Source organism: Acanthopagrus latus, chromosome 1, assembly GCF_904848185.1.
Source record: "Acanthopagrus latus isolate v.2019 chromosome 1, fAcaLat1.1, whole genome shotgun sequence".
In the NCBI taxonomy this organism is placed as follows: domain Eukaryota; kingdom Metazoa; phylum Chordata; class Actinopteri; order Spariformes; family Sparidae; genus Acanthopagrus; species Acanthopagrus latus.
The window spans coordinates 20,924,826-21,191,760 of record NC_051039.1 but is presented as its reverse complement, the minus strand read 5'-3'; the positions used below and the strand labels follow the sequence as shown (position 1 = coordinate 21,191,760).

Below are 266,935 nucleotides of genomic sequence, written 5' to 3'. Positions count from 1 at the left end.
TAGTTTTGGGGGATACATTTCATACTCCGAATTTTAACATTTATAATATTAATGATGTTCTAATACAAACTCAGAAATATTTATTTTTTACAATTAGACAAACATGCTGTTCTCAGTCTAGAACATTTTATATTAATTCATTCTATCAGCAATCAAATTTTCTAAAAAAAAAAAAAAAATGGGAAAAAAAAGGAAAAAAAACAAAAACAATAATAACAAAAATACAGCCAGATCCAATAGCTGACCCACAGTATACAGTATGCATACATGTAGATATATGTACTGCCAAAATGTACTTTTACTGCCAGAAAATTACTTATGATACTTAAGTACATTTAATATCAGTACACACAGTACACTAAAGTACTATTCTTTTGGATGACTTCCACATTACCCAAGTAATGTTTTATCACAATTTCATTATTTTTGCTCAAATATGTATAACTCTTTGGTAAAACACTGCATAAAAGTCTTGAAGTATCTGTTAGTAAATGTACCTGGCAATAAATGTGTGAGTATGAGTAAAGGTAAATTATTTATACATATAACTTTCAAACTAGATATTCTCCATTTTTCTGACTATCTGAAATTTTCAGATTACATTTTTATCAGATTGATGATTAATCAAAATATATTTAAAATTGTGCTACTTTTGCTGGTATAATTACCTCCTAATTATCCCTTAGTAGTATTTCAGTAAATATATGTGGTTACATTCAATTCCCGGTTATAAGTAAGTATAAGAGTCCTGTGTTTCAAGTCTTAGTAAAAGTACCAATATATTCTTAAAACATAAAAAGGTAAACACTCTCATTAAGCCATAAAATGTCCCTATTAAAGTTATGATATTATTAGCCTGTACAGTTCATTACTGAAATATTATATTGATGCTTCCTGTGTAAGATAGAGTTCCATGTTGTCACTCATCAAAGAGAATCTTAGTTTAAAAGGCTGCTGCTGAGTGGTTTAATCTATAACAATGCATTACATTTCATAAATTCAACATCAGATGTTCCACATTTCCCTCTCAAATGTGGCAAACACATCAAATGAAAAACATTAAATGGATTCACACACAAGTAAAGACCCACTGCAGCATGTATGTAATGTTGTTGTATTTTCCACAGCTGCACAGACCCAAGGTGGCCAACTGACTGCACGCTTTGACACAGATGCAAAGTCTTGCAAATCACATTCAAAACCAGAGAAGCCACATTTGTGAAAACTCTTAAACATCTCACGACAAGTGAGGCTTCATCCTGGAACGAACTTGAAAGACTTCTCTATTTACATGGGGGAAATTTTAAATGACCGATGACATCAACATATGTCAGTCGTCTTCTTTTCGTTGAGGGTCAGTGTGGTGTCACGTTTCCAGTGGGAAGTGCAGGATCAAAGGAGCCGATGGAGAGCAGATATCAAACGAATATCAAAGATGAACTCTTCATTTAAGTCTTTACATGTAGGACTAATATTAACCTGATGGGGCTTTTCTTGTGACTTTGATGCTGAGAGAATAAAGGAGAGACGTCTAATAGATGGGCCTGTCACCTGTTCACACATGAAGTATGGTGGATCACCCTGACCCTGTAAGCTCAGATCAAACAATGACTTAAAAAAAAACCTCTTGATAAAATTAAAACCTTTAAGAGGTTAATTAAAGCTATTGAGCCCTTAATTTGTTGCTTTGATTTTTATTTCGTTTGCAACACTAAGAAGATTAGCCTACTATGGTGACTAATCACAGCAATGCAGTCCCTAATGGGTTGACTGATGTCGAAAGAAATGTTTAATAATACATGCAAATCGGACATGTAAAACAAACCCTCAGATGTTGAAGGCCAATTCAAAACGCTTGACCATTCCGTATCAACTGCAGCATCAAATCTGACCATTTTGATTATTTACATAAAGGCTAACAGAGCTCCGTGCAGAATCCTGCACTGCCTCATTTGTCCCATAACGAACAAAAGCTTTCTTTGTGGTTGGTTTTTGAACTCAGGAACACCAAAATGGTGAGAGTAAAATCTCAGAAGCATTCTCTAGCTGGCATTTAGCCGATTAAATTATGATCAAGTCAAAAATGGCATATTGGGCCTTCTGAATGCTGCTTTCAAGGACCCCTGGAGTTCCCTGGTTTGGAAAGCACTTGCATTAATAACCTCTAGGCTACTTATTCAGTTATTCCATTACCCGGGCATTCGATTAGTTTGTAATTTCTTTGTGTGTGTCTATGTGTGTGTGTGTGTGTGTGTGTGTGTGTGTGTGTGTGTGTGTGTGTGTGTGTGTGGGTGGGTGAGGGGTGGGGGGAATAACCCTGGGGGCCTCCTCCTCCCCCTCCCCTCCTCCTCCCCCATGACTGCTATGGTTGGCTTCACACTGTCGCACAAACAGGGCAGTAAACCTATAGAAAATATACTTTAAAGCAACCATGTGATCCTGGGAACTGGTTACTACTTGCACCTTGTAAACCTGCCTGGAAATGTGGCAGTTTGGTTGAAATCTTCTCCGTCGATATCGAGTGTATCAGGATCTGATCAGCCTGGAGGCAATTCAGATCGATCACGTTTCCTTTAAAAAAAAAAAAAAAAAGTTCCCTATTTTTTTGTCGCTGGTCATAAATACTAATGAAGCGAGGAAAAGAGGCAGAAGGACGCATGGATACACGTTTATCTACCACGCACACACACAATAGAATGATAATAATAATAATAATATAGATAGATAGATAGATAGATAGATAGATAGATAGATAGATAGATAGATAGATAGATAGATAGATAGATAGATAGATAGATAGATAGATAGCAAATTAGAAAATACACACATGAGGATCCCACAATGCCTCTGTCTTCCCTTCGTGCTGGACACGGCTACAAAACGACCTGACGCGCAGCGACCACACACAAACACCTCTGCACCTTCAACTCATTTATCAACGCAGCTCCCAGGGGAGGGGCCAGCTGTGTGCGCGCGTGCGTGTCGTGTGTGAGCGCGTGTCTGCAGCTATAGCTGCCAAAATCAATGCCATATAGGCTGAACATGGACCTGTGTGTGTGTGCCACTGTTGAGATGAAACACCGGTCTGGATCACGCGTGTGCTCTGCGGTTTGACCTCCGTGGTCAACACACGCAGATCTGGACTTATTATACTGATGTTAATAAAGAGAAAGAGTTAATTAACCTGCGTCAGCGTGTGAGCCAACAACCATCTATTTATTATATTCAGATATGTCATTATTTTGATAGGAAATAGAGTTTCAGAAATGGAGGCCATTCATTTGTTTCTATATTCAGGAGGGTTTTCTTATCTACATATAAAAGTCAATGGAATACGTTCAGAAAGATGTATATGCATAACGAACTCGGCGCATTTACATGAAGAATTAACAGCTGCTCACGTTTTTTATGAAGCCCTTCAAGTGTCAAGTGTCGGGGTATTATCTGAGCTTGCAGTTCAAACAGGTATATTCCCTTCTTCTGGCTGTTATTGCCTGATCCCCTTACAAGATCCCCGCACTTTGAAGCATCTGCGTCTTTGATTCGTCTTTTAAGACCACAATTAAGGAGTATATGGGCTCCCTGCGCTGTTCAAAGCCTCGTGGGAAGATCAATGAAGGGATTGACAGTCAAGTGATGCCGTTTGCACAGGTGTGTGTGGGTGCGTGAGTGAGTGTGTGTGTGTGTGTGTGTGTGTGTGTGTGTGTGTATGTGTGTGTGCGCGCGCGCTCGTGTGTGTCTGTGTTTGTGTCTGCGCGGGCGCTGTAAACGTGCGGCTGGCTTACATAAAACAGGGGCAATAAATCAACAGCCGAGTGCGAAAATTACGCAAATGGGGGCTTTCCTCTCTCTCTCTCTCTCTCTCTCTCTCTCTCTCTCTCTCTCTCTCTCTCTCTCTCTCTCTCCCGCCGCACCTGAGTCATTTCGACACGAGGGGCGTGGGGTTGTAAAGCGTTTAGGTTAATGGCAATATCACTTTCATGCTGTTTGACACAGAAACACTCACTCTCTCTCCCTCGTCTCTTTCTCTCTCTGTGTCCATTTCGCACACAAGTTGCCATCGAGTGCGCTCCACTCCCCCCCAGCGACTCTTTAACGCACACAGTCCAATCCGGAGCCATGCCACTCCTGGAGTGCCCACGAGCAAATGTGACACTTCCTCCACGCGAGAGCTCCAGTTAAACCGCTGCTACAAGGGGAATCGGGGGGTACATAAGCCTGACAGGCACATTTTTATTAGTATTTATTTATTTATTTATTTATTTTTAATTTCCTTTACAACTCCCTGCGCTCCCTGCACTGAAACCTAACATCAAAGATGAGGCAGAGGAGAGCGATGAGCGGAGGGATGAAGGGCCACCGTTTCAAACGGGAACAGAAATGAGCCGTGCAGGGAGGAGATCGGGCCCCATTTGCATAAAAAGGCAACCCGGGGTTAATTTCCATTGGGAGTATTGCGCTATATAGATGTGGAGCGCAGCGTACCAGTCACACTGCGCTACACGCTGCTGCTGCTACTGCTGTAGGAGCGGAGGGTACCGCAGAAATAAAAAGGTTGAAGTGAATTGAGGAGGGATAGAGAGAGAGAGAGAGAGAGAGAGAGAGAGAGAGAGAGAGAGAGAGAGAGAGAGAGAGAGAGAGAGAGAGAGAGAAAACCCTGAAGTGCTCCGGAGCAAAGGGGAGTATCCCGAGGTGAAGAGGAGAGAGAGGGAGCGGGCAGAGGACAGGAGAGGGGGATAAATAGCAGAAGGGAGGAGAGGAGAAGTGACACGGGCTGCTGCAACCGGGGATACCTGCATGAATCAAGATAACGCGGGAGTTCAATCCCAATTAGCTGACAGTCTAATTAATGGTGCCGGTGACTGCGCCAAAACGCGCACACATTGGGGATTTTTCTGCGCCCTCCACGTCCAACTTTTCCCTTTTCTCCGCTCCACGGGCTGAATCTCGCCACCGAGGCTCCTTCTGCTCATCACTCGGACCTTGACTTGGATCTCCCGTGCAGTAAGCCGGACCGGGAGTCTTTTCTGTGATGGGGGCAGCGGCGGAGGTTGGGAGCTTCGTCAACGGGTTTCTGGACAGCTTTGGCCCCGCGGGTGCAGCTCCGGCTCCCGTTGGCTCTCATTTCGTGCTCACCCCAGCCGGGGCGGTGGACTACAACTCGGTAACCGGACTGATGATGGGGGGACATGGGCAGCAGCAGGAGCACCTGGTGTCCGCGGAGAGGCTGTCCCGGAGCCTGGCGAGCCTCAGCCATCTGAAGGGGATTCTGAGGCGGCGGCAGCTCTACTGCAGGACCGGCTTCCACCTGGAGATCCGTCCCGACGGCACCGTGCAGGGCACCAGGAAAGACCACAGCAGATTCGGTACTACAGTCATTTTATCATTATAATGATGATTATTTTAATTAGCATTTTTATCATCATTGTTATTTATATTTATATTATTATTAGAGGTAGCAATTTCTATCTGTTTTTAATGATGTGCCACACTAAGAGCAGAAATACAGTAATAAATGATAGCAGAAGGACTGACAGGTATCGTGCTGACGCACTGGAACACACACTGAGTGAGGAGAAAGTCAAATATAATGTGTTAATGTATGTCCTTAATTGTCTCTGGTATGAAGAACAGTTAAGATAGAATTACATTCAGATGGAAAATAAATGAGAGCTAAGTGCTGGTGGGTGTAATCATGAACACTGTTAACATCACTGCAGTCATACAGGTTACTGTGATCAAATACTAATCATAGGCTCATGTAGTAGCCCACTGTGATGGCAGCTGCTGCTGCTTTAGTAACACTGAACTGCAGTCTGTGGTGCTGCCAGTAGATGTTCCAATGTATGAAAAAGAAACATCCTTCATTTCAACATTCATGGGCTTTCCAGGTGTGACACCGTGTATTTTTCGTGTTTGCACATTTCCAACACATTTCCTTGGTGAGATTAGATTGGAGGCTTTTCTTTACTTTTACCAGCTTATCTCCAGTTATAAAGACAAACAGCCACAGCTTACGGCAGATCAAAAGTGGATCTCTGAGAGATTTCTCTGAGTGCTGCGAGGCTGTGGAGCTTCTGGCACTTGATTCATTCCATCTGAGACTTGGATGCAACTTTGCACCAGAGGCCATTCCAGACTCCCAGCCTTGCTTGTCAAAGTCAGCTGGTGTGGACAGACAGAGTTACTAACTGTACTTTCAGTCTGACTGCTGACCATCTTCAGATATATTTCATTTTGCTTGTAAATTATTTCCCATATTTTATATAATGGGATGTTGTAGTGGAACAAACCATGAGAGATCTGCCATATTGTATCCTGTGTTTTCTCAGATCATATTTATTAGTGTTAAATGCGCTTAGTTTAAATCACTTTGTACAAAAGTGCCTGTCAGCTGAATGTGATGTAATGAAATATGTTTGTGTGTGCAGGTATTTTGGAGTTCATCAGTCTGGCTGTGGGACTGGTTAGCATCAGAGGTGTGGACAGTGGCCTTTACCTCGCCATGAACAACAAGGGAGAACTGTACGGATCGGTGAGTACACACTATACTCAGTAGACAATAAACACCACAGATTTACATTCTGACCCACATCATATCTGATGTGTAATCCATGGCCACCAGGTGGCACATTTTGCATCTCTTAATTCACATTTGTCTCTGCTTGTCTTTCTTCCTGCAGGAGAAACTGTCGGCCGAATGTGTTTTTAGGGAGCAATTCGAGGAAAACTGGTACAACACCTACTCATCCAACATCTATCGACACGGAGAAAAAGGCGCATTTTACTTTGTTGCTCTGAACAAAGACGGGACGTCTCGGGATGGAACGAGGTCACGGCGACATCAGAGATTCACTCACTTCCTACCGCGGCCCGTAGACCCAGACAGAGTACCGGAACTGTACAGGGACATACTGGGCCAGAGCTGAGACCGAGGTAGCGTTACCGTGACCTCGTCAGAGCTGGTATGAGCTGAAAGGCTACCCAAGTGCATCTGATCCTGACCACTCTTGAGGGAGATCTTGTTGGTCTGGACAAAACAGGATTATAAGAAGTGCACCAAATCAACACTCCCCGGCGCTGGCATGGAGGAAGGAAAGATACCCTCTCTGAAGCCGACTAGGCAGGGAGTTTGAATAGAACTGAGGAACTTCTGTGGATGCCATGAAGGTCCCATGACAGACACAGGGGCCACCTAGGTCCCTAATTTCACCCTTTGTTGTCCTATGCAGAAGCCCTGGTGGCCAAACAGAAGATACAAGGATTTCCTTTGAGTTTCCACTAACTAAATCCAACTACCTGCTCGTCCAAATTGCATGTTCAAGAGGACAAAAGTGTGGGAACTAATAAATGAGATTAATAACAGGCTGCTAGTAGCAATTCCACTGTTTTCAGTAGGCCTTTTAACTTTATTCAAAACACTACTGTGGCTGCTAAGTACACAATTTATTGAAAAATGCATAATCCACTATAGAGTGTGGCTGGTTTACACAAAAAGGTAGTTTTATGCACTGGAAAGCAGCCGTGTCTGTTCTGTGAAACGGGTCTGAGAGCTGGGGGGAGGTCATCCAAATGGGACTGACTGCTGCGATGGCATGGACGGATTCCCTTTGAAAGTGCTCCAAAGACAGACGCTGCTCAGAAAAATATGACTTTTCTACAAAGTGCATGAGGAACGAGAGAAGAAGTGCTGATCCAATGGAGATGTATGAGGACTTCTTCTGTGGTGTCCTGTGGCGGAATACTGCGTGTTCTGTTGGAACTCCAGAGACTCGTTCGAGAACCTGGTGAAGGAATTCTGCTGTCCTCCCGCTAACGAGCACGGGACCGTCACAAACCTGTTGACAGATTTTATTCTTATTTATGAGTTTTTTGTTTCCTAGGACATACAGTATATTTATTTCATATATTTATTTATTTTGAGAATCTATTTTTACAGGTATGAGATAAAATAAAAAATATAAAGAACACGACATGAGAGGTTTTTCTTATTTATTGTGATGTCATGGTCTAAAGTGCTGTTTTCCACTCTCACAATATCACAGAAGAGTTATATTCATATCAGATGAATTGAATGAAAAGCTCTCTTCCAAGTAAAGCAGCACACTGCTGCCATGTGTCTGTTTAACAGGGCTGTTTTGCTGTATGTGTATAACCAAAGTGAATCCTAAACGAACTTATTTTCAAATACAAAGATTAGATTTTAATTTATAACATTAACTTTATAAATAAGGATGGAGCTTCCAGGTGTATTTAAGTCCCTTAAACCTGCAATCCCTCTAATGGCCAGCAGGGGCGACTACACTGGTTGCAAAAATAAGTCTGATTGTATGTAAGCTTATGAAAAAATGACCCAAATTCTCACTTGATTTATTACCTCAGTGAACAGTTTCCTATTGAATTTATGGTCTCCAACTATAGTTTTAGGTCTTCCTCAATACAGCACGATGTTCATTTTATGAATTATAGTTCCAGTTTACAGTAGAATTGACGATGGAGAAGGGTATGCTTTAGGGCGTGGCTACCTTGTTTCTGACCGTCTCTTCCAAATATGATCTCTTCTGGCTTAAAAGGTAAAAAAATAAAAGATGGAATAAACAAGATGGCAGCAGCCATAATGCAGTTCACAAACCAAGGGGGGGTCTCAGTGTGTTTACACATGATTTATAATGAAATGGTCATGGTAAAAATCACTCCATTGCTATTAATTATAATTAATCATAATAAGGCAAAACATACATACTGTAAATATAGATATAACAAATTATAGTTTGAGATATGATGGACACCAACTTCACTTGAAGTCTGGCCACATTCTGTGGTAATATCTAACATTTAACAGTGATTCAGGAGTGGACACATTGTGCAGCACGATGCAGAACAAAATCTCACCTGTAACAATGCAGGGACACACATAAAATATATATATTTGCTCAATATGGGGATTAACAAACCAGGGCTCAAACTTCATTGCTCTTTCTCAGACAAAGCTCCTCCAGAGCCACAGAAGAAATAATGCTCTGCAATGCTCTGCAAAGTAAACACAGTACAAACCTGCAGATTCTCTGTGTAATGCTATAAAGAAACTGACAAGTGGATTATTGTCCTGGTTGACAAAGCCAATAAAGTCTGCTAAAAACAGAGACAGAGAGACAGAGCTTTTCACTGATCACTGATCAATGTCAAGCACATGTTGAGCAGTTGCAGCAGCTGGTGCATATCCCAAAATATGCAGTTGCGAATATACATGAAGCAAAAGGTACAACCTTCATAGGCACACTGTGACCATCTACAACAACTGCTGTTTCAATATTAACAAAGCCAGAAAGTAAACAGAGCGATGTTGAAAAAGCAATAATGAGAGAGAGGTGGCAAATAGTGCATGGTTCACCAAAAAAAGATAGACAGAGTGATGGGGACTAATGGGTGAGGAGAAGAAAAATAACATGAAGTCATCCGTGTGAAGAGACAGCACGCGCTTGCTCTGACAGACACTGCAATTAGACAAGTGACTGGCAGGCCAAGCGCGCTGCTTCACTCTTTCATCCTGCCCTTCATCATCCCTTTATCTCGCTCTTCATCCGCCTGTCTTGGGTGAGTCAGCCCTTGTACTTACGACACCTAAGACTGAATATGCCAGATGTCACCATGACCTCGGTGAGAGAAAGAGCTGCTGAGTGCTTGAGCTGAGATGTGATGTAGCAATGCAGAGAAACAGAGAAGACAGAATGAGGCGTGGGATATTTCTTTTGCAGCCTGTTGCAATCAAAAAATACAGATCATGGGCGGCACTGTGTGTTGAGTTTCAATTTCTATCTAAATATTAGACAAACGTGCTAGCAGAGTTGTAATTTTAACAGATAGTCAGCTACAATTGAGAAACCTCCTTTTGTGTCCTTCAGGGTGAAATGAAGGATTAAGGGTCCATTGTTGGGGGTTAATCATCTGCCCCCAGTAATATTGTAAGCTACAGTTGTGCAGTGCAAGACCTCGACAAATGTAGCAACAGTTTTCAAAGGGGAGATGGCGATCAGTCAATTCAGTGACAACTGTCCAAACTTCATCTGCTGATGTTGTATTGTGATATGATGAAAATCTGCAGAATAGCCATTTGATACATGTCTAAATGATACCTATTCATCAGTTAAAATCATCAATGTATTCTAGTAACTTATATAAAATCAGAATAGACCATATCACTGTGGTGTTGCACTTACATTAACAGTCACTTCCAGCTAGAAAACTGGGTGTTGATGTGGGCCTCCACTGTGGAGATATGAGACATATGCAAACTTGCTTTTTTCTGTGGTAATTTTCAGCCATAACTGTAAGATTAAAAGATGTAGAGCTGGTTCGACCCACCTGACGTTTCTGTTGGGCTTATTTCATGTACTTCTAATGCTAGCTGCCACTTGAGGTGATTGCAAGTTGTCTCAACCTCATGTATGTCAAATTGTTGTTATTAACTGAATATGAAAGCATCAGTCGTGCATTTTAGATGAATTAGATGTATATAATTTGCAAGGACATTATGAATGAAGACACTTAAATTGTATGCAAACTAACGTGTGATGCAGGGGCATTATTGTAAACAAACATTGTGATTCAGTCTACAAGGTAGACTCTCAGTCTGAAAGTGGAGAGAAACTGGAGCGAGCCTAATTTGGTTACCAGAGCTCAGTAAGTAATCTTTTGAATTACCTTTGCACACCTTAAGCCCACTTTGTCCTAAAATTACCTGGGGACCCTGTGTGATGTAGGAATGTACCCCCCTTGTAATGTGTAGCGACCTTTGCTCTACTTATCACAGGCTTAGTGCTCCAACGGCCCACTGTGACACCCCCTGGAACCCCATGGTCCTGGGGATGGCAGCAAAAAGTCCCAACGAAGCCTGACTGACCCTCTAGAGTACTTTGGAAGCCTGTACGCTTCAACATCCGGCCTCCCACTGGGAAAACACCTGCTCTCTCAGATTTGCCTCAAATGGTTTTAGGTCTCCAGCTGCACTTCACATCAAGGAGATAGTGCCATGTGTAGGTCGGTGCCAGCATACAGGCTCATCAGCTCGGCAACATGTTTCAGATAAGATTACAGGGCGCTGTGGTTCACATCTGCCCAGTCGTACAGGCAGGAACACGGCTACATTGTGTCTAGTTAGGACACGGTTCAGTGTTTGTATAATCCTCTGATAAGGGCGTACAGTGTAGGATGAGACGGAGGGAACATCAGACAGACAACGCCTGAGTACCAGCATACGACTGAGAGTGTGTGTCAGGCAGACAGAGCGAGAAAGACACACACAGAGACGGAGAGAGAGAGAGAGAGAGCGAGAGAGAGAGAGATCTTAAAACCAGGCAGAGAGGTATGACATGAAAGTTTGTAAGAAACAGGTGGGTTTCAGAGAAGAAGAATTAGAGAAAAAAAAAGCTGCATGTGGGTTCTTAGTTTTGCCGGCCTGTCAGGTTACAATCTTCCTTTGAAGTGTGTGTGTGTATGCAGGGAGGGGGAGGCATGTTTATGTGAGTCAAAGTGACTGCGTAGATTCATGTCAGCACAACTTCTATGTGTGTGTGTGTGTGTGTTTGCGTGTGTGTGTGTGTGTGTGTGTGTGTGTGTGTGTGTGTGTGTGTGATCTGTGAATCTGTGTGAAGGTGAGCCAGGGGTTCTCCTGACTAGAGGGCTGTCTGACTGATGTGTGAAGGCTCGTGTCTATGTGTGTGTGTGTGTGTGTGTGTGTGTGTAGTGCCATGCCTCCACCCCCTCTCTTCACTCTCCGTCTGTCCTCTGTGGGGTTTTCCATCGACTGGTTAGATCTAAACTGTTGGATCCAGCAGGTAATGGTCCACGCAGGGATAACCAGAGCAAAAGAAGTAGAACAGGGAAAAATATTATCTCTCTCTTCGGATCATTTCATCGCTTCCTTGTGTCATTCCTGTCCATATTCTCAGTGTTCCTTCTATAAAAATCATAAATGTCATGTTTGCCTTCATGATTTATCCAAGGAGCAAAATAATTTTCAAATTTTTAAAGTCCAAATGAAGCCCATGTACTGTATTTATCAAAGAAACAATGAAAGCAGCTTGAAGCTGAAAATGTTTCTTTATATTGACATTGTTGTCATAAGCTTTAGTTAATACATAATAAGACAACATTATTGTTAATCATAGCATCAAAAACGTGTTTGTTTTGGACATGTATAATGCATTTATAAGAAACTTGAGATGGGGGGGCAGCAAATTACCAGAGTAACCCCTAACTGGTGCTTACTTTAGCTGCGGGTGGCTAATTAGCTCAGTTAGCCATGCAGCTAGTGGTCTGGACTGGGAGCTCAGAGTGCTACTACAACAAGAAAAGACTTAGCTCCGGCTAGCTGGTTAGCATGCTAATTTCCACAGGCATCTCTGTAACACAGTATGTAGACATAGAGTTTATCTGACTTACGTATTATGTCATTGTTCAACCCTTATGAAGAATTTTTGTTGCTTTGTCAAGATTAAGACATACTTTAACCATGCCCTTATGAGCCACTTATTAACATTGAACTGTGTTTTTTGGAGCAAATTCAATGCCTTGTTAAGATTAACAAACCCTTTACCAAAACATTATAAGGCCTGGATGACAGTAAAAAACAATGAGCAATTTAAAGCCCCTTTAAATTCAATATTATAAGGAATTATCAGACTGAAAACAATTCAAACATTTCTGGGTTCGTCCCTTTTATGTGGCATGAAGTGCGTGTGTGTGTGTGTGTGTGTGTGTGTGTTTTGTTTTTCTCAACATCACAGGTGGAGAAGTCAGTGATCTCTGCCGGTACATATCTACGACTAGAGTCCACACAGGTGTTCTTCCTGCAGTCGTCAACATACACGCACACACGCGCAAGTGCATGCTCGCACACTCACACACAAACGCACACACACACACATATACACCCTTCACACTAGCACACACTGTCTGTCATCGCCTTCTCTGTGTGTGAGATTAATGGTCCTACAGTGACTCAGCTGTGGTGAATTCAGACAAAAAAACACTTCCCAAATTCTTAGACACAGTAGACAGCTATGAACTCATCTCACTTTTGACTAACAAATGACTTAACCCCTCGTGACGTACCCACTTCTCACTCCATCTTCAAAAGCACATGTTTTGCTGTGACACACTGTTCAAAAGTACAAAACTTGAATTATCTTGACTCTCCAGAAATTTGCAAAAAACCAAAATACAGTATCAAGGAGCTGCACTCTACAAAACTGAAATACATGGAGTTCTGATATTTTTATTCTAATTAGAGCATCTGTATGTGACCGGGGCCTTCAAATGTCATATGCAGATTATAAGATATACCTTTATATCAACAACATATCCATGAAGATGTGAAATATGAAATGGGTTGCGATACCACACTTGCTGTCAGCTCTAAGGAGTCTTTTTAGTGTCTTTGAGCGGACAACTTTGTTTTCAGCCACCACAGACAGCTGAATGGAGGCACTAAATTAGAGCTGAATTAAAGTTAGCCATAACCTCATGATCATTTAGAATTCAGCAGCTAAAGAGCCAGATATTGTGTCTATCTTGTCCAGAGTGGTAGTCATTGGTGTTATCTCTCCTCCTTGACAACAGATGACAACAACATTAGTTTTGCCCATGACACGTGACACCCATGTCACAAACTTACTACATTTTGTAAGTGACTTACCTTAAGTCCATGACGTGAACTTAACTACTTTAGTAGGTTAAAAATACTCACTGTCGGCATCTGGTTTTGCCCGACTTCCTCCTTTGCAGCTGTAATAATTACCACTGCCTCCGCCTAACCAAAAACATTAATAAAGGTTGTAATAAGTTGCTTTTAGAGTTGACTTACATGGCCTGTATTCAATATGCAACCCTGAAATAAAATGTTGCCTACAATGTATCTTTGTGACAATGATACAAAGTACCAGCAAAGTGTCGGCTAAAATGAGGGTTAGATTATCTGAGAAGACACAACAATACACAGTCAAACCTCATCACAAGCTAAAGTAAACCAAGTGTAACTGATGTGCTTGTCCACACCTTCCTGCTGTTTTCTCTCCATCTGTTTCAATGAAAGAGTGTTACCTGACATATTGCAGATGAAAGATTCACACCGGTGCACATATTTTCAACCCTGTTATCATCGACAGTTCTGAAGCAGGCGGCGAACATGTTGTTGAGCACAAGGCAGATGCCATGTCAAATACCGCTGTCTTCAGCTCAAATCCACAAACCACAAATTACACACAACATGGAATAATATTGGTCAGAGAATGAGGAGGTTTTTTTTTTCTTTCTCTTACAGGACAACCCACTTTGTTCCTTAGATGATTATGACAATCATAATCCATTTTTATAGTTTACAATGAATGTTGCCATTAGCCCTAAGGTCACAAAACAGTGCCAGCACATAAAAAATAATAACCTTTTAAGTCTTTTAAAACACATAAGCATGCCATTATTGGTGGTGAAAAGGGATCTATATAACATCAGTGGTTTGTTTATAACTGCAAACAGTTTCGACCTTACAACTTTAATTAATCTTGCTGCTCCTGATTGCCCAACATGTTTCTCAGTACAACAGAGGTAAAATGAACAACAAACTCAGCTGAACCTGCAGGTGTGATCTCAGCTCGGCTTACTTTTTTTTAAAAACCCCTGACTCAGGAAACGTTCATTGTGATGGTCAACTCAAGCAGAATAATGACCTAAGCTGGTGAAGGTTGAAAGCCTTTATTCCACAGTATGTTAGTTTAAGTTAATATCCCGCTTTTGGTTGTACTGTGTGAAACCTCTGGACCACCTGAACATAAGATGACGACTGTAAGCAAGAATCTTTGCAGCCACACATTCTTGGAAGTTTTTTGTTTGTTATTCAACATGTGGGAGTTCTTAGGATTTTGAATATTTAGTCATTAGACATAAATCATACATTACATTATGTTATTTATTATAATTATACATGTTTATATGTATCAAAACACAACAGCCAGTCTTACAGTTCTGTTAATGCAGTGGTTTGCCCTAAATGCTAATATAGCATGCTAACATACCCCCAGTGCTAATGTTGAACATCTAGCCACTAAATGCAGTATTCCTTCTCGCCTCTACCATAACATTCATGTCACAATGCCGCTCTTCCTTGAATAATCTGTCCCCTCAAGTGGTTGCCATTTTTTTTGCAACAGCCAACATTGCTTAGCTTGCTAGCTAACATTAACATTGCTAACACTAGCTAGCTAACATTAGGTCAGTACAGTACACTGGGTGCATAATGTAAACTCAGCCATCTTTACGTTTTTTCCCACAAACTGGCAACTACAACAGATTCTGGTCCAGGTGTTATTCTTTTGGCTGACAGCCCTTGGAAGAAGTTGGAATGAGCTGTCAGAATTCTTACACAGCGATAAATAAAACATTGTAAAAACTATTAATTCATAATCATAATAATGTTCTGAAGGAAAATAAATTAAAAGAATAGAATATTCTGCACGTTTCTACAAGATCAATAGATGTATTTTCTAAATTTATCTAAATATAAATGTTACAAGTATGAACTATTGTTCAGAAAGTATAGTGGTTACCACACTCATTATATAAGTTTAGCTTGTTAACATGTTAGACAGAAACCAAATTATACAGATTGGACAAATTGACATATTGTCCTGATGATTGTGATGGTTATGGTCAGGTTATAGGCAAAGTGATTACACTTCATTCTCTGAGAAAAATGGAAACCTGTGCATCATTTTATGGAAATTCACAACCTTGTTAAAATATTCCTCTATGTAAGAGGATGATATGTCCGCCTCCTGGTGGTGCTAGATGAAAGGTTATGGGCATACAGCATAGCTTTAACCAAATATCTACATTAAGACAAAGACATCAACTGTGTGTATAACATCAAGCTGCTTTTGATTTTACTTTTAAAAACTTCTTCTCATGTATAAAAGCTCACTGAGTGGAGCTGTAGAGAAAGAGATATTGAGATGTGAACTGATTGCAGGAAAAAGAAGTGATTAGAGATGAGACAGCGGACACTTATTCCCCTGTGGTTCTCCACCCTCGTGGTGTCAAATCATTTATGTGGCTTACGGCAGACATGTTCGTTCAATGGTATGGATTCACAGACAAATTCTCTCTTAAATTCTTAATAGGAGCAGAAACATCCATTAACATGTCAGGCGAGGGGGGTACAGGGAGGGAGAGGGTGACAGAAGGAGAGAGGGAGTTGTAAAGGAAAGTTTGAAAGATACTGTGATAGGTACAGTAGAGAAAAATGAATGCACATGCACAGTCAGTCTAGATTCACTGAATGTTTTCCTGGTAAACACAACTATATAGCAATAAGGAATTCAGCGTCTTGCTCAAGAACACTTTGGCAGGTCAACAGGAAGAGCAGAAAAAGACATTAAACCACAGACCTTATGGTGAAAGGAAAAGTTAGAGATTTTATGAACTAGGCTTCTTACTTGCTCTCTTGCTAAGAATTAGATAGAGAAGCTCAGTAGCACTCCCATGGTTGTGCATAAACACTCTGAAAGAACATTCATTGAGATCACTTGAGAACTGGTAAACTGAATGTGACAGTTTGCAACTAATGACCAAGAATGAGAGTGTTGTGAACTACAAGATTTAACTACACTTGAAAGTACAACTAGGGGTTAAACAATGGAAGAACGTTATGCTTCATATCTAGTAATCAGTGCACCGGAGCTCAAGTTTCTCTAAATTCATTACAAATCCAGCAGCTGGCAATACAGTATAGAAGTCAGAAGCACAGCTTCATCAAACGCAGCCCAAGGTTTCCGGCGAGACTGCAGTTCAAGGCTAGATTGCAAAGCTGCTGAAAAGAATGCCGTCCACAAGAGGCCTCATTAGCAAACGACGTGCAAAAAAGTAGCTTTACAAAGACATTTAGTATTTTGCATATTACATTATTTGATGTCATCACATCATCATCAACAAGGTCAGGTGGTTACATGTTTCTTGACATATAATATTCTTGTCATAATTGCAATGAAGGTCAGTGGTTGATTGGCAGAAAGCTTCAGATGAGCTTGCTCATTGTAATTTTTAGCACTGGACAGAAACATCTAATTCCCCCTGCTTCCAGTCTTTGTGCTCTGCTCAGCAAATCACTTCATTTCTATAGCAACTCCTTAGCACAGACTTGAGAGTGGTATTGATCTGCTAATCTAACTCACCGATAGAAAGCAAATAAAAGTACTTCCCAAAGTATTTTAAAACATTTTCTTAAATGGTGGACCCATCCTATCAACTGCCACAACCACACTTCCATTCACTCAACCATCTTCTGTAAGAGGTTTTAGGACACTATAAATATCTTTGCATTACTTTAGTCAAATGAAAAAAGCAACTAATGATGTTGTTTATCTCAGGACAGTCTCTCCTAGAAAAGGTTTGTAGCTGTATGCTCCTCTCTCCTGGAGGCAAAGCAAGCTTAAGCCTTATTCCCAATGTGGGACTGGAATGCAATAAAGCCACGTAGATTAAATTGTTTTCCAATATTATTTGTCTTCCAGGGCTCATAAACAGCATAAAAGCTGCCATTTATTCAGACAGGTAGGCTTGAATCTACAGAGTCACAAGTTCAAATCAGCAGCTGCAGACAACAAAAAAAAAGAATAATAATAACAGAAAAAACCCAACAATATGAAATGGACATACCGTATTCTTTAAATGAATTCTCACCTTGAGAGGTCACAGCCCTTAGGACCCTCCTAAATACTCAGCAGACCCTGAATTCAATAATGGCCAAAGCTGTAGTTTTATTATCAGCCTTCACGGGTAGTCTAACACCATTCACCCTCTGGGGGTGCACACACACACAAACACACCAACCTACACACACACACACACACACACACAAACACACATACAGGGTGGAAGTAATTAAAGCAAGTGGAGCTAAATTGAAGTATATTGAACTCATCTCTCACACGCTCCCGCTCTGTCGATAGATCACTCGCCAAGTGCTATCGACCGGTGCAAAGACTTCCCTCTGCAAAACCCTCTTCTCTGCAGTGTGTGTGTGTGTGATGTGAGTTAGTGAGTGAGAGAAAGGGACAGAAGCAGAGAGGACAGGAGAGTTTGGAGAAAGACAGAAAGTGACGCTCTGTGCAGCAGAATTTGCAAAAACTAATTTTAGGATTGCCCTTCATGCTATTCTTTCTCTTCATCCCTCATTCCCCCCCTCTTTCTCTCTCTCTTCTCCTCATAGTTTCCTGTCAGCTCATCCGTCCTCCTGTCTCCTTCAACCTCCCTGTTTTCTCCTTTCTCTCTGAATCCCCTTTATCTCTATCTATCTTGTGGGAGGGCTAATGATTTTAACTAAATGAGAGTCTTGCACTTCCCCGCCCCACTAGATTAGCAGATCAATGGAACAGCGTTTGTGTGTTCATCATGGAGGAGATGTGTGTGTGTGTGTGTGTGTAAGTGTGTGTGTGCTCAGTCCACACAGACTGTATAGTCATCATAAATACCCAATACCCCTGGTGACTCTGCACTGCGCCGAGGACAAAGCCCTGCAGATGAGAAGCGACAAGAAAAAAAATGACAGCAGAGATTTTCCAGAAACGGCAGGGGAGTTGGAGGCTATGGATTTTTACTGAATAATCGGTAGGAATTCTCCACAAGGTCTCGACATGACAAATGTGTGTCAAACACGCCATCAATGGTGGAGGGGAGCAACGCCTCCGCTGCTCTGTTGAAATGCCTCTCCCCTCTGCTTGATGTGAATTCAGTTGCGGTTGAATTGATTATCTCCTATTTGTGATCAATCCTAAGTAGGTTTGCATCTACTGGTTCAGTCCCTCCACCTTCCACAGCTTCTGCCACTCTAAAGATTTTTCTCCTCCATTTTTTTCTGTTTGAGAACATCTCCATTCCTCTCTCTCTCGCCCATGGGGTTGTTTTTGTTTGTTATGATGGATACATTTGAACAGCTGAGCAATAACAACATTTTGGTGACAGCTGTTTTTTTTTTTTTTTTTAATTTAAAGCTCCAGTGTGAGGGATTTAGTGGCATCTAGCAGTCAGGGTTCTGGTGGCAACCAACTGAATATCCCTCCCCTTGCCCTTCATTCCAAGCTTGAAAGAGAACCCACAGTAGATGCAAACACATGGAAAAACATGCACTTTTTTCCTTTTTTCATAGATATATAATTAGTAGGTGGATAACAACGTCTGCTGTTTTCTCAGTTGAAGCTGTTTTTGCCACTGGTTGCTGGAAAATGGAAATGTTAATGGTATTCCATCAGTTAACCTTCACATGTGTTGGTAGTCAGTTTATGTCAGAAATAGGAACAAAAAGGGGGCAAGACAGAGAACCACAGGAATGAAATCTATGTCGAGCACAACATCCAACAAAAATGAAACAGAGACCTGCTAAATTTAGCATTGCTCCAAAGCTCCTCTATTGCTCCAAAGCTCCACTATAAAAAATAAAAAAAATTACAGGGTACCTTTAAAATTTCAAATTGTCGGGACTTTTAGGAAAAGAGCATTTTTCATTGAAAAGACTATCAAAACTGGTTAAAAAGTGAAGGTTTGCTCTGACATTAATTAACATATGTACATTTTGTCCATATTTCGTTGGGATCTGCAATACTGGTTGTCAACTGTGAAATTTTATCTATCAATTTGTTTTAGCCGGGCATCAAAATGATGTGAGGATCTTATCTGACCTTCATGAAGCATCAAACATGTCTTTTGAGCAAATCCTGCAACAATAAATCTAATTACGGGTGTGAAGGATGAAACTGCCGACTCTAAATGATGGTCAGCTGCTCTACCTGTTGAGTCGCAATGATCATACAATTATTGTACCGTGTGAACTTCGTCAGCTTGTGCACTCTGCTCCAAAAGACCCGGTTCTAAGTAGTCAAAGCTTTATACTTTGGCACATTACAGCAGTAACCTCAGTGTCTCATTTTACATATAGAACTGCTCTCATCACGATGTCCTGGAGCCTCCTGTTGGCAGCTCGCTACCTGTAGACTATAGTTCCACATTCATCTTCTATTACTATTATTATCTAATCTGTATATTTAGATATCAAGTGGACTTATTGAGCAATGAAACTGGAGAATATTGTGCAAGGCAGACACGAAACACACACACGCTCAGACCAACACACGTCCATGCATGCTGCCTGCAGAGTTGTGTTCAGTGTGCAGGGCCTATCAAAGCCTGGTGGTTTCCTCCTGTTAGTGTGACAGCTCTTAAGCCTCACACATGAAAGACTGACAGGGAAGTTTTATTGCACCTTTTCTAAAAGCAAGTGTGCAACTGTGTGTGTGTGTGTGTGTGTGTGTGTGTGTGTGTGTGTGTGTGTGTGTGTGTGTGTGTGTGTGTGTGTGTGTGTGTGTGTGTGTGTGCGTTACTGTGTTCTCAGCTGGAAGAGGTGTAGACAGCGGTCAGGCTGAAGAGCTGCCAGATTTTCAGAACAAAACATGACTTCATAAACAACACAGCCTTCCTCAATGCTTTTATCTGTTGCTCTTTTATGAAACGTGTCGGTGTCAGTGCTAACACGAAGGATTAATCCTCTCTCACACATGCCCATGTGCGTGCGCACACACACACACGCCAGCAGACACAGACAGGGTTCAACTAGATTTTTCCATATTTTCAAATGAATGGCTCAGTATAGTACATTTCATGTTAAACATATAGTCAATAATTTGGTATTGATTGCAGAAATTGCAGCAGTGTGGAACTACTTCAGTACATCTAAAGTAGATCTAAAGGCATTTTTGTAAGCTTCATCTATCAGTTTATTAATGTAAGTTCGGTTAAAGGGGGGGTGAAGTAAAGAGAAAATCTAGTAATATCAATAACTATTAGAATACTTGAATCATTTTAATAATTAATGTTTAGGGGGACAGCGCAATGCTGTTTCACTGTTTCAAACATCATGTACTTAATGAGTATGGATTATTTTTAGCCCCTCACCTACAAAGAGAATTGATCACAATCAAGATCTTGCTTGGCACATCTGCTCAACTATTTCTTGGGGAAATCCCAGAAATAAATTCCAGAAAAGGCGGTTTAACTTTTCAGCATAGCCATTTTTGTGCAACTATTTGTGCACATGTATCCAAAACGACTGTATATACTTAATGTGTTTACATCTTTTATGTTGATTTGACAAATTTGTAAACACACAATTGCATATTTACACATTCAGGAAATTTGGAGTAACAATTACAAGATTGACAGCTGGAACGTGATGAATCTTATTATACATATTTGCATCAGAAGTGGCTATATTATATATCACCATATTAGTGAGATATGTGCAAAAATGACACTGTTTAATAACAACAATTTGTGTATCTACAGTCTTTGGCCCTCTGGTTTACCTTTTTGAGTGACAAATTCAGACTAGGGGACTGTGGAGGGTTACTTACTCTCATGCATTCACAGAATGTACGAGCTATTTGGCTGTAGTCTTTGCGCTTGGTTCATTAGTGACGTGAGGTGACACAACAGTCAGCTTTCATCACCATTAGTGATGTCCGTTTGGTGTGTCTGGACCCTAATTTAATTTAACTTTAGACGTTTGCATGGTAGTGAATTTCATCACTGAATGCAGATGTGAACTACAATGATTACGTCTTCATTAATTAGGCTTGTTCCTATCAGCCGCAGCATGGGTAGAAACAAGCACAGGGATGGAAGGTATCTGAACACGTCTTACTGTGATCGTGTCACCTCTGCCTCACCGATGATTTCTCTTTAAGTGGAGAGAGAGAGAGAGAGAGAGACAGAGACAGAGACAGAGACAGAGATGTGTGCCTGTGATGACAGTATTCATACCTGAGGCTTTACGACATGTGGAGGTGACAGAGAATGTTTGGAAAAGCATCTCTGCGCGTGTGTGTGTGCACAGAAGAAATGGCAGCAGGGCTCAGGAATGTTCATCTTGTACCTATCATAGCAAATGCACTTATGAATGGATGCAGACCGTAGTAACTATGGTGATAGAAACATAAGAAACACTGTATGAGAACCATGCACACATGCACACACACACACACACACAAGAGTAAATCAGACACGTGTTGTTATCAGAAGATCAGGATATGAATGATCACTGCCTTTCCAAGCCAGGGAGTTTCCTTCACTGGCTGCAGCTCCATTAAATTAGTGTGTGTGTGTGTGTGTGTGTGTGTGTGTGTGTGTGTGTGTGTGTGTGTGTGTGTGTGTGCGCGCGCGCGTGTGTGTGTTCTTGTACGTGTGTGCGTGTGTGTGTGTGTGTGTGTGTGCTCCTCACCATTTCCAAGGAGCTTTGACCTGCCAGGAGATAAACAACATCTTCACCTCGGGTTGTTTTTAGATGTTCCTAAATTACACATTCATGACTGAGAGTAAGCACACGCACACACACACACACACACGCACACATTTATACACACTCATTGACCAAGCATCATTCAGTAATTTCATAATATAACAAGATAACAAGATTTATGAGGGCAGACGTCATCTGTAGGGGAGTTAACCCTCTCAAACCAACTGTTCCCCACATCATAACATGTCATGATGATCATGAAATAATATAAGCTGCCTGCTCATGAAATCACAACCAAGATACAAGTTAGATATAAAACAGGTTTTGAGTTATTAAAAGGCAATCTGTTAGGTTCTTCATGGAGCTATGCTAACAGTTTCTCTCCACTTGCAGCTTGAACACGTCTCCACAAATATCTTTACTGACATGGAGCAAAGACAGCAGTAGGTCCTCTCATCTGACTCTGAATGTAAATGTCAAAAAAGTTTCGCATGAAATTCCAACGTGCAGAAACTGTGCATGGCAGAAAACGGACACTGGCTTTGCTCTCCTTTCTACCCTCTCCAGAGAGGCTGAATCCAGGCCGATCCTGCCCAGCTGCGGTTCATTGAGTCTGGACATGCCAGGACACGTAAACCCCCCAAACATCCACACAGACCTGGTGATTTATCTGTGTGTGACTTTTGTGCACTTTAATCGCTGGAACTAAAACACACACATGCAAGACATGCACAGACACAGTGACAGGTGGAGTTTGCATGTACTGTATGTGTGTGTGTGTGTGTGTGTGTGCGTGTGTGTGTGTGTGTGTGTGTGTGTGTGTGTGTGTGTGTGTGTGTGTGTGTGTGTGTGTGTGTGTGTGTGTCAGAGGGTTCAGTCACTGTGTTTACTGTGTGTTTATTTCAGTATTTGTGCGTTTGTGTTTTTGGAAGAGTGTGTGTCCCTATACCAATGCTTGAAGTCAGGTGGGCTGGCACATCTAGGGTCTGCTTTGAAGGTGTGTTCATGTACATACACACACACACACGCACACACACACACACACACACACTGACCAGCTGTTTCTCTCCTCCACTGCTCTTTGATGTCTCTACTTTTTCCATCCTACCCACCATACTTGCATCTCTTGCTCTCTCTGACACATTCAGCTACATACTGTCTCTCTCTCTCATCTTAGACAGGAAACAAGAGGGCTTTTCGCAACAAGAGTTAACCCTGGGACAACCTAGCCAATTTTCACACACAAATTGTTAACCAAAGGTTAACTTAAACCCTGGATTACAGACTCAGATTGCATGTCTAGCCCAAATGTTGATTTGTGTCCTTAGTGTCCTTTGGCATACAGGACTAATGTTTAAGTAATGGGGCATTTTGCTGCATCATTGTGGATGCATGTATTGCAAAACAGGCCCATACTCTGCCTCTGATTGGTTGCCTTTGTTAGCTGCATTAGTTTATGAGTTTATTAGTCTATGAGTTAAATGTTTCAGTTAAGCACAGAGGCTTTAACATGCGCAGCTCTGATCATGTTTGTGTTTTTCTTGCAGTTAGTTTATTAGAAAGTTTGTAGCTCTGGTGCAGTGTGAAAGCAGTAGGTTGTTTCCTGCAATGTAATACATGTGCTGTGAACATCCAAAGTGTTTAGGATTGAAGACAATATCAAAATGTGACTTGGCACCCCCCACAGTTTCTGAGTGTTGTAAACTAAAATCTCATGTTTCTGACAGTCAGATGTAATGTACGTGCTAACTACAAACAAAACTCATTCTATTATAACAGTGTTTTGTCTTGAGAACTTTGAAGCAAACATGTATGTAACACTGTGAACCTACCCTCTGACTGAAGTTACGTAGTGCAGAAACAAGCGATAGAGAGTAGTATCACAGCGTTTTCATATATGTATATATAAATATATATATTAAGTCAATGATGTTTGCACTTCAACTTCACCAACAATAAAATTGAGATGCTGAATAACATCAAACATATATGTATTCAAAACATTAAACAATTAGATATTTTTAAATGGTAAATAAACAATTTTTTTTGCAGTCGATTTGTGTCCGTCCCAGTCCGTGTACTGCATTACATGAGCCTTGAGTCTACAAACAAGAAAAAAATGTGTGCATATACAAACACGCACACACACACATCTGTCTGTAGTCAGGTATGGTAAGGTATGGTAATTATTGTTTAGGTTCAGCCCTCTGCAGAATGTGTATGTCTGTAGTAAAATGTGCAGAACAATGCAGAAATCGACACACCTTGTGCTTCATGAATGTCACTGCTGTTGTTGCACGGGGACACACTGGCGCTTGCACTCGGATCAGTTTCATACTCATTCACACACACACACACACACACACACACACACACACACACACACACACACACACACACACACACACACACATTTATACATACACACAAATTCACAGTTGAGTGTGGAGGATGAGTTTATAAGAATAAAGACTGAACATTAAGTACAGTATTTGCCAGGACTTAAAATATGTGAAGTAAAGTCATTGCTGAGGAGCATGGAGGAGAACTGGGAGTTTCCAGGGCTTTAATACAAAGATAACTTGTGACATAATATCAATATGTCACAGTTAATCAAAAATCTAAATTCTGAAGAGATGCCAAACGTCTTCTGATTATGTAGGGATGAGATAGAAACACTGTCATCCTTGATGAACCTGCAAACTATTTGCAATGAGCCTGTTGTTTGTATCAGATTTAGTCAGAGTTTCATCAAGGTGTTTATGTTACAGAATGAACTGCGTGTGAGTAATAAAGATTCAGTCAGTCTGATTGTAACTTGTATGTCTGTACGTTAATTAAATATATACAGACATTTCTGGACCACATAAATGAACCAAAAGGAATACTCTCAGTTTGAGGCACTGCCCTGTTTGGCTGCATGGGAAAAAGCTGACTGGAGCCTCAGATCATCAAAAAGCCTGTTTTTTAACCCAACATTTTCCCATGTTGTAATCTTCTTCTTACCATCTTCCCTTCACCTTGGAGCCATTAAGACCTTCTAGTGTTACTGGGCCTGTCTGTGGCCCAGCGGAGCCCCAGAGCCCTAGCCTTTGTCCGGGCCCGGGCAGCAGGTGAATAGGATGCCCATGCGAGGGGCCTCTCAGCCCAAATACACCTGATACCTGGCTCACACCCCCAAGACAACACCCACCAGAGTCCCCACTGAACCCCTGAAGCCCCCCCAGCTCCTCCTCCTCTTGTGAGCCTGCCAGCTGGCAAGAATGAAGGATGTTATTGTTGACAGTATTGGCAGCTCTGCCCCCCCACTGAGTGTATGTTATGTGTATGTTCTCAGTTCTGCCCTCTCTCTCTCTTTTTGTAAAGTCTGTGCGGGCTCTGCCCTGTTGTCTGAGCCTCATATCTGTGTGAACTGCGCGTTTACCTTTGAAGTTCTCGACCATGCATCTCTGCGGCCCCTGCGCCCCTCCCCGTCTCCCCTCCGCCGCTTTGATTCCCTTTCTTGTTACGGGGAGTTGGCTGATCCACAGATAATGCCACTCGCTCTCTTCTGGGCTGTAAAAAAAAGTAAATGGAGAACTTTATTTTGATCTTGTGTGACCTGTTCCTTATTCCGCTTGTTTATTTGTGCAATTACACATGTGAGTATTTAAACATTCACTCCTGCAACCCCGCACAAGATAAGTGGGTACAAACAGACGGCGGTCTGAAAATCGTCCCTGTAACTTTGTTTGCACTGGACCATGGGTTTACTTTCTCCACAAACTGTCCACCGCTTCCGCTTTTTACTGCGTGTCACCAATGTGTGGGAATGCTTTGAAGGCGCACAGGTGCATTAAAACAAGCCCCTACTTTTGCACGCTGATGATAGTTTGACTGGGCTGGCTTGAGGACAATACAGCGAAACCGTTTCATTGCTTTTTACTGCATTCGCAAACAGTCGTAACCATCACAGGAGCTGCCCGCCATACATCAGTCCCTCTCTGTTCTCGGTAAAATGGCCTCCAACCCGTCTTGGTTTAAAAGTTGCATTTAAAATCTAATTCTTAACTTTTGAAACAGAAGTTGGCAATACATAACTCACCACAAAATACATTTTGTAGGTGATCTGGAGTTAGATTTCGGTCAGTAGACCTTAACCTGTTAAAGACTGGCCCATGCAAAATCTGATTTCTGTATATCTATACAAGTAACACATTTCTACAAAGGTGGAAGCATCAGCATAGATATTAGTGAATCAAAGTTGTAACACAGCATGGATTAAACATTCCATTTCTGATGACTATATTTTGCATTTTTTAGACCAAGCAATGGAATGATGTAGCTCTAGAAAACCACATCTTAACATCAGACGATCCCTTCTGTCAGGACTGATGCTAATAAAGTGCAGCAGAGCAAAATTAGAGAGATTTTAGTGGAGACATATTCTGGTGGAATGTCTCCATCTGTTTTAGAGACTTTAGATTTCTCATGTAACAGCTGTTTAAAATGCTTCTTACATTTCACTATATCGTATGCATTCCATGTACAGTGAATACAAATGTTTCTGGCCTTGAATCTGTAGAGTCTCAGCTTCGAGAGATTAAAGGAAAAGTTCATCCCAGAAACAAAACATTCTGTCAAGATCCATAGTCATGTCTGGAGCTTCACAACAAAAATGCATTGCAGCTTTTCTGTTAGCAAGTGTAGTAGATGGGGACTGGTTGCATACACTTTGTCTGGCATAATCTATGTCTCCACAGGCCACAAGATCCAAAATTGATTTGAAAAGACGTTATTTACACCCTTTTAGAAGCAGGATTCTTCACTGTACCTGCTCAGCTTCAAGCATTAGCGTGCACCCCATCTGAAGTAACTGCGCAGGCTCAACCGCAGTTCAAGGGTGTAAATAATGGTGAGTACATGATGAATTAATTTTCATTTTAGGGGGAATTTATCCTATAAATAAACTCCTTTAATTGGCTGTTTACCAGATGAATCAGTAGTAATTCTATTCAAAGTTGTTTCCTGCTTCTACATCCTGTGAACTTTTAATCTTTTGACCGATCACTGGAATAAAATCTAGCATGATTAATTAACCCTGTGTGGCAGTAATCATGTTGTGTACATGCATTCATGTCTCTCTCTTTCTCTCTCTGCTGTGTGTGTGTGTGTGTGTGTGTGTGTGTGTGTGTGTGTGTGTGTGTGTGTGTGTGTGTGTGTGTGTGTGTGTGTGTGTGTGTGTGTGTGTGTGTGTGTGTGTGTAAGTGAGTGACTGTGTGAATGCATCTATGGGAAATGATAAATGGCTTATTTCGATCTCTCAGCTGTGGAGTCCTCAGCCCGTTTATACAAACCAACGACTGGGGCTTTGTCAGCAGAAACAAATGATCTATTAAGACACACACAAACACACACACACACAGAATTGTGCAGCCTGGTCAGTTGTGAGTATGATGGATTGGACCTGAGGTGTGTCTTGTCTAGGTTATTGATAGGCAGGTGGTGGAGTGGCAGCATGAAATATTAATAGAGCGGAGCTAAACGCCAATCAGACGAAGAGAGGGAAGGAGAAAGAGAAGGGCAAAGAGTAGAAGAAATGCAGTGACAGTAGCCATTCCTGAGGTGTGACAGCATGAAGAACTGACGAGGAGAAATAGAATAACAAGCATTCGCATACATCTGTCTAAGAATTTGAAATATGTTTGATATCAGTATCAAATTGTTTCTCTTCTTAATGGAAATTCCCTCCATCTTTGATGCTTTTCATGTGTACACACACACACACACACACACACACACACACGCACACACACACACACACACACACACATATCTGTCTCTCTCTTTCTGTCACTCTAACCCACATCCTGTTGTGGTTCTTTTTTTCTCCCCTCAGCTTTGATATCTGAGAACCGCTGACTTATGTGGACAGACAAAGCTCACCTTTGTCTTTGCCACACTGCGCTACATGTTTGTCATAATTTTTTTTGCAATCCATCTTTGCATGTGTCCGAGTTCTTCCTACCATAATGAAGGCAACACACACATAAACACATAAAGACAAGCGCTGCTTGTCAAGGATTTGTCCTCAGTGTTACTCTTTAAAGACAGCAAAGACTGTTTAAACATCCTTCCACTATCAGATTCAGAGGGCACATTATGCACAAGTGTGTGTGTGTGTGTGTGTGTGTGTGTGTGTGTGTGTGTGTGTGTGTGTGTGTGTGTGTGTGTGTGTGTGTGTGTGTGTGTGTGTGTGTGTGTGTGTTTGTGTGTGTGTGTATTGACGCAGCACTGCAGAACAATCTATACTAATGATTTCCCATGGACACCTCAAGTTGATCTGGGAACCGGGGAGGATGGGAGGGAGAGAAGTAAAAACAGACAAATGAAGAGATTGAAGAAAGAACGACTGAAGGAAGGGAAAGAGAGCCGATGATGGAGGAGCAGAGGGAGTATGGAAGGATGACAGTGAAGGCTGAATCAATGTCATAAAACTGTTAAATAAGTTCAAATTAAATGTGCACATTTGTTTTTTTAATAAAAGGTATAAAAGTTGTAACTAATGACTTGATGCTAATAGTTTATAGATCATTCACTAATATTTTATTGATGAGTTATACGGCATTAATAAGAGTCATTGCTGCTGAGTCATTAATAATCAACTCAATAACAAATGCTAAGGAGTTTCTTCCATTTTAATAAGCCATCAGCAACAGTTAGTGAGTCATCTATCAATTATGAATGTTAATAGGTCATAAGTCTGCAGTTCATGAATAGTTAATACATGGATTGTGGCCCTGACACCCAGCAACTAAAAAGACAAAGCAAGAGAAATCATTTATTAATCATAATAAATAGGGCGCTTTGCTGAACAGCCACCTGGTTACTCCTGTGAGCTCCGTCCTGAAGCTGTGATTACTTGCTGTGGCTTTACAAACATCTGGCATTAGTTATTCAAAATATGAAATCAGAGGTTCCTCAGCAGCTGATGAAGAGCCAATTTGGACTCAAAATGTACTTTTTCTTGAAGAAAATGAATAACATATACAAGTTCTGTGGTGTTGCATGTCTTTGTTAAGGTGAAATTAGTGCCGCAGTGATGAGTCCTAAAATACAGAAATAAGTTAGCATTTCCGCACTTTTGCCTCGGTGGGTCTTCTGAATGAGTTTTCACTTGGCTGCCTGAAATGAGAGATTTCAGGCATCTGAAGGGAGATTTTCATGTTTTGATCTCCAACATAAAATACATCAGCAAATACCCCACCTGTGAATTTTAAAGGGTGAATGTGTCTTTCGAACAGCAGCAGTGGCTGACAAGGGGGTAAATAAGACTACAGAGGTTGCTGGGGACTCATCCACAAACAGCTAGTAGCTCAGCAGCTACAGCAAAGATTATGTAAATAGCTATATTTATTATAAAGAACTTTTGAGATCTTTGAGCTTCTGGAGACTTCAACTATGCCAGACAAGCTGTATACATTTATATTTTTGAACCTGTATTTCATGTCTCTTCAACTCTTAAATTAAAGAGGAAAATAATTAACAGCTCATTTATAGATCAGTTATCTATTTGTTTGTCTTGTTTTCATTTAAGGTATTTCTATGTGAGATCCGGTGAAAGTGACTTTATCTGTGTTCTGACTTTGTATGTATGTACAGTACAATGTCTGTGTGTGTGTGTGTGTGTGTGTGTGTGTGTGTGTGTGTGTGTGTGTGTGTGTGTGTGTGTGTGTGTGTGTGTGTGTGTGTGTGTGTGTGTGTGTGTGTGTGTGTGTGTGTGTGTGTGTGTGTTGTGAAACCTTGAACCTGCACAGAGGAATTTCCTCCACTCACCTCACATTGTTCAGACTAACAAGGAGTTAGAAACACTCCACACCCTTCAATGTGTCTCCGAGGACTCATAAGCACTTCCGGGTCAAAAGTCCAGCAGGATGATCTCACGGGCAACCAGACCAGCTCACACACGCAGACAGAGACACAGACACACACCAGAAAATGTCACATCAACAGGTCGTTATACCGTGAATCACGGCCAGATATTTTAGTTTTTCTGAAAGCAGTGTTGTGTTTTTATACCTCTGGGGCAGGCTCACACCATCCAGTCGTCCTCTGAAGGACATTCTGACCTCTATGGTAATGACGGTATAAAAGTAGCCTCAGAGCATGAGAACAGATGAAATCATCCATCTCTGTTTTCCCACGCCTGACAGAGGAAAATCACTAACAGTGAAGGGGGCATAAGAAAACAGAGCAGAGGAGAAAGTGTCAGGATGAGGGGAAACATCCCTTTCCTTCAATTATTTTTCATGATTTCATTTTCGCCCTGTGAAGTGGCTGCTGCTCCGCACTTTTATATGATCCTGGACTGGCTGCAAAAATCTGACTTAGGCACAAACTTGGGCCACTAAACTCATAAACTCGCCAGGAGAAGAGCAGGTAAATACCAACAAAACTCTTCACCCGACCTGAAGTCTGAGATAGGTCCATCCCTCTGTCGCCTCTACAAGTCTGTTTATGAACCAATCCAACATGTTCTCCAGCAATGAAAACCCAAAGATGACCAATTACAGACGAGTAAAAGTGGGGAAAGTGTTTCTTCTCAAAGCTGCTTGAATGTATCTTTGGCCACCAGGGGGCAACTTCTCAACGTCAAAATAAGCCAACATGTACACAGCTTACATCAGAGCTATACATCTGGCAGCCTGCAGGCCAAATGCTGCTGATGTTCTGCCTCATTCTGGTGCTTTGAGCATTTTGTTAGTAATGTCTGTGGCTAGGAACAAAAAGTCTTATTTCACTACAAAGGTTTTAATTCAGGCACTTTAAGCAGAGAGAATCAAACCAACAACCGACTTCTGGGATTTTAAAAAAAGGTGGAATATTTGTTTCCTGCACTTTTGAGTGATAACTTGTCACCTTCTGCTTCCTGTGTTCCAAGTGTTCTGTTTCCCTCCTGTGCTCCTCCCAAGTCTGACTGTCCCCCTACACCTGTCTCACATTAGCCTAGTTAGCATTGCCCTGTTCACAGTGTCTCTCCACCTGCACCTCCTCCCCTCAGTAGTCTAGTTTGTATTTAAGCCTGTGTTGTTCCCTCACTGTTTGTCGGTCCGTCTAAACACTAACAATCCCCATAGTCCCTGAGCTTCTATTTTGAGCAGCTAGCTGCGCGGCTAACTGCGCTAACTAGCTAAGGCAGCTTCTGTTGGCAGCAGTTAGATGTTGTGATGGCCTATGTGTGTGTGTGTGTGTGTGTGTGTGTGTGTGTGTGTGTGTCTGTATGTGTGTGTGTGTGTGTGTGTGTGTGTGTGTGTGTGTGTGTGTGTGTGTGTGTGTGTGTGTGTGTGAGAGAGAGAGAGAGAGAGAGAGTAAGGTGTGAGAAGGGTTAAGGTGTTGCTTCAAAAGAAACCCTAAGAAGGGTTGTGGTGAGGGTGGTGAGTGTTTTCACATGAGTTGAAGAACTCCATCACATGATTGTGTGTGTGCGTGTGTGTGTGTGTGTGTGTGTGTGTGTGTACTTGTGTTATCGAGAGGAAGTGATTATAACTTTGTCAGGGGGAAACCTCCACTCCAGCTGCCATTGTTCGGCCCTTCCTGGTTGTTACGCAGGAAGACGCGACTCCATCACTGTCTGCCTCGTTTTCTCTCTCAGTCTCTTTCTTCTCTTCCACATTACATCTATTCATTTCCATATGTTTCGCGGCCTCCCCTCTTTTTCCTGCAATGGTGTAACAGTACTCTGACTTCAGATCCCATTTAAACTCACAGGATCCCTGTTTAGTTTCCTGTCATTAGGCCACACATCACACATCATCACTTTTACCTCAGCTCACACGGTAAAACAGATGAAAGCTGTGCTATGCTGCCACCTATCGTCACAGGATTCACATCGTGGAATTAAAAGCCTGGTAGCTGCAGTCGACGATGTGACTGTGCACGTTGTAGCTCAGCTCATTAGTGACTCTCGATTCACGAAACTCATATCACACGAGTCGTGACCAAGAAAAAGAGGATCGGTTGAATCCAGACTACCTAACACCTATTCACACTGAGTTTAAGAGTACATTTGTTTGTGCATGCCTTTATATAAATAATAATAATAATAATCACGAGCTGTCATTAAATCATGACTTCATTGATTTTTGCGCAATTTACTGAATACTTTGATAAACAGCCTCTCAGTCTACGTCCTGTCACAGACACAGGACACGTCAGATCTTCTGCACATGCTGCAAAGGAGCGGACTCCCAGATGTGCGTCAAACATAACGATGAGCTGGCTGCTTGAAATGCGCACAGCTGCACGTGAATAGATTGACGGGGTGAGACATCACTCACAGGTAATTAGATTCACCTGAGGCGGCTCTGCCCATTATAACCTCCTCCCTGCTGAAGGCCTCAGCGAGTTCTCACCTGTGTGTGTCAGGCAGAGAGGACGTGTCCACCATGCCCACCAAAAACATGACCGACGAGCGCCTCACCAAATTCAAAAACAAGGGGAAAGATCCAGCTGTAAGTGCTTTCTTTTCTAGGGCCATGTGTATGAATGCTTTTTACGCACGCCGCATCTTGGCTTGTTGCAGAAACTCCGGGAGAAAAGGATCACGGAGTGCGTGGAGCTGCGCAAAGCGCACAAGAACGAGAGTTTCCTGAAGAGAAGAAATATAACACTGTCCTCTCTGCCGGACGATGATGCCCTGTCTCCTGACTACACCTCCAACGAGAAGGTCCGCTCACAGAAACTTTTCTTAAAGATTTAATACAAACTACCTGAATCTGTAACGGCCTGTGTGTCGTTTAGGTGACCCCTTTATCCATCGAGGAAATCATTAAAGCTGTGAACAGCGAATGCAAGGAGTCCCAAACCCGAGGCTGTCAGGCAGCCAGGTGAGCCATCAGGAAGGACCTCCTAACAGTGGCGGACTGGAGCTGTTTGAGGGGCGGGTGTGAAGGGAATTAAAAGGGGAACCAGCAGAAGGTCATGATGCATTTGTGGCAAAACTGCTGTGTGGTTAAGATTAAAATGGTCACATGTGAGTTTAGTGCCAGTTAATGACTGCTATAACCTGTTCAACAGAAAATTAGCCTAAACCCATAAAATGTTAAACTATTCTCAAGCAGAAATTGCAGTATTGTTTCAATTTGTTTTTTGGTCCGTTAGTTTTTGACAGTTTGCAGAAGAAATGCAACATATGAAGTTAAACTACTTGGGCCTTAGAAGGGATTGTAAAGGTCACTTTCACCATTTTCTCCCACTACTGACAAAGATGGACAATGAGATTTATTGCAAATAGCCATAGAAGAACTCAGGATAAGTTTAATCTTGGGTGAATGCTATTGTCACATGAGTAACTTAAAAGATGAAAATGTATATCTATGTGTGCAGTGTTTTTTAATTTTGTTTTCTGTTTTAAGCAAATTGATATTGTGGTGTTAAAAATGTTTAGGTGAGGATAATTGTGACATTTTCACATTTCATGCCATCTACTCACAATTGTGCATAAGTGCATTGCTACCCAATGTTGCATCAAAACTAATGGAGGTAGGAGAAACCAAATGTGTTGATCACTGTAGTAAAGTTCCCTCCCCCTATCCTCAGGAAGCTGCTTTCTCAGGAGCGTAACCCTCCTCTGAAGGAGATTGTAGATGCAGGTATACTCTCTCGCTTTGTCTCCTTCCTGAGTATGGATGATGAGCCGGCTCTGCAGTTTGAGGCAGCTTGGGCTCTCACGAACATCGCCTCTGGAACATCTTGGCACACTCAACAGGTGGGAACACAGAAGTGAGGTCGTATGAAGCGTGGCTAGCCTAATGTTTAATTTTCATTTCAACTCTTTGAGTGGCTCAGTTGAACACGTACATTTGTCTCAGGTGGTGGAACATGGGGCTGTTCCTGCTTTCATCTCCTTGCTGACATCACCAATGTTGCACATCAGTGAACAGGCTGTCTGGGCTCTCGGAAACATTGCAGGTAAAATTTATATTTTTGTAATGTCTGAATTTGACTGTGGATCAATACAACTGTTAATACATTTAACTGGTCTCATTTCCACTATGAAGTGCTTGGCATATAAAAAATAAATAAATACTGCCTTGAATACACACTGATCTCATTGTTGCTGTTCTAACGCCACAAAATGTGACCGCTTGACAGGTGATGGTCCAGCTTATCGAGATGTCCTGATTGAGTGCAATGTAATCCCAGCCCTACTGTCCCGCATCTCTCCAGACACACCAGTAAGTGAAAACTGTACAAGGCTGGTGCCAAGTACACGTCAAGGTTTATCTACACAGACCACATTTACTCCAGACATCCGAGTATGCCACCTGTAACACTATCAAGTCAGGAGTTGTTGTTGTTGTAAGACTGTTTCTTTCAAACTCTAGCACTGCAGGTTTGTTATGCCAGTAGTGGCTAACGTAGCTCCAAGCAGACACATGTGGGGTGCATGGGTATACTCATGCTGTTTGTCATATTGGAATATCAGTTATATCAACATACAAGTCATACTTGAAACTAAAACTGAGGTCCAACCTTATTTGCAAATACCAGAGCAGCTGCAATGTCAACGTCTTGCAAATACAGTTCAATAATGTACAAAGGAGAAATGGATAGCGATGAATACATAGTATTTTGCGCTTGCATGGCAAACTCAAATCTTAATGACATGAATGCTCACAAGATGTTCACATGAGAATCTTTCCCAATCTCTACAAACACTCAAGAGTTGCATTAGCTCACACCTTGACTCCAAGATTTTGTATTTTCAGACTTTCCCAGCACTTTTTTTTTTTTTTTTTTTTTAAATGAACTTTATGTGAAATTCCCAACCTTTCCTCAGCTGTAAGTGAAGAGTCTAAATTTTGCTGCTGTGTGTCTGTCATATTGCTCAATCGTTCCAGGTTGGCTACCTGCGCAATCTTACATGGACATTGTCCAACTTGTGTCGCAATAAGAACCCATGTCCGCCATTGTCTGCAGTCATGCAGGTAAGTGACCATCACAGCTCAGTGGTCTGAGCTTCTGTGACACCCAGTGCCTCATTGGAAGTCCAGAAAGGTGATGCTCAAACTGTTCCTTCAGGTGCTTCCCTCGCTGATCCAGCTGCTCCACCTCAGTGATAAGGACATCTTGTCTGATGCATGCTGGGCGATCTCCTATCTCTCAGATGGTGACAATGACCGCATTGATGTTGTGGTGAAAACTGGCATCATCCCTCGACTGGTGGAGCTCATGAGCCACAAGGAGCTCAGTGTCATGGTAGTGTGGTCTTTGGCTCATTTAGCCATCTGGAAAACACTCTCTAACATGACACCTTCTGTTGTGAGGTATTCAGTTTACCCCTCTGACCCACAGACCCCGGCTCTCCGCTCTATCGGGAACATAGTGAGCGGCTCAGACCTGCAGACCCAGGCAGCCGTTGATGCCGGGGTTCTTAACATCCTCCCTCAACTGATGAGACACCCAAAGGCCAGCGTGCAAAAGGAGGCAGCGTGGGCATTGTCCAACATTGCTGCTGGGCCCTGTAAGCAAATCCAACAGGTCATCACCTGTGGCCTGCTCCCTCCACTGGTGGAGCAGCTCAGAAATGTGAGTTGTGAACTACAGGTGTGCTTGGCATGTGGATGGTGAAACGCACATTTTACTTGCAGCATTTTGACATGTCACCATTAAAAGGAAAAAGTGGTAGTTTCAGGATCCTGGTTTTGTGCATGCAGACTTGACACTCACAGCATACTGAGATTTAACTAGAACAGAGCAGTTAATGTTCATGCCGCCTGTGCTTGCAAGTGGTTTCTAACATGCCTCACTTTAGCAGCCTTTGAATGAATTTGAAAATGTACATTTTTATGAATGGCAAATCTTTATACTGGAAGAAGCTGATGCTGTGGTCAATTCTCAGGGTGACTTCAAGACTCAAAGGGAGGCAGTGTGGGCAGTGACAAACTTCACCAGTGGGGGCACTGTGGAGCAGGTGGTCACTCTGGTGCAGTGTGGCGCTCTGGAGGCAATCATCAACCTGCTGCAGGTCAAAGATGCTAAAGTCATTCTGGTCATACTGGATGCCATCAACAACATCTTCATGGTAAGGGGATAACTACTGATTTGCATAAAACTGTTCAAAAAGTTGCTACAGAACCTGGAAGATCAGATGGTTTCACTTGCTGTACGCGACTTTTCAGGCTGCAGAGAAACTCGGTGAGACGGAGAAACTCAGCCTGCTGGTTGAAGAGCTGGGAGGACTGGACCGCATCGAGACACTGCAGAACCATGACAACGATATGGTGTACCAGGCTGCTCACAACCTCATTGAGCGGTACTTTGGTGATGTAAGTGGTGTTCGCACAACAAACTATCTACCTAAAACTTTGGAGTAAGCTTGTCTATCTGATGGCGAGGGAGTCCATGTCTTGGTAAAAGGGCTCCAATGTAATGTCTCTTATCCTGAAGTTTTATTTGGTGTTTGACAAACCTTTTCCCCCCCTCGTCCTAGGATGACATCGAGGGAGTGAAGGTCGACACTACAGAGGATGCTTTTGTGTTTAAGACCTCAGATGTTCAAAGAACCTTTGAATTTTAACTTGAATTTGTATGTTCTTGATAGATTCCTGTTTAAAGAAAATAAACTAACTTTCATACAGTTGGTTCCCTAAAAGTTTTTGTTGCATGTTAATCTGCAATCTACATTTAACTTTAAAAAAACATTATCCAGCAAACCAAAAGTACAAAATCAAGGAATGATCACTGCTGCAGATATTTCACATACTCTGTAGTGAATCATGAATGTAACTGATTGAAATTTTGCTCTGTGCAAAAGACTGAGGCTGTCTGAAATCACTCAGTACTCCCTATATAGTGCACTACACAGTGACTACGCCATTTTGTAGAGCTGTCCAAATGTCTTGTGGGAAATATTGTACCGCGTATATAGTGCATTCAAAGTATCCCACAGTGCATCGCAAAAAGTGTACAACCGATGGTCACTAACCAAGCAAAATTTACCATCATGCATTGCACTGCAGACACAAGCATAGTTTCAATTCACGTTTCAACTGCGTGACAGTGCCGTCATTAACGGTACTGGAGTTGTGTCCAAGTGCATTTTTATTTCTGCTGATGAGCTTACTATAGTCCACTGTGTTGGACTCGCTATGTATTGAGCAGGGAATGAGTGGGTGATTTTGGAAGCAGCCTAAGGCTGATCTGTGACTTAGAAATTGCCAACAAATTGTGTATAGACTGGACCACCACTATTTAATGAAATGATGTGATGAGCCTTTTCAAATAGTATTCAAGTTTTGTTTTGTTTTTTTTAAATTGACTAAAGATTTCAAAAATAGAATGGCTGACGGTGCAGTTAAAGGGACTTCCCTGACAAAGGGAAAAGGTTCCCTGTTTTGACATGCATTTCATCAGAGTGGTTTCTCTGAAGTCATGATCAGGTCAAGACTTATTGGTGAAATGCAAAAGGGGAATGGCCTTATTTTGGCTCAATTTTGATTACTCATGGCCACTTTGCAAACTTTCCCATTTCAGATTAAGCCCCCACCCCCCCCCCCACCAAAAAAAAGAAATGCAACAGCAGTTTCCATTTCTGCAGTGTAAGTCTTTCTGACAATGTGAAACCAAATCCATCCATGTGGGTGAATACCAATTGGGTAACTTGGGTGAGCTGAACCTTGCAACTTTCATCTTTTGAAGTTGATGAAATCAATAAATCTTGCCACCAAAAATGTATTTACAAGGGAAAACCCTTGGTGACTACACAAGATTGACAGCATCGTGTCTTTTTCACTGTAACCCCACCTCTGCCCTGTAGGCAACTCGCCCAGCAGCGCAAATATAAGGGAACTGGCATGATGCAGACCACACTAGAACTTGCCGTTACCTGGTGCTAGTACTGTAAAAGACTGTAGTCTGGAAAAAGCTGCCTTTTGTATCATTTTAAGGCATCTTCAATCATGTTGAAAATGAGTGTGTTTGTCCTCTGCTGCCTGTGTGTAAGGATGAGACTTCTGAATGCAATGACGGTAAGATAACAGACGCATACAGACGCATACAGCTACATATGCAACAACATCCATTGTTGTTGAAACTGTTTGGGTCCTTGAAAACCAAAAGGTACAATATTTGAAAAGGCTTGCCAAACTGCAACAAACCAGTAATTCTTGAAGTTCCAGATCTTATCCTGTAATGTGAGTCATGTTTTATACCAAAGGCATGAGGCTAAGATTCTTAAGTTGAGTGCAAGGTTGTAAATATCGAGAAACCACAGTATGCGGTCGCATCTGGGTCATAAGTCTGGTGCCCTCAGTATCACTTAGCAAAGCAGGGTTCTCCCCAGACTATGGAATAATGGTGCTGCACCGCTATACTGCTAGCTCAGTGCCACTATACTAATTTTCAAGTTAAGGGTGTTTATTTCCTATTTTCATTTGATGAATAAGATCGATGTCTCTAAGTGGTATACTTGGAGAAGGCTGAAGTTGAAGGAAATGGCCTCCATTGGTACTTAAATCATTCAACATGCTAAAGCTTCCTCCTAGACCACCTCCCCGGTGATGTGCATTGCTGACGGTGAAATTTAAAAACGGCACCACTATACTAAAAATTTATGGGGAGAACCCTGCAAAAATAACCATATCAGCCAGAAACAAAAAGACGCTGGGATGTTTTAGTTCCTGGCTTCCTCACAGCTCCTTTCTTTTTCTAGCTTCAGATCTGGTCTCAGTTGAACTATTTATGTTGCAGCACTGCATCTCAATAACCTCCATGTTCTCATGTTTCTACAGCTGCCTGAGCAGGTCACCATGAAGGCCCTTTGGAAAAGTTCTGAGACGACACCTACACAGGAGGCTGCAGTGGACCTATCTCCAGCAACCAAAGAGCCTGTAAAAGTGAAGAATATGTCCTTTCAGGCTGCCATTCAGAACAACACACATGACTCAGTGAAGATGTCTGGTGCTTCAGTACAGGACCTGTCAGGTCCATCCGGGATCATCACAATCCCTTTGAGCCTGTCTCCGGACTCCGTCGACGACATGTACTACGGCTGCTCCCAGAAGATGCTGATCAAGGTGAAACGTCACTACCTCCCAAGGAGCACCAGGGAAGGTTTGCACTCCACCTACACAAAACTCTGTGCCTTCAAAGCCATGAGGAGTAAGGACACCTATGACCCTCTGTCCTTGATTCACTTCAAGGCCCTGTGTGCCTACACGGCCGGGTCGTATGATGAGTTAAACCGAGCAGTCCGCAAGGGGAGGGCCTCCTACAAGACCTCGTTTGAGTTCCATGCTCTCCACTTCCTGCTGTCAGACGCCATCCGGCTCCTGAAAGTCAACCAGAGAAGCTGCTACACCACCTACCGGAGAAGCAGACTGCTCTTCAGCGGGGAACAAGGACAAACCATCCGCTTCGGCTCATTCGCCTCCAGCTCCTTGAACAAGGACCTGCGTCACTTTGGACGGAGGACCTGCTTTGAGATCCACACGTGTTTCGGTGCCTACCTCAAGTCCTATTCAGAGTTTGACTCAGAAGAGGATGAAGTGCTGATTCCTCCATATGAGATGTTTAATATTGTCTCTGTGGACACGTCAGGACAGAATGATTTACAGTGTGAGGTTGTATACAAGCTTGAGACCGCCGGAGTCCACAGCAGTCTCAACTGTCAGGCTGTGGATCTTCTGTAGAAGCTGGTTTAAACAGTATACACTCAAATACATGGATGTAAATACAGTGACCATTTTTATGACCATGTACTGTCTTGAAATGATCAAAACATGATTTTATTGATACTGAAAGTTAATTCCTGACCTCGGAGACAACAGTAGTCAAAACCACCTCACCATGAGGTCCACTCAGTAGCTACTTCGCAGATGGATTGTTTTGCAAGTCACTGTTTTCAATAATATATACTAATAATTAACATTCATTTCATTTGCTTTTATTTGCTCAGCAATGAAGAATCAGTAATGATTGAAGAGGTGCTGTATGTAGACCAGGGTTGCCCAAACATTTTCCCTTTGAGGTCCAAAACTGAACCTAAAGTTGGACCATGGGCTGAAAACAAGAACAATTGCACTATACTATTAATATGTTGATAATATTTAAAAAAAACAGATTTATCTTCGAAGTCTGATCTTATGTGTTTCTGACACGCCAGCTGAAAAAGTTCTTCAAAATGCCTCTGAGTTTCCTCAGCAGTAGGATCCCGAGGTCCCTCACTTGAATTGTCTTCCTGTCCACCAAATTGTACCTTATGGCGAGCCAGCTTTGACCACTTGGCCCCACCCTGGTCAAGTTAGACTATGTTATTGTAAGTGTATTGTAAACACGATATCAATATTTCATTTTTTATGTGTCATTATAATTAGTATTAGTTTATCCCAACAGCCCGATAACCTCTAATCTTTTGGGTATCTCAAGGACCAAATTCAAAGCCCCTTTAATGAACAACAGCCCACTCCACAAATAAAATCCCGACCCCATAGGAAAAGGTTTTATGTGAGATGAATGAAAGTGACAAGAAACGGAATCAGAAACTTTAATAAAACAGACTTTTACATTACAAATTCATTTTACAAAGATTTATAAAATGTTTTACACATTTAATTTATCTCATCCTAGTCTTTACAGAAATTACCAAAATGACACCTAAGGTAACTCTTAGCACCAGTTCTTAATCATCACCAAGTGAATATCTGAAATGTCAAAAACTAGTTCACAGAAACGGTCTGAAATCATGAGATCTCATGCTGAACCATTTCTGAGCAACGTCAGAGCAGACTGAGGTCCTTGCATTGGTCGTTTGTTCAATGACATGGAGGTCACCAATAACAATCCTGGAAAGTAATGTTCATTAAGCCAGGAGGAGATATGACTTATGATATAACGCTGTCCAGTAAGGCAACAAGAGAGGTGGTGCTGCATTTTAATATGCAGACTTGACACATATGACTTAAATCTGTGGGGACTTGCTGTAAGGAAGACAAAGATGAGTGTCCAAAAACATGAAATCCTAAAAATGGATGCCCCTTTTCAAAATTAACATTTTTCTTAAAAAGGTAGCAGAGTTTTGTTCTTAATGCTCACATTTGGTCCGGTCATAAAGCCGGTCACACAATTTACTATCTTACGCAAGAGAGTATTTTCAAGTTTCAGTAGTGTGACTTCCCTTGTTGGCCCACTGAGAAACTCTAAATGCCTAAAAAAGTAACAGGAAGTGTAGAAATAGGCAGTGGTCAGAAAGGGCAATGTGTCGTTATTGCTAAAAATATACACTTAAAGAGAGTTCAGCTGAGGTCACCAGCCGTTAAGAAGAGAAATGACTGCTGACTGTCAGTATCGATATGTGAGGGATTTGGCCCATTAGATGCGATCAGCATAGAGTGTTTTATTAATGACAGAAAAAAAATAAATACCAGAAAAAAAAACAGAACAAAAGAACACAGCATGAGGCAGAGAAGGTTTAGTCTTCTCCTTGTAGGCTGAACCTGTATCAGTCAGTGTTGGGGGGGGTGTTTGTATCTACATCTTCTCGTAGGTGAGTTCATGACCGCATGTGGTGCAGGTCTTCTTGTAGAGATCCTCCTCTGGATCCACCACCTCCTCTGGTCCGTACTGGTGTTGGTGAACGCTGGTGTCTTTGGTCCACATGCTGCTCCTCACCGCCCTGCGCAGCTCTGGCACACAGAAGCATACACACGACACATTCAGAGTCGAAGCTCAACGTGCAGCCTGAGAGTTGAAGTTCGAGTGTTCTGGCTTAAGCAGGAAACTGACCTTTGACCTTCTTGTTGAAGCGCTTCTGTTTCTGCACCTCTCGATTATCTTCCCTCGCCTCTTTGGCCTCCTCCAGAGCCTCCTCTGAACCCCACACCTCCATACATCTCTTCTCCACCTGGAGACCCAGACACATAGTTCAGATGGACGCAACAAATTACACCACACCTTCCTGCATGAGCAGTTGTTTGGTTTAAGAGTGCAACTCAGGATTCATCGATCAGTTGTTAAACACTTAACTTAGTCATTGGATTTAACTTAAATAATAAACACACACTCAAACCATTGTTCACTGCTCCTGTCTTCCTACCTGCAATTTGAGGTAGAGCTTCATGTCTCCCCAGCGTGGGTTATGAGGGTTTTTCTTCAGTACGAACCTAAGCGGAGGTTCTCTCAAGTCCAGGTCACAGTCCTTCAGCAGGTAATTCTGCTTGGCCTCAGTTCTGGAAATCAGCTTATGTTTCTCCTCATTGTCTCTGAGGGGGAAAGAAGCTCCTGCTGTTAAAGCATCGGGATGATTTTCCAGCCTCATGTACAACAGCGTGAATGGGGTCTATGTCTCTTGTTTCTGCACTATGTAGCTTCAGTGAGAGGGTAGGATCACAGCCTTACATACATGTTTTCTGGCCAGATCCTAAAGATGAGTACATTCACAATAGTAAGACATATTTAACTTTACATACAATATCAAAGAAACAGTAGAAATAAAAATATGGAATAAAAAATGTTATAAAAATAAAAAAAAAGTATACTTTACATTCCAATTTTGTCTCAACACAAAACACCGTAGCGTGTTAAAACTGTAAAACATATGCAAATGGGATAAAAATGAACAAATAAATAAACAAGAACAAAATGCACTTAAATGGCATCTTACCAATCATAGGAAGCAAGAAAACAAATCATAAACTAAGTAAATACATCAGTATAACAAAATGCCGACCACTAAACAAAAAAGAGACAAAAAACGTATTATCTGGAATTCATGCTCAATACTGCATTGTGTTTCTCTGTCTCTCTGTGTATGTGTGTGTGTGTGTGTGTGTGTGTGTGTGTACCTGCACTTGTCACACACAGACAGGTCAAAGCTGTTGCTGAGGTAGGAGTCCATAAAGGGTTTTTGACAGTCATCACACACCAGGTAGTCTGCCTCAATCACAGGAGCTGGGAACCACACACACACACACACACACACACACACACACACGTGTAAATGAGCACGCATGCACACACTCGAGATGCGAAATACACTCGCGCGCACACACGCACACACACCTGGCTGATGCACAACCTTCCTGGTCCTCTGCTCCTGCTCTTCGTCCTCCTCCTCCTCGATGAAGAAGCCGGCCCCGGAGTCGATGGTCCTGGACACTTTGGCCGAGGTTGCTCCCTCCACGGCGGACAAAGGGCGGCTCGCCAGTCTGGCTTGCCGGAGCATCAACGCCCGCTGCCGGTTCCGCTCGATCTTCGCCCGCATCGCTGCAGAGAGCTCGAGTTTGGGAGTCTGTTCTGGACCGGGACCGGTTGCGTCCGGCCCCCCTGCCTTCGACGGGTCCATGCTGCTCTCTAACGCCACGATCAATACATAAAAGTGTATAAAATGACTCTGAACACCAGGTTGTGTTTGTTTCATCCAAAAAGCAGCGCTGCAATGTTGTTACAAAACTGACAGTTGCACACTTCCGGCTCCTTCTTCTTCTGCGTCTTCACTTTAAACTTTTAGGTGCATTACTGCCACCTCCTGCATCGGGATGTAAAGGACAAGAAGGTTTGCTGCGTCTGACACTTAAGTTGTTCATATAAAACCAATTCGAATTCCTGCATTACAATATTGTTTCTTCTTCATTTTTTTTCAAACCATTGTATGTTTATTTAAAGGTTCAGTCTGTAGGATTTAGGGGGATCGATTCACAGAAATTGAATATCATACTCGTAAGACGTAAGAACTAAGAATCACTGTCATTTTGTCACCTTAGAATGAGCTTTTTATATCAACAGAGGGGAAACGTGGACACAGCGTTCAGTCCTGCTCAGTGGGAGCTCCAATAAAAAGGATAATAATAAAACTGCTCTCTGATCTGATGTTCTGAGTCAAGTGAGCGTCCAGCTGATTCGGTGTAAACACCATCTGCAGATGAAGGCGCGTTTGTTATTGCAGGTGCTAATGTTACATGGATCGCCTCACACATAAAGCACTGAGTCCGTTAGGTGCAGCAGGTTTTAGACTTTAGACAAGCAGTAGTTCATTAAAGTTAACAAAAACCTATTTAAGATTTGACAGTGTAAAGTTTGAGCAAATTAATTTCTAGTTGTTTGGTGAATGAGGACTATAATGACCCTCACTGTGTTTCAGATTGCTGCGAGTACATTTACATTTTAGCATGTCACTGAAAGGGAAAACTGAGAATTTCTCATCACTGTTTGGAACCACAAAGAGAACTCATGTTGTGTTCAAACCTCTGGATGGAGCTGTTTCTCTCTTGTCCTTCAGATCACACGTTGGATTAACCCCAGCAACGAAAAAACTCACCCATCTCTGACCTTGTCAGTGTAAGGCAGGCAAACGTCAAAACCAGTTAGGAAAGATTTACGAGTCCATCCAGCCAGCTAGTGCTGACACGAACTGTCCACATTAATGATCTGAATTAAAAACTCACAACTCTTGCCACTGGGCCAGGAGTTATCCTGCTCTCTGTGTGTGAGGATCAGAGGATTTTCAGAAGATTATGAAAAGTTGCCTGTCTGAAACAGGGGCTGTAGTTTCATGGTGCTGTGGGCTGGCGGTAAGAAGCGGAGGTAAGCAAAGCTAATGAGCCATATGTTTGTCCTACTGCCAGCCATCGGCGTTACTGATACCATGATGCTCGTCACAGATTATCAGAACATGACCAGCAGCAGTTCAGTTAATCAATGAGAACTGAGAGCAAAACTAACATTTACATCCAGCTGCTCCTGCTTCTCAAAATATAAAATGTGTCAGTTGCGGTTCACAAGAGGAAACAGGTGCCAATCTCCTGTTTCAGCTGGGTGCTCTGCCTCAAAAAACAGTGTTGTCTGTGGTGTTTCTGTTCATTTCATTTACCCTTTCCCATTTCTGTTTGCATGAAAATAATGAACCTTAAGTGAAACTCTCATTGATTATTCCTGATTATGTGTGGTTCATGAGGGCAGTAAGATTAGACATTCAGCATGTAATGATTCAAAATATCAGTGTCAGGACTGTAGAATAGAATTCATTGTCAAGGATTTTACAGTGAACATATATTCCTAAAAATAATTCTGATTTCAATATAGTAATTTTGAAATATTGCTAAATCAACCTTTTTTCTCTTATCAGTGCGCAATTTTGACTTTCCCACTCAGTTTGAATTTGTCATATGCATTCTAACTCAGTAGGGTTTATCAGTTTTCTCATGGGTTATTTTTATTTTCCAAAAATCCAGCCTATCCCACATGTGACACAGAACACCAAAACTCAGGAAACCACTGCAGAGTTTTCGATCAATAACAACTATTTTTTTTTGAGGTTACAGGTTAAAAAAAAACACAAAACAAAAAAAAAAACCTTTTACCACCTCTACTATGTTAGTTGTAATAAGTTTAACCGACTAGCACTTCTGGTACAGCATCTGATCAACAATTCCACTAATCACACAAGCCTCTACTAGCTGATGTTAGCAAATTAGCTCAGTTAGCCCTGCCTCAGCAGCCTCCCAGTGATCACAGCTGGATTGGGACCAAACAGAACTTAACAACAGGGAATGCAGTTTTGAGGTGAGTAAGACCAAAAACTCCAAGGCCAAGAAGACATGGCAGGCGGGGACAGGACAGGAGAGACATGACTGCAATAACATGCATTCATCGAAATCCCGCTCAGGCAGAAGTAAAGGTTGCACTACATATGGACCATCACCAGAAACCAGAACGCTTCTGATACCAAAGCCTTGTCCCTTGTACATACATCTATTTATCTAAGATACAAGTCGAGGGTTCTGTTTGCCAGATCCATCAGTTTGTTTCTGAAAGCCTTTCCTTTTGTGATTTAAAACTCAAACACTAGCTAAATAAAGCATATATAGAGTAAAACAACACTGCTATTTATTGCTTACCAAAGTACCTGAGAAAGCCATGCAGCCTTTATGCCTATTGCTTTCAGATGCCACCATTAGCATAAACTGACGTCGACCTCGACAGGTGTAGCAACAGCAACTCAGGGGGGCCGGCAGTGTTGGGGAGACTTAAACTACATGAGGTTGAACTACATAGCTTAACTACAATTTGCTGTAACTTACTGGTAGTTAAACTACAATTTTGGCCAATAACATGAAATATATTTTTTTTTATAAAAAGAATACCAATATTATATGATATAATTTGTATAAAAATAACTGTTATTCTTCTTTGATGACAAAGTGGATGAGGTGGAAGCCTTTGTGAGTCCCCACAAAATGCATTTAAATCTCTACCCAAAATATCCAAAGTGTTTGTGAAGTTCAACACTCGTGTCCCAGCCAGTGCAGCATGTGAGCGACTTTTTAGTGATGTTTTTTGTGCCAAACGGAACCGGCTGTCTGATAAAAGTCTTTGAGAGACTGCTCATGTGTCATGTCAACAAGCGATTCTGCCCTGGCATCTAGTCCTAGTGCCTAAGTGTTAGTGCCCCTGAAGTTCCTGTGATGTTGACCAAAAATGTCATCTTTTGTTCTTTAAAAAAATAAACATTTAGTCGAGAGGCATATTTCTACTTGCATGGGAATTTTTTGTAGGCTATTATATATTGTTTCACATACACCATATGTTGACATATTTAACGCCGAGTTAGATTAGTATAATGAGTATAAGTAGTTGCTAAAGCTACTCTTTCATCAGTAGTTTTACAAACTACATTTCTCCAGGGGTAGAAATGTAGTTTGTTCAGGGTGAACTACATGCACGCTTGTGAAGTAGCTTCCCCAACACTGGGGGCCAGGCTTAGCAATCAGGTGAACTCTACTTTTCTATCCATAGACTCATTGTATAGGTCACCTGGGCTGACAGAGAGAGGGTCTCTCTCCACCTTATATTTAACTGAGTGGCTATTTCAGGCCGGAGCTTTATCCAGTAAGCTGCTGCTGATCCCAGCTCCGCAGAAGAACATGAATCTGTCTCTCTCACTGCTCGCTACCTTGCCGACCAACGTAAATGACTTAAGAAGCCTCTCTCACCTTGATGTAAAACAGAAACTCTAATAATTTAAGCGATTGTACGAAATACTGTCCGATTCAGAATCAAGGTTTATTTATGATCACTTGGCTATCGTTTGAGGTCATATGTAATAAGGCTACATATTTTTTTTCGCTCACCCCAGCTTTCCCAAAGTCAACTGTCATTTTTTAATTTATTAAGAGAAGAGTATCATAAACTTATGAAACAGCCAGGGATCTGGTGAAGTTTTCTCTGCATGCCAGGGACTTATTTTCATGTCAGGTTTGACAGGTGATTTACCTCAGCCTACCTAGAGAAGGAGTGTAGGGTTAGCTTGAATGGTTATGTAACACGTTTAGCTTGTTCAGGACATTACATAGCCCTTATATAGCAGCTATGGCCCGAATGCCAGAATCCTGACTTAGGTCAAACACCTCTGCACTAAACCAAGCGTCATTCAGGTCGTAACGTTACCTTGTTGGGGGACACCTTCATATACAAGTCAATTTTGCAATTTGCAATTGAATTTCCTCTAGTTTCCTGTATGTATGATGATTCTGCACCTGCACACGAAGCCATAAAAAAAACACTAATACCTAATTCTCTGTGCAAATTTTTTTTGAAAAGACGCAACTGTTCCTTGAAACTGATGGAGATTTGAAGCGGTCTTGACAGACAGAGGCTGACTGGAAGCAGCAGCATTTTGCCTGCAAGGGAAAGTTAACGGCCCATTCCATTAACTATGCTCCTGTTTAATTGGATCTAAACGATAGGAGGTGAGAAACGATAGGTAGGTCTGGTTGGACTTAATCCCAGCAGGGTTGTTTGGCATATGGTCTTTTTTCTCACTCTCCTAGATATCCATCTTCCAATGTATTTTGTTGGTACAGTCTTCAATTATTTAACTGTTAAATTAAAAAGTCTTTGTTGTCTGTTTCCTGTGGGATTAGCTACAGTTGTCAAAACTTCTCTCTCTCCCTCTTGCTGTCTCTCTCTCTCTCTCACACACACACACACACACACACACACACACACACACACACACACGCACGCACGCACACACACACACACACAAGCACACAATGCTGTGGAAGTGGTGCTATGTAACTGACGTGCTACGTAACAGAACAGGTCACATTTGAAGTCACCTTCAGCTGGCAACTAAGCTTACAATTCTCTTGTGTAAAGCCTGACCTGACTTGAAGTGTGCACATGCACCACTCGCACACACAGACAGCTCAATCATGTTTTATACATATTCGTACACATGACTTATTTGATACCTCATGTCAGTTATTTGTAAAATAAGAAGAGAGAGACAGAAAGAGTTTATGTTAGAGCCTGTAGCAGATATATCGGTATCAGTGGATATGTATAAACCTATTTTATTTTTACAGACCATAATACAGAAAAAGTGTATTGTTTCAGTGCTGTGATGTAATTTGAGACAATAAAGTTAATGTTGAATATAGTATATTGTAAAATATCTTGCCTCCATTACATGCAAATATATACGTGTATGTAGATATATATATATATATATATATATATATATATATATATATATATATATATATATATATATATATATATATATATATATATATATATGTGTGTGTGTGTGTGTGTGTGTGTGTGTGTGTGTGTGTATATATATATAAAAAAATATTCACCAAAATATCAATATCAGTAAAATGTTTTAACTCTCCAATATCAGCATCAACATCGGCCCCAAAAATCAAGTATCCTCTTTTCCAAAAAACATAAAAGTACACATTCATAGTCATAGAAAAAATGTATATAATGAGAAAAAATAAGTGCAAAAGTATCCATGAATGTAAACAAAAGCATGCCAGAATGACAAATGTAAAAATGTCTTTTTTTCATTCCAAGTTCGACACTTTGATCTAAAAGTTATAAAGCTGCTGCAGTGTGTTACATCGGAGAGCTATGGCATTGTTTTCAAGGGCTTTGAGAACAGCACTATGATCTGATGGTACAATAGGCTTCAGTCCCATAGAGCTGTAAGCTCCTTTTGTAAGACATTTGCTTGGGTGTGATGATGGGAAAAATTATACATGGCACCATGGTGAAAGAGAGAGAGAGAGGGAGGGAGGGCAAGGAGTGTAAAGGTGGGAGGTAAGGTGGAGTGAGCCAGGGAAGAAGGGAGGCAGTGTCGAAGAGGGGAGGAACATCGGGAGGGAGGAGTCCTTGGTCCTCGGCTTCCGACCTGCTGTCTTGGAGTTGCACTTCGGCTGAGAGAAGAAAATCTCACTGAGGATTTACTGCCAGGACCTTCAGCCCTCTGGAACTTCCCCTCTGGGATTCAATTTAGTGGAATATTCAATCAGAAACCTAGGACGTGCTGGAGTGCTTCCTGCTGCAGAGGAGATTTCCAAGAGTGGTATGAGAAAATCATACAATGTTGTGTTTTGTGCATTGCTGTGGCGTGTCTCTGCTCTGACGTCCTGATGAAGTCAAGCCCGGTTCTAAAATGCTACTTGCAGAGTTCACAGTTGGTTTTGAAGCTGTTAAGTGAATGTTTTACAGTAATAACTTGATGTTGCATGGCAGGTTGTAGAAGACTGGATATTGTTTAGGAATTATTAGATGACGGAGCAACATTGCAGTTTGTCCCAGTGCAGTTGTTTCAGTGCTCAACAATGTTAATGTTTCGCAGCTTTTAATTGTCCCTCAAATTCGCAAATCATTTTGTTGGTGTCTTAGTTTTTGACTTTGTGCAGTGACATCGGAGTGCAGCACCTGAGGCTAATCTAAGTATATCTTCTCAGGGATTAAATGGCTTCCTAATGAGCTTTCACTAATGTCTTCACTTAAAGAAGTGAGATCTCACTGCAGGTTCTCAGTACAATGTCAAGAAGGCCACAGCACATTAACAGAATTGCTGCTATTAATACAGATAACGACTGCCATCAGCAATTCAGTACATACTGTAATCCCAGCTGCAAGAAAATAGAAGAATTTCTGATAAAAAGTATTCAGACTTTCAAATATGTTATATATTTCGGTCATATATTTGTTGTATGTTCACATAAACAAGTTATAGAATGATAGTAATGATAACAATATTATAGGACTTCTGCAATCATCAGCTTTATCACACTTTTCCCAATGAGTGCCAAAAGTGAAACTTGGTTGTTCAATACAGCTGTTGTGTTGTCAAGATGAAGAAATGGTGCGTGGGTCCCAAGTCTTGTTAATTCACAGCAAACTGTTACTCTGCCTGTTGTGCTCAGATTAAAATAATGACTAATAAGGAGTCCTAAATTTTCAAAAAACATTTTCTCACTATTAACACCTGACAGCCACACCAAACCATGTAGTGGACCAACTTTAGCCCTCAGGCCTCACTTTAGGCAGCCGTGCTCTGTAGACACTAACTTGTCCGGCCATTACTATTAATTCTGAATCTTCTAAAATAATCAACATGAACTTAAAGTAAAATTTGTGAATCTGTCGGTGGCAGAAACCATCATCTGCAAAGTTGCAGTAAAAGCACTTGTTATTTACATTTTGTAGAATAATGTAGTGGAGGAGTAGTGGAAAGCAGCAAGAAATAGAACTGCAGAGGTAAATTTATAAGTTTAAAAGCTGAGCCTAGCTACACAACGAAGTAAATGCACTTATAGTTAATTTGCACTACTGCCAGCAAGGCCTGTGGTTGGATATCAGTGCCCACATTTATCAACAGTACATATCCACAGATGTGCTAATGCACAGAACCAGTGAGAGAAACACAAAGCATTGTGTCACAGCATGCTTTAAACAATCACAATATCCACATATCCTCCATATCTTCTTTAAATAATAATTACTCACTTAGTAATTTTGTCTAGTTAGTAACATATATGTAGCCTCATTGTTGTGAAATCTTTAAAAGGCATCAGTAACAGGAAAATGTAACATGGCTGATCCTGCATGCCTCAAAGATTTAGTAAAACATGCAGCTGTTTTCAGAGAGCATGTTGATCTGTTTGGTTAAGAGTGCAGATTGTCTTCTCTTTCCCAAAACAGATATTGCTATATGTGCTGCATGATTCTGAAGCATGATGGAGTGAGAAACTCAACAACTAAAGCCACTCCCATGCACATCAAGTTATTTCCACCCTGGGTTGTGGCCACCAGCACCTCAGTTGGAGATAGATGGGGGACGAGGATGGTTAATTGGGGTTGTTTCTAATTATAAATGAATCTGAACAGAAGTTAAAACCTTTTCTACACAATGTTGATAAATGGAGTGGAAAGAAGTTTGAAAGAGGGCAACATATTCATCAACATCACTTTTTTTGTCTTGCAGTGAGTAATATGAGGAAGCCTTTAAATGGGCTGGATCCAGGAATTAGACCGCAGGGCATCCATTGTGTTTAGACTGGGGAGCAGCATGCACACAAATCGGTAAACCATCGCGGCCTGTCAAACCCCGGCCCTTGCAGCCATCAGCACCACCAACCCAGCTTTGGTGGGGGGGGATTCCTGAAATTCCACTCTGCCTGACAACCTGCGCCAAACACCATGGATTTCATGCTACCAGTACGAAGGAGTCAACACACGATGGCTTCCTCCAGCTCTGCGCCTCTTCTGGGCCCTGACAGCAGCTGCTCCAGGCACCGCTACCAGGGCGCCAGAAGAAAGCTGCGACCTGGACGGATTCTGGGATTCATCATCAGTATAGTGGCGGTCAGCATATTCTGCTCATGGAGTGCCTTGTCAGTGGCCACAACGTTGGCCAAGGAGCGGGAATCGACCACCGAGGGCTCAGCAGAGGCGGCAGTGCCCCAAAGAACACTTCTACAGCACCACAACCTGTCAGCAGCGGCGGAGGACACACCGGTGGCCATGAGATCATCTGATATAGAGATGAATCATGGTGACTACCCAACAGATTACTTCAGCGTGGAGGACAGACGCCAAGGCTATGTGGTGCTTCATATGTTTGGCATGTTGTACATGTTCATAGCCTTAGCCATCGTCTGCGATGAGTTCTTTGTTCCTGCGCTCACGGTCATCACGGAGAAGCTGGAGATCTCTGATGATGTAGCAGGAGCCACCTTCATGGCGGCAGGTGGCTCAGCCCCAGAGCTCTTCACCTCAGTCATAGGAGTGTTCATCTCCCACAGTAACGTCGGTATCGGTACCATCGTGGGCTCTGCCGTATTCAACATCCTGTTTGTGATCGGGATGTGCGCCCTGTTCTCCAAAGAGGTGCTGAACCTCACCTGGTGGCCTCTGTTCAGAGACGTCTCATTCTATATCATTGGCTTGCTCATGCTCATCTATTTCTTTCTGGATAACCAAATCACGCTGGGGGAAAGTATCAGCCTGCTGATGTGCTACACCTGCTACGTCACATTCATGAAGTTCAATGCCAAAGTAGAATTTTTCATAAAGAGCCTTCTGGGCAGCAACCAGGTGGACGAGCTGGAGACTGCACCAAAGGTGAGCCTGACCCTGTCTGTCCATCATCCATCCATCCATCCATCCATCCATCCATCCTCCCCTATTCCGTTTCTTTTTTTACCCACCCAACTCTTCCCATTTCACACTGAACAGCACCCATATTTCACCGCATCGTGGGTCCCAATGAGAACACGAGGGTAAATTTACAGGTAGTACATTTATCCTTGTGTTCTCATTCACTGATTGTCCCTCGTCCGCTGAAGGACCATCCCCATCATATACAACCATCAAGAGGTTTCTGGTTCTCTATGTGATTTTTTTAGCTTGAGAGTAGGAAAATGAAGAGAAAATCTCAGAAAAGTTTAAAAAATATATATATATATCCAACAAAGATTCAGACTGTCAAAGAACAAAGAGTGAATCTCTTTGATTCTTGACATGAGTCTCTGATTCGAATGTCTTTGTGTTTGTTTTTTGTCAGTGTACCTTACATAAGATCTGAGCATCTGCTGATGACTTTTCTGAGAATTGTTTGTATTTTCACATTGAATGAGATCACAGCTTGAGTATAGCAGTCCTGCTCTTGGAATCTGAGCCGGTGTTACAACAGAGTGCTGAACAGACAGCACTCTGTCAGGAAGCCAAACCGTCCTCAATACCCCTCTTGAAGGATATAAAGATTTGTCTTAACCTGCCACCTGTGCAGCTTGGACACTGACAGACACGGAGGCAGCCTCTCGGTGCTGACTAAGTCTGGGAGCACGCCTCGTCTTCAGTCGCTACTTTTAGTAACCATGTCCAGACCAGAGTCCAGAGAGGCTCTCAGAATAGGACTGATGTAACAAAGCTAGTCCCCAAAATGTTCAGACGTGGTCAGACATTTCACATTAGAACACATTAGAGAGTTAGATAACATATTATTTGCCATGGATTTCTGTATTTCAAAATAGAGTATTGCTCAAGTTTTAACCATTATTCTCGTCCACCATTCAAGTCAATTGACTCCTGAAATCTATACTGACACTACACTCCCAAGCATACCTAGGCCCTTTGAGTGCTCTGAAATAAACAAGTCTGAAATTATACATATACAAAAAAAAAAAAACTTCCACAAAAATTTCTATTTAGCTTTTGTTCATGCAATCTGGGGAAAACAAATCCTGCTACTGACGATGGAAACTCCTTATAATTTTGTCAATGGAAGCTGCTCCCCAGCCAGTCAGAACAATGTTAGTAACAATGCAAAATAGCAAAATATGACATGCAAAACTTTATTTCTTTATTTCCATGCTGGGATTAAGTCATTTCAGCATAGTTTGTGGGTAATTTCCGAAGTCCAGTCAGACAGATTATACTGAGATGTTTTTTTTGGATGACACATTTGGCTCGTTTTCGCTCCATGGTGAGTTACAATGTACAGATATTTAAAACACACCCAAGATTCTAGACAGCTGACAGATATCAAATGGATGGAGTTTTGAGATGACTGTATGATAAAACTGAAAGCAGAAGAAACAGCCAAATGTGTCCAGAAATCATTGTAGTGTCTCTTCAGCCTCATCAGCACGCTCCCTCCTTCAGCCCCCCACTTCTCTGTCCTGACATTGGAACAAAGAGGTCTCTTGACACTGGAGTAGTGCCATTTGCTCCCTATTTCCGCTTATAATTTCAGAGCATCTGTAATTATCATCCTAATGTGGATTACGCAGAGATCCCATTCTAATAAGCAATCATGAAGCATTAAAAAGTATTTTTCTTTTCTCTGAAAGGCACAGTATGACTCAGGATGTTGACCCCATGAACAAAACACTCAAAATAGCAATCACTTCACAACCACTAAACCAATCACTTCATGTCAGCTGAGACATGAAGATGAGCTTGGAGTGCTCATTGTGCTTTTTGCATCTTTATTTATGAAGCTCATGTAGATTGTAGATTCAAGACAGAGTGGGCATGATGATTCAAGACACACACACACACACACACACACACACACACACACACACACACACACACACACACACACACACACAAGGAAGTTATTTTGTTTTTCACGTTTGTCTCTCCGTCTTTTGTTCTGTCTGTGTGTGCAGTTGGAGTCAGATCTGTTGCTCTCTGATGTTGTAATCTCATACGGCGCTCAGGTGACAAATACTAAAACTACTGTACTTAGAGCAGCTTGCCCGTAGCCTAGACCGACAGCACCCATCACCAGTTCTTCAGGGGCGTATACAGCGCACTGCTGCACATTTCTGGAGACATTATGAAACATGAGACCATGTTCATTTAAATGTCATTCTAGGCAACTAAAGTTACGTCTTGTGCCCAAATACGTATTCATAAGGAACTGTTAAGACCCAACAGTGGCTGAAAACACTTGATAAGATAGGAGGCAGCTATTTTTATGGTAGTGATTCAGGCCAGGAGAAGTTCTCATGTTGGAGGCAACAGATGAGCTCATGATCACAAGTCATATCTGCTTTAAAGCCTCCCTCCACTTAAATGCTAATTGTAAACATTATAAAATAACTGCTTCCAACAAAGCATGACTTGCTTATATTTTGGAGTTTTGGAGTTATATAAAGCAATCACTTAGATGAAAATAAACAGCTGGTAGCTTGTTTACTTCCAATCTTACACGTATATCACTTGAACTATCTACTTCATCTGAAATAGGATCCATAATTGCATATTTTGCGTTTTTATTTAAAACCTGTGAGACTGTGCAGTGTATCTGGGCACTCATCATCCTCTGTTCCCGTCAGTGTTGTTACAGAAGCTCTGTTTGACATTTGTGTCCTTCTGGGAATCAGCTGTTCCCCAGGCTGTCTCACCTCAACCCAAGAACAGCTTTTCTCTTTCTGTCTCTCAGGCACTTCATGTCCTACTGCCTTGCCCTCATGTGTCGGTAGCTGCTTAATAATCCCTCGGGTTAATGCCCTCCAATCCCATTAGAGCCGCTAATAATAGTCAGATGCTCCCTGTGGGAGCAGGAATCATCAGATCACTGCGAGAAAAAAACCCCAAAAACGCTACTTTCACAGCCTGCAGTCGTCCTCCCAACAGTTGCTGTTTTTATCTTGTGCATAGTTGAGTGCTTGTTAGGTGGTTGTGCACTGCAGACATGGTGCCCACAGTGTCCATGTTGGGGAAGAGAAGATCTTCAGGTTTTCTAAGTGATGGTCCTAAAGAAGACAATCCTCTCTGATCCCCTTATCAACTGCTTACCGGCAGTGACGACAGCAAACATACAGCCATGCACAGTGTCACTCTGTCTCTGCAGAGCTTTCATGAAATGTTACAGTTCTCTTTGCAGTCATTGATAACAGACCTGGAGCATAATGCAGCAGTGTTGCGCATCTGTAACCTCACAGACTATTAAACTGAAGAGATATTTGCAGTTATAACTTGTCAAATGTTTTAATTATAGACCTAAGGTTGCACACAGGTTTTCTAACATTCATGTCCCAGAGTGCGGATACAATTACTTTTCTTTATGTAATTATCGAGCTTATCACAGCTGAAATGATTGCAGCTGTTTGCTTCAGTTATATAGCAGGTCTATCAGGTCTTTATCATGTCAGATCACCGTGATCGTGGTCAAAACGCGGCAGCTGTTCGTGTAATAATGTTGAGGTGCTTCGTGAGCAAGCCACTGCGGTGGAATCTAAAGTCTGTGCAGCTGTAGATAATGAAATAAAATTTTTTTTTAAAAAAGATCACTGGGTTTTGCTGACGGATGAGAGAGAACTGTTTTGACAGTGTGGTGACCTGTGAAGGTTGCTGCAGGACCTCACATGCAGGCTTGAAAATCACCAGTCTAAAAGGGGAGATCTCTGCCGATTAATCCTGGCTAAGTCCCACAGCTCGGACAGTCAGGTGGATCCTGAGGAGAGAGAGAGAGAGAGAGAGAGAGATGGTGATCTAATAGTCCCTCACTGATGACCGTGATGATGAGTGATTAGGATGAGGGCAATGTTTTGTGCAATCTTTAGGATTTAAGAGTCTTCCGATGTCTGGGCTGGGGATGAGACCAGTGAAGTGGAACAGCTGCTTGGCAATCTTCTTCTTCTTCTTCTTCTTCTTCTTCTTCTTCTTCTTCTTCTTCTTCTTCTTCTTCTTCTTCTTCTTCTTCTTCTTCTTCTTCTTCTTCTTCTTCTCCTTCTTCTTCTTCTGCTATCATAAACACATAAACAGATCACTGTTTCATCTTAAACACCTCTATGTTATAACAACATATTATAATACAAGCCCTGACAGAGTTTGATGATTATCTGCAAGTTTACCCCAGAGAGACAGTTTAACATAGATAAAGTTAGACTTGTTCGTTTCCAGTTGTGATGAACATGTGAAAATTGGGAAATGACCCATGCTGTTAAACAAAAATGACTCAAGTTGAGACAAATTCTTTTTGTATTTCTATTTGGTTTGCTCACGTTGGCTTGCATTATCATTCCGCAAAAAGAGATGCACACTGTAAGCCAGTGAGAAGAGGCTGAGCTCATTAATTCTCAGCTGTATTGAATATTGAGCTCCGACAATAATCAGATGGAAATGACATCATGTTGCTTCATAATGGCGGAAAATGGTACGTACAGCCGATGTGAGCAGTACAGTGGCACTCACTTTCTTCATCACATCGATAATCCAATCTGAATATGAGTTATGATGTATATCAAATACTAAATGGTTGAAAATGACCTTCTGTTCTTAACAAGGCATCTTCAACAACTATTGTTCTTTAAGATTAAAAATGACATCTGCTTATGGAACAGTCCTCCTCAGACCTGTCTCATGTAGCAGTTATAGATTATACGGTCTGTAGTGTATTAGAAATTTTTCTACCAAGCTGCTGGAATGACAAACAAAATTAGAATTAGGTACTGAAGGATGTTCGGATTTGAATGATTTAGCTGTCCAGAGTGGATTCGCGACAGATCTGCAGTGATGAGTCACTGGTGATTTGTTCATCAGAGTGGAGGTGAGGGTTGAGTTAAATAAGGGCCAGCTGTGAAGTCAAAATACAACATTTATTAAAGTACACTGTGGAAGAATAAGGCTACTGACTCTAGTAAGATCACATGTCCAGTCACCTTTCCAAGAATTGAAGAAAAAAAAAGAATTATTCTTTAACAAAGCTTGAAATAGTTTCAGGAGACTGAGCGATGTGTAACTTTAAACATGAAATCAACCTAAATTGGATTTAAACATTGAGGGCACTCATTAGAATGGAGTCTCAGCAGATTCTGCAGCAGGTTATAAGTGTCTTTTGTCATCAGGCAGCTCTCACGAGGAGCCATGTGAGCACTAAACAACGTGAACTAATTCCAAGCTGGCCTCTGCCATTAGAGCAGAGGGCACGCACAGCAATCACATGGATACAGACAGGTGTCCGCAGCGTCCTCTTCTTTTGTGCTGTGTATCAACCTTACATTTAATATATCTCTATGGATTTACATTCAAGTCATTTCTATTTATAAATGAGCATATCAAAAAGCAGCAACGTGGAACCGCTCCATCTAACGTGAAAAGAAATCTGCCATATGTAAGATGTGAAAAAATGATGATAAATGGGAAATGTTATCCTGCGTTTGAGCTGAGGTTGAGGTGAACCTTACAGTATGTAAACCAGCACCATCGCCTCAGATTTATACAGGGGATCATCATGCAACTGAAGCAATTAATGCCTACTAAAATTAAAATGGACTGATACTCCTTTATAAACAGGAAGAAAAGCAATCTCTTTGTTACAGCAGCATAACAGCAGCAGGTGTTGTCAGATGCAAGCTAAAGGGATTATGTGCTCAAACTCTGTGGCCTCCATCATCAACAACAAAGCCCTCCACCCCTCTGCGTGGTGCTGCTGATTGTGTATAGTCGTCATGGGAAAATTGTACTCACACAAAGATGAGGCATACGAGGAGAATCTACCTCAGAAATGTGGTTCCTTCACTTGCCATGTCCACGTGCATCCATCATTTCTACTGATTAAATACATAGCATACATACATATACATACATACGTGAACACAGAGCTGGTGAGGGAGTGACTGAGAGAGTTAATCTTAATTTAAATATTTATAAATGTTCATACAAACCTGTGATGAACAATACATCTGCAGTCTTGAGCAGCTGTTGTCTAATTGATTGATTTGGAGTTCAGTTAATTTCCTTTCTGAATTACAAAAGCTTGATATAATCTTCTTGGACCCTTTGATAAGAATAAAACCTCACTGATTAAATCAAAAGTAATTTATTTTTTCGACTCCTCAAATTTCTCAGCTGACCTAACATATTTTCTTTTACTTGATTTAGTTAGAAATGAAGTAAAGCATAATAAACTGGACTTCTAATGATGCTCTTATATTGAAAGACCTGTCAGTTTCAGTTAAACAGGGATGTGCCAGATTTCTTCTTCTTCGCTTTATTCCGGTCCAGTTTTCATGGAGCCTCTGATTCATGCACTCAGAAACAGCTCAGAAACAGCTTCTTGCTGTGCTTCTGTACTGAGCTTGTCTTTGGAGAATTATGAGAACTTTTCCCAGGGCAGAACATCATAGTGTGATTTATGCCTCCTGTACTGCAGAACACCACATAGTAGTTCATATAGAACGAGTGTGAGTCGAGTACTATGTTTCAAAATGCATTATAATATACATATATATTTATATGTGTAAATATATATATATATATATATATATATATATATATATATATATATATATATATATATATATATATATATATATATATAATAAGACTTTATGCTTCTATCTGTTGTCTTGAACATCTCCAAACCCCTGACTCCCATACTAAACCCTCCCCACTGCTCCGTGTTCTCACACACCATCACCACAGTCCCTTACCTGCCCCAGCCGCTGGACTGAGTGTGTATATTTCTGTACAGTATGTGGTGACACAGCTGTGCTGTATATGTCCTCTGAAGAAATGGCTGGGGTTGAGATCAGTGTTCATCCTCCCTTGTAATCTTCATGTTGGAACAAGACACCAAAACCTCCGCACTGTTTCACTCCCGCTGTTGCCCCCTTTTCTGTTCCTGTTTGTTTACCTTTGACCAATAATAAATTGTTGCTTCCTTGTTGAAAATAACAAAAATAGCAGGTTTTCCTTGATCTGAAGTATGAACTGAAGTGGGGGTGTCATTTTCTACAGGTTGTTGTGTCTTGTGCAGTGCCATCACTTATACAAGGGTTGTACTCAGAACAAGTGGAAACATCTTTAGAAACAGCAACTGTTAAAGAATCATGAACGGAATCGGTTCAAGAACCAGAGCTAGTACATGGAAAATGGAGATGTGAGGAGGAAAGACTCACCGTGTGTGTGTGTGTGTGTGTGTGTGTGTGTGTGTGTGTGTGTGTGTATTGTGTGTTTTGTGTGACCAACAATATTTTCATTTCAAGCTCATGCTGGCTTTCCTACTGCTCCTAACACTTCAGATCAAATAAAACCTGTATCATTGCTTTCAGATTTCATGTGTGTTTTTGTTGTTCATTAGTTCTCTGAGTAAACAGGATGTAAGGGGTTGAAGACATTTTCATTTCAAACATTGTGTTCCTCGCTATTGTAGTTATAAAATCTAACAACGCCACACAGTCCGACAGATCTTAAACATTACAAAATCATGTACCGCATACTACTACTAGGTCTAATGTAGTGGATTGCATGTGGTCCATGTGTTTGTGTTATTGTTTCCACATCCTGCATATGTCTGTATATGTAATAAAACCTATAGTGTGTATATATTATAGTTTCTCTATGTTTTTCCTTAAAGGTACCTGCACCAGATGATGAGAACAAGCTGATGGTGAGTTTGTTGTGCATTTGTAAATGTGCAGAGTCTGGTCATGTTATAAGAATGCCGTTTATGTGCAGGCATATATTTACAGTATATGTATATGAATAAAAAATATGTGAACATACAAAGTAAGCTGTATGTATCAAAATCAGCCATATTTACAAAAAATGGGTTTATAGATATATATATAGATGCAGATGCCAATACTGGCATGTATATATATATAAATCCAGTGAGGAGGCAGGAATTAAAAGTCCAGGCAAAATGTCTAACATGCCGATGAGTCAGATACAAGTTCCAGGAAAACAGGATACAGATACAGGCTGAAGAACCTCAACATGTAGACTAAATTATTGATCTGGCAGGGACGTGATCTGGGATATGTAGAATAGAATGATGCAGATAGGGAGGTGGAGGGAGGTCAATGCAGGGGTGATGAGGACAGCTAGATGTTGACTGGTTGGAAGACAGGGATGGAGGCTGCAAATGAGATAGCGTTTAAAAAAAGCAGCAAATTGTGATGAATGCCAGACGTGCTCTTACTATATTCATTATAGTAAAATCTTCTTTATCTGTGTTTGTATATTTGCAGGCCAAACCCAGGCTGCAGAGGGAAGGCAGCTGTGCCTCGCTACACAACTCATTGATGAGGAACAGCATCTTTCAGCTCATGATCCACACCCTGGACCCCCTCAGTGACGAAGGCATGTGGAAAACACTCACACACATTCTTCTGGATTGAGTCCGATCTTGTGTTTCTTCTTTAAGTTAACGTTTACATTATTGACATCTTTTGGTCAGACCATGTTTCCTCTGTTGTAGGACGTTTCAAAGAGAAGGCGTCGATCCTTCACAAAATGGCCAAGCACAAGTGTAAAGAGGAGGCTGCAAATGCCAACGGCGTAGGTGAGTAACAGCGTAATGTGTGAAACTGTGCGGCTGCTCTGTGCCATCAACAAATCAGCTGATAAATCAATTGGCATCAAATCATTAATCAATTAAAACCTGTCCCTACTGAAATACAAGTGATGAATATGTTCACCAGAAAATGACTACAGAAGGGATGGATAGGTTCAGCCCAGTCACCAGTTGGGTATTGTATTTTTGTGTAAACCGGGGATATGTTCAACATTTCTACAATATATATCCTCATATACAGATAACATGTTTATGAGCTGACCTTCATGTCAGGAGGAGGACGGGACTGTGATGGTGGCATGACAAGGCCAGGCTAGGCACGAGGCTACCATTCACTTCCCGCTTCAACGAACATATTTTAGATATCTTCCAGCCGTGTTTGTGGCGACCAAAGCAGATATTTTAAGCCAAACCACTCTGAGTGGTTTTTGTGTGCATTTGTATGCATCAAATTCCAAATTTGATGTGAATGTTAAAATGTGAGGTTTCAATGTGTCTATGGTTTGAAGGAATGTAAAATAAAAGCATTTATTCTGGTGATTGGGTTGACAGGTTAGAGAAGTTAATCAAATAGGAAAATTAAAAAGAAACTGAAATAAAACTTACTTTAATGAGAAAACTGTGTTTTTTATTTGCCTTTTCATTTTAAAATGTGTACACGGCTGTCAGTTATTACCTGGATGTTACAAGAGCTGTAAAAGTTTAAACTAAACTTACCTTCCTCCTCTTTTAGCTTGAAACTACGTTTGAAACAGTGTGGTAGATTACAGCCATTTATTTTTTATATCAATTATTATCTGCAAGTTGACGATTCAGTTGCTTGTTATCAGATATCATATTTAAGTGTGTTTTAGCAATTTCTTACTTAAATCAGGAACAAAAATGTGTCAGTTCATTTATCAGCTAACTTGTTGATTTGCCAATGAATCCGTCATTTGAGGAGGCACATGAAAGCCTCCATGTTATCTGGTCTGTTGCAGCTGTGGGGATGAGTTCGGAAAATTAACAAGCATATTTTGTTTCTCAACATAGGAGGGCTCTCCCAGATACTACCTCCAAGAAAAGAAAATTGTACTAAGTTTCAGCTCTTCTCTTTAGTGTCATTAGACCAGCACTTTTCATTTCAAATTCATACTGACTTGTGAACCTGTCCTTTAAACCATATTTTAACTCCATCTCTTCCTCTTTTTTTCTCTTTCTCTTTCCTCAAGCTGATAAAAACATCCCCAACAGCTCGAATGTTGCCGTGGAAGTCACGCCACCCATGAATGGTGTTGCGGGAGGAGACGAGGTACGGCTTTCATCTTTCAACAAAACTGTGTTGCAGCGTCAGGTTTAACTTGTGATACACAGCATTATCATGATGGGAAATGTCTAAATATTGGTATGAGAATATAGAGGAGATTGTAAAGTAACGCAACGCCCCCTCAGGGAGAGGAAGAGGAGGATGAAGACCAGCCTCTGAGCCTCGCCTGGCCCGACACCCTCAGGAAGCAGATCACCTACCTCATCATCATGCCCATCGTCTTTCCGCTGTGGCTCACGCTGCCTGACGTCAGGAGAGAGGTGATGATACGCACACATCGCTTTAACAACTCATTTTTTACAACTTTCTGGAACATGAGAACATTTTGGAATAACTTAGATTAAAGGGTAGCTTCAACACGTTTACACATTAAATGGGGAGTACTGCTGCTTATGTGAAAAAAGTAGTACAGAGCATTTGTGGTTCCTGGGGAAGCTGCATGTGATTTCTTGTGACAGACGTATTTATTGTAAGTCCCTTTGGACAAAAGCATCTGCTAAATGCCCTAAATGTAAATGTATCTGATGAATTGCCTCCAGTGATGTCACTCAGTGGCTCAGTTGCATCATCATTTGTCTTCAAACTGTCCATAATGAGTGCGACCACAACCACTGGGCTGCTTTTCAAAGCCTAGAGCCTACATTACCCACAGTGCAACTTGGCCCCTGAGTGACATCACTGGGGGCCATTTATCAGATTACTAGCAGCTTGTGTGAAATTGGCGGGGTTACCCTTTAAGTATGTCTCTAGTTACTGGCCTGCTTAATAAATGTGGCCATAAGAGCAGGTTCCAGTCTTGTATTTCATTTATTTTATTTTATTCAATGAAAAACTGTGAATGTTGACTTTGCTCCTACATGATGTGTCAGATCTCAGGTCGGTGTATCAGGTTTTTGCCTGAACCTAGACCAGAGTTTGACTGAGTGATTGTCCGACTGAGCGGATGTAAACTAAATTGTGTTTTTATTGTGTGGTTTTTTTTCAGTCTTCAGAAAGGTTCTTCCCCATCACCTTCATTGGCGCCATTTCTTGGATTGCTTTCTTCTCCTACCTGATGGTGTGGTGGGCTCACCAGGTACTTACACACACACACACACACACACACATGTTTTCTCTGTTTGTTGTCCTCTCTGTTCTATTTCTAACACCTTTCTCCTGAGGGTGCAGCAGTCAGGGTGTTGAATATAAGAAGCTAATCCCAACTAATCTGTCTTGATCCACTGCCAGATCAACCTGTAACACTCTATTTTAACAGCACAAATGCAAAGACAGACATGAAGCAGGAGTGCCTGTGTGCAAGGTCACTCCGCAGAGGACTCTGTGGATGGATCATACATCAAATAAGAGCAAAATAAAATAAAATGAAATGAAAGAGTGTGTGAGGATGACTAAACACCTTCACTGTACACCTACCTTTAAAGTGCAGTATCAAACAAAGTGGAGCACAACAGAAAAAGCTCGGAGCTATTATGAGCCATTTCATTAGGGCTGCAACTAACTAACTAATTGTTTTAATTATAGATTAACAGGCTGATTATTGAAAAACCTTATTCAAAAAATCGTGACATCAAAACAATTTTTTTAAGCAAAGCCAGAACAAATGTTTGGAGCGATAGAAAGAATGATTTAAGTTTCTTTAGTTCCTAAAGTGTGCGGCTGCAACATGAAGCACCTTTTTCCTCCTTTCAGGTTGGAGAAACCTTCTGGATCACAGAGGAGATAATGGGTCTGACCATACTAGCAGCGGGCACTTCAATCCCTGACCTCATCACCAGTGTGATCGTGGCACGAAAAGGTCTCGGTGACATGGCCGTGTCCAGCTCTGTGGGCTCCAACATCTTTGATATCACTGTGGGGTGAGTCCTGCAAACAGCAACAACAACAACAACAACAAAAACAAGTGTACTAACAACTTCTGAATGAGAGCTCAGGCTCAGAAATAACCTGAACAACTCTTTCCTGTGGTGCTTCCTCCAGTCTGCCCTTCCCCTGGCTCATCTACAATGTCATCAACGACTTCAAGCCGGTGGAGGTGAGCAGCAACGGCCTGTTCTGCGCCATCGTCCTGCTCTTCCTCATGCTCCTCTTCGTCATCATATCCATCGCGGCTTGCAAGTGGAGGATGAGCAAGTTCCTGGGCTTCCTCATGTTCCTGCTGTACTTTGTCTTCCTCATCATCAGCGTCATGCTGGAGGACAAAGTCATCATCTGCCCAATCACCGTCTGAGAAAGAGTGGCCCCCGGAAAGCAGAACTGAACTCATGTGAGCGAGGATTTACTTTAGGAGTGGAAAAACATGCTTGCACAGACTCAAACTGTCTCTTATCTGTCACACACACACACACACACACACACACACACACACACACACACACACACACACACACACACACACACACACACACACACACACACACACATAGTAGGCGACTGCACACACTCGGTATCATACAAACACAGGTTGTGGATGCCATATAGGCAAAGGCACTGTCTTGAATCGAAGCTGTGAACAGCCCTCCAGCAGCGTCCAGCAGTGTCACACAGCCCTGTGCATCATTTTGACACCCAATCAGAGGGACTCCCCTCTCTGTGTACTACATGACTACAATCTGTAGCCACTACTGGCTGAAACCTGCTGAAACGCCACCCAGGATAGAAACTACAACTGAAGATCACAAGAGATGTTTTTTTCTGTTTTGTTTTTGTGTTTTTGTTTCTCAGCTAACAGACAGTGCGGCAGTATAAAGAAGCGCTTCTGTTCCTCATGCAAGCAGCCAAGTGAAGCATATGAACTGAATGTGGAGGCTCAAAGAGACTTTTTTTTTTTTTTTTTTTAAAGGGCAGCGAAGCTCTGGAGAGATTCTGTATGTCATGGAGTAAAAACATGAAAAAGAAGCGTGATTGCAGATTTTTACTGTGTCCATCCCACCACCTATATGGCTACGTGCTGTCACCGGCGGAGGAAATGTCCACTGTTAAGAACTTTATTGTATTTTCAGAAACAGCACATTGCATTTGAGGACATACTAGGCAGAAATTCATACTGTTAGAGTCCTATGTCTAAGAAAAGATGATTTGGGAGTCTCATTCCCAACTCGTCAAATACTGACGCTCTGGGACAGTCGGTTAACTTTTCTTACATGCGAGACCTTTAAATCCTAGTCCTGGATATCTATAATAGGCTACATTAAGTGCTACATAGTTACATTAGAACATGAACAGATAGGATGGACACTGATTAAACTGGCTAAAGTGTTGTCATGCTCAATACTTCTGCTTATATCTATCTCAGTTTGATTTTTCACATAATAAGCTTCAGAGTGACTTCTTCTGTTCCACCTGCCTTGACATGCACCACTTTAGAGAGAAATTATTTCAGTATCCTGGACGATATTTGAATGGAAATGTGACAAACAGTTCAATGACAGATTGCCCAGTAGATGATGCAGTATGAACAACAAGTGGTGGACTAAAGGTTAGCGTTCTCAGACGTGTTTTTTCTTTTCTTTTCTTTTTTTTTTTTTCCAATTATGTATTTATGAAAAAGAAAGGATCAATAATCACCGGGTTTCTTCTGTAATGTTTTCATGTGAAACAACTCATGTACTGTAAAACATGTATATGTATATTTATGAATGCGAATGGTAGCAACTTTTTGTCATGGATGTTATTCCGTCACCCTCCACTGCTGCAGGCCTTTTGTATTGTTTCAGATGAAACAGGTCCGAGATCAGGCCATTGTTGTCATGTTCACGGACTACTCCCCTGTGTTCAGTGTGTAATCTGAGGATAAATCTGTGAAAAGAAACATCAAGTAGACCCTTATTTATTTTTTTTTTATCCATAACAAAACAGGGACCGTTGAAAAGTGTCAGTTTCTGATAGTTGTGTATTTTGGCAAATTTTGTTTTCCTCCCTAATCCCAAAGTCACATCACTAAAGTCCTGCTGTTGTAGAATATGAATAACATGTTTCCATTCAACCGCGAAGTGAAAAAAAGTGTCTGTTTCCATAAACTAAATTAATGCGAATATTCTTAAGAGGTTGCAATAAGATTAAACAATTAAAGTATATCACAATAAAGACATCTGTAACTCTAAAAAACTGTTTATGTTACCGTCATTGCATTTGCTCTCATTGATTCTGCAAAAAGGTAGGTGCTTGTTCTTCTTTTTTTTAAAACAGGTTTTAAAACGTTTTTTTCAAACTGTCAAACTGCCCTTAAAACAGGCAGAGGAAACCAATTTAGTTAGAGGCAGATCCATGTGAGGCCTCACTGTGCTACCAAATATGCTATCAATGTTGCTCTATATTGCTGATATTCATTATGTCGCCTGATTTCTAGGTCAGATATGCAGATTAGACTTGAACATGGGTGTTATCTCATATTTTATTCTCTCTGCAATGTTCAACATGCTTCGTCAATGTTGGATAAATACTCTATATAAGTACTCTAGACATGAAACCCTCCTCTGCTTTGTATTCCTTACAGTGATATTAAAAGATTGTTACAGTACTTCCTCATAACACCACAAACATGTTCATTTTACATATTTGTTTCCCAAAAACATTCAGGTATACTCAGGTTTAAATCTGAATGTGTGTGTCTTTTTACTGTCTGTTTAACATAGATATTTTTTTTCTTTTTGAGACAAACGGATCTGATTCTCCTGTTTAGATAGCCATGAGAATATCAGTACGGTGCTCCGAAAGGGTTAAAGAAAACAACTTTTGTGTCACCATGTTGACCCTCCCATTTTTAAAAAAAATCTTTTCATAAATTAAGATTATGAAAATAATTTCTATAAAACTGACCCCAACGATTCATTATATTGCAGTGTTATAATGTTTTATTGTGTGTTTTCCGTGTATGAAAAGATTTGAATATAAACACCTGTGTGTAATCATAGTCCTCCTCGGTACAGCTTTTATTCCCAGACTCCAGACGTAGCCTGTCCTCTGCAGTGTCATTTCTAAATTCTTTTCTCGCTTTTATGGATCACGTGAGTGTCAGAAATGTGTGTGTACGAATGAGTGCGTTTAGAAGCAACTGTAAGAATCCATCGAATGCTTTTGTATTTCACTTGTATGCTTTACAAGTATGGAATCATATTCATGTACTACTTGAATTGTGTATTATACTGTAAAAAAAAACAAAAAAACAAACAACATATATCGTTCAACTCTGTATAAAGTGTTATATGATGAAATAAACTAAAACTTAAATTTTCAGTGTTGGTGATTGCAGTTGATGGTCAGGTGAGGAAGATCTGCTGCAGCAGACAGACGGATGATCTTGACTCCTGTAGCTGCTCTTTAACATGAATGGTTAAAGCAGAGTGTGACCTGTAATGCTGTACATCGTGTTGTATATTATATCTATTTTTAATCAGTAATAATAATTTTGGATCCATTTGGACCACGCTCCACTATCTTGAAAGTAAAAATCAAACTCACTACTAGTCTTATTTTATCATTATTGTGTAATTGTACAGACATTAAGACATTTTAAATCTAACAAACCACTTTAAAACATCAGCTCACATAACCTCATTGCACCAATCAGATTTGCAGTGTCATCTATCAGGATGTGATCTGCTTTAGTTCGACACAAGCCTCTTACAGACCATGACCAGCGTGATGCAACAGGGATTCACTGTACACCTGAGGACGACTGATAAAGGACACGGCTGCCTGCTTCTGTTTCAGGGCAACCGAGGATATTAACTCACCTAGCTGACAGTGCCTGTCTGCCAACCAACGGGCACGACGTGGCCTCAAGTAACCAACCACTGGGCCGAGCCAACACTCGGAGAGAACAACACCATGCAGGTGGAGATTCTCAGAATTGCAGGCTAAAGGAGCAGCTCCCTCCTCTTACATGTAACATTGTTTGTAGAAAAACATGGACATGGTCTCAATCAGCATGTACTAAGTATGGAGGTCAACATCAGAAATAAAAAAAATGGTGCAATAAATTATACCATTAAATGCCCCCAAAATAATATAAAAAACAAAGGCAGCCATTAATTAATATATGAAAGGTGACATAAACTGCTTTAGTTTGTCACTATCTATTTGTTTTTCCTCTTAATGTTTTCTTTTCACTTTTGAATTAATCTATTTACAAATGTATTCCTGGATTATTTTCTGTTTGCATGTCTTTTTATTTCCACAAACATATTAAAATACACACATTTATAAATAAATAAATGTGTTTATTGAGCTTTTTGTTTCTTTTGTCATTTCTGATTTTGGCATGTTCAGTCCTCCACAGTGTTGGAGAAGTTTAACAAACAGCTGGGGATGAAGTCTGATTTAAGGATGTATAAGCTCTGAAAGATGTATAAACTCTTGTTGCATTTTAGCAGAAATGAGTCTCTTCCTGTGAAGACTTTTAGGTTCTAAGATCACATTTGAGAATATTTTCAGCGTAGATGGTAAATGGCAGCAGTGTACAATGTGTATTATGTTATACTATGATATAGAGTACCACAGAAAGATACTGACTATATACCATTTATAGAATCTACTGTGACATTGCATGCTTAACTCAACACCAAAGTACTGCTGCTTAGAGACAGAAAACATCACGAGGGGAATATGGACAATATTTTATTTGGAGGCTTCATCTTTTCAGAACATCTTTGATTTCAACAGAGAACATGAATATCTTTCATCCTGAAAGCACAATTACAACCTGTTGGTGACAAACAGGAGTCTGATTTGTGACAATAACAGATTATTTGTGTGTGGGCACAAAGTAGTGTTTTTAAGAAAATGCATACACATGACTTCATGCATTTGATGCAGACAGTCTATGGAACTTCAAGTTTTATGCATCTGGCTCCAGAAAAAAAAATGTTATGAAGAGGCTGCGCCTGCCTGACACCACAAACATTGATTACTAAAGGCATCGTGGCACTGGGTGACAATCATAACAGCTCAGTGGTCCAAGATGAGTCCGCTGACTGTTTGGCAAGCAGGCTCTGTGATCTCACAGTTGTGTCTGCGGTGCAAAGAGTGTTGAGACAGTTAACAGTAACAACTGGACGTGTGCTGACCACAGAGCTGAAACTGCTGCTGAGCATCTTGTCAGATCATGGCAGGTTTATCCAAGAGCCTGTTTGCCAAAAACGTTAGTGTGTGAAGTTAAGGCGGCTTTTGGAACATTAATACATTAAAAATACTTTGGCAAAGGAGAACAAATGAGTAATTTGAGCAAAAATAATCATGTTTGAACAGCAGTTATACACTGAAACTCTCAGACCACTTCATGTCCAATTATGCAACAAGTTCTGATCTTCCTTGGCTTCCTTGACCAGGACCCTCCTGCCTGTGTCACATTATGTTTCATCGTAATTATCCCCAAAGGAGTCGATTTAATCTCCTCTGACATTAAGTACCTTTTTCACGACTCATTTCCAAACTCTCCGCCCTCCTCAACATTTGGCCTTCTTGCCGTAGCTGTCCACCACCTCCGGCGTGACACTCTCATCCTCCTCCACGTCCTCCATCACCTTCTTGCCGACCAGCTGGAAGATGTCCTCGGCAAAGACGCCCATGGGCTCGGCCACCTTTACTGTCAGCATGTCCAGAGTCAGGACCGTCCCTTTGGGGATCTTGACCTTGGCCACCACCGACTTACCGAGCTGGAAGAGAAAGACGGAAGGGACTGACGTTATTATCGTTCTTGTAGCTCAAAGTTGAAACAAACGACTGCCTTTCTAAACACTGAAATGTCACTCCAGCGAGATAAAAACATACATTTTTAACATTTTGTGTATTTTCTGGTGGGGTGGATATCTCACCTTATCATGGCACGGCTTCTCACAGGGTAACATCTGCTTGATGCCGCTCCCCAGCGCCCTCTCCACCAGGCGGATGGAGCGAACCAGCTCGGTCAGCTCAGAGGGCTCCAGCGAGGCCGAGTGGTCACTTCCTTTCCACGTCTTGTCCAAGGTCACATGACGCTCAATGACCTTTGCCCCCAAAGCAACAGCAGCAACTGAAATATTGATCCCAGACTCGTGGCCGGAATACCCGATGGGAATATCTGGAAATTCCTTCTGGTATTCCTGTAGTTGACAAGCGGGAGGGATAAGTGTTACCGTTAAAAGGACCAGTTTGACATTTTGGGTAATATGCTTGTTTGCTTTCTCGCTCAGCGTTAGAGACGACCGCCATATTTGATTTGAGACAGCTGCTGGTTAGTTTAGCCTCACATAAAAACGGGATATAGCCTGTCTCTGTCTGATGTGAGGAAATCCTGGCGATGGGATGATGATACATTTTACAGTACAGCACATTCACTCAAATACGACTGTGCTCAAGTGCAATTCTGAGGTCATAGTATTTCCATTTTTTTGCTGTTTTATACTTTATACTACTCAACTAAATTTTGGAGGCAACTTTCATACTTCCGACTCAACACTACATATTTCAACAACTTTAGTACAAGTTACTTTGCAGTTTGCCATTTGAGCAAAAGTAGAGCATTTCCAAATGGATTACTTTCATCAGCAATCTGAAAATAAACACAGATTCCAACAATTGGAAAAATTCTGAGTATCGGATTCGATAATTGGATGATAGTATATGCATACATCTGTATAAATGGATATGGATTTAATCTTAATTGTCCTTTTAATACTCATTTTACATTTATTGACAATACATGGCTTTTGATACTTAATACTTAATTTGTAATATCAGATACTGAGGCCTTAACTCAAGTGCTATTTGTCCTCCTATTTTACTAAAGTAATATATCAACACATTACCTTTACTTTTACTCAAGTATGACTTCCCGTACTTTTTACATCACATGGACATTCAACAAAACAGGAGGTTTAATCTTTAATCTAACACCATTTTAGGTGCAATGCACAAAGTGCAACAAAACATGTATGTATGGATCCCTTGAAAACTCAGCTCGGTTATGACATCAATAAACATCGACTGTATTCTAATCCAACCCCTCTGTTACACTCTTTCATGTATTCCTCTCACCGTTATCACTCTGAGGTTGACATCCTCAGCTTCCAGAGGGTAGGCGCTGGTGCACTGCAGGATGGCAAAGTTCTGGTTGTGCTCCTTCACCGTTTTGTAGACCCGACGCATCGTCTCCATGGACTGCATCCCGCTGGACACCACCATGGGACGTCCTGACACAGACAACAGCCTGATAAACATCATCTCTGACATGGGCAGAGGACTAAATGCAACGCTGCTCTTCACCCCTAATGAGTCCCTGTTGATCATAACGACCACACAGACCAGACTGACCTGCTGATGAAATCTTTGACCTCACTTCACCTGTTTCAACTGAGGGCAAACACATTCGAGCCCTTGTTCTTCTTTTGTTCACTGCACATTAGTATGTGTTTTGTACACTTTGCATATTCCTGTATCACTGTGTTAAAGTTTGTACTACTTTATTACTTTACTTGTCTACTCCCACCTTTCTTGGCAGTCTTCTCCAGGTAGGGGAAGTTGTTGGTATCTCCAGAGCCCACTTTGAAAAAAGGCACATTGAGCTCATGGAGGAACTCCACTGCCATCTGCAGACAGAAGAAGTTCAGGTTAAAGTTAAACCCGATACGAAAACCATTAAGCCTTCATCGGAAGTCTTTCTCTTACCTCATCCATGCCCGAGGCGGTGAAGAAGATCCCCACCTCCTCGGCATATTTCTGCAGCTCCCTGTACTGCTCATGGCTGAACTCCAGATGGCGCTTGTGTTCCCCGTAGGTTTTGCCCCAGGAGTGTTTGGAGGTGTAGGGGCGCGCCAGAGCTCGCTTGTTGAATTTGTACTCTAATTCACTCTTCTGGAATTTGGCACAATCAGCGCCACAGTCCTGTGAAGGAGAAGATACGTGAGTTTGGACGAAGATGGGAGGCTCGGAAAACATATTGAGCAGTAATGATTCATTCTATGATTTATTCTAGAGGTCACTACCTAAGGCACCGGTATGGACCATAAGCCTCTGCAGCTGACACATACATAGTGAAGTCAGATCAAATGATTACTGTCTCTTGTGTAGCCCCGAGGTATAACATCCCGCAGTTTTCTATGATCACACGTGGTTTCACATCACAAGACACAGTCAACAGTCCGGTACACGCTACTCGGTTTATCGGGGTGAAATTAAGCGTCAAGAGTTCGTTTTGCTGAAAGTGAAACCTTCTCCTGTCGCAGTCGGAACAACCACACATTAGCCACTTACAGTTCCATTCCCCATTCCCTGCCTCTATCACACACATTAGCCTGCCACCTGTAACAGCAGATTATTTGATTCGCCCCTTCCGGTTACCAGTGTGAAAAAAAAAAACACAAATTCACTGGTCGCACTGTCTCATATTTCGGTCGCCATCTGGAGCCCTGTGCACATATGTCTATGTCTTCCTTGATGTCTGCGGGGTAGTTGAACTAAATAGTGTGTCTTCGGGAGTGATACAGTGTCCTATAACGGCCACTATGTGCCAGGCATGAATTAGCACACCAAACTCCACTCACAAATCTGGCAATTTAATATTGGACAACATACCTGAAAATCTTTTTACAAAAATCGTACGGAACCTATTGCATGTTAACAAGCAGCTCATATCCGAACTGCTAGTTCAGGCATTATGACCGATAAACACACAGTAGCTCAGTGTATAATTCATTCAGAGTAACGATTCAGAAGAGGGCGGTGCGACGACCAGAATGTTAAACTGGCACATTTTTAAATTAAGTTCTGAGCACAATCTTTCCTGCGCGAGTGTACAGATTTTTTAAAAAAAATGAAAAGCTTACTTATTCACGTTGAGAATAAAGCCACACGTGTCAAGTTTATTACCTTTGCCATTTTGATCATTTTCTTGGCAATCTCAATGTCTCCCTGGTGGTTTTGTCCAATTTCGGCAATGATGAAGCACGGATGGTTCCCTCCGATCATTCGACCGGGACACAGCTCAAACTTTAGAGGCATGTTTAACAAAGAAAAGGAAACAAGTAACCCTTGGAAAATGTTATTAATTTGCAGAGGAGTGGACGGAGGGGCAGCGGTGACTTGTGCCTGGAGAAGCCGACCGGAACCGTTAACGTGCTGAGCAACCAGGATGTGCACGGACTTCCGGTTTGTAGTTCAACGTAATAGCCGGATGCACTTAAAAAATAAAAGCATAAAACTTCAGCGAATGTTTGACAGGTGGACGAAGGAGTGGGTGTAGAAAAGACACTTCACCACGTGGCTTCAAAATGCAACCCAAAAATTAAATGAAATAAGATCATAAAAACAAATGGGTAAAAAATAATGATAATGAAAAATGTAAAAGTCAGAAAACCAAAAATGGCCCTGGATGGGCACCCTAGAGTGCACCCCACCACCTTAAGTCTGCTGGAAGGGCAACCTAAAGGGCACTTTAGCATGTTTTATCCACCACAGGGACATCCAAGAGGGCATGTTTGCTGCACTTTTTTGAACATGGCAGCACCAGGGGAGATGATCCACATTTGGTCTGCTGGAACCTGGTCAACCTGAGCCACACCTGTGAACTATCCACCACTATCATATTTGTCACTGCGAACTGCGAAATTGAGACAAAAATACAAAAACAAAAGGCTTTTTCCACTCTTTAATTTACAAGATTAACATTTGAGAAGCACTGATTACTATTTAAGTGCCACATGTGGCTCCAAGAACAGAAGAATATAATCCTCATTATCATTCCCCACAAATACAAGTACTGTATATAATTACAGTGCAAACTATTTCAATACATATGTAACCAAACATCCCACTTTTTTATGATTAACTGCTTGGAAAATCAGGCAGGGACAGATCACTGTACACGGAGACAGATACTACTTTAACAAGCCTGCCACAGGGCATTTCTTAATTTTGACAGTGGCACACAGTAAGCAAACAGTGCAGGGATGCAAACACAGTTGACTTTACCTGTTAATATTTGCATGCATCTGCATTACAGCTGTGATGTGTGAATGGGGGATAGGGCTCAGAGGGGCCATGCGTCACTGAAATGACAGTGTTGGATGATATATAAGTTGATGATTTATAACTTTTGACATCACATCATGGAGAATCCACATTGGGCTTCACATCCCACATATGTCATGCCGGAAGCCACACCCTGCAATTACAGGCTGTTGTAACATTTCTCACCAACATACCCTCCTCAGATTATCGTCATGTGGAGTTATTTTAAGACCTATTCACATCTGTTCATCCTCAGTGTAATTTAGCTTTCTCTAACTGCCTTTTTCTCCCCTCTCGCCTTTCTCTTTCACTCCAACATGGGGGCTTCAAACTTCTGTTCCTCCCTTTTTATTGCGTCTCATTTTCTTTTCTGTACCTCATTCTGTTCACACACTGCAACAGTCTGTTCTCCTAATACCGGTCTGCCTCTCTCCGTCTCTCATTGCTTTCTTTCCTTCTCTCTCCCTCTCCATCCGCCTCCATCTCCCAACCTTCGTTGAGGATGCTTTATTCTATCATGTCCACCAAGATGCTGTCATCATCCTCCACGTCCGTTCTCATCTTCTTGCCCACCAGCTTCTGCATGTCCTCTGGAGGGATGCCCTTTGGCTCGCCAACCTTCACTGCTAACATGTCCAGGCTCAGCACCGTGCCTTTCAGGATGGCTCCCTTAGCCACCACCGACTTACCCAACTGGAGCAAAAAACAAATAAATAAATAAATAAGAGAGAGAAGAAAGAAACAAAATCAGGTATTAGCTGCATCTGCCCGGACTGGGAGCTCAGAGCACCGGGGTTGTGTTGGTAGTGAAGTAGCTAGGGGCTAGCTGGTTAGCAAGCTGAAACTTCAAATCCTGTTTATCATTTTGTGATGGTGGTTAGTGTGCACATGCAGAAAACAGCAGTTGAGAAACAATAACTTTATTCAACTATTCAACTTTATTCACAACAGCACCTTTAAAAACAGAGCTACAACATGCTTTGGCATGCAAAGCAACGTCAGGAAACTCAGGAAGACAAAGAAACAGAATAAGCGCGTTTAAGGGACAGTGAGAATGAAACACTCCTCCCCAGAGACACAGCATAAATGGCTTTCAAGGAGCTTGTAAATTTTTACAATCATACAAGATAACAACTGGATCCCTATCTCATGGAGGTAAACTCGACAACCAGACAATGACTGGCTTGTGATATGATGAGAATGAGTCAAACCGACCTTATCGTGGCAGTTCTTCTCGCAGGAGTGCTTTGAGTTGTACGGGCGTTCCAAGGCTTTCTTGCTGAATTTGAACTCTAATTCGCTCTTCTGGAATTTGGCACAATCAGCACCACAGTCCTGAGAAGACAGGAGATGAGAGGGGCAGAAGAGAAGCAAAGTGCAAAGTGATATTTTGGCACAGTTTCACCTCCTTTATTTACCTTTGCCATCTTGATCATTTTCTTAGCAATCTCAATGTCTCCCTGATGGTTCTGACCGATTTCAGCAATGATGAAGCATGGATGGGAGTCCCCGATCATCCTACCGGGACAGAGTTCAAACTGCAGAGGCATTCTGGAGATGGAGAACGTTCGGTGTTGAGTGAATTGTAAGAGCAGGAGTTAGGAGACGTCAGATAGATGTAAGCAAATGAGCAGGAATGAGGAATGGCAGAATGTCAGGCGATGCCTTTTATAGTAAGCTTGAGGGATCCCGCTGCTCTTTTCAGGTTCAGGTACACACACCCAATTTCTTGGTAAACAAGGATTATCCACCGAAAGGATTGCAGTTCTCACACTCTGCCATTTAGAGATCACGAACAAAAACTTAAAGGGATAGTTCGGGTTTTTTGAAGTGGGGTCATATAAATTACATATCTATAGTCAATCTGTTCCCTACCGTAATCACCGGTCAGCACAGCCTCAGTTTGGAGAAGTAGAGAGCCGCTCCAGCCCAGATGCTCAGCTTTGTACTGCAGTGAACGGGGTCCAGAGAAAAAGCAAAATAAACCACCTAAAACAAGGCTCACCTTAAAAAATCTATAACAGTTCAAGTGTACATTGTAAAGCGAAAATTCACACCGCTTTACATCACCGTCAGACCGCCCTTTCTTTTGGCACTACATTCTCTCAACCGTAGAACCTCTGTATCCCTACGCAGTTGCGCTAATGCGGAGGGATACGGACGTTTGACAGTTGAACCTAACTATCCCTTTAAACCTAAAACATTTCAGTGGCCCATTCCATCGTCTCGTCCTGGGGTTTGTAGGTGAACCGAATGGCATTTGACAACAGGAAGAGTGGCATGAAAATAATGCCAAGGCAAACAGGCACATATCTGCAAATTTCTCCCAGGAGGGAATCAATAAATGAACAGATTATCTTACCTGGTAGATACCTTTCAGCGGGTGACTCAGCTCATTGCTCAACACCAAAGAGCTCTGTTTTTATTTTGTTGGAGATTCAAATATTTCCCAAGATATGAATATGGCACTTCTGAGGGACTGTGTATAAATGAATGCATGATCTTCTGGAATATTAAATGTTTGATATCAAACAAAAACAACTCCCAAAACAGCAACAACAGAATATACAGTATACAGGTACAGAAAATATGCATCATAGTGTAACACACTGAGGGACATCAAAACCATATACATTTACATGTGTTTAAATATACAAATATATATTATACATATCAAACAGGAGTGTTGTCATGGGGTGACAGCCTTCCGTCTTACAAAAACATAAGTAAATTGTCCTTTACGTATCGTGTTTTTCTTTTTCTTTTGTCTTTTAAGTTAAACTTTGTATTAATTCTATTTATGTTCTAATTTAATAAAAACAATGTTTCTATTATATTTATTAATGTTTTTTTTTTAAAATCAATTAATGCCTTGATTTAAATTGCCTCATGGTTTGTGGATTCAGTCACATATTAAACTATTTTAGTATTATGTCTTTAATTATTTATGATTTTGCAAGTTTCAGTCTTCCATCATGTGGCACGGCATCTCATTTTCTCCACTGGAAGAACACCCTTAGAGGGTTTGTTGTGATTTATCTACCATGTGTGCATATTAGAGAGCACTTTTGTTTTTTTTAAATCGGGATACCAGGGTGATTTTGCACATTTTTTGCATAACCTTATTATGATGTAATGTTTTGTGTAGGTAAATTAGTTTTGGTCTCTCCCTTTCTTTCCAAGACTGATTTTGGCCATTTGTAGAACATCCAAACAAGCGTCAACATAATTTCTCCCTCAGTTTTCTGCAGCAAAACTGTTTTCTCAGAATTACAAGAAAACAAGAATAATGAAAGCACTGTGAAACCAAGACAAGAAACTGAAAAAAAAGCGTAACTAATTTTTCAAGGGAACTGCAGTCAGTTGATGATTCACTGTGGGTAAATGACTTGATAGAAAATTGGCACAGCTATAATCAAATCACCGGACACTACCCAGCAGCAAAAAGCAACACTAGGCTCAGAGCTGTGTCGGTTGGGGAGGTACTCTGCCTCCTTGTGAACTCAAATCAATTAAGATAAGGATAAGAAACATTTCAGTTAATTGATTGCAGCCATATTCCTCAACCACAGAGAAGAATGACAAGACACCAAATTTCATTCACTTTTTACTGATATTGAAATCAAATGGACAATGAACACGCATGGTCAAGCAACAGCTGGCTAATATCTAGTTATTTAAAACCACAACTGTCTAATTTCAGTGACATAAACGTTTTATATACTGTATATATATTGCCTTCTGTATATGTACATTAGGTACACGAATAGAGTACGTACACACACGCTGTTGAGGTTTAAACACGCACACAAATGGGTCACATTTATTGTAATGACCGGACTTCGTTCAGTTCCTGACTTGAAAGGGGAGAGGCTTTTCAAAAGGAAATGCATAGATTGGAATAATGTAACGCAATATGCCACAAGCAGGCTCTACACACACAGTTCAAAGTACACACACTGAATTTGGAGTTCGTCTGCGAGATTGGTCCTTAAAAAAACAACAATAAAGAAAAACTTCTCAAGTGACTTTTTGGAAGGATGGGGAAACATGAGGCGATGTGTTGGAGGGCAGGAGGTGAATAAAACAAACATCAACCAACCAGTTTGACATATTAAGAGAGTACAGCATCAGGAGAATCATATTGTTTGGGGGCCATGTGAAGCAGGCTGTAGTGTAGCTGTAGGCCCACACAAACAACCCTTCCCTTTTAGTGTCTCACCACTCTTACACAAGTGTTACACAGCACCACAGAACATCAGACCTGGTGTTGATGTCAGTATGTTAACCAATGCAAAAGAGGATTTACGAGGTCTTGATTGGTCTGTGGAAGCGGTGCACACAGGGGAAAACCTTTCAGGGGCAGAAAATGGTGAGCTGGTGCTTCAAGGTTAATCTCTACAGCCCAGCCAGGAGGATATAGAAGAAGGTAGGACCACTGGCTATATCCATCCACGGGGCTGTGCATGGCAAACAGATGCGGACAGAAGGGGTTTGAGTCCCCTGGTCTTCAGAATATAGATGTTTGGACATGGGGAGTTGGGTTGGATTGGTATGTGGTGACAGAGGTTGATATGGAATGACACCTTTTTCAGCCTTGGCTGCCTAGCGGACTAGCGGGGACTGCTTCAGGGAGATGAGGACGGAGCGCATTCGGGACACGTCTTTGGCCTGCTTGCTGGACTTGGGGTTGAAGTCGCAGAGCCGAGCCACCCGTTCCCACTCCGTGCCTGGGTTGTTCTCATCCAAATCCGAAATCATGGCCTCTTCAGCCGCCCTACGTGCGAAAGGGGAGAGGAGAAGGACAGGACATGGAACAGAAAACAATTAATGGAGGAAAAGGTAAGATACGCCACGGTACACATACATCCCTGAGAAAGTCCTCTGCTGATCCCCAACACACACAAGTTCTGGTGGAAAATGTCATTGCGCTTCTTTTAGCTCCACGGTGTCGACTCTGGCATGATGGATGCATTCATAAAAGAGATTACAGTGGAGAACATTTCAATTGAAATGCTCCTTAAATCTATTGAATCTCTACATGCCATAAAAGTCAGTTTTTCTCCGTTGCCTTGGTGTTGGTTCAGCAGAGTCTACCTCAGGACAGTCCAATCACCACATAGATAATGGACATCCATCTGTCTTTACACCCACAAAGATAAACAAGCTACAACAGTTTCATTACGTGTGGCATGCCCCCAACTCAGCTTACACAATACAGTACAGTCACCTGTTTTTTGACTCTCCACAACAGTAAAGGGAGGTACGAACAAAACACTGATGAGAAATCCAAAGAAAGAAAACAAACCAAAGCTAAACAAAGAAACTGTAAGATCTGACAAGCGTTTTTTGGTTGGTTAAAAATGCAGTTCTGTACAGAACTGGGGGAGGGGAGCTTGCCCACACCCTCGCACTTCTACTTGCCCAGCGGTTGCATTTCTACAATGTTCTCTTTCAACAGCAAGAACCACGTATAGGGATGATGAGCTCATCTATATACTTGTCCTTGATTTAAAAAAGGAACAATAACGGCAAGTTCTGTTTTTTTAACCAAACCCAAAAGAGCTGGAAGCACTGCTGGGCCTTAGCCATGCATTGTGCTGCAGCTGAGAAGCAGGCTATTTGGAGGTGTGGCAAACAATGAGTTTATTTTGATTTCATGTGTCGTAATTGTGGAACAGATCAATTAATGTCTTCCTGGTGAAGGCTGAGGTGTTTTTTAACCATCTATCAAACAAAACAAAGAAAGAAAAATGGACATTTACACTACAAGGCTTGCTACAAAACACTTGAAGTTAAAACACAAAAGAAAAGAAAAGACAACTTATAACTGAAAATGGATAAGTGCCACTATCACAAGACATTTTGAGATGCAAGCCACAGATTACGGCTAAACAAACATAAGCCCTATTCACACCCCACCCACGATCTTAACAATTCCACTGCCATGGTACTTTTCCACTTCTTTTTTTCCTATTCCCCACCCAACCTGCAAGCACAAACTCCGATACTGACTACAACACAGTACACAAAGCAAAATGGGGATGAGAAGCCAATGAACATTCACTGTCACAACCAACTACACATACACAAAAAGGGACTAGAAGGACCACAACATCACAGGAGGGACATTTTTAACAAAACTATCTAGGCAGTGGATTAAACTGTTGGGACAGTAAACTGGGTATCTGTACAACGTATAATTATCTAAGAGACACACACACGCACACACACACACAAAGAACTGCATCTATCCCCTGTCAAGAATAAAGAGTGTTTGGAAGTTTCTGGGGTTTTGTATTTTTACTTAACTGGTCTAGGCGGTAGCAAGGATGGTTAATGTGTGTGCTTTAAGGTGCATAGGAAAAGAAAACAGGGAGAAACAGTTTCACAAGTCAGAATTTAGAAGAGAGAAAGAGAGAGAGAAGGGAGGGGACGAAATGAAAGACAACAAAAATGAGCCAATGCAGATGTTGAAAGCCAGCATGCAAAAAGCGACATTTTTAAAATTCCTTTTTTTGGGGGTCTTCAAAAGTGTTCTACAAAATCATTACTGTGCAGCCTTTGGTTTGATGTATTTATCTGTGAATGCTGCCTTGTGTCATTATGCATAATGGGCAGGGGTCTCATTTGTAAAACTGTAGATCATTTTCTAACAAATGAAGCTGAAACGCAAGCACATTATTACATAAAACTTCCAGTTCATGTGGCCAGCTCCCATTTTCTCCAGATCTCTATAGGCATTGATCAGAGATGAGTTCATTCTCCTTTCCCATTTTTCAATTTCTACCGTTTGTGTGGGAGGTGGTTCACATCACTCAAGCCCATTTGTTCTTACTGAATGCTAATAAATGAGGCCCCTGGTGTCCCCCCATCACAGACTCACACCAACAAGATAAAAGGAGGAGGAAGTGGTGTGAATCATTCTCATTGTACACCATGAATATATCTATAATACTGAGTCAATCCCACATATAAGATGCATTTGGGTGTGCACATAATAAAAAAAAATAATCGGCTAATAATTGGAGAACACAACAAAATACCTAATTCCCTAATTGTGGGAGAAAAGCATTATAATCTGGAGCCCCTTAACACATTCAAAATCAAAACATATGTAATCTGATCGATGTTATTAAACTAAATAGCTGAACACAGATAACAAGTGTTACAGTGATCTTCAAAATCAAAGTGGATGACTAAGAAGAAACAAATAAAACGTGCACACCACATTGCAGGCTAACAGTCTTTCCCACGTAATCTGATAGCATAACCAAAGGCTGCACGGCTCAGGCTACTGGACAGCTAGCTGGGCAAATTAGCATGTCATCCTGAAGGACAGCAGGAGCTACAGAGCAGCTAACAATCTAACAAAGCATGAACACAGGTCAGTTTGAAGCAGTTGTGTGTCTGTGATATGACCAGTGTTGTTATTGATGGAAATCTGTGAATCTTTGATTTTTAAAAGGAATGAGAGAAGACAGACAGAGGGGGCAGTGAGTGCTAGTCTCAATACTGCATGTCGGGACATCTGCAGGTTTAAGAAAACTAAGTAGTAAACTGTTAGATACTGTCCTAAAACTATTCATGATATCCCTGTAAATAATGACATCTGCATTCAAAGCTTCAGTGAGTCTAGCTCAGATTCACATTTACTGGGATTTGTTTAGCTCTATTCGGTAATGTACATTTCCCTGATCTTTACTGTCTATCAGTGAGTGGCTGGAGCTGGGAATGTGGGAAGTCAGGGTGAGGCAGTTTGACTTGCAAATATTCAGAGGAAGGAACCGGCCCCAAGAACAATGTCAACTATGCACATTGTGCGGTGGAATCAAATCTTATTTTTTAAACAACACCTAAGACTTTAAAGGAAGATTTAGATGAAACTGATGCAAACACCCAGGTCCAATTATACAAACACACAATTGCTTCAAACAAATCTAAAAGCATCCTACTACCAAGTAACATTTTCTAGATTAATCAAATTTGGGGGAAATTCACATTAATAAACATGTTAAGCAGAAACAAAACACTTTCTTTGAGAGTGTGTACAATTAATGTAAGCAAGTGTTAATTGTTGGAAATGTGTGTGATGTATTTGCAGAATGTTTCGCTGAAATGGCTTGAAGGGAAACAGTATAGAAGTGAGTAATGGAGGAGAAATCAACACAGGCAGTTAAGACAGTGTGAACTTGATTCCCATGAATATGACTGTGTGTGTGTGTGTGTGTGTGTGTGTGTGTGTGTCTAGTGTTGTCAAAAATATCCATTTTTCGATACAAGATATTGCTTCTGATTATTTGAATTGGTTTCTTATTTTCTGCAAGACTGATGCTTTGGTACCAGCTGCGCTCCCTCTTCTCTCTAACAGCGAGCTGAGGCATGCATGTTTTCTAAAGGCCTGATTAAAAGAGTAAACCAGTTCTAAAAAGGTGTGATAAGTGAGGTTTCTATCAGTCATTGGGGTCCTTTCTGCTAGCCATGAAAAGAAAAGTCATATGTAATTTTTACATGTTTTAGCCTTGTTATATTTGTCCTTAAAATTGATGCCCTTGATGCACTTTTGTGTCAATTTTTTCCCCCATGGTGTCAAATATCGATATATTGCTAGGTATTGTATCGAAGTTTAAAATTTCTGTATCATGACAACACTAGAAGTGGCATGCAGGCGTTCTCTTTAGTGTTTAAATATCTTGAGGCATCCACTCATTAATGACATGCAGATGTAATAGGTGAAAATGATTATTGCAGTTTATGTTTGAAAAAAAACTATTCAGCTGGATGACGTGTCTATCAGTTAGAAATTCAAATATTTAAAAATGAATTAAAACATGGCAACACAAGGGAAGGCAACTAATACCCTAACTGATGAGATGAATATGGTGTCAATGTATGGATTCTGGGAGTGGATGATTATGGAGGAAACAAAAGCGAAGGAAGATGAAAAGGGAGGATGTTAGTTGGAGCAACATACACATAACCAATGAGCTCAGAGAAGGGCTGCTTGTAGAAGTCTTCATCCAGCACCCTGGACAAACATCCGCCCCAACGACAGAGCAGCAAGAAGGCAGGAGAGAAGAGAGACAGCGATAAAAGGGAGAAGGATGGAAACACAAGCATTATAGGTTACCACACAATAATGAGCTGGGGCATATAATTACAGGTTCAGGTTTTTGGAGGGAGTTCTGAACGCAGTGTCAGGGTACCAAAGGCTTATAGAGGCTGTCACTGTCCTCCCCTAACACAGCTCTGCTGATCAGTTCTTCATGATTGATAAAAGGTGAGAGAATAACTGCAAAATACTGTCGAATTCAAATATTTTGTCTGTTAGTCATGCAATCCTGATATACCAATATTATCTCCAGATAAGGACCTGCTGTTACTACACATTTTACAGCGTAAACTACATGATTAATTGATTAGTTTGGAAAATACGTAAGATTAATAATGAAAGTAATTGTTAGTTGCAGCCCTAACTCTCCATTTCTATGTAATTTATTTAACTGTACCATCCATTTGTCCCAACACCGGGTTTCCACATGAGTCGTGTCTGCAGGTAGTTTATTATTAATAAGGCAGCAGGATCACATTACAGTGTGAGAAACTGCAACAGAAACTTTGTCAATTCAAGTCAAATTAATGAGTTACCTGAGGTCTTTTATAGATCCTCAAATAATATTACATGTTTAGCAAGAAACACACTGGTTTCATCATAAACCAGATCAAGACACAGAATCCCCACAACAGAAGAATTTGATGAATGCTCCATAAATGTGTTAATAAAAGTAACAAATAAAGGGTAAAAAAAATCTATAGATTCCTAAATATAAAAAAAAAAAATGTAAAAATATGTGTATGTGTCTACATATTTATTTTTCTAAAGATATTCTTAGATGCTTCTCTTGAGCCATTGTGTGACACTAAAAATAGCAGGAAACCAAACCCACATTGGAGTGGAGGAGCCCTGTGTATCGTCTCTCACACTCTGTAGTCAGTGGGCTGCACTGTCAGGAGATCCGACTACTTATAGATCATTCTGGCACACAGATTACAAAGGTTAGTCTTCCATCTCTGCCACTCGACAGTATGAACACACTAAACAACCATGAATAAATCCAATGTACAGTAAAATTAAACTTTCAGAAGCCGAGAGAGATTTAAATTGAATGCTGCATGCTGGGAAACAAAATCACTGAAACTGCGTGTACATAACAAGGCCTTCTGTTACTATGACTGTTATCTCTTTCTAAGCAGATCCATTGCAGCACCTCCACAACAATGAATGAACACGTTAACTGGAGGATTCACACCAAGGATGTATAGGAACAGTGATCTGCTGTGACACTTTCTTTTTGAAATCTCAAGGGTTAGATGGACCCAAATCTATTCCTTCTGGAAGCTTAACCTTATTATTTAGTGAAATGTTCACCTGTGACTTCTGCCATTATTTCAGAATTGTTAATACCCTTTTAAAAATACTGCAACATCCTACATGATGCCGATCATTCTCCCTCATCTATACTGTTGTATACTTGTGTCCTGTTTCTACCCCTTGATGAAGACAGTACCTGTTATTGGTTTTGGTTTTCTCCAGCTGCTCGTTCTGCCTGGCATGCCATTCCTCCAGCTCCACCTTGGCTTTCTCCTTCCACTCCGACTCCTGCTTGCGAGAGTTATCATCTGGAGAGGCAAAGGAATAGCAAGAGAAAGGATTAATGGTAGGACACAATGGAAGAAAATTAGGATTTACAGAAGGCCGAATACAGACACACGGGCCCAAATACTATGAAAAATGAACCCAGCTGAGTTCGAATCTCCAGCACTTGGCAAAGAGCTCATGAAATCAACCTTCACTTCACATCTCAGACAGCAATGGTCGCTTCTGTTTCCTTATAAAAAAAATGTTTTAAAAATACTTGGAACTGTGCTTACCTAGCAACTCAAGCCTGTCCCTTTGCTCCTCCCTCCACTTGCGTAGGCTTTCAGGTTCGGCCTGCAGCCTGTCTGCATTGGAGATTGCTGCATAGGCATCTGATGGACCGTTGCTTTCCTGAGAAATAAGGGAGGTGACGTAAGGCGGAGATGATTAGTTAGTTATACCAGTGTAATTTACAGAAATATGGTGAGGACACATTCAATCTCTCATCATGAATTATTCATCTTAAAGTTAGCTGTGTGCTGTTTGAAAGGCTTTATTAAAACCACATTTGGCCGCTTTGAGTTTTATCAGCTTAGCTCCTGTAACTGCCAGAAAGAAGTCCTGACAGCGCAAAAGGCAGCAATGTTGCAACGACAGCAGAGGAAAAGGAAGCTGAAGCGGAACTAAAAGACAGATATTTAAGCCACTGTGGTCACTCGCACTGAAATCACACTGCTACAAAATGATTCTGGTTTTGGCCATCATTCCTATCAGAAATTGTAATGTTGCTCTTTAAGATCAAGAAGCACAAGCAGCTGCACAATCAAACAGGTTTTAAACATACCATCAGATTACCAAACTTTTTAGACAGAAAATCACAGACAAATGGTTTGTTATCCATATGGTCTGATCTAAACATCACAATTCACAGAGTGACTTCCTGGCTCAATGTTGACCCGTCACATTTAATGTAATTGTGCTCGCACAATGTTTATTCTGTGCGAGGAGGGTTCTTGCTAGCATTTTAGGTTTGCCAACTTTCAGTTTTACATCTATATAAAGAAGTGAAGATGATTTGGCTTGACCATTGGCTTGTTTATAACCTACTTGTTTTTAGAAATGATGATCACTGAGAAATGATCACTTGTGACCACTAGCAGCCAGCTGGTTACGACAATTCAGAGCAGTCGACGCTGGTAAAAACTTATTTTTGAATCACTGCAACTACGAAAGAGTAATTGGGGATGGAGTCATAAATGTAAGCAATAAATATTAGTTTTAAGGGTCTAGTGGTGTCTGAGATTGACTGTGGACGGATAAACCCATGTACACTAGGAAACACATGATCCCCTTCAGACTTACACCTAGCAGAGACAATAACGCACAAGTATTCTTTAAACGTTGTGCTTACTTGCCACACAAAGCGATCAAACACTGACAATACCAACAATATGCTACTTTTCACAGGGCAGCATTAAGGCAAATGTGCGATATGTATGCAACACAGCATTACTGAAAACAATAACACAGATGTACTGATAACAAGACTGTGAGGAGTTTGCAGAGACAAAAGCGCATAGCTCTGAAGAGGCCGCATGTAAAAGCTCTAATTAAGAGATGAAAAGATCAGAGATGTTTGGACAAGGTGACATGTGTATGCACTGTGAGGATGTCTAAATCCTCTTAGTCACACATAAAACACAGAGGAACAAACAAGAGAATTGTGGAAATATGTTATGAAGAAAAAAACAATGTGAAGAAGTATTACCCCATGAAGCTCTCCGTTGACAGCACCATCTACAAATATAAAAGGAAAACAGCTGTTAGGAATGAAGCCATAAAAGAAAGAAAAATCAAATAAAACAACAGACATGATTCATTAAGTCTGAGAAAAAAGCAACAGAGACCTTTTAAACATGACAAGAACTAAGCAAACAGGGAGCCTTACAGTCTTGCTGATACAAGGTTTTCATTCACACATATTTCATAATGTGACATGTCAGCACCTCTGACTAAATACTATTGCTAAACCTTAACGAAGTTGCAGCTTCAAGGAAATGAGCCAGTGTTGGTCAAAGGTCATTAAGCTCCGTCAATTTCCTCTTGTGGCTGTCAGGTTGGCTGGCAAACACAGATGAACAAGATGTCGAGCAGCCAGCAAGCAAGCTAGCTAGGAAGCAATGAATGAGACGGCCACAGACTGCAGAGCTGATGTTATCACACAGCCTGATTCATTTTGAAAACGTTACTTAAGGCCTGAACCGTCACACACACACACATGTACTTATCTGCCCGAGCATTTGTTTTATATGATTGTGTTCTTATGTCAATTTAAGATATCACTGACACAGGTTAATGTTAACGTTAGCTAAGCCCGCTTGGCTAATATGTTAGCTACGCTAGCTCAGCTAGCTACCTCAAACATTATCAACTGCAGGGTCCATTTATGAACAAACTGAGGTTTCACGGAGCAGTTGTCGTTAAAAGGACACACAACCCGGTAAAATTAAAGCTGACTAGACAAACAGTGTTATCAGTGAGCTGAGGCAAACTGTCTCTACTCGACCACAGGAGTCACAAACCGTTCGAGTCTGTCAGCGACGAAGGAACTTCTCCGCTGTCCAGGATGCTGAAGCCTTCGTCGTTCTCAATCCCCGCGATCTCGCTCTCCTGCTGGGCCAAGAAAGCGGCGGCGGGGTCCTCCTCCGAACCGACACCGTTCCCAGCGGCGGGCGCGTTCAGCATGTCAAAATCATCCATGTTGAGTGTTGTTGCGTGAGGATAAATATGAGAAACGCCTGGCAGGTGTAGCAGTTGATCGAAACTGATTAGCTCAACGAGAAGAAGGACGACAAAAAAGAGAAATCCTACAAGCTAGCGAAGCGGAAATGGACGAATAACCAATCACAGACCGGGATGGGTGAGTGACAGACATGGGGCACCGATCACAAGGCAGCTGCCTCAAAATCGCACCAATCAAGTCTATAAACCCGCCTGCATACGGGTCCCATGATCTGCTACGTGCTGTCAGAGATGTGAAACAAATATCCGCAGTCTGCGATTAGTGGAGATTCAACTGCAACATTTGACCTTTACATCACTGTCAGATCCATAGTCTATTATTATTTAATGTCTCAGTTACTAAACTTAACATGCAAAAGAAAAAAAGAAAAAAAATCATAAACATGACACAGATGTATACTGTAATGTATATTAATGTATATGGATTTCTCTAGAGCAAATCCAAGAATACAAAGTACATACTCAATACATTTTGTCTTTGTGTTGTTTTCATGTAAAAAAAAAAATCATTTCAAGGCTGGTGAAGCACCCTGGTAACACGTGTAATGTCCAGCCCAAGAATAATGTCATGATGGTTAATTATTAACAGCTCTGACTGTCTCAAAGGGCTCAGGTGACAGGTTAGTGCTCACCTGACTTAAGGGTATGCAGGCAGGAGCAAATCACTTGGTTTTAAAACATCAGACAGTCTCAGTGCTACAGTATTTCAAAGATTGAACTTACAATTCTAAAACTGAATTGTATCTTGCTGATACAGGACATTTGTTAAATAAATTAAAAAATAAAAAATAAAACATCATATGACTCCAGACTTGCGTAGGGATGTAGGACAGGACAATGACCTTGTGATTTAAATCTCAAGATAATTAAATGATAAAACTGGGTGATTCAAGTGAACAAAAAAATCTAAATGTTATTATTTTTTGTAATTCAACTTTATGATGATGACAATTCAGTCAATTATTATAAAAACTCCCAATGATTATCTGACGATTGTAATACAGGCACACAAATCCAGAAAACCATTTTTTAAGAATAACTCTACATTAAACATAACTGAACATGGCTGCACAGACTGTGCTGCTCGGCACAAATATTCATAAATGATGAGTGATAGGCACATTACTGGGCTTTCAATGAAGTGGACTTACAGTAAATAGACACCAACGATAGTGTAAGATTCAGATACTGCAACTGTTGGAGCCCCAATCTGTAGGTGATATGATGTATGTAATACAGAGATCAGCCAAGGTTTCCAAAGTTACCTTTCCATTGATAGTATTTGCCAAGTACAACATCACTTCATGTAAGAACTGGCCACCTCTAAAATTCATGCTCCAAACAGGAGGCAGCATATCAGAGTAACCACTGACTGCTACCAACTGCGGCTGCTGTTAGCTAGTAAGCTTAGTAAACCTTGCAGCTATTAGCTTACTCTGCCCTGACTCAACGCTCAGAGCTCTCTGGGGAGTGTTGGTGTTGTTTACTATCGGACTATCACATTTTAATGTACAAAGTAGCTAGGGGCTAGCTGGGCTTCAACAAAACTTCTTACACATTGCACCTTTAAATATCCAGGAGACTCATTTGGGAAATTCAGTAAACCTCTTTGCTCTACTGGTCCCATGGAGCTTTTTCATCTTCTCATTATGTTCAAACTGCATGACATCTATTTGGGGTTATTTACAACTGAACATGTGTTATACATATATTTCTAGCCTGCAGATGCTGAAGTTAAGTTTATTTTTTTTCAACTGCAATACATGGCAATAGTTGCACTTGTCTGGGTGGATATCGAACTAAGAAGCTGCATAAACAATCCTAAATGGAAACAATATCATCAGCTATATTGTATCTTAAAGAGAGTCAATTTCTCATGTATTTCTAAAACAAGAGGGGATTTATTTGGAAATAAAACAAAAGAATTACAAAGAAATGAATCCTAAAAGTCCAAGAAGCACGTCATGTACATTACCGTATGTAACAGTACATACAAACCATGTAAATATTTTGATATGTCTTCAGAAGGCATGAAGAAAACTTAAAAATCAGTTCAAATCTTCATAAGGTCTGTGTTAATGACATGTTTTAAAAAAATAAAACAAAAAAAATGATTCAGGCAAAAGATTGCTGGCCCTCATCATACCATAGCAGCTATTAGACTAAAGTAGCTGCTGCTTTAACATTTCATTAATATATACAGTATGTCAGTATAACATTTTAACGGTTACTTCATTGACTATTCATTACCCTTGAAGCTTTGAAGACAATCAACGACTCAAACATCATCTTAAAGCACTTACATTTTCTTCTTAAATAATTTAAATTATAACAAAACATGGAAATGTAACATCATGGTTGTTACTCATGTCTCATAAACAGATCAACATAAAGAGTGATAACTTTGAATGAAATGTGAGATGGCAACTAGGGAGAATTGAGAGGAAGCTACAGGAGGATGTTCCCATAATATTTTGGTCACATTTGAAACAAGCTTTCTATTCTGTCACTCCTCCCACCCATCCCCATCACACCTGTGGGTGGAGTGCAGTCCTACCCTGAGTGGGTAATTTTAGCATAATGATGGCTTTGCTGTTTACTCAAAAGATGCTTGACTATGCAGATAAAAAAAGAGTGGTGGGATTTCTGGCCCATGCATTGGACCCACTTTACACATGAAGTATCAAGGCTGGACTCATCCAACATCTGAGCTGGTGAAGGCAATATTCTCACAGGCTTTAGAATGTGTATCTAAATTAAAAAAAATGTTTTTCATTGTCTTTCACTTTAGCCCTCAAAACATATCCGCTAGATATGCGTATATACATGCTTATCTAGGCAGAAGAGCTACTACTTTCTGTTAACAGTCTGTTGGAAGCAGTTCTTATTGAATCAGGATGATATCCTTCAATATATCCTTCTGGTTGCATAATCCAACACCATGCTTGCTGCTCCGAGTAAAGCTGGTTCCTCCAAGTCCGATGTGACGACCTTAATGCTCTGTGCAGAGATGAGGGCTCTCTCAGAGATGATGCGCTGCACTGGGACCTGGTAGTAAGAGGCCAAAACTCCAGATAGAATCACCAGCGAGGGGTTCACTATGTGAAGGATGTTAATGATGCCAACGCCAAGTGCGGTGGAGGCTGTGGATACAAGAAGATAAAGAATGATATAAATTATAATAACCATATTGTGTAGTTTGAATTTCTCTCACATATTTGTGAGTGTGTGCTTGCTTTGCGCTCTAACCCTTGTTCAGAACGGCGTCGGCTTTGGAGTTCCCCAGTCTGGCTGCGTTGATGAGGTGGGCAGCGGTGATTGACTCAGAGAGCTTCATATCCATCCCCTCCACCTTCAGCAGGTCCTCTAAGAGACACATAAAACACGCAGGTCATAGTTACGTATGTTGCAATGATGAATTATGGAGTCATGGATAGGAATATACCAATTATGCTCCATCCTGCAAGTTTTCAACAAAGTTAAGTCATAAATTCTAATACCACCTCAACAACAGTCAGACAAAACAATCAGGCTCAGGTGCATAAAGTTGTTTCCAGGGTGTCACACATGGGTGTAATTGGGTCTCAGCACGCAATGCTCACCATCATGCAGTCTTTTGGCCTCTCTCTGCAGGGCCATGCCAGACGCGAAGGACTCGATGCATCCACTGCTGCCACACGAACACTCAGGGCCGTCTAAAGAAACCATGATGTGACCCAGCTCTGCAGCGCAGAAGGTACTGCCGTGGACCAGCTCATTTTGATGGATGATGCCTCCTCCAATACCTACGTACACAGAGTGAAGATAGTAACTTCAGATCGTCAGCGCAATTAAGCCACTGACTTGAGCATTTCATTGAGGCTACTGTGATGATCGCAATTTGCTTCAATTCATGATACAGGGCTCGCTGGCAAACATCAGAACATGTTTAGAAACTTAAAAATGATTCCAAATTAAAACAATCATTATTATTATACAATAATTTGGATTATGACAGTTTGATGACATGTAATAACGTGCACTAACCCCTCTTGCACTGATAGTGAATGTAAATCCTAACATCTCACCTGTTCCAGTGATGACAGTGACAAAGTTTTCCACTCCTTTGCCGTGGCCGAACTTCTTCTCAGCCAACGCTGCACAGTTTCCGTCATTGTCGACCCAGACAGGTAGGTGCAGGGCGTCGGAGATGGGTGTCCTCAGGTCCACCGAAGACCACTCCTGGATCAGCTTTGTGGAGTGCAGGACCACGCCCTCCTGTGGGTTTACTCGCCCGCCCGTGGACACTCCTTAGATTTAGACAAAGCGCTGTGAGATGATAGTTCTACAATGCTATTATTCATTAACAAATGTGAGTGGGTTTTATCTTTTCTCTTACCAACACCGAGTATTCTACAGTTGAGGCACACTGCGTCCCGTGTGGCATCTGCACACATCTTCAGTAACAGCTGCATCCTGTCCTCAAAGGTCTTAGGATTGGACTGAGTATACTTCTTCACAATGTTACCCTGGACAGAGGAGGATGTAGTGAAGAGAGAGAGGAGAGAGGTAGAAGTGGTGGAGAGGAAATCAAAAGGTACACTGAGAGGATAAAGGCCAATGTTAATCAAAAAATAAACTGTTAAAATTGATGGTTAACTATGATGATTGGTACAAAATTTAAGCAGGAATTGACTCAAATTCGAAATCACATTATATGATATTATACGATATTTTTGCATTGAATTTTTTTTAAATTAAAATCATAGCTTTAATGAAATCCATTAAACAGAAGTAAAACCAAAATCTTCATGAGCAGGACGGTGATGAGCACTTTAGGCTCGCAAAAATGGAATCTCGGCTACATCAATAGGATAACAGAGTCCACGCAGCCTACCCTCATGCAGATGATGGCCACTCTGAGGTTGGTCCCTCCCAGGTCAACTGCCAGAGCGCTCTGTGTCTCCAGAATGTGATCAATGTCCTGGGAAATGGAATCTTTCACCGGAGGGAAACAGAAAGTCTTCTGGAGGGGCTCATCCAGGTCGATGGTACGTAAAAACTTGAGAATTCTGGGGACTGCACTGCCATCACCATAGATCTTAGAGCTGATGGGAAAAAGAAAAACACCTTTGTATTCATATGGTTCTACATCATCTAGTTTTAAAAAACAAGGGATGATCCATTCTCAAAAAACAGATCAATAACCCTAATATCGAACACAATAACAAACCCAAAACACAAATAAGGCAAACAAAGAGAATCTGCAAGACAGGCAGCCCATTTATCAAAGTAATGCAACTGGCTTCCTTTTAGGGAAGACTGGACAGCTTTCACATCCTTACAATCATTTATATTTAATTTCTCTGTCAAACTAACACACATGCTGCATTCACTGCCGGCCAACCAGTTACAGTCAAAAAGACAAAACCACCAGCCATGCAACATTAATTTATGTGTCATTTGTAGGTTTATGTAATCCAAATTACATTCTCCAGTGGTATGGAAAGGTATACTGAAAAGTCTGCTTTTTCATTTGTATGCAACAAACCGCTGAGCTGGTGCTTATATCACTAAATACAGCAAATAAAATAGTTCTGGACATAAAACAAGACACAGATTTTTTGGCATTCACAATGTGCTGACAGAATTCTGGACAAAAAAAAACAAAACTAGTCCTGATAGAATAATGCTAAAACATGTCTGAGAAAACAACTGGAGGACAAAGACCCAATGATACAGGCAGACAGCACTTTGTTCGTACCAGGGGTATCTCTTTCCGAACTGCAGCTCCAGAGCATGGTAGATCTTATTGTGAGTGTCGGCATCCCTGACATGAAGAACATTTTCACCTGGCAGAGAAGGAAATGTCAACAACACAGATGCTGAGATAAGCAGATTAATCTCACAGAATAATGTTTTCTTTGGTTTACTAATTTTTGAGAAAGTTATTTTTTGTTTGTTTTTTTTCTTTATACCTTAAAAGCACATTTGCTCAACATTACAAATTCTACTTTTTTGCTGTTAATCAACAGTGGCAACGGTCACAGATACATCGTGAAATGTCCTGGTGTTAAATGAAAATCAAGTTTAAAAGAACCAGCCTTATAAATACATCTTTTTAATCTCAAACAAACTCTGTACCAAAACAGTTTTGCATAGCTGAACTACATGTGTGATGCTTCATTGGTGATTTAATGTAACTCTTAACCTTCACCTTGCTTTCTCAGAGAGGATATCAGCACAACAAGTATAGCAAAGGCAGCAAGTAACCATAACCTTGTTTTCTATCGCACCTACCCGTTTCTCTGCCAGTTTGCCTTGTTCCCAGGTTGATGACAGGGGTGCCGAAGGCCCCAGCCTCTCGGACCCCACAACTGCTGTTTCCGATCATGCAGCCAGCATGGCACACCAGCTGGATGAACTGCTCAAAGGGAATGTGCTTCACTGCCCGGAAGTTGGCGTGCTGCTCGATGCCCTTCTTTCGCATCACCCGCACCATCTCCTTACTTCCTGTTTGCAAAGGAAAGGACGGGTCATATGTACGTCCATTTATTCATTTGATTAACTAGCTTTGAGGTTGTTGTCATAGTTTTACTTTGACAAACACTCGCAAATAAACAAAAACATGCAAGGAAACAAAAGGATCAGTCAGTGAAACTAACCGGCATCGATGTTAGGGAAGAGGATAAGGGTCCTTTTGTTGAAGGAGATCAGAGCATCTAGCATCAGCCCATAGATCTTAATGGATTGCTGGATGTCAGTGGTAACTGGGTGTTGCAGAGCCACTATGTAGTCATGCTCCCCAACATTGTCACCTACAAATTTAAGAAAAAAAACACACCACGCATGACATATAAACATACTCTAATCACACGCACAATTTTTCTGTCCCATGAGGGCATCTCGGCTTACCCAGCCAGCTCTTGATAATATCCATGTAGTCCTCTCTGTGGTGACTTGACAGCAACTTATCATAAGAAGGGCAGCCAGCCAGAAGAATGCGAGAGTGGTCCTCACACATGGCAATGAGGTGCTGCTCAGCCATGCGCGTGCAGCAGGCGTGGTAATGGGCCAGTTTACTGATGGCGTGGCGGATTGAATCATCGATTGTACCGCTCACCTGGGAAAAGGAGCCAAGTAGAGAACACATGCTGTATATGATTTGATAACAATTACTAAAAAGTTCTTGCACACCTTTAAGTCTTACAGATTGGGGCATGTCTGTGTTGATGATTTGTCAATTCCATCCTTTATGCACTAGGTTTGAATGGAAGCACTAGGTTTGCTTTCACAACCTCTGTAAAGGTGAAAGCAACAAATGCAACATACACACTGTAAAAACTACAGGAAAATAAATTGTTTTACTAGTGTACTCTCGAGCCAAGACTCCTCACCTCTCCTCCCTCCAGGTGAAGTATTCTAATGTTCATCAGTGCTGCAGCGGTTGCAAGAGCCAGCGCGTCAAAACGGTCACCGTGGACGACCAGGATGTCAGGGCGCAGCCTCTGTAGGACATCAGGAAGCTTCACAAGTGCCAGCCCAACGCTCTCCACCATAGCTGCTTCATCCTCCCCTCTCACAATGGTGTGGAGCTTGGAGCCAATGTCAAAGTCATCCTGCTCGATCATACGAAAAGTATTCCTGCAGAGCGGAGACAGAAAAAAAATACAAGACAAGTTCAAGGAAAACCTTGAATCACAGAGCAGTTGTCTGCACACAGGTCTAAATCCAACACTTGTGGCCAATTAGGATTATGTTATGTTTGTAATAATTTACATACATCTTCACTGTTTTGCAATGAGCTGCATGCTGTTATGCCACTTGGTCTTACCCGTAGTCATCAATGAGATGGGAGCCAAGCACCACAACTTCCAGTTCAAACTCGTCTGGGTGGGCTTTGAGCCCAAACATGATAGGGGCCAGCTTGGAGTAGTCTGCTCTGTTGCATGTCGCCACACACACCCTCAATCTCTTCTCACACTGCATCAAATGGAGATGGAACGACACAAATGACAATGATTTAATTCATCGTGCACAACTAATATATACACAGGCCTCTCTACATAACATGCCTGATATATTTAATTATTCCACTGCAGGAATACTACCATCTTTGTGTATTAAGGCTTCAGATATCAATTTCTTCTCCAACAACTACTAAATGAAAATAAACTCTCATTTCAGAGTCAAAGTCATACCGGATTCTGTTCTTCCGTCCTTTTCCTTTCCATCCTTCCTCTGCCCCTTTGCATTCTCATATAGTAAAGCTCCTGGAAAACAATGACAAAAGAGAGGGTGAGATTTTGTAAAGCATATAATGATCCATTATTTTTAATACCCTAACCCACCCACAGGTCATACTCACTTGGGCCTTCCAAATACTCAGATGCTGTAGCATGAAACACAACAAAACTACACTAAAAATGTTTGGTATTTTACATGAAGAACACATATGACACATTTCTCCAGAGGTGGGAAACATGCTGTGAGACGGTGCTTTGCATGGTGTGGCAAAAGTCAAAGTTTGACCAGTTTTCAGTGAACATGGCTTCCTTGACGCTTTTAATAGCTGCTGCCATCTGCTGCTGAGAATGCATCATGACAAGCAATTTCTCAATCAAGCATTCAAAGCCTTGTTCTTAAATATAACACCGTACCAGTTCTCAAGATTCATTACCAGATAACATGCAAAGTTTCTGTATATATTCAAGCCAATGTGGTAAATCACAGGAACGGCAAATTCCAGAGCGGATTGAGCGCTTGGAATTCACAAACTTAGATTAGATTCAGCCACTAACTGTTAAACTCCTTTGCACTTCTGAGAACAGGAAAGTACAAGGTCACTGACTTCAGAATGGGCTAACAAACAAGGGGGAGAAAAAGGGTTCCCACTGTGGCACAAATGTTAAATTCCATCATGTTTTCCATGCTGTGATTCATGGCTTACCAGAGACCATGCTGCTTGTAACACTGTCCAGTCAATGCTGTTACAAGAACCACTACAAGTGTTTTACTGCCTTATATTCTGATAATATAGTTTACTGGTGCAAATATGTAGAATCATTAACTACCCTGGATCGTTAAGTCTTTGCAATTGCCTAATGGTATCAAATTGATCCAACCCTGCAGAGTAGCCAGATCAAAAGTCAAGGTGCTGGGCACTATTTCAAAAGAAACAACAAAACAGTAGTAGAAGTAGAAGTAGAATGGCATCCAGAGAAGCGTACACCTCTGCCAATGCCCAAAGGTTCACTTTCAATCAATCAAGCCTAATCCAATCCAATATCAAACTTGATAGCCCTGTCTCACTATACATTTTAGACCAGCCAAAACTGCTAAACCATAATTTAATCTCACGCCGTATTTTTTTCTCCATCAAGATCCATGCATTATTTCCTGAGAAAGTAATGAATATGTGAAATATGCCCCATCTCTCAATTTTAATGTCACCCAGAATCCGCACCAAAAGTTAATGGGTTCAATTCTGGGCCAAAAACAATACTAAGGTCAAAGGGTAGGAATCACAAAAGATGCCAATACCGAAATTCTGCTATTGATATATCAGAAGAGATTCACACACTTTTATGCAATGAGCTCCAAAATGTGGCTATTAAAAGCTTGTGTCAGAGCTTTATAGAAGAGGCAGGATTCAATACAGTTTAACAAGTCTTCAAGAAACTGCAGCAACTTCAGTTGCCTCTGATATAGCACTTGGAATTAAATCACATTACTGTATCATTGCAAGTATTGCAATAACACAAGTTGTGCAATGTTGTGATTTATTACCCATTTTTAACTGCAAATCATGTCCCCAAAGGAAAACTAATATGATAATGTTTTCAGTCTGTTCATCTCAAAGCAAAAAGTAATCCAGCATGCGAGTCAAAGTTCCTGACTCCTGGACTGCGAGGAGAATACCTCATGGTCTGTTACAAATAAACTATTTTTGAGCAGGTGAAAGACAACACCTACTCAAAAAGCAGCAACACCTGCTGCTCAACCTGATCAAACTTGACCTGTCATTATTGAATGGTTTAAAGTAAGAAGACAGAATCTACACAAAGACGGGCTATAGGGATTGTACCTAGCTCAGCTAACAGAAAATGGGTTGAACAGGGCAGCAGCCATCCTTGTTTTGACTAGTCCCTGGTTGGCCCGCAATCGACATGACAGAATAACGTGAAACTCAACTTAATGTAGTAAAATGACAGAAGAGCCAAATCATTAGATTTTAAACTCACAACAGGACTTCTTGTCACGCAAAAGCTTTAAATAAATAAGATGCTTTCATACATAACTTTTACTAGTATTATGCAGGTTTATGAATGAGCTGCCACTGTAGTCCACCTTCAAATAGGATTCTTCTATCCCTTTGCAAACACTGTGCCCTTGGCTGATGCACAATTGTCAGTAGTTTGTTTAGATTACCAGGCTAACTGTCACCAGTCAGTGCCACCGTACCCAATCAAATCTGTCTCGATAGGCTTTTTATTTTCCATTCAATAACCTTTTTATAAATTACTGACTAAACATCAAATGTGATTTGCAACTTCAGCAGGGCTTAACTTCATCCCTCTGAGTCCACCCTCTCAGTCACACACTTTTAAATGTAATTAAAATGGTTAAGGCATCACAATGTGTCAGCCTGCCTTTCATTTACTGTGAGGGCTGATGTCGCTTTGACTGTTTAGTTTCAGTTCTGTTAAATCATTATTTTTGTTCATCACTCCTGCTAAATGTTTTTCTCTTTCCATCTTTATCATCATCTCAGTTTTACAAATAACCGGCTATAGTCAGAGACAAACACTCAGATGAGCACCAGGAAGTTAAGGACACTATCTGAACAGCCTATTGTAAAACATGGAAATTCAAATACAGCCTAAAATCAACAGCCTCACCTTTAGAGGTGAAACAGCACCAAGTGAATTCCTACTGAAAACAACCTTGCTGTTGTGCCTTACCTCAATTCCCTTGTGTCGGGTCACACAAAAGACCCACTTGGACTAAATCCTGTGATTTACCCTGAATCTCATTCAGCACACCGTGACTTCTACTCAAGCATCACAAGACAGCATCAGCAGCCAGAGTTATGGTATGGGGGCAGGGACACATGCAGAAAGCTAAGGCAGTGATGACATGGCAAGAGAGGAAGAGACATACTGTACAGACATAATTTAAGGAGAGGTAGTGACAGACAGCGAGGGAGAAAAGGAAGGATGTGAGGATGGAGATGGAAAATATGAGAGAGGGAGGAAGGAGGAAAAAAAGGCCATCTGACTCACATGTGGGTTTATGCATAAAGACCCCGGATGCGTTTCCATCCCACGACTCTGTGGATTCTCAGCTAAAAATCACTCTTTGCTCTTTTTTTCCCAATCCTTCTATTTTTTTTTTATTTCTCTCTTTAGCCCAGCCGCAGTATTCAATGGAGGGAGGGGAGGACATGCGCGAGCCAGCGATCGGCAGAGGAAGAGAGAAAGGAAGAGAGAGAGAGGTGGGGTGACACAGACATACAGCTGGGGGAGGGGCTGCGTGAGAACGGGGCTGGGTTGATATGGCTTAAAGCTTGTGATTGGCTGCGAGGAGAGAAGAAAGCGCATGTGGCATCCTGCCACACACACTGCACACGAGATGGTCTTGGGAGTCCCTGACTAATAAATAGAGTCTCGATATGTCTGAAATGTCAGCTGTCCGAAACAATATGCTTTAAATCAATCTACAGTGTCAGAAAATCTGATGATCTTCAGCTTAAATGTTCCTGCCTGTACACCACTAAAACTTCTGTTTTAAAATGGGGCAAGCACCTTAAAGTTACGGTTAACAGTTTCTCCCAGATCTATCTGAAGGAAACATGTGACACACTGGGTAGATTTAAAACATCAGATAACTACTAAAAATCACCACTGATTTTTATGACTTCAGTCAAGAAAGTCTAGATGTCAAGACAGTACAGCCAATTATCTATAGTTCTGAGGAAATACAGACGTCAGATCTCGGGTTGCTATGGCAACACATGGTAACAGAAACAGCTCAGTGTGTTTGTATCCATTTCTGTATCTTCTAAAAATGGGATTTTTGAATCGTAATTTCTGAAATTCACACAGCACAAAAATAATCTTTATAGTATAACAGTCCGCTCTCACCATTTAATCCCATGTGATGAATTTGAGGGGTGTCACAATTCTCAAAATCCAAGGTTTGATCTGACTTTTAATTTTAGTGTCACTTCGATTCAATTCAATTTAACCAATTTTTCCAGCACTGGCAGCTATGCCTTTGTTAGATTAATGGATCTGGATGTATAAAGATCAACACATTGGGTTAACACCCTGATTTGTATGAACTCATGGAGAGACAGCGCCTATTAATAAACACGAACTGAGTGGCAACTTCACAATTTTGAGTTTCCTGCCCCTAAAACAGCCGTAAGTTAAAATAATGCATAGGGCCGTATTGTTTTCTCATATATGTATTTTTTTCTTCTATGAAGATGGAACGATGATGTTTATGTTGTTTTTACTCAGTCGAATCTTACACATATAGGTTCCACTGTTTCTATTACTTCAGGCCTCAGCTTGTTATCTTTATATAAAAAAAGCTCTGACCACATATTTTACAGAGTTGGTGAGCGCACATCCTTTTGGTTTTGTTAATCATCCCAGCTACAATCAGTCTTTGTCCAGACCTGTGCACACCCACCAGCATAGATAAGCCTGCAGAGAGTCAGCTGAACTCTGGTCTTCCCTGTACTAACAAACTGCACCACCTGCATGCGTTCACCTCATTGGTCCTAAATGATCTACCTCAATCAGACCTTGCAGTGGTCAGAAGTCAATATATAACAAAGCCATAAAAACCATGCACCTATTGCAGTCTGCCACGTCTCTGTTTCACAGGACTGTTTACTGACTGTTACCAGGGGTAGAGGACTTACAGCCTTCTGCTTTGCTCCATTTATGGAAACAGAAACATTAAATCATAAATTAAATATACATTTTAAAAAGTCACACTTGCAATTGCATTAATCCAAATAATAAAGTAATGCAGCCGGCAAATCCTTAAGTACAGGGAGACTGTTTTCATGTCTGGAGGACAAGTCTTTCTGCTGAGCTCTCTTCGCAAACATGTAAAAGATGGAGAGTCTTTAAGGGTGCCCTCAGGCCAAATTCTTATTTCACTTTGAGATAAGGCCAGGAGCCACTTGACTACTTCCATGTGGCTTTCTTAAGAGTGCTACTGCTTTTACTCTTACCTCAAAAATAAAAAATTAGCATCAATTGCAGCCCTAATCCTAACTAATGAGTGGCAGTGCCTCAATGACAGATCATATTATTGCAAAACACAATGTGCTGTAGTGCAGACATAATGACAGTCACATAGCATCAAGCAAATATTAGCACACATACTGCGTCGATCCCTGTATTTATAATGAGGGAATGGCATCACTGCCACTGATTCAACAAGCTGGCTGTAAAAATGAACATAGGCCGCTTAAACTAGCCTCGGTGATTACACGGTTGTGACATCCTGGTTCACAGAGGACACAGATTATACCACATTAAACTAAACATTGACCTCACAGAGTTGGTTTGATGTAGATTCACTCTAACAAGCAGAAGAGCAAACAAAGCAATGGGCCATGAACTTTGCCTTCAAGCTGCCCAGTATAGAAGTACCATCAAATGAGACTAAAAAGTATACAGGGTAGACTTACTTGTTGACGAACATGGGTTCCAACCCTCCTCATATTGTCTTATACAAAACAGCTAGCTTATGTATAAATATTCTTTAAAACCTTCTTTAAATTTTCCCTCCTAACTAGCTATGGTTTTCAGTACTCTTATCTTGGAGAAGTACTAGCTCTCACTTCCTTTCTTCAAATGAGATTTCTGACTTTAAAATGACCAATATGTGCTGTACCAAGCTTATGAGAGCCTGACTTTAAGATAAAAATCAAGCATCATAAAAATTATCTTTTTACAGTGTTGCTACTGAGGCTCTGTAAATAGTAGACACAAAGTGCAGATAGCCTGTAGCACATCTCTGTTGATGAGATACTGCCATCTAATGTCCTTTAAAAGAAAACCAACAGTTGTCCTGTAGGTGTTAGCACATTCCAATATTTTGATGTGAAAACCCACCTGGATCTCCATACCCAACAAATCAAATTACACAAAGTAAAATTATAATATTATTCTGGATTCACTGAAAATGATGTTGCTGTAACTTGCACTTAACGGCACTGTATAACAGTCAGATGGGATGAACTCACACTGTATTATTTTTGCAGAGTGGTAAAATGGTTAGCCGCCCTTTATCAAGATGTAGTCAAAATATCTTCATATCCCTGCAGCATAATGGCACCTTTGTGAAGCCAGAAAAGTTCAGCAAGAGGTTCAGCTGGCTGCCATTTTGACTCAGACCTGGTTCAGATTCAGCAGCTTACGACAAGCACCTGATGGCAACATAAGTCAGTTCTACGCTGATATGTCTACTAGGGGTTCTTTGGTTCAAAAATATCATCGAACATTATATTTACTTGGAGAAAACCCACTACAAGCGAACAGGTCGCGCGACATCGCTTCTACTGCCCCTCGCTCCTCGCGGTGGACGTGTCAACTCTCGCAGGCGAGCCAGTAGCTGGCTGATGAGCGAGCTTGTCGCTTCTGCCAACACTTTCCGTGAGGCTGTGCCACACAGCACTCCTGTTTTGTTTACATCTATGATCCTCGAGGCCAGGAACAAAGCAAAAGTGGCCCCAGAAGGTCTCCTGCGGAGACATTCATCCACTACAGGTAACGGTAAATACCTGCGACTTCCTCTCCCCAAGCTCCGTCACTTTTCCTTTATCGATCATCTGGAAAATGCCCACGAAAACTGCAGGCGAATTCATGTGCATCACGTTAAAAGCTCAACTTAGTGCAAAAGTACTTTATTCTTCTCGCTGGTCAGTTCCGCGTCGCCTGGTATCCCATAATGCCTTGCGAAGGTATTCACTCTTGTCCCATATAAAATAAATGGGGGCGAACTTCGCTTCGCGTCCTGCCGCCCGCTGTCGGTATTTACCGTTACTGCGATCTGGCTGTAGCTACAAAGTTATCCTATGAAGAGCTAGCCCGCTGACAACTCTGGTTAGGAGTAATATACCTCCGCTAACACCGCAATATAAACATCAACGCAGAGTTATATTGGTGGTGTTTGGCAAACTTTTCCCAAATTGTCCTCAATGAACGTTTCGCAGTGGCGTAGCACCTAAAGTTAGCTAGCGCTAGCTGGTGAACTCAGCCTCACAGTTAGCCGAAGTTATCAGTCCACATCATTTTATAACATTGCTGCGGATTTCCATGTGATGACAGTTACCTTTAATTATCCGGAGACGCCGTTTTCATCTCATGCTGAAACTGTCGGTGGTTACAGTCACTTGTTCTCTTCTGCTTTGGGTTTCCAGTGGTTGCCAGCCTACGGGCATCTGGGGCACTCACACGAGGGGGGCTCACAGTCAAACCGGGGCGGACTGACCGCGAGAACAAGACCGGATGTGCGCGATTTGGATCTTCATAATAAAACTCTTTAAAATGCATAAAGAAGAGATCCCCAAATCACTTCTGTTTCCTTCTTCCACTTCCTATTCTACCAGGAAGTATTTTAGAGCGGAACTGGGTATGAGATGGGCTGATTCATGAGCCAACACGCCCTAGATCGAGTAGATAAAGTACTGCACAGTATACAAAGAAGTCAAAATTACCACCCCACCTCCCCACTAGCGTCAACATGCTTAGTTAATGTGTCAGTATAAGCCAAAAATTAAATATGCCATTTGTAATAATATAACATTCAGCCAGGGTGCATTCTGCAGAACAAGTACTTTTTTTGGCTAAAATTGCTCGGTACTTCTGTTATTTTACTTTTCTTTAACAGTTCAAATATATGCCATTTCTTGCCCCGTAGCATTTGTTTGTTTGTTTGTTTTTTGTTGTGTTTTACTTACACTGGGTTTATGATATGAATATCAGAGGCTAACCGAGGTTCTGTATATAGAAATAAATCTAAATTCTCAGTTGCACTGGGTTGCTGCAAGAGTATAAATAGCATTAAACAAAAGTAAACTAATTGCCTTCTTCTTATGAAAATTATGCGTTGAAATTGTGGATGGATTTGTCAAGCATTTATTTTCTCGAATAATTGATGGAACCAGTTTTACTTTAGCGAGCTTTTTACTGCTGCAGACCAGCACTTACTACTTCTGGAAACGTGTGTGTGTGTGTGTGTGTGTGTGTGTGTGTGTGTGTGTGTGTGTGTGTGTGTGTGTGTGTGTGTGTGTGTGTGTGTGTGTGTGAAAGAGAGAGAGAGAGAGAGAGAGAGTTGTATGAGTGGGGAATACTGTTGTATTACCAGCTGTTCTCAATTTTAGAGGTGCTCTAACTTGTTATAGTTTAATGTAGAGTAAATAGTTATGTAATGTCAGAGCACATGAGCCATGTGAGTCTAACAAACTGTCCTGCCACCAGGTTGCAGTGATTAGATGGATAGATGGTGATGTATGGTTCAGTATGGTGATGAATTTGGGGTAGAAGCTGTTGATGAATCTTGTGGTGCATGTTTTGATGGACCTGTAGCATTTACCGGAGGGCAACAGTTCAAACAGGTGACCTGGACGAAAAGCAATCCTTTTTGGTCATGAACCCATCCTGCCAAAGCGACACATTATAATTACAGGGGAGTGTTCCTCAACAGCACCTGTGCAGAGCAGTAACCACACAGCAGTGGTGAAAATGGCAGCATTTTGTCTCAGTTTCAGACCCCATAGCGGCTGCTGTGATTTTATAACTGTGCTGCATTGCAGGGCTATTTCCCCCACAACCATGGGTGCGGTTGCATAAGAACTTACACCATCATGGTGGGTTTTTGAGGAGCCCTCAGAGGGAGATGGGTGGAGGAGGCTTGGGTGGAATTTGTCTGAAGAAAGGAAGAAAAGTCGTTAAAGAATGAGGAAAGTTTGTGGAAGGAATTATTGTTGAGGTGGAGAGTGAAGCAGAAAGAGAGAAAGAAAGAACGGGAGGGGCAGATAGCAGAGCACTGACAGTTTGATTGTTGGCTGTACGTGGAGGTTTAGCAGACATGGGGTAAGGGGGTTGGGGGGTAGCCTGAGGGATGAGTCACAAAGACGTAGTGTGCGTGTGAGTCTGTGTGTGTGTGTGTGTGTGTGTGTGTGTGTGTGTGTGCGTGTGCGTGTGTGTGAGCGAGAGAGCAAGAGAGACGCAGTAGGACGTGCACAGAAACTGAAATGCGTTTACTTTATCTCTCCATTTGCTCTCGTCTTCCTTCCACTTAGCCCCAAAATATCAAGAACATTGCTATATATTACTGTGTGTTTGTGTTTATGAGTGTGTGTGTGTGTGTGTGTGTGTGTGTGTGTGTGTGTGTGTGTGTGTGTGTGTGTGTGTGTGTGTGTGTGTGTGTGTGTGTGTGTGTGTGTGCGTGCGTGTGTCTCTGGAGGGAAACTCTCTGACTGGTCAGTGCAGTTTCTGTGCCACAGCTTTTAACCGTGACGTTGCACTGTAGGGCTGGCCGCTGTCTCTGCTTAGGTGTTCACTTCCTGGAAACTGCACATCCCGACAGTCAACGTGACGGATGCTATTCAAACAAAACAGGTTTTTCTTATGTAGGACACTGACTGATATGAGTGAATATGAAAGGGGTATTTTCTCCTGCATATGAACTCTATGAACCCTGTAAACCCACAGTACAATACTTCAGTCTTCATTAATTCTGGTGGTTTTCAATTCTGCGATCATTTGAGTGTGACACGTTCATGTAATTCACTAATTTGGCGACATTCAACTACATTAAGGTGTGTCTAATATGTTTTTCTGAGATTACGTATTTCATGTCCCTCCATCATGTGTACATATGGGTACATTTACTTTAACCACAGGTTCCCCTATGCAGTTGATGGATTACATTTTATAACATTTCACTGTAAAAAATGATTTTTAAAACAAGCACTCGCAACAAACACTCTTAAATTTGATACGATTGTCCCCATGTGGAATTGCAAATGCATTATTACTGGATATAACCCACACGAGTGAGTAGATAATCAAGTTTTACCCTTCGTTCTTTTGTGTTAACTCGGTCTGGGCTATAGTCCTTCAAAGCATTGTGCTGTGCTGTCCTTTATCAGCTCATGCCTAACACATGCCTCATGTTCCTGCAATGGATTAAATGAATGAAACACCGGCCTACCTTTCCCATATATTATGTCAATTGAATCAGTTTCATAGTGGCTGCGGAGGGACAGTGAAGGAAGTGAGCCATTCTGATGCTTTAAAAAGAAAACGTGCCCAGAGGGCTTGGCTGCACGGAATGGGCTGCACTCCACTGCAGTCCGAGTGTCTGACTTGCAGTTGCAAACAACACATGGCAAAAGACATGTCTAACCCATGTGAATATTGTGAGGAATTTGACTAAAAATACATACGTATAGAATGCTTAAAGAATCTATGACATAAAACTGCTGCGTGATTCAATATGAATGTATTCAATGTGATGAAAAAAATATTTATTTGTTTATTTGCTTTCTTATCAATAACCACATTATATGCAACAGTCTGGTCAAGAGAGAAAGAAAAACAAGAAAATGACAACAGTGAAACTGTAAACAAGACCTGTAAGTTAAACAGCTAAAGAGATACAGACAACAAGGTGATTCAAAGACATACAGGGAAAAGGTTAAAATTAAAGAATAAGTGTAATACAAATAAGTAAGAAGATATATAAAGTTGAATAAATCTATATGACAAGCTCATCTTAAGCAGTGTAAAAACCCTTTTAACTTATATTGCAATGGAAACATGTTGCCACTTGCCAGTGTTTGGAAGACAGATCTTTGCATATCACTGGCAATGACTTCTGAATCGTTCACAACGACAACCTAACCTAACCTCATGCTCATACAGTATATCACTCACGGAACGCACGGAACACTTTAAAAAATGCACCAAATGTGTCTTGTCTCATCACTTGTTATTTCTTGCTCCACAAACACAAAAAGAGAGAAAAAAAGAAATATAAAATAATCCAATTGGGAATATTGGTCCTCATGTACTGTTTTTTTTTTTTTTTCATTTTCTGATATGGCTTCAAAATGACTTTCTCTGCATCACAAAGATAACATTTTTTGACATCAAATCCACAAGGCATTTCTTCTGTCTTCCTCATTCTCACATGCAGACACACACCTGAACGTTGCAGCAGGATAAAGAATCCCCCAGTTGTATTTTTTTTTTTTTTTTAACCAGCCAGGTTCGGGTGCAGAGAGCACCTTATCACAGCAGTTGTGTGAGATAAGAGCCGGGAGCGCAGAATTTCCCTGCCTGAACAAGAGCCCAATGACAACAGCAAACAACCACAGCAGATAAACAAAATCCCATCCAGACACACAGATTATCGATTGTTAACTGTCCAGCAATGGCTTTATCTTCCTTCATTTTAATGTACTGTCCTCTCTTCTTTTCTTCAGTCTCCACTTTCTTTAACACTGTTCCCCCTGCATTATTGATGAGGAGATAATGAGGACAGAGAAATGATGATTTTGTTCCTTCCTCAGAATCTTATTCTCATCAGGAGATGCAATCATGTTCATTATCACATAAGATTATGAGATGGGTCAAGTACAAAAACTGCTAACTCAGTATTACTATCAGACATTTTTAGAGGTGAACATCAACTCTGCCACCCTGGCATAGAACGGGCTGCAACTGCTTTCAGTATCATATTCATTAAAATCAGAAGAGAAAAGAAACTTTAATGATCCCTCAGGGGAAAACTGATAAAGTTCCACAATACAAAGCAAAGTAAGACAGACTGCAGAGAGCAACGTTTTTGACCCTCTGGAGCAGTTTGGCATTTGGGTGTTTTGCAGCTACGAGAAAATTATGTTACACAATGACATTTCAGTAAGCTGTTTTTTCAGTTGGGAGTTTTGCTGTAGAGAGACTTCAGATGCTGCCATTTTTCAAGAGTAATTACTATGAAAAAAATCACAATACCGTTTGCTTCGGGGGTGAATATTTTGTATGGAATTGGCAACATGCATAAAGGATATATAGCATAAAATATCTTGTACTTGGTAAAAGTTTGACAAACAAATATAACGGAGAGAAAATTCTCCAGACTCTCTTATAAAATCTCTCAATTTTGTGAGCTGATGAGTTGGGAGAGGCTGAAACTTTATGAAAGGCTCTCGATGACGAATTCTTAATTATTTGAGCCCTCTAGTAAACAGAACACAGATTTGCCTGTTTGTCTCTGTTAACAGAGACCCCAGTCTGCAGTGTGGTTCATACACTTGACTGATGAAACAGAGAACTGTCACGTAACATATGGTGTCATGATTAAAAGTTTTTAACTCATTTGGACAATCAATAGAACTTATTCATGCGCCCGGCAGCCATTTTCCACCAACATCATGCTCAGGGTGGGAAGCTTGAAAGCTGGGTAACATAATGCTGCTGTGTTCTTGGTTGCAAGTTGTAAAAACATAGATAATATACCTAATTGTTGTCATTTCACAGCTTCCCAGTTGATTTTTTTTGTTCAAGGGGTGCTGCAGCCCATGTACATATCTGACTCCATCTTATTTTTTAGGCTCACATAGTGGTATTGGACCAGGACAGTTATGAAGATATGAAACTGGCCGTTTAGAAAAACAACCCACTGTGTGTTTCACTTCTTTATTGTAGGATACCATCTATATTACCATCAGTAGTTTTTTGTACATCAATTCTTCATTCAGGGACAGTTTTTTAATTGCAGAGTGGACAGTTTAAGCAGCTTGTGTACAACCATATCTAAAGCCAACAACTGATGATTTATAATTTACAACATCATCTCTCAGGGAATTCCCTCCACCCATAGGAACACATGAAGTGTATTTCCATCATGCCATGCAGAGAACTCGATGCACTCATATATGTTGTCCACAGGGGGGCAGCAGTGTGACCAGAGAGCTGCTCCCATTGCCATGACTGCAATGCAAGCCAAGGTCTCTTTCAAGGGCACACATCATATCTGCAAAGTCACATGTAAAGCAGGGAGAGGCTGTATGGGCGTTTTCAGCCAGAGCGCACAGAATATTACAGAGCAGGAGAAAAAGCTTTCAGTCTGGACACATTCGTTAAATAGATGATACACTGGCACAATAGTTCACCCGTAGTTGCACATGTTTGAGGTTGAAACTTTAAATAAGAAAAAATGATAAGAACAGACAATTACAGCCAAGGGTGTTTAGCAAAACTGCTGACATGGCTGACTTGTTTAACCATTGTTGCTGGATGACCAGCGGAGGTAATGGCTGCTGCTTTTTATGCCGTAAATACATTTTTCGGCCAGGGAATTGGCAAAATTCTCACTGCGCTGTTTGTAATTAAAATTTGTGGGCTGTTAGAAATAACGATGCGCAGCTTTCTCAGGTAGAGAGCGTACTGTACTGGGAATGAGCAAGAGGGCCATCATAACTCTCCCCCAGCCTTACCTTTTTATAGTCATCAAATATGCATGGATCCCTCCGAGGGTACATATAATGTGTTTGCAGATCTCCGCTGCACTGGAAAGCATGCTATCAGCAGTTTGTGTGCGTGTGTGCTTCTGTGTGTGGGTGCACATGTACAGGATGAGACACAAAACATAATCAATAAACAGTGAATCATTGTCTTCTGGAAGAAGGGAGCTACAAAGGAGAGACGGGGAGAGTCTGCTCGGCATGTTCTCATCTCTCCACGATATTGTGTTTTTAACTAATTTAAGCTGTTTTTTTTTGTTTTGTTTTGTTTTGATGTATCATTATGAAGGAATAGAAGGCTTTAGAGGCACGACACCAGCAGCGTTTGGATTGGTTCCCTATAAACCTTGCTTTCACAATGATGTCTGCACCGGGCGAGAAATCTCGTGGGGGAAAAAAAAAAAATGAAGGCTGACTGGAAGCACTTCTATCTGCCTTCAGGTCTCCTTTAAGACTAAATGAATGAATAAGCTCATGTTTTGTCCTGTGTTGGTGGTAGCTGCTACTCTGAGGAAAATGCAGCTGCTTTTGCGATAGCAGCACCGACACAAAAGGTTATTTTCAGATTGCTACCTCAAAGCTATTATAGTCACCATCATTGTTGGTATTTTTGGTAGTGAGTGTTTCTCTCCCCATAAAACCTGCTGTTTCTTGTTTCCCCAGGGTCCAACATTCATCCAGAGTGACGAAGCACAGATGTGATTTTTTTTTTCTTTTTCCATCCGTCTCACCATGTTTGATCGTCTGCCAGCCCCAGCAGTGGACGAAAAGATCTTTTCAGTAGAAGTAATAAGAACACAAGGCAAAACACTTAATGCCACATAAAAATAGTGAATTAAAACCTTATGTAATACAACTGGATGTATTACTTACATTTCCATAGCACTGAGATAGGGGTTTCCAGTTTAAATTGTGATTTATTTATTTTTTACCACTGTTCTTTTCTTTGGACGGTAGACAGTAGCTGTTAGCAGTAGCCATGTTGCTAACACTGTCTTTGCAACAGCAGTGCCAACAGTAATACCACAGGGAAACACCAGAAGGAGGGAAAATCAATAAGTCTGCTTTAGTATAGTATAGAAGAAGAATAGACAGCGCTAAAATGCTTTTTGTGACTAGAGGTGACTTAGACCTAATTGGTCTATTTTAGGTTTGGTTCAGTTATTATTTAACCTTGTCAAAAAGGTCACTCCTCATAGGAATCATTTCTGTTATATTGTTGTAAGAACGGAAACCTCAGCTTTGACTGCCATAGTTGACCCAAAGGATTACTTTGCAGCCGTGTCCTTGCTGCGTGCTGAGGGGATCCACTGGACGCCTCCAAACCTTTTGGTAGGTATGATTTATTTTTACACCAAAGCATGGGAATATAGGACTCAAAGGGGGTTCAAACATACAGTACAGATATGCCCCCATAAGTTCCCAGCTGCATCATTATTTATTACGTACATCAACATGGTGCCTCCATCTAACTACACTTATGTTGTTTCTTCCACTATTACTTTGTTTCATTAAATCTTCACATGTTAAAGATGAGAGAGTAGTCAGATTCTTTTGATTCGTTTCATTTAAGCTCCAGCGCTCTATACGGCGAGAAATCAAATGCTCTTCCTCGCTCGCTCACTCCCTCTCTTTCATCCTATGGCAATGGACATATGGGATACACACACACACACACACACACACACACACACAGACACACACGCACACACATACACACGCACGCACACACATGCACACACATCTGACACACACACATGGCCACACATTGACACACCCTTTCTCATTGGACACGGGCCATTGGTGGTTACTGTAAGAATGCTCTGTCAGCACAATCTTTATCACCAAGGGATGAAAAGGCCTTGGGGGGGCTGCACCTCACGAAGCTACTAACTGTGACCCGCTGAATATTGATCACTGCACCGAGGTCTAATTTGATCACCACCACACACACACACACAGAGACACAGTTATCTATGCCCATTATGTGTATTGCAGATCCTCCTTCTCACTATTATATAAGAGCCTGCAGCTCTAGATAGATAGATAGATAGATAGATAGATAGATAGATAGATAGATAGATAGATAGATAGATAGGTAGATAGATAGATAGATAGATATATAGATAGATAGATAGATAGATAGATAGATAGATAGATAGATAGATAGATAGATAGATAGATAGATAGATAGATAGATAGATAGATAGATAGATAGATAGTGTGTTGTAATTACTGTATAAAATAACATTTTCCTTGCTGCATATTCTTCTCATGAATAGTAATTTGTATCATTTTGTTTATGAAAGCACTCTGCAAAGACATTTAACATCTCATTATTATGAGTCTCAGGAATATGGGTGCTAATGTGACTAGTTTACCCAGCCAAGTTGGACAACAGAGGGTTTTCTAATTCAAGGAACACCGCTTTCAGCCAAACACTCTCGGCTATTAATTAGGATGACTTCACAGAACAGCCAACAAACGTACGCGCGCGCACAAACACACACACACTTTCCTGTCTCTCTTTTCTGTGCTCTTTCTAAACTTGTTGGCTCTCTCTTTGATGCTCCCTGGGTCATAAGAGAGCACGCACACACACACACACACACACACACACACACACACACACACACACACACACACACACACACACGCATTTTCATATACGCTTAGATGCACACATTCACACAGACACACACACACACAGACACAAACACATACACACAAACACAAGTAAGCACTCTAAAAGCTGGTGGTGGTGGGTCTCATATCTCATGCATCACTCTCCAGGCTGGCTCATCTGCTTTTTCTTTTCTCACCTAAATCAGAAGTCTGTTCAGCTCTGCAGTCCGTTCGCCTTTATACTCCACCATCATTTCAGACAAAACCAGGTTGGACACTTCAAGTGTGCTTTTATTTTACGTGGGTGGAAAAAAAAACGTGAAAGGCTCAAAAAGGCTCAAAAGCTAATAGTCATCTTTTCTTTTTTGCTGCCAAGCTTCCAGTTGCTCTGCAGAATTATCAGAATGCTAAACCTTCCCTCTAATAGGAGAGATTTACTGTCAACAAGCCTCGCAACAGTATCACGCTCTTCACTTTTAGCACTGATTGTACTAAATTGTTTTTCATCTTGTGGAATAAAAGCGCGGACAGCCTTGATCTGTTCAGCACCTTGTGTGCAAACGACAATCACCTCTGCTCATTTCCCTCAAAGCAGCATCTGTTTGGACAGGGCCGACCCGTCAGAGGTGCTCCGCGGGAAACTGCCTCCAGTGCAGTTTGTCTCCGCAGGCAAACACGACATTTTGGTCCAGGTCCAACTCTCCATGCTTCCTTTGTTACTCAATGGGGGGTGCGTGAGAAGAGTGCATCACTTTATAAGCGATAACGATAAGCTAAAGTAAGCGTTCGCAGCTGAGCAGTCTTAGATTGATTGTGATTTGACAGAACGTCATTTTACATTTGTGACACAATTTTGTCATTTGAGATGATTAACGCTTTGTTCCAAAACCGCTGATGATGTGATTTAATGTCTTTGTTACTGTATAAGTGTAAGCACTCATTTCTTTTTCTCTCTCTTTTTTTTTTTTATTTTTTTTGATCAGCCTGAGTGCCTGATTTGGGAGCTTTCCCTGTGCGACCACCTCCACACTGTAATGAGTTACTGTAGATTTACTGTGGCTTTACAGCAGCATCTACAGAATCTCCCAGTGACTGTAAAATGCTATTTATTATTCATCCTTTGCAGGTGACGAAATAAATTACAGTAGATGCACTATAAAAAAAAAAAAAGAAGGTGAAATTCTTTACAGTGCAATGTGACAACAAAAGGTCACCTGACAATGGATCTGCTCTGCACAGAGGTTAATGGGAAGAACTGGAAAATGCACAGTCTATTTGTTTGAAGACTGAAGAGAGACAGTGTATTGTTCACTCTGCCTCTGCATTTTATTGTGTCCAATAAAAATGCCTTCATGTCTCTGTGAAAGAATCATTAGAGCTATATTCAGGGAAACAATCTCGGGACTGATTACACGAGTTCTTAAAATGTGTGTCTTTAGTCTTTCTTCAGATGGGTATAGAGGAGAGAGTTTAATCTGTTCATCAGTCACATTAGCTTTGTTTTTTTTTGTCAGCCACTTGGGGTTACTAGAGCAGAGCAGTCCCATCTGTTTTGAAAGCTGCAGGTTTTATACAAATACTCTATCTTAAATCAGGTCAGAGAAATCCAAATCACTGCCGCTGCCGTCCACTGCACTACCTTCATGCTCATATTTGCTTGTGTGGTGGGCGTGAATCCAGCTCCCAGTTCTGTCACGTTCCTCTCTTCCCTGCATTGCTCCGTGACAGTTCTACAGCACAAGCTTTCTAGGGCACGATGCGCTCCGCTCTGGATGCTTTCCAAGTGTTTTTGTAGAGGAGAGCGGGGGGCCCAGCCTCCTGCAGCATTTTATTCCTAATTCAGACAGGTACAGGGGAATGATACAGAGGAGAGTGAAGGAAGAGAGAGAATTGGTACTGCTCATACCCCACAGTCAAGGTGTGTGGACAGTACAGTCCAGTGACTGGACCATTGGGGTTACAGTGAGGACACAAACTTGCTTTGAGTCTGGCGCACCTGCAATTAGAGAGAGGTCCGGTCCTGGTCGTGGTTTTCCAGCGACAGACGGCGCAGAAGTACCTGCTGCACTGTAACCGTGCTGTGACTCAGTCCCTAAGCTGCGCCCTTCCTCTCCTTCCTGTCCCACTTATTAAGGCAAAGTAAGGGAATCCAGTTAAGCGTTTCATCTCACTTGTGTGCGTTTCAAACATGAGCAAGCATCGTCTCTTCACTCTGGAGCGCTTCCAGTCGTCACACTGAGATGCTTCCTTCACCACCTCTTCGGCCTGCTGTTGGACCTCAGGGAGCGAATGATCTCTTGACACCGCAATATGGCAACCAGTGATGTCACACTTAAGAGAAAAACCCGTGATTCTAATACTGAATTGAGCAAGAAGTCTGTATGCCGCTGTGCAGGTCATGACAATATCTGTAGACCTGGGATGGACAAAATCTTTCCAAAGACATTAATGTCCGACTCATTTCGGAATTAAGAATTTAGAGAAACTGTCTCTATGTATATGGAAGTCAAAGCAGTTAGAAAAGGCAATAATGAGATGAAACAAGATCTAATAATGAGTCTCATAATTTTTATTTCAACCATGAAATTATAATTTACTGTGGGAATATTTTTTTCTTTCATCAAGGGTAAGTTTACATAAATGTTTTTGGACAATCAGTTTGGACATTTACTCCAAATGGTCTGGAGTGTGCAAATGTTGGTGATGTCACAATCACACAGTGAGTACACACACAGCAAAATCCATTTAGATTAAAGAATCCTTTGCAAAAATGTCAACACATTTTTACGACGCTTTACGATGACAAAAAGCTAAATCTAATGTAATGCAAAGTTGGAGCACTGCTGTCTCAGATGTGAAAATTACTCCATTATCCATTATCATTAATCCATTATTTCAAAAATGTTATCAGCTTGTTGCATCTAAATGAGAATGAATGACTACGCAGGGGAAGATTCCCCTCGGCAGCTTTGACTGACAGGGAAGAAAAGGACACAATGCTTCACTGAGTGCACTTTCGTGTTGGGACACCGCGATGTTCCAAGTAAATTTGCAGGTAAGAGAGTAAGAGTAGAGGAATTAATGGAATCACAATTGTCAAACACCAGTTAAACTCCATCTTAGCCCTACACCTCTGTGCTGTGTTTTTCACCAGGGTAGGGTATGCCCCAAATCTTGTTTTGGATAGTGCGGTAGGCAGAAGTGTTAGGGCTCCATTTCAATGTATTATTCTCCTTTTCTTAATAACAAGCATAAAACAATTGCTACAAATGTTCTGATGTCTAAGTAGAAAACTAGCTATCTAGCTAATGTTATATTGTTCGAGCATGGCAGTTCAATGTTTTTACAGATTTCAATATTGCAATCCTCCCTTCGATGGCACGAGGCACGCAAAATATATGAGAGTCTTGTAGGGTCATCCTATTTCATTGGGGGAAATTTGAGGAGCAATAAATATGCTGTACAGTTAAGGATGAACTAACATAAACATGGCGATAGTTGTTTATTTTTAATCTTAAATACACACCAGGTCGCCGTGTTATTCTAGTTTTATCCATGCACAGTTGATTCTCTTGCTGACTTGCGCGGTGGTGTCAACTGTTGTGGTTGGTGGATGCGGGACTCACCTGAAAAGCCCATAAAGGCAGCTCGGTATTCAGTCATTCTGCGAGCTATTCGGTCGTATGGCATTTATGTAGTGCACTGTAAATCCTTGAGGCAGTCAGTCAGTCAGTCAGTCAGTCAGTCAGTCAGCAAGCCAGCCAGTCACTTATTCAGTCTTTCAGTCAGTCAGTCTGCTCACTGCATGAAGCCGTGAAGCTGTGATGCCTTTACGCATTGCAGCAGTACACACCTCCCTCTGTCTGGGACTTCAGAGGTCCTCTACGGGTTGATGGACACACACACACACACACACACACACACACACACTTACACACACGCACACAATTACATGCGATCCCTCTGCCTCCGCTCCCTCCTTCTTTTCCTCCCTTCGCCTCCTGCTTTTCCCTCTTTCAGTGTCTCTGGGGACCTCAGAGTGCAGCAGGGATGATGGACAGCCGACTAATATCCAAGGCTAACGACTCCTCCCCTCTGACTTCATAGAATGGCCTGACAGAGGCCAGTGTGCCCTTCACATGGAAGAATATGACCCACAGTGAAGAGGAAACATTGTCGACAAAACAGCTTTAAAGCAGCTGCTGTGGAATCATTAATATTGTAATCTTTAATTTGAAATATTAATACTCTGCCTCTGCCTTTGAGACAAAGACATTTGAAATTTTATAGTCATCAACAGGACATCGCGTCACCATCACAGAGACGTTGAAATGCTCTCGTTAAATCACATTCACTACCATAACATCACATTACACCATGTTTTTAAAAAAAAATTGCATAGTGTTAAGTCAGATTTTTTAGATCAAGAACCTCAAAAGTTGCCTCTGATTTCTCTAAATAAGTGAAGCGGATCACATAAGTACCGAGAAGTGACGTATGAGTCCTTTGTGCTATGCCTGCAAGGGAACAGGATGAGAGCAGGGACGTTATACGGTTGAGCAAGGATGTTGAGTTTAACCCTGTCAGCGCAGCTTCAAGGACATTTGTGAAATTATCTTCATGAACAGAAGAGCAAAGATAAGATGCAGTGTGTTCACCTCGTCAGCCGTGGGGAGGGTTCATTTGAAGGAGACTCAGAAAGCAAATAGTCTTTGCCCAAAATGTGTTACATGAAAGAGAAGCAGGACGTTAATGAGTGCAATGGACAATGACAGAGATAAATTGACATATCATGATGAGTAAAATAGACTCAGTCGCCTAATGGATAAGGCATCAGCCTCCAGAGCTGGGGATTGTGGGTTAGAGCCCCATCTGGGTTATATGAGGTTCATAAGTCAAAGTAATCCATTCATGATGTACACATATATGTATCAACAACTTCGAATAAAAGCAGCATCTTGGGTAGACTGCCAATCCTCCAGCTGTATTTACGTCTGTCTTTCATCTGACAAGTGACTACATGCAGATTTCAACATCTGTTAGTGTGTCACCACTGGATACATTTCAGGAAGCTTCGTGACAAATACGATTTGTTAGTTGTGATTAAAAAACGATATCTTTGATCTCAGTTTAGGACCATCCTCATCCATGTTTTGGGTGACTAAAGCAGGTGCGACCACATTTTTTATTTATTTTTATTTTTTTGTGCTTAAACCTAACCAGAGCACAAACAAAGCACGGTGTTGTCACACAATATTCCATCTAATGAGACATCAAGTTGGAGCGTTACAAATGTAAAGTTTCAATGGAGCATTTAGGAACAATATTCCACCATTAAAACTGATTAAAGTAGCTTGTTCTATTTGAGGTATATCTGAGTAAATGTGCACAGAAATATTTATATTAAATATTTTTATATTTAAATATTTAAACCATGAAAATTCAACATTTTTGGCCTCTCGCTGGTCATACGTGTGTTGATGCATGATTGTGTGATTAACGCTTTTTCCACGCATCAGACCTCAAAGGATGTTTTTGGCTGCCGCTGCACACATGGCTCATCCTCTGAATAATCTTTCTCAGTGTACTTCAGACAATTCGAACCTTTGGAGTGCCCGTGTCCTTGTGGCTTTGAGCTGGCATACTGCTGGCTTGCACATCACATCAGAATGAGCAGGATTTGATACATGTCCCTTATATATCCTCTGCAGTTGATACCTCATGAATCAGAGTTGGTATAGGGGCCATGCGGTGGGACAGCTGGCTCTTTGTCAGCACAACTGTCCTTTTATGTACAGAGGTGACTGCCACATGAGAGACTGCACACGTTTCACCTTTTGCTTATGGAAAAGTCAAATTGAAGAGACTAATATTAGCAGAAATATCACAGACAATTCAAGCACCCAGACTCCAATCCTGAAAATAGGTCTGATGCTATGCCACTAATGGCAGGTAACTTAGAATGCAGGCATTCAAAAGGATTTCAAAAGGATTTCAAAAAACCCATTCACTGAGGATCTACTGATGCAGACACCTAAATCGCTGCCTTTTTTGCTACAGCCTGCCTCCAGAAATGGCACAGCGGCACTAAGATGCTGTCCTGTGACATAATCCACCTCCCATTTGACTGCAGCAGCGCCGTCAGGCAGAAGTTCGGCATCCAATAGCGTACTGTATTTTAATATCAGCTCCACTTTGTCCCGGGGCAACAGATTCAGCAGATCTGATGCCGGTAAGTATTTCCGCAATGGCCATTTGCACAAATAGAAGGAGGTGAACTAGAAATACCAACCCAGTCGGGAAAAGATCACGTTTGGGCTTAAGAGACATGTTTTGTGGTCGTCAAAACACAGCTGGAAAATGTCTCAAGGGCTCCCCAAAAATATCCACTGATGTCCAGCTTACAAAAGATGAAGCGCTGCTGTCCATTGCCGGGAACTCCACTACGATTTTGCAGTCCTGTCATTTTAGTTTCATTGTATGTGTGTTTTATGTGTTTTCTAGGTTGTTGTGGTGTCTTTTGTCCTGTTTCCAGAGTTCTGTTTTCTTGTGCTCCTCATCAGCCTGATTTCCCCTCCACACCTGTCTTGTACCTGTCTATTTGCCCAGTCTTGCTCCCAGTGATTTTCCACCTATCAGCTCCTTCCCTGTTGCTAGTGTTTTTCCACTTATTACTGTCACCCATTTTCATCATCTCTCTCCACCTGCACCTCACCCCCCTCGTTAATTTGGACTGTACTTAAGTCCTGTCTGCAGTCTTTGAGTCATCTGTTGTGTTTTCCTGATGTTTCTTCATCTATGCCTGTTCCCTGTGTGCCATGCTCAAGAGTCAGGTTAATGAATTACACTTCCTGCCTGCCGTGTAGGGGCATTTTGTGCACCTTCTCTGATTCATCGTGACACACCATCCCCTCCATCCACCGTCTGGGCTGAGAAAATGTCATACGTTGCGTTGGCCTAACTTCAGAGCAGAGTAAGGAGGGACTTCTTCCGGCTCATGCACTTCATTAGTGTGTAAAGGTAGACTGCTGCACACCTTACTGATTTCCTTTTTTTTTTCACAAAAATCTTTATCCGTTCGTCGTTTTTGTAACAGTTGCACTGATGTCAAAATATTCAAAATAGATGTCTGAATTTATGAAGAGAGCAAGAAAAACAGAACCACAGCTGTGCTATGTTAATTTGCCCTTTTTTGAATGGCATGCAGTCCCTGTGGAGCTCTGCCTTACATATTCTGGTACAAAATGTTAATGTGGTTTTCAAATGGCCTTCATTGTAACTGTTTGTGTGTTTCATAGGTTGCCACAGCATCAGTGTATTCACAGTGTGTCCACAGTGTGTTCACTGCAGTGGCACCAGGCACGAACTAGTAACTTTGTCTCTTTTGGCACACACTCGTGGTAACTCATTACTTGGAAAGAGGCCACATGCTGACATGTGGACAATTAAGAAAAAAACAGCGTTTTGAACTCCTGTTGTGAGACTAACAAAGACTGAACAAACAACAAAAAGATCAGATCACATTGCACAAAGGGACGGAACAGTACGTGGTGCCAGATTACCACCTGGCTGTTTGAATACTGTGCTATTAAAAGTGCAAAGAGTCCACAGAGGCGCAGAGTGAAATGTTGTTAAAATCACAATAGTTGAATGCAGATTTAGAAAAATTCAGCTTTCTCATTGCCTCATGGGGTGTTCAGGAATTTATATTTAAAAAAAAAGAGAGATGTGAAGCGGCACAGGGAGGGGGGAATATTTTTGGTCATACACAACCTCGAAACAATCGTACAGTACACTTGGGTCAAGAGCAAAAATGGCCAACTACTGTCCTTAAAACCAAGAGAGTATAAATCATATGCCCACAAAAAACAATAAACAAAACTATACTGTAGTGGTGGTGGACAGTTGGAGGACAACAGCGATAGTGTGTGTGTGTGTGTATGTGTGTGCGTGTTTCTCGTGCTGTTGTTGTTTCCAAGCCTTTCTAGGCCACAAACAAGGTGATGGATGGTTGTGCCAGAGTGTGTTGACTGGACACGGGCTCCAGCGTCTTGATTAATTGATGGGAGATGCAGCAGTTTAAGCTCCCCTTGGTCCTCTCCGTGCTCTCTGCCTGTCTGCCTCACCATGTGTGTGAGGCGTGACAATGTTACTACGGTATGAGGTAAAAAGCAAGGGCATTGTAAGCACTAGCAGAGGCAAGGAGGGCTTATTTTAGTGCCGTGCTTTTGGTTAGGTTAGGATAACCGATTTGTGTTCTTTGTCCCTTAAATTTGTCCTCGATCTGCTGGTGTTGCTGTGTTTCTGAACTAGGTAACTGAATGGTACCATCGTTAGCTGAAGGCCTATTGCCAGTTCAAGCTCTAAGCATTAAACCTATTATTCTCATTTCCAGCTCTGTGTTTTTGTTCCAGCTTAGCTTTGCATGATTCTCTGGTCAAAAATATTTATCTAACTGGCTCTTTGTGCAGCCCCTCAGTTGTTCCTCTGTCTGAAGCATCTGATTTAGCCCCTGTCCCTAAAAGCCTGCTTTTTTCTGATTGGCCAGCTTCTGGAAGCCTGCCGAGGGGCAGCACCCATAGATTTTGATAGAACCTATTGGCACTGCACCGCTCAGCCTCGCCTCCAAATTTGTCCAGGGGCCACTTGCAGTATTGCAGCTAAAGATTCCCCTGCAGCCCAAAAAACATTCTCCCTCATTAAAACAGAGACGACTCCAAAACTGTGAACCACATTTTTCCATGTAAAACAAAAGTCACCGAAATTGTGTGTTTTAATTGTCCATTAGCAGACAACAGCTACAGGGAGCTAACATTACGTGAGATAGTTTAGGCCAAAACTTTCGTTTGTTTGTTTGTTTTTTTGTTTGTTTGTTTGGTTCAAATCATGCCGATCCAAAAAATGTAACCCTAAGAAAGTCAGTAAGCCTTAAAAAAACAGTGACAAAAGGTGATGCATCCATTTTGGGGGGAATCTAATGCTGCCTTCTGTGGGTAGCTGCAGCATCACATTATGTGCTGCAGTCTTCCCCAGCCTGCCAAGAAAATATCTTCAAGGGATTGTTGAAACAGCTGACATTACACCACAGTATCTCTGGTCTGCCAGTGGAAGATGAAATATAAAGGTGTCAAATATCTTACTGTAATATCTTTAACCTTCCATAAACCCATCCCCCCTACTATTTCGAAGCCTTGTCACTGTGACTCATGAATTTAGAAAGAGGACTTGAGGGTGGAGATGACTGCTCTATTGATCGATTGATTTCATTTGAAAAACAGCAGCTCTGCCAAGGCAGGAATTGCTTACATTAAAGGAAAAGTCAGAGTAACAAATAAAGTCGGAGGGGCTGTTTCCATTACGTTCCCTTCGGGGCTCGGGGTTTGCAGACGGGGGGTCAAGATGGCAGATCTGACGAGGCCAGAATGACAGAAAAGCAATGCAATCTTTACCGCCGCCTAGGCCGCCACTCAGCGAGCTATTCACTGAATTAACAAAGTCAATCTCTACCTTAGTGCTTCATTGGGAAACACTTGGCACTGATTTAATAAAACTAATTCAATTCTGTACATAAGAAAAAATCCAAACCAATATCTATGAATAAAATAAAGAGACCCTGTAATAACCTCTGAGCCAATTCCTGATCACCTGTCTGGCTCCTCAGGACTACAGAAGATCTACAGGATTTGTGTACATAAACACAAATTATACGTTGTTTTTTTCAGCACAGCTGTCTCTGTGCAGACTTCAGGACCCCATTTCAGGCCTCTTTTTCCTCTCCAAGCATTTTTCATCTCTTGGTGGCCACAGCCGTCACAGGGAAACCTGGAATTGGCAGCATACGCTGGTCCAATGCCTCTGGAGGAACCAGAACAGGAAGATCCTGCTCTCTGTGTGTTCCCCCCAGAGCAGCAGACAGGACCGCCTCCTTATGGAGTTCTCTGTCCTGATTGGAGGCAGAAACAGCAGAAAATGTCTTTTCTCCTTCCTCTTTTACTGCATGAGTGGGTGGAGGAGAGTCACGGCTTACTTACCAAACACTCTATAACAGTGATTGCTGTTGCAATATAGAGCTATTTAATTGTTCTTTTAATAAGAAAATAACACTTATAGCAGCTTTAAGCCGTGACACTGTGTTGAGGGTAGGGAGAGATCTGAATTTTGGTGGAGATGTTTTCTGGACGTACTGAAAAACCGTGATCTTCAGGATTTGTATACATAAAAAAATGTTGTGCCCATGTGCGTACACAAATCCAACACCTTAAATGTTGCCATTCTGCGACGTCCAACTGCCACGACCTACCGGGTTGTGAGTTACCAACTTCTGCTGTCCCCAAGTGGACAAAGCAATCACATATTGCTGCCTTAAACGCTAAATGTCTTTTCAGCAGTGAACATGTTTGGTGGTTTTTATCATTTAAAGGGTTTTGTGTGAAAAAAAATAGTGCAATTGTCATGTATTAATTCACTTTTACACTGGCCATATGTGCACGGATTTCCATGTGAGGTGGAAATCTGCACAACAGTCACCGTGGTTAGCTTCGAAATGGAGCGAGCTGAGGTAAACAAACTACCAGCTTGGAGCACAACACAGAAGTTCCACGGAGCCCCTTTAAACATCATGCCATTTCAGCTGCGTTTAAATAAAGTATGTGTTTTTCCTTTTCAAACATTTGCTTTTTTCTCTATAAATAAGAAGAAAAAACCCCCCCACATCTTTCAGCAGAAAATTAAAGCAACCTTGAGCCTTTAAAGGCTTGGCTTAATGAGACAGGAACTCATAAATGAAGAGCTGAGAGAAAGTGCTGATTGGCTGTTCTGCACGTTGTCTCCAGGAATGATTCCCTGCGGTCGCACGAGTTTATTTGGAGCATTTAAACAAAAAAAAAACAAAAAAAAAGCACTTTAGAGTGTTTGAGTGTTTGTCCCCCCTGTCGAAAGAGTGGAAATGAACCAGGAGCTGGACTGGAGTGACTGGAGTGATATCACATTGGTGGGCTCCCTCTCTCCCTCCCCTCCCTCCCTCCCTCTCCCTCTGCATGCTCTCATCTCGTCCTGCAGGAATACACTCTCTTCCTCCGCCGCTGCAGCCTGACTCTGACACAACCGGCATGTCTGCAAACTGACACACACACACGCACACACTCACGCACACGCACAGAGGCACAAACCCGCTCGTGAGTCGCACAACTTGTGATTTCTTTCACCTCGCTGAAGGAGAAGAAAAGGAAGAAGAAGAAGAAGGAGGAGGAGGAGAGTGGACTGCGACGGGAGCTTTTCTTTCGTTCTTGGAGGGATATAGAGACTTGGAGGAGGATCAGAACAAGGTATGTCCGATCGGGCGAAGAACAGAGCAGAACACAACAGAACAGAACAGATCAGGGGTGTGTGTGTGTGTGCGTGTGGCTGTACTGTGGGCAGCGACGGGACCGGATGGTGTGAGAGGATGGTGCACTGGGAGAAAAGATGCTGATGCTTCCTCACGCAGCCTCCGGAGCAAACTGGCTTCTGGATGTCTGCAGTAATTTGACAGAGAGAGCACATACTGTACAGAAAATGCTGCACCGCACCAGTGGCGGTGTGTTAATACTGTAAAGGGTTCATGCGAGGAGAAGCTGCTGCCGCTGCTGCTGCAGATGATGATGGTGGTGGTGATGATGATGAAGAGAACCAGGAAATGATTTAAAGACGCTCGGCTGCATGCCGCAGATTCCACTTCGGGCGAATGAAAACGAGTCGGGGACGAAACAGCGACATAAAAATGAGTGCGGCAAGTTTTAAGGAGGATTTTTTTTTTCTTTCCCCCCCATCCCCTGCTTTCATCTACTGCAATGGCAGGAGCGAAAATGGTCGATACAAACTAATTCTTCAGATCTGCGATTCTTTTATACATGTAATTGGAATATTATAATTACAGGAGATTTTTTTTTTAAATCATCAAAAAGCGCCCAAAAGTCTGCAAACTCACAGATGAGCCCCTCAGACAGAGTCCCAGAAGTCATATTATAGAATAAAAAAATCTCTGAGTTATTTTAACCCCAAGACAAATACTATGAGATCATACAAGGGAGTGAAATGTCATAAGGCTCATTATAAAGTCACAAATCAGAAGTATAGATGTACGAAGAGTGAGGCAGGAAATCTTATTTTTAAAAGTCCTTTTTCTCTCCGGCTGTGTGAAGCGATGCCCTCTGAGGCCCATCTCCTGACACGAGATCATGCCCTTCGCTTGCTCATCTTTGACCCCGTCTTTGTTCGCCCCCCTGTTTTTTTCCTTTTCATTTCCACAAGGACACAAACACAGCCAAGCCAGGCGGCGTCAGCACAAATCCACGCAAGATGGAGTGTTGGTTGTAAAAATCGAGGGCGCAGGTGCCTCCACAAAACTCAGGACACCATGTACTTGAGGGTGAAGCCACCTTAACCCAGTTTAATCGCCCTGTTTTGTTCTCAGATCACGTTCTGAGGCTCAGGAAGTTAGAGTTAAAGGGATTTCACATCTGTGGCGATGTTGTGATTATTAAAGTACAGGAGCTTTCTTTGGTTGTTTGGTGGGCTGGTTTTTGCAGGTCCTTTGTCTGGAGGTCGTTTCTTGTCCGCATCGCTGCTCATCATTATCATCATCATCACCGTCCTCTCCCCCCATCCCATCAAACTCTTGTGCATGGAAAACCGCTGGAGTGAAACTGCATGTCCTAACAGTGGTGTTCATGCAGTCACAGCTTGTGTATTCTGTCCCCCCGGCTGCAGGTCTGTCCCTGATAACGTGACCACTGAAGGAGGAGAACACAGAACTGCTTCATCATGAATTTTGTAATGAAAGCTGCGCTGGGAGGTGAGTAGTGTGCCGGGCTGGAGGTTGATTTAACAGCACTGCAGTGTAAAGGATTTAAAGGGCTGTTCAGCGGCAGAAGTGCTGTACTAGTGCTGGGCTGGTGGTGATGGGGATGGTGGGATGGTGGGATGGGATAATCCATCCTGCACCAAACTCCTGACTTCAAGCATCAGCTGCGCAGTTCCCCTCTCCCTCCCTCCCCCCTCCTCTCTCTCTCTCTCTCTCTCTCTCTCTCTCTCTCTCTCTCTCTCTCTCTCCTCTTTTCTCTCTACATCCATCTTTTAAAAACCTCTCAGGGCAGGGCACGACTCCTTTAAAAAATCAAATGTCCTGTGGGTGAAGTCGTTGAGTGACAGAACCCGACACGACCAGGTTCATGGAAACCTGTTCATGCTGTCTACCTTTGTGCTTTTCTAGAAAAATAAAAAGCGACTGATGATTCCCTAAAAGTGTATCAGATCTCTGCTGCAGATGAACTACGACAGAGGCAGTAGCAGTAGTACATCTTCTCGTGTTCTAATAACAGACCTGTCAAGTGGGAAACCTTGGGCATCCAAAATGTCACCTTCTCTTATTTTTAGCTCGATCTTTCACACGTTTTTTGGGCTCACTCAGAGGAATCTGAAGTGGTGTGTAGAAGCACAAGACATGCTTAATTTTCTCCTAATCCTCATAACAAAGTGAAAAAAAAACAGAGTTGTGACCAGGCAGCAAGCTGTTGGTGTCTTTTCAGGCAAGAGAAATAGAGAGGGGCTATTTTGCCAAGAACTATGCAAGACTTTTTGTCCTGTAAAGCCTCCAGGTATTATCCTTTAGAATATTATCTCAGCTATTATTTGCCCCCTAATTAGTCCTCATTATAACCCTGTAATCCATCCTCCTTGTCAGCTATAGCTTCAAGGGGAACGGCAGGAAAGTGGCACCGGCAGTTGTAATGCAGCAGTCGCACACACACACACCGGTCAGCCGTGCATGAGGCTGAGCTGTTGTTGTCCACATTACAGAGCTACTAGGCAGTTACAGTTGGGATGTGGAGTTGAGGCTGAGCCTCCTCATTGGGAATGCAGGGGATGCCGCCGCTGCCTCGCTCTGCATAGCTGCTGTACCTCGAGTCTGCGCTATGAATCCTTAAATCAACGGCACTGCATTGGATGCTGGTTTCACTCCGCAGAAGTCAGGCTGCGCTCCGCCTGCGGACTTTGGGAATAGATTTGGCAGTGTGGTTGTTTGCCTGCGTGTGTGTGTGTGTACTCTGCCTGTGCTGGTGAGATGTTTTATAGATATTGTATAGAACAGAGTGTGTGTGTGTGTGTGTGTGTGTGTGTGTGTGTGTACTGCATCCCCAGGCGAGATTAATTATGGACGCTGCACAGGCCGACTTCAGGGTATAGATTTTTGTGTATGAGAAAAAGACAAGAGAGGTGGAGAGGATGCACGAAAGGAGAAAAGTGCTGATATGTGTCTGATAATCAATATGAATGCCTATCAGGGTGATTATTCCGCTGTCAGGGCATTTTGGACGTCGTTGCAGGACCCTGAGCTGTCTTTGGTTCCGGTCCACGCTGACTGATTGGGACACACTGACCTCTTTCCACAGAAGTGTCTGTAAAAATGCTGACGGCGCGCCGAATCTTTACAGCTCCCTGAGGGGGGGGAAGAGAAAAAAATCAGATAATGAAAGAAAACAATTAGCCAGGTAATCAATCTGCTAAGCTATCAATCTGATGGTCAGGCCTGTCAGTCAATACGTCAGTGTTGCAGAAATCTGTTAAATCAATCAAGCTGCATTATTGGGAACGCCTGAGGTTTAATGACTAAGCTGCGCACCATCTAACAGTAACATCCATGGTCTTAATTCTGACTGTAGACATTTGTCGCACGGCTTTTCCTTCACTCATTTCCTGCCTGGCATCACTTTCAGTAAGTGAATAAAGGCCCAAACTAAATATTCATTTGTGGTTCTCCTGCCGCCATTTTTAGTTGCCACACTAGCATAGCTTTATGGATGGCAGCTTCCTGATCCTATCGCTTCATTCTTTACCTCAGCAAACTGTTTCCGAATCAGTTTAAGGTCGTTAGGTTCAAGTCTTTTTCAATGAATTGTGATCCTAATTAGAGTAAAATAGGAGATAACCAAGGTTGACCCCCCCCCCCCAAAACAAAAACAAGATGGTGACAGCCAAACTCAACACTTCAAAATGGCAGTCAACAAACCAGTGGGTGACATCACTGTGGGTTTACACTTAGATCAGGCTGAAATATCTTGAACCATGAGATGAATTGCTATGCTTTTGCTCTAGCGTCACCATGAGGTTGAGATCTGTGGTTTTGGAGTGACATGGCTCAACAACCCTCAGATGAATTTCTTTGAAATTTTGGTGCACACATTCATGACTCTCTCAGGATAAATTGTAATAACTGTGGTGATCCCTTGATGCTTCATCTACTGCCACTGCCAGGGTTAACATGCAGACGTTAGCATATAGTCAAAACCACGGCAACTTTGCAAAACAAACCACTTTAGATAACTTTAATGAAATAATTCATACAACCTGCAGTGATAGGTAGCTAGAGGTAGAGATAGCTTCTCGAGGGATTAACAATACAATAAATTGAGCCGTTTTTTTAAAACTTCAACATGGAAACTGCCAGCAATCAGATATTATTGCCTGTTGTTACCCTTGCCCTTTTCCACCCTGTAATTGTTTGGCCTCCGTTCATATTTGGATCTGCTTCATCGTCGCTGAGTGTTTTGCTGAGTGTGATCGGTGATGAGTGTGTGGATGTCTGTGAAAGAGATGCTGCCAGTGCATTCACTAATCCTCCAAGGCTTCTTCGGTTACAGATACTTGGACGCAACGAAAAAGTGAGATGATTCAGCAGGACTCAAATCCAGAGTCATAACGTCTGCAGAGTTCAGATGTTTGGCAGATGGTCCTCACTGCAGTAGCCAGTAAAGATGGGATGAAAAAAAAAAATCTGAAAATATGTTCATTATTTTTTATTATCAGGGTAATCATGAATCGAAATAGTCATGAATATCCTCACATGAATAACATGAAGCTGTCTAGCTCACTGATGTACAGTCCTATATTGGTTTTGTGATTTAGTTTGAGTCACCTAAGGCTGTCACCATGACTGGGGGCTCGGCTTCCACATCGTATCCAACACTAAAACAAGTTTGATTGGATCTGTGTGAATAAGGATTCCAAACCAAAAATTTGTCAGGGGGGTGAAGTTAGTTATTTTTTTGATTCTGTGATTCATTGTTTTCTTTTAATAAAAAAAAAATGTGAGTCATAATCCTTATGCAATTAATATATTCATCAAACATAATCAGTAAGTATCAAACAAAATGTAAGGTTAAAGTTACGTTTTAGTGCTATTTTAGTTTTTATTCAAAAGTTTTAAGACTATCTTTTATATAATGGGATGCTGTGAATCACAGTTATGTTGGACAGGATATTAATGACATTACATTTTCATATCATGCCATGCCTAATTGCCACTTTATCTCTTTATTCCTGCTGCACTGTCTTTTGCAAAGTCACAGTCCTTAATGGAGGCCTCAGGATCGGATATGAAAGCGCAAAAAACTTGATTGGAACTTTGCTGATGGCGGGGCAGCAGTGTAAAACATCTGTTTTACATTCTTAATCTTCACAGAACTCAACAGTATAGATTAGCTTTATGGATTGCTTTCTTAATGCTTTTTTGAGTCAGCCCTTATTTTCAGTGCAGTGACATGTAACTTTTCAGTGTGGGCTCCATCTTGGAACATTGTATCCAATTCTAAACATCAAATTAAAAATGTCTCAAGATCACCGTGAAACATGAGTCATTTATAACCTGGATGTTTTGTAATCTACTGAATTTCTATTCTTTTAAAACTTAGCAATGAAGCACTGTTGTTATTTGGGAGCCATTAATGAAGCCCTCATACAGTGTTTGCACCTTACCTTAAACTCAGGACCCACTGAGGTTTCTTTGTGCATTGATTGCTTCTGCTCCTGAGTGCTTTGGCGCTGACTCAGCATTTGCCAACTCCTCAAACTAAAGTTAGTTTGACAGAATAGAGGGGGACCGTCAAGTGAAGTAGTCATTATACGAGGTATCGAGCTCAATCAAACTGTAAAGGCCCCGGGCAGTAGTTGAACCTCGACTATCTCAGCAGGAAAGTCAGCGCTATACAGCCATTAAGTTAATGGTAAGGTTTAATGACAGAAGGAACAAACATTCAAAGGAGACCTATTATGCTTTTTTCAGTTTTTCATATACACTGTATGTTCTTGTAAAAGTTCTTGAAAGTCTCTCCTACACTGCTCCTGAAACATCTCGTCAGTAGTTCCGCCTTTGATTCTGTGACTTTTTGACATCAAACTACTTCACAGAGTCACACTTCTGCATAATTTATGACTAGTGGCTAGTTTGGCATGTAAGAATTGATTCAGCACAGCTGCTCTGTTGTTGTTAGTGGTGCTGGGTCAGACATGTGTGAGCTGACCAATCGGAGCAGACTGGGTATTCAGAAGGAGGAGCCTTAAAGAGACAGGCGCTAAAACAGAGTGGTTCAGATAGAAGGGGAACCTTACAGCATGTAAACCTACTTAAGTAGTAAAAAAAAAATGTAATTATGAACCCTGAAAATGAGCACAATATGTCTCATTTAACTCGTTGTTTTGTGTTTTCATTAAATGGTGTGGCTTGGTGAACATTTGTTATACTTGTATATTGTGCCATTAATAACTTATCAGCAGATACAGTTTAGGTAATAACGTTGAGTTGAATCTGCTGAGAAATATGTTTGAGCTTATTTTCTTGTAAATGGATTTCTTTATTGAGTTCCCCATAGTCGGTGTTGTTAAGACTCTAAAAGCCCTTCAAGGCAAATTTTAATAATTTGAGGTTTTGTGATTTGGCAGACATGAGTAAAAAACAAAACTGACTCAACTTGGATGAAGAGGGGAGACAGTTGTCTAAAAATGAAGAAGCAGATATGAATAGGATCACTGACACATTCTCTCTCTATGCCGACACCAGAAGTGGTAAAACGTATGCGCTCTCTAGATAAGATGGGTGTACTAACGGCTTGTTAGTACTGTGCTGTTGATACTTAAACTTGATACTTGATACTTGACAGTGAGTGGCCTGTTCCTGAATACAAATACAAACTCATGCCACCCGTTTTTGTTTTGCACAATGATGCAGAAATGATGTGCTTGTAAAGAGCTTTTTATTTTTTTTTTCAAGAAAGAAGCTTGTCACTGCTGCAACTCGCAAATGATAAAAGACAGAGACAACAAGTGAACTTGAGCAGACCCCACCATGCTCCGTGGTTGGCATTATTTTTTAATTGCTGCTCCCCACTGTTTACTACTTTGTAATAAATATAAAAGGCAGCTGGCTCGTCAAATTTTAGTTTTTGAGTGTAGTTGGGTTGTTCTGCTTGACAAGCAATCCAACAATAAGGGTGATATTATTCTATATATGTACTTTACATTGTCAAATCTCATGAAAAGCTGTTCATCTGAAGCCTGATATATCTTACTGTTTTATAGTCTTGGTGCCACAGACCTAAAAGACTTAGAATAAACTCTTTGATGAACATGGATGCTGAAAATGGTCCCGAACAAATATTTACTACTGTTTGAGAAATGCTAGCATGAAAAAAAAAAACAAAACACAGTACCTTGCTCTATAAGGAAATGTTCTTTAAAACTTTAAAAATCAAACTATATATTCTCTATATTATAAACAAAATGGGGATCTACTTACTGATTAAATCTGACGTATAAGTTCAGTTGTATGTCCTTCATTAGACAGTACTTTTTACGAAGTTTACCATGTAATTTTTTATGTCTTCAGCGAACTTACACTTACAATTGATCATATGTCGACACGTGGGCCTAACAGTGTCTCAGCAAGTCCATCAATTCCCTCTAAATGGAAGACATTTTCAGTGGTTAAGTGTGACAGAGTGGTGTGATCTGAGGTGAAATGAAAACAGTAGACACCTTGAGATGTTCTTCCCCCTCACCCCTTCTCCTCAAAGTGCAGATAATCACATTCAGCAGCACTCTAATGTGATTGGCTGAGGGAATCAGGTCTTCTTTGCTTGATTGGTCGCACACGCACGCACCCACATACCCACGCGCACACGCACACACAAACACGCACACATAACCACTTCCCCCTTTCTTGTGCATTACCCCAGCAAATCAAATTCAATTCATCAATTTGACCTTGAGCTCCTCCTAGAGTACAGAGTGTGTGTGTATCCGTGTGTATGCATGTGTGTGTGTGCGTGTCCAGATTCTATAAATAATGCATTCAGACATCCACAGTAATTCACAAATGAGAGATACTGAAAGAGAGGAAAGACGAGTTGTATCAGTAACCCTGGTGTCTGTGAGCTTTTCATATGGAGCATTTCTGTTAGTAGACTACTAGTGAACTACTATGTAAATCCATATCAAATACACTAAAATCTCATTTATCCATAACATTTGACTTCTGATGAAGAAATGCATCCAGAAAATGAGAGAACACACTTCAGAGAGCAGCTTTACCACTGATTTCTCTTTCAAAATGATGGACAGGGCTTCAACCAAACGTCACTGATGAGATTGCAATTACATCGCGAACAGGAGCCTTTCCTGAATGAAATCGAGAGATAAACATGGTGTAGATAAAGAAATCGGAGTTCGGACTTCATCAGAAGTCATACGACGTAGACATGTTGGGTTTCAGTGTGTTTGTCCCTGCATCGCCCATAGACTTCAATAAAGCTGTCACCACAGTTGACTCACAAGCCTGCAGCCTTCTTCCTTCCCGCCTTTGTTGGTGCATCGATATGTTTCTGTGCATGTTACTGCCAGCATTGGAGTAGTGTGAGACTGACGTCAGGAATCTACAGTATATCACGTTGCCTTCATGCTTGCCATCATCCATGTGCGATAGAACAAACAAAATGTGAACATGGTCATGGAAACAGTAGTCAAACTCTCCACGGGGTGCGTTTATGCCAGTAGCAGTGCAACAATGACCAACATTGGCTCACCGCGATGAACAATTTTCTAGCATCAGATTGAGATAGATTCTCTATCCTGCCGGTCTGCAGACAGTTGAGAAACACTACAACTTACTGCTGCGGTGTCAGCGAGTCACAGTGACTCAGACATTGAACACCACGTTAAAGCACTACAACGATAAAAAAAGGTAAAAGGCGCCTCTCTCCAGCCCTGACAGATACTGTGCGTCAGAATATTAACACCTCGTTGGGACCAAACGTCAGCGGCGCCAGCAGTGGTGAATCCCAAGCTCTGACAGCAGAAACTGTTGGCTGTTTTCACTTTATTTATTACGGAGGCAGAGAACGGCCATGCTCGCAAAAAATATTCTTTAAATGCTGTTACACTGTGAATTAAGTACTTCTTTATCAAGATATAACAAGATAATCAACCCGTTCTCACAAGAAAACACGAGGTATTTTACTCTTTATTACCTGAGGTTTGGGGTTCAACAGCAGGTTATTAAGTCCAGTCCACTCATTGAATTCAAGTCCCTTTTGTGTCTTTTAAATCTAATCCTCAATGCATAAAAATATAAACATAACAAACCATAAACCTTTGTTTGACATTGGAATATAGTAACAAATTCCAAAATTTGAGGACTATGCATCTTTAAAGTAGTTGTATATATGTTAGAATACTGTAATGTTGCTGCTGCAAAGGAAGTTAATAAAACAACTCATGTTTTAAACTGTGGGTCAAGAGAATGAGCTTGCATTTGTGAACTTCAGTCCCACTGTAATATAAAGCTGTCCCACTGCACGTCCGGAGTCCATTGTGCAAAGCTGCTCCACCTGAGGGAAATGTAAGCGAACTCAAACAGCCACCAATTATACAGCGCAACATCAGTGAGCACAGTTTCTCCTGCTTTTCTTCCAATTTCTCCCTCTGCTGTTAAAATAAGCCGTATTGAGACAATGGTTTCTGTCCTGAAGGCCAAGCCTAGATCTTTACACTCATCCGCTTTCCCACCACACTTTGGATTTAGAGAGGGATTTGCCTGAGAACCTCGAGTAGGGAAATGAGCAGATAAGTACTGTTTATCTGATTCTGTCAAAAGTTCAAGCACTGGGAGAGTTAGCCAAGGTTAGCCTTCTTTCCCTCCCTCCCTAAAGACTTTGGATTTAAGAAAGATTTGAGAAAAGAACTTTCAGAAGGAAAGGATTAGAGAGATGACACCTTATATCTAAGCAGAGAAGCAACAGCCACATATCGAGAAAAGAATCACAGCATTTCTATATCTCTGCTGGCAAAGTTGGGAGGAGATTGTTGCCGGGGCAAAGAGTCTCTGGTTGGTGGACAAAGAACTCTTATCCCAGATGATCTGCATGTTTGACGGTTTGTTTATTCAGCACATTCATGTGTGGGCAAAACCAGTGTTAAAGACCACCGAGTCAGCTCCTTAATAGCATATTAGGGCTGCAACTAATGATTATTATTATTATTATTATTATTATTATTATTATTATTATTATTATTATTATTATTATTATTATTATTATTATTATTATATAATATGAATTAATTCAATCAAGTATTTTCTTGATTAAGCAATTAGCTGTTTAGTCATAAAATGTCAAAAAGTTGGGAAAGATGTCGATCAGTGTTTCCAGAGGTGGATTGAAAAAAAATAAGATCACCGGCTGTATGCCGTGGGGAACCCTGGAGGGCACTTCATCATGTTTTATTTACCACAGGCAAGTTGGCAGCATTTTCCTTTTTTAACACTGAGGGACCACCAGTTGGCATTTCCTAGATCCAAAGATGACATCCTGAAATATCTTGTTTTGTCCACAAATCAAAGACATTCAGTTAAGGAAAGGATTAAAGAAACCAGAAAATAATCATATTAAGGAAGATGGAATAGAGAAATTTTTCACTTTTCCTCTAAAATGACTCAAACCGATTAAACATTGTAGCTAATTTGCATTTATATTGTCAATAGGCAATATAAAATTCTGTGCAAAAATCTGAGCAAACTGTCATTGGATTGACATGATGAAAGTGTCTTTTCCTCTTTGTTGACGTTGACTCATCTTTTACAATGCAGATTATGCAGAACGACAAAAGCAGGGTTAAAGTCCAACCTGGCCGCTTTCCATTACAGGCTTTTATCAGCCTATTATATGTTGAGTGTAACTCTGACACTGCTACAACCTCATACTATACATATACATATATATATATACTTATATATATATGCAGGGATAAAGTGCAGCAACACTTTAATAAAAAAACATAGCTCGACACAGCTCATGTGATGCCGGAGAGCTTAATAGAATTATTCTGGTTTGAAAAGACATCGCCGTATCTCTAAAATGGCTCACAAAGCAGCAGCCGGGATCATACATAGCTCAATATAACTCTGGGCTTTGTCTCACAGGATCCTCTTTTTTTCTCCTTCTTCTTCTTCTTCTTCTGCTTCTTCTTCTTCTTCTTCTTCTTCTTCTTCTTCGTCTTCCTCACATTTGAACAAAGACAATCTGAATGTGCTAATAAGATTTTGTGAAACCAGACTCAGTTTGTTTTTCGTTTGGCAGAATGTAGTTAAAAAGAGGAACTGGAGGGGCTTTTTCTGGGCCACGCAGGGTAAGGGAATCTTTTGACAATGAGGCTTAGTTGCTCGTGAGTCATCGCCCCACTTACAGGACTCAATAGCGGTGTTTACACGGACTCTGTTGAATATGTTCCGGTATGCAGATCACAAGCTGATCCTGAATACTGGTTGCGGCATGTCAGATAAGCTCCTACTCTGGCTCTGAGAAATCTGAATATACAATATCTGGGATATTATGATGTTGATGAGGATACTGATGCCTGTAAACATGAAAGGAAAAGTTCACCCAAAAATGAAAAAGAATCCTGTTGATGGAAATCAGGTGTCGTGGCTTCCTGAGACTTGGATTAGGTCTGTATGGAGCCATTTTGTAAACTTTTTCATTTAAATTTTTTACATGGTTAAACAAATCCCCAGCCATGTCAGTTAGTAAAATGCTACTGCACTCTTTTGTTGTGAATCTCTTGAAATGTTCTATGGACCATGAAACTTTGCTCGACTTTCCATCGGCGTGGTGGCGAGGAGTTGATAAGTGAATATTCATTTTGGGCTAAACCCATCCTCATCGAGTTTCATTTGGATTTCCACTGTGTGGTTAAGGTTAAAGGAAAATAGTGTAACAGCAGATAGTATACCATGGCTTAGCTGCAAACACTGATTCTTAATTGGTCCAATTTTTGTATTCGACCTCAGGTGTTTGCAGCAGCTGACTTAAACTCGAATGCAAGCTGTTCCCAAGGCAATTAAGATAAAACAGACTCTGTTCAGTATGTATGGATGCAGGCGAGTGGGGATTAAAGTCGCCAAGAAACCGTCCACGGTAACACTTTAACTGGGATATGAGCCGCTATTTCCAATACCTCTTGCATGTAAATGTTATCATTAATGCAAAGTCACAGCAGATATCGTGCATACATAATGCGCGCACACACACACACACACGCCTTTATACATGGACATATGGATAAACATGTGGATTCACACGCACATGAAATGTTACCGCATGAGAACTCATGCGTGAGAGCCTAAAATGGAACAAAGCAATTATTTATATCCACATGTGCATATGTGCACATATGGACATTCACAGTATATTAGATCACTTCCTCCCCCTCGTCCTCTCTGCGTCCCTCTCACACATGCACACCTCTGTCAGAGAGCAGGGATGGTGATCAGATATTGCTTTGTCAGCTTCCCCGTGCTGATAATTAAATGCTGATCCACTGATGCCTGAGTTTACTTTGGATTTCTCTCTTTCTGTCTGGATTTCTTTCTAATCCGTCTCTTTCACTGATATCTAAGTGGCTCAATAATGTGATTGATTGATCTATTATTTCATTTGTTTTCTATTCCGTTTTTTCATTTTCGGTGCTGAGCCCTCATTGCTGTGATGTGTTCTGCACCTGTCCATTGAACACCGGAGCCTGTACGCTGCTGTATGCTGCACTGACTCTAGATGCGTTCGAGATCTCCACTGGTGGCCATCTTCTTTATCTCTTCAGCCATTTTGGCTCCAATGCTGGCCCATTCCTCTCAGCGTGTATTACAACGCATAGTATAATGGCTGAAGTGTCCAAAAAACGCTTTTGTGTTCAAAATGTGTTTTGTTTTCTTTCTCATTATTGAAGTAGCAATTGTCTGATGTCACACAACAAAAGCGGCACCCATGTGGAGGGGGTAGGATACAGTATTTGGATGTGGCTAGTGAATGGAATATTTAGATAAGTTTCCAAGTATAAAAAATTAAATGTGTAAATACATCTGTGCCCTCAGTTAAATAGAAAACCAAGCACTGTTCATGGGGAAAGTTATTTTAACACATGCAGCACTTTCAATAGTTTCACTGAACACCTTTCAGTTTGAATTAAACATTTATTATCGGCTGTAATCAAAGTAAAAATATGTGAATAAAACTATATATACGATATGATATTAGTGAACAATGGAGCCTTCTGCTCATCTGTCTAGACTAAGACAGTTTTTTATTTGATTTGAAATGAATGTCTCATACCATGCTCCATAGTCACCAGTATGGACACAAAAGGCTCCAGAACTTGTGAATCTCATTCTCTTTTTATAGTCTACAGTCTCCCTAATGTTTTAATTTCCTTTTCTCCCCGTTCATCCTCTCCTTCACTGCTCTTGCACTCATCTCTTTCCACCTCATCCGTTCCTCTCCTCTGTCTCTCCTGTCTTTCATCCCTGCGCATTTTGCTGCAGTTTTTTTTTGTTTTGTTTTTTTATGCTGATGAATCAAAATACTAACGATACCGGGGGGCAGCTGCACAATGAAGCAGAGCTCTGTCTTTCTTTCTTTCTGCTTGCGTTCTCGTCTCTGATGCCCCTTGTCTGCCTCTTAACCTCCTCCTCCTCTTTCTCCTCCTCCTCCTCCTGTCCTCACTCTCTTTCATCCTCTCCTCTACACCTGTCCTCCTCTACTTTTCTCCTCCTTTCATTTTGTCACTTTCCTCTCGACACCCCCTCCATTTCTCCCTCCCTCCACCTCCTCAGCCGTCTCTCCCTTCCCTCTCTCCGGCTGCACAGAAACTGCTGGGTAATCCCACTAACTGGAACAGCTCAGTTAATTGGACTCAATAGTTTCTGACAGATTCTCTCCCTCTCCTCGTGCTCCCCTTGTTTTTCTAAATATGGTTTTGTCATAATATTCGGCAGCAGTATACTGACTCCTTATCTCCCTTGTCCTTCTTCCCTCTTTTTTTCTTTTTTCTCCCTCCTCCTCACTACTTATCTGCCCCCCCACCCCCCACCCCCCTGCATTTGCCCAAATCCTTCAGACCACTGGCTTTCCTCTTCATCTGTTTCTCTTCTGTTGATGGTTGGTGACAGGTTCCCTCGTTTCTCTTATGCTTTCATTTGCAACGGTCAGCATTTTTCAGCCCTGGCCTCACGAGGCATTATTTCATGGGATGCTTAACTCCTACGGGGGGTGCCTCGTTGTGTAACAGTCAGAAGCCATGTTCATTATGTAGTCCCTCTTATCGCATATTGCACAGTGAGCCTGCACATTTTAATGTGATTTTCTGTGTGTTGCTCAGTGAGAAGTGTGGTAAACAACGCATACTGCTAAATCTGATCACACACCGCTCAATTTTTAGATTTCGAGCTATTTTGCCTCCACGTATCTTCTTTCAGATTAGAAGGGGGGAAAAAAAATGTCCAAAACACATGTTCAGGTTTTTATTTTAGTTTAAAATAACCTAATTTCCATATTTAAAACCTAAACATGACATAACCATGAAGCTTGTGATGCAAAATATAACTGTCTGCAACAAATCAACTCTGCGCCAGAGATTGCTGTGGCGAGAGGCATTATGTTTTTGAGCTGTCCGTCCGTTCTATTCTTGTGAATGTGATATCTCGAGTAGGCCTTGAGGGAATTTCTTCAAACTTGTCTTAAACATCCACTGTCAGAGTTACACAGAAAGTATCCAAATGTAAGACGCACAAGCAGGCAGGCAGGCAGGTAGTATAACAAAGAGTGAGCTTTAATCAGCTTAATGCCCAAAATCCAAAAGCAAATGATTAAAAAAAGCAGGTGACGAAAACTGGCAACAAATGGCAGGTGAAGGAATACCAAAGTAAGAGGAAAACTAAAGACAAAGCAGAGAACTACGAGGAACAGACCAGGAGCCCATAAGTACAGGGGAGCAGGCGAGGGAACCAACAAAGAGTGAGGGAACAACAGAGGCTTAAATTCAGTCTAAACCAACGACGGGATGAGGTGCAGGTGGAGAGACGCTGGGAACGGAGAAGTGCTGACAGGGATGATGTGAGACAGGTGTGGGGGGAGCATCAGGCGGGGGGAGGAGCACAGGAGGGAAACAGAACACTGGGGAACACTGTTGTGGTGAGCAGAAAGAAGAAAGTGACAACAAGACATAAGAGGATATAAACTGCTAAATAAATCAGGAATTAACTAACCAAAAACAAAACTATGACATCCGCCCGTACTCAGGTTGAACTGATAAAGTTTTGTCAGTCAAAGGTCAAAGGTCACTATGACAGGATAAAATGATGGCGTGAAGACATTTTATATCCAGAAGGTCAAAGGTCAACTACACTATGGCACCGTTATGTTCCGCTATCTATTCAGTCTATTATTCAGCAGCAAAGTTGAGGAATAGCAACTTGACCGATGCACAGAGGCAAGGTGGTAATTGTAGTTTCTCAGACCTCTTTTCCATTCGTCACAAATCCCACTTAAACCCGCTTCTGTGTGCAGTGGGAGTGTGTACACTCGGTAATTACACTCAGGTCAACTGACTCTGCACTTCTCTGCTCTTCAGACGTATTTCCCGCTGCGCGAAGTGATGACGCGTTGGGAGGTCTTTGGCAAAAATGTACAAGCCGCTGATCAACGTAGCATCGTCACTGGCCTCCATGCTGCCTAGTGTTTGCTTGTGTTTACTGTAACTGCTGGTAAAATCAAAACAAAATGGCCAAAAGTACCTGCAAAATCCTTTGTTCTCTTATCAAAGGTGTAAGAATTTTCAACCTGGATTTCATTCAATGTTGAGTTTTCTGTTTTGGGCAATGAATGTAATCTAGATAATGAATAACTTGCATATTCAAACATACAGTTAAAAAAAGTTTGATGTACAAAAAGAGAAGGGGTCATATCTGAGGTCATATCTTCATCATTCTTTGTGGATGTTTTTATGACCTAAGACTGACTAATCTGAAATAAAGTCAATTTTATTGAAACAACAATTTGACCTCCATGTATAAAGGTACAATTCACATAAGTTATATTTGAAGTTGAAGGTAAACCTCAGGTGTGAAATAGATATTAGGTAAATTATAAACTGGTTTTCGGAGGGTGTGGTCGCACTGCATGGGGGAATGACAGTCTTGGCTATGGCTGTGGAAACCATTTGTTTTGCACGCATGAGTGAAAAAAGCCGCAATAGGCCACTTCTTTTCCAAACCATGGTGGTGCCATGCAGGTAGCAGAGCAGACGCTGGGCATGTTCCCAGTATGGAGTGTCTCCAATGGGCCTGTCTACAGGGTGGAGTCATCGGCACATGTTGAATCAGACATTTAGAAACAGAATCATTTCATTTTTCACAAGCTAAACTGGACAAGTGGAACATGCAATGAATGAGATAGTAAGATATGATACCATGTATGAAAATGAGGATTTGTGTGCATTAAAGTACAGATTAAGTTAACTGTAAGAGAGCAACAGGGTTTGTGCGGACATATTGATGATGCATGTGCGTTACGAATGAGACAATAGAATCATATCAGCACCAACAAGAGAGATTGTCCCAGATGTCCATTTACCTGCTTGTCTTGTTCCCCTTTATGTGTCTTACAGACCAACTTGATAGTTTTGATCGAGAGCTGTCACTGTGTCTCGTGTCATTTATTGTTTTTTTTCACTTCCTCTCTCTCTCAGGAGGACCTCCCGATGTGGGCAAGATGCTGGGTGGGGAGGAGAAGGAGGAGGACCCCGATGCAGCGAAGAAAGAGGAGGAGCGACAGGAGGCGCTGAGGCAGCAGGAGGAGGAGAGGAAGGCCAAATATGCCAAGATGGAGGCTGAGAGGGAAAGCATGAGGCAAGGCATCAGGGATAAGGTATGACGATATGCCGTCTAATTACCAACTGACTCAATTAAATACAGAGTCGCAGCCACAACAGCGACACAAAAGTGTTGGCATTGTACGTTTATAGAAATCATAGATGTGTTAAATGTGTATGTTTCATATGTATCACATCAACATTTCTACAATACTTGTCATATCTAGTTTACATCACCGCAACTGCGTGAGACAACGACCAGACAAGAGACCAGCGTGCATTTTTAAAAGTGAAACCACTGGTTAGTTTTAAACAAGGGACCATTGTGCGTTTTAACATTTTACCAAGAGACCACTGTTCGAGGTGGCGTTTGGACATTTGCAGACCATTAGTGCAGCGTGGTCACAACATAACAATTGAAAACTGACCATTAAGAAATGTAAAGATGCAATCATAAAGAAATGAAGAGCTGCAACGTCTCCCCTGTTTGCAGAAATGTACACTGCCAACATTGCCAATTGTATTTTGGGGTTGACCATCATTAACCCAACACACAGAACCAAGTCAGTCAGTTTGCATCAGGAATCCAGCCACCAAAACGAAAAAACAAAACAAAAAGGGAATACAGATAAGAACCATGTTCCAGCAATGGACGCTCTCTGAAATGTGAAATCGAAGATGGAGCGAAAGAAAACAGAAAAGCGAGAGTAAAAATTTAAAAATAAAAACAAAAAAAAAACTGTGCCACATTCATGTGAGAAGCTTTGATGGTTTTGGATGCCGGAGCTTCTAAAGGCTTCACATCTCCGTTGCCTGACAGCAAAACTCTTTTTTTTTACAACAGACCTGTGTTTGAATAATCACGCTATTTTTGTTTGCTTTTATGTTATTTTTACCTCGGATCAGTGGAGCGTCAGGAAGGAGCTGGAAGGGAAGAGGAGAATGTCGTAGCTAAACCGAACGGGGGAGCCGTGATTAATTAGGATACATTTGAATGTTCAGACGGATACGGCTGAGTCAGAGCGAGGGGTGCTGTTAAAACGCTAACTGCTATCCAAGACAACCTTTATGCACCAAGTTCTTGTTCAGTGAATACAAATAACAACAGGATGTTAATTCTACAACGTGATATTTATGCATTGTGACTGTCAGCGTTAAGTTTGCACTCGGGCAGTGTTTGCTTTAGGTTCTGCTCTGATGGTGAGAGCCTGCAGCGTGCCCACCTCACTGCAGAGACAGTGTGACAGACAGGCAGTCTGTGGGTGGGGCAGGTCTGAGGGGAATACTGTGAGACAGTGGGATGAAAAGCGGCTCTCCTCCCCTGGCTCCTCACCTCCTCTATTCTCCTCAAGTTCTCCCCCGAGGAGAACAAAGAGCGCGGAACAACTCCCAGAGTGCTCGTTACTGAAAAGGTTTGCTGTCAGCTCTCTCCACCGCTTTATCCCGTCGTGCCAGATACTGCGAGAAATGTCCATATTATAGCTGAGTTCCATGTTCAGACTAGAGTGTGACGGATGACAGGGCGAGCACCGTCACATGTAAAGCAGTTTTGTGGGGAATTTAAAGTCACTGACATTGTTACCAGAACTGCCACCTGACAAATGAGATCAGTAGCATCTTAGTATTTCACCGCTCTCCCTAATGCAAGCTGTCAGTAATGATAAATTATTTCTTTAAAAAGCACACAGTCTTACGTTTTCTCTCAAATTCTGGCTGCCGACTCCGGAACACCGTCTTTTGTTGACGCATCTTTGGCAGCAACGGTTTTCAAACAAATAAATGCAGCAAAATGTTGACATGCACTGTCAGAAGCAGTCAATACATGTGCCCTGCTTTTGACATATTCCAAGCTGACAGACCCAGACAACGAGGGTTAGCACCTACTCAAAAAACAAAAACAGGAGACGGCGCCACAGGATGGATGACTAGCAGTACATGTGCATCGTGTTGCGTTGGAGTTTTCATTATTACACTGCAAACGGTCATAAACACAAAACTGGAAAACTGTGACTTTCCTGAAAATGCTGACATATCTGACTTGGTGCCTAAAATACAGAATACAACATATAAAATACAGAATTAAAGTCGAATACAATACGTTAAGGGTTATATTATATATTATATATATTATGTCCTGCATTAACACACATTCTGTGGTACAACATCTGCTTATGATGTCTGAGTATGATGTCAGGAGCAGCACAAGTTGGTGCCACGCCTTTCAGGTCAGAAGGTCAACTCAGATGTTAAAGCTGCCCTCATAGATGGTTTGGTCACTTGGGGAAAGAAGAACAAGCTACAGAAAGACATGAAAGGAGGAGAGCTAGAATATACAGAGTTGTAAGTGCAGGCGCTACAGTCAGCACCACAGGTCATGTGACACACTTGGACTCAGGAAGCAACCATCAACATTAGACATAAAAAAGATATTTAGAAATGACTTATTTGTCCATTTCCAGTTTTAGCCATTAGGGTGTAATAGAAATTTGAAAGGCATGAACATCTATAGTATTTTCATCCCATTCATGTGCGCAGGCAGTCAGCTTGCTTGTTAGCAATAGCAGTTTATAATGTTTCTAGCTATACCGTTAGCTTACGGAAGCTTTTTACCTTTGGTTCCGATTGCATGTACGCTTCAAAAATCTCAACAGGAATGTTCATTTTTATTGCTAACAAAAGTATCAATCCAAAGTCCAATTGAAAAGTCCTATTTGCTTTTTGTTGAGGGAACAGCAGCAATGTTTACTTCCCAGCCAGCCCACTAAAATATTCCTGCAGCACTCAGTTATGGTGTTTTTCTTAACTGGCATTTCCTTTCCATTCTTCACTCTTCTAATTTCCAAATTATATCCTTTTTTTGGGTCCGACCACCAGTACGGCTTAAAAAAGCGCGAGGAGGCTGAAGCCGAGGCAGCAGCCGCCGCGGAGGAGCCCGCAGCCGGCAGCTTGACTCGACCCAAGAAGGCCGTGCCGGCTGGCTGCGGTGACGAGGAGGAAGAGGAAAGCATCATGGACCAAGTGATGAAATACCTGCCAGGCCCGCTGCAAGACATGCTGAAGAAGTAGGCTAGCCTGCTAGCTGATGCTAACATTATCTAGCTTTGTTCATAGGCTACATTCACAAGGTTGGTTTAAATCAGGGTTGTTTTTTTTTTCTCCGTTCACATGACAGGTATGAACTTTGCTCTGTAAGTACATCAAGGAAAGTTTCATCGTGTGTGACATTTTGGTGTTAGGACAAAACGGCGGGAAAATAAATCAAGACATGAACCAGCAGTGTGAAATGTAGCCTTTGGACTTAGCTAGGTTGACCAGCCAGGTGAACGTTAGCTTGACTGAGGTTAATGTTAGCAATGTTACACTGCTGAGGCTAACAGCAAGCAGAGGGGCTAAAAAACACCATGTTAGATGGTTTATCCTTCTAGTCTGAGACGTTTTAAACTCTTTTTCTCTCCTCTGTGACAGCTGCAGAGCTCTCTGGCAGCGCGGAAAAATAATATCCCTGTTCACTCAATTTGTACATAGATAAATGAATACAGTACGTTACAGGCCTCAAGGTGGGCAAACAATCATTAAAATATTATATGAAATTATTATACTAACTGTGTGTCTGTCTCTAAAATATATATAAAAAAATGTGATAACTTGATAAGCCATATTTTAAAAAGGAAATTTAAAGACTACTGTTGTGTGCTCCTAAAGCTACTGTTTTGTGTTCGACCACGTCCAAATTTTATGTCAAACTTTTTGCACACAGTGTGACACATCCTCTGTCAGACCTGTTGTCTATTCCCCCCCCCACACACACACACACTCCCCTGATGCCCAACATCGAAGTGTAACGACATCCATGTAGCGTAGTGTTTAAAAAAGAAATGTTTCTACTCCCCCTGTTCAGTGCGTCTCCTTCTTATGTCCTGCATGCCATTTGTCTGGTTTGTTGTGTGAAGTATGTACCGACTCACCCCGCTCCCCCTTCTTTATCATGCAAAAAATATTATGGCAATAACTCCTTAGTTTGAGTGTGTTTTCACTACCATGTCGATATAACCGTCAGTAATATGAGTAATTACAAGAAAACGATACGTATGCATTCAGGAGATTTCATTTACAGGTTCTTTCTTTTTCTGTTGTCTCGTTGTTTTGATGATGAAGAATGACCGTGTAGCCGTACATAACGACAGCCAAAACCTTAAGCTTTCAGCCATAAAACCAGAACTTACAGTTATATATACTATTACTATCAGGATCTACTACTAGGGAGAGAGTACTGAATGAATCTGTGTGAATAAATAGGATATATGTACTTGTGATTTTTAAGCTCTAATAAGCAGTATTAACTTGAACAGTGGACGCCAAGTCTGGATTTTGCATCACGTGAAGAATTGTGAGTGGAGACATCACTCACACAAGCACGCACAGACACACACAAACACACACAGAAGCATAACACACACACACATGCAAAAAGATGCCATGAAGTGATGCTTTATTCAGTTCTACTTATCGTTGGTTTAGGTGTGAGAATGAGGGTGATGTGGAATGCCACGAGCAATAAAGGATTATCATGTATGTTTCTGCCTGAGATTCAATAAAAACTTAAAACCTTGTTCACAGACATTAAAGACGTGTCATCTTCTGTTCTCTGTGATGTGACGCTGGTAGCATTTTTTACTCCACTGCATTTATCTGATAACTTAAGTTGCTTTGCTGATTGCTTCCCATGCCAAAGCCAAATAAGCACTTTTTTTAAATTGCTCTATTTTTTTTTTTATCTGCAGTCAGATGATAATCAGAAAAACATTAAATATAGGGTCAGGGTGATATTCAATCATCCCCGCCAGTGTTCAGTATAGCATTGATATTTGAGAAACTCAGTAAACTCAAAATCTAAGTCACTATATCTCTTTCCCATAAGTGAATAAACAAGCTGTTCTTAGAGGAAAACATCCCAGAACACTGTTTGTAGCTAGAAAGGTGCACTGTACCTTTTTTTTGTTTTTGTTTTAAAAGGTCATTTAAAGGAAAATACATTCAGAAGTTAGCAGAGGTGCAGCACTGTTGTTGCCCTGGGGCAAACAACACAAGGAGAGATGAACTGACTTGGTGTATTTCTGCCATTCTGCCACAAGGAGCCACTGTTGTCTTCACATGTAAGATCACTGCACCACTTTAATATCCAACCAGCTGCAATCAGGTCAAGAACAAAGACAGATGGAAATGTTATTTTCAAGCTTTATTTATTTCATAGACAAAAATTCAACCAACAGAGGTGATCTACCTAACAAAAAAAGAGTCAAGCACTAAAATATCAGAAAACACGAGACAGTAGAGAAGAACAGGACACACACACACACACAGACTGTGAGCGGCAGGAGTCCTCGTCCTCTTTGACCCTTCGCACTCTGCGACTTTTTTGTTTTTGTACAAATGTTTACATCCATAACTCCCACAGCGCTGACGAGAAAGTAACAAAGCAGTGATATTAAATAACATTAAACGGGTTAACTAACCCTTAAACATGCTGTCAATTGTATCTCTGAGTGTCAGTATCAGGAAACAGATGGTAAAGCTTTACCTTCGAGTCTGCAACTGCTAGTTTAAATACTTTCTCATAGGAGATACCAATTTTATTTTCAGTCATCACAAAGAGTGCAGACCACTTCCTGCTGTTTTAACTGGAGCTGTTTAATTTTCAGACAGCATATTAGCTCTAGTTCCTTGTTAGATAGCAGCTAACCCCTTTTTCTCATTGTGCTGTTGATTGTGAAAAAAAATCCCATCAAGTGCTGCAAAATGTACAGCAGAGTTTATCATTGCTGACAAGGACATAAACAAGTTCATACATGTTCTGCCATTGATGAAAACATTCTGAGTCAGCATTTTTGGTTGATATGAGACCTGTCACAGATGACAAGCATTTTGAAACTGTAAAGAGTCTGCCAGCATTGGTTTTAAACAAACAGAAAATGCATTTGTGTAATATGACAGCTGTAAAGACATGAGAGGTTTCCTGTGTTTGTAATCTGTGTCTATCATGCATTACTGAAATACTCCAGACCTGGATTGAGGCGTTAACGTGAAACCTGTAATACACAGTTAAGTCAACAGTACCACCCATTTCATATTAAACCACACGTCTTAGCTCCAGTAGATAAAAATAAACAAACACAAACAGTCAACAAACCAGACCTGGTGGAGAGTTAGGGAACCCTCAAATGCTCAAAGTTACGTTCAGATACGTTCTAGATAACGAGGAGGCTTTCGTTGGATATTTTACGGCAGATTTGTTGAATATATAATTTCAAGTGGCAAAAGACAACCTTTTAGCTTCAGCTTATCATTCTGAAGTAAATACTGATTGTAAAGTGAGATGGCGGGAAAATGGCTCCATCAGCGTATATTTTGTTTATGTCTGTGTGAGAATCCTGATGGTTGGTTCCAGCTTCTGACAAGGTTTGTCAGCCAATCATGTGGTTTCTGTGTTTTTGCCAGTGATCAGCAGTCTTAATAGTTGCCAGATTGGTAAAGAAGTGGCTACAGTATGCTACCAATATACTGTAATGCCCTGATGTTGGCTAGCATCAGTAACGTTAATGATTTCTAGCTAGCGATAGTGATATACGCTAGTGAACAAAGTGGAAACCACTTGAGGGTGCAGATGATTTGAACAACAGCGGGGTCGTGATGTGAATACAGTGGAAGAGGGGGTGATGGAATGCCACATTTAGTGGCTGAATGTTATCAATAACACCTTTAACACGACCTGATGTCTAACCCTTTTCAATGCACTGATATCCCGGTTTCTAGGTCAAATTGGGATTCCTGTGGTTGTTTTCTGCTTTGGACATTAGCCAGTCAGCTTGCGGTAGCACTTGCTTAAGTGGGGGGGGGGTTTGAAAAGTTATCTACTTCTACTTTAAGTAAATAGAATTTCTGGGGCCGCGCCACGGGGACTGGTTATGTAAATGCTGGATAATGTAACAAAGCGTAAATTGTCATTTGCAGAGACACTTTCACACGAGTGATTTTCACGAACCAGCAGCATCAATCCCAGTCTGGCCAAGTATTTGAACGGCTTCTGACTCTCGATCAGGTCTGTCACAAATAAATATATTCTGTATATAGCGACAAATCTCACAGTAGCCAGGTTTAAAGATCTATCTGTCTGTTACTGACGAGTCTGTATAGCTTAGTATCTGAGGACAGTCAGTCACTAAAATACTGCTTGGACCAAATACAAAAAAAGACCATAACATCAGATTTTGACATTCATGTGAAATCTAATATTACAGCATTTCTCTGAGGTTTTCTTTTAGGCTTATCAATTTGAAAAAGGACATTATCTTTTGTGTACAATTGGTAGAAAATACCTTGTATGCCAACATCGGTAACTTTGAGGAACAACAGTAATGACAGCACAACTCATTTACAGCATATTAATAATAATTAGAATTCAACTCATTGATAGAAACAGGGATTTGTAAAACTTTCAATGGGCCCTCATTAAAAACCAGCCCCCTTTATTAAGGAATCCAGACACTTGAGGAGATACTAAAGGATTAAAGATGAATGTTCGAGCCTGGACCGCAGGGTCAAAATTCAAACTTCAGAGCACCAATGATGTCACCATTTACATGCACTGAAAGCTCAGAAGATCACTGTTGATGAATCCCATCTGATCCTTTCATATCTACTAAAGTCTAAGTCTGGAGAGTAGAAAGAGTTCTGAGATTTACTCCAAACCCCAAAACAATTGAACCTGACATGGTGGGCGTGGTCTGCTTGGTAGGCCACCGATGGCATGAGGCAGAAGAAGGTGACAACACTTGGTTTGGTAAAATGGTAGGGGGGTCGAAGAGGGGGAACAGAGGGTTGAGAGTATCCCTGGTTTCTACACATTCGTCCGACACTTGGGGAAGATGGGTCCTCCCTCAAGCCTTCTCTTTCTTACTGTAGATGGAGAGAAGGTGGAGGGGAGACACGGGAGAGGGAGAAAAGAGAGGACGAAGGATGGGAAACAAGGAGAAATAGAAGAATTAGATCTACTGAATGCAAGGAGGTGGTTCATCATCACTGTCAACAATGATTTCATAGCTAAAGCAGAGCAAATAAGGCCGGCCTTATTTGCTTTACATGAGAAAAGCAAAGACAGGCAGCTAAAGGAAAGTAAGACAAAAGCATTAAAGTTACAGCACTTTGTCTTGACAGCAGCTCTTGAAGGGAAAAAAAACACAAGACAAAAGGTAACACACTGATATGAGCAGGACTGGACTAACCCTGGGACAAGAATGAAGTGAGGGCCCCTACAGAGCCACTCTTTACCCCTGCTGTCTGTGGATTGAATTGTAGTTTTAGAGTTGTATTCCTTTAAAGTGCTATGACACATGGTGGAAAGATACAAAAACGTATCAATACAGCAGAATAACTTTGTTTTTAGTTCACACATTCTTATTCCCTATCAAAAACTTGTGGCTACATCGCCCTCAGTTCCTTCGAAGACTTGGGAGGGTTATGCGGGTAGCAGCTAACTGAGTGTGTTCCTGCTCGCCCCACGTCTCTGGATCGGATCATGAGGCGATGAGGAGCAGGCAGAGCTCAGAGGTCTGGTAAACTCACGTCCATCTAACTCTACAAAGCCAGATTTCTGTGCTTCTAAACTTCTGTTTTAGCCCAAATTAAGCTCCTGAAAGTACAATCACTCAAGACAATTTATCAGATTTCATGCAGTGCCCTCTGAAGCCCTTTGAGGCACCTGTCATCTCACTTTATACTGTATTGACATGGAGGGGTAAACGGTACATTTATCAAATGATCACAATCACAGTGAACACAGAGTGTTTGTGTCCCAGGGTAGGTGCCCAAATCCATCAGCAATCTTAGCAATCCATCTTTGTAAAAGAGTTTTGTTTAAAAGACAGGACAGAGGCGGAGCAGAGGAAGGTGAGTGCCACCAGATGATGCAAGAATAGTAGAAACAGCAGATCATAAGACGAAAATTACCAAACAAAAGTAAAAAGGCCAAGAAGAAATTATTACTGGGAAAGTGATGCAAAAAGTACAACTGGAATATGAATCGTATCTGCTGTTTATTATTCTGTATATCAAAATAAATTCTTCTTTTTTTTTTTTTATATTTTATCTTATGTCGAGCAAAAGTTGAGTGTTCTCTGATTTATTAGATATTCCACAATCCCTATTCGGTCGATGTTCAAGACTTCAGTATTGTCCCATTTGTTGTATTGTTGGGCAGAGGTTCCTAAACTTTCTTGAGGAAATAGGGGTAGAACAATTGTGGCAACAAAAAATGAATATTGACAATAGTGCGGACTGAAGAGCAACAACAGCTATGTTTTGGAGACTCTGTCCGTGGTCGGAGTGCAGAGAGACGACTACAAGATGAAGAAGCAAAGTGATGAAGCAACAGAAACTGTCAGAGGAGCTCGACAGGCGGTGGCAGCGCTTTCCGGTGGTCTGGAAAAGAACCAGGTGATGCTGGCAGAAGAAAGGCAAGGCTGAGCGCTGTTTTGAATTGTTCCTGTTTGTTTTTTTGTACTTAGTCTTAGACTTGAACTTTTTCCCGAAGGCCCTCTCCAGCTCGGGAACAGACAGAGTGAGGGTGAAGGAGCCATCTGACTCAGACCTGACGACCCGGGCTTTACGGTGGGGGAGGAAAGCGTCATGATACATTTAACATCAGGTGGTTTGTGACAAAATACAAGCAGCCTGTAAAATCATTAGAAACAACACAGTCCATAAACAGTATGCACTTGTAATCCTATTTCTAAACCAAATCTATTGTGAATAACAAGAACTGATTCTTGCACTACTTTCATTTTTGCCCTGTCTCATGCACACAGACTCTTTTCTTAGTGCTGATGTCATGACTTAGGAAGCAGCTGTTTTGATTGGCTGTGGCTTTCTGGCCGTACTACTGAGTTACCGGCCGATGACATCACTCTGACTCCTCTGTTAAGGGTCTGATTAAAGTAGGACCTCAGGAGATATACTGAAGATAATGTGTCAGCACTGACGCACATAACAAATGACACTGCCAGACACAATACAGCTGACCCCAGGGCAGATCAAATACATGATGTACTACAACTGTCATCAGTTTAAGTGCAGTACATGAAGATATGTCGTGTTCCCCAGTCAGTTCTTTTGGAGCAGGTATACAGTGTGTGTTTGTTCCCATGACTCATTGCTGCATTTGTTTTATGAGACTGTGCTTGTCTGTGTGTGTGTAACCCACCCAGGTCGTTGTTGTTCATCATGGCGTTGGAGCCTCGGAGGCGCGGGCCCTGCTGAGTGAAATGATATCCAAACTTCAGCAGCGTGGTGTTCTTCTCCAGCATGCTGGCTATCTCCATCTCCACCTTGTTTCCTAACGGCTGGCTCTGGAGTTCAGGGAGAGAGTGGGGAGTGAGGGGGACGCAAGAAGAGATACAGAGATGAATTAAAAGCTGGTAAAAGTAAGGATGATTATGGTAGGGAGCTGGAGTGCCACAACAGAGGAAGGAAGCCAGGAGGAAGATGGAAGGTGCGGCAAAGAAAAAAAGAATCATTCAACAAGATGAACTCAAGAGCAAACAGTGAGTCACACGTGTTCAACTATGCAGTATGACACATCACAATACAATCAGGGGTGCATTAGACTGAAGTGGCAAAGATGGCCTGTGTACACAACCTGACACTTGCACTGTCATGCATGGTTCGTGTGTGTGGGTCTGCATGCACCCTGTGCAACTGGTACCTGATTGTCTATCTTCAGCTCCTGTAGTGTGGTGTTTCGCTGCAGGGACTCTATAAGGGCCAGGATTCCAGTCCCTGTGATGAAGTTGGACTCGACGTTCAGACTCTTCAGTGTCGTGTTAACATTCAACATCTCTGCCAAGGCCTCAGGAGACACACAGACGCACACACTGTCACTTGAAACCATTTGCATCTTATTCAAAATAAGGTGAATATCAGTATAAAATGTTTTTGTGAGACTGAATGTTGTATTAGATAGCTAAAAAAAAGTTTATGTAATGGCAGAGGGTTTATAAGCAACTGAAGCAATAGGAAGCCAAAAAAGGCAGAAAAAGATATGATAATCCCTCTTTTTATTTGTTGCATTAAAATAGTCCTTAAAATTATATCTTAAAAAGATTGAGGGAAGAAAAGTGTCAATAACAAAATGATACTATGAACAGTTCAACCCACAGATAAATTAAACTAATCAAACCCATTAAAATAACTAGTATTTTAACTTGTCTGACCTGAGTTTCAGAGGAATGGAGCATTAAATCTGCTTAAATGGCTTCTGTGCAGCATTTTGTGTTAAATGTTAGAGTTGTGACTCACAAAGGCTACGGGGTCGTTGCTTCTGGTTCCTACGATACTAAACCTCTCCACCACAGTGTTCTTCATCAGGGCCTCGGCATACGCCTTCAGAGTCTTGATGGGGATGTTCTGGGAACGGACAAACACAACATCAGTAATGTGATATGTTTCATTTATCGTTCATGATCCAAAACATCAGAAAGGTTATGGGTCAATTAAGTTCCCATCTACATGATGGATTCATCACTAATGGGATGACCATGAGATTAGAGGCTAGATTGGGTCTTTATTGCCATTTGCACAGATACAATGGAATTCTTGTGCAAGTCAATTTATACCAAGTATTCAAAGGAAGGCACTTAGAGCAGCAAAAAAACAAAAAAACACAAAGAAATACACTACACTTTATATCATGAAATATTTTCAAATAAAAGAACAACAATAGTTAAAAGCTTTTCTTTTTATCTTTATATAAAAGATTAAAGTTAGGATTCATCTGCTTTGCATCTCTTTGTGCATTAAATTAAACCCAAACTGATGGCCCAGTGTTTAAAAAAGCCATAATATGCTTTTTGGCTTTTTGGCTTTCCTTTACTGTGTTATGTGACATTTCTGTGCATGTAAAAGGTCAGGGATGTGAAAAAGCCTAAAGTCCACGCCAAAGGGAATTACTCTCTCCCACAGAAAGCACTGCTCCTGCACTGCCTGGTTTGCTATGATGTCAGCCATGACAGCGTCAATTAGTACTTTGCCAGGTGTTTAAATCTGTCTGTCGGTCTTTATGAGGATAAAATGATTTAATCATTTAATCAGCTCTTCTTCTGCCAAATGTTATTGGCGTGAATGGACCAAACAAACACTCTTACCCTGATGTTGTTGAGGTTGACCTCCACCAGGTCAGGGTCGTTCCTCTTTATTCTCAGCAGGGTCTCTTCTACGTCAGTGGAGTTGGGCTCTTCATCAGGGACTGGTTTATACTGAGTGCACTGGATCACACCTGTAACACATTTGAACAACACACTCTCATGTACTGCAGGAGACAGGTACTGTTACATTAGCCTTACTGTGTCTCACAACATTCATTTAAAACATGTTTGCGGTCGTTTCCACACACGTCTTTATTGGGAATTCATATTGTACTTCAGTGGACACCAGTGGACAGTTGATTGCTTTAGACTCATCTTCCTGCAGTCATTGCCAAACAAAGTTGTGATGAAGTTTCTTTGAAGAAGTTTTTTAACAGTAGGTAATCCATCACTTTGAACACAGGGGTTTATCATAGCATGCAGCACAGACTGGTCAATTAATCTGCACAAGAAGCGATTTTACCACTTAAGTATATTAGATCTATGCTTCCACAGCAGCAGATGTGATGCTGAGTGTGATGGATTACATAACCCCGGCAAGAAATCTCTTGATATGGATGGTGTTGCACTGAAAATTAATATTAAACCAAAAGTATACTTTTGAAAGTTGGCAGTGACAGAACATGTAAAAATGCAAATTGTTCAGGTTTACTGAAGCGATAAATGTGTGTTTTATTTTCTTGCATCTGTGAATTATGTTGTTTATCTGAAATTTAGCCATAAAATCATGTTGTACCAACATTATGGTGGGTATTTTTATTTTCTGTGCGGTATCAGCTAAGGAAAAAGGTGAAAATCTGGGAAACAACGCTCATACAATAACAAAATCAGGCTTGTTGTTCACTTTTTTAATGTACTGTCCAGTGTATCAGGACTGGAGTTTATAGCTGCCTCCCTTTATGAGACACGGTCATATTTGGAAGTCAAATGTTCGGCCTCCGTCTGTTTAGAGCTGGAAGAGAATCTATAGGTTGAGCCACCGTGCAGTGTAAACAATGGCTCATTTATGTGTGTGTGTGCATGCCTGAGAGCATGTGTGTGTGTGTGTGTGTGTGTGTGTGTGTGTGTGTGTGTGTGTGTGTGTGTGTGTGTGTGTGTGTGAGATAAAAGTAATATCAGAATACAGTTTACACAGTGTAATGCAAGATAAACACACAAATCGCCTGTGTTATTCCTGGAGGGGAGATCGGACGATGTACAGTTTTATCTGCTTATTGACTCAGTTTTGATCAGTGCAGCTTTATTTGTACAAGGCTGTGCCTATCATCTTTGGTCAAATAAACCAACATTCTGCCAACATGAGATCATTTCACTGGATTCCAGTCCAAGTCCACTCGCTTCAACATTTTTCTTGAATGAGGTCATTTTTTTCTTCAAACTTGTTGACTGCTCTGCTTTATTTTCAGACACTTTTACTTGTTTAGTTTTTTTGCTAAACTGCTGCACTGAATGTAACTGTGATTGAACCAAGTGACGACAGGTCAGCAATGAAAGATTTAAGAGTTGGATTTGATGAAAGATTTGGTACATGTGTGCAGGCGTGCGTGTACTGTACATACTGTTGAGGCCTTGCTTGTTGACTATGGTGCTGCTGGCCAGGGCTTCATAGTACTGCTGGTTACTCATCAGGGTGTGCATACCCAGGATGGCTGGAAGACAGCAAGAAGACTGAATTAGGATGGAGCGGAGAGAGAAAGAGAGCGAGATGCTGAAAAAGAGTCACCAGATTTCATGAATGTCTCGTTAACAGCCACACTGTGGACCACCATGCCAATGCAGACAGCACATCAGCACTTGCAGCATACCAAGCGAGTCAAACCTGACCTTATCATCAAGCACCTGTACGCCGCAAAGTGGTAACACATCCTGGCTGACTACAGATCAGTGTGATACTCCACCTGCTGCATCATAACTAGATGCCAAGTATGCGAGGAATTTCAGCTTGAAGAATCCGACTCGTGCCCCTGCAGCAGAGATGCACACTGCAAACGTTCTGTGGTTGCAAAGATTAAAATGTTCTTGTTTTTAAAAACAATTAGGTATCTGTCGTTGAACTCATGGTATGTTCTTAAACTGCTCATGAATATGAGTCAGGAGTGTTACGCCTCAATTAGACAAGAAATCTTACGTAACAATATAATCATTATCCAGTAGTGTTAAAGGACAGCTTCACCAAATGTAGACATTAAATGTTGCATTGTGAGTAATGTCCAGGTTCTCTGATGCAGTTTACTGATCTACTCATTTAACACTGTTGGTCTCATTACAGACAGTTTAAAAACAAATGATCAAAAAGCGATACTTAACCAGAGCCTTTCTTTTCAAAACCTGGAGCTTACATTACCCACAATGCAACTTAGATTCTGGGTGACATCACTGGGGGTGATTTATCGGATCACATGCAACTTCCTCTAGGCTTTTTGTGCGATTTGGCGCCCCCCACTGTTTCTGAGCGCAACCTTTGATGAGCAGGTCAGCTCCTTGCATGGCAGCATCTGCAAAGTGGATTTACAAATGAATCTGACCAAAAATATAGCCATGTCCACTTCTTTCAAGCCTTTAAACATTCATCAGAGGCTACGTATTTCCAGACTGAATCAAGGCATTTATTCTCGCCAAGTAAAAGTTTCATGCTGCATGGACAGCTAGTTTTACTAGTATTAAATCATTTTCTCTTCGTGTATTTCATCTTTTCTTGCTGTGTGAATTACACTTTGAGTCCGAGCAGCTGCATTGAGGACCCAGTTTACAAGGAACAATTTAGCAAGAATTATCACCTCATCTGTTTGTCAGAGACACATTGAGGGCATGAGAACAGTTTGCAGAGACATAAACAGTTGGAGAACACATGCTGTTCTTAGTATATTTAACATGGTACCGTCGACAACTGCAGGGAGGGCTTGTGCTACAAAAGTATTTCTATTTTTCAGCTTCTGCTCCAGACATTTGATTACAGAGCTCTGATATGCTAGCAAAGGTAATAAAGACTCTTGAAGTGGTTGAAACTAAATGAGAATCCACGAAAAGTCCTGTGTAATGCATGTACGTTAGAGAAGTCTCTTAACACAAGCCGACAGCATGAACACAACAGAGGACCGGACTTGTTCCATGCAAACGCTGCATGCAAGTCAACAGATACCCTGGATGGTGTTCAGCTAGCGAACAGAGATATCCAGCAGGGATGGAGGAGGTGGAGGAGATGGAGGGGCTGATGGAGGGTTGAAGGGGGAGGGTGGAGGGAAGGTGGAGGGAGCGCTAGAGGAAATGAAGAAGATCTGGATTAAGGAAAAATGAGTGAATGAAGGGAAGAAGAGGCCCATGGTGGTGTTTATGCAGATTAGTGAGAGGATGAAGAAATGAAGATTAAGAATAGATCGGACACCTTCACCTGGAGTATGCTGACGCGTTTGTGTGCCCCATTTTTGTTAGAACTTTTAGTTTTCAAAGAAATCCAAAGGTCGATCTGTGTTGTTTTAACATTAAACACATACAAATCAGATCATAATCCCTATAATTCCATATTCACTTTTTACTTTTTAAAGTATATCATAAATGGCCTTCACCAACTGCAAAATTATGGTAAAAGTGCTTTTGATGCAGGACCACAAAACCCAGTTAAAAAAAAAACTCATGTACTATTTAAAAAGCTTTGCATAAATTTTGGTGAAACAGAGATTAGACCTGAAATCAATATCTTCTGTGAGGACGGTTTGAGTATGTTACCTGCGATATCACATAGCTCAGCATCAGAAGCACTGGCCAGGGCCTCCTCCAGCTCCGGCTCCAGTGTCACACTCTCTATCATGGGGTCCACCCTCTTTTTAGGCACGAAGGCTTTCCCTGCAACATGAAGGAGGAGATTTAACACAAAGACACACACTACAAGTACTGCCATTATGAACGTCAAACCCTCAGCTCATGACAGTTTCTAAATTAAATCTACCGTATTCTCTGTCAGGATAACAACCTCTGAAACAATAACTGAGCGTTTGTTCAACCAGAAGAAGCCCTCCTGATAATATGAAACTATGACATCGCATTCTGTTGCGACCCGACCCAGCAGACATCTTGACTTGTCAGAGAAGGAAAAGCACAGGTGTGACTAATAACATTAACGATGACTTTGCTCCATTAAATTGTCCCAGTAAGTTGGGACAGTGTGACAGTCACCCTGAAACTGAGGCTGCAAGAAATCATCACTAATCACTCCATTATGACCTGACTGCTGCGTCTGACACAGCTCAGTAGTCACACACACAATATGTCAAACCATGACAGATGAATCCTATTAAAATAGAGTACATACAGTATAATACATTTCAAATGTGAATGACAAAGTAAAGTGAAGTGTCACACTGAGATCACTGTCTAAACTAGCTCTCTTACTTAACAGCTGAGCCATCTGAGGTGAGTACAACCTCAGACAGGCTGTCGTCACCATGTCTGACTGTAACTACCCAGAGATTTGTGCCTTCACAGATACGTCTCCTGTGTGTGTGTGTGTGTGTGTGTGTGTGTGTGTGTGTGTGTGTGTGTGTGTGTGTGGTCAGCTCCTCAAGTTTCAGTCAGCCACTTTTTGACCCCTACATAACACAGACTGCCAGCAGCACAGAGGGGAGATTTTGCCCAAAGCTCTGAGTGGCTTTTTTAGTCACCTGTATCTTCGCACTGTCCAGATAAAAATATCCATCATCATCAATATTTCAGGACAATATATCGTCCTACAAATGGTAGTTATTGGGACAGGAGTAATGACACCGGTAAAGAAGAGGATGACGAGAGTGACAGCAGGGGGACCTTCTAGAGTTTCATAGAGATGCCCGGTATTTCTCACCATCCATCACACACCTCCATGTGCACACTAGACTAGAACCGGCTACGCAAGGCCTGGAGAGTTCTGGTGTAGTGGAACTGTCCACCTTTTATGGAAAAAATAGAAATCATCATACTCATTGATAGCCTAGATTCCCATAACAGACCTGTGACTTTAGGGTTGTGTGACACTTGTTATTCTTTGTGGCCAAGTTTAGCCCATGATCAATTTAAAACCATTAAAGTATTTTTTAATTTCTTAATATTTTCTAGCATCTGCCTCACATGCTTGGATAACTCACTTATCTAGAACATTTAGTGAACTGTCTGTTCACTCCACAGTTTCTGACCCACACTTTCTCATCTTTACAATGAGAAAACCAGCTCTTACCCCTCTTCTCTCCTGTGAAGGGCACCAGGTCTTCTTTGTCTGGACTCTCTTTGGCCTGTTTCTCCAGGTGAGCAAGCAGGTTGTCTCTCTGAAAAGTTCCTGTTGGAGCTTTCTTTGTCTGGTCCTTCTGCCGCATCCCAGCCGGCAACAATGCATTCTAGACAAATAAGCGAAAATACTTAGTTTAAGGGGCTGGCATTGTGTATTCTGGGAGAAAAAAGTTTACATTTTTTGGTATATTGGTATCCCCTCTATTACAGTAGAGTTCTGTAATACCTTACAGCACAATTGCAGAACAGCGAAGGGAAATTACCCCAGGGGTACCTCTTTGCTACAGTGATAGCACTGATAAATAACTCTGTTTTATATCTACCAGGTACCCGTGGTACCAGTGAATAGACACTCAGCACTCCAGTCAAGGGGAGGAAACAAATCTTTGATTTCACATGGTGTGTTGTGACTCAGACTAATCTTTTAACATCAACGATAATTAACAGTTAAAGAATGCATGAAATAACATTTAAAGGAGACCTGTTACATTTGTAGGTTTTTTTTCCCTCTCCTTCCGTTTGTTATATGTTCTAGTGCATGTAAACAGTCTCGAAGGTTAAAAGCCTAACGACCATGCCAGTGAATGGTAAGAGTGAAGCTAGCTGGAAGCTAAAAACATGACAACGGTGAGTGGTTCTGGAACAGGCACGTACGAGATGACAAGAGACTGGGTATTCAGGAAGGGGGCCTTGAACAGACCGGGGCTCTCAGACAGAGGGGGGGTACAGAGCTGCAGCACTGGACAGTATGACAAAACTGATGTGTTTTGAGCACCAGCTATATAATGATGTGCCAGGTGTTTACTTAAACGTAAATAACAATAAATAAGACAACAACACACCTAATGAATAAAATTAACCAAGATATGGAGGGTTCAATTGTAATTGTGAAAGAAAAAGTGGGATAATAAAAAAAATGCTATTAGGTAGGTTTATTTGAATTAAATTTTGCAACAACTTTCAGCAAAACAAAAAAAAAGTAAAGTATTACCATGTTGTAGCAAAGTGAGTTATACTGTGTATAGAGATGGTGGTAGTGTATTTCTGCACTGCTCAATGTACCAACACATTTCCCAGAGCTTTGCTGCTCACCATGTTATTTTCACCCTGAAGCCACATTAAAAAGCAGGCTCCTACAAGTAGTGCTACTTATAGCTCCATATCTTATCAGCCCTCTCAGCACTCAGAGGCCTCTCTCTCCTCTTAACTCTGTCTCGCTCACTCTCTTTAGCCCTTACCCTTAGTCCTCTTGCTTCAGTGTCTCTTGGAGCAACAAAAGAATATCAATGTCGCTATACTTCTTGGAAGTATACCGAACAATTCAGGCCACATTTACTTGATTGTTTGTTTTGACATATTCTCTTCAGAAGTAAAAGAATAATCTTTTCCCCTCTCATTCAGCCTGTCCTTTAGTGGTCTTTAAATGTTTCACGTGACTTACAGTAGTATTTATAGTAAAGCCAGGAGTCTATCACACCACGACTGATGGGCGTTTTATGTCACATGCTCTTTCAGCTGTAGATAACGGGCAGTCCTAGCATGTTATTTTTACCAGCATGAGACTCTACCTTTCTCTGGTGTCCCTTGTAACTGTACTTATCTCTCAGGCTAACTGTTAAAGCTACGGTAGGTAATGTGTTGTAGAGGCAATTTTGGCTATATCTTTTGAAATTATCCTTATATCACATCTAAAATTAATAAATCCTGTATCTTTGGCAGTTGCAGGCCTCTAATATGACTTGCACAAATAATCTTAACATTAATTTTAGCTAACTGCTAGCTAGTAGCCTATGTTTAAAACTTGTTTTTATAGGAATATTGTCATGTTAGTGTGTCTCATCATCTCTTACGGTGCACATTTTGTATTATAGTCAATAGGAAAGTTTATTTTTTACCTGTTTTCTGACAGCAGACCTGCTCTGCTTGGTGAAGTGGCCTTGGAGGGAGGCCCGAAAGGATTTTTTTGGTTGGATACTTTCAAAATTCATTTTATTCTGGTTTCTTTAATATTATTAACCCAATATATCCAAACAATAAACATAAAACTGATATTATTACCTTATAAAATTTAGAAAATAGCTTGCTTTTTTATACATTTATATAAATTTACTGCTGATACAGAGCAAAATTTGCACTTAATTGGAGTTATTTGTGGCGTTTTTGGAGTGATAACATGTAATTCCTAATGTTCGCTGTCATTTGTGCTTTGGTTTGGTGTCAAACTACTCTTTTGTTGATAAAAGCTCCACTTTGTTTTGTCTCTTTGTTGAAAAAAGCTGCCTGCTACAACTAGGAAAGAATTCAGTTGAGGGTGAACAAAAACAGTACAACTGCTGGCAGTAAAACCAAAACAATGAGCTGAGAGACACTGAAATTAAAATACTCATTTGTAAAGCTTTGTGTTATGGAAACACTCACTTTTTTGAGAAATGTTATAGAAATCCTAGGTAAATAATATTTCATGAATTTATTAAGATTTTATAAATCTCTTATCACAGTTCAGGTTACAGCCACGAGAGTGAGACCACAGTGTTTGAGAAAGAGTAAACAGTATGAGCCAGTCCAAGTTGTAGTTGGTCATTGGATGACTGTGAAACTGTACTCCCTGTACTAAAAACACAAAATGTTCTCCTAATGATTGACACTAAATTTATCTCACTACAATCACTGCGGGCTACAGCTGGCAGACATGTTGTTTTTTTTGGTCCAGCGTGATGGGGCTTTTTCAATGACTTACTGGAACTGATGTCAGAAGCTTTGCTGGAAGTTTTCAGTGCGTTTCAAAGCGAAGGGGCACTTAACAGTTGTGTAACAGGTTACCCTCATAAACAGGCACAAACAAGGCAAGCACGCACACACTGCCTCTCACTCTGTCTTCTGTTTACGTCATGGAGTCCCTCTACTCACTCACTGCGGGCATCAGTCTCTCTCTCTAATAAATACACACACACACACACACACACACACACACACACACACACACACTGGGTCCTGCACATTATACCCTTCCTGTCATCCCCTTGGCATTGCGGGGGAATCCAGTCCCTTCATGAGCAGTTACACATTCATCAGAAAGCTATTACAGCTGCTGTCACCAACTCGACCCGTGATGCACCACTGACGGTACAAAGCTGTCAGTGGGTGCATCAAATGCAGAAATAAACACATCATAAAAAGCAACGGAAACTAAACACAAGTAAAACTGTTACACTGGATCTACTGTTGCACCATGACTCTGCCTTGCACAGACCACACTTAATACAAACAGAAAAACTGTAGACAACGAAGAAGAAGTCGCATGACTACAAATCAGTCTTAAGTCAAATGTATCTCTGTTGGTTCAGTTTCACTTTAGCCTTTAATAAACAGTACTGCTCCCTATACGCCCTCACTCGCACATTTGACTGATGGTTATTTTCATTATGCAATTATCTGCATTGATTAGATAATATATCTGATAAATTGTCTACAAAGTGAACTTTCTGCAGATGAAAAGGCGACGTCTTCAAACACTTTTACTTTGACAAAAAAGACTCTGGAACCACCAACATTTGGCATTTTAGCTTGATTTTGTCCCACCTGTATGCAGGGTCTAAATTTGTAACTGCTAATCTTGTATTCTATCAATATCATATAGAATGTACACTATATCATTTTTCATGTTCTATCCAATTACTTTTGCAGCTGGCTAAAGAGGCGGCTGCTCGTTACCTCTCCCAAGATGGTTATTTTTTGTTTACCTGTGTCTGTTTGTTTGTTTGTCAGCAGGATTACACAAAAACTGCTTTACAGATTTTGAGGAAACTTGGATGGAGGATGGGTCTTGACCCAGAATAGAACCCATTAACTTTTGGTGCGGACCCGGGATCTTGTTTCACTTTAACATTGCGAGATTCAATATTTTTGTTAATTTCTCAGGGAATAATGTGTGAATCTCAATTAATAAAATCAGGCGTATTTAGGTGGCTGGTATCTGTGAGTGAGGACAGAAGGGGCTGTTGGGCCTCGGCTCACCATTGAGTGCCATTCTAGTCTGTCCAAGTCATCTGTTACTATTTCGGGGCCACATCATGTCTGCCATGAAAACAATATTAAAGTTTCTACTGTTGGTCAACACTGACAATCATTCATTTGAATGCAAGATTTCTCCCATTGCCTTACCTTTAAATATCTAATTTACCATAGAACATACACATGTAGACTGTGAGCTGTTGTATACACTTCACACATCTCAGTTTGATTACAACTGGACGATATAAACTCTACTCTGCCTTACGGTCACATTGCGCAGTCACACTAACTGCCTGTTAGTTGACTTTGGATTGGCTGGTTTTCTCTACACAATACTCAAAGCACAGTCCATCAGCTGCCACTGACTAATACTGCGGTAACCATTATTTACATTACACACATTTGCCCGTGCGTATGTTCAACAAGCATTAAAATACACTAAAACAGTTTAAACAGGTTTAAAACAGCAGTTTAAATGAGAGCACATGGACATGTAGTTACAGTAAAACACAGCTCAGTGCCGCACACTACATAGTGAGGCTCTGTTTAAGCCTATACGGTCACGTAACTCTCCTCTGACACCAACATTGTGACAGAAACTGCTCCATATGGAATTTAAATTGTAAACTCACATCCGGATCCAGCTCCTCTAACTCATCCTCTAATCGCTGCAGCTCTTCCTCCGACAGTTTCTTCAGCAGCTCGTCCTCGTCTATGTCCCTGTACTTCTCCATCTCCTTCCTTATCACCGACATGGCGGACAGCACACCTGGAAACACAGACGAGCGTCACATCAGCTCAACATGCAAACGCACGCAAAAAGTGCTAGGAAGAAAATTGTTAACCTAAGCACAGCATGAAATATCACTAATATTAAGTGGACAGGACTGATTTTATCACATGGCATAACATAAAACTTGGATACAAACTGTACATTATTACCCAGCTTTTTCACACTTACATCTTCTTGTACTATCAAATTGCTTGAGGTAACATAATTAGTAATCAAACAAACGTTTACTTTAAAAATAATTATCTCCTATATTTTCTTGGCAAGGTTTTCATTCCTGAGGTGCGTTGGTGCTGCAAAGGTAAATGTAGACTGTACAAACACACAGAGGGATCTGAGAGGTATCTAAATGGGCCCCTCACCTCAATAACTCCGCCAAAAGAGAAAAGATAAAAATGCAGGAGATCAGGAGCCTGCAGCACCCTGGGGTTTTCAGGGAAAAATCGATATCTGTGGATGGAAGCAGCAGAGAAAGAATGAATAAAAGGAATGAAGCAATAACAATGTGTTTGAAGGACCGGAGCAAAGCGAAGCAGACTTTCCAAAAGGAAAAAAAAAATCACGTGCATCATCGTCGGCTGATGTTGCTCTTCGCCATAAAAACTTGACTGTACTCACCTCACTGACCCCCAGCTCAGGGGTAAAATAACAGGAAAGGCAGCCAAGTGCCCGTAGCGCTCCTGGGAAACAGAGAAACCTGGGAGGAGGAGGCACAGAGTGAAGGGAGATTAATGGCTCTCGTAATTCATAAAAGCAATACACTCCAGATAACTATGGAGAAGCATCATATTTCCCTATTACTTCTCATTTTTCCTGTCTTCTTTTCTCTCCAAAGTATCTGACAGGGTGACTGCTGAAGGCCGGGAAAGATAATCCTGTTACAAACTGTGTTTTTCATTTTTTATGCCGACTGTTGTGCAGTTTTTAGCGGCTTCTCATTAAAACCCCACGTCTGAAATCCTCGTGATAGATAGATAGATAGATAGATAGATAGATAGATAGATAGATAGATAGATAGATAGATAGATAGATAGATAGATAGATAGATGGACAGATGGACAGATAGATAGATAATTTATTCATCCAGAGGGAAATTCAAGAAGAGCATAGTCTTCACAGGCCAGCTGATGCTGTTTTCATTGCAGATACACTGAAGAGACATTTTTCCATTTCTCATTCTTCCACTGTTTAAATTGCACATGGACGCATTTGGCTAGCCGGGAGAAGATTCATTTCAGGCTCCACATTTCCTGATAAGGAAACTTGTGTCATTTTAACCACGCCTCTGGTAGGTCGTGGGTTTCTTCAGGGTAGCTGGTCTTAAAGGAATAGTGTGACACTTCAGTATATTTATTCAATTTTTTTGCTTCAAGTAGAGAAGACTGATAGGCTACCACTCTCATATTTGTACATATGAAGCTACAGCTAGCAGCCAGTTAGCTTAGCTTAGCATATAGACAGAAAACAGGAAAACAGCTAGCCCGGTTATTTCAATGCATGTTTAGCATGCTAACCAGCTAGCCCCGGCCCATTCTGGTCAACTTAGCAAACTAGCTAGTGGCAGTTAGAGTTGGCAGCAGCTAGCGGTTCCTCTAATGTGCTGCCCAGCTATTTGTTTTGAGTATAAGTTCCACTGATGGCTGTTCTCTGCTTTAAAAAAATAGAACACTTCATTAAGATGGAAGGCAAACTGAATGTGCAAACTGAATTTGTACGACATTGTTTACTGACTGGATTCTTGCTGTGAAACAGAGGCGGTAGTTCACTGGCGTTTGCCTCATTTAATCCTTAATTTTAAGAGTGATACCAGGGGAGAGACATTGGAGAGCCTATACAAAGCTGTTGGTAGATGGTGTTGTGAAAATGTGTTTGTCAAGAAAAAGGCTAGAATCAACCAAAGTGTGACTTGCTGCATAAGCTTAGTCTATGAAAATACACAAAACTTTTCACATTATTCTAACAGCAGATGCACTTTGACATTAAACCTGTTCTGTGCAAACGCACTCTCCATTTCCTCTGAGAATCATATCCTGCAGCAAACTTGTCCGCTGTGAATCATTGTAAGATGTGCAGCTCTTTCCTCCTCTGACAGTGTGGACAGACTGTTTTAAAGTCTCTAATTCTACATATAACGAGAGTCTTGGCCGAAGCGCCAGATGACCGGTGACGGATGAGCTGCAGCCCAACATTTGTGGGTCAAGGCACCACACGGCTCGGCATACACGCTGTCTCTAAGCCCTGGTTCCTCACATCTATGGGTCAGGGGTTTGAAATGTGTGGTGAGCTGCTGCTGATAGGCGTCCACATGACAACACTAATTATAACTTCACTGAGCCTGCATCAAAGGATGAGCATGTCCTCAAATTAGGCAGCAGAAAGGCTTATAAAGTCTTATAAGCGCAATCGTTAACTGCAAATGTTTCTTTTTGATCGTAAGCATGTCAGCAAGTGTGTTTTGGACAACCTCCTAAAAGGTGGGGTCAAGCGTGTCGTTCTTTTGCTCTGCTTTCTCTAAGCTTCATGACAAGACAAGTTTCCAAAACCAAAGACGAAGAACTGGGCTGAACTCCAAAGAACGCTGCAAGTCCGTTGGAAGTACAGGCCGACCAGCCGTCATGATATCAAACAGACCCGTGCCTGTATTTATAACGTTTCTACAAGCTTCTGCTTCATTGGAGGACATTTATTGGGCAGAAAGGAGAGACAGCTTTGGACGACCTGAGTCAGTATGTACCCTGTAAAGTCATAAACACTTGACTTGAACCATGACCTCTTAACCAGGCTCGTCCAGTCCTCAAACCTCCAAGAATAGCAGCAACGATACAGGATCATTAATCAAGTCGGATGTGTTTAAAACCTCCAAACTGATGTTACAGGGCAACTGGTCTCGGCACAGACGCAATTTAAATGATCTGTTTTGCACCCAGATTTCACATTTCAGCGACTCCTGTCCAGCAAAGTGCTTTAACCGCAACTTCTTTGTAAATCTCCCCTTTTGATTTTTAAACATAAACCCTAGAGAAGTTTTTCAGCTGTGAAATACACATACATCTCTGCAAAACTCACACATGCTCGCAGAGTCGCCTGAAAAACTCTCACAGCCAATAAATCTGCACATAAAGAACGTGGAGAGAGCATGGCTGTGGACTTTGGGATGCTCCAGCGGGTGACTTCCTGTCTTGAAACAGCTTAAACTGTCATGAAATGAACGACGTGTACGGTGAGTGTGAATGTTTTGCTTCAAGTTTAGTACATTTGGCAAGTCCAGGATATGTTGCCTTCTCTAATCCTAAATCAAACTCAGTTAATATAGGAGCTTGAACCAGGCGGCCCACTTTCCTCAACACGTGTACATACTTAAACAAAGGAAGTGCCTTTTATGCCTTCTATCGTGCCTCATACGAATACAAACCCAATGAATTGTGAAAAACTACAGTTTGTGGACTTCTTTAATGAAATACGCAGACGTGAAATTTTCGGTAATCATGTCTGTCTCATGGCTGAGACAAAAATGACGGTATGACAAAAAATCTAATCATGGATCTCGATGAATGAATGTTACAATCTCCAAATCCGGCCTTCACATGACGACCACTGTACTACATCACGGTCAGGGTTGCGAGCTGGAATGCTGGTATAATGCTGTTCTGATGTTTTCTAGGTTGCATGTTGTAAAAATAACTGGAATCAGACAGATACTAATCATTTCAGCACTTCCTGGCTGATCAGCAACTGAAAATTTGATCAACAGTGAAACTCTGCAGGGCCTTCAGGCTGTTTTTCAAGATAAATACATTTGATAACCCATTAGCTTACGTTAGCATTCAACCGCTTCCTTGCCAATATTACGGTTTACATCCAGCGACGTTTCACTTAATAGGCTTCAATAGACATGTCCAAGCGGTGTCACTGCCTTTTAATATTTTAGAATTATAGAGCAGCTTTCCAATTGTGTTTTGTGTGACACTATCAAAAAGTAATGTGGGCTAGGCCGTGGTTCAATTCAATTTAATTTATTTAGGATGACCCCTTGAGATGCAGCATCTCGTTTTCGAGCGTTAGCTGTCGTTCAACAGAAGCTGATCAGTTATCAGTTCAATGGTTTTTTTTGCCTTGAAAGATGTCCCTTCTGATGTTCACTTTCCATTGTCTTCCCAGTTGCAGGTAAGTCAGTGGTGGAAGTGGTGAAATGATAGAAATGTGTCTGGTTCCTTACTTTTACAAGACATGCACAATTTAACTCAGCAATGCAACATTTGAGCTTCCCACCCCGAAAGTACTGTCAGAGAAAAATGGTTGCCGTGTCAATGTGGTCTGCTGTAGCAAATATCTATTAAATGTGGTAAACCTTTAAATTCCAACCAGATGATGGGTCAAATAATAATCGTTGACCACAATATTCCACATGGAAAGGTGTACAGCCTCCATCATACTTTATGCCATCTATCCTCAGTGATACAGGAAGTCAGGCCTCATTATGACATGTGCACGATGCCTGTCTGAGCTATTTTGCAGCACTGCAGTTGTCAGAATTGCACAAATGACCCAGAAGAAAACAGCTGACAGGCAACTGGTCTGCTGCACTCTGCCCCATGTGTGGCACAGATAAGCTACAGGGCTGTTTCTGCTGTGGCAGTAACAAGGGTTCCCACTTGACACTGATACAGCACACACATACAAAAATAGATTGGTACACTCCAGAAAGTCTCTATTCAATATGAAGTTACCATGTATCCGACTGTAATATGTCCAATAAGCACATCATAAAAATATCTTGTGTCATTGTCAGACATTTTTGTCTCTTTCTACCAACTTCCAGTGCGTTGTGCATCATGAGGTGTGCAATGAGGCGCCCACAGCTGATATGCTGCCTTGGATCTGAGGTCAGGTCATTTGTGCATTCTGCAGAGGTCAAAGTGTCACATGTGTATCACTTCACTAACCAGAGTCTAGAAACTGATATGAAATATTGATGTGATGTTGAAATATTGACTGATGGACGATGTTCCACATGGTGAAACAGTGAGCAACAGTTAGTTAGTGACAAAGACCAAGACTTAGCTCCGGTAGACAGATGACCAACGATGCTGTATCACCCTGCACGACTAGGCTACACATGACTGAGAGGAAAACCATCACTTTACCATGCAGCAAAGGTTTACAAGGCTCCATCTCCCCTACAGTGATGTGTGTACGCGACAGAGGAACTTACATCCAACATGTCGGCAGACAACTGTTGCATCCCAAAAACACTCGATGAATGAAATCCAGGTCATGCAAGCTGGTTTTATTTTCTCCCACTGTCAAGACCTGAACTTCAACCTAACCTTTAGCTAAAGTTTGAGCAGTAGGCAGGATGAAGTAGAGCAGGCCCAGTTAATGCACATTTACTGACTGGAGATATTTCACATTGTATAAGTTATAACCTCCAGCTGTGCAGGACTTTGGTGTGGGGAACCTGCCTTTTGCATCACAACAGCCAATAAAACAATCTCCATTAACAATTACATTTATACAGAAAACACATACAAAAAAAATACTTCTGTATTCCTGGAGAGGCCCACAGTATTCTCAGCGACTTAACTGAGCACTAGTATCTCAAAGTAAGTTTAAAAAAGTGTTGTCCTGTACATTATCTTGACGCAGCTGTGTGACCGTCTCTAATTTGCCTGTTTTACAGCCCGCAGTATAAAGTCTGCATGTATTTCCGTACCTCCTCCGGCGCTATTTATAGCCGGACGGTCCCGCTGGGTGACAGCAACGAATACTTTGACCAGATATGGTTTCCTTCAGAGCCGCCTGGAGTCGCACTGCGCGGTCCGCTCAGCTGCGGCCGCACAAGCCGGGAATCCGCACAAAAACTTGCGCTACACGAAACCGTCCATGACCCGCAGATAATCCTGAATTCAGCAGCTTTCAGCGCGCTCGCAGAGTTTCCTCCCCCGTCCCTGGTCGTCTCGCTCGCAGCGGGTTTGTGAGGAGGCTGAATCTCATCTCCCGCAAAGGGCAAAGTAAACTTATGGGGAGAGATCCTCCTCCTCCTCCTCTTCCTCACCCTCCTCTTCCTCCCCCAACACGGCTGCCCTGTCACTCCAGTGATGTCATCAAGTGCAACTACATCCATTATCGGACAACATGTCTGTCTCCTGAATATTGAGGTTTTAATACACCCGAGTGTACTTTTGACCCACTGGAGGGTGTTTGTTAATGCACTAGTTGACGGCACACTGACAGTGTGTTAAATGCAAAAAAAATATTCCCCCAGTAAATTACAACTAAAGTACAGAATGGGTGGAAAAAGGTACTTTAATGTGAAACTCTCGCCAAAAAGCAACCCAGGCTTTATTTGTGAATATATGAGTCAAAACTTCATGTAAATGCATAATTACGACGAAAGAGGCACTTTTAAGATTTACCATAGTTTCGTTTCTGGCCAAGCTCATTTTCAATGGAGTGATGAGGCACTTTTAGCTAGCATCATAATTGCTATTTTCAAAACACAAAGAAGACTCAACACAATATGAAACTTTGCTCGTATCACCAGGGTCTCTACACATGAACATGAGCATTGAGAACATTTTTTGTTTACACAGTTTACTAAAAAGAAGGCTTTTAGACAACTCACATTAGCAGTAGCATCTCCAGCGCGCCCCGTCATGGCAGACATGACACTTTGATTAATTTACTTGGGGAATATTCCCCCCCCATCAAGTTTTCATCTTGTTTTTTTTCCCTTTAACTGGCAGAAAAGATGGCTTCCATATAACTATATGTAAAAGTCCATCCCCCCAAAAATTAACATAAAACAAACAAAAGAACTCTCACATATGAAAAAGTGATGCAGTAAATTATCAGTAAAATTTTGGGGAAAATGCTTATTTTCTCTTAGTGGCTCATATCTGTCCATTAGCTGGAGCTACCAGCTAGTTAGCTTAGCACAAAGACTTCAACAGCTAGCTTGGCTCTATCTGAGGTGTGCTCAGTCAAGTTCAGCACTGAAGTCCTTTGAAACAACAAAGTGTTACATTTTTGAACAAACTGATTATATCTATCTATCTATCTATCTATCTATCTATCTATCTATCTATCTATCTATCTATCTATCTATCATGTTACAACTTGCATTCCATTGTACAAACCTGTGTTGAAGAATGATATTTGCATAGATAGAAGTAATGTCAGCTCTATCCGTGCTTCAAATCTGTTTAGGTGGTCTTAATTTCTCGGTACCAGTCGCATCAGTCTTCTCATATAACTCTTACAGCGAGCAAATCAGTATGCTGACAACTCACCCAGAGCATATGTGCCAAGTTAGAAACCAACTTTTAGTGGTTTAGCAGTGGTTCAGGTAACATTACAATTAATTTTAAAAAAAACAAAAAACATTTGGGGATTTGTCCTGAGACACCAGCTCACACTTTCAGAAAAATGGCAACCACCAACATTATGAAAGTCTTGACACAAAGTACACCCTTGCTTTGGCTATATGTTTTAATAGAAGAATTCTTTGTCAACAGCTTTTAATTTGAAACAAACACTTGAAATATTACAACTTATTCTTTTCAGTCAAATAACACAGGATAATATTAATCAAGGTGTTCCCATCAGTGGTGTTTTAACAGCTGTAGATTAATGCAGATGCAGTTAAGTCGGTTATATTAATGTCAAAACGTTTATACACAACAGTAAACGTAAAATGAGACACACCACTGCATGCATAAAGCACAAACAAAACAAATAAGATGAACAAACACCATTGAATAACACACACAACAAACCATGCAACAAACAGATGACTTAACTTGAAGGACCAAAGGGAATGCTGATGAATGAAAGTGGGATGAAGCTGTGTTGTTTCAAAATGATTACCTAAAAGAAAGTGACTTTTGGCCTCCACTTCACTGAGCACTTTCCCCATACTTAGAAAATGAAAAGATTCAAAAAACAATTATTGGTTCAAAAATACAATTTTAGGAGGTCAGCATGAAGTCCCAGAGTCAGCTTGATGGTTCACTTCCCAACACCCACCCTAAGCTGCTGAAGACAAGTCACTGCTGATGTCAGCAATGATGCTGTGAATCCAAAGGTCCCTGGATTCCACAGTAGTGTCCACCAGGTAAACTGTTAGCCTGCGTTCCCACAGCTCACCTTTGACCTCTGACAGGTCCTGCACACTCTCCACCTGGGCCACCAGTGCGTGATTCTCCACATGGTTCCTGAATAACATGGAGGCTTCCTCTGTCCACTGTTGCTGCTTCATACCTGTGGAACCAACAGGTGAGGGTATCAGTGCTCCACCGTGTGTTATCAAACATTATGTTGCCTTTATGCGTTTCATTTTACTGAAACAGAATTGTAATCCGACTCACCTGCCAGTTGTGCAGAGATAGCCTGGAAAGGCAGCTGTCTGAACTCCTCTATCAGGGGCTGGAGCAGAGATCTTTGGACCAGCTCATGTCTTCCATGGTCCAACTCATAGACAGAAACCAATCCATTGGTCAGAATCCCCTTCACCTGTACACGGTGCCAGCTAGACAGGAGCCGGCAAAAGTTAAACCATAAGACAACAGCATTGCACATTTTTTACATTTTGTTAATCAGCACAAAATAGATTATCACCTGTAATTTCTGAGATATCTGCAACTAGTGCACGGGCAATCAAGGATAAGCAAGATATTAATTCATATAGGAATAACTTTATCGGCATGAATGCTATATTCTAAAGCATTACGTTGTCTAAACGTTTCCTTGAATGTCAAGTTACACCGCAAAATGCTCCAAGAGCTTATCAGAACATCTACTGTTTAAGAGCCCTTGTAGTTTAATTATGAGATTATCTATCATGTTGTTTTTGACTTCTTTTGGTCATCGTAATATTAAAGATGTTAGCATGACTACACGATGCCTCCGATGAAGTGATATAGTAGGTAAGCTATATGGCAGATCTGCGTCAGATGTAAACACACTGATCACCTACTTCTTGTCTATTTTGGCAGCGTAGACATCTCCTTTCGTCACATCTGTGGTGGTGTTGGTCTTACACGTCTGGTTATAATAGAGGATCATCTCCCCCATTAACACAACAAGCTTATGCAGATCCTGCCACTGCTGCAGCACAAAGTGACCAGGGTGGCAGGCCACTGGCACGAAGACATCCATGTTCTGACCGGGCTGAAAGAATAAGGAGGAGAATGACATTTATTAAAGGCTGTGTTGAATATCCATTTCTGTTTGGCTAATGACTACGGTTTGTTTCCGTTTTTTTACCTCATCTGTATACATAATTATTCTATCATCAAAATACATGTCGAGTGTGGTCCAATGTCATTGTGCTAATTGTTGCCTACATTGCTTACCAGAAGTCTGGTGACAGTGAAAACAGGTAAATATAGTCTATATCTGCTGACTGTTAATATTAGCCACATTCACACTGCCGTTTGCATGCGGGGATCCTGCGTCAATTCTCCACATCCTCCTCTGTGTGAAAGTTTAACATGTGGTGAGGGGTGAAATTTCGCTCTGGCGCTGATCCGCCTCTGGAGGTAGTATCAGGGCCGTATTATTGGAGAACTGAACCAGTGTGAACGGATAACTCGGCGCCACGGAACGGGGGCGTGTAGATCAGACGGTCGGTTAACTACACTGGTCCTTCACAACTTAATAGAGAAATGTCCCACAAAGCAACGTTACAGGACCAAACAAAAGTAATGTAACTGTCTTTGGCAACTTATATGAGGGGAAAAAATACAACAGCTGTATGTGGAGAAGCGTCCTGTCTGTCTGACTTTTCGTCACATTTCGGCCCGTAAAACAGAGTCTGTCTCCGGTAAAAACTTTAACTCACTGAGTGGATGTGATGAAAATAAATCACCGCGACAGTTAGCCCTCCAGACCAAGACTTCAGAAAACAGCCTCCGTACCCACAAGTGAGTCAGACAGCTTCCAGTTTACTGATGGCGATTATGTAGCCTAATTATGTAATTTAGCGCGAAAATCTTTGTTACTTTCCAGGATGTTTGGTGGGTCAGGATCTCAATCACGACACATTGTAACAGCATCCATATGCTTATAAACTGTGGGTTTAGATTGACAGGGGGACACCGGGGAAATGCCTTGAAAACACACTGACGTCATGATCATCGTCTACCGTCACACCTCATTAGGAGCCGCAGTGCCGGCTTTCTTTGTGAATTACACATGGCAAGGCGGAGATGCTTCGCTCTGTGTGAATCACCATCGGCGGAGAATCAATGAACCACCGCTCCAGAGAGGCTTAGTGTGACATCCAAACTAAACACAAAATGTTGTTTAGGTTTTATGCAAGAAAAATGCAAATAATGGGGGCGCCGCTTAGCTCGGTCGGTAGCGTGTGCGACCCATGTGCTGAGGCTCTACAGCGGACCTGGGTTCGACTCCCGGCCCAGGTCCCCTTGCTGCGTGTCACTCCCCCTCTCTTACCCGGTTTCCTGTCACACTCTTCAGCTATACTATCAATAAAGCCAGAAAAGGCCAAAAAAAATACGACACGTCATACATATATACATACACTTGTTTGTCCAAGACCAAATACCTGGGGGAGCTCAAGCAGGGGAGGCAGCGGAAGTGGCTGCATTGATGTTTTGGTGGTCGTGTCTGGTAGAGGTGAGTTTCCTGCTCTGTCAGCAGGTTGCCCAGACAGGCTGCCAAGAGTCAACCTTTCCACCAGAGCAGTGTGAGCTAGAAACATCGAAAAACAGGTACGCAAAAACAATTAATGCAGAGTTAGCACTATACATATACCCCATAAAGCTCTTTGGAAGAGGTTTAACCAGACTTATTTACATATTCAAATACTGATTGTTGTTGGGAACAGCCCCAAAAGGCACTTTTGTTGGATGTGCAGTTATACCTGTATCCATGCTGCTGTTACTGCTGGGGATTGTGTTGTTGTTGCTCCGTGTTGTGAGTTTTTGCCACAGCTCTGACTGAGCCAGCTGATAGTTGATGCTCTTGTCCAGCTGCTGACTGTCAGTGCCGATGAACAGGTACATATAGACCAGACAGTCCCCTTTGTGCTGCTCCAATTTCAAGATCTCAAACAGGGAAGAAATGGAGAAAAAAAAAACAAAAAAGGTACAAACTTAGTGTGACCTTGAGGCCATTGAGATTGTTTCACGCTGTTCTCTAACAAGGCCGTACTCGTAAGCTTGATTTGCAGTGTTTATATTTGGGATATTTGGCGTTACATCAACAAAATTGCTACCGCACCACACACCCTGTCAGTATGCTTCAAATAGTCAAGCCTTTATAATCAACATACTCCGAGTGGCCACTTTATTAGGTACACTTTTTTAATACAGGTTACTCCCCCTTTTGCCCCCAGAACGGGCTGAATTCGTCATGGCATGGATTCCACAAGGTGCTGCAAACATCCCTGAGGGATTCCGCTCAATGATGATGTGAGAGCATTAAAAATTTAAAGCAGAACTCATATTCTGGTTGGTGAAACGTCAACATTCCACGGTTGAAATCACTTAATTCAAATTTCTTCCCAATTTGGATGTTTTGTCTGGACAACTACTGAACCTCTCTACCATGTTATTTTTATGTAGCGAGGTTGCCACATGAATGCTAGATATTTGCATTAATGGGAGGAGAAGTGTAACTGAGAAAATGACCACTGAGTTTATTTTCCTGCTTTATTTGTTGCATGTTTGTGCTGTGTCAGCCATCACTGTGGGAAATACAAATGCAGGCCAAAAACAAGTTTGTATAAGTGCTTCAGAGGTGTTAACTGTATGTTACCTTCATTTTACAGTCTTCAGAGCGCAGGACAACCTCCTTTACCCACAGAACAGCCTCTGGGCTCCAGTCTCCCTGTGGAACATCAAGGTCAGCCAGGCGACATTTGGTAGCCTGAAGAAAGCGTCAAAACATGGGGACACAGGTGAAAAAAAAAAACAAAAACCACAAAACATTGTTGAATTACCTTAGATTATGAAAAGAACAAAGGATACTTCTCCATCAACTGAACTGGGTGAATAAGGTGCATATTACTCCTACAACAGAACACACACATACAACTGACCTGTGGTGGGATGATGACAAATTTCTGGAGGAGAAGCAGGGGGAACTCTCTGAGAGCTGTGACCTCTACAGTTGCTGGAACACCCCAGTCAATGAAGAGGATCTCCATCACTCTGTTGCCGTACATGGTGGTGATCTGAAAACAAGAGCAACAACATGTGAGAGAGTGGGTGCCAAAGATATTCGACTTGAAACTGCTCAACAAAACAACACCCCAAAACTCTCAATGTCCAAATTTATTTATTTATGGCTTTTAATTTTAAAACTTTTAAAAATGAAATGCATTTGAATTCCGTTTGACTCGGTTCTTACCTCCACTCTAGACCACTTTCCCTTTAAGCGGGCTAGACAGACCTTGCCACTGAAGGGTCTAGACACCAGGGACTCAGTAGTCACCTGGAAAGAACAATTAGTAGTTGTGAAAACTACAAAAAGAAAATAAAGACAGGTAATAAACAGCAGCAATCTGTGAACACCAGACCGATACAGTTCACAGCATCACCTGGGGAGAAGAGATTGCCTTTGGCATCCCAGTGAATTTTACTTAACATCACTTTTCAGGAATATCAGCAGGCAGCTGCTGATTATCCCGCCAATTGCAAAATACCTATTTTAACATTTATAATTTGGGATATAGCATCAACTGCAACATGCTGAAAAGGTCTCAGAGACTTAGGACAACAGTGTTTTGTTGTGACGCAGTTTGGGTTTAATATTACTCTAAATATTTGGATAGAGTTGTCCTTGTTTTTATCAGATCAAATCTCAGTGACTGTAAAACACTGTTTGCCTGTCTCTGTCAACACAAGCTCAGCTCTTAGGAACAAGGTGCAGAACCCAACCTACAGGTCTGACTTTATCATATTATACTATATTTAGGCAAACTTACTGTAGTTAAGGTAATTCAAACTTTTGCAAGAAAAGAAAAAGGACCACCACCCACTGAACAGACACCAGAAAACTACACTGTTGGCATTCTTTATACCTACAGTTATCGAATATCATTCAAATATCATTCACGTCACTGTAAGCCTTGAAATTTTGTAAAACACTGTTAAAGCAACATTATTCGATGTTGTTCCTCCCAAAGTTGTGTTGTAAATACAAATCCCAGGCCTCTAACAATTTGTCAGACATAATATAGGTGATAACTACAACCACATCTCATTACATCATAACAACGTTATGTGTTGAAACCTTATGTTGAAGTTAACATGTATGTCGTGCTGTGATCCTCCCCTCTGACAGAAGCTATAGTGCAGAAACAAGTGATCAACATGATTTTGAAGCTGTTATTTTAGGCATCCTGCCCGTTAGTTCTCAGGCAAAATGGAGATATTCATGAGCTCCTGCAGTCTCGTCTACCTGGCAGGCGAAGATTGCCTCTGTTTCCTCCAACAACTTGCTCAGTCTTGCGGCTCCTCTGGAGGGCAGCTGACAGTGGATGATACCATCTGCACACACATCTGTTACACACACGTCCTGATAGGTGGCATTCACCTAGAGGCAACAGAAAGATTCATAGATAGATAGACAATAACAGGGAGAGGGATGCCAGTGAAGATCTCACAATCTGCTGGTTTGAAGCACAAGTGAATAAAACTCTACCACTTGTATCTACTGTTGGACACAACACACCAACATGAGAACAGTACAACACCACCACTCACTAGTACAGCAGAGCTAAATCAAAAATAGGAGAAACTGCTCATCCAGCTCAGTTTATTTAATTGGCTTCATACATGCATCACACTATACATGTAGTTAGCGCCATTCTTTACAGTCAGAGGGTTGTTCATGGTCTTGTCTTGCAGAGCCTTCAGGCAGGTGGAGTTGATGTTGACGTCGTCATCCTGAGAAGTGTCATACAGCACTACCACAGGCATCTCTCCCTGCTGACACGGCTCTAATGCCTCCATCAGCAGGATCTTTCCAACTGCCAACTTGTCCAAGGAGGAAAGCACCAACGGATGGGAGCTAAACGCCTCTAGACCTGGGAAGTAAGGAAAGGAAAGACGGACAGGATGAGGGGGAGGAAGAACAGGAGAATCAGGGCTATTAGTGACCCCTGACTCATATTGTATGTGAACTTGGCATTGTAAACATTTTGCTTGTTTTGTTGTGACATATTTCATCTACACCAGTTGCACAGGAAAAAGTCTGTACCTGCAAGTCTAACATTAGTAGCCTGAAATGGCAGTGACAAGAAGTCCTGGTGCAGCTCCAGAAGATTAGTCCCACTGGTTTCGACAGAGAAGCCATGGTCTAAATAGTATACCTGGCAAACACACAGACAACAGTTCCTTTATACAAAAACACAGAAGCACAATGCTTAATATGATTAATCTGTTTGAAACCGATGGTGCCAATTCACAACAAAAGCAATTTCACATCACTAATAAATTGGACTTATAAAGTGCTGTTCTGGATACTCAAAGAGACTTAAAAAAAATGAGCAGGTCTACAAACTAACTAATTGGACAAGTTACCTTGACCTTGTCACAGCCCATAACCTCCATGACCTGAGCTCTGGCAAGCTCGTCTCCGTCCTCCCCTCTGACTGCTACAAGCTGACCAACCACAGGGTTACACCGAGTGTGGTGTGAAGAGCTTTGGCTGTAGAAGGAGTGCATGGCTTCCTCCATGGCCTCCTGGGCATTGGAGTAGCTCTCACCTACATACCTGCACAAGACACACATCTTTGCATATCAGTCTTCAAAGAATGTAACCTAGATGTTGCTTTAGCAAATCAAATGTGAGCGGTTGCTCATATTTCATTCCTCACAAAGATTCGAGGCGTTTTTTTTGTTTTTTTTTAGCAGGTGAACCACTCTTCTGTTCCTGTACCTCTGTTAAAAATAATACTGTTTCCAGCGTCAGGGACTATTACATTTCTGTCTGACAATAATGTGGGCTTCACCTTATGGTAACAGTATTGCTGCTCTTGGCATCAGTAATCAGCACAGAGGGGTACTGCTCTGATGGAGCAACCAGAGGAGGAGGCATCACAGCACCCACAACCTCCAAACCAGAAGGAAGGGGATGGCGACTGCACTGCTGGCTGTCTGTGGCTTCCATGTCTGCTGTGTAGCAGATATACAGGATGGCCTGACCACAGGACAGGGAATGGGTGACAAACACATTAATGAATACAAATAGTTAAACACAAACAGACATTCAAGGATTGTCCCATGACTCCTTGTAGAAATAAAAGGTAATGGTAGTGAAGAAATCATTGTTACAAATGTTGGAATTGAGAATGTGTTTTCTCTTCCCCACACCAATCACCATTCCAACTTATCACTCGACATTTTTTCATCCTCACATTAACTGTGTGGATGACAAAAAGAAAAAGATTGTCTGAGGCAACTTAATTTTACACTGAAAGACTCAATTATCTTGACTTTTACGTAAGAGCTGCAATGATTAGTCAAGTCCTTTTCACTTTCACTAGATGAGAGTGTACTATCATAAATAGTTTCAGGGTGTCACTGCCTTTGACAATTACTGTTTTACAAAGAGTAAAAGATACATTGTGTGAATAATCAGCAGATTAATCAACAATGAAACTAACTGTTTGTTGTGGCCAATTGCACAATGTGTTAACTCTGGTACAAGCTGTGGCACCTTATTCACTTACCTTCTTTTTGTTGTGTGGTATGGGGTACTCCACAGTGCATATATCCAGCAAGAGGGATAAGTTATCCAGAATATGCTCGGGGAACGGCACCTTGTAAGTGTCCATAAAGAGTTTGGGCAAAGCATGGGCCCACAGACCATGACTGTTCTTTGACAGAAGCTCCTTTATTCTCTGACGCACCTCAGCTGACACGGCAACAGTGGAAGATTTTGAGGGGGGGCAAGAGGCAGAATCGGACGTAGGGGAGAAGGTGACCTTCAAAAGGGGCAAAATGTCAGAGCCAATTTGGAGGGGGGGAGCCACTGGTGTTGCATTTTGTTTGGGGTTGAGCGTAGCTGTAGGCAAGTTGTAAGTATCTTTACATCCACCACTGGCATTGATTGCAAGATTGATACATGTGGGAAGCTGGGGAGCAAGAGCTGGGTTGAGGGCAGGACTGCGCAGCGTGACCGATGACAACAGTTTACCTGAAGAGGCAGTGACAGGTTGTGGGGGAAAAATAAAGGTGGGCTTAGCTAAGGGAGAAACTGTAGTTTTAGGAACGTGGAATGAATGGGCATGAGTGGAAGGCTGCTCAGTTGATGAGGAACATGATGGAATGGGTTTGGTGATGGTGCCTGAATCAGTGGCTGATGTTGGAGGAGTGGGGTTGTGTTGAGGGACAGTAGAAGGGCTAGGAGCCAGAGGAGGGTAGATGAGGCAGTCAGTTTGATTGGTGCTGGAAGGTTTCACAACCTGTGAAGGCCAGAGAAGAGAAGGAAAGAGACTTCAACTTCTGTCAACTACTGTTGAGTTTGGGTAAAGGTGTTTGGGGCAAAAAAAAACAAAAAAAAAACAGTGAATGAACAAACATCTGCAATTGGGAAAAAAAACTACTGCCTTTATCATCTTGTGTATTTGAACAGCATCAGATAATTTCCCCCCAAAAAGATAGACGAAGCATTATACTGCTAAAGCTTAACAATACCTTCTTTATTGGTTTGGGGGTGTAACTACTGGCACAAATAAAAGTAACTGACTTACCACACAGATGTCAGTCCACTTTTCGACATCTGTGAGTGTCTGAGGGTGGAGCTTCTCACTGAACGTTTCATTGTAGACCTCCGGCAGTTTAGACAACCACAGTCCACTGCTGTATTTCTGCAGGAGCTGACTTACTCTGCTCTGCACCAACTCTTCATTATACAGACTCGACTGAGGAAAATCACAGTTCAAATGAATACAAAAGAAAAGTACAAAATAAACAAATTAAAAGGGATGACAGAAAATGACTGCTTTCACATCAGTCACATGGGATGTGGCACAAGTGCTGCATACATAAACACAGGATTCACATAAAAAAGGCAAACACAAACGTTTTGTAAGTTTTGTTTTTGTAAGACTTCATTAAAATCCTTCAGGGTTCTACCAGCCAGAGGCAACAGTTCAGTGAGTGTTATTTTTTTTTAAAGAGCAATAGGTCTATGCAGTTCAATCTGGGCCTTTTTTAGGGGTGTAATAAGGACAACACAAAATGCAGTGTGGTGCGATTCAGTTGTACGCCGTCGTGTCATTTTGTGCAGAGTTAAAATACAGAGAACATTTCTTTCCGTACCTGGGATTGGTTGGGCCTCAACACCTCAGGAGGCTTCTCTGTGAAAAGTTATGCAATGTGGAAGGTTAACAAATGCTGATGTCAGGGACAGGATGCAGCAGACTCTTAGTTTTTTATGTTTTGATCATTGTTTTGCAATATTTATATTATATACTGGTCTGCAATTACTTCCTCAGTGAAAAGTGAAAAAGGATTTAGCTCGGACTTTTACTCTCCAGACAATATAACAACTAAACTGATCTGCTGGATTATCACTGGGGCCAGTTTGTTTGTTGTAATGCTGTGTTATCCTGGCTCCACCAGCTGTCAACAAAAAAAGATTCTGACAGAGGTATAGCGTTGTCAGGGACAATTTATATTAATTGTCAAATTGCATTATTTAATTAAGGCCATGTGTAGCTGTGGTATGAAAGAAAAGTATTAGATATGTACAGGGTAAAATTCCTGGACCTTTTAAACGATAGATTATATGATAATATAATAACTGCTTCATGAATTATACAGCTATTTGAGCCCTGAATTATATTCAAAGACCTAATTCCAATAAATGTTGTAAAATTGATAAGGATACACACCAAAAAAGTCCCACATACCTTTGGGCTTCTGGTGGTTGTCTGAAAAGCTTATCTTTTTCCTGTTAGCAACATAGCAGAATTTAAAGCATAATGTGCTTTACGTCATTCAGTACAAACCTCTTGTTACTCTTGTTGTTGTTCTTGATACAATAATAAGCTAATACGGGTTGGTCAAGTGGTTCTTGACAAAATATATTTGGAAACGTCCTCCCATCTCACTGCTGCCACATTAAATGACCCATGACCAACATGTTTAGCATTACATACTATTAAAGTTGTGATAGCAAACTAACCTGTATATGTATGTAGTTAGGATATGTAAACTCAAAATATGTGTATCTGCCCAAAATTACACTGTATATAGAAGAACTATGTTAGCTGCATGAGGTTTGCCTGCATGTGTATGTTTACCTTTCAGGTAAGGCACACTGTTGTACAGCTGTTTGAGAAGCGGGTGCTCTACGCACAACAGGGGTATTGGCGCTAAACCTTGGGTCCAACTGCCTGATGTATCAGGGAAACAAAAGCCACAACATCGGTTAATTATTTTGTTTATTCACTCAAAGAGGAACTCAACCAATTTAACACATTAAAGTGTTACCTGGTAGTGAGTAATCTGCTAAAATTGCCAGTGATGTCACTTAGTGGCTATGTTGCATTTTGGGTAATGTAGGAGCCAGGTTTTGGGAAGGGAAGAGGAAAGTGTGGAATAAAATAGGCGATATCTCTGATTCTGCCACATGACTTTGATCATTTGTTTTTGAACTGATCATTATGCATTTAAGCCACTAAGTGAAATCAGTGGAGGCACTCTCTCAAACACATGCAAGTTCCTCTGGAGCCACAAAAGGCTTTATATTACGTTTTTCATATATGATAGCAAATATTTCTCACCTGTAGTCCCCTGAGGCACTGCAGCCTCTGTGGCTGACTTTGTGGGGCCGAGAATAGTTAGCTATCCAGTTAGAGGCATCAGCAGACGAGGGTTGGCGGAGCGAAGACCTTGGCCTCACTAAAAGCATTGTGGGGTTAGTTTAGAGTGAAAAAAAAGGTGGTGGGTTACAGGCAAAGGCATTCACAATGTGTTGCTACTCTCTTAATACGAAGGCTTTTGCAGAGACAGAGTCCTGACGTAAGAAACAAAGCTGTGCGTGTGTCTCCTACCATTGAGCATGTATGGGTTGGAGGGTTTGAACCTCATCCTGCAATTGACCACTTGGGAGCGGCCAGATTTCTTACAGCTCCTCTGTCTGGCGACCAACTCAGCAATGTGGGCTGTCTCTTGACACACTGCAGCAAAGCATTTAATCTACGAAGCAGACTCATTGTTACAGTAAAATTAAGCACACTTCTGACAATTTGACAAAATCTTAGGAAGTACAAACTTTTCTTTGGAGATTCTCAATTCTGTGTTCATGCTAGTCAACTGCACCATGTCAAGCAAAGTAAAAATCACAAATCGGTCCGACAATATAATTATCTTTTTTAAAAAAAAAAAAAAGAAGAAGAAGAGGAAGAAGAAGAAAGAACCGCCCTCACCTCACCCATGCAGTAATCCAGGCGGACCACAGAGGGGATGCTTCTGAGGTAGTCCTCTAGTTTAGAGTAGCCCAGCTTCTTCAGCGGGATGAACTCTCCACACAGACCTCTGTATTCTGACTGGAGGCTACTGATAGACACGCCACTCTTGCTGGACTGGAGCACAGACCGCAACATTTTTTTGATGGACTCGCTGTCCGACATGCTGGCAAACACAGGCTAAAACACAAAGGGGGCAGAAAATATGAATCAGTGGGGTTCGAACGGCACAGGTACACCAGCAACATCTGAAGGATCAAGCAAAAGGCGATGTTGCTGTAATTCTAAGGCCCTTAAAACTGTCTCCAGAGAATTGTGTCATTATCATTTGAAACAAGCTATGCTCAGAAAGTGCTATGTTTCTTCTAACTTTTGGGGACGACATGAAACAAAAGTCAGTAAAGGGCTTCAACATGGTGTGGGAGTTTGGAGAGGTACTTCACAGTTTTAGAGTCCGTTTCACCTGTTCATTAGCATTGTTAGGAGCATTTGAAAGCATAACAAAGAGCATTAGCGACAGGAAGCCTGCAACATTTATGGCAAAATGCAAGCTGCTATAGTCAAACCTGACAATGAATAATTTACGTATTTATGAGCCAATTATTTAATCATGGAGTTTTAGTGATAGATGCTAGATTTATGGCCCTATTCACCCCAAATAATTCCAATGCGGACAGAACGTTCATATTTAGTCACTTTGTTGTCAACACATTACTGATTACCTTTGTAATTATTTGTGGAAGCCAATATTCAAAATTTAAGCGTTGATGTCTCATACTAGAATCAAGATACTCAAACAACAAATTCGTGAATTAACGTTAAGCAAGCATAAAATCATACATGGCACCCCATCAGTGTGTCTACAACCACAAGCCAAAGTTTGTGGCGTCTGCTTTCCATGTTATTTCAAGATGGTGTCACTAACGACTCAGCCTCCACGGAGGCAGTAATAGGCCCTCTCTCCCGTCTGGCTAACGCTAAACCGATCGCATGTGGGTCGATGTGGGAGTTAGCTAACAGCTAACAGTCCGTTTGCAGCTAGCACCTAGCCATAAAATAAAGATTATTTCGGCCCATCGTCAACTAAAACAAAAACACGTTAGCTTACAGTTATCAAGCATAAAGATGTTTCCATGTTTGCCTTACCTGTAATTTTAGACTGCTAACTTTCTTCCACCACAGCGTTTAAAGTCACGAACACGCCCACACGAGTTCAGAAGGTCACTGCCAATGCTGATTTTAAATGAGCCTAAAACTTTTCTGTTGAACAGCTGATACCAGTTGTAACAGTCAACTTGTGAATCTTCTAGAAGAGGTCAAGGAATCACTTGCTTTCTTTCTTTCTTTCTTTCTTTTTTTTTTTTAGCTAAAAGCTTTTTAGGCCGTTGAAAACGTTAAAGTCAGCGTGCACGTTCTTCTTCGTTGGTTTAAGGACGGTTTGCATCCGAAATGTTGCGTTACCGCCCACTACTGCATGGAAGGTGAGACTTAATCTTTAATTTTTTAAAACAAATCAATATTATATATTGATCATATACATCAAAATAACATAAACAGGTATTGTCAAATAAATAAATAGTCCTTAATGAATAAATAAATAAACACAAGATACATTTCCCGACTCCTCATCCAACTCTTGATCAACCATTAAGAGCATCATAAGCCCACTTATACCACAGGATGAATCCCACCAGTACAACTGTCACACTTTTTTTATTTCAAACTCAAAACATTTGCTTGCCATTGTACAGTCTCTCAAAATTACTGTAAATCAAGCCCAATGGTGTGAATTACAAATGATAAATGCTCCCTCTGACCTGATCAAATTGTGACTAATTTATTGAACATGTTAACATCTTCTTATTCAGTTGCTATTCCACAACTTTTTGTTTGGTCTTTGAAAAAGACCTTTTGAAAACACAACAGTGTCCCTTGTACAACATGGAAATCTTCTAAAAAACGACATATTTAAAAAAAAAACAACAAGAAAATGTTTTTTTAACAGTCTTCTGCTGGTATGACATCAAACTCTGGTGGCAACTGTGATGCTGCTTGGCGACTCTGTGTTTGAGAGGCCATGACCCAAGCCTGCAACACTGCATCTGAGTGTGGAGATGATGATGTCCGTTGTGATGAAGATAAGGAGATGTGGTGCTTTCTGAGCAGGATCAGACGAGGGTTCCGCAGTAAGGTGTAAAGCAGCCTCCAGCGCCTCCTGGCCTGACTATTCCCAGGGGATTCTGAATAGAAATTAGAAGTTAAACATGCAAATTATGAAAATGCAGTAGTCATTGTCAGTGGATGGTTGTTCATGTAAGAGCTCTACACACACCCACAAACCTCCCTATCCACCCACACTCACACACACGCTTTCTCTCTCTCACACACACACCAACACACACTGACCAGATGGCGTGTTGTTGAATGTTGAATATGAAGACGCAGCGTGTCTCTCCAGCGTGTTGGAGACCAGCAGCTGGCAGAAACACACCATGACTGGATTGTTATGATAGTGGTCAGCAAAGATCATCCCAACCCAGGTGCTGTAGCCTGGAACATGCAAGACACAAGCCTAGATGTTAGATCCACACACTATACATAGGAGATAACACTGTAGCATTTTATAATAATAAACGAGACTCGCACATCTACATTGCTCTTCACACTATAACTATAGTTGTTGTCTTAAAGGGTAATTCCACCAAATTTACACATTAAAGTGAGCTTACAGAGAGTACTGCTGAACTCTGTATCTGATAAATCACCTCCAGTGATGTAACTCAGTGGCTTAGTTGCATTGTGGGTAATGTAGTCATCTGGTCTAGTACTGCACCCATCTAACAAGGTTGGAGTCATTATGGACAGTTTCAAAACAAATGATCAAAATTGATACAGCAGAACCAGAGAAATCAGCTGTTTTATTCCACTCGTTCTTTTTCCTTTTCAAGACATGGCCTACCTTACCCACCATGCAACTACAAACCACTGAGTGACATGAAACAAAGCATTTTATCAGATTACACGCAGCTTCTTCTGGAGCCAAAAAAGGACCTCTTACTATTTTCTTCCCCACATATGCAGTTTTTCACATATGCAGTAATACTCCCCAAGACCTATTATTAATATGCTTTAATGTGTGAAATTGGTGGAGTTACCCTTTAAGACACACAACAAATCCACTGGTGCACTGTGAAATGTTGCCATCTGCTGGAAGATGTGGTTGCAAGCAGGTTAATACCAGTTTCACTAAAAGTATTTACAACAAAATCAGGTTTAGCTGTGTTGTTTTATGGTGGTAAATCGTGAATATTTCCTTTAAACAATATTTCATTTTTGTCTCACGTGCACATCAGCTGAAGTTGAGCTTACCAGCATCCATGCCTTCATATCCTCTCTGCATTATGGTCCGGTCTATGCGTGACACCAGCCACGTTCCCGCCAGAATGCTGCTCAGCAACCTCAGTATGCAGTTGCCGATCCCCATCACCACATTGTAGAAAAAGAAGAAGTAGCTGAAGCAGTGGAACGCCTTCCTGGAGAGGAGGAAGAGAAACTGGGATTCCAGGTTACTGTACGGAGGAGGTTTACCTTAAAAATATATTCACTTGTTACTCTTAAAGGGATTGCTAACACTGTAAAACACCATCACAGCTGTATCCTCTATCTGCTGGTTTCAGCGAGTCACTGAAGCCACTTGACTCTATTAAGTAAGAGAGAAAGTGAATGTTTTATGACTTCAGTATCTCATTTGGCCTTTATCACCAGCACTTCCCTTTTCAGCAGTCACTGTTTGCTGATGTTGGACCTTCGTTTCAGTGGGATGGTTTTATCGCTTACATAAGATTATAGCTATAGGCCACCCACCTGTTGTTGAGAGCCAGAGGTTTCTCTTTATCAGTGGGAGACATTTTGTCCTGGAGGAAGAAGATCTGAACCAGAACTACCTGGAGAATCACCAGGGCGATCACCAGGGCGATGGTCAGGCTGAGAGACACCAGAGAAATGAAAATCAATAATCCACTTGGTTACCTAACCACCAATTATATATCCACAACCACAAGGAAAGCAGCCTTACACTGTAATTCCCAGGTTGCTGAGCATGCTGAGTACCCTGCCATGCTTTATAGGAAGAACCAAAGCATAGACGAACAGCAGGGCAAACAGGAAGTGGACAAAATGGACAATCAGGTAGCCTGTAGGGGAAATGCAGAGGAGACATCCTAAATATCTTGTGTAATCTTTCTATATCCATGCTGCTGTATGTTTTACTCAGGACTGTTGCTCTATAACTTTTGATTCTTCTATTCCACTCTCAAGACTATTCTGTGTGATAGGAACAAAAAACAATTGCGCAACTCCATCCATGCTTCATTCCTAACAAGATTTTAACATGGCCAATATTTAGTTGTGTAAAATGTTTTTTCTACAAACACATTTAGCAGTATGTTACGCTTAAAGGTTTATTAGGTTTTGTGGGTTTCTGGAGTTTTGATACTCATTTGTGGTCTTGATCTAGCTGTAATTTTCAAGGGGTGTGATGACTGAGTGGAGGGCAGTGGATATGGCATCCTCTGCAGATGTGTTGGTTCTTAATGCAAAATGTAGCTATATTTTTGAATTTTTCCCCTACATTTCTGACAAAGTTTTCAATACACGTACTTATATGTTGTGGCTTTCTCACTAGTTAGTGTGGAAAAGTAAATGCAGAGCTACCTCGACCATCATGTAATGCTAAAGCTTGGGGTTGAGAAACACCTTTTACAGACTGAGACCATTGAATTAAATCCTAAACCAATAGGCTTGTTCATTGAGAAGTTAGTTTCTGCCTAAAGCTTCCTGTTAATGGAACCTTTCCCTCTTCATCTTTCCCTCGACTTATGAAAGCATCTCACTAACGGCATCATTTTGGGAGCAGCAGGGTTGAGTCCCATTACAGACCATGTCCCGATGCACATCTGCACAGCTGCTTGATTTTGTGTTAAAAGCACAAACACGTCCCTTATTCATGTTTTTAAGAAGATGAGTAACTTACCCCACAGTGTGAACGCTATTTGCCAACCAGAGTATCTCGTGATGGAAGCCTGTGAACATTCAACGAGGAAACTTTGGTTGTGCAATCCTTAAGTCTATTGAGCAAAAGTGTGTGCGTGTCCTTTACATAATCAAACATTAAAACACATGCTCACACATTTGAATAGATCAGACTTGCAGTTGTGTGTGTGTGTATGCGAGAGCCTGTGTCTGCTCACACAATTAGCGAGAAGCCCCATCAAGATGCCCGAGAGCCTCGAACCTCATTTGTGATAATTATGAAGTGTTTTGGCAAAGCTGGCGGGGTGCAGCGGCCTTATGGTTCCACAATATGTGGACCGCACAGAGGATCACACACTGTGACGAACACACACATTTTGGCCTGTCAGCACAGTTATACTAGGGTGGATCTCACACTGGTAAGTGCTGATTTTGAGTGAAACAAGTGAAATCTGATTTGCACTACATTTACTGCCATTTGCTTAATGTGTGTGTGTGTGTGTGTGTGTGTGTGTGTGTGTGTGTGTGTGTGTGTGTGCATTACTTACTACACTGACAGCTGAGCTAGGGTTGTGAAACTTCTCAGGAAGAAACCCCTTCTGCCCTCTCCACAGTCTCTTCAAGTGTTTTCTGTGTGCACAGTTACACAGTGACACTCATCTATGACGGGTCTTATTATAACTGGCTGTTGTAACATCCTACAAACTTTTGGAAACTGACGGTTTTCAGTTTACCTGTAACATGCTAAGACGTGGAGAGTGTAGGCTACCGAGTTGAGACTAGCAAAGATGGTGGTAGCTAGCCAAGACTCTGGAACAAAAGAAATCACAACATGGCTCACCTTGTTTCACACAGTTCTGAGGATCATGAATAAACAACCACACCTTCATGTTCCAAAAAATATATTAACAAAATTGTGATTTGTTTGATTTGTCAGTGAAGAGTTGATTTTTTGGCTCATTCCCATGAGTAATGCTCACAATCGAGGCAGCCGGACAGAACTGTCCCCAAGAAACATGAGTCATGCAGACCAACTCACTCCTAGCCACGTCGATGAACTCCTCCAGCTGTGGTATCATGGCTCCCAGAGCTTCCGTCTGATTACAGGAAGTCACCAGATATTCTAATGTCTCCTTCCACTTCTCTACTCGGTCAAAAGCCACATTACTGACGCTGTAGTCGGCCAGGGTCATCTGTAGAAATGATATAAAGACAGAGATTTGTGGAGTCGTCATTTTCCAGAACAAAGAGTCTGGATGAGACATTTGGTCTGACTTAATGAAAGGGCTGTCACATTATACCGTGTACAGGCCTATGAGGGATATAATGGCAGTGCCGATGATCCTGTTGGGGAACTTGAAGTGGGGGTCCCACTCATACACTCTTCTCTGGAACCAGCTGAGGGGCTTACTGCAGCACAGAAAGGAGGGTCAAGCCTGATTGTGGGTGTGTGTCTGCATGACTGTGTGTTGCTACCTTCAGGTGCAATCTGAAATCTGGTAAATCTGTCAAAAGTTAAATGTGTTTTTATAAACATCTTAACACATGCAGAAAAAAGTGGTTCCCTCACCAACCGACAGAAGTGAAACTCTACCTGTGCGCAGGCGTTTTCCTCAGCAGGCTCTTAACATGCTGCACCTGGTGCTGCTCAATCAGCTCCTCAGGGTCCTGGCAGAAGATCCAGTTTATTATTGAGGGGAAAAGATTCAATTATTAATTTTATCATTCTAAAACTGGATTATCTAAGGTTTAGTATGCAATTATAGATTTTAGTCCCATACACTCCTGTACCTTCAATTCAAGATGTATGTATTTTCAAAATATTTGATATTGATATTGATATCCTAGGTGAATCCTGGCAAAAGGTTATTCAGACAATACAACGCGATAAAGATGAGAACAAATAAAAGTGAAAATATGATTAATGAAAGAGGAAAAAAAACAGCAAGAAACTTTCAGTCATTTTACGCAGTGGGCATGCTGACCTCTGGCTCCAGTTGCAGACGTATTCGAACAGCTTTAACCAGCATGTAGATGAATCGTCCCAAGAGGAAGATGAGGGAGAGGATGCAGGGCCACTGGACGATGATCTTCTGGTGTATGCCCAGAATCTTTAAAATCACACACAAAGTCATCCCGTTTGTTCATTTTCCCCCGTGGTGTCCAACAAAGTACCCACAGGCAAGTCTTCCTACAGAGCCTCATTCATTTAAGCTGCAGGCAGAAACAATCGTCTGGACAGAGGAGGCTGGTAACTTGGTCACAAGCCACACTACAACAACAAGCATCATTGCACTATGATGAGTTTAGTACTCACCTACCTTACCACTGGGACAGGTGAATGTATCCCAGACCGTAATAGTGATCCTACAAAAAAAGCACAGATACACTAAATAAACCCACTCATCTGTCCATACTGTTGAAATAAACCCTTTGTTGCTCTAATCCACATAGTGAGAATAAATATTTACCAGCACAGAGAGTACAGTATCCCCAGCACTGCCCCAGCTGCTCTGCAAGGCGTGGACAGACAGGCAAAGAAAGGGAAGTAGACCAGGCCCACCTCTAACGCTCCGATCAGAAACATTATAGCTGAGGGATAAGAGACCAGGGAAACAGCACATCAGTCAACATGATTAGATGTTGTACCTGCAGTTTGAATACAGAGCCCGGATCACAATGTTCAGTGGTCGGAGTACCTCTGGCCCAGGTTGGGACTGAGAAGGGGACGTAACCTTCAGAGAAGAGCAGCAGGACGCTGGAGGACACGGCACCGAACGCAAACCCATAGGACCACCGATTACTCAGACTGCCTATGGTGTCTAAAGGACTGGGACACAGTCATGACAAACAGTGTAAACACAACCAGAAGCACACAAAGTAGCCTGATACATGAGATCAAGAGGAGGGTAGATGTGAGATAATCCAGACTGTTGCCTATGACAACAAGGAAACCTGTTCATTTTGCTGTGACTTTATGTCCTGACACTCATCGCTGCTGCTGACTTACATCACAATGGCAAAACGTCCTCTCAGGAAGGGCAGTCTGCGGTCGATGCCCAGTGTTTTGGCTCTTTTCTGGAGGAAGGAGAGTATCCCCGTGATAAACACCTGCAGGGCGAGAAATCGATGCAATCTTCAACAATGCTTTGTTTGCATCACTGCAGCTGCTGGCTTTCTGTTGACTTTGAGATGGGGGGATGGACCCAGTTTGTTTTATTCATGGCTAGCAAGCTAGTTTCTTTAGGTTTCAGAATCAAAGTCAGGAGATTTTAACTTGCACAAGCCTCAGCAGATGCATCCTCCAATCACTAACAAGCTGATCGATACTATGAGTCCGTGGTGGCAGAGGGATCCACTGGATCACACGGCTGACCTTATAAAATGTAGGTCTCATATCTGAACCTTACACTTTGCATCACCAGCTTGGCAAGTGTCCTATCAAAGCAGTTTCAGATCATGCTGCTGTATCTTCAAACTCATTCACTGAGGGTGTAGTAGTAACAGCTGTGCTGTGTTTCAGATCTGGACCTGAAAGAAGAGAATTGTAGCTCCAACTTAAAAAAAGCACAACAGTAAATTGTGTTAATCTAACATGTGAACTTAAATAAGATTTATGAGTAACTAAAAGTTAGCTAGGAAAACTTTTTTCAGTGTGATTGTACACTGGAAAAAATGTTTTAGATGAAATCACCAAGTTTAAATGACATAACTTACCCTTAAAATATATATATTTTTTAAAAAACTCAATTTATTTGTTCATTACCAACTGAAAAACATTTTTAAAGACAGCTCTGATAATTCTGTTTTTCAGTGTGTAGTGTAATTATATTTCTAGACACCCTCTGTTATGTGAGTACATCGTGAACGCAGAAACTTAAAATGCTGTTTCCCAAATATCACTTCATGTAACATTTTATATAACAAGGGTACAAATCATAAACTTAAGTAATGACTAACTTACACCTGACCTGAATGGTTTGATAAATAAACTGATACAGGATGTATCATAAAGCCCTGTTGCTCAGCATTAACAAATGATCTAGTTACTATGACCATAGGAGATCATTAAAGAATGCTGATTAGGAGATATTCTTCATACATGAGCTGAAATGCTTAAAGAAAGTTGGATTTTATTTACATAAATGTTTGTTCATGTCACAGTATTCAGTGTTTACATCCTGCATCTGTTAAAATCACGATGAGTCATGCATTAGTTAATCATTAGTGAAGGATATGATTCTGTCCTTACTATAAACTGTTAACACAAACCCATACATCATCGGCACATACTGGTCAATATCCGTTTTCCTTGTTGTCATGTGAAAAATGAAATATCTTGATTGTTCATTTTCAGTAACACTGAGGGAGCACACATTTATTGTTCAGAAAAAGGATCTTTTTTCTTAAACTAAGCAAACCATTTTAATCCCATCTGACCACCTGACAAATACATTGTTTTAAATCTGTTATGTTTTGCTCAAGACAGGTTGACACTCTTCTCATATCGCAGGTTAAATTGATGGACAACTCACTGCTGGTATGAGTGAAACATGCAGGAAGAGATCCATAGAGATGCCATTCTCACAGTCCTGAACTCGACTGTCGACCCTGGAGACACAGTAACAATACAGACAGGATGTAATAGCTTGATTTGACTGATCTATACTGTGGGGACACGGGGCAGGATGGAAATGAGGGGAACGAAGTGAAAGTAGGAAGAAATGAATGGGATGGACAGAACTAAACTGATCAAGAATCATTAAAACGTCACGGCTCAGAGGTCCTAATGCATCGATCAGCATCAGCTCAGGTTCAGGTTCACTGTCGCTCTGTCTTGATTCGAACCTGCTCGTGAAGTCTGTGACACATCAACCCGCCGACTGACAGTAACAAAGCAAAGAGCCGCACCGTCAACGTCAGCAGCGGTGAGCAGAGTGTTCACAGTGTGTACTTACCCAGGTTCCACTTGGGTTCCTATCATCGTCAGGTCGCTGCAGTCTTAAAGGCTCTGTCTCTGCTCTGCTGTAAAGACCGAGGAAGCAACTGCACTCACACCACTTCTCTGTTTCCTGGTTTCAGTCATGTGACTCACACAGTTGACCTTTGACCTCAGTATTCAACACTTTATTTCTCTCTGTTGTTTCATGTCCACTGTCCCAGCGTGTCGCTCTGCGCTCCTGTCATCTTCATGACACACACACACACACACACACACACACACACACACACACACACACGACTGAACATTATCGACCGCTGTGTTACTCAGTCTAAGTTGGGTAAATATTGGCTCCCAGCACCGATAACCAAGCGATCATTCACCTCCAGCCTCCACAGTACAAAGGAATGCTTTCAGATTATGTTACCTAAAAAACACTTTCTTTATTTACTTTCCTTTTTAATAACCTCCAATGTACTCACTAGATTTATTTAATTTGTAGCATCAGTTTTGACTTTGATTTGGATTTTAATGAACTAAACAAAAGGAAACGTCAGACGGTTGTTTACTGCTAATTGGCGTTTATTACTCATCGTCATGACACAGACATTTAGGCGAGCTGGGATCTGATGTTGGGTCGATAATCAGATCCCGACTGGTCCCCTTAGTGGTGACATCATCTCCCGGGCAGGTCAGCAGCTCTCCTCTTTGGCGATCAAAATGTCCATCTTGGTTGCTCTGCAGAGTGGATCAGAACACGTCACCATCGTGATTCAATCTGTTTTGCTCAGCTGGGAATATTCCAGCTTTGAATCAATGTCAGCGAAAATTATAACAAATGTTGTGATGAAACCACCCAATCACAAAGAAAGTATGAATTCCAGTTCAATTCTATTTCACTATCTATCTTTACAGATAGTACATGGGGGCATCGATAACCATGAGTGATAAAAAAAACAAGGAAAATGTTGTCAGTGTGCAGAATGAAGATGCACGTCGTGGCTGTAGAACCAGGCTGTCACAGGCACAACAGGTTTCCCAGGGAGGCCAGGTTGTGACAGAATCTATCTTCTTATTATAGTAGTATAAAAATCTGGAGAGATTTATCTTTGAACACACTCAATTCTGGGTTTCTCAGTTTGCCTGACCCTCAGAAAGAGGAGAAAAGAAAACTGGGGAGAAACGTCAGTGGGAAGGATTAGCTGCAAAATATCAGTGTCGTATAGCCAAAAGCCATACTTGAGTAAAATTAATGATACTGTGTTAAAATATTACTTTAAAAGTGAAAGTCACCCTTGCAAAATGTACTTGAGTCAAGTTATCTGATATGATGTGTGAATCATATCAGTGAATTAAAAAAGTGAATTAGATTTGGCTCTGATGCAGCCTGTGATGTGCAAAGTGACTAGTATCTAAAGTTATCAAATAAAGCATTTGCCTTTAAATGTAGTGGAGTGGAATTATAAAGTAGCCGATAATTTAAATGCCCAGGAAAAGTACAAATGTTTCAATACTGTGCTTGAGTAAATGTACATACACATACACAGTGTGCATGTAGTCACACCTCATATTAACTCATTGTGTGTGGATGTGGAAGTACATTTGAGCGGCAGTGGAGAGGTCATTGGAGAGACAGACAGAACATCAGAAAACAGACAGAGAGGAACAGAGAGAACAGTTATTTCTTTTCTTTTACTTTTCCTGTTATTAAGCCTCTTTATGATTTAAAGAGGCTTGTACACGATGCTGCAAGATCTCATGAAATTTGGTGCTTTTCCCTGATTTGCTCACCAGAAACGTGATCAGCGTTTTCTAGCAATGACGAATGATCCCCTGCTCATTTCCAGACCAGGACGTGAATAATAGACTGAACTGGAAAGCGTCCAGTCATTTTGAATCAGCTGCTGTTTACGCTCTGCTGTTTCACCACCGGGGGGCGACTCGGCGACTTCAGCCTCCACAAAGTTGACTTCATGTGACCTCCTGTGTGAATGCTGTGAGGGTGCAGCAGCTGTGTGTACTCACTGTCTCTGGACACACAGGGTGCACTCGTTGGCGTAGGTGTTTCCATCGCTGCCGCACACCGGAGCGAGGTTCAGGGGGCACGCCACGATCTCCATTTCAGGGCAGGAGGGCTGCGAGAACATAAAGCAACTCACCCGTGATCACCTGAGAAGACAGCTCACTCACCATACACCATTACACACTTATGATCCCCTTTAATCATGATCAAAACACCCTCTTAGATGCACACACACACACACACACAGATGAGTCAAGATGCAGCACCTTCCTCAGGAGTCCAGATTTCTTCTCAGCATCTATAAAAAGAGCAGATGACTGATAAAACCTTACATGTTGAAAATAATTGACTCCTTATGTCATAAACTCCTGTACATGAGTAAGTGAGTCAGCAACCCGCCTGATCCAGAGAGAAAAATATCTTTATGCAAACTTTCCAGCCGAGACTGGATAGTTATCTGATCTGTTCTTGGGTAGGGTGAGTATATGAGTGCCTACTAGGGCTGCACAAACCTTCTTTTCCAAACATTAAGGGCATATTTGTTTGGCGCAGACCCCAACACACACTGCATTGTCATGATTTTACTAGTTTTCCCACTGATGCAAATCAAATCACAATCGTAACATCTGACAAAATGTCATCATGTGATTTTTTTTTTTTTTTTTTTACATATTGTACACCTCTAGTGCCTACTATGTAATATGAAATACATTCATTTAAAGGCACAATGCTTATAATAAACATGCAAACAAAATGTATATACTTCTGTTTCGCTTCAACATCAATGTGTCTTTTTCTTTTGTTCGAACTAAATCTCCTCTGACACGATGTTGTTACTCCACCAACATGAAATCCTTAAAGGCCCAACATGTAGAGAAACTGTTAAAAATTGCTCTCAACTACTTTACCTTGATCCATAACAGCCACTTTACGATAAATGTGTAAAATGCCTCAAAACTGAGCGTGTTTTTCCTGTGTTACCTGCAGCCACGCAGATGAGCAGAAGTCCCAGAAAAACAGCTCTTCCAGTCCTCATGTCGGTGGATGAATAACTCAGACTGACTGAAACCTCTGTGCGTGAGTTTGCTGGCGACGGATTTTGTGTGTGTGGGGCGTGTGTGTGTGTGTGCGCGTGGGAGCACAGCAGGTGACGCACAACAACACATGCACGCTCTAGAAACTTATAGCGAGCATTAACACAGACGCCCACACAGACTGTAAACACATCCTTTGTTCAGTCATTAGCTACAAACTTCCATCTGTCAAAACCCAACTAGCTGTGGTCACACAGCTGCAGCAGCAGAAAGGCAAAAATAATCAAATCAGGAGTCTTTTTTTTTTTTTTCCAAAATGTATGATTTTTTAATTTTTTAATGCAAAGAGTAACTATACACAATGAGTAACAGACCCAAACAGCTGTTTAATACTTAAAAATGTAAACAAATAATAATATTGAGCACGAGAAGAGAAATATCACCATCTTACTGTCCTGCGTTTCTCTTTATCTCTCTACTGCTTTTCACTTATTTCTCTCAATCATGTAAGCTTCTGCCCTCTTTTTCAAGTGTCAAAAAAAAAAAAATGTTTTGACGCAGAGTTGTAGCTTCGCTCCGTCTCAATTATATCTGTGTTCCAGTGCAGACATTTGATTTTAAACGTCTTATTTGCCAAATCTCTTGCTTCTACGTCTCTGACACTACAGGCTATAAAGTGCTCACATTTAGCTGAGGGTGAGTCTGAAGACCCACAGCAGTGACTAGATCCCCGAGATTACGGAAACCCATTCCATGATTTTATATGACACAGAGCACCCTTAATGACAATCAGTCATTAAATTAAACCCTGGATATGATTTTCTTTTAGTTTTTTTTTTTTTTGGAATATAAAGCATTACAAGCACAACTCTAGTAGACATGGTCCCCTGTTTTATGTGCAGTCTGGCCTTTGGACCAACACTGGAAAGTCTAAAATTTGAGTTACTGACGGTACAGTCAGTGCTGCAGCTTACCAATGTGGACAAAAACTGAAAGATTGGAATTTGGCAACATCACTAGGAAATAGCAAAAACTTGCAGTGTGACGGAGACTGAGTGAGGGAGAACAAATTGGACGTGAAATGTGCTTTTTGTTCTCGACAACAGAAGAGGATTTCTATGAGCTGATGGATAAAAGAACTGAAACAAAAGCACAACTTGAAACTTTACAAAACCTCCTTGAGATTATGCTGGTTGATCAAAGATACACGTTCAGCTCCATTTGGCACAGTTATTGTTTGTTCATTCCACTGGTAACATTTTTTTTTTCACTTGACATCACAAGATACTGCTGCCACTGTACATAATATCCACACCGGTGACGGCTCAGGTCTCAAACGCTTCCATCGTGCCCTCACGCAGTGCATGTATAAAAGCACGCATTACAAGAAAAGTTGCCATCTTTAGACCTCATACAAGCAGAGTAGCTGTGAACCTGTTTTCTCCGTATACTGGAGCTACAGTTTTACCCACAGGAACATTTCCATGTCACTCATCAAGTTACATTTTGACACAGATTTCCACAGTTGTTTTTTTTTTTTTTTTTTTACAACAGAATCTGAACTCCACATATACGTTATTTGGCGGTAAACCGACAACAATAATGAAGCACAATTCCGTCGTCTCCAGTCCTTTACAAGCTGATCTGACGGCATGCTCTGGCACACACACACATACACACACACAGTAGTGCTGATAGTCCAGGTGTGTGGCCAATTTGAAAGCATGCATTATATATTTCCAATGAACTTTCAAAAACACCAGTCCCACATTGTCTGCAATCTTCATCTTTCTGTCGAAGCCACATCTGCCAGTTTATGACGGTTCTCCTTTGTCCATTCTGATTGGTCTTCCGTTCCATTTAAAGAGGGCAGGACAAGTAAAACAAGCCAGTATAGTAGGCTGCGTCATGTACAGACATCAAGCAACCACAATTTTTTTTTTTTTGACAATGAAGGACACAATTTCTTAAAGAAAAGAAAAAAAAGACAGTCAAGTTTCAGTCATCATCTTCACTAAGAGCTGATGTTTTGTGCTTCGACGCATGTTGGAATCCGTCTCATACATTCCTTAGCAGCCTAAATACATTGTTGTTGTTTTCTAATGGAGTGCTCGGATTTCTCTCTCCACCATGATACAGTATAGGCACTGTGCTGGACAATGTCAAGGACACCAAGAACAACAAATATAAAAGACAAATGGGTTATCAATCTTAATTGTTATCCAAACAAAATGGGAAAACAACTCCAAAGAGGTTAGCTTCGTCTATTAGAATTAAATTACCTTAAAAAATCTAATTAGTAAAAATAATCATGTTGCATGTCTGCACGTTTGTGACTTAAATTAACTGGATTGTAAATGCTTCTTTTGCATTAGAAAACAACTGCGCTTGGTAACGAAGAGCGACAGAGAGGTTTGACCCTGATAAAAAAGTAGTCAGTCCATCTAGCAGTTGGCAGTGAATGATCAGAACCTTTTTCTGCTCTTGCTGTTTCACGCTACAATACAGAGTAGCACACATACACACGCCCCCCCTGACTACTGCTTACTACTTTTAGGACAGGGGATGTTTCTACTAGAGATATTTCCTTCTATCATCCCAGATGCCGTGTCCACTGAGTGAGTAGCAGGTCTACAGGCTTTCAAGTCTGACACAGCATCATAATCCTGCTGTCGCTTCAAGTGTTTCTTTCTTTCTCTCTGGCCATCTTAGTGAAGGAGAAGCACCAGTCTCCAACCCTCACAGGAATTTCTTCTCATCTTAAATATATTTATATATATTTCTTGCATTGATTTGCATTGAGTTGTCATTATTTCAGTGTCTGTCACGATACCTGCAGTCTCTGCCTTTTCAAGAGGCTGTGCGCTGACGTGCAGGTCCACTGAGAAATGATAACAATTAAAAAATACTAAAAAATAGAAAAAAAAACAACAAAATTTAACATAGTCTGTCTCCCCCAGCTGGTTAGTGGTCCATATTTTGTGAGGTGGGGGAGGGCGGGTGAAGCTTAGCAGCACCCACTGATGGTATGTTGCGGAATCAGACGCAGCTCTCCCTGGTCTTGTTGTCCGTGAGGAAAGAGTTTAGCTGGGAAATGTCCACTACCACAGCGTCCCGCTTGTTCAGATGGACGTCTTTCAAATGGTCCTCATCACTTTGGTCCTTGGCGAAATTTACAAACACCTGCAGGAAGGAAGAGAAGAGGGGGCAGGATTTAGATTTAGCATAAACAAACTCATAATCTAGTTGCAGTCTGAGCCTTGAGACTTGCTTACTTGGTCTAGAGTTGTCTGGGAGACGGAGTAGTCCTCTATGCTGAGCGTCTCCTTGTTCGTAGAGAGCAGGGAGAAGATGCGGGCGAGGGAGGTGAGGGAGGTGGGCAGCTGGTACTGCAGCATGTTGCGGTGTTTCTCCTTCAGCGTGCTGCCCGGCAGCTCCCGCTCGATGAACTCCATCACCGGCCGGAGGTCTGGGTCAGGGCCAGCCACCCGCAGGATGATGGTGTAGCCGTCACCAAACCTGGTAGGAGCATGACGAAGCACATTTCATTCATCCGATCTCTTTAAGTGATTATCATTCTCATTTCTTTCATGTGTGAGCCTATATGCCATGTGATTGTGGCGAGATTTCCCACCTGTTTTTGAGATGCTGCACACTGCCCAAGCAGCGGAACCTGCCGTTGACCATGATGGCCATTCTTGTGCAAAGTGCTTCACACTCTTCCATGCTGCAAAAACCACATGAACACACCAGGATGAGCTCAGTGATCTTAGACTTACACAAACCATAGTCACTGACATGATGATATAGAATTTTATGGTTCAGTTGATCGAACAGATGTAATCTAACCTGTGTGAAGTCAGGACTACAGATCGTCCCTCTTTGATGATGCTGAGGATTGCGTTCCACAGAGCACGGCGAGCTTTAGGGTCCATGCCTGTTGTCGGTTCATCCTGTAAATGGGAAACGCCAGATATTTAGCTTCTGCTTCAATGACCATGCTGGTGCTGTATGCTACAATGATTCAGATGTATTTGTGTACGTTTAAACATGTTGCACCTACCAGAAACACTACAGGTGGTCCGCCGATGAGAGCAATGGCGGTGGACAGTTTCCTCATGTTTCCTCCACTATAGCTGCCCGCTGACTTGTCCACATATTTGACCAAGCCGAGCTTCCGGATGCCCCACTCTGCCACCTAGTGGACGGGAGAAGATTTGTGCGTTAGTGTCAACCATCTTCTTTTGAAACAGTAATTACAGGGGCATAATGATGTGTTTATTTTGCATTGACTAATATTCTATACAATGCCTCTGCAGACTACAAAAACAAAAGGATGAGCCCATTGTATATCTAAATGATCAAAGTCATCTGTCATTGTAAGTACAGTTGGTCCATGTATATGTGTTCCAGTGTGAGTTACTGACCTCACAGACTTCCTTCTCAGGAACGCCCCTCAGGATGGCGTAAAACTCGAGGTGTTCTCTTCCGGTCAGCAGGTCGTTGATGGCATCAAACTGAGGACAGTAGCCCATGTTCTGATGCACCTCGTCTATCTCTGTGTTCACACTGGAGAGTTTAAGAGTGTTTAGTTTCACAGCAAAAGCAAAACATTTTAAAGAAAGCTAGTTTGAGTTCCAGCGTAAACCAGCTTGTTGAAGAAGTTCAGTTAAACTTTACATTATCTCAACATTGCATTATGCCGTGGTTCAATATTCATTTCAAGTATCACTGATGCCAAGAATATATTATGGTGTTCACTACCTCTTGACAGACTGGCTGAACTTGCTGAATATACTAGAATATTATATGAAATTAAATACAAATGATTGGATATTTTGCGCCATTTTACCTTTTGCCAGCCAGGTAAGCCTCTCCACTGGTAACCAAAGAGTCTCCAGTCAGCATTTTAAAGGTGCTGGTTTTGCCTGCGCCATTCACACCCAGCAAACCGAAGCACTGAGGGAGGGGAGAGACATGATATTAGCTTAACCTTATCATCCTGTTACAAACACAACTTCAATGACAAACGTTTTATCTGTAAAATAAAAGACAGCCTAGTGTAATATTTTCTATCCCGTACCTCTCCAGGGGGGATGCCGACACATAGCCGGTCCACTGCCGGCTTCTGTTTACGCTTGTAAATCTTGGTGAGCTGCCTGAGCTCCAGGATGTCTGACTGTCCTGCTCCGCTCAGGATCCTCTGTCGCTCTCTGGCCACGTCCTCGTCTTCTTCTCCGATAGGTTTCAGATGACTGGTGGACGACCTGGATGGACAGAGAAGGAGGAGGGGTCACATTCAACACAGGGTTTAGTTGAATCCTTCACCCAGAGGGGATTCAAATCCTAATCCCCTTTTGTTTTGACTTATGACATTTTAGGAATGGATACTGTGTCATGGGGAAAATTCTAGAGGTTGTTGTCCTCATAATTAAGCTGAAGGATCACACGTGTATCGAAGGCTTCACTCACCTCGCTTTGATGCAGAAGCGGTACTGAATGAGGACAGTGATGACAAAGAAGATCACGCCCTCTATGGCCATGGCAAACAGGTTCTTTCCCACCATGTCCCAGGCCAGAGGGGAGCGGAACCGATTCTCACCTTTAGAGACACAAGCAGAACCACCGATAAGACATTTTAAACACATCTAGAAAATGTATGTTTGCTTCCTTGACAAAAAATTAGGATACATGTGTAGGAGTAGTCTGCTGAAATTACCAAATCTCTCCAAAGCGTCAGCCATTGCCTGATTCTTCACCATGTCAATCAGTCCTCTACCCAGACAGAAGTGAGGGAAGATGAGGAACACGTTCTTCAGGATGTCGTTGATACCACCGATTTCCTTAAATGGGATAAAGACGGTTCTTAATTATGAGGGGTAAAGCATTCAATCTCAATTACGTCTTAGTTTGCATTCAAAAGCGCTCCCTTCCACCTGAACAAAAATAACTTATTTACATTGCTTCCAAACAGCTCCAGAACAAATGTGGACACGCTGCCGTTGATTCCTATCAGTATGTTAACGCTGGTCAGGACCACGTAGGCCGTGCTGGGGATCTTGAAGAAGAACGAGGCTGGGTACATCAGAGGGGTGATGGACCACCTGTGGAGGGATACAGAGATAATTTCAGATGAGAGGGGGTCAGAGAAATAGAGAAAATAAATGAAAGGGCGAGTCAAACAAGCCGACTGTGTGTCAAAATGTACCCATAGAGCAGCAGCAGCAGGGCCAGCACAGGCAGATTGGTGGAAGAGACGTAGGCGTCTTGTTGGAAACACACAAAGATGATGATGACCAGTGTGGCTGGGACGATGTAGTTACACTGTAAGAAAAGAAGGAGAGGAGGTTAAAAATAAGCTTTGGTTACATTTTAGGATAATAAAATTTGATAACTTTAATACATCCTAATCCATAATCCATCATTTCTAATTTAGTTACAACAGGGGCCAAGATCATCTAAAATGTTTTACCATATCCCAGACAAAGTTGGCCAGCCAGTAAAGGAAAGGCTGCACTCCGCTGATGAACTGCATGTGTTTGGCCTTGTTCACTCTCTCCTGGATGAGGAAGACTACAAAGCTTGCAGGGACAAAGGACATGGCGAAGATCACGCAGATGGAAACCAGCACATCCACTGATGTCGTCATCCTGAGGGAGGGAGAACAGATCACAGGAAACAATGAGAATTGAAGTCTCTCAGAAAAGGTCAAAGAAATGTTAGAACTGTTTATGCACGTCTCGGTAACGACACTAATACTCACAGTGCCACTTGTGACAGTTGCTCCTTGGTGAGGTTGAGCGGGTGATTGTGGGCAGTGATGCCAAACTTTGTGGGGTCTTTGCCACCTGTCAGACTTGCCCGCAGGATGCCGTTGTTCATCACGTTGAGGAAAGAACCAATGCTGTGCCAGCCCTTGTTATTGAACCAGATCTGGAGAGAGAGCGAGAGAGGGAGAGCAATACATTTAGTTTCTGTAACCTCAGAGGACACACAATGTAGGAGTAAATTAGTAGCTTGGCGATGAGCTGAATGCCGAAAGTCTTGGAGAGAGTAAAGATTACAGGGTATCTTGGGCAAATAGATATTTTCCCTTCAGCTCCGACTCCCGCTGCAGATTTTCTGTCTTATATCTTTCCAGGTTTATGGTTGCTTTTTCTTTTTGAAAAATTAAAAGCTCCTTCAGTTTGTGGTTTTGGATAAAAGTATGACCCTCATGACTAAAATGTGAAATTGTAATGTGTAACATTAAAAACTGAGAAAAACACAATTAATGAATAAGACTGAAAAAACAAATGAGCTACAAATGCAAATAGTATACAATCAAATTAGACAATATCAATCAAATGAGTAAAGTGTGTTTACATGGGTATAACAGCTGAATTGTTTGAGAATTTGGTGAGGAAAGCTTGACGGTGACCTGCAGCGCCACGTGCTGTTGTATAACCAGTGTCTGTGTGTGCGTGTGAGTGTGCTAACCTTGACGTTATTCTTGGTGTCCAATCCTTGGATGAAAGTGGAGAGACTGTGAAAGAAACGATCTGCTGCAGTTCCCTGGAGGGTGGATGAGGCAGAGAGAGAGAAAGAGGATAGGAGAGGGAGAGAGTCTTCTTTAGCACATGTAAACTGGGTAGACTGGGTAAACTGACACTGTTTGAACCTGCAATAATACACGTATAGATCCACTACAGCCCAAATCATAGAAACTTAAAAATGAGTCACTGTGTACAGCACTAATTGAAACCAAAGGAGTAAAACCAACCACATTATTGAGCTTTTCTTGTGTATGAGCGCAGTGAAATAATACTGTAATGACATCTCTTACTCTCTCCAGACGGAAGCGTCTCCTCAGCTCAGCGATCGCATCATCGATTTCATCCGTGTGGGACAACAGCTGAGAACTCCTGGCGCCTAACGAGAATCCACCGTATCTGCATGGAGAGCAAGCGTTTTAATCTCAGCACAGGACACAGCAGAGAACCGCTCGGCTCAATATTATTGACAAATCTGCTCAAGATGGATCATGTCTGATAACCTACCTGAACTCATTGACCCAAATCTTGTTCTTCAGGCTGTAAGAGAAGAAAAAAGATAAAATGATTCAATGTTCAACACATCATCGTATGAGTTATAAAGCAATGAACTCGCACAAATATCAGTGTGTGTAAGATTAGTGTTTTACCTCTTTCCAATGATCTGAGCGTAAGTTTTAACCAGATAGTCTGAGATGTTTCTGCCAGTCAGATTCTGAAGAGTGTCCGTCTCACTGATCTTCATCTGAATACACAAACACACAAAACACCTAATTACCATTTGCTTTTCATTGTATCAGTTCACTTTCATTTTTTTATGTTAGCAGGAAGAAAGGTTGGTAGTGCCTTTGTTGTACGGTCATATGATCTTCACTTGATTTGACACTTAAGTGCTGACTGTCTCATTGTTTGGTGTCACTGACCTGTGGTGGTGGAAGTCCGCCGGCACCAGCGGGACACTCTGGAAGCATCCTCTTGCGTCCTCCACAGCTGCACTCACACAGGGGAGAGGGATTCTCCATGGACCAGTTGCCTTTGTCGAACACGTCCTTCAGACTTTGAGAGACTTGCGGGACTGACCACTCATCCTCAACTGTCGTACAGGGAATGTCCCTGGAGCACAAAAAAGTTTCAATTTAATTTCAAATCAAAATTTTATGCATACATGTAGACAAACAATAATGTGATCTGTTCAATTGCGTATTCACTTTTCTTCTCCAAACTTACGGTATAGGTTCTCCTTCCATGCAGCGTGTTCCAAATCCTGGTTTTTCTGTCAGGGCTTCCAGCAGCTTGTTGGTGTGAGGGTCCTCAGGTAAGTCATTACTACAAATCAACAGAGAACAAGTTGCCTTTATTAACACAAACTAATATTCCATAAATGTGAGAAAAACAGCATTTCTTGACTTGTCTTTAAGTGTAAAGAGACAATAAGCTGAACACTACTAATAATAGGCTAAAAATGGCTTCATCATCAAGTTCTCATACCACCAGTATGTGAGTTTCACAGCTACTTCACAATGGTTGCAAAATAGTACAACTGTGCAAAATACAGTTCAGCACTCTTTTACCGCTAAGCCGGTGAGTTTAAAAATACATCAGTTAGGTAACATGCAGACATTAATGCAGTTACGTATCCTTTGCATCTTTAATGGTTTGTACACTTAGGTGATGGAAATAAATAAAAATTTTCTTGACAGAAAAACAGAATGATGTGATTGAGGTGAATTTAAGGTTAAAAGGTGCTTAGCTGGTGTAATTTTAAGAATGTACACAATTAACAGAAAATGGTTTTGTTTGTACAAAAGTTCAAGATAAATTAATGAGAGGAAAGTCAATCCAGTATCTCACCTCATGAAGGTGAACTGTTCTCCATACATGCCAGGATCCAAAGCCAGACTTGGGTACTTTCCAAATGGAGGAACAATCAGACTGAACACCAGGGCAATACACACAAACACGGCCGGCAGAACAATCTGAAAAAAACAACATCATGAAAATGTATTAACATTGTGTTGATGTACAGCAGAAAGACCCATACTGGCTTGTCTCTTTAGAGTTTTGTGTGTATGAAAGCAGCATCAGTATACCTGAGCAAAGAAGCCTTTCCTGGAGCGCCGAGCGTAGAGGAATCGTTTCCAGAGCAGTGCAACAAACTGCTGTCTCTTCAGACTCCAGCCTTTGACCTGGTACGAACCTTTGCCATCTGTTCCACTGAGCCAGTCGGTCTCCCGGGATTCTGCACACAGAGATGGCGATACAAGTGAGCAAACTTGCAAAACGAAGTCTGTGTCCTGATTTTGTAAGTTTATAGAATGCCTGCAATTGCAATTTTTCTGACACAGAGCAGCAAATATCTGTGTTTTGCAATATAAATCTTCTTTTCTTCAGACAGGCTGAAACTGCACTTTTTGTGAGATGTGACATATCTGTCATCATTCTCTATATTTACTTTTGGTACAACAAAGAGTAACAGCAATGATAGCAATACAAATGAAGCTATCATTGCACTGCATGATGGGTAATGCAGTTCTACCTGGGTCACCTTCAGAGTCGTTAAAGTCAAAGTCGTCCTCGGTGAAGGGCTTCAGGCAGCTCTGGTGGTCTCCAAATGCATGATGGCGACGAATTCTGGTTGGCACGACTCCATCTGCAGCCACAGGAGGATGGACATGTTAATATAAGCTATTAATCGGGTTTCAAATCTTCCATTTTGTTTTAACCATAACCCTCCATTTATTCTGTTACTTCTCAAACAAAGGGGCAAATCTCACCTGATAGCTCAACAGCATCCACGCCACTGTCCTCAGCCACTTTCAGGAAAATCTACAGAGTTGGAAGAGATACGATTAAAACATTGGCAGAATCATTCCAACAATAAATCAAGCAGAGTATAAAAGGCCAGACATAAGGGTGTGTAAACTGCTTGCTGCTCCTCACCTCCTCCAGGGTGGTATCAGATATTCCATAGCTGGATATTCCCAGGTCAGTGAGGCGGTCATCCAGCTCATGGAAGAGCTCTACAAAGGCTCCATCTTTAGCTGACTGATAGGGCAAGACATAAGTGAGCTCGTGGCCAAGGTCCTCAACCAGACGAGCCTCAGAGACATGCTTGAATATCACATTGGAGATAAGGGACACATCTATAGGGAAGAAACCAGCAGAAAGAATGACAGGTTGGTTAATTTTACAAGAATAAGCTTTTCTAGCTTTGCAGGAGCCAACTGAGTGTCAGTTCTTACCGATGGTGGTGGTTTCACTTTCTGGCTCACTGCCCAGACCAGCATCAGAACTGCTCTGTGATACACTGTCCTCCTGAGGAGAAGATAAAGAGAATAAACAGTTCAGTAAAAGAAAGACTCAATAAAACTCAGAAGTGAGACTCCCTCTCTTGCATTTTTTAAAAAACGGTTGTTCCTCTTGATGTCTCTCTTACCTTCTCGTTCTTCTTGCTGTAAGAGACGGTGCTGGCAGAATTCCTGCAGGACTGAAGTGTCAGATCGTAGTCTCTCTTAACCAGGGTCAGATAGTAGCCAGTGCCAAGTTGGGTCTTCAGGAAGAGGGAGGAGCCTACACAGCACAGCTTGCCGTGGGAAATGATGGCGATGCGGTCACCCAGGATGTCAGCCTCGTCCATGTGGTGAGTGGACAGGATGATGGTGCGGCCTGACCGAGGAACAAACACATTCAGCAGAATTAATTACATCATGTATACGAAATAACAACGACATGACCAAGAGTCAACTATCAGTTGTATTTACCTTGTCTGTATTTAAGCAGCAGGTCCCAGATGCCCCTGCGAGCATAGGGATCGACCCCAGCAGTAGGTTCATCCAGGATTACAACCTTGGAGCCTCCAACAAAAGCCAGGGCCACTGACAGCTTTCTCTGCATCCCTCCTACAAAGACAACGGGTAGAAAACGTCAGAATTATACATTTTACTATCTAATTACTATCTTAATAGAAACTCCCCTTCAATTAAAATATTACTTGAGAAGCCACTAAAAGGAAAAATACAAAAACAGCTAAATATTCAAACTGACCCGACAGTGTGCTGGTGCGAGATGTTCGTTTGTGAGGCAATCCGACATCATTCACAATTTGTTCCATCTCAGCCTTCACCTTCTCCTCCGGCAGGCCCTTCATACGGGCGTAAAACCAGATGTGTTCCTCCACCGTCAGCCTGGTTTACAACAAATCACACAATTATGAAACATAAGCGTGAACAAATTTGAAAAGAATTCAATTCTTAGTATAAAGACATTCTGATGCTGAGATCTAGACTGTATACGTACATGCTAAAAAGTACGTTGTGCTGAGGACAGACACCCAGATTCTGCCTGATGGTGCTCAGTTCAGTGCGGATGTCCTTGCCGAGGATGTAGGCTGTGCCAGAAGTGGGTGGAAATAGTCCTGTCAGGATTGACCTATCAGAAACGCAGCAGGGACAAAAAAGTCACCATCGATCGCCATCTCAACAGTGTAGATTTCTGACAGTGGTGTATTTTACACGCACTGCAGCCAATTTGTGTATCATCTTACATTGTTGTGGTCTTGCCAGCTCCATTGTGTCCGAGGAAGGAGGTTATCTGTCCGTTATAGAACCTCAGGGACAGCCCGTCTACAGCCAGTTTGTTTCCGTGGCTGTAGACCTTCACCAGATTCTCGATGTAAACGCCCGGCTCGATGTGGCCTGGTTCCTCCTCGATACATACGGCTGTCAAGGAGACAAGGAGAACGATGCTTGAATTACAACGTTAATTACAATTCATATTTGTAAAGATACAAAAAACAGAAAGACAAGTAAATATGTTCATGTAAATATGTAATGTATTGATTATTATTTGTACCGTCAGCGTTGCCCTTCTTTGATAGAGGGGTGGAGAGGTTGTTGTTCTCTTTTTCTCCACACCAGTATGTCCTAGTGAAAGGGAAATACCAAGGCCTGGGGATCCCGTATTGACCTGTAATTGAACAGTGAATGTTTTTGATTTCGGTCCCATTCACTATAACAACCACAACAAACTATTCAAATGTAAATCGTTGATTTAAGGAAAAAATACCACAAACTTTATTCATGACTCACCAGGGAAAACAGCTTCGATGTACCAGGTCATTATTCCGTAGAGTACGGCGTCAAACAGCATGAGGGAGATAGAGGTGGTCAGGTTGTAGCTGTCATCCTCCAGAGGGCTGGCCAGCAGGTTCGACCACTGGATACCAACCCCCTGCTCCTCGAACAGGGCAAAGTACTCGCAGCCAAACCCAAAAGCCACAGGAGACAGGAGACTCTGGGAGGACAACAGAGAAGCCGGTGATAAGCTAGAGAAAGAGGATAATTCTAGAAAGCATGCACATGAGTTTTTGGAACATGAAGGTCCATTTGACACAATAATGGGGACCTTTTTTATTTCTCTATTTTAATTTGAAAGTACACACGAGGTTGAAATCTCAATAACTTTACACTTAACACAAAATACTGACTATTCATGTCTATGACTTGACTTGTATATAATTCAGTTTCTTCCACGCACCACTACAACTTTTGCTCCAAAGCCCACGTAGTCTTGCCAGGCGACACACAAGACATAGGGTAGGTAGAGGGTGAAGTATATAATGCCACCGCAAGCAGCTGCCAAGTTGGCGCGAGAGAACAGGGTGCTGATGAGGAAACACTGCATGATCGTCACTACGCCGAAGGATCCCAGGAAAAGAAACACCACCCCTGGGTCACTGTAGGGCAGCAGGTTTCCCATCTGAGAGGGGAGGAGGGGAAAATAAAGAAAAAGACAGAGAATGAAATAGTTTTCTGGTTACAGCAGGATGATATCACTTGTTTTCCACAAACTGATGACATGTGTAGACAATGAAGTGTTGTGATCATGGAAAACTTTGACTATTGAGTTAAATGTTGAGTATAAATAAATCAACAATGATCAATGTGAGTGACTTCACTTGTTTTCTAAATTTACTGACATTCCTTCACGATGACAGAGTGTATGCGCATGTATGTGAGCTTATCTGTGTGTCTGTGGCAAAACCAACCTTCAGTAGCATCACCAACAAGCCGGCGCTGATCAGGAGTGGGATTAAACTGCTGATGAACCAGCTGAGCCACAGGATGCCGTTGTTCAGTCCCATGATCCTCATGGTCTCCTTGAGCCGAGCCTCCTTCTCATACACTACACCCTTTATGATGATGGCCACTGAGTACATCCACGCCAATGTCATGAAGAGAGGCATTGAGCGACTCATCACCCGCAGGAAACTGTGAAAAAACATCGCAACTGGTTAAGTAACTTCTAAAGTGATGCGCAATTCGTTTTTTTACTTTTCAAGGTCACTTACATGTCATCAACATAGCAGGGATAGGGCATCTGTTGAATGTAGATGCCCGTCTTCTCCTTGGTGCCTGTGACAGCTCTGATGATTCCTTGTTCGATGACATCCTGCAGGTAAGAAAATCCACCCCAGACGTAGCGAAGGTCCTCAAAGGGATCTGCCCTGGGACCGGGATCCCAATATCTGCAAAGGAAGATGAAAATCAGTAAGAACATACTTAAACTACAAAGGAGCTGAGATTAAACATTAGTTGGACAAAGCCTCTTACCCGTCTTTAATCTTGTTCGTCCTCTCCACATTATCAATGTCCATGCGGATCTTATAGTTGACGTTAGGTGGCAAGTCAGCGCTGTTGTCATGGGCGATGTCAGGAAACACTATTCCAGCCCAGAACTTTTGGTTGTTCAGAAGACCCATGGACTTGTTGACCAGTCTCTCCTCATTCGCTACTGGCTCCAGTTTGTCCAGGTTCACACACTGCACACAAAAAACAGAGGCATATTTCACTCTGGGAGTCTGACAAGGAGTAAAGTTGAACTTGCTTGAGTTGCTGTGATGTTTAAATGGTGTCTGAAGGTCTGTGTCACCTAGTTAACAAAAACCCTGTAAGAACATCTTTCCCTGAGAGACTTTGTTCTGAAATGAAGCATCTCTGTATCTTTTAAAATGAAAAACAAACTGACTAACACTCGAACACATATCATAAAATTTGACCTCTACACCTATGAAACAAACTCAATTACTGAGTTTAGAGATAAAGTAACCACAGTTGTTGCGACTTCCTATAGATAAGCCTCTCTTATACTGCACACAACTGACATAAGCTGATGTGTACCTCATCTCTCCACACTGTGTGAGAAGCCAATGAGTTCAGAAAGCATAATGAAAACACAGAAACCCCTAAAGCTCTAGCCATGACAGGCTTATATTGTCGTGGAAAGCCTTGACATAGTTTTTAGTGCAAGAGAAGTCTTTTTACACACTTTATATGACCTCTTTAATGGGTGAGACACAGTCAGCAGGGCAGTGGGTCAAGGAAAAGAATGTCATGGTGTTTACTTGGTGTTTGTTTGATGTTGACCTCAAGTTGAGGTTTATAAATTCTGTCTTTCTAAATGATTAGTACTGTTTTTCTCCATGTTACTGCATTATCTATAACGGCACGACGGATGACTAAAAAGACTAAAAAGAGTCATTAAGGTCAGGAGGTTGATTTAAACCCATAACCCATGTGTGGGATGGAAAACATCATTACTTATTTAGCTAATGTAATCATTATATATCACAAGACCATTAGTTCACATTTACTACTGAACCTTAATAGTTACTTTGTAGACCTCTCAATCAAGACTGGCCATTCACTATGCCATGAACATTGATTAACATTTTGCAGGGGTCTAGGAGTGGTTGTTTATCTCCGAGGTTTGGCTCTGGCACACTGACCCGCTACACAAAGGCAGGAAGCAGTGACACACTCAGCATGGCAATAATTCAATTTGATGAGGGGAGGAAGTGGAAAGAACATTTGATTTCTAAGTCTTTAAATAGCTGTGCCAGGAGCTAAACTGAGTTCAATGTGCATTAATAAAAACATTTAAGGCACCAGAAGATTTTGTAATGTGATGACCTATTTGGACAAGTGGCATTTAACCTATTTCCCCACTTTTCTTTGCATCTTGACCTAACCCCTATTTCATAGACACAATTTAAGACCTGTAAAGAGATGTGTTTACAGTGTTACTGAAAACAAGGACAGCTACACAGTTACATAATTACAAATGTCTGCATACACATAGTGAGCTTGTCATGTAAAAACACTGTATCAAGCACTAAATAATTTTCCATGACAGTAAAAAATTGGTTTGATTTAATGCGTTTCCAAGTAAAAAATGATCTACGCCCTGATTCATACATCTGATTGCTCACATTTTGAGAGTACAGACTTTTCTATCCTTAGTCATGTGTTTAACACACTAACCTCCATGAAGCGTGAGATAGTCTGAATGGCCTGGTCAGTTTCGTTGAAGACTTCTCTCCAGGTATAAGCAGATCCGGCAGATCTCTTGTCCTCTGAGGCCTTGGAAAGGAAGGCCGACACGTCTGACACACGCCACTCAGTTCCACTGAGCTGTGCGTTCAAGAATGACGCACTGGCATTATTCTGGAGCAGGGTCTGAGAAAAAGAAAGGTTTTTGTTTTTATTATTAAGAGTTGTGGTAGAAAAGAAAACAACCTAAAATGTTAAATAAAGAACCTGACACTTACAAGCAGCGTCAGAGTCTTACTGTCATAAGACCATACAATCCTTATTAACCTTCTTGCTCTTGCTTTAAAATGTATGTCAAAGAAGAGTGAAAAATATTTGTTGAAGAATCACTCTTTGCCTTTAGCCTCTGGTTTTGAGGCCTTTTTCCTGATGCACCCAGAGTGTATGTTTGTGTCTCCTTGTGATCTATTTTACTGTCAATAAATGTCCTGATCCCTATTCAAGGCTCTACTCAGAGTATTATCTATGCTCACTTATCTCTGTCATAAGCCATTTTCCTGGAACCCAGACTGAGAAACTATTTCATGGCAGACAGTGGCTGAAATAGCAGAGACAGCCATACAATCAAGTACTGTATACAACAGCACAGTGTTAGTGGAACAAAATAAAACTGAACAGAGCTTCAAATGTTTAAAATCCTTTAAGAGTTGTTCATTACAGTATCAAAAGATATGTGTTCCCTTTTCATGTCTTCAAAATGCTTTTAATCATTACACAGAGAAACAGGACTTTTTATATAAAGTAAATGTGCTCAGCAAATATCTCTAGCCTGAGGTTTATTTTACAGTAACACCTTTCACCACTAGGTGGAAGTGGTGCTTATGCAGTTTACATAAAAAAAGTGGAGGAAAAAGAGCCATGTTGTGAACTACAGGCATCTGATAGAGACTTTTTCCTTATGAACACGATGGTATTGCAATCTGGTAGATTGACTGTATTTTTATAGCCATTAAACTAGACAGAACAAGTAGTCCAGTGTTCAAGACAACAAACACTTTGTCTGCATGTCCCTGTTTATAGTAATCAGGAGGAAAAATGATTGTTTTTCTCTGAAGTTGGAGACTGCTGCCAGACCCAAATTTTATTAGCACTCTGACCACTATGATTTGTTTTAAATAATTTAGTTTTATAGTTTACTGAAATGTTCTGCCCCTTTCAGCTAAATTATCTGTCTGTATATCTCTCATGTTACGTTCAAAAAATGTATTCCTCTTTGACTCCTTTCTCCACAGTTACAAGAGAACCCATAATAGGTCAAACCAATTTTGCAGACCCCTACTGAAGTAGTGTTGGTGCTCACAATAAACACATAATTACACTTCAGACACAGATGCAGAGATTACTCTCTTTATACCCTTCATGTAAACAGGAAGAACACAGAAACGCTATGACGTCTGTTCTAGTGTGTTATCTGTGCATACACACTCACCCTGACTAAGTCCATTTCCTCGCTATTCTCCATGAAGTTCCAAACTTTGGGCCGCATCTCCTCCCACATTCCCCCGAGGTCCCTCAGCACGCCAAGCTCCTGGAAGGTCTTATTAACCTGCGACACACACAAATGCACGTCTCATTTATGGAACTTTATTTATGACTCTGATGAGGTAATAGAGATTAGAAGAGGCCTGATGTTGTACCTCATGGATGATTCTCTGTGTGGCTGGAGTATCTGGGGTGTACAGAATCTTCCCCATGAGCAGAGGCTTCAGAGCTCTCCAGATCATCCTGGAAATGGGGCTGGACTCGAGGCTCCGCATCATGTTGTTACAATAGGGAGCTGGAGATTAAACACAGAGACATTCTTAACCTTGAACCTTGTCTGGCAAGAGAGAAAAAAGGTTGTTTCCAGTTACTTTAGACACGTACTGGAAGAGTTGTCATAAGTGGAGAGAGGTTCGCTGTCGCTGTCGTTGCCATGGTTTCCGAACAGGGCCTTGTAGTTGTTGTCTTCATACCAGTTGAGAGACTTGATTTTGAGGCCGCCTCCCTCGGGGTGTCCACAGACGATTCGTGACACAGCCTGGTACATCTGGTTTGGGGAGCCTGTGGCATTTGCAGTCAGATACAGGATCTCCTTACGCATATCCTTCCAACTATTCATATTGGAAAGCTGGAGAGAGGGAGAGACACATGGATAATTGTTAAAACAGTGACATTTTGTGGCTGCTGGAGGTGTCTTACTGTCATGCATGTAGGTGATTTGAAGTACATGGATTATGAATAGCTGCACTTTTTAATTTTTCCCAACTGCCTCATATACAGTGAATAACAGTAAGCAGTGAAAATAATTCATCTTCTTATCCTCTATTATCGTCTTCATTCAAGGTGACCATTTTTCATAATGGGGGAGCTTATGTACACCCTGTTTGTGTGACTCTGCATGTTTGAAGTTATTAAAGGTTATCATCTGCACTATGTGTGGTATTGAAGACATGGAAGTCAAGTGTTGCATTGCAGGGTGGAGACACTTACCACTTACCCGTCTGCATGACTAAGATAAATTTATCTGCTGGTCCCAGTCCTATCTTCCCCCCTCTGTGTGTGTGTGTGTGTGTGGTTTTGCATTTCTCTCCAGAGGACAGGTCAGATAACACATTAGATGTAGTTTGGTTTGTTGCTTGGATGTTAACACACCGTTTCTTACATAAAAAGCAAATACAACACTGTATATTACTGGAGTTACTGTTTATTTATAGTGTTTATTTATAGTGTTAATGGTTTTTACCTCCACACTGTGTTTAAATAAAAATAATGTCAATGCTGTAGACTTGGGGGCAGGGTAGTACTGTTGCTCTGTTATTACATCAGTGTACCGGTTACTGCTGCTCCTCAACTTTTATTAAAAGTTGTATCATAGTTCAGAATTCTTTGGCAATGACTAACAGAGAAATGACAGATAAAAGCCAAATTGTGACCATTGTTCCTAATCAAAGTCTTCCATTGTCATCTTCCTTCATTCTTCAGAGAAACTGTCCTTGACATTCTATCAACCACTACCATCAAGTTGGTGTTGCATCAGTCTGAAGCGAGCAGGGAGTTCATTGTGGTTCAGCCGGAGGTTACTAAGGGTCAAGAGACAAGTCGCCACAAGTACCCAGTTAATGTCTCCAAACTAGTCAAATGCGCATACAATTATGTCACCATCTCGTGATACGGAAGGAATGAAAGTAGGGGTGTTGTCTTTCTCATGCAAGTACAAAGGGTGGAAGAAAAAGGGAGGTTTTGTTACTAAAGTTTGGAGCGAAGGAAGTTATATTTTGGCTGATGCGTGAGGGACTAAGGCTGAGGAAATCACAGTTTTTCTGAGGTGAATATTTGAAGAGGTCATAGATAGATAGATAGATAGATAGATAGATAGATAGATAGATAGATAGATAGATAGATAGATAGATAGATACATACATACACACATACATACATACATACATAGGGGAAGAACAACAGAAGGAAGGAAAGAAAGAAAGAAAGAAAGAAAGAAAGAAAGAAAGAAAGAAAGAAAGAAAGAAAAACATGAGCTTGCAGCAGAGAAGGCAGGAGAGGGAGGTGTGAGAACAAAGAGAGGTTACTTTCGGTCGTCCTCCTAATAGGCAAACCTCCGCAGGCTCCACAAGCAGAGCTATTATACTGACAACTGTTGAGTACACACTCACTGACGTTTAAACACACATGCACGCACTAACACACAAATGAGAAGTTCAGAAGCTCAACAGGAGATCCTGGTGTGTCATGCATCGCTGTATCAGAACAAATAACACTGTTTTCTTCATCAAGTCAGTTTTATGTCAAATCACCTGTCTACAGCATGTTATTTTCATTCTGCCCATCAACGAGATACTTAAAACTGGTTTCCAACAAAGTTACAGTGTGACTGAGAGAGCTGCTGCATCTCAGATCACAGATGCACGTTCTGTATGCAGCTGCTCTGCAGATGAGCCTACTGCCACATCAAACGGTCACATGCTTTCCTGCTCACGCAAAGAACTGTGTGTGTCTGTTAGACTGGGTGCATATCTGGGTCGTGTAGGTGGTGTTCTTGGCTGTTGATGTGTGTTAACCTATTAAAAGCAGTGCATGTATGTGTTACATATGTACTTGTAAATATGTGTCTTCATCTCTTCACACCTGCAGCCAACAGAGCGACAGCTGACAGAAACCTCAAAAACCATACACTTCCTTTGTTCCGGTGTCAGATGTTCACACACAACACACACCTTATAAAGTGGGGCCTTTTTTTGTCTGCGTGTAAACGACTCTGTCTGCCACAAGGTTTAATTTGGCTTTGCTGAAAACGCGTTTTGTGTGACTGCGTATATGTGTCATTTCCCTCGAGGGATGATGCCCATGTTAACTTGGATGACTAGGTGGAAGCACACAAACGCACACACTGACACACACACACATTCACACACGCAACCACACGGACGGGCAGGCAGCAGACGAGGATTGTCCCAGAGTAACCTCGTAGCAGAGCCTGTTTGAGGTTACTAAAGTTCAAATTCACACTGTGGTACACAGGTATTTAGACTAGGACAGCTCAGGATCTAATCATAAATGACTTGTTAATATGAAATCGTAGTCTTCAACTAAATCCAAACCAGGTTGAGCCCCAAATATTATGATTCCTGCTGTAAACAAGCAAAAAGACTTCAAAATATTGATAATGAGCATCTGCCTTACATAAAAGAAGTCTTAATATATAATCAAAATGTTCTGGTTTTGATTGGGTCAATATGCAACATCTTTGTACTGTGACCATAGAAGACGGTCGTTTTCTGCCTTGATATCAAGTTGTAGTTTTCTCAATGACAGTGATCAGGCTTCGAAACAGAGAGGTTACTACAGATTATTCACTCCCTCCCTGCCTCTTTGCTTAGCAACCGTTTGAGCTACTTAGGGCAAACGATACCAAGACGATAAGTATCGCTAATGTTTCCTGGACGCATGTTGACTATAAATTAGAATTAAATATTCAAAAGTATTTGCTTGGTGGGCTTGTCAGGAAAGGAAGCAAATGACCCCTTTTTCCCCTTTATTACCACTAATAATAATGCAGGCTTCAGTATATGTTTTTGTAATAGTTTAGGAATGAGTGGGAGTCCAGATTATTAGAGTTCAAATCGGTGTACTGCCAGCCTCCAGAGCTAAACAAGGTAATCCACTTACAAACAGAGAAAAGGGTTAAAGAGAGCATAGCAACTAAATAGGATTTAATGACTGTAAATCAAGAATGTGGATGGCTGCTGTGCAAATTGATCAACTATGAATAAGGAATAAGTAAAGGACATTCTATTGCTCACAGATTACTTCATTCTGATGATGAAGATTATATAAATTTTCTAAGGATCTTTGTGAGAGCAGTGAGGGCAGTTTGACAGTTCTTTATATACAATGTAAGTGCAACAAAACTTGAATTTCTTAAAGACATGTCTGTAGAAGTGCAATGACGATGGACTTTTACGTATTCACTGTTATTGGCAGATATTGGCTGCTAATGTTAAAATAAGCTTTATTCTTGACTCCTGAGAAGACAATTGAAAATGCATTATAGCTGCGGTTCTTTTTGCCTTCCAACAGTGATAAACCCCGGATTGAAACACAGGCTACAGATGATTACTGGTTAGGGGAGGAGAGGTTACATGAGTGCATTTATCCACTCTGCCAGCCATCTACCAACCAGCTGAGCAAACCCACATAATCTGCTTCTAACAAAGTAATACATCCTGAAGAGGAATGATTTCTGTTCGCAAAGGAATAATCAGATTAAACAGATGCTCTTTCAGTGAACATGCCACTGTGTGTTTACATCATACCTGAAGTACCAGTGGCCTAAAACAAACATAAGGCCTTCACAGGAGAACAAAAGATCTTCAGGAGCATTTGAGACACAAACAAAATTGTGGTTGGACCTGAAAGGAAGTTATGCAATTCTTCGGGTTGATTTTCTTTCACTTTGGATGTTTGTTAATCATTATCCTCGCACACAATAGAGCTAAAAATAACTTAGTGGAAAGAAGATACAATTGGATCTAATATTGCAAAAAGCTCATTCAACAAAGAGGAAAGACGAAATCTGTTAAGTTTTTACAGATGTTTGGACATGAAGCACAATCACACCTGTAAATCTACACATGCACACACACGGACACACACACACACACACACACACACACAGACACACAGACACACGTATATATACAGCTGGGTCTGTGTTTAGCGAACTCATCAGCAGTCTGAGATAAAGTGGTCTGTGTTGTGCTGTGTTGTGCTGTGTTGTGCGTGTGTGTTTTGCACCACAAACTGCTGCTTCTCTCCTTTCTAACTACATTCCACCTGCTCAGACTGCATTACATTAGCTGAGGTCAGCATGCCAGTGCGAGAGAGTGAGAAAGCGAGATTGAGCATGTGTTTGTGTGCATGCGATTCTATACAGGTTGTGTATGCGAGACAGTGAAGACACCTGGTTGTAAGCTGAGTGAGGCTCTCGAAGCTTGAGAAAGAAACCTTTCTGGTAGAGCTTTTGTGATTTATACCGTAGTTTGTTAAGGTGAGTTGAAATCTAGCTTCAAAAAAAGGGAACTCAAAGCTACAATTCCTTCATTAACATTGCTGAATGTTGAAAAACAAAACCCATACCACCACACAACAGCTTGTGGAACTTAAGGACACTTTTTACTCATTTCAATTCGCTTGTTTACATACTTTTGTCTTTTTATCAGTGTGCTTTGAATTATTAGAAATCAATGTTTGAGAAAAAATGTCCCTGACCTAACTGTCAAAAGTTGACATTATTACTACGAGTGACCTGTGTTTATCATACCCTAAATTACTTTGCAGAAAGTGGATTCTTGGTAACAAATTGATTTTATCTACAAACATTACTACTGAAGTCTGAACTTTGGAAACAAATATTTCAGTTCTTCTGTTTGTATCTGATGTAACATGCGTGGGCTTGTTCTCGGTGTGTGTGTGTGTGTGTGTGTGTGTGTGTGTGTGTGTGTGTGTGTGGTGTACTTGCCTCCACGGCCAGTGCTCCCAGGTTCTCCAGAAGATAATCGGTGGCAGCTGAGACTTCCTGAACGACTTTGGGGTCAGACCTCACGTCCTTCTGTTTAAGAGAAAAGGAATCTTTACTAAATTGCAGAGACTTTACACTGTTCTTTTGTGTGTGCATATTTAAGACAAATGTAAAAAGAAATTGAAACTGGTGATAAAACTAAACAGATGTTTAGGGAAAGGAGGAGGCCACGGTGCTTACAAAAAGTTCTCAAAATACAAATAGATCTCCTAGTCATATTTCATTAACATATGTGTCTTCCTACCTATTCATTTAGTATTAATTATGAAACTTCTCTTTAGTTTTCCTTTGTATGTTTTTCTCTCATATGGCATATAGATAGAAAAAGGCTCATCACAGAGGCAAAGAAGGGTGAGAGGGGAAATAGAAGTTGTGGTAAAGAAGTTGGGAGAAAGATGTGGAAAAACACTGGGGTCAAAGGTGAGTTAAGAGGGGAGCCGAGAAAGAACAACAGGTCAGGCTTTGACCCCCTGTGTTGGAGTCACTCAAACTGCTGTGTGTGTGTGGGGGGGTTCTCGTCTGTCACACTATGCTGTCAGCTGCTGGAACGCCTGACACTCGATAAAGCACAGGTGTCGCTGAAGACAGAACAGCCGTCGAGGAAGAGAGAGTGATACTGTAGCTTTCTAGTATGTTCACGCTCTCATTTGCTCACTTGTCTGCCTCATTTTCTATTCATCACAACAACGTCTACTGCTCGCTGTCTTACACACACATGCATCCACACATAGTAACTTTTGGAAGAAACTTGAGTTATATAAGAGTTCTTGCTCTCAGTTTAAACCTAATTTTGTTACTTTTAGAGAGGAATTTCTATTCGTGCTCCAAAGTTTATCCAAATCTGGAGTTTTCATGGAGAATGTGTTTTGAGGTGAACCAGGTCCATAGTGAGCAAGACAATGACTTCATTCTCATAGCAAGAGACACAAAAGCAGCTTTTCCAATCTCTTATAACAGCACAGCAAACACAGTGAGGCTCTGGGACATAGGGCAGTGCTGACTTGACTTGTTCTTAAAGACACACTCTGTTTTTCTTCCGTTGTCTGTTCCTTCCTCTATAATCAGAACTACAGCGCACAATGTTTGTTTCACCTTTTCCCATCCTTTACCATCGTGACTCACAATATTGTCATGGGTTTTATGGGAAAGGGGCAGGCCCTTCGGGAAAATAAGTTTGAGGAGAGGTGATGCTGACAGGGAACAGAGGTGATGAGAGGGAGGGACAATGAGTAGAAGAAAACAAGGGGAAAGTTTCATGGTAAGCACAAAAGACAAGGGATCAGGGATTTACTTCAAATCGGTGAATACGGGTGTCCGACTCTGATTGGTGATTTCATGCCAGTGAATACTCTTATCACATAATGTTAGTGTCTCTTTCAATGGCTCCCATTTAGCAGTCACAGTAAGATGACCTCCAAAGACAGTTACAACAAGTCTGTGAAGTGAAGAGGAAGCCATCCACCATGTAGATGTGGATCTGCATTTATATCTGTGTGTGCACTTGATATCATATATTCTGTAAATACCAAAGATGTTAAAAAGTTAAAAAAATAGCGAAACCTCTCACTGATTCTACTTAGAAAACAGAGGAGAAAATCTGTTATTCTAAAACAATATAGTATGAGCCCCAGCTGACTGCAGTTTAGTAACATGGGTCAGAGATGTCATAATGTTTGTTCCAGTGAAAACGGGAAGAGTGTGTCTTCCTGGTCGAGAGGACAAGATCCAGAGTTCTGAGAAACATGTTAGCAAAATCCTCATGGAGGCCAACAGATTGATAAATTGATGTTCTCAGGTTTAATGCTAGTGAGTAAAATGGCATCACCCTTATGGCCAAAACTATGAAAATAAGATGAATGTTGTATTTTTCATTGGGATGTTAAAACTACAACTGGTCAATGTGTTTGACTCAATGGATAAACTCACCCGAATTGGTTTGAGGAAGTCCAAGTTGGACAGGAAGTGGCTTTGCGCCTTGTTTAGCCAATCACTAGAGGACTTGCAGATGATTTCCTGAGTCAGTTGGGAGACGTTGCGGTCAGCAATGTGAACAAACTCCTCCAGCGGTGTGGAGTTACAGAGGTCTCGGAGATGGAAGCCGAACCCTTTAGTCAGCACCTGCGCAGAGAACAAAGACAGTGGATCAGAAAAATTACAGAAATAGGAATACACATGTGTACTACATGCCACAAGAGGATGGACAACAGAAAAATATCCAGTTTGCTTAATTAGGTTCAAAAAAGGGACTGATCTCCTTGTTTGATTTTAAAACATAAAACAAAAGAACAGTTGGGTCCTGCCAATAAATGTTTATAGATGATCCAGTAAATTATTTCTATTTCTCTTCTAAGAAACACTTGCTTACTTTGCCTTGAATTTTGAATTTTGAAAAATCTTCGCAAGTAACATTGCATCATTGTATGGTGAGTAACACTGTTTCTTCACAGAGGCCCCTTGCTGGGGTCCTCAAATCTGTAAAGATTGTCATGTATCAGCTTAGAAACAGTTACATCCTGACCATGAGAACAAAACAATGATTTTCGCAGAAAGATATTGCCGAGGGAGAGAAATGTTATGAATGTTAGCGCTGCGGCTAGCCAAGGACATCTTCTGGAATGCTTCTTACAAACACGTTAATAAAAATAAAACTCTACTTGCCAAGAATCATCTTTGCCATTTAAAATAAAACTTCTCTCCTCTCATGTTGCAAAGGGTTAAAGACAGTGAAGAGGAAGCACAGCTGCACACGTGCAAGTGAAGTAACAGAATGCTGTACCCTATGTCCCTGTACAGAGGCTCTGTGTGTGTGTGTGTGTCTGTGTGTGTGTGTGTGTGTGTGTGTGTGTGTGCGTGCGTGAGTGTGTGTGTGTGTGTGTGTGGGTGTGTATGTGAGCGAGAGACAAAGACGGGGAGCACACTGACTTATCATCTAAATGTCCTTGACCAGTCTGTGTTATGCCATCATATCTGTAGGACTACAAATTGTAAACACACACATACACACACTTGGATAATCTTTTCATTGGGAAAAACATCAGGGCTTATAGCAGTGAGTTTGGAGGATTGGGAATCATACTAATCGTCCCAGAGATATCCAAACATATTTTTTCTCTTAAGATATTTTTGCTTTCATGTCTCTCACTGCTGTTATTTCATACAAGCTTCCGTTGATATTCTCTCCTCTCCTTAAATAATGTTCAGAACATCCTTCCTGGGCTAATGGACAGTCATCCTCTCTGATCAATACATGTCTGCGAGAGACTGATGGGCTGGAACTGAATCAGATGGTTCACAGTGAATTTTTCTTTGAGCCGCTGTGTCTGCACGTGAGGAGAAATGGGGGCAGGGGGAGAGGGAGGGGAGGCGGGCATGTGACACCAGCCATCCAATAGTATAGTGGGGATGATGTGGTGGGCTGGGTTGAGAGCTGTTGTTGAGGTGGGTAGCTGGCTCAGTCAATGTATGTGTGTGACATTGAGGGGGGGGGTTGATCATCACGTCATCATGAAAATAAGAAAATGAAAATAGAGACAGAACAGAGGAGATAACAAAAAGAAGAACTAGATTTTCTTCTTGTGGGAATGAAATAAATAAGGTAGAGGCACACAGTGTCTTTTGGTGCCCAACAGCTTCTACATCCCCCCCACACAGTGATCTTTCTACTGGGTATTAAGGGCTTAGCTGTGCCACAGCAGAGTCCTATGGCCCAACAGACATTGTCAAGCCAAGGTCATCGGATTCATGCACAAGCACTGTAGGGGAGTGTGATTATCTCATATGTGAAAAAGGCCTACACTAAACAACTTTAAACACAGAACAATACAGTGCTGTTGTTTGCTTTGGCTCTGAGGGTTACAAGCATGATACTCGACCTTTTCCAGATTGACGTCAGCCTCCACGATCTGCTTCAGCGCGTGATGAGGAAGTGAGGCATTGTGGTGAAGGAAGTGGGAAAGGGTCTCATCATCTCGCAAAAAGTCCTTCAGCTTGAAACCTAGAGAAAACAGGGAAGCACTGACTCAACCAAGTGTGAAACATAAGAGGCTTCTGAAAAAAGACGTGTTTATTTACTGGTTGATATTGATACCAAGACTCGCAGCAGTGTTCCCAGTGTGACATACAGTAAAATTCAATTGGGCTGCAAACCACTTTTTCATACAATGATCATGTGAAACAAGCCATAAAATACTTCCTATAAGGTGACTATTAACTTTCCTCACTATCCTGACAAGAAAATTCCCAGATTTTCCTTGTCCTTAACATTACAGAAATTATAACCAGTGGAAACCCCCCAGAGCAAGAGTTCTGTGACTTTAATGCTCTGTGACAACAACAACATGTTATATACCATGGATTAGTGGACTGAGGTCATGAATATACATCACTTAATTAAAGGATTGTTTCCAAATCAAATGATATATTTGAATACTTCACAAACACAGACACACACTGTCCTGTCTGCATCGTGAGAACTTTTTGTACTTTTGCTGCATTCCAAAAAGGTCAAAACCATTTCTGAAACTGGCCTGAGTCAGCGGTGTGGTTGTGCACGCGCTCACACACACGCGCGCGCACACACAGCTCACTTCTCCTCAGCTCTGGGTTTTGTTCTTAGGCGGGGTTACTACAGGGTGTTCCACTTTTGTCCAGATACTGGTCTTCCTTTCTCCTCGCTCTCAAATGTTGCCACTTCGACCTTTCACCTAGTTTTCTGTACCCTGAGTGGCTTTTTACCCATTTTACTACCCACTTGACTCTGGCTGAAACTACTTGCAAGGAATCATGCAGAGAGAACAGGAATAGCTCCTGTTGGCCTCAGGCTGCTGCTGCTCAGCAGACCGTTATTTTTGTTATTAACATCTGTTAATGTATCTGTTGTGTAACTGCATACTTTTATGTTACCATGGCTTGATGCAATTTAACTGATTACTGTGTCTACTGCCCACAATTGTCAAGATTAAGTCTTTAGAAAGTCTGTTTGCAGCTTTAAAAAAAATTTTATGTATTTTAAAATGTCTTCCTGCTTCCCTTTCCTCTAGTCCTCCCTTCATCTCCAGTAAATCTTTTTGTACTTTAAATCATTTATAGCTATCAGATGTCCCCCCTACACACACACACACACACACACACACACACACACACACACACACAGGAAATGCTTTGCTTCGACTGAACTGAACATCCCTTGGGAGGAAGTGAGAGAGAACAGTGTGTTTCTGTGTGTCGAGTGGGCACATGTGGGGTGTCACTGTTACATATATTACCATTCCTGCTCTCCATGGGCCTCTGTGCATGTGTGCTGTGTGTGTGTGTGTGTGTGTGTGTGTGTGTGTGTGTGTGTGTGTGTGTGTGTGTGTGTGTGTGTGTGTGTGTGAATCATGCACCTGTGCCTGCAGATGCTCGTGTGTGCTCTTAACTCTCAGAAGTGAACAACCAGGGAGTACTAATAAGGTCTAATCAGTGTCCCAGTAGGAAGTCCCAGCTCCCATGGTGCATTGCATCCAAAGGCCCATGAGGACAAGACTGGATGGAGCAAACTTGTTGAAATGAAAAATCTAGCAGGATTGTTTAGTCAGCTAAGGTGTTTGCATGTTTGTATATGTATTTTTACTTCCTTTTGCTATCTTAACTTTGTGTGTTTGTCTTTATTTGCACTGCTTAAGTACTCCTGTGAGTTATCAGGAACTATGTAACAAGTAAAAAACCTTGACTTATTTGTTTGGGTGCTTTTCCTATGTTGGAGCCAGATATTCAAGGGTGAGCCCTACATTAACACTTACAAGTCTGTACATGCTCCTGGTGGTGCCTGTCATGTTTGAAATCAGACAATATCACACACCTTAAGCAACCAGTGTCATCACCAGTCAAACTGGTCCACGAGCAGGCGGTGATCTGTTGAACCACATATTCCCAAATCCATTCCCCTCCTTTCAGTATAGGAGCTGGTTTTACTGCTCAGGTATGTTTCAGTTAAAGTCAAGGCTGAAGTAGTGATGTCGGGTAATGATACAAAATTATCATCTGTCCTTTAAAGAGAGGGGTAAAAAATCTGTGTGTGTGTGTGTGTGTGTGTGCGTGCACACATGTGTATGCAAGCTGGAATACTTTGTACATTCCAGAAAATGGCACTCAAGGGTAAATTCAGTAGCCTTAATCTCAGACACATCACTCCTTTGAGTCAAATGGAGTCTTTTAAAGCAGCTAACCAGATAAAATATGAAGGTGGTGAAAGGCTAAAAATGTAAAAAGTTCTCCTCTATTATGCAAATCCACTTGCAGCTTCACTTTTGTCAAGACAGGTAGGAAGATAAGAAAAAAGTGGCATATGAAAAACTTGAGACTGGTGATCAGAATGTTTTTTTCTGTTTGGTACTTAGAGAATCTTTCTCATCTGAAAAATGTTGCATGACTTCAAATTTCTACCTTCCATCTATCTGCCATGTGATGCTGCACAGCATCTCTAATGGATATGCATTAGATCTGATTACATAAATATACATATCCTGCAGGAATCCCATCAGGAAAAAAGCTAATTCTTCTCCCTGGCCCCTCGCAGTTTCCCCTTCACTGTCAGTGTAAATCTCATTCGCTGACCCCGCCAGTTGCTGAATTATTAACTGCCACGTGAGGGGCTCCACCATCAGCTCTTTGATCCATGCTGTTATCATCATCACTCTGCTTTAGCAACACTGTTTACCTTCTCCTGCATCCTACATGCTGGTATAGTGTGACTTCATTGCATTCCCTCACGTGGACTGAAGACTATTCAGGGTAGAATATGGGACTGAGCACTCTCAGACCGCTGTGCTTTTCTAGATCAATTGTGATGAAGTGCACTTATGCACTGAAGTTTAAAATAACAAACGAGCCAAAAAGGAAATAAAAATCAATGTAGAGCGCTGGCTCTGCTCATTCCAGTCGAAATATAATGAACCACTGTGAGTAGTTAAGGTGAAAATCTATTACTGGGCTAAACTTCTAACAAGATGGACAGGAATGAACCAAAAAGAGAAGATGATTCTTCAAATTAGAAATGAACACTTCGTTTTCATTTGCTCTGACATGTAATCTCTCCTTTTTACAGGCCATGCTATGCTTTGCAGGGCCATTGCATAACATACTGTACCTCTGGGCTAACAGAGCAGACGGCAGCCAAAACAACAAGAAGCTTGATTGTTCTGCTTTGCTGCATAATTTCTGATGGTGTACTCTGCTCAATTTACCCACATTGGGATCTGATGTGAAACCAACCAAACCCCTTTTTTATGGAAACTAAATATCAGCAGCTGAACCCAAATGAAAAAAAATCTCGATGTGTTTGTGTGACTTCTGCTCAAGTAAAGTAAAGTAGATGCAGAGTTCAGCACAGCCCTCTTTCCTATTTGCAGGTTGCTTTTGACCAACTCAGCACAGTCGAGTCAACAACAAGATGTTATTTTAGAAAGATGACCTTTCTCTGCTCTTGACAGCCAGGGTCATGAGGACCAATCTCTTCTTCCTTTAGCTCTTAAATTTAAAGATGATTATTACATGAATTGACAAAAAAAAAAAAAAAAATTGACAGCAGAACAACTTGACCTTATCACATCTATGATCTGTTCCTACAGTGATGGTACAACGATTGCTAGGGTGGAGCACAATTTTCTGTTTTTCTTGTCTTATACCACAACTGGCACGTAAGTAAGGCGGGGCATAATGCCCAAAGGCCTTTGGGAGCTGGGCCCACCATGGCTGGCAGGCAGTGATAAGGAAGGGGGACGTCACACTCTCTACACCGCTCTGAAAACTTCAGCTGTTTCATCTGTTACACTGCAAAAGTGACCATTTTCATTTTTTGATCTGCAATGACTTTTGAGAGCTGTGCCTCAATCTTTATTTTTACTCCAAATCTGAAGAGATTATAGCTACAACGGAAATTAGTATTTTTCAATTAACAACTTGTCAAAATCTACATTTTACACATTTTACATGTTTCCAGTAATGGGATAAATATACTTGTCAAGCTTACATATTATACATCTTGCTTTTTTGGGGAAATAGCATGTTGTGATAAACACAAATATTTCCCAAGCTGAAGCTCAGAAGCGTTACCAGCAACCTGTGAATAAACTGCAGGTGTGATTCACTGCATAAGCAGTTGTGTAGGAGTGTTCCATTCTGTTTATATGAGCAAGAAAATGGATGACTGGGTGTTCAATGTGAATGGGTGGGTGACTGAACTGATCAATCAGTTGGTCATTCAAGAAATATACATAAGAAACATGAAAGGTATGTTCCTTACGAGCAGTGTTCTTCTGCAGCTTTCCAAGGGCCCTCAACAGGCCTTTGTAGCCCTCGTAGCTTTTGTCATTCTGGGTGTACAGCAGGATCTTCTTGACATCAATGAACAGACGGGAGATTCTGGTGTTGTTCGCAGGGAGAGAGGGAGACTAAATTAGACACATCTCTTGAGAACTTGAGACATAAAATGTGCTCTCAATGTTAATAAACAAGATTTCATTAAAATATTAAACTACTATTTGCTTAATCAGCATGAGGGTCATGTTACTTACATAGAGTCATTGAAGTTTCCCACCACCCCAGGACTCTCGCCAGGCGTAGGATTACGGAAGCAGGGGTTGTTGGCATTACAGATGATGCCTTGTACCCAGGGAAGGGTACCTGCTGAGGGCATGGCCTTGTTGGGGAAATGGCCTGGGAAGGAAAGGGACAGCATATACTTATTATGACTAGTTCAAAATTTGGACTTAAATATCAGTAAAAACAGAAAATTACATAATTGGGCCTCTTTGGTGAAAAGTGATAATCACTTAGATTCTTGTTTTACAGATACTTGTTATTTTTGCTAATCTATCAATCCCGCCTTGTGCAGAGCACTGTCTCAGTTAGTAGATATTCAATTGTTTGACTCATTGACAAACCTAAACCCTGAAAAAGTATGACCCTTTATGTAATAATTACCTCTGTGTTATACCAACTTTTAAAAGGCTCTCTGGTTATAATATTGCTAAATGTGTTGAACATTTGCAGAACTGGGAGCTTTCCAAAAGACACTGACAGAATCTTACTTATTATAACCAATGCAGACTACAACAGATAACCCACTGCCACTGCCTTTGGAATCAGCTTTATAAAACACTGATATTATCTTTACAATTGTTTGTCCTCTTATCTACTGACTTTACTGCTACTACTGCAATCTACTGAGGTTAACAAGCTATTATACTGGAAAGGGTGGGGGGATGTCAGGAGATTGACCCATTTCGGGGGGTTTACTGGGTTAACTGGGTAAGAACTGGCTTGTGATTCACTGTCATTTGCTTTTGCTCCAAATAAGGGATCTGGTTTGGTGGTAAACAAAACCCTTACATGCCAACTCATAATGATTACACATAACACTTGATTTGTCCAAAAGCAGGTGCATCTAAGTGACACAACAACTTTATGTCTTCCACCTCTTCCATTCAAGGTGTTGAACCCAACTGAATAAACTAACTACACATAATGATACCAGTAGGATTTCAACAACTACCTCAATCGGAAACTCTTTTGCAGGTAACTGTTCTCCTTCCTAAAAGTGTTTTCAACCAGTGATAATCTTATTGAGTTGAAACGTGGTCAAAGTTGTGAAACCAGTTCTGCTGACGAATTAGATTGCAATTCCCTTTTTCAGGAGTTAAAGGTCCTGTGACATGTTCACACAGTGCAGACAAATATTGACAGATCCTTATATGAGGATAACACAGAAACCTTGGATGAGGGACATGTTGATCCTACCAGGAACTAAGAGTCAAAAACCCTATAAAAACAGACAATTTCTGTTCAACAGTGTTTGAGGTGAATATAGAATAACATTGACACTCCTTAGCATGAAAAATCATAATCATTTTTCTTTTGCAGCATCTGCAAATGTAATTACTTTAAATTTCATATGGTTGAAATCTGAAAGTCTAAAAAAAAAAAGCTTTGATACAGTGACCCCCCTCCCACAGTCTCTCCCTGTCTACTTACATTCATGTTGCTCATAGGGTGGATAATGTATTCTGACTGAGATCAGGATGAAGAAGATGAAAAGGGGCCATATGATCTCAATCAGCAGTTGGATCTAAGAAAGGAAGACAAAAAAGGATGACGACAGACGTTAATCAAGCAAATGCAGGAAGAATGATTAAAAAAGCATGAAACAAAATATGTCAATCACCCAAAAACAGTGACAAGTTTTGCAGTTTCTGCATATTTTTCAGTTCAAATAAGGTCTTCTTTAATGCGCTAGAAATTATATGTGTGTATGTGTGTGAGGAGGGGGTTGTCAGCTGTTGTCTTTTGTAAATAGTAATCCCACCATGAGTCTCGGAAGAGTATATGGGTTAATGAGGGGGGACAGAGCGAGACAGAGAGATAGATCTGCAGGGTTTAGTGGACTATGAGTTTGTCCATCTGTACCATATGGCCCCTCTACTTCAGCTGCCTGTGTCTCAGCTTTAACCAGCATGGCAGACATGCTGTGTGAGGATAAAGAATAAAGACACTGTCTTAGAAACGCACTGCATCCCTCTGTTGGAAGTAATTAGACTGACTGTCAAGCAGCCCTTGCTGTCACTTTGAGGAGAGGTTTCTGCTTGACGGTCAAATGGCTTAATTGTGTGCAGATGAGCCTCGTCACGTATAAAGAGTACACTGTGCTCCAGCTTGGAACTGAATTTGATTTACATAACTTTGAGTGTGTGGGCATCAACCAGAACAAGATGGTAACTGGACAATGGACTTGACATGTAAATGTGTCATCATCACATCGTTGACTGACTCACTGTAATCTGTAAACTATAATGCTTTTCAGTCCAAACTGCTCGAAAGTGTATTACAACATTTTCATTGTTGTGAGCTACATATGTACTGGAATCATAAAAAGAAATTTCTAAAAAGCCTTTGTGACACCCTCGTGGCTAGTCATGTGACGCTGGAAAAATCAACTCTGCCAATCCACAAAAAATGTGCCTGGGACAAAGTATTGAGGGGAAATTATCCTAAAGGAAACACACCCCTCCATTTTGTTTTTTCAATCTTTGTTAGTATGACTGAAAATGTCTTCCACCTCCACCTTCCACCTTGCTTGCATTATTAGGACAGAAGAAAAGAAGCAAAACATTACGTTAATATTTCTGTTTAGCAGCAGGTATAACTAAATACTTCTGTGTACTTGGATTTGTGGGAAAAAAAAAAAGTTACTTAAATATATGTGCCAACAGGGCTGCACAATATGGTACAAAAATGTACAATGTGATAATTTTGATAGATAATACAACTGCAATATGATTCACAGTGAGTGGGAATGGTTATTTTTACACCAAAATTCTAATTTTTACTGATGCTATTACAATTATCATTATAAATATTCAAATCATGATTTCGTGGCATTTGTTAGGGGTGTACCTAACCATGTTTTTTTAAATGTGAAGAAGATTTGTAGACCACGGCATCTCTGCAACACTACAATACTTCATAATAATGCTGCTTTTTTCATATTCTACCCTTATGAAATAGTTGTAGCCTCTGTAATTTGGAGATTTCAAATAGCTGGATAGATATTTTACTGTGGAATGCACTGTGGACTATGAGCAGTAATTTAAAACACTCATACTTACAGTCTGTCTCCGTCGGTAGGTGAAGTTCTTCCAAAGCAGTAAACTCAGTTGAGTGGAGACTGCCATGTTGACGTCTTCCCAACCTCAATGAGCCCTCTCCTGCTCCTCGCTGTGAACCCAAAAAGACCAAGAGAGAGAATCAACCACTGTAAACATGTGCAACAGATAAAATTACTGCTCACTCCTCAAGATATAACAGCTTATTCACTCTGTAAAAAGACTACATAATAATCAAAGACTGTACACCCAGCACACATTGATGCACAAAACCAATGTGGAAACAGAATAGAAAGTTGTTACAGAAGAATACCATCACCAAATGCACGCAACTGTGCCGAATATGGCTTGCCAAAATAGGATGTAAACAGCAATGTAGAGTCAGAAAGACAACCTTTCTTTAAAACAAAAACACACACACACAAAAAAAAATCCTCAAGGAAAAAAAAACCTGGCTGCGTAATATTATTATATCATATATACAAATAAGGACCGCTGACAAAAGATTCACCTATTGTACAAAACTGTTTCACTCTGAAACGCAGCACAGCCAAAGGTACAGCAACGCTCAGCAAATGGAAGTCAGCTGATGAGTGAGAAAGGCTGCTAACCACTGGAGATTCAGGTCCGCCTGATGTAGACTCATCCGTCCAAAGGTCAAGCTACAGTTGAACTGGGACGATGAGTGGGTGGTGGGCAGTTTGCATGTGGTGAAAGTAGTCACAAATCCCTTTGTCATCACTATTTTCATCCTGTTAACACCTCAGTACCTCACACAACAGTAAATTTGATCACTTTGGTTCCATGCTGTCCCCATTGTTCAATCTAAATCAAACAACTCACTGATTAAACAGTAATAGTGGGTTTGCTCAAAGTAATAAGTAGTCAATAAGTAAACTAACTGATACACTCAACAGTGAACCCCAGTGTCGAGTATTTCAGATTAACTAAATTCAGCCTGCATGAAAACCTGTGTGTGTCGCACGCTATTTCATGCCTGTTTGTTTATTCTATTTGTGGATTCAAAAGTCCATTGACTCAAGTTACAACATGCTTGGATCGGACCATCATTTGGCCGAAATACTCAGAGGTGAAGACCAAAGTGCACAAAATATTTCTAGCAGTTTTGTGATTTTGTTTTATTTTGCAGAGATTGCTTGGTCAAATCTAAGAAAAAAAAGTTTATTTGCAATCTTATGTTCTCCTGAGACAGACACAGAGACATCAAGAATTAAAATCATGTCAGACACTCAGAACTAAGACCCTTAAATCCTTCAGTAAGGTCGTCATGGTTAACAGCATTTGAGGAAACTATAGATTGGCTTCATGGCAATAATGTAATCTAAAAAAGATATGTATATTGATACTGTATATTGACTAACATTTAACAAACTCTGTGTTAACAAAGAGCTCATTAGGATGGATACAGTGAGTACATCAGTGTTCTAAGTGCATACCATATTCAATGGTATTAGTATTATTATAGCTGTTATTTTTGTGGTTTGTTATGGAAGAGTTGATATCTCAAAGACAAAGGCTTAAGAATGTCCTTTATACAGAGCAAAGGTAAGTGGATGTCAGCCACATCACAAGTACAGAGCAATGATCAAACATGATATTCAAGTCAAGTCATTAATCCAGTTATCTGTGGTTTTACACCACATTTTCTCTAATCATAATGACACATCAATCACATCTAACTACATCAGCAGTATTCACTTACTAAGAGGCTGAAACAAAATCACAGCACCACTGCCAGAAAATAGGACTTCTAGCACTAAATCATTTCAAGGGGGGATGGCCACAAAGACAACACAGATGTTTACGACATTCTACTTTCTCTGCCAGTAACTCAGCGTTGCACTGGACAAATTTTCCACAGTTACATGCAACTGGCTGTATTAAGCAAATCCAGTGGAATGTATGAAATGTCGCAATATAAAACTAACAGGAACTTTGGGATCAACAAACACAGTGACCGAGGTACAATATCTGCTGTCCTATGGGTACATCTGTTTTCGCCCCCTGAGTCACTTGATTTAAATGCAGCACTCAGGGCACACATTTAACTGTTTCATCGACAAACAATGTAAAAGACCTGCTGCAGACTTACTGAAAGAGACACAATAAGAACAAACAGATGTTCACCCATCACACAAGTGAACATCTGATCGATGGGAAAAGAAGATATGCCGACTACATAATATGGACACAATATGAAACTCTTCCACAACCCTGGAAACTACATTAATGGCTATATTTCTAAGACAGTAAGGTAGATGAACATTTTCTTTTCTTTTACAGAAGATTTCAAATGTTCTCTGAAATGTCTTCCATTGCACATATCCTATAAAATAATGCGCTAAAAAACACCATATATCATATTGTGCTCTGCAATGTTTCTATGTGTGTGTGTGGGCGGACAACGGTGTATACAATCTACACCTTCGTCACTTTTGGCACACAGTGAATGGATGAGATGGATTTTTTTTCCCCTTTTCCCCCTCCTAATTATATCCCAATTTTTGAGTACTGAACGACAAAAAAACTAAAAGAAATTGTGTCTCTTTAAACCTTGCACCTCCGTTTGAGGATTTACATCTTTTCAAAGCAACATGTTTACATGTTTACTGCCAATCGGATGACTTGATTTCATTAACTTGCATTAGCTTTGTTCCCCTTTAGCTCTCTGTGGGACGATAATACAATCATAGCTTCGGTCGTTTTTCGTTCTTCGGTCGAGTTTATCCTCCGTGAACTGCCTGATTTTGTCCAACACGGAGGTTCAAACAACAGCGTACGCAGATAGGAGAGAGGCTGAGCGGCCAAATGGTGCAGAGCCAGGGCGCCTCTAGTGGCACAAAAAAATCTCATTTTTTAATACTTGTTTATCATCAATCCTCGCTCACGTGTTATAACGCACTCATACAGGATTTGTTTTTCCTCTCGACTCCATTGTCTCCATTATTTTCCGAACACACTTGACAAATCATTGAGAAAATCAGCCAAAAACTACTCAGAATGAAGATTTGCAAACATTCATTTGCGCTTTTTACGAAAAGAGACTATTTAAGAGCGTCGATGCACTGCAAGGCACATTTTTGGTTCCTCAAAACCACGAATGAGAACAGAAAGCAAATGCATTTCATCGACGCTGCACCAACACTGCACGCATGTACATTCACGAGAAGCACTAAAAGAGTACATTACAGTGCTGACAACACATTGAGAGAGAGAGAGAAAAAAAAACAAAATAAAAAAAGAGACAGGAATGAAAAACAAGATTCTGTTAATTGTCATACAGGGACATCTTCCCCTCTGTGACTCAATATAAACATTAGCACAGACTAGGGGAGTTAATCGTCGTTTGACTGACTTATGTACTTAAGTTTCATTGTTCTCTTGAAATAAGGTTACTGTCGGTCACTAAGCTGCGCGATGCTGGGCCACAGCAGCGTCAAGCTAGCTAAAATGAGACTACGAGTAAGGTAAAGGTGCTTTCAGCATTAAGCTGCAGCAAATGTGACTCACAAATGGTCGCCATTATTAACACAAAACATGCCTTTTTGTAGCCTTAAAAAACAATTGTGGAGATTTAGAATGAGGCTCATTAATAGCTGAGGTCCACTTTTGCTTTCTATTTGTCAGATTCTCTGCAGAGACGATATTCGATAGGAAATAAAAACGCTGCCACAAAGAGGCTTTTATTTGGAAAATACCCCACCGGAAGCTCTGCGTTTGCTCTAGCTAGCTTATCACTGGTCCTCGTCTCACGGTCGAAAAGATGATGATATACCACATCATGAAAGACTAAAAAAACAGCAAATTGGATGCATGTCATTTAAGCCAAACAACGGCATTGTCTTTCACGAACAAACGTCCATTCAACGCATTGCAACTCTTGTTTCATTTAGCGACGTTAAAATGAAAAAAAAAAAAAAAACTCGGCAAACAATTATCGAGCAGCAATAAGCATTCAAGCCAAAAAAAGACTGTGGTTTTTGACTTTCGATTACTCTTAAAGTAAAAAAAAGAAAATTAGGCTGACAACACATAAGAAATACTAATATAAAAATTTTATTGAACAGTTACAGTGGGATACATCTCTTTGTTGATCCAACAAAGGAACTCACAAGCCCCCCCCCCCCCCCCCAAAGTCCCTGACAATAAAAGAAAAAACTCCAAACTCACCAACCAATCCTGAACGCGTGAATATCCACTCTTTCCCTTTTCATAAAGTGAATTCCCTTGTCCAAAACAAGTTATAACGGGTAAGTAAACTGTACTCCTCTACTGTTGCTGTCCTCCGTTCCTCTGAGTCTCAGTGTCTGACAAAACTGTTTTTTCCTCCAGCAGGGTTTTATACGGCTGCTCGCTGAGCAGCGGAGCGGCGGCAGAGGTAACTAACGGTCACCGTTTGATGCTGCGCCATATAAGGCAAGCACGTGCGGAGTCAAAACATCTCTTAAAGGGCCAGCGACACCTCGGCGCCTCCTCAATGCACGGTGCTGCTTTTCGATTACTGCCAAGCTCAAGATGGGTGCAGGGAAAATATTCAATTAGGCTACTACACGGGCTATTTTTAGGCTAGGACTACAGCTGCCTAAAGTAGGCTAACCCATAAGAGAAATCATTATTGTCGTTGCAAGTTATAGTCTAGAAGAAGTATAGAAAAGTTATAGCAGAGATTAGTATACATATATATAGAATTTTAAAAATAAATTGTGTTATATGATATGATGATATATAAATGTCGATTGCCTATTTCTGTATTTCAGCAATTTCTGCCAGAAGCTGCTGCAAATTAGTCATCTAACTACAAATACCTGTACAGATATGTTGCACACACACAGAGACACACATGGAAATATTATTTGAAGATAAAAACACATTTGCTGTAAATTGTAAAGTTGGAGAATTTCATAAGTATATACTATATATATGTATATATAGTTGAATAAATATATTAAACAATAGGCATTAGGTATTTATAAGAGATAAGGAGCTTTGCTTCTAAAAGCCCTAGAATTGCAGCTTCTAACTGAGACCTGTTTAATTTTTTTCAAGAGAAAAATGTGAGATCTGAGGTCTTATGTAAACCAAATAATACAGTTTCTGTTTTAATTGAAAATGCTATGAATCTGCAGAGTAATCTGTTAAATTACTTGTGGGAATTCAGACTAGAAATGGGAACAGTCTGTCAGTCTTGTCTCCAACATGTCCCACAAACCTCTCTGGACTCAAACCCCCACTGACACAAGTCTCCTCTTCCTGAAATGCATTTCTATGTAGGTGAGAGGGTATATGTGGTTATCTCTCTGTGTATGTGTGCTAGCTCTGTGGCAGGTTAGAAGTTGTACTCCAACTCTTACCCCAATGTGTACTGGGGAAGGTTCCAGGCTTCACTGTCCCTGAACAGGACGGGCAGCTCAAGAAAATGGATGGAGGTTTGCTTGCTGTTACTTCATTTTCTTTTGCTGCCTTCATCTATCAAACTGAGACTCAGGCCACAGCCGGCAATGGGCAGCGGGTCACTTGCAGTACACTAACATTTCCATTTCACATCTCTGCCTGGCAGGTTGAAAATTTCCTTCTGTGACAAACATTTGCTGTGAAGGCCAGAGGGACAGAGCGTGGCTGATTGATGTTAATCAATCAGTTGATTGAAGAATCGTTAAAAAAAAGCAAGTCCCGCCTAGGGATATTGATTAGATTTTCTACCTGGAATTATCTTTTGAATTAATTTAAAGTACAATTATATTGTATTTCTTCCTTTGTCAAAAAACAATAAGTATGCAAGTAAATTGCTGAGAATTGTGGGGTAGTTGTCACTCAGTAAAAACCTCAGTTTGCATCAGTCTATGGTGCTCACCTGACTACTTTTAACATAAAGACATTCTAACACACGCACACACACACACACACACACACACACACACACACACACACACACACACACACACACACACACACACACACACTCATAGTTGGTTTACTACTACATGAAAAACTGAATGCCCCTCACCAGCTTTATATGAAAGATAAATAGTCACAATAACATTTCGAGGAACCAAGAAGAACTTGTGAAAGCATCCTTGCAGTGTTGAGTGTGTTTTCCCGCATGAAGTTAAAATGCACTGTCTTGTTGTCTGCTCTGTGATTGTGTGTCTTTCCGCCACACTGAGCTGAACAATGACAGTATATGGAGCATGGCCACTGGGGAACTGGATCGCTTTACTGTTTAACTAGCAACTGTTAACACTAAACAGGTCATCAGACCGCGACGTCTGGCTGGGTTATGTTTCTCTGACTGCATGGCTGACACCCATACCAGATTAAACACCAGTGGTGGAGGAAGTATACAGGTTCTTTCCTTCGCAAAAACACCAATGCCATACAGTTGAAATACTTTGCAAGTAGAAGTCATGGAGTTGAAATTTTACAGTAACACTTTATGTATGTTTGTGTTATCCACAAAGTTTTATAAACATTGTTTGTAACTTTCCAGTGAATAGTTGCATAAACATGTCTTAAAAAGCATCATTGCATGTTTACAGTGAAATAACTATTAAATTAAGTTTAATTTACCATATGTTGCCATTTAGTAGAGAGTTACCAGTGTTACATAAAAGTGTGTTTACATCAAATGTCCCCTCTGATTGTATACAGTATATCATTACATTATTATTACTCGGGCATGAATATCAGAGCAGAATTTTCCTTTTGTAATTGTTTGAGATGGGGGTCATTTGAACTGTTTTGCACAGGACTGCAGTATGGATCAGTCTGCTGATTGTTTTATCCACTGATAAACTGATTGGTTTGTAAACATTCCTGAATAGTGAGACATGTCACTACAGTTACTCTTTTACGATTTTTTTTTTTGAGCGACGCCTTCCCAAAAAAATGAAGAAAAACAAAACAAAACAAACAAACCTATAGCTGACCTCACACGAACACCATGAACTTTTCAACTGCTCTCTTAACAAATCCTCAGAATAAAGTGCCGCTCCTCACCTCATCACTAATCCTATTTGTTTCCTGGTTATCTTTTGTTGATGTTTGAGGGAAGCTAGATGAGCCTCATGCACAGTCCAGACTGACAAATGTACAGGGGGACCTGACAACCATCTGGCAGTGATTATGTGCCTCCACTGTCTGTTCCCTTTGCTTAAGGGGGCAATTAGTTTAAATATATCACAGGTGATGGTGGACAGCTAAATCGCTCTTTTCCTTTCCCATTTAAATCTGTAGATACCAAGTAGTGGAAAAAAGGGAGGATTATAAAGTTGTTGCCAAATAACCCCATTGCTTCTACTCTATTGCACTATTCTACATTTTCTGCTTGTGATTTACCCTGAAAAGATTAACTGAACTTATTGTCTTAAACACCCTCAAGCAGACATGGTCAGATCCATGTAGAGCATATGTACATACATTGCAACAAATGATTTGCAAGTTTCAGCTGATTTTGCTTTAGTAATGAAGTGAATGTTTTTAACATTTAACTGTGTTTGCTATGATAAATCCTGTCCTGCTCTGTCAACTGAAACAAAATGAGACAACAACTGGAGGAAAAGGTAAACGTTGGACATCTAAAAAACTTAATTTCCTCCATTGTGGACAGGGCTACAGTGAGCTGTCCCAGTATGGGGGCCTGTTAAACTGGATACTTAATCAGAGTAATTAGTCATAGAGTCCATCAAAGACGCTCTGAAACTGTCTGCAGGGATAAAGATGGATGATAATCATCAAAGATGACTGAATCATACAGAATCTCATCTTTCATCTGAAGAATTCATAGTATGTGTGGGAAATTTGAGCTGCTGTCAATTTCAAGGTGTTTAATCATTCTCATGAAAACAAAGACTGATGTAGAAACAGCTACATATGATAGTGGTATTAAAAAGTGTGAGTTTATGGCCTTTTTAGTGATTCTGAATGAAAATGCATTGCTGTTTGCATTGTTTAATAAAGGGCATTTATTATCTATTTATTACTATTTACTATCAAATTTGCAGTTTCTTAGAACAATCATAGACTTCCTCTGTGGTTAAATCCAATCAGGTAAATGATTGGTTTAACAGACTGATTACATTTTTTCTCAATGACACATTTAAAAAGATTTTAAAAAGTGATACAATTACAGTAAAAAGCACCTTTTTTCTATTTAACAATTCTGTATTTGTGTGACAAACAAATGAATGCATGAATGGGTTTATAGAGAAGGAACAAAAAACACTGTATGAATCTGCCAATTCTCGGAGAGGGAAGCAGCTTTTTTCTATTTCTAGCTCCTGTCCTTTCAGAGGGTCAAAGGTCACTGCCAGTTTCAGGGCAGCTAACAGGCAATGATTGTCTTGTTCCAGGAAAGTTGAGGACACTTAACTGCAAGCGTGAAATTTCACCAAAAGCACATGACTGATTCAAAATATCACCTCTGTGCGATCCAGGACAAAAGTTGGAGATGGGAACCACAGTTTATTTTACATCAAATCATACCGAAGGGACGGGGGGGAAATGTGTGATATCAAGGCCAGTTGTGATGAAAATTCACCAAAAAATCCAGCCGTTCACGTCTCCGTGATAATGTGTAGTAAGCTGTCAGTTGCGGTTATTCCCTCTGGCTGGAGAACAATGGTTTGTTATGGCTGGCACAGTGTGAGGTAGCTTACATGCTCAGGACTGATGGGATCACTAGACTGTAACCCACTTAGGATGTTAAAACACTCTCTGGACTTCTTGGAGTTGTGCCTACAAGGTTATGAAACAGAAGACTGGTGCATTCAAAATGTCCACCAGCACACAGATAGAGCACGTTCGAGCAGGTGGGCAGCATGCCCTGTAGAGAACAGAAACATCTCTTGGATATTTAAAGAAAAATGCGAAAAATGAAGAAAAAAAAATAGGATTGTGAATTCCTACAGGAGAATTTGTTGAGAACAGAGTGTAATTTCACTGTTTGAAAGGTGGTAGGTGGTGAGCCACGAGCCAACAGTGTGAGCCATCATGGTCTTCCACCATCAGAACAGTTGTACAGTTATATTATGTATCTTATGTGGGAATGTTAAAACACTGAGGTAGACTGACAGGTGGAAATCACGTGGGAGACGGTGGAGACACAGCCCCCCAGACCGAGGAAAAATATGATTTGTCCTCCCCAATAAATCACTGTGAACACAACTAAGTGATTTCAAATAACAATAAAAGCACTTGGCCCTCCTCGCCCTCAGCGGTGGCACATGATGAGTGGGAACTTGTGTCAGTCGATGCTCGCTGACCTCCTGAAGTCTAGCAAATGATATGTTAGACATTTTCTTCTCTTCTCCCACTGAGCACAATAAAAACACATCCGCAATCTTCACCAGTCTTCTTCTCCTTTGCGCTGAATTACAGGCCGTGGCTTTATGTTAGCTGGCGGTAGCTGACGTTTACTAGCGAACCACAGTAACATTAAGTGTTTGCAGCTGTTTGAATCAGAGACAGTGAAAGAAGCTTGAAAAGAAATGGAAGTGTCCTGAGCTGACAGAGCGTTTGCTAGCACAGTTACAGTCCAATGTTTATCGTCCTTGAGGGAGTTTCATGTATCTCTCCCCTCCACAGCTGATGTCAGATTTTGGATTGGACAAAAGTCATCAACTATTAAAACTGCCTCATGGTCTTGAGAGAACAAATGACAGTTTTGTTGTGCTTATATAACTCGATCACAAGATCGAACATTAAACAGCATTGTAATATCTAGAGATCAAACATTGTGTTCTTGTGATCCACACCTGATCGTCCCATGCTTTAGAGTTTACCCGTGTCAGCTTAAAGGAGCTCTTTGTAAGAATGTATTAATCACATGCGTATCAGCCATATGTGAGCAGACTGTAACATGACGTGAAAAAGTAGACCTTCCCAGTCTCTGTCGGTTGCCTACAAGCCTGTGGTTGATTTATTTGAGCTGTTTAATTCTGCTGGACTGTGGATTTCTTTTTTAAGGACTCGGGTCAGACGATCCAAACAAGTTCCTCATCTCGGTGCCTTTCTTCACTTTGCTAACAGAGAGCAGACGGAGCAGAGAGAACATTCGATCAGCATCTTCCACAAGTCAGAAGTTACACAGAGCCCCTTTAACCCGGAAGGATCAAAAAAGTCAGTGGACCATCACATTTAGTGGTTCACTCAAGAAAAAATGTATTTTGTCTCCATATCATTACATGAAGTATGATCTTAAAGCTGAGCAGCATTTTGTTTAGCATCATAAAATGAGTATTGACCTTATACGTATAGGTGCACATTAAGATTAACCTGGCTGTTGACACAACATTTAGACTAGACTCTTACCTGCAGAGAGCATGGAAGATGGTGATTCAGTGTACTGTAATCTAGTTTTATGTATCTATCAATATATTTTCCTGATATTTGTAAAGCCAGAAGATGAAATTTGTTCTGTATTGCGATGGTGTGTTGTAGTCCCAGGTGGAAGGGTCCAGATGTTGGCATGACACGGAAAATTTAAAAAATGAACTAACAATATAATATTAATATTAACTTTATCTATATAGTGCTTTACACTGAAGAGCGAATAAACAAAAACATTCAATACAAAATACCGTCAGCAGTCGACAAATAGAAACAAGTTAGACACAGAGAGGAACAAATAAACCAGTTAATCAAAAGCCACATGGTTGTGGTAAGTTTTAAGACATGATTTAAAGGCAGGCAGTGAATTTTCCATACTAAGTTCTTCAGGTAAATTATTCCGAAAGGTTGGAGCCCCGACGGCACTTACTAACAAACACACGAAAATAGATGTTCAAACAGTCACGAGTGGCCACAGCTTCTTTAAATTATGAGGAAAACATGGCAGCTTGGCCAAAAAGCTACAAAGCAGGCATCTGGTGACTGTGACCAAAAGACATTGGACATTTTTTTATTAACCAAATTGATAAAACCTTTGAAAGAAACTGTTTTTTTTAACACAGAATCAGTGCCATGAACTTAAAAATCGAGCTGCAACGATAAGGGGCCACTTGAACCTGAACCCACCGTGCAATCGGTGTGTACCCTGATGGTTTCTTAATCACCTGTACGGGGGGCAATAGAGGGGTAAAAGGAGCAATCACTCAGTATGCAGGAGGACCCACTGGAACCCAGGTTCTCTGTAGAATCACTGACTTTTCTAACTGAGAGACTTGTCTGTGTTCCATCAGGAGACAGTGGTGCACAGACTCAAATGTCAAGGGTGAAGCAAAGAATCTGTAAGCTCTGAGAAATCAGTCTTCTAGGTGGAAATACTGGATCTTTGCTTGTTGACAACAGTTTTTTTGGGGAGAGAGAGAGAGAGTTTAAGAATTTGACCTCAGAATTAACACAGACTGAAGTGTGACAGCCTGTTGATCCACTTGTCCTGTTCAAGTTAAAATATTTGCCCCATGATCCGTCCAACCTTTATGTCTTCGTTGCAGGGAGGCATTTACAGACTTGTTCTAAATGCAACTCCCTGTGTTGGAAAAAAAAAAGTGTATCAGCTTCCTCATTTTCATTTTAACCGATAGTAACCCCTGATAGAGCTGCGGCCGAGAATATACACCAGTGCTCTCTGTGGGAATAAATCAAGCTCCAGGATGTCTCCGTGTGCTTTCCTCTGACTAGTCCGTAAAATTGCGTACCTCACAAACACATCGCTCCCCCAGGTTAAAACAGAAAAAAAACGACTAAATGTGCAGGCATGTCGACACGATGCCGTGGTAGACACAGAACCAGAGGAGGAAGAGGAAGAGGATGGACGATTTGTCCGATAGTAACCCCAGCACGGAGAGCGAAGGAGGAGGGGAGGTTTGTCCGACAGTAACCTCGACACAGAGTTGGTTGAGGGAAACCGGGATAGGATGGGGGATGGTGTACGGATCGCCTATATTTATCTCCGCGTTGCAAAAATAAAAAATAAAAATAAAAAAGTGTCACATCTGTCTGAGATGCTGAAAAGATGGACGGTTCTCCCTTTAGAACGCATCTGGTTTTCGACACAGACCTCCACAGCAGCCTTTTAAATGGACGCCATGTATGCGGAAAGAATCAGTCGAGACGTTTCAGTTTTTCAGTCTGTCTGCTCATGTTGCAGCTGAACACAGAATACACAGGGTAGAGGACGGGGGGCATTTCTCGAAAGGCATTAAACCGGCAGCCTACATAACGCACACAAGGAGCTCTCGGGAGCAGGAGTTGTGTGTTAGATAAACATCGGTGCGTGGCTCTGCTCCCGCTGGCAACGTCGGCACTCGTGTGGCCTTCGAGTGCTGTCGGATTATTGTTATATTATTGTAAGAGTTGCACATGAAAGGCCATTAATTAATATACTAGTAAATTAATCAGCCATTCAAGAGAAGAATGACCGAGTTGCGCTGGTCTTCATTCAAGTGTCACAAAATCTCTGGTCCAAAAGCAAGGTGCGAATTTAAAGGGATGGCATTTTATGTCGAGCACTGATGATCAAAAAAATGAATAAATAAATTGAGGGTTAAAAAAAAAAAAAAAATCAGTGTAGAATATTGGATTGAGTTTTTCTTCTTTCTACAGAGAAGAGGCAAAGATAGTTTATAGTTTATCAAAACACGTCAGCATGTTTGACATTTTCATACAAACACAAACACGAACATATTGATTTACTGATTCACATTCACAAGTTATTTCATTTCTATTGTTGTTGTTGTTGTTGTTTTTGTTTGTTCCTTTGTTTGACAGGGACAGTGAATAGCTTCTTGGCTGTACCAGAATCAGTCAAACGCTCATTTACATCTGTAGTCCATCGGCAGGAGACAGGAGACAACACTGCTGGTAAGAATGGAAGAACATTATAATATAAAACTGCATTTACAAGAAGATAAGTATTCATTTTAAAACATCACCAGCAACTACGATGACAACAGCAAGATTTCAAAACATTAAAACAATACAACACAACTAAAAACACTACAACAATAATAATATCCGATTGCATGGAGAAAAACATCTGTGTCGATGATAAACACTGGCTCTCTCGGGACATTTTCATTTGTTAAATGTTTTCACTGCATGACCTTTTTACGTAGTAAGCTAGCATCCACTGAAAAATAATATTGTCACGTATCAGTTTTTTTTTTTTTTCATGATTTATTTTGACCGATTTTCGTTCAAGTCTCACACAAGCGCTTGGATGCACGAGCTTTGGAGGAGTCCGTGAACGCGTCGCCTTCTGACCGCTTGTTACCTCGTGCTGCAGCCGTCAGAGAACTGGGTGAAAGGGGAATGATGTCACTGACTGGCTGAGGGCGGCTGAGGAGAACAATAAAAGACTCCTGAGCTACTGGAAGTGGTTACTGGGCAGAAATAGAGCAGGAGGAGCTGATTGTTTTATTACCGAAGGAATGTGTTATGACTGTGAACAGCACCGGAATGACTGATTACTGTTTACCGCCGACATTCCTGACACCTGATAGAGATAATTTCTTTGAATCTCTTATTATATCACCATGAAAACACTGAGATGTTTTCATTACCCGTGGTATTCCATAATAACCTCATAGTTCAATGGATTCTTTTATGAGGTAAGGACCAGGAGTCAAGCAGGAATATGAGGGGAGAGGTCTGAATGATGGCCAGCATTGTTTTCAATAAAATGCAGCGATTCATTTCTGTCAAAGACTGATTGTTTTACCCTGGTAACAGTTTAGCAGTAACCAGCATTAATAAATGCTGCGCTTACAATACATTTAAATCATATTAAAATCATTTCTTAAGTGATTGTAAAGGTTTATAAACATCTGTCACAAAATCCTATAACTTAACTTCACAGTATTTACTAAAAATGCACAAAGTATAATGTTCATAAATAGCTGCTTAATATATGTTTGTTTAAGCATTTAATAATTTGTTAACAATTAAATTAACAGTGAATTATCTACTAACTAAAGTTATCTTAACTATGAACTTGGTATTTACTAATGATGGCTATAACAAAGTCATACAACTACTCTTTGTATTGAGGCTTTGGGATTTTTTTTTCCCCTTCAGGATGAAATGAAAAGTTCATGTGCTTCACAGGAGACAAAATATATGAGCTTCTAATAGCTTTGATATGAGACAACCTTCTCAGAGGTTCTACCTCAGCAAAAGATCGATGCTTTACATTCATGAACCTAATACAGAATGCTATCCAAGAACATTTATGGCATATATGCATTATATTTTAGAAATACATAACCAGGTCAAAGTAGATTAATCGATTACACTCACAGTTGCTGTTTGCTGCGTTCTTGTCGCATTATATAAGATGTTTGTGTGTTGTGCCTCAATTCATTTGTGAGAACTATCAGCTATGACATGAACAGCAATTTCTTATTAATTTCCCCAGCGACTAAATTAGTAACAGAGTTAGAAATGATACATAGGTTGCCCTATATAGCTACTATACATACTGCACACATGCTATGTGTGTTTGTGCAGACACCACTTGTGTGACCTATCATATTGAATAATGATTTCCCATGTAGCTGTAATGAAGCGCCACAAGAAGTGTCCCACTTACGCTCAGCTGGTGAATGAGGCCATTGTCGCAGCAGTGGCTTACAAGTCTGTGGATCGCTCGGAAAGAATCTTCACAAGTCGTGACCCTGACTGATTACTGGACTGTTTGTTCACCATGTTCTGTTTTCATTCCTGGTTTATAAGTGGGACTTTTGTAGGCTTGATTCAATGTCTCAGTGTTTGTTAGAGGCACAACATGTCCCTAAAATGATTTCACACGCACACATTATTAGTTGATATGGTATACATAATTGCTGAGTGAATGAATGCTCTGTTGTGTAAGTAATTTATATTCTATTGATGTTTACTGAAAACACAGCTTGACCAAAAAACAACTGTAACTGCAACATGGTGTTGTATTAAATATAATGAGATTTGTTTCTTATATTTTGTCCCCCCTTACAAAAGTAAGGGGAGCTTTGACATTAGCATAGTTTAAAAGGAAAAATCTATGAAAAATAAATAAATAAAGCAATCAAATTAGAAAATAACACTGTATAAACCTGATTGTGGCTCCGATGGAAGCCATGCAAAATCTGCAAAATTGCCTCGAGTGATGCCACTTGAGTCAGCGTTAATTGGGGCTGAAGACTACAAGTATGAAAAGTAAAAAAAAAAATCTCCATGTGAGGAATTAGAGAGAAGTGAGCAGACTTCTGTAGCCACCTTCTCATCTCTGAGGCTCGTGGTTCAAGGTTAACGCTACGAGCATAACACTCAACATTTTGATAGACGATATAAATAGAGGCCTTTCTCCACTGCACCTATAAACCTCCCGTGAACAATGCTGAGAAACACTGTCCGGTGGCTGAGCCTAACTGCCGACCTCTGGTTTAGGATGTGCAGGACTTCCCCTTCTGCATGCATTCTTCATTTCAGTGATGGTTTTCAAGATAAAATCGATGAGACTTCTACTTGGAAAACAATCTTGTTTGGCATGTCCTCTAGGAAAGCACAATTTTTTATAGACACACTACATTCCACAGAACATCAGATTGAATAAATGCATATGTTCTTTTGCTGAAACTGTTTTGATGCAACGTATTGTCCTCTGAGTACTTAGTATTTAGTATTTAGTGTATTCTCCTCATCAACACTTGACTGCACCAAAGACACAAAAAGGCCGTGGTTATAATTGTGAGTAATCGCTGTATGCTTTTCACTATCAAGAGTTCAGCATGACCTATGGACACACTTCAAACAGATATTGATGTGTTAAGCAATTTGTCACAGACTTCTGTGGACACTGTGCCACACATCACTCCCATCCTTGAACACGCACTCACATGCTGTTTTGTTTTACCGCAGGCCGAGTTGACATCAGCAAACATCCTCTTCCCTTCAGTGATGTGTGTCAAAGTGCAAAGCTTCTGAGAAAGTTGCGCGTTGCGGGTTAGCGCTTGATTAAAGGTCCAAGCGAGCAGATAATTGTTAACTGTAGACTTTCTAATAAGAAAGTATGAACTTAGTATGATCCGAGGTTTACATACCAAAATGTATAATAGCAGAGGATTGGTTTAAATATTAATAAACCATTTTAACTGAAGGAAAGGCCCAGATGGAAATAATATCATTAACAGTGTCTCTGTTCCGTCCGTGTCCTTATGAAGCCCCACCAGTGAATCATCATGCACAACCGCAGAGCCCTCAAACTAGCAAGACTAAATGGGACGCAGCCCTTGTTATTTTATTTTAATTACCTGCACTTTTACTGCCATTACGCGCCAAGATTATCTGCTGCGTAAAAGGTTTTTAATCCCCGCCGAGATTACTGGGTCACTGCATGATACAGCAAAGAAATTTGGAGTTTAATATGAATAGAGGGTTTTACACATAATACACTTGTCAAAGTCTGAATTAAAGCCGGGGTTAGGGAGAATGGAGGAATCAGCAAGAGCACGACTAATTTGGAAAGAATCCAACCCAAAAAAATCCCTCCACCTACTGCCCCATTGCTCTTACTGGCCAGATGGAGGACACATGTGAGCGGCACAATCCACTATGTTCAACAAGCTCTCTTCACTTTTGTCATCTAACATATACATTAATAACCAACTCTCTTAAATGACATATAAACAAAAGCAAATAAAGTTGCCAAACTTCACTTGCCTCAGTCAGAAATGCTACAAGGCGCACTATGCACACTTAGTGCTCCTGAGTTAGCTAGCTGCTGAACAACAGGCTCATCTCATGTCTCAGATGTAAGAAAACAGCTAACATTATTGTAATGAATGTACAAAAAACACAATTGTTCGTTCTCACCGCTGTCAGGCTAGTATGTCAGTACTGGGAAGTGTAGCTTCACTTTCTCTGTCATTGTTGTGACACTAGGTCTCCTAATAGCTTCAGCAATACATCCACTTAGCTTAGTAGAAGACTCCAGTTAGGCAATGGGCAGACAGGACGCATGCAGCAGGTGCATGGGTAAACAAACGGGTAAGTTGATTTTTTAAATCTGTTCATAAGGGCGACTGGATGGGCTTTAGAGGTATGCAACAGCTATGGATACAGGATTTTCCACCCTTTTATTTGGTCAGAGCGTTTGATTTTTTGATTGCTGTCAGGAACAGAGTGTGCATACTCAACCGAAACCCGTCAGGCGTCAGAGAATGCAACACAGAGGTCATATGTTCCTCTCCAGTTGGCACACATTCACATTGGCGTGACAAGCAGGGAAATCCAAACTCAGTGCGCTGTCTTACAATTATGAGATGGAGTCAGGTTTGAATGTAACAAAACAAAACACCTGTTGGGTTCAGATTGGGCTCAATTACTCTCTGGGACTTGGTCAACATTGAAACACTACATATTAAATGCAAAAACAATTACCATGTGTGAATGCAAGTACTATGACAATGAATCACTGACGAGACACTCACTACTAGAAGTAAGAAACTCCACCTGAGAGCATAAGAAGCAATTTAAACCACGTGCACAATTAATCACCAACTCACCTTCAATTGTTCCATCGAGGTGAGAGGATCTCATTATTTATTTACGCCCTCTTAATGATGCTCATTGTTGTGTGAGGTTACTGTCGTGGCCCTGCCTTCTCATGGCTACACCCCCATTAATCCACTCTCGACTTCAAAAGCAGTCAGTGAAGCTGCATTTTTAATGACATTAGTGTTACCTTTTGTCTTTGTCTTTGAGTTTCTTCAAATGGAATGGGTCACCGTGTATCCCTATGTCAGAATGGAAGAAAGGCTGCTTTGAATTTCCAGACTACCAAGGAACAAAGTTGTGAATGTTAATGAAGTATGGGTCGGTCGTGTCAGCTCGGGTCAAGATAACCCACAGCTCCTCAGTAAGCCGGCATTAAAGGAGTCTGTATGTTCCAGCTGGGTGAATGTGAGGCCAGCTGGTGTCAACAAGAAACAACATACTCAGCAAACGTTCAGAGGAAACATATTCGGGAACAGCAGAGCATGGACTTTTTCATATTAATGAATAGCTTGACCATGTTTTTAGCTCTAAAGAGCACAACAAACCAAGCTTATCACATGCATGCTCATGTTGAGATGTTTTTGTGTGAACCCACCCACCAACACAGCAGACTAATTCATTTGTATGTGAAAGGTTCAGGGGAGCCGTGTGTTCTGTATATAAGGCAGAGTTACGCAGTAACGCTACACAGTGTAGGTGAAAGTTGTTTGTTGAATGCTTTCTGTTGCATAATGCGACTGCTCTGTCGGTGGGCGACCATCACGAACTTATAACCGACCCGATCAGTGTTTTTGTGTGTGTGTGTGTGTGTGTGTGTGTGTGTGTGTGTGCGTGCGTGTGTGTGTGTGTGTGTGTGTGTGGGGCCTCTGTTGGTATTCGTGTCAGAGGGCATTTAAGGTTGAGTGTGTTTTCATCAACTAACGTCTTTGTGTGTATGTGTGAGTCAGATTTGATCTTTTCTCTCTAAATACAAGTTTGTGTTGAGAGCTCAAGTGAACACGCTCTTACCTTTTAGTATGAACGGTTATTCTCCAAGATAAAGTCTCATTCATCTCCTCAGACACTCACAGGAAATCACTGTTCTGGCATTGCTGAGGAGTTCGCTTCATTTTTGAGAAATCACATGTTAGTCAAATATGACTAAATATCATTTCACACTTACTGAATGATCATCCTACTAACCACCCATTTCTTCTTGTATCGATTCAATAGAATCTTAAACGCGGAAAAACTCCATCACTTGTGGATTTTAGCTATAGAAGTCCTACCAGAGATTGAAAACTCAAAAACATAAGGAATATAACATTAATTATTGCAAAGGATATGTCAAACAGATATTTATTTACCTTAGAATATGACTGACTGACTAAAGAACTGCATCATCAATCGTCACATTGTTTTTTCAGTCATGTGAGTGTCCTCTCCACCCTTTCCAAAAACGACTCTGCGTGTGTGTGTATCAGTGTGCTGACTAGCCATCTGCCGCCCTCTGCTCTACATAATGGAGTATTCATCTCAAACAGCTGGTGGCCACACTGACCTCTGTGTATTCTCTGTCTGTCTCTCTGTCAGTCAGTCAGTCTGTCTGCCATTCTCTCCTCAGTCTGATTATTCAGGTCTCCCACTCCTTGTGCAATCTCCAAAATATCACAGACCTAATGAAGTGTGTCCAGACTTGGACTTTGGTATGTTCTGTGGGGATTTCAGAGAGTGTCACACTGGGAATCGTTTTGGTCATTACATTGATCATAGCGACAATATATAGAAAGTCCTCTTTTGCTGTTCATTTGTGTATCACATAAGCTTGTGTCCGCTGCCAGCTAAAAGACAGGATAATTACATTAAACCTAACAGTGCAGGAACAACTGTTAACAAACATCAGTAGTGTCCTGGAGGCAGGCATGAGTGAGAGATGATGTGGGGAATGTAGCACAGAAGATAAAATGTAAGCAACACAAACACCAGTCAAAACCCAAATTATAGTCGGAGGGACCGGCTGCTTGACACCATGTAATGTAATAGGTGAACGTCAACTCGGGCAAGGCCTGTAAGATGCAGTTTTAACAGTTTTAAACTCAAGCTGCACACTGTTCCCGCGGCTCTCTGTGTTATTATCTTTGCATACACTTTAGAAGCATTTAATTGGTCAACTTAACAGTAGGTTTGCATGCTCATATTGTCGCAGTTAATATCATAACTTTCAGTACTTATCGTAGCTATCATAGTATCATAAGGTTTTGATGTAAAAACAAGAAGTGCATTTTAAATTCTTAAATGGATCAAAGGTCGACCTGAACATAATCAACACTCAGTCTGTTTATGTCTCTTTCTGTCTCGTGTACTTTGCCTCTGTCTCCTCCATAGTTAATCTGTGCCTGCACTGTGACTCTCAGCCATTTTAGGGATTTCTGGTCTGTGTTTAGAGAGAGGTATTGCTGTTTTGTTTTCTGTTGCTCCAATCTCTCTCTCTCTCTCTCTCTCTCTCTCTCTCTCTCTCTCTCTCTCTCTCTCTCTCTGTCTCTCTCTCTCTCTCTCTCTCTTGCTCCACCATCTGGGATAGGTGTCCCATATTTTTCTTTCTCTCTTTCTGCTGCCCTGGTTGTTTTTCTCATGTCAGGGCCTCTGTCTGACTCTGCTGATCAAGCAACATTTTTATGTCCTAAGTTATGCACACACACACACACACACACACACACACACACACACACACACACACACACACACACACACACACACACACACACACACACACACACACACACAGAAACTTGAGAATGAATCCATGAATTGATGGGGAGCGAAAGGTTTAATTGTTGCAGCCGTTTCTCTCTTTACCTCGGAGGGTTAACTTGTGGAAATGTTGCTGGGTGTTGAAACAAAAGTGCCGGGCCTTCAGCAGTGGAGGAAGCGAGCAGGGTGCATCCTGTTGAAACATGAATTATGAAGGAATAACACACACACACACACACACACAAACAAACACAGCTTTGTCCTCATATGGAATGATGTACACACACGCACCCTCTCTCTCCATACACACACGCACACATATATTAGTACAGCACAGCTCTGTTGTAGTTCCCAAAGGATCACCCGTGGCTATTTTTGGCAGTGTGGAGGACTTTAATGCTCAGAGCGAGAGAGATGGAGTTTACAGGAAAGGGATTGAATAACATAGGCAATCCCTTCTGGACTGGAGGAGAACCGGGATTATTGTTGGTATGTTCATTGGGAGGATGACATGGAAAGACAAATCAGAAATCTAAGGAAATACAAATATATCAATATATTAGCACTTCAAAAGTGCTCCACTTAACATGTTATATATTGTTCATTTAATCTGTAAATAAACAAAGTGGAATACTATATAGCATATGGACGAAGACAAAAAGGACTTTTTCTTGAGGTCTGATGAAAAAGGTTATACCAAAAACATTGCTCCGCTCATAAACATCTGCTGAAGAAGAATAGCATTTAGTTCAAAGTCCTCTTTATGGTCATTATGGAGACAGTGTCCAACTGTCATAATCACAGAATTCGGTTTTACTGTAGCCTTCGCTTCTGCTAAATTATATGTTCCAGCAACTTCTGCAAATTTGATTCAGTAAGGGCCTCAATTTTGACCAGCAGCAGAGCGTACAGCTGGATCTATTATTGGACGGCGGTTTTATTGAGAAACAATTTATCTTTGAGATGAAAGAAAACTCTGGCCATGAGAGCTCTGCAAGGACACTCAGAGAGCACGCCTGCGACCTTGAACGCAACTCAAAAAAAGCACCGAGATGAAAAGAAGTCAACTGATGAGGAACAGCGTGACACAACGCAGAGAGGTAAAATTGCAGAGGTGCACAGAACAGGTGAGAAGGGATGGAAGAAAGAGGGGACAGCGAGGCAGCACAGCTGCCCCAGTAAAGAACAGATGAGCCTCTTTTTTTCGTTTCCCCTCATGCTGCACTCGCCGCATCCACGTGAGAGAGGAAGGGGAGGAGGGAGGAGGCAGGGGAGGCTGGGAGGAGGAACGTGAAGAGGATCAGGATTGATGAGCACCACTGCATGGCAATCCTGCTCATTCCTTTGGCCAAAAATCCAGCTCCACCAGTTGTTTGGTTGAATAGCAGTACTTTCTCATTTTCTTAAAAGTGAAAGAAATAGGCCGATGAGAGACTATGACAACAATTTATTGTTGCATTAGTTGTTTGTGATATTCCTTCATATCATTTGAGCATTTAGAAAAGACAAGAACACAAGCCAACACATCAATAGCACCATGAAATATGATGAATATATTTACCATCATTAGTACAAATAAAAGTCAAGAAATTAAATAATAGAGAGATTAGGATTAGCAAAGAGGTTTGCAGATGTACACATGAACACACACGTACACAAACACACGTGCTCCGACTGAGGGTCTTATTGAGAACCAGAGAAAGTTGGTCTGGTGATTTCCAAGCGTAATGAGTTGGACATAGAGATAAATCTGCTTTGTGAGGGTTTTTGGCCCGGGGAATGGGGAAATCGACTGCGGCGTTCCATCATCATTTAGTCAGCCGTGTTTCCATCTAAAAAAGAAAAACCTGGAGGGATCGCTCATCCCCGTGCCGAGTCCATCCACGTCATGTTTACACTAAAAGGGGATGTGGGTGAAATTCAACAACGTGGGCCCCCCAGACCAAAAGAGGACATTTTGCTAATGTATTCTCATCTGTTGGGTTAAAAAAAATAATTGTCAGACCGTTCCACATGTTGGTGTTGCAACAGTCTTACAATGACTCACATCCTCAGTTGTTATGCGAGCAGCAATTTTGTTGGAATGGGTATTTGTCGATGTCTTATTTAGAAACTTTATGACCAACCTCACGAGGAGCAATGCCTCCAGAAATCCTTTATTTCTGCAAGTTTTCAGTTTTTTCAGTTTGGGTGTGAGCTAACTGGCTCTATGTGTGTGTGTGTGTGCATGTGTGTGTGTGTGTGTGTGTGTGTGTGTGTGCGTGTGTGTGTGTGTGTGTGTGTGTATGTGTGTGTGTGTGTGAGAGAGAGAGACCTGAGTGGGATTTTTCACCATGAAAGAGGGAAGATGTCAGCCTCTGAATCATCTGTACATCCTGTCATCAACAGGCGTGACCATCACTGGTGCCTCTTTTATGACACACAAGTGAAAAAAAACCCCCATCCACCTTGTGTTTTGTACTTTATCTGCAGTGCTGACATTGCTTTGGATTATACTTTTAAAAGTTCTATGTTCTCATGTTATTTTGATGTATCATTTGATTCACGTAATACATTTTTATGAATTATATCATATATCTTTTCACATTTGGCATGTTTTAGTAATAATAACCATCATTATAATTTTTGTAATACAAATGCAATATCACCTTCAGTATCTTCCTTATCAATAATTTTTGTCCATTGCACATAAAAAAAAAAACATTTCTATACAATAAAATGAATAAATATCAATAAAATAATAATAAAAAAAGGAAAACAAACGATTAAGAGAAGATAAAAAAAGAGGTAGAATGAGTTAGGACATCCGAATCGGGTTAATTCTTATGGTTTTGCTTAATTCCAATGTCCCAGTTAGACACACGACAGTGTGACACTGCTTTCTTAAACTTAACGTTGGCGTCACAGGAGGAGAAATAAAGGCTGTTGTTGATTCACTGTTGTTCTGTTATGTTGCCTTTGGTTACATCCACATACAGCATTATGTGGATAAACGTGCACATTCTTCCAGTCTTAGTATCCAACCAACCAAGCACTGAGTCGTCTTAGCACTGTGGGACAATCAACAATTTCTAATGCAAATGTTTTGAGAAATGTTTCTTTTCTCTTCTCTTCTCTGCATGAAATCAATTCTTGACAGAAGTGAACCTGCCTTGCAAACAAGTGTACAGTGGCTGACATTTGAATGATTTCTTACGCAACAGTTCTTGTCCGCTTCTTGCTCGCTGTCTGCAAGGCCTGCTTGCAGACAGTCTTATTCCCGGTAATGTCACGCTGACAAGTGTTTCTCGTCATAACTGTTTATGTATGAGGGCCACGGTGTGTTCCTCCGGTCTCGTCTGGGCCATTTCATCCTCACATTGGCATCATGTCCCCTGTGTGTGAAGGACACTGTTCCAGTGCAATCTGTATTAAACTATTCATGTGTTCAAGGGCGTGTTTTTAAGCCATTATTTTGTGTTTAATCAGTGTGTGTGTATGCACATGTATGCGTGTTTGTATGCGAGTGTGATGATGGCTGTTGCATAATACTTCACCAAAGTTACCATGAAGGGCTGCAGCTGAGTGACTCATCCACTCCTCCTTGGACAGAGGTAGCAAAAAAGCTGGACTCCAGCGCCATCTTCTGTACTGCCGATGTAAAGGCACCTCAACCAGAAACACATCTCCATGTTTTTGTCCTGATTTGAAATTTCATGGCATATTTTTGCTTTTTTATTTATTAGCCTTTATGGTTAATGTAGAGGGCAGGTTTTGAAAAGAAAGGAGAACACGTGGAATAATAAACATATTCATGATTCATTCATAATGAGTCCAACGCTAGACCAGTGGACTACTTTTCAAATCCTGGCTTTTTCATTACCCACAATAAAGCTTAGCCACTGAGTGACATCACATCACATCTGAAGTAGCCTTTGCTGAATTAGCAATTGACAATTAATGTTTGCAACCCGTGGTAAAGACAACTTTCAATGGATTACGTCAACGGTTGACTTGTGTGACTTTAAGACTCAAGAGCAAACAGCCCACACATTTTAATTCACCTTTGACTCTCCACTGACCCAGGGTCCTGTGAGTGTAAGAAAGCTGAAGTTAATGGAAGAATTAGACCTGGTGTGAGGCTTTCCAAACACGGTGTAAAGATTTCTAGAGGTTATTCAGTGTACCGGACAAAGATTCAACATACATGCCTGAAAAAGTGAGAGAACTTTCATTTACTATGCTCCACACATTGGTATTTATTTTTAAAAATTCCACATGTAAAAACAACTGAAATCACATTGACAAAAGAATATGGGGGAAGAATATAATGAAGACATTGTGACTGTTGAACTACAGGGACAAATCTAGTAAACAGTCCAATAGAAGTCCTATATATAACAATAATTAATCCAGCAGAAACAATGTTTTTTGGTTAATAGATGAAGGCACCATGTCCTTTGCAACCGATTCTCCCTCCCAGGTTGTCGAAAACCAACATTTGTCACACCCCTCAAGACACACAATGTACTTGAGCATTTGTCTGACGACTGCTGTTTCAGGGTTTTTGCCATTGGTCAGCTTCATTCCATTTCAAAGTGCCCTTAACCCCTTGATGCCTGAATTTATATGCAATTATGTTAAAAAAATTAGTTATTTGTGTTTTTGCTTTCAAGCAGAGACTAAGTTAAGAGGAGATAATTTGACTGTAGCACATAGAACAGTTATACATTTGTGTATGATGAATTAATAATTAATAATAAAGTAGTAATTAAAACACATTTCATGAAATTGATTTTTTAATGCCAACATACTCTGTACATTTAAATTGTAATCTGGTTTCATGACAGACATTCAAAACTTCATCATGACAATGATAACAAAACAACAACAACAAAAAAACAAATATGTGCATGTATGTGTGTGTACTAGATTAATTATGTTCATTTTGTCTTCTAATATATGGAATGAACCGACATTGCGGGGAACACATGCACTGTCTCAGCTGCATTCTGAATAGAAGCAGTTTGAGGCAAATTTGCGACAATAGGCGTTAAGGGGTTAAGGCGTTTCATAGCCTGACATTGTAACATGGGAAGCTGCTCCTTTAATTTCATAGTTCCAAGAGTATGTGTTGCCAAGGATATGTAATGTGAAATCATCTTCCTTAAAACACATATAGATAGAAAGGTGAAACAAAATCAGTATTGAACTATGTCATTCGATAAAACACAGGTAAAAGAGTGAACTGGCTTAGTCACCCCAGTAGACAAAGTGGTTTACCTTCAGCTATCCAGAATTATAAGAAGATTCTGTGAGTACTTGACCAGTCAGAAATGTTCAGCATTGAAGGCCCACCCCCAAAGTGTCTGTACTATTGGAGTTGAGCCCCTCTAGCAGGGACTTGTTGTGTGATGAAATAATATCCCCAGAACATCATTTGGACCTTAGTGCCTGTAAGGGAACCTTCCACCAAAGGTTCCTAGTCACTGGGGAAAGTTCCTTTGTGAGCATGGCTCAAGTGTCACTGTTTGACGAGCAGAGGATGAGAAGACGTTGGCTGCTCGGTTGGGTTAAAGCAGACCGAGGAGTAGAGCAGACAACTGTCATCACTGATGTGTGGGTCTCTGGCCTCAATGTAGAGGCTCCTGATGCTGCAGCTGTTCTGACTCTTCATGTATAAAACCTAGAGACACACAGTGTTGAATTAAGGCCTTGTAAACTCAAACATAACCATACACACACACACACACACACACACACACACACACACACACACACACACACACACACACACACACACACACACACACACACACACACTTCTCACCGTACTCCATGTGTTGATCCACGGGGCTGCCTCACCTCCAAATGTTGCTGGGAATAACACACAATAACACACAAATGGTTATATCCCATAATTCAATAATAAGGGTTAAGTCAGTTCATTTCTGTGTTAAACTGAGATAACTCACATCCTGTATCATGTCTGTGTTTCCTCAAGCAACAGTTAAAAAACACCATCGGCAGCAGGACAGCAGCAGCAGCAGCAGCAGCAGCAACCACAGGGAAGTACAGCTTGTTTCCTGTCAGCGGCAGCGACACCAGAGGCAAAGGTAACAAATCAAGAATTCAAAGCTTTCTTGAGCTTTAATTTATCACAACAGCTAATTCTTTCATCAAAGCAATATAAATGTTGTACAATGCATTTATTATTTCAAACAGGCTAGCTGATCTATCTGGGACCAAAACCCTACAAAGGAAACAGGTGATTTAAATTATATTTCTTTATACATTCAACACATTTAACATAATTAATTTTTAATTTATTTTCGAATTTTCGAATTTTATTTCAGATGATGTTCACCTGCCTAACTGTATTTGAAGAATTCCAAATGTGAAGTACAATTCTACCTTCCCAACACTCACCACCAGATGGCGTCATTATCAAGACTTTTTTGATCAAAAATTACCCCGGATTATTTTTCCTCTGCAAAGTGGCGAAATCTTGTATAATCTCCAACAAGGAGAGAGAACACATTATTTGGCTATTTTTTTTTATTTTTTTTATTTTTTAAACTACCGTGCACGTCAGATTAATCTTGAATAAATTGTTGTTGTGATGTGTTACCTGTATACATATCTGCAGGTGGTGTGGGCCACAGTGTTGTACTGGAACTATCTGACACTGAGTAAAAGAAGCCAGAACACAGACTGATAATCAGAATATATTAATGAAGAAAGCCACATATATTACTATGGGTGTTCCTGGTCACAATGTGACACACAGTTTAAGCAACCTGCTGGCTGTTGCTGATTCCTGGTGATGGTTTGAACTGTTGTTGAAACAGGAGGATTTGAGGTGACCAGTGGAGGTTTAGGAGGTGCAGGAGCTGTCAGATCAACAAGGAGTGATCAGGGAGGAAGAATGAGTACAAGTGCAGTAATAAGAAAATTGCTATAGAGTGAAATAGAACAGCCAACTTTGACATAGCTTTGTAGACTTTGAGTTCAATTTCTGTCCTAGGATGAAACAAATATGCATCTATCTGACACCAGTATGTCCCGGCATCGTTCAGGTTGACGTTATGGATGGTCACATGCAGCACTCTTTGCTTGGTATCATCACAAATATAATATTTCCTGTTTTGTGAGCTTCCTTGTTTTCCAGCAGCAGTTTCAATGACAATATGCCTGTGAGCATAAAGACCTTTATAGAAGTATTTAGGATATGTTTCATATCCAGAGTCATACGGGCAGGAGATATTAGCCAGTCCTCCCTCCTGGGCTGATACACGAATCTTTGGATGTTGGCATCTGACTGCTTCAAGAGAAAAATAAAAACAGGAGATTAATTTTGATTTAATTAGTTATCTTCAAAACGTCAAATATATCTAGCATCATACCAAAGAGTATCACCAGTACAGGGAGGAAATGTTAAACTCTCTGTTTGAATGTGTTCAGTACTCACCAGAGGACAGCCAGATGATGAGAAGTAGCATTTTCCTCATCGTGATCCTCACTAAATTCTCTCTCACCTTTTGTTTTCCTTACTGTCTTACAGTTTCTCTGCCCTTCACCAACTCTCTGGCCACTTCAGTAAGTCTGAAATCAATTTAAGCCTTTCATCCTTTGTAAGAGACGCCACTGAAGCCTCACAATGAGACAGGAAGTCTTGAGGTCAGTCATGAAGGGTGGGGAAGCGTTAAGTGAGTGCTGTGGGTGTGAAGCCTGTCAGCTTTCTTTTGTTTTTCATTTTATTTTTTCAGCTTTGTTCTCATCAAGGCATGTGAGTGTATGTGTACCTATTCATTGGAGTTTGAAGGCGTAACACTTTCCACTTCTTCACCGTAGTCAACCACGAACAAAAAAACACAGAAAATAGATATCCATTTTACTGTTTCATGCTGATGCAGGTTCTCAGTCATCCAGGTCATTGTAAATCTACGTGCTGTATCATAGGCAACTGGACCTGTGTCAGTTTCTTGAAGACGTTTCACCTCTCATCCAGGGGCTTCTTCAGTTCAGAACTGAAATATTTAGAAGCATCTCCTGAAGTTAGCATGCTAACCAGCTTGCTCTGGCCTACCCCAGCCCGATACTCCTGTGCTCATTTTTTTTTTTAAAAAACAATTCCAGTTAACAGTAAGAAATATATTTTACTTTCTCCCATCACAAATGGACAAAGACCCAGACTCCTGTAGAAACTCACTCAATTTTGTGAGTCTCTGACAAATTCTTAACTATTTTCTTGTAAATCAGGCAAGAGTCAAACATAGAGATATTATATATGTACATGTTTGTTTGTATATAGAGCGGGGAGTTGAGGTCTGATCACAAGTGGTCAGTTGAGATACTTGTTAATGTTAAACCAGGTTTGAACTGATGGACTTAGAGTTGTCCATTTATGTTTGGATTGTAACAATATTGTAGGGATGACTTTTTGTACCTTCACGTATTAACACAATCACTGTTAATGTGAATATAATGACTGAGTGGTTAAAGGCAGTCTGTTTTTTTAGAAAATAACATGACTTTACTGTAATGCAGCCTTAAAAAACTCACACTTATGCCATTTCCAGGAACCAGAAGTCTGCTGTAAGTGAAGGCCCATGACAGGTTTAGTGTTATCTATAGATAAAGGACAGCTGCACGTTATCATCAATCAGTTAGTCGATAAAGTTTGTTACAGTAGTTAGAGATAAAAGGTCAAAAGTTTGAAGCCATTATGAGATTAGCAAAAAATAAAGTTTACAACAAGGTCTCTTTGTGTGTATGTGTTATATCTTAACATGAAGTCACTAAAAGAGCAGTACTTCCACGAGAGTTTTCACAGAGCTGACGAATGCTAGTGATACCACAGAGAGGTGTTTGTGGAGGAGCTGTCACCACTGCTCATCTCCTGTTAATGCAGAATCTCTGAGCTGGTCATAAACTGAGATACTGTGAATATGATAGTTTAACTAATTTGACTTAAAATAATTGTTAATAAATAACTGTTATCTTTAAGCTTTTTTTATTGTGTTGTTGTGTTTTTCTATCTCTAGCTTCCTTTTTCACGACTTTGTTCAACATAAAACACAAAACATGCAAAAAATGTGTGTCATGTGATGTTCTTTGAAGATGTAAATGTACAGATGATTATCGAAGTGTCACATTACATTTATGTAACAGGTCAGTTGTTGGCAATTCGTTAATTTTTTAAGAAGGTCTAGGCTATTTAATTGCTCTACATCATCCTCGTATGATTTGTAATTAACAGCAATCAACTTCTGTGCTTTAATTTTCCACTATGCATCCCTAATTGTGAGCTTTGAGTCCTTAATTCAACCATCCAAGGGAAAACATAATGCAAGAACACCTTGGCTGTATACATTACAGTCATTTGCTCCATCACAATATGTGTGTAATCCTGACAAGATCACACTTGGACTGAAATACAAAGGGAAAAAAATGATGAATAATGAATTTGAATTATGCAGTAGGCCTATTTTAAGAAAACAAGTCGATAAGCTGCATTTGGCCAGAAAGCTACTTGAAATTGTACGTCTGGTGAAACAACATCTGCATGTTCAGTGTTGTCTGCTGAGTAACAGCGGCCTCTAGTGAAATATCTGTGCAATAACATTGTCATTGATTATCAAGAATGGATTTAGTCAGAGGAGCGTTTGTAAAGAGTTGAGTGGGAGGCTGTGGAGCTAAATCCTTCAAATCTAGAAATGAATTTGAGTGACTCAGAATAATGAGAAGCTTTGAGACTGTGATGAAATGATGGGCATGTGTTCAATCTTTGAAAATGGTCACTTGTTAAGCAGTTTAAGCCTGGACAACCAAAACAGCAGAGTGGGAAGTGTGGTGGAATAAAACAACATTACTGGCTTGAGCAAGACACAGCTTGAATTTTTGACAGTCTCCCAATTACTGCGCATTAGACTGAGCATGTTGTCCCATTTCAAAAACTGTCCCATTTCCAGTTGCTGTCGAGACTTGCAGGTTTCTTTTTGCCGAAATTCAGAGAACACAACTGGAGCTTCTCCAGGCTGGAAACCGGGCTCGGGAATTGCTTTGAGTGACACTGTCAGTACTGTGCTGGTTCCCTCAAAGCCCCGCTGTGGCAGCAGTGCAGCTCATTAGTCCACTGTAAAAGAAGACGGTGTTCCAGGCTCGTGGAGCTGTAAATGTGAAACACTGTAGTCCTGATTAAATAAACAATGTCTCCCCTTCTTAACAACATGCTGCTGGATAATTAAGAGAAACTAAACTAATCTGTAGCAGGCAGAGGTTGTTTTGCAGCCACAATTACTTTTAATTTTAAAATAAATCAACAACAACAACAACAACAACAAAACACATACAGTACAAGGCGGTATCTTAACTACATGTCATTAAATTGAATTCAGTCTCATTTGATGAAAAAGTAATTTGTGACAAACACCATTCATATGTGCTAATGAAATGCAATTCTGTGGCCGAGGACACCAAAAGATGATCATTAGCTGTGTTTTATTGTTATTTCGCTGTTGACAGTGAGATCATTTCAGGTCAAACAAACAGCGTGTGTCAGAGTTTCTTCTGATCGATGTGTAGAAGAAGAAGAATGCATTCACAATAGTCACCAGCTAGTTAGTCACCATTCAGTCAGATACTGCGAGCCAGAACACACTCGGCCCAATTTACTCTTACTGTTGCTGTTATGTGGAGGAACTAACATTGTTATTGCGCCTGCTTTATGTCTGAAATCTGAATTTCTGCATGGAAAATTAGGCCACGTGTCCTTTGCTGCTCATCATTCATCTGGTAACTGCCAATTAGTGTCCAGGATTGGGCTGAGGAGGACGAGTTGACGATGTGTGGATGAAGAGCTGCGGCTGTTTTTATATTTGAAGTTTACTATTATCATTCAACTTTAATGGTAAAGCTGTTTCAACTATTCTTATAAAAGACATAGTTGTCAGTCTTTCTGCAAACTCTTTTTGCTGTCAGTGCTGCTGAGAGGGCAACAGCACTTTACACTGCTGACTTGTAGTTTCAGCAATTGCCTCTCTGTTCCAATCCACACTGATGCTTTTTAGGATTTATTGACCCTCCTAACAGGTTTAGCGGGTCTCCAGGGCAAAATAAGCTGGCTGGCTCAAATTGACCTCCCTCATTCCTTGTTCTCCAGCTTACAGGTTAAAAAAAAAAAAGTTATTCATTTCAAAATGTTATATGTTGCATTTCTTTTTTACAGTTCTTCATTACAACGACAACTATTATTTTGTCGAGTTGGGTACATACATTATCCCGCGTGTTGCCAACAGTGTTCAAAACCATCAGAATTCTGGGTTTATTCAGTGTAATGCTGCTTTTCATTTGTCACAATAACTTCCAGTAGAAAGTCATCGAGCTTGAATAAATATAACTTGGATACAAATTGAAATGTTACCCAGGTCGTGAACGTGTGGACAGTGGTGGTTGTTTAAGAGTGAAGAGAACAACTCCCATCTGCCTTTGTCTCTTGCTTTGTGTTGATTGAGAGATCCCTGGTGCCGGAAATTACAATCTGTGCATGAGTCAGCACCAATGTATCAACTCAAAAAATAGTCAATTAAACCAGTGAAAAAAAAAAAAAAAAAAAGAGAAGCTTTTTGCACAGTTGGTAACTACAGGATGGAGTGACGTACAGCCATAAGACATATACCACAATGGGTGGGAGTGACTGTAAACTGAGCAAACACTGCATTTTCAGTGCCAATGTTAACAATAGATAACAACAATTTTATCATAAATGTGTTTCTTCTTGTTATAGGACTCTTACCATTTTTAATCTTATAATTTATAAGGATTGTTGTACACCTCCATGGTCAAAAGGGTCAGAACAGCGATTTATTTGCAGTAGGTGTTTGAAAAGTTTAACAATGTCATACTTTTGTTTTTCGGTCAGCTATTTCCTGTTTTATTTTGCAGTGTAATATCCTCTTGTGTCTTTGTTGTCACGTTCTGCTTCCTGCTCACCTGTGTTCCCAGTGTTCTGTTCCCCTCTTGTGTTCCTGTGCTCCTCCTCAGTATATAGTCACTTGATGCACGCACCAACATCACCACAACAAATTCCTCGTATGTGTAAAATCGTACTTGGCAATAAAGCTTTTTCTGATTCTGATTCTGATTCTGATTCAGTATGATTTCTCTCTCTGTTCCCAGTGTTTCTCCACCTGCACCTCCACCCCCATTAGTTTACACTGTATTTAAGTCGTCTCTTGTCATCTTGTTCCTGCGTCTCCTGTGTTGTCTTTTCCCTGGTCCTTGTGTGTTCCATGTGTTCTGGATTTCTTCCCCATGGCTTTATGGTTTGTTTTCTATTTCTCTTTTACTGTTTAGTGTTTTGGATTCTCTTTGTTGCCAAGCTTTTTCGTTCCCTGCCTTTTTGTCAGTCACATTTTGGATTATGTATTATTGGACTTTGGTTATCCGCTTTCATTAAAGTTTGCTCTTTGTTGTTTAACCTGCTGCATTTGGTTTTCTTTTTTTGTAACCTGACAATCAAAAGCTGAAATCAAAATGTACTGCTCTTGATGAGCTGTAAAGGTCCGCGGATGACACGTCGATCCATTTAGAAAATTGTATTAACAGGAGAAGAGTACCGGTGAATTGGATTTTCTCAAAGTTAAAGAAAAAGAAAACTTCTCCTTCTTCCCCGCTTACATTTGCAGTAGATTATAAGCGTCACAGTGGGCAGAACCCCTATGCACGTGTGTTAAATGTTATATTCTGATTAAACGAATTGGGGCATGTAAACGCACATCTTGTCCAATCACTTCATTTAGCATCCACGAGTTCACAGCTAAATCGGTAGTCTCAAATCAGAATGACTTCAATAAGAATCAAGGAATACTGTGAATGAAACCACAGAGAGTGACGCACACCAGTATTTGTTGTGTTTGCAAGAAGTTTTAAGGGGTTTGAATACAGGATTGGTGCCCTCATTTGATTGTCAAATGGCCCTCTACATACGAGATGACCTCTGGTATAGTACATACATATTTTTACGGCGCCGCAAAACACATTCAATTTCCATCAAATTCCTCCAAACAGCTTGTGCGCCATACGCCTTGTTTTATGGACAAACAAGAGGCCAGAGGGTCCGGTGGGCCAATATTTGCCTCAGTCTCCCCCCGTACTCTGGTGGCCTGCAAACCAGCAAAGGCAGCCATTCACCGGAGCCCTCCAGACGGCCAAGGCGGCATTATGAGGAGTAACAATGTGTTGCTGCGGGTCCCGTAAAGTTTCGCTGTAGCTGTGGCAGATACGGAGAAAAGTAGATAAGATATTCAATAAGAGACATACGCTAGGTTTTCTATGGCTTCCTGTATCTGCATTATGCCGTACCGAAAAAGAAAATATTGCTGCATATAAGGGGCATGTGTTTCCTGATATGATAGCAGCGTTGCAGCAGATTCTTCAGGCTGTGCTGAGAGGAGTGAATTGAAAAGATAACGCCGAGGGAGGATGGGCGATAAAGTCGTGTTCGGATGAATTCTGAAGATCTCGCCCGGCTTCTGTAGGCAGCAGAAAATGAAAAAGAATCTCCTACTTGCTAAACCAAAACACCCACTTTGCATATAGTACAAATATGAGAAATCATGACCACCGCTTTAATAATGGCTACATCTGGAACGTGAATTATTCATGAGGTGTGCTGCCTATACGGTGAGGGCTGTGTGAGGGAGCGTGAACATTACGGCCTGAATGTGTTATCTCCTCGCCTACTCCTCTGTTTTCTCATTAAGCAGATGGGCGAGGAACAATATTTACATTTTTCAAAAGTGTTATTTCTTGGCAACGCTCAGTCGTTTCCTCTTGCTATTTGTTCTCCTTAAAACGGGCTGTTGGCGGGGGGGGTTTGGGGGGGACTAGGAACAAACAGACTGTTTTTGGTTGTAGGTGCAGCAGTCGTGATGACAGAACGTGGGCCAGTGTTTACTCATCTTGGGAATGAAAGACTCCTCTGACTTTGCAGAGGATTTAGAAAGTTAGAGGAGCATGTCCGCTCACACACACACACACGTGCACGCGAGCGCGCACATTCGCACAGACAAATAAAGCCTTCTGACTCGATTTTCTTCTATTCCCTGTCTCTCCTTCTGCCACTTTCTCCTTAATTAGCTTGCCTCTCTTGTTCTTCCCATCTCTCTCGGCTAGTTTTCCTCCCCTCTCTGTCTGCCTGTCTGAATTTCAAATAGATATTTTACTTTGCAACAAATGAGATTTCACGTAGTTTCAGTGGGGGGAAATTTGAGCGCTCAAATGAGTAAGAAGAGAAACAAGTGTTGTTTGTCATTTAAAGGCTGGAAGCAGCAGCAGCAGCCAGTGTCTCTTTGTCCTCGAGAATCATAGAGCGTTCAGATTTATCTGACAGTAAACCTCTTACTTCTGACTCGATCTTGTTCTGTATGTTCAGGGTGAGCAGCCTGCTGTGTCCAAGGGGGCCTCTGTCATTCATTTATTGGTATGTTTTTATCTTTGAGTCCATTCAGGCTCTGCCTCCTGACGATTTGACTTTTTATATGGCTCAATCACACGCTGGAAATGACTGTGATGGTGCAGGAATTGGTTTTGTTATCTGTCCCCGACTTCAGAACGGACTCTTTCGAAGGTGTCTTTATGGTTTGCTGCAAAATGATTGAAAGATGAAATTATGTTTGAAAAAGAAGGACCATCTGGATGACTTCATTAGTTTTACATTTAAATTTGTATTTTCTGCTGCTGCTGCCAGGCCCAAGAATAACCTGTTTCACTGTTTTTCTTGTGCCTTTAGTTCAGTGTGTTAGTCCATGTGACCTCCCACGGGTGGACTTGGTGAACTTGAGTTATTTCCGAGCACATTTGTCAGATTCTCTTATATTATATAATACATTATGTATTTTTCTTTCCCTTGCTTTGTTTTTTGTTTGTTGACTTGGAATGGATTGCTCTTGTTCTAGTGAGATAGCGAACATTAAGCTCAGTATGATAAAAATGTGCTTCAGGATGAGGGGCTGATTTCAAAATGTTTTGAAAGTCATCAATTTCATAATAAATGATCACATTTTCTGTATATCTGTGTATCACCTGCACACACTTCACTGCTGTTTATTTCTCCTTTATGAAAGCTGTTTTTATAACGGTGCATGTTTCTCAGGAGAACCACTGCTGAATATCTGATGTTGTCTCTGGAACATAATGTAACATCATGGAGTTAATGTACTCCAAATCCCTGTTTTATGTTGGTACTTTAACTTAAGTACAAAAAGACAACAGTAAAACAATAACTGCATTAAATAATATGCCAAATTACAAATAAGGGACCATATTTTCAAAGGAGTGCCCATTTATAAGTTTTATTAGATACTGTTGGAATGTTGTAAAACATTAAAACACCCCATTTGATTGCTTTCTTAGTCCTTACGGAAATATTAAGGAATTGAAGATTTCACTGGTAACATTTCTATGAATACAACTGTTGGTGCTATCTCACCTGAGGTTCCTGTGCACCACTCACATAACAGTAGCAAATGACAAGTAAATGAGTTGCTGATTAGAGCCACTTTGAGTAAGTAAAACTATCAAAAAGTTTCATTTTTATAAGGCCCACATCTAATTGTTGAAACATTTCAGACTTCCTCTACCTCTCCCCCCAAAATGAACAAAAATAAATAAATGGAGAAAAGATAAACTGGGATGCAACAGAATTCCCCCACAGTCAGTCGGCTGTGATTTCGGCTCAGTATTCAGAGGCATGATTTCGTCACCAAAGACTTTCTTAACTTTTACTCACAGAGGCTAATCTCCCACATCACTTTATTATTACAAAGATATGATTCCATTTAATGTCACTGCATCAAGCTAACTGTGGTAATGTGATTAGCATGCTGATATTCTGCGGGGTCACTGAAATTCTGCATATTGAATTGACTGTTTTTGATAAATGTGAATTCTTGAGCACATTAAAGATGTAAAATAATTACTTTTGGAAAATTCCCCCAAATACATTCATTTGAATGTAACCGCCTGACAGTGCCACTGCCTCTGGAGCCCACTAGATGGTAGTGTGAGGCCCTGAGAACGGCTGCTGTACACAGCAACACTGAGGCTGGACAACTTACTCTATCTTCTGATATATCCCAGCTTTTTACCTCATTTCCAATACGTTTCACCTGATAATCATCCTGAATTTGCATGTTTATTTTATTTTTACTTCATTAGCCATTCATTTTCATTGATGGTTCATTACTTATTCTGCAGACAACCTGGTAGATGTGGGTAGCCATTCAGAGACCTGGAACAACAGTAACTTGTTTCAGTACCTTTTTCTTTATTCATCATCATTTCTTTTGAGAAAGTAATCTGTCTGATTCAGATGCAGCTTTTGAGAAAGTGAAAAAGAAATGAGAGCAAATGGAATAAATGGAGAGCATTATATCACACAAATATCATCATCCTTGTCATTATCGCCTCCATCATCATTGACTTTCAGACCTGATTTGGGAGGATCTAAAATATTCATAGCATCACAACAGGTAATCAGAGAGCTGTAATCAGGTTATAGGCAGCGCACACGCGCGCACACACACACACACACACTCTGTATGTCTTCACACAGTGCATACAGGTTAACAGCTGCTGAACATGGGCTCTTAAATATTACAGAGGGTACACACATTCTCTCACCAGCCCGCCTCCCCTGCCGGCGAGCCCAAAAAGCACATCCATGACTTATTAATGCCACTGAGAGGGATGTCGAATGATGAATGATGGAAGGAAACAATAAGAATTTGTGCTTATTATGAAGCAGAGAGCTATAAACTGTGAATTATGTGTGCGTGTTTGTTCCAGAGTGCTCATTAACGCAGAGTTTGTTTAAAAAGTCTTTGACGAGTTACCTCAGGTCCTCAAGTTACCTCAATAAACAATGAAGTTCACTCAGGATTTCAGGTCTTTATTACAGCGTTCATCCCTTGAGTCTCCTTCACAGTTTTTCTTTTGTTCAGAAGTGCCACAGACTTTAT

The 266,935-nt window shown here is 41.2% G+C and overlaps 15 protein-coding genes across 30 annotated transcripts; 4 read left to right on the top strand and 11 right to left on the bottom strand.

Moving 5' to 3' along the window:
- Window positions 1-4,814: 4,814 nt before the first annotated feature.
- Window positions 4,815-7,877, top strand: LOC119023280 (fibroblast growth factor 20-like). The gene is made up of 3 exons (XM_037105095.1): window positions 4,815-5,366; window positions 6,432-6,535; window positions 6,684-7,877. Exons 1-3 carry the CDS (start codon window positions 5,033-5,035, stop codon window positions 6,927-6,929), a joined length of 684 nt encoding a protein of 227 aa, XP_036960990.1. The 5' UTR covers window positions 4,815-5,032; the 3' UTR covers window positions 6,930-7,877.
- Window positions 7,878-32,664: 24,787 nt separating this feature from the next.
- On the top strand, window positions 32,665-40,038 carry kpna7 (karyopherin alpha 7 (importin alpha 8)). 2 transcript variants are annotated; one of them, XM_037104369.1, is made up of 12 exons: window positions 32,665-32,826; window positions 32,898-33,041; window positions 33,116-33,201; window positions 33,914-34,082; window positions 34,186-34,285; window positions 34,469-34,551; window positions 35,218-35,304; window positions 35,399-35,575; window positions 35,672-35,905; window positions 36,219-36,401; window positions 36,499-36,645; window positions 39,109-40,038. In XM_037104369.1, exons 1-12 carry the CDS (start codon window positions 32,761-32,763, stop codon window positions 40,006-40,008), a joined length of 2,376 nt encoding a protein of 791 aa, XP_036960264.1. In that variant the 5' UTR covers window positions 32,665-32,760; the 3' UTR covers window positions 40,009-40,038. The 2 variants fall into 2 exon arrangements, with proteins under 2 accessions (XP_036960264.1, XP_036960268.1); XM_037104373.1 differs by lacking the exon at window positions 39,109-40,038 and adding an exon at window positions 36,810-36,971.
- Window positions 40,039-40,848: 810 nt separating this feature from the next.
- xpa (xeroderma pigmentosum, complementation group A) lies at window positions 40,849-44,133 on the bottom strand. Its single transcript, XM_037104386.1, has 5 exons — window positions 43,376-44,133; window positions 43,159-43,264; window positions 42,411-42,576; window positions 42,101-42,218; window positions 40,849-42,000 (listed from the first exon to the last, which is right to left on the bottom strand). The coding sequence occupies exons 1-5, from the start codon at window positions 43,731-43,733 to the stop codon at window positions 41,846-41,848; spliced, it is 903 nt and encodes a 300-aa protein (XP_036960281.1). The 5' UTR covers window positions 43,734-44,133; the 3' UTR covers window positions 40,849-41,845.
- A 1,532-nt stretch (window positions 44,134-45,665) lies between these two features.
- On the top strand, window positions 45,666-66,823 carry slc24a2 (solute carrier family 24 member 2). 2 transcript variants are annotated; one of them, XM_037103490.1, is made up of 11 exons: window positions 45,666-45,874; window positions 51,603-52,741; window positions 60,495-60,527; window positions 61,111-61,222; window positions 61,341-61,424; window positions 62,469-62,507; window positions 62,648-62,727; window positions 62,868-63,002; window positions 63,728-63,817; window positions 64,432-64,598; window positions 64,720-66,823. In XM_037103490.1, exons 2-11 carry the CDS (start codon window positions 51,818-51,820, stop codon window positions 64,967-64,969), a joined length of 1,914 nt encoding a protein of 637 aa, XP_036959385.1. In that variant the 5' UTR covers window positions 45,666-45,874; window positions 51,603-51,817; the 3' UTR covers window positions 64,970-66,823. The 2 variants fall into 2 exon arrangements, with proteins under 2 accessions (XP_036959385.1, XP_036959390.1); XM_037103495.1 differs by lacking the exons at window positions 45,666-45,874; window positions 62,469-62,507 and adding an exon at window positions 49,549-49,688.
- A 2,521-nt stretch (window positions 66,824-69,344) lies between these two features.
- LOC119028006 (sialic acid synthase-like) lies at window positions 69,345-73,868 on the bottom strand. 2 transcript variants are annotated; one of them, XM_037113466.1, is made up of 6 exons: window positions 73,585-73,868; window positions 72,385-72,600; window positions 72,206-72,305; window positions 71,755-71,909; window positions 70,554-70,820; window positions 69,345-70,394 (listed from the first exon to the last, which is right to left on the bottom strand). In XM_037113466.1, the coding sequence occupies exons 1-6, from the start codon at window positions 73,714-73,716 to the stop codon at window positions 70,185-70,187; spliced, it is 1,080 nt and encodes a 359-aa protein (XP_036969361.1). In that variant the 5' UTR covers window positions 73,717-73,868; the 3' UTR covers window positions 69,345-70,184. The 2 variants fall into 2 exon arrangements, with proteins under 2 accessions (XP_036969361.1, XP_036969367.1); XM_037113472.1 differs by lacking the exon at window positions 73,585-73,868 and adding an exon at window positions 72,970-73,087.
- Window positions 73,869-74,349: 481 nt separating this feature from the next.
- LOC119017583 (sialic acid synthase-like) lies at window positions 74,350-78,189 on the bottom strand. 2 transcript variants are annotated; one of them, XM_037094324.1, is made up of 5 exons: window positions 77,087-78,189; window positions 76,600-76,672; window positions 76,143-76,275; window positions 75,940-76,059; window positions 74,350-75,417 (listed from the first exon to the last, which is right to left on the bottom strand). In XM_037094324.1, exons 3-5 carry the CDS (start codon window positions 76,272-76,274, stop codon window positions 75,232-75,234), a joined length of 438 nt encoding a protein of 145 aa, XP_036950219.1. In that variant the 5' UTR covers window position 76,275; window positions 76,600-76,672; window positions 77,087-78,189; the 3' UTR covers window positions 74,350-75,231. The 2 variants fall into 2 exon arrangements, with proteins under 2 accessions (XP_036950219.1, XP_036950227.1); XM_037094332.1 differs by lacking the exon at window positions 76,600-76,672.
- Window positions 78,190-78,318: 129 nt separating this feature from the next.
- Window positions 78,319-88,255, bottom strand: clta (clathrin, light chain A). Of its 2 annotated transcripts, XM_037094305.1 has the most exons (7): window positions 87,946-88,255; window positions 87,132-87,160; window positions 85,657-85,774; window positions 85,293-85,404; window positions 83,699-83,752; window positions 81,037-81,072; window positions 78,319-79,501 (listed from the first exon to the last, which is right to left on the bottom strand). In XM_037094305.1, the coding sequence occupies exons 1-7, from the start codon at window positions 88,121-88,123 to the stop codon at window positions 79,330-79,332; spliced, it is 699 nt and encodes a 232-aa protein (XP_036950200.1). In that variant the 5' UTR covers window positions 88,124-88,255; the 3' UTR covers window positions 78,319-79,329. The 2 variants fall into 2 exon arrangements, with proteins under 2 accessions (XP_036950200.1, XP_036950207.1); XM_037094312.1 differs by lacking the exons at window positions 81,037-81,072; window positions 83,699-83,752 and having other exon boundaries at window positions 87,946-88,248.
- A 1,787-nt stretch (window positions 88,256-90,042) lies between these two features.
- Window positions 90,043-103,765, bottom strand: gne (glucosamine (UDP-N-acetyl)-2-epimerase/N-acetylmannosamine kinase). Of its 3 annotated transcripts, none has more exons than XM_037094293.1 (14): window positions 103,508-103,765; window positions 96,346-96,417; window positions 95,979-96,127; window positions 95,542-95,788; window positions 95,060-95,267; window positions 94,810-94,962; window positions 94,445-94,657; window positions 93,909-93,996; window positions 93,042-93,252; window positions 92,544-92,673; window positions 92,233-92,454; window positions 91,768-91,950; window positions 91,415-91,531; window positions 90,043-91,308 (listed from the first exon to the last, which is right to left on the bottom strand). In XM_037094293.1, exons 2-14 carry the CDS (start codon window positions 96,403-96,405, stop codon window positions 91,073-91,075), a joined length of 2,217 nt encoding a protein of 738 aa, XP_036950188.1. In that variant the 5' UTR covers window positions 96,406-96,417; window positions 103,508-103,765; the 3' UTR covers window positions 90,043-91,072. The 3 variants fall into 3 exon arrangements, with proteins under 3 accessions (XP_036950188.1, XP_036950185.1, XP_036950177.1); XM_037094290.1 differs by lacking the exon at window positions 103,508-103,765 and adding an exon at window positions 101,862-102,054; XM_037094282.1 differs by lacking the exon at window positions 103,508-103,765 and adding an exon at window positions 99,430-99,614.
- A 19,624-nt stretch (window positions 103,766-123,389) lies between these two features.
- On the top strand, window positions 123,390-144,957 carry cplx2l (complexin 2, like). The gene is made up of 4 exons (XM_037086089.1): window positions 123,390-123,658; window positions 125,082-125,166; window positions 140,217-140,395; window positions 143,214-144,957. Exons 2-4 carry the CDS (start codon window positions 125,136-125,138, stop codon window positions 143,403-143,405), a joined length of 402 nt encoding a protein of 133 aa, XP_036941984.1. The 5' UTR covers window positions 123,390-123,658; window positions 125,082-125,135; the 3' UTR covers window positions 143,406-144,957.
- A 599-nt stretch (window positions 144,958-145,556) lies between these two features.
- On the bottom strand, window positions 145,557-169,343 carry tmod1 (tropomodulin 1). Of its 5 annotated transcripts, none has more exons than XM_037085749.1 (13): window positions 169,213-169,343; window positions 163,206-163,284; window positions 162,950-163,037; window positions 162,430-162,566; window positions 157,737-157,893; window positions 156,257-156,373; window positions 154,093-154,182; window positions 152,534-152,664; window positions 151,689-151,796; window positions 151,096-151,239; window positions 150,595-150,739; window positions 149,896-149,995; window positions 145,557-148,292 (listed from the first exon to the last, which is right to left on the bottom strand). In XM_037085749.1, the coding sequence occupies exons 4-13, from the start codon at window positions 162,550-162,552 to the stop codon at window positions 148,274-148,276; spliced, it is 1,134 nt and encodes a 377-aa protein (XP_036941644.1). In that variant the 5' UTR covers window positions 162,553-162,566; window positions 162,950-163,037; window positions 163,206-163,284; window positions 169,213-169,343; the 3' UTR covers window positions 145,557-148,273. The 5 variants fall into 5 exon arrangements, with proteins under 5 accessions (XP_036941644.1, XP_036941561.1, XP_036941722.1 ...); XM_037085666.1 differs by lacking the exon at window positions 169,213-169,343 and adding an exon at window positions 168,301-168,611; XM_037085827.1 differs by lacking the exons at window positions 149,896-149,995; window positions 169,213-169,343 and adding an exon at window positions 168,301-168,609.
- A 713-nt stretch (window positions 169,344-170,056) lies between these two features.
- Window positions 170,057-183,477, bottom strand: tdrd7a (tudor domain containing 7 a). 2 transcript variants are annotated; one of them, XM_037085471.1, is made up of 22 exons: window positions 183,187-183,477; window positions 182,002-182,220; window positions 181,627-181,771; window positions 181,357-181,474; window positions 180,874-180,966; window positions 180,481-180,521; window positions 179,888-179,925; window positions 179,317-179,487; window positions 178,294-179,028; window positions 177,574-177,761; window positions 177,143-177,335; window positions 176,820-176,931; window positions 176,396-176,646; window positions 176,019-176,153; window positions 174,966-175,049; window positions 174,655-174,789; window positions 174,372-174,482; window positions 173,476-173,659; window positions 173,158-173,303; window positions 171,565-171,758; window positions 170,957-171,117; window positions 170,057-170,849 (listed from the first exon to the last, which is right to left on the bottom strand). In XM_037085471.1, the coding sequence occupies exons 2-22, from the start codon at window positions 182,203-182,205 to the stop codon at window positions 170,617-170,619; spliced, it is 3,672 nt and encodes a 1,223-aa protein (XP_036941366.1). In that variant the 5' UTR covers window positions 182,206-182,220; window positions 183,187-183,477; the 3' UTR covers window positions 170,057-170,616. The 2 variants fall into 2 exon arrangements, with proteins under 2 accessions (XP_036941366.1, XP_036941440.1); XM_037085545.1 differs by having other exon boundaries at window positions 176,435-176,646.
- A 257-nt stretch (window positions 183,478-183,734) lies between these two features.
- stra6l (STRA6-like) lies at window positions 183,735-192,168 on the bottom strand. 2 transcript variants are annotated; one of them, XM_037121417.1, is made up of 18 exons: window positions 192,030-192,168; window positions 191,607-191,682; window positions 190,082-190,182; window positions 189,771-189,901; window positions 189,543-189,663; window positions 189,393-189,438; window positions 189,057-189,182; window positions 188,666-188,739; window positions 188,373-188,481; window positions 188,111-188,264; window positions 187,806-187,881; window positions 187,620-187,701; window positions 187,073-187,121; window positions 186,116-186,233; window positions 185,905-186,024; window positions 185,410-185,573; window positions 184,447-184,590; window positions 183,735-184,280 (listed from the first exon to the last, which is right to left on the bottom strand). In XM_037121417.1, the coding sequence occupies exons 1-18, from the start codon at window positions 192,053-192,055 to the stop codon at window positions 184,039-184,041; spliced, it is 1,959 nt and encodes a 652-aa protein (XP_036977312.1). In that variant the 5' UTR covers window positions 192,056-192,168; the 3' UTR covers window positions 183,735-184,038. The 2 variants fall into 2 exon arrangements, with proteins under 2 accessions (XP_036977312.1, XP_036977388.1); XM_037121493.1 differs by lacking the exon at window positions 192,030-192,168 and adding an exon at window positions 190,482-190,602 and having other exon boundaries at window positions 191,607-191,650.
- Window positions 192,169-192,580: 412 nt separating this feature from the next.
- On the bottom strand, window positions 192,581-195,184 carry spink4 (serine peptidase inhibitor, Kazal type 4). Its single transcript, XM_037121628.1, has 4 exons — window positions 195,018-195,184; window positions 194,303-194,334; window positions 194,039-194,148; window positions 192,581-192,751 (listed from the first exon to the last, which is right to left on the bottom strand). Exons 1-4 carry the CDS (start codon window positions 195,070-195,072, stop codon window positions 192,706-192,708), a joined length of 243 nt encoding a protein of 80 aa, XP_036977523.1. The 5' UTR covers window positions 195,073-195,184; the 3' UTR covers window positions 192,581-192,705.
- Window positions 195,185-195,382: 198 nt separating this feature from the next.
- Window positions 195,383-234,063, bottom strand: LOC119032235 (phospholipid-transporting ATPase ABCA1-like). 2 transcript variants are annotated; one of them, XM_037121212.1, is made up of 49 exons: window positions 233,898-234,063; window positions 229,710-229,818; window positions 228,079-228,172; window positions 226,620-226,761; window positions 226,349-226,467; window positions 221,940-222,061; window positions 219,994-220,185; window positions 218,008-218,097; window positions 212,859-213,102; window positions 212,630-212,769; window positions 212,422-212,538; window positions 210,924-211,118; window positions 209,214-209,422; window positions 208,952-209,128; window positions 208,649-208,871; window positions 208,138-208,359; window positions 207,690-207,894; window positions 207,454-207,567; window positions 207,146-207,320; window positions 206,899-207,030; window positions 206,647-206,786; window positions 206,364-206,501; window positions 206,039-206,268; window positions 205,845-205,917; window positions 205,543-205,745; window positions 205,377-205,428; window positions 205,139-205,252; window positions 204,693-204,841; window positions 204,454-204,578; window positions 203,830-203,928; window positions 203,526-203,715; window positions 203,253-203,347; window positions 203,110-203,142; window positions 202,896-203,001; window positions 202,550-202,624; window positions 201,834-202,003; window positions 201,543-201,720; window positions 201,279-201,394; window positions 201,030-201,174; window positions 200,790-200,913; window positions 200,543-200,672; window positions 200,154-200,337; window positions 199,923-200,029; window positions 199,498-199,639; window positions 199,134-199,268; window positions 198,920-199,023; window positions 198,705-198,797; window positions 198,346-198,589; window positions 195,383-198,253 (listed from the first exon to the last, which is right to left on the bottom strand). In XM_037121212.1, exons 2-49 carry the CDS (start codon window positions 229,773-229,775, stop codon window positions 198,110-198,112), a joined length of 6,816 nt encoding a protein of 2,271 aa, XP_036977107.1. In that variant the 5' UTR covers window positions 229,776-229,818; window positions 233,898-234,063; the 3' UTR covers window positions 195,383-198,109. The 2 variants fall into 2 exon arrangements, with proteins under 2 accessions (XP_036977107.1, XP_036977177.1); XM_037121282.1 differs by having other exon boundaries at window positions 205,148-205,252.
- Window positions 234,064-254,765: 20,702 nt separating this feature from the next.
- On the bottom strand, window positions 254,766-257,759 carry LOC119023332 (CMRF35-like molecule 2). Of its 2 annotated transcripts, none has more exons than XM_037105179.1 (6): window positions 257,383-257,759; window positions 256,908-257,235; window positions 256,712-256,806; window positions 256,543-256,599; window positions 255,742-255,997; window positions 254,766-255,597 (listed from the first exon to the last, which is right to left on the bottom strand). In XM_037105179.1, exons 1-5 carry the CDS (start codon window positions 257,420-257,422, stop codon window positions 255,852-255,854), a joined length of 666 nt encoding a protein of 221 aa, XP_036961074.1. In that variant the 5' UTR covers window positions 257,423-257,759; the 3' UTR covers window positions 254,766-255,597; window positions 255,742-255,851. The 2 variants fall into 2 exon arrangements, with proteins under 2 accessions (XP_036961074.1, XP_036961083.1); XM_037105188.1 differs by having other exon boundaries at window positions 256,908-257,232.
- Window positions 257,760-266,935: the final 9,176 nt, after the last annotated feature.

Bases quoted from the DNA above. Each gene is read 5' to 3' on its own strand.
- kpna7 (XM_037104369.1), top strand. From the start codon at position 32,761: ATGCCCACCAAAAACATGACCGACGAGCGCCTCACCAAATTCAAAAAC. The intron at 34,286-34,468 runs GTAAAATTTATA...ACCGCTTGACAG, and splicing joins GGCTCTCGGAAACATTGCAG to GTGATGGTCCAGCTTATCGA. The intron at 34,552-35,217 runs GTAAGTGAAAAC...CAATCGTTCCAG, and splicing joins GCATCTCTCCAGACACACCA to GTTGGCTACCTGCGCAATCT.
- xpa (XM_037104386.1), bottom strand. From the start codon at position 43,733: ATGAAACAAACACAACCTGGTGTTCAGAGTCATTTTATACACTTTTAT. The intron at 43,265-43,375 runs GTGTGTGTGCGT...TGTGGTTCCCAG, and splicing joins GAAGGTTGTGCATCAGCCAG to CTCCTGTGATTGAGGCAGAC. The intron at 42,001-42,100 runs GTCAGTTTCCTG...TCTGTGTGCCAG, and splicing joins CTTCAACAAGAAGGTCAAAG to AGCTGCGCAGGGCGGTGAGG.
- LOC119023280 (XM_037105095.1), top strand. From the start codon at position 5,033: ATGGGGGCAGCGGCGGAGGTTGGGAGCTTCGTCAACGGGTTTCTGGAC. The intron at 5,367-6,431 runs GTACTACAGTCA...TTGTGTGTGCAG, and splicing joins GAAAGACCACAGCAGATTCG to GTATTTTGGAGTTCATCAGT. The intron at 6,536-6,683 runs GTGAGTACACAC...TTCTTCCTGCAG, and splicing joins AGGGAGAACTGTACGGATCG to GAGAAACTGTCGGCCGAATG.
- tdrd7a (XM_037085471.1), bottom strand. From the start codon at position 182,205: ATGTCGGACAGCGAGTCCATCAAAAAAATGTTGCGGTCTGTGCTCCAG. The intron at 180,522-180,873 runs GTAAACATACAC...TGTTGCTAACAG, and splicing joins CAGTGTGCCTTACCTGAAAG to GAAAAAGATAAGCTTTTCAG. The intron at 179,488-179,887 runs GTACGGAAAGAA...GATTTTCCTCAG, and splicing joins TGAGGCCCAACCAATCCCAG to TCGAGTCTGTATAATGAAGA.
- spink4 (XM_037121628.1), bottom strand. From the start codon at position 195,072: ATGAGGACTGGAAGAGCTGTTTTTCTGGGACTTCTGCTCATCTGCGTG. The intron at 194,335-195,017 runs GTAACACAGGAA...CTCTTTTTATAG, and splicing joins GCTCATCTGCGTGGCTGCAG to ATGCTGAGAAGAAATCTGGA. The intron at 192,752-194,038 runs GTGAGTACACAC...TCCACTCTGCAG, and splicing joins ACCCTGTGTGTCCAGAGACA to AGCAACCAAGATGGACATTT.
- slc24a2 (XM_037103490.1), top strand. From the start codon at position 51,818: ATGGATTTCATGCTACCAGTACGAAGGAGTCAACACACGATGGCTTCC. The intron at 62,508-62,647 runs GTACTAAGTTTC...TCTTTCCTCAAG, and splicing joins ACCTCCAAGAAAAGAAAATT to CTGATAAAAACATCCCCAAC. The intron at 62,728-62,867 runs GTACGGCTTTCA...ACGCCCCCTCAG, and splicing joins GTGTTGCGGGAGGAGACGAG to GGAGAGGAAGAGGAGGATGA.
- gne (XM_037094282.1), bottom strand. From the start codon at position 99,468: ATGGAAACGCATCCGGGGTCTTTATGCATAAACCCACAT. The intron at 94,963-95,059 runs GTAAGCCGAGAT...TTAAATTTGTAG, and splicing joins TATTATCAAGAGCTGGCTGG to GTGACAATGTTGGGGAGCAT. The intron at 92,674-93,041 runs GTAGGCTGCGTG...TCCTCTGTCCAG, and splicing joins TGGCCATCATCTGCATGAGG to GGTAACATTGTGAAGAAGTA.
- clta (XM_037094305.1), bottom strand. From the start codon at position 88,123: ATGGATGATTTTGACATGCTGAACGCGCCCGCCGCTGGGAACGGTGTC. The intron at 87,161-87,945 runs GTTTGTGACTCC...TTATATTTGTAG, and splicing joins GTCGCTGACAGACTCGAACG to ATGGTGCTGTCAACGGAGAG. The intron at 85,405-85,656 runs GTAAGCACAGTT...TTGCCTCTCCAG, and splicing joins GGACAGGCTTGAGTTGCTAG to ATGATAACTCTCGCAAGCAG.
- tmod1 (XM_037085749.1), bottom strand. From the start codon at position 162,552: ATGTCGGTGATAAGGAAGGAGATGGAGAAGTACAGGGACATAGACGAG. The intron at 157,894-162,429 runs GTGAGTTTACAA...TTATTTGTCTAG, and splicing joins TAGAGGAGCTGGATCCGGAT to AATGCATTGTTGCCGGCTGG. The intron at 150,740-151,095 runs GTACCAGTTGCA...CCTGAACTCCAG, and splicing joins AGCTGAAGATAGACAATCAG to AGCCAGCCGTTAGGAAACAA.
- cplx2l (XM_037086089.1), top strand. From the start codon at position 125,136: ATGAATTTTGTAATGAAAGCTGCGCTGGGAG. The intron at 125,167-140,216 runs GTGAGTAGTGTG...TCTCTCTCTCAG, and splicing joins AATGAAAGCTGCGCTGGGAG to GAGGACCTCCCGATGTGGGC. The intron at 140,396-143,213 runs GTATGACGATAT...TCCGACCACCAG, and splicing joins GGCAAGGCATCAGGGATAAG to TACGGCTTAAAAAAGCGCGA.
- LOC119017583 (XM_037094324.1), bottom strand. From the start codon at position 76,274: ATGCCTCTGCAGTTTGAACTCTGTCCCGGTAGGATGATCGGGGACTCC. The intron at 76,060-76,142 runs GTAAATAAAGGA...CTGTCTTCTCAG, and splicing joins AAATGATCAAGATGGCAAAG to GACTGTGGTGCTGATTGTGC. The intron at 75,418-75,939 runs GTCGGTTTGACT...TTTTTGCTCCAG, and splicing joins AGAAGAACTGCCACGATAAG to TTGGGTAAGTCGGTGGTGGC.
- stra6l (XM_037121417.1), bottom strand. From the start codon at position 192,055: ATGATAGGAACCCAAGTGGAACCTGG. The intron at 186,234-187,072 runs GTAAGTTACTCA...TTTCCCCTACAG, and splicing joins AATAGCGTTCACACTGTGGG to GCTACCTGATTGTCCATTTT. The intron at 184,591-185,409 runs GTAAGCTCAACT...TGCATGTTCCAG, and splicing joins ATATGAAGGCATGGATGCTG to GCTACAGCACCTGGGTTGGG.
- LOC119032235 (XM_037121212.1), bottom strand. From the start codon at position 229,775: ATGGCAGTCTCCACTCAACTGAGTTTACTGCTTTGGAAGAACTTCACC. The intron at 212,770-212,858 runs GTACGTGTCTAA...TTTAATCTCCAG, and splicing joins CACTTATGACAACTCTTCCA to CTCCCTATTGTAACAACATG. The intron at 199,269-199,497 runs GTCAGTAACTCA...CCCGTCCACTAG, and splicing joins CTGAGAAGGAAGTCTGTGAG to GTGGCAGAGTGGGGCATCCG.
- LOC119023332 (XM_037105179.1), bottom strand. From the start codon at position 257,422: ATGAGGAAAATGCTACTTCTCATCATCTGGCTGTCCTCTG. The intron at 257,236-257,382 runs GTGAGTACTGAA...TTTCTCTTGAAG, and splicing joins CATCATCTGGCTGTCCTCTG to CAGTCAGATGCCAACATCCA. The intron at 256,807-256,907 runs AGCTATGTCAAA...TGTTGATCTGAC, and splicing joins ATTGAACTCAAAGTCTACAA to AGCTCCTGCACCTCCTAAAC.
- LOC119028006 (XM_037113466.1), bottom strand. From the start codon at position 73,716: ATGCCTCTAAAGTTTGAGCTGTGTCCCGGTCGAATGATCGGAGGGAAC. The intron at 72,306-72,384 runs GTAAGAGAAAGA...TTCTGTCTGCAG, and splicing joins CCGCCTCGGGCATGGATGAG to ATGGCAGTGGAGTTCCTCCA. The intron at 70,821-71,754 runs GTGAGAGGAATA...TGTCAACTACAG, and splicing joins TCAACCTCAGAGTGATAACG to GAATACCAGAAGGAATTTCC.